General features: G+C 41.3%; 2 protein-coding genes and 1 non-coding gene across 3 annotated transcripts; 2 read left to right on the top strand and 1 right to left on the bottom strand.

Annotated features, from left to right (window-relative positions):
- The first annotated feature begins 148,986 nt into the window (after positions 1-148,986).
- Positions 148,987-224,832, top strand: RASGRP1 (RAS guanyl releasing protein 1). Its single transcript, XM_043471426.1, has 17 exons — positions 148,987-149,290; positions 153,531-153,715; positions 190,009-190,114; positions 199,198-199,260; positions 199,623-199,754; positions 201,671-201,824; positions 202,857-203,030; positions 204,063-204,179; positions 206,420-206,695; positions 208,104-208,184; positions 211,297-211,401; positions 212,192-212,301; positions 213,077-213,221; positions 213,926-213,962; positions 214,696-214,848; positions 215,653-216,038; positions 222,274-224,832. Exons 1-17 carry the CDS (start codon positions 149,256-149,258, stop codon positions 222,406-222,408), a joined length of 2,394 nt encoding a protein of 797 aa, XP_043327361.1. The 5' UTR covers positions 148,987-149,255; the 3' UTR covers positions 222,409-224,832.
- Positions 224,833-229,678: 4,846 nt separating this feature from the next.
- FAM98B (family with sequence similarity 98 member B) lies at positions 229,679-259,928 on the bottom strand. Its single transcript, XM_043471425.1, has 8 exons — positions 259,775-259,928; positions 252,863-253,008; positions 251,595-251,729; positions 245,984-246,162; positions 242,985-243,065; positions 241,262-241,378; positions 232,603-232,770; positions 229,679-230,560 (listed from the first exon to the last, which is right to left on the bottom strand). The coding sequence occupies exons 1-8, from the start codon at positions 259,843-259,845 to the stop codon at positions 230,174-230,176; spliced, it is 1,284 nt and encodes a 427-aa protein (XP_043327360.1). The 5' UTR covers positions 259,846-259,928; the 3' UTR covers positions 229,679-230,173.
- Positions 259,929-267,552: 7,624 nt separating this feature from the next.
- On the top strand, positions 267,553-267,659 carry LOC122444382. The gene has a single exon (XR_006270225.1). It is a non-coding gene; the product is annotated as a U6 spliceosomal RNA (small nuclear RNA).
- Positions 267,660-288,358: the final 20,699 nt, after the last annotated feature.

Here is a 288,358-nt window from a genome sequence, read left to right as displayed (position 1 = left end):
TGGTGGAGCAGCGTGAAGAATCTTGGCAAGTGAAACCAACCAAAGGGACTGTTGCTGGCTCAGTGGGCAGAGGATTTTTTTTACATATAATTAGAGTCTGTCACCTTTTATCTTTGGTTAGTGGACACATTTACCCTATTGGCAGTCCATTCAATCATTCATTCTATTCACTTGAATGTTAGAGAATTCACTGGTGAGGACAAGCTTAAATAATTGATTTAAATAAAAAGAAATGAGAAGGGAAACAGTTGTAAAACTTGTCAGACAATGTACTTAAAACTCATAACCTGTTGGTACTGTAAAACAAAGAATGTTGCTCGCAATCTGGTTCTACAAAGGTTAAGTCACCAGCACTGACTACAGGGCACCCTGAAAGGAATTCAGGATGAAGGACAGGATGAGACACTCTGTGTTTTGGGGAAACAGGCAAAACAAGTCCTTAGTTAGATATGTTTCAGAAGAAAATTTTTATGAACCTGGGTTCTTGCATCATCCCATACTTAGAAAAGCATTACAGTGATTTACTGAAATACCTGTTCCTCATAACTAGCCCTAATCTACCGAGATATGTGCTGGATTGAGCTGCCAAGAGGTCACCCGCCAAGCACCATGCTGCCGATGGTGACAAGGCAGGCCTTTCACCTAAGCCCATATTTCCGCCATCAGAAAACTTTAGAATGAAAGCTCCAGAGGGTCCCAGTCCAAGCACATCTTGTTTACCGAGCACCTGGCACATGGCTTAGAGTACACGTTCATTAAGTACTCACTGCATGAATGAATGAATGGTTATTTCCAGTTATCTATCACCAAGTCTGTTCACCAAACATATCCAGACGCAGATTCTCCCCCTCTTACCCTCCTGACACTATTCAGCAAGAGGCTCAAACTTGAAACTTGCAGTCAGCTTATGATTCTCCTCTGAGTCCTATATTGGGTCCTATCAATTTCTGCTTTAATATGTCTCAGTATTTCCTTTATCCCCAGGCCAACAACTAAGGCCACGGTTCCCATGTCAAACATTTCTTTTTTTTGAGGTATAATTTTTTTCTTCCAGTTTACCAAGAAATAATTGACATAATCTTCTGTATAAATTCAAGGTGTATAGGTTGAGAGTGAAAGTCGCTCAGTCATGTCCAACTCTTTGCGACCCCATGGACTGTACAGTCTGTGGAATTCTCCAGGCCAGAATGCTAGAATGGGTAGTTTTTCCCTTCTCCAAGCGATCGATCTTCCCAACCCACTGATCAAACCCAGGTCTCCAACATTGCAGGTAGATTCTTTACCAGCTGAGCCACCAGGGAAGCCCATAGTTCAGAGGTTCAAAGCATACAGAAAAATGATTTGATTTACATACATTATGAAGTGATTATCACAATAAATTTAGTGAACATCCAACTCAGGTAAAAAATTTTAAAAATAGAAAACCTTTTTTTCCTTGTGATGAGAACTCTTAGGATTCACTCTTAACAGCTTTAATATATAACATACAGCAATGTAAATTATATTTATCATGTTGTAAATTGTACATGTTGTGCTGTGCTAAGTCACTCAGTCCTGTCTGACTCTGTGACTCTATGGACTGTATCCTGCCAGGCTCCTCAGTCCATGGGATTTCCCAGGCAAGAATATTGGAATGGGTTTCGATTTCCTTCTTTAGGGGATCTTCCTGACCCAGGGATCGAACTCGAATCTCTTATATCTGCAGTATTGGCAAGTGGATTCTTTACTACTAGTGCCACCTGAGACACCCCTGTAAATTGCATCAGTTCAGTTCAGTTCAGTTCATTTGCTCAGTCATGTCTGACTCTGCAGCCCCATGGACTGCAGCACATCAGGCTTCCCTGTCCATCACCACCTCCTGATGTTTGCTCAAACTCATGTCCATCGAGTCAGTGATGCCATCCAACCATCTCATCCTCTATCCCCTTCTCCTGCCTTCAATCTTTCCCAGCATCAGGGTCTTTTCCAGTGAGTCAGTTCTTCGCATTAGGTGGCCAAAGTATTGGAGTTTCAGATTCAGCATCAGTCCTTCCAATGAATATTCAGGACTGATTTCCTTTAGGATGGACTGGTTGGATCTCCTTGCAGTCCAAGGGACTCTCAGGAGTCTTCTCCAACACCACAGTTCAAAAGTATCAATTCTTCAGCACTCAGCTTTCTTTATGGTCCAACTCTCACATCCATACATGACTACTGGAAAAACCATAGCTCTGACTAGACAGACCTTTGTTGGCAAAGTAATGTCTCTGCTTTTTAATATGCTGTCTAGATTGGTCATAACTTCTCCTCCAAGGAGCAAGCGTCTTTTAATTTCATAGCTGCAGTAACCATCTGCAGTGATTTTGGAGCCCAAAAAAATAGCCTGTCACTGTTTCCATTGTGTCCCCATCTATTTGCCATGAAGTGATGTGACTGGATGTCATGATCTTTGTTTTCTGAATATTGAATTTTAAGCCAACTTTTTCACTCTCCTCTTTCACTTTTATCAAGAGGCTCTTTAGTTCTTCTTTGTTTTCTGCCGTAAGGGTGGTGTCATCTGCATATCTGAGGTTATTGATATTTCTCCCAGGAAACTTGATTCCTGCTTGTGCTTCATCCAGCCCAGCATTTCTTATTATGTACTCTGCATATAAGTTAAATAAGCAGGGTGACAATATACAGCCTTGATGTACTCCTTTCCTGATTTAGAAACAGTCTGTTGTTCCATGACCAGTTCTAACTATTGCTTCCTGACCTGCATACAGGTTTCTCAAGAGGCAGGTCAGGTGGTCTGGTATTCCCATCTCTTGAAGAATTTTCCAGAGTTTGTTGTGCTCCACACAGTCAAAGGCTTTGGTATAGTCAATAAAGCAGAAGTAGATATTTTTCTGGAACTCTCTTGCTTTTTTGATGATCCAACCAATGTTGGCAATTTGATCTCTGGTTCCTCTGCCTTTTCTAAATCCAGCTTGAACATCTGGAAGTTCAAGGTTCAATTACTGTTGAAGTCTGGCTTGTAGAATTTTGAGCATTACTTTACTAGGGTGTGAGATGAGTGCAATTGTGCAGTAGTTTGAGCATTCTTTGGCATTGCCTTTCTTTGGGATCAGAATGAAAACTGACCTTTTACAGTCCTGTGGCCACTGCTGAGTTTTCCAAATTGGCTGACATATTAAGTGCAGCACTTTCACAGCATCATCTTTTAGGATTTGAAGTAGCTCAACTGAAATTTCATCACCTCCACTAGCTTTGTTCGTAGTGATGCTTTCTAAGGCCCACTTGGCTTCACATTCCAGGATGCCTGGCTCCAGGTGAGTGATCACACCATCGTGGTTTTCTGGTTCATGAAGATCTTTTTTCTATAGTTCTTCTGTGTATTGCTGCCACCTCTTCTTAATATCTCCTGCTTCTGTTAGGTCCATACCATTTCTGTCCCTTATTGTGCCCATCTTTGCATGAAATGTTCCTTTGGTATCTCTAATTTTTTGAAGAGATCTCTAGTCTTTCTCATTCTATTGTTTTCCTCTATTTCTTTACATTGATCACTGAGGAAGGCTCTCTTATCTCTCCTTGCTATTCTTTGGAACTCTGCATTCAAATGAGTGTATCTTTCCTTTCCTCCTTTGCCTTTCACGTCTTTTCTTTTTTTTACATTACATACCTAGTACTTATTTATCTTTTAACTGGAAGTGTGTACCTCTTAATCACCCTCACCAATTTCTTTCCTCCCCAGCTCCCTCTTCTCTGGAAGATGCCTGTTTGTTCTCTGTATTTATGCTTTGCTTTTTCAGATTCTCCATATGATACTACCGTGCAGCACTTGTCTTCCTCTGCCTGATTTATTCCATTTAGCATTGCGTTTGTGCTTGGGCGGCTGTGCTTAGTCACTCTTTTAGCATAAGACCCCCTCACCCCATCCATGTTGTTGCAAATGGCAAGATTTAATTCTTTTTTATGGCTTAGTAATAGTTCATTTTATATATGCAGACCACATCTTCTTATCTATTTGTCTACCGATGCACACTTAGGCTGCTTCCATATCTTGGCTATTGTAAATAATCTGTAGTGAACATAGGTGTGTAAATGTCATTTCTATTTTTTTTTCTTATTTTTTCTCCAATTACTTTTATTAGTAGGAGGCTAATTACTTTACAGTATTGTAGTGGTTTTTGCCATACACTGACATGAATCAGCCATGGATTTACATGTGTTCCCCATCCTGAACCCCCCTCCCACCTCCCTCCTCATCTCATCCCTCTGGGTCATCCCAGTGCACCAGCCCTGGGCACTTGTCTCCTGCAGCCAACCTGGACTGGCAATCTGTTTCACACTTGATAATATACATGTTTCGATGCTGTTCTCTCAGATCATCCCACCCTCACCTTCTCCCATAGAGTCCAAAAGTCTGTTCTGTACATCTGTGTGTCTTTTTCTGTCTTGCATATAGGGTTATCGTTACCTTCTTTCTAAATTCCATATATATGCATTAGTATACTGTATTGGTGTTTATCTTTCTGGCTTACTTCACTCTGTATAATGGGCTACAGTTTTATCCACCTCATTAGAACTGATTCAAGTGGATTCTTTTTAATGGCTGAGTAATATTCCATTGTGTATATGTACCACAGCTTTCTTATCCATTCGTCTGCTGATGGGCATCTAGGTTGCTTCCACATCCTGGTTATTGTAAACAGTGCTGTGATGAACACTGGGGTACATGTGTCTCTTTCAATTCTGGTTTCCTCGGTGTGTATGCCCAGGAGTGGGATTGCTGGGTCATATGGCAGTTCTGTTTCCAGTTTTTTAAGGAATCTCCACACTGTTCTCCATAGTGGTTGTACTAGTTTGCATTCCCACCAACAGTGTAAAAGGGTTCCCTTTTCTCCACACCCTCTCCAGCATTTATTGCTTGTAGACTTTTGGATAGCAGCCATCCTGACTGGTGTGTAATGGTACCTCATTGTGGTTTTGATTTGCATTTCTCTGATAATGAGTGATCTTGAGCATCTTTTCATGTGTTTGTTAGCCATCTGTATGCTTCTTTGGAGAAATGTCTGTTTAGATCTTTGGCCCATTTTTTGATTGGGCCATTTATTTTTCTGGAATTGAGCTGCAGGAGTTGCTTGTATATTTTTGAGATTAATCCTTTGTCTGTTTCTTCATTTGCTATTATTTTCTCCCATTCTGAAGGCTGTCTTTTCACCTTGCTTATAGTTTCCTTTGTTGCGCAAAAGCTTTTAAGTTTCATTAGGTCCCATTTGTTTATTTTTGCTTTTATTTCCAATATTCTGGGAGGTGGGTCATAGAGGATCCTGCTGTGATTTATGTCAGAGAGTGTTTTGCCTATGTTCTCCTCTAGGAGTTTTATAGTTTCTGGTCTTACATTTAGATCTTTAATCCATTTTGAATTCATTTTTGTGTATGGTGTTAGAAAGTGTTCTAGTTTCATTCTTTTACAAGTGGTTGACCAGTTTTCCCAGCACCACTTGTTAAAGAGGTTGTCTTTTTTGCATTGTATATTCTTGCCTCCTTTGTCAAAGATAAGGTGTCCATAGGTATGTGGATTTATCTCTGGGCTTTCTATTCTGTTCCATTGATCTATATTTCTGTCTTTGTGCCAGTACCATACTGTCTTGATGTCTGTGGCTTTGTAGTAGAGCCTGAAGTCAGGCAAGTTGATTCCTCCAGTTCCATTCTTCTTTCTCATATGTGTCATTTCTAATTCGTGTTTTTGTTTTCTTCTGATTAATATCCAGGAGTGGAATTCCTGGATCATATGATCGTTCTATGTTTTCTTTTTTGAGGAACTTCCATACTGTTTTCCACAGTGACTGCATCAATTTACAGTCATACCAGCAGGTATGACTATGAGGTATCCTTTTCTCCACATCCTCACCAATGCTTGTTATTCATTCTCTTTTCCATAGATGCTTTTAATATAATAATAGTTCTCCTTCTGATTTTCTCCCTGTTCAACACCTCCAACAAGCTAACACTGAACCGTGGAAGGGCTTCTTACTTCCTGGCCTACAATGGCTTCATGTTTATGCTCAGACCAAGCCCAGAATCAGGAATGCACCAAGGAGCAAGTGCTGAATGACCCCTCTGCCACTGACACCCTGTGAGAGCCTGGAAAGTTCACCTCATCACCTTGCATCTCCATGGCTTCCTCTGCAAGATGCCACCTTTGGAGTAGGTGGTTTCCAAAGACATGTCCACACTAAAATACTGCCATTGGTATTCTGCCAACCCCACTGACTCCTCCATTAATTGTACATTCCTCATCCTTTCAGGCTATGTCCCCACCCCCACACCATATAGACAAGTTACCATCTACTTCTATCAGGCTTCCTAGTCTAAACCAATAGATTCAATTTCAGCATTTAATCTTGGCTCATCCTTCTTTTTTCTGCGTGATAAACCCCACCTCTTTATCTGTCCAAATTCTGCACTTCCATCAAGATCTAACTCAAATTCAACTTCTAGGAAACTTCTGCTGTCTATAGTGACATCCCCTTTATCCAAGCCCCTATAGCAAAATGCCATGCTGTCTTCCCAAGGCAGATGCCCTTAGAGAGGAGGGCCCCCAGGGAAATAACAAGGAACCTCCAAGTGAAGGGAGGGGAAGTTAAGTTTTAAACCTTTAAAAGTATGTGTTCAAGATAAACATTAAAAACCAGTTCTTTATGTTTTGCTTTAAAGTTACATGTATAAATGCTAGGAAGAAAATTTTATTCTTGATAATTACTGAAGGATTTTCCTTTATAAAAATGCTGTATGTATTGTCAGAGATAAAGGGGATACTTTGAATGGATGAAACCCCAGAGAATATGCTCAAGTATCAACAGATAGATGCTTGGGTGCATGGTCAGGAGGATATTTCCTATTAACTACAGAACTTTCTTTCTTTTTTTTTTTTTTTTTGAGCACTGAAATGACTGGAGTATTCCATTGTAACAGGATACCAAATGGGTGTTATCTCATCAAAATTTTTGACATAGTTCCAACCTGGGCGCAATAGAGGAAAGGTAGCCTCCCATTCCAAGGAGAGATGTTAAACACACAAAGGACTTAATAAAAATCAGGCACACTGACCCTGGGATTCCTAACCTCACTGCATACCTGCAGCCTATTGAAGAGAAATATGGAAGGAGGCATATGTGAACACGGAAGTTGGGACCTACTTCCCAATTATAGAATTACAAGTATGTCATCCTGCTTGGGGGAAAAAAATAGGATTCAGACTGTAATTAGATTTTCTCTGATAAGCTATAGGCCAAATAAGATAGGACAGTGTTTAAGAATATGCCCTTGGAATTATATGGCCTGGATTCACATTATGGCCCTGCCATTAACTAACAGGGAACTTCAGGGAATTCATTTAAACTTCAAGGACCTATTTCTTTATCCTTAAAAGTACGGATAATAACAGTACCTACTTCACAAGGTTTTGTGAGGATTCAAAGATGTATCCTAGGTGGCTCAGTGGTTAAGGATCTGCCTGCAATGCAAGAGACATAAGCAATCTCTGAGTTGGGAAGATCGCCTGGAGAAGGAAATGGCAATCCACTTCAGCATTCTTGCCTGGAGAATCCCACGGACACAGAGTCTGAAAGGCTACAGTCCACAGGATCACAAAAGAGCTGGACACGACTTAGTGACTAAACAACAACAAAGAAGTCAAACTGATCTTGTGCTCAGCACACAGCCTGTCCCTCAGTAATGAATGTGAGCTATTGCTGTGTGCCAGCCATTCAACGCCGCCAGCAACAGAAACTTAGCTCAGAAAGACTTTCTTCATCTCAACCACAAATATTTATTCTTTATCTGAAAAATCCATTTTCTGTTTCAGATGAGTTTTTGCTTTCCAAGTAAACAACTGTAAATCTTAAGAACACATCTGGATCATAGTAGCTAATAGACATAGTAGAAAGCAGGCATAAATGACGGGAAATCTGTTTTGCACAATTTCCCTAAAATTTTGCAGCTAATGGGAAAATTAGCTGCAGTGGGAAAATCATCCCTTCTTTTAAACTGTTTCCTGATGCTATCAACAAGCAGATTTATCTTCCCATTTCTTCCTAAATGTTGTGTGTAAAGGTAAAATATTTAGGAGACATAGGGAGCTGTGTGAAAAGTCACAAAATAAAAGCCCTCAGTCAGGAATCATGGGCTTCCTAAGAACTTCATTCTTAGGAAGGCGGTGGCCTGTATAGACAAAAAGGGCTCTGCTGTCAATGATGATGTCATTGAGCTGAGCGCCTGTTCTGTTAGCCATCAAGGGACACAGCCATGCTCATTATAAATTTCCATGTCACCAGGAACTCACATTTTGCTGGGTTAGAGCATTCCTCTTGGTGTGGAGACTACACAGGCTGTCTCTTCTCTAACTTGGTTAATCTTGCCACAGATGGTTACTGTGACCTTGGATGTTTTATAGCCAGGCTGAAACCAACTGAGCTAATTGGCTTAGACACTCTTAGGGATGGTGCAGGGACCCCACCTCTGGGATAACAACACCCTGTGTCTAAAGTGGCCTGTGGGAAATGTACAGGGTCATGGTCATGTTATTTACATGCAAGTAGGAGAGGAAAATCCATTCCAGCAGGCTGCATTCTAACTGCAAATACCAGAAGTTATAAATACACAAGAGGAAAGCCAAAGTCTGCTAGCTTTTTCTCAGAATGCCTAGGAAAGTGAGCCAACTGCATTAGTGGTTAAAAAGGGCTTGGGCAAAATCCTATGGGCCTTAGTATCAGATGTTTTCCTTATGCTAATTTTGCAGATAGCAGCTTTTGCCTAACATTTTCATGGTTGTATTTTCAAGGACAACATAAAATACATGTATTTTTTTAAAGCTCTGTTTATATTGCAATCACTTCTCTCTGGAAGCCCTAGATTGGCCTCTTGGCTTCCTCAAAAGTCTTCCCTGACCCATTTCTTAACAACCAGAAGTTACCAGTAAACACTCAACTCACTACCTCCTCCTGGTTCAAGTTTAGATATGATGCCTTTACAGCAAGGTTTCAAGTCAGTCCATTGTCATCTCTCATGTGTAGTTAAAAGTTAAAATTTAATTTTAAAGATTTCATTTAGCTTGCAGATTTGGGCAGTTTCATTAGCCCCAGTAGGAAAGGAATGAAAGCTTTGTCTCTGGATTTTTCACCTGGGTTCTTGGAGAAAACCGACACACAGTACAGATTGTGGGGGAAAAGTTGACCCACAGCGCCATCTCCTGGTATGCCTTGTCTGTTACACAGGGTGAGAAACATCAGGAAACCTGATGAACACTTCTAAGAGTAACTTTCAGGTCGTTAAAGTACATCAAGCCAATACTGGTGTCAATGAATGGTCCTCAAAATACGGAGGTGTAAGCGTGGGCTTCCCAGAAACCCCCAGGACATTTATTGGGACCAAGTATTAAAATTCACCCAGATTTTGAAAGAACAGCATTGAAACATCTATATTATCAAAGGTGAAACAGATCACCAGCCCAGGTTGGATGCATGAGACAAGTGCTCAGGGCTGGTGCACTGGGAAGACCCAGAGGGATGGAGTGGGGGAGGGAGGTGGGAGGGGGGATCGGGATGGGGAACACATGTAAATCCATGGCTGATTCATGTCAATGTATGGCAAAACCACTACAATATTGTAAAGTAATTAGCCTCCAACTTATAAAAATAAATGGAAAAAAATAAATAAATAATAAAAAAAAATAAAATAAAATTCACCCAGATACACTGAAAGCTGGCCAGAGCAGACACATGTTAAAAGGGAAAGTGAGGGACTTCCCTGATTGGTGGCCCAGTGGTTGGGAATACGCCCTGCAATGCAGGGGGTGCAGGTTCTATAACTGGTTGGGGAACAGGAGCCCATATGCCACAGAGCCACCACGGGCAACCACTAAGCCACAACTAGCGAGTCCTACACCGTGTAATCCCTCATGACACAATGAAGATCCCACATACTGCAACTAAGACCCAATGCAATCAAATAAATAAGTTCTTAAAAGGGGAGGGGGAATGCAAAAAGCCTCTGTAACAATCTGAGAAAGTTTCCAGGATGATAAAAAGAGTACCAGTTATGATCATAAGCATAAAAAGAAAAAAGTGAGGAATAGTGAAAAATGGAATGTGTAAAGATAGCAACAGTATGGTTGATTTCTTTTTCCAGCGTCACTTAATATTATGCTTTGTATATGCGACCTCACTTTGTGATGGTGTATCATACTCACAGAAAACATTCTCCCACATAGAAGAAAAAAAAATGCAACCAACACACACGTGGTGCCCACTACCAATCTTGCCCAACAACCATTCTTTTCCTTCCCTGAATCAGCTGCAGATCTTGTGTGCAAGGACCTTGAAACTGGAATCATGGGAGAGCATTAATCCAGTATCACTAATCACCAGGAATTTAACAGACCAACAAACATCCCCTCCAATAGTCACTTCCAAACCTGGCTTATACAGGTTTTTTAAAGCAATTTTCTCTTCCCTACTCAGATCTACTACAACAGAAACTCTAGAGATGGAACTCAAGAAACGGCGGGTTCAAAATGCTGCCCCAGTGATTCTAAAAAGCAGCCAGCCCATGAGCTCACAACTGTGACCCCTGGAGGTTTCACAGCTGTATCTTGTTGAGTAAGGGAACGCAGAGTGGATAAAATCCCTGCCTATGCTGCCTCCAGGAGATGTAGGTTTGGTTCCAGATCGTCAAGGGTAAGCAAGTTTTACTGCAAATGTTTGCTTACAGTTAACTGAAGATCTCTGGGGCAGACTATTTTTAAATGAAGAAATAGCCCAATTTGTATATAATCTATGGCTTATTTCTTTCCAAATCTTTTCTATATGAACTATGAAAGTTAAGATTATTTTATTGTTCACCAAAGTCTAAGTCCAGAAAGGAAAAATGACTTGGGTGATGGGGAGTGAGGTGCATGGTTACCCAAGAAAGAAACCCTTCTGGTCCAAGACTGGGTAACTCTGGAACTTTAACTGTGGCAAAGAGCTAGTAGGCATCTCGTGGAGCAAAACTGGAAGTTGGAAGATTAATAAGTGCACTTATGGCAACTTTGGAGTGAGTTAATAAATGGTGGAACTAAGATGGGAATTGAAAGGAAGCGTGTTTTCTTCAAAGTGATCTGTGAATCCCGTTTCCAAGGAAAAACCACCCTAAATACCCTCATCAAAATTCACCTGTCCCACTCTGAATTTATCCCACTCTCGCATTCTTTATCAGAGTCCTTGTATCACAGTATTAGAGTTGATCGGGTGATGTGTATCTTAATTCCCTGTCAGCACATTCCAATCTGCCCAGGGGACAGACCTGTATTCTCACCTTTTCATGCCCTGATGCACCTAGGTGAGAACTCTACCCACAATTGAAACTTGTATTGGCTACATTTTTGAAAGAAACTGGTGACTGATTTGGTTAAAGAGCAAGGCTATATTGCCAATGTCAGTGATTAGAAAGAGCACTTCATTTAAAACAGAGACTGTAATTCCTAACGGTAGAAATTACAAAAAAAGAGAACAGATAGCCTCAGCACGTGTTGTCACCAGCTCACTCAGAATCCTTTTGGCTGTGACCGCTTGGCCCTGACTGAAGGAGGGACGTGAGTCCAGGATGGTCTCCCCAGAAGTGTGTCCTCAACTGGACATAAAGCGAAGCAAGAATCATGGGACCTGAAGAAGCCTCTAGACTTCCCACCATATCCTGAAATCTCACAACTCACCCTTCTGACGGTGAGAAACACAGGGCTGCATGTAGATGGTGGAGGCTCTCTGAGGCTCCCAGGGAGCAGAATGGAATAGACTTTAAAACAGAGACTGAAGACCATGGCCTCCCGAAAGCTAAGGTGTTTTGTTTTAAATATATATATATATTGTTTATTTTTGTTGCACCGGGTCTTTGTTGCTGAGCACCGCCTTTTCTCTAGTTGCAGAGAGCAGGGGCTACTCTTGGTTTCTGTCCTGAGGCCTCTCATTGTGTTGGCTTCTCCTGTTGCGGAGCACAGTCTCTAGGCACACGGGCTCCGTAGTTGTGGCTCATGGATCCCAGAGCACAGGCTCAGAGGTTGCAGCGCAAGGGCTTCGTTGTTCAGCGGCACATGGAGTCTTCCCAGACCAGGGATCAAACCCGTGTCCTCCCACTGGCAGGCAGACTCTGAACCACTGTTCCACCAGGGAAGTCCGGCTAAAGTGTTTTGACTGTGAAAGAAGCTCTGAGAGGGGAGGGGGTCTGTTGAATGATCTGCTAAAACTTTCTACTTTTCTGCTTTTGCTCATGCTGGTGGGAAGGGACAAAAGGAGAAGGAAGTCTCCTACAAACCGGAAATACAGAAGAAGCAAAACAGAGAAAGAAGCTTTAGAGCCAGAAATACTATTGGTGTTCTTCCCATTCATGAAAACATTTGAGTAGCTTATATATATGTACCAGTAGTCCATTTTACAGAACACTATTTTCATTTTATTCCATTTCTTTCCAGAGTCTCTGCTGAGCTATAAGACCTTGGCTGTAGCCCTGTTAATCAATCTACAAGCACGTGTTCTAAGTCATTAGTTTCAGAATGAGCTCATTTATTATAAACTCATACTATAGGTATGCCCCTCCACACATTAGGCAAGCCTGATGTGTGTAAAAATTTAGATTTACACCTACCATAAATTAGGGAGATGTAGCCCTGTTTAAAAACTAAGTATGCACTTTAAAAGAGGGTTTATCACAGCTCCTTTGAAACTGTGAGTTTATGGTACAATTTGAAGACAACTGTTGGTTATGAAGAGCTCACACTCCAGAGTTTGACAGCTGAGTTCATTGTGAGCTCTGCTAATTGTGAGCTCTCTGTGAGCCTTAGGGCAAATGAGGCAACCTCTCTTTACTTCTGTGTCTTTATCCATAAAAAGGAGATATGATACAGGTCTTGGCACTGTGCCCGGCCCTCCTCTGCTGCAGAGAGTGTGGCACAGCGCTGAGGGCCAGATGAGGGGGCAGTGCCTGAACTAGGTAGAAAATCTGACACTCAAGAGAAATTTATTTTCTCCACAAAGATCCCATCATAATGGTCATGTGTCTTTTTGAAAAGCAAATAAAAGTCATTCTATTGGGAGCTGCAGGAAGAAATCACAAGTGCTATTATTTAGATACAGATTTTTCCATTTTATCTTCATCTTACTTTCTCTGGCATCAAATTGATAGGATCTTCCCAGCTACCTCAGAATCAATCCAACCCAGCTAAGAGGAAAAGGAAGCTTCCACAGCAGGAAAACCATACAAGTCACATTTCTGATTAGTAGCTGTACTTCTTCCCATCAGGAATGAAGACAAATAGATGGTGGGTTGCTCAGTGATAGACAGTTGGTCAATAGATGGTTAATGAATTACTCCTCAAACAATCAATGCTAAATGATAATCATATCTAATTTCTATGCATAAAAAAGTCATGCTTTCTGATCTTACACGTTAGCAGTAATGTTATGGCTGAAAAAACAATGATCATAAAAATTATCCTTTTCATTGAAAGCTGGCTGATTTAAAGCTAACTGTAAAGATGAATTTAGCAAAAATTCAAAGCAAATGAAATGCTAGTTCAGAAAGCATTCTTATGTTTTAATTTTGTCTGGGCCTAATGAACTTAAAAATAATGATGCAAATAATGCTAGGTATTTTGTTATATGTAATTGTGGGTAGAGTTCAAAATAAATAACTACACAGATTTTCTGAATACTCTAGTAAGTAAGTTGTACAGGTGCAGGGTCCATTTCTTTTCCTTACTGAAAATGCTGAAATTTTGTTCACCAAGGGTTTTTTGCATTATTTTTTTTTAATATCGCATTAAAATCTTTCTGACTACTGAGGGTTTTGATGACCCCTCAAATTCAGTGTCCAGGGTAATTAAACGCCTTGCTCGTCTTGCCCTCATCCTGGCCCTGTGGGGGAGTGTGCTCCATGTCCTCAGCGAGAGGAGCTGTGGTCATACGGCACAGGACGAAGGTATCAGGAAGGATGAAGAATCAGAGCTAGGAAAGCGATCAGTTGTCATAATCAGTTTTGGCCATTTTTGTCCTTTATTAATGGAAATTGAATAGTGTGTATTCTGGCTTCTTTCCTTTGATTTATGTTTGTGAAACGCATCCATACGGTTGTGTGTACTTATAGATCATTCACACTCGCCGTATAGAATTCCATATTGCAAAGACATCACAGTGTTGATGGGCATTTGAATGGTCACAATCTAGAGCTATTTTGAATAGTGCTTCTTTGAATGATCTACTATAAATTTCTGTTAAATATCTATGCATTTTCGTTTGGGCACACACCTGGGAGTGGAATGGCTGGGTCAGTGGGTACACGTATATTCATTTTCAGGAGATATCGCCAGTTTTCTAATGATGCATTTATTTAGTTTTATCAAGTCTTTAGTAAGATAAGGCTTGCAGTTTGTTCTTTTTCAAGATGGTCTTAGCTGTCCTTGGCCCTTTGCATTTCTAAATGAAATTTAGAAGTAGCTTGTCCATTTGCACAATAAGAAAAAAAGTGATAGGACTTTCATGGGGTTTGTTTTAAATCTATAAGCTCAACTGATATCTTTACAGCATGCTTCCATGTCTTCTTAAATTTCTCTCAGTGTCTTATACTTTTTTTTCCCCCATTTATTTTTATTAGTTGGAGGCTAATTTACAATATTGTAGTGGTTTTTGCCATATGTTGACATGAATCAGCCATGGATTTACACGTATTCCCCATCCCGATCCCCCCTCCCACCTCCCTCTCTACCCGATCCCTCTGGGTCTTCCCAGTGCACCAGGCCCGAGCACTTGTCTCATGCATCCAACCTGGGCTGGTGATCTGTTTCACCCTAGATAATATACATGTTTCGATGCTGTTCTCTCGAAACATCCCACCCTCGCCTTCTCCCACGGAGTCAGTGTCTTATACATACTTAGAAAACATAAGTAGCTGATAAATAGATAAAATAGGCAATCAAGAAATGCGTTGTTGGCACAAGACTTTAGGCTGCATTACATTTTTCAGCCACACTATTCATCCCACCAACACCTGAACTCAGATGTCTCGTCCATCCTCTGGGAAGAGCCTGAGTGGGCCCTTCCTTCAGTTTGGTAGAACCCCCTCCTGCCTCTGTCGCTCCTACCTGACAACACCTAGTCATCCTGAGGAATCAGTTCAGGTCGCGCTCTCTGTAGAGTCAGCAGGTCTCCTTGTGGCCTCCCACTACATTCTCCTGTACTTGGTTTTAAATCACATAGTGTGTTGTGATGAGCTGCTCCAGGGCCCACTAAACTTCTGGGCACTGACCAGAGCCAGCCAGCACTTGGAAGATGTGTGTGGGGTATATGAAAAATATGAAAAGTTATTCCTCTTTTTTTTTTTTTTTTTTTGAGCTGTTTGGTTTAGGTATTTTATTGCCTAGTTTGCTTGTTTTATCTTTGTTGGACTTCATTTGGGTTTAAGTTTAGTCAAAGGAGGGCTTCCCAGGTGGTGCAGTAAAGAATCCACCTGCCAATTCAGGAGACGCAAGAGACACAGGTTCAATTCCTGAGTTGGGAAGATCCTCTGGAGGAGGGCATGGCAACCCACTCCAGTGTTCTTGCCTGGAGAATCCCCATGGACACAGGATCCTGGTGGGCTATAGTCCAGGGGGTTGCAAAGAGTCAGCCAGGACTGAGCACACACATACACGTCTTAGTCAAAGAAAAAAATGTCTTACTTTGACCCTTTGGTGCATGTCAATCTGATTTTTGTTTCATGAATCATTTTGATTTGAAAATACCCATATATACCTAGCCTTTTTACTATAATGTTTTAAATAATGTTTTAAAGTGGATACATTTCTTAGTGTGATTCACTCCACAAGTTCTAAGTTAGTTTAAAAGAAAACTGTGAACTGAATGTTTTCCAAATACTCTATCAGTAACCAGAGAGTTCATGGAAAGGTAGTCACACCTCTAATGACCACTAGATGGCAGTTTCACTCTCAGTATGACCAACTTGACTCTGCCTTGCACTGTCCTTCAAGTAGTCTGGGGATGCAACATGAACCATGAGGTGAAGCGCGCTTAACAAGGCCTGTTGGTGGAAAAATGAAGGCCAAAAATCATCTATGAAGAAAATGGAATTATGGGGAATACAGTATGTGTATTGAAATTGAATGCCGTTAGACATTATTTCACTGAAAGTTTAGCAAATAACTAAATTGACCACATCCACAAAATTAGTAAGAAACATGTGTAATCCCAGGCACAGGTCAGACAATATTGAAAGGTAAAGGAGTCTCTTGTTGGCCCTCCCCAGCTAGAATCCGGCCTACTGGGGTGGCAGGGAGCGGGGACGGGTGGAGATAGGGAAAAGGGCTGATGCCCTGGTAATGTTTTTAAGTCTTCCTGTTTAGAGGCTTTCGACAAAACTGGGTGGGACTCTACCCAACTGTTTATGGTTGAAATAGCTGTCTGCTGTTTGCTCTGTGTTTGAGGGGTGGGGGCAAAGGACATGTAGTAAGTACCTATTCTATGCAAGCAAGTTTATAGATTTTATTTGACTTAATGCTTACAACTTTATGATTCAGGTAACCCTTATCCCCATTTTACAGACAAGAAAGCTGAGGCCCAGGGCAAATATATACCTGAAGAGGCTGGGGATTGAAACCCAGCATTCTGTTACCATCACCCCAGGCCAATTCCCAAGAAATCCCCTCTTCCTCTCCTGGGAATGATGAGAGCATCTTCCTCCTCAGCTTGCCGGGGGATGAAGGGAGGTGGAGCCCACAGAGAGCCCAGCGCCCCGTCTGGGACACGGTCAGCACCAGTAAACAGAGGTGCCTTCCTCACCGAGGCCCCCCAGGCTGGAAGTTACAGTCATTTTCTCTGGACCTCAGAAAAGACAGCGGCCTGGAAACGGGAAAAACTACTTTCCCCTTGTTGATCCTCATCACTCAAAGAGGAACCTCTCAGAGGTCCTGGTGGAGGGCAACTGAGACGGGAGCCGTGACCGAGGTGAAGTACCTCCCCTCGGTTGTCTGCAACCGGAACTGGCAGGCTCCCCTCTTCTGGGTTAACCACGAAAGGAGCCTTCGGGGTCTCTGTTTAGTCTTGCTAGTTCTGAGTTTGATAAGTGTTTTTACAGGCCCAAAGTGTGAATCAGGGCCGTCACTTGTCACCACAGAAACCTAAGGAGGCTCCTACAATAGCAAGTCCAGGCATTTCATGCGTTTTTTCCTACAAGCCACAATGGATCCTGAGGAAACTGAATAATAAGCTTGGAGGAGACTTCAGGCTGAAAGTCTCAATCATCTTCTACCAGGACTGAACTTCTTTTATACCACAAATTCCTCCTGGCCTAGAATAGGGAAATGGAGGCCCATAGGAAGCAACGCCTTGAGACCTTAGCTGGGCCTGAGGAGACAGAAGCCCTGGGCAGCTGTCCTGCTGACATCCTGGTTGTTAAGACCCCAAACCACTCCTAAGCTTGTGGTAGGGTTTTGGTGTTTGCACACAAAGAACCTGAGGAATCGAAGTACCTTTGTTCTTTCTCTGCTCCCAGTCCCACAAAGACTGCTCAGAAGGAAGACTCTCAAGGCTAGACCACACTGCTAGACTCAGAGGACACGGCACCAGCCATGAGCTAATAACCACGAGGGGCTACAGGCTTTGTGAACAGGAGCAGTTTCTTTACTGGAGTGTGAGCTGGGAAAGGCTGAGGAGGAGAGGGAGAGCAAGGTTTGAAAGAAGAGCTAGTGGGAAGGGCTTCTCCCCTGCCGTCTCCACCACTGAGAGGCCCATCCCAAGGCGGGTGGGGAAGGAAAGAAATAAGTGGGACTCCCCACCGAACATCTAAGAGGAAGAGAGGTTGTATGCTCACCCCCCACCCCACCCCACCCCTTGCAGCTGGAGTTTCCTGAGCAGCAGTCCCAGTAGACACATCTGCCCCTGGGTCACCAGGAGGGAGGAAGTGGGGAGAAGACAGGCGGGGTGGGTGGTTGGTGGAAGGGGCCTGAGGCCACTTCCGGGCTTCCCTGGAGTCAAGTGCTGTAGTGGAGGAAAGCCAGGAATTTGCTTGGACCCAGCATGCTCTGGAGGCCTTAGCTACAACCTGAGACAACTTACCTGCTCCAGGAGGACACTTGGAGGAGAGAAGAGGAGCTTGGAGGCTGTGTGTGAACCACCGGCCTGGGGTCAGGGGTCAGGGGCTGCCTCTCTGAAGCAGCAAAGATGACAGGAAGCAGTAAGAGGTCCTATGTGCTTCCTGCAAAGGCCAGCCTCTAGCAACATCTTTCCCAGGGGCCAGGCTGGGGGCAATGCCAGCAACAATAGAGCAGAGAAGTAAACTCAGACGTGCCGAGAAAGGCATAGGACCAGAAGGAAGGATGCCTGCCTTCCACCAGCACACAGCCAGCCATGGAAAGGGACTTCTCCAACACTGGCAGCTACCACAGAAGTTAGGGTACCACAGGCAAGAAAATTATATTCATTTATAAAATATATTCTACTCTGTAGCCATTTGTGTTAGTTTTCTATTGCTGCTATAACACACTGCCATACATAAGCAGTTTTAAACACAAATATATCATATCTCAGTTCTATGGTCCAGAAGTCCCCTGAGGCTCATGGGGCTGAAATCGAGGCATCAGCAGGGCTGTTTCTCTGCTTAGACTCTGAGCGAGAGTCCTTTCTTTGCTCTTTCGGGTGTTGGCAGTTCATGGGTTGTGGGACGGAGGTCCCCATTTCCTTGCTGGCTGTCATCTGGGGTCACCCTTAGCTCCAGGAGGGCTCTCTCTGATCACTCACACAGCCCCTGACACCTCAGCACCAGCGGGACCACAAGTCCTTCTTACCCTGCCGTCTCTTTGACCTTCTTCCACACTCACATTTCTCTCTCTGGGCACACCCAAGGAAGGTTGTCCGCTTTTAAGAATTCCCATGATTAGAATGGGCCCACTGGATAATCTGGGGCTTCCCTGGTGGTTCAATGGTAAAGAATCCACCTGCCAAAGCAAGAGACCCAGGTTCGATCCCTGGGTCAGGAAGATCCCCCGGAGAAGGAAATGGCAACCCACTTCAGTATTCTTGCCTGGGAAATCCCATGGACAGAGGAGCCTGGTGGGCTGCAGTCCATGGGGTTGCAGAGTCAGACACGACTGAGTGCCTAAACAATAGCTGGTTAGTCCTCTCTATCTCAAGGTCTACAATAATAATCATACCCGCAAAACCCCTTTTTGCTAAGTCAGGTCACATATTCAAAGGCTCTGGGGATTAGGCTGTGAACATCTTTGGGGAGCCATTGTTCTGTCTACCACACCGTTCTGTATTTTAACGAGCACACTGCTAGGTGCTGGCTTCAGATGCTGGCATCAGGGGCGTTAGGCTGGGGAGGAAGCTGGGGGTGGGGTGGGCAGGCAGCACAGGGGGACCTCTGTCTTATGACTCCTTTGGAGCACCCCAGAGAGCATCATTTGTGAAAATATACTATGAATTGAACCCCTACCCCATTCACGCCCTTGGCTCCCCAGCCCTCACCCCTGAGCCATGCAGGCTGCAGCCTGGTCCAGAGTTTGCTGGAGGTCTCTGGAGAAGGTCATGCCAATTCTCTGGGAAGCTGAAGAGTGAAGCTCCCCAGAGGACTGAGACGCGGAACCTGCCAGATGTGGGCTCAGCCACAGCAAAGAGACTGATGAGGCCCCGGAGGCCTGAACACAGACGCTGCTTCTGCCCCTTTGCCCATTTCCTGACCTGGTTTGCCGTCCCCACGGGGCTGGAGGGGGAAATGCCCCGGATCCTCTAGGTCCCTTGTGGCCCCATACCGTCAAAGAGATGGGGAGAGGGCAGAAAAAAAACCTTGGTTTCTCACTGCCCAAGCCCCATCTGACTGAGGCTCCCTGGCCTATATTTTATAGCTCCCGAGCTCCTGCGAGGCACCATCTTGCTGGGTTTTTCTCAACCACAATCACGGTGAGTCAGCACAGTGGTTAGCTCTCAGCCGCAGGCCCCAGCAGGGCCCCAGGTGGAGCAGGCTCCTGAGCAGCTGGGCCCCGGGGTCCCGCCATCTTCCCTTCAGGCCGGGGCCTCCCCCGACTGAGTGCCCACCGGGGCACACCCAAGCATCACACTGGGTGCAGGGCTTCCACAGCCACGGTGTGAAAGGTGAAGGTGTCGTCACCACAGAGAAGGTGTCGTCAGCTGGGTCCGACCAGTCCAGGCTGGCGTTTGGCCAACAGCATCTCTCTGCTTCAGGCCAAACTTGGGGAGGGAGGGAGTTGATGAGGCATTCTGCCTTCCTTCCTCGGCTCTAGCGTGCACATCGGGGAGCCAGGCCCTGACAACTAGCATCCTGCTCACAGAGTCCAGCTCACAGCACTACATTCTGGCCACATGAGCTTCCAGTGGCAGGAACAGCGACTGGGAAGGGGCGCTCAGCACCCATCACTTAAAAGACTCTTTGCTACTCACACAACTTTCCTTGTGGCTCAGACAGTAAAAGCGACTCCCTACAATGTGGGAGACCCGGGTTCGATCCCTGGGTCAGGAAGATCTCCTGGAGAAGGAAACGGCAACCCACTCTAGTATTCTTGCCTGGAAAATCCCATGGACAGAGGAGCCTGGTAGGCTACAATCCATGGGGTCACAAAGAGTCGGACACGACTGAGTGACTTCACTTTCTTTTCTCTCCTTTAATACTCACACCACAAAACCCAAAATGCTTCTGCCCCTGCCACTTAAAACTTGCTAGCAGGGGAGATCTTTAGGGGGTGATGCTTTCAAAACATTACATTTCTCCCTTTATCTTTTCTGTACCCTGCTTGAGGGCTCTTCAAGTCCCTGACACTTGCCCTGGGTGATACAAAAGCAGTTGGGAGCAGGGAGGACACTCGTCAGCAATGACTAGCTCTGCGGCTTAGAAGGAGAGTCTTACTCTAAAGAGTCCCCACAGCACCCCAGCCCTGAATTACTGCAGCAGCTCTGGCAGGGTATGTATGCCCTGGGTTTCTGTTGAAGGACACTGACCTCCAGCTCAGCGTTCAAGGAAGCTTTCCTCTCAAATCTTTCCTCAAAGAGAGCCATGACGATGACCAGAATAACCAGCAGTTCTCATCACATGCGTGCTGAACTTCAAGAACCAAGTGCAACAGAACTCGACGGCTGCTTATTACCAAGAAGACACAAGCTCACTTGACCTCCCCACTCTCCCATTGGCTTCCCAGTTGGCACAGTGGTAAAGAATCCGTCTGTGGTGTAGGAAGCCCAAGAGACCCGGGTTTGGTGCCCAGGTCAGGAAGAGTCCCTGGAGAAAGAAATAGCAACCCATTCCAGTATTCTTGCCTGGGAAATCACACGGACAGAGGAGCCTGACAGGCTACAGTCCATGGGGTCACAGAGAGTCGGAAGTGACTGAGCACAGTCTCCCATTTCTGATCACATATAGATGTGGCTTCTCTTAGCAAGTGAAGTGAAATTCGCTCAGTCATGTCCTACTCTTTGCGACCCCATGAACTGTAGCCCGCCAGGCTTCTCTGTCATGGAATTCTCCAGGCAAGAATACTGGAGTGGGTTGCCACGCCCTCCTCCAGGAGATCTTCCCAACCCAGGGATCAAACCCATATCTCCCACATTACATGTGGACTCTTTACCACCTGAACCACGAGAGAGGCCTCTTAGCAAAGACACATTATTTCCTTCTTGTTCCTGATCTATTTTTAGTGAAATATCCCTGGAAAACTCTGCACCTCCTTAAAATATCCAACATATGGGTATTTTCACAAGTCCTAATGACTGCCCCCATTTAAGCTTTGGTGGGTTCATAAAGTTAAACAATCTGACAAACTCTTATCTAAAGGGGTTGTAGACCCCCCCACCAGAATGAGAAATCATTACCCTCACCCTCATGTTTTTTTGTGATGCCTCAAAACTACCAGTGTCATCTCTGCCACCTGCCTTTTGGGAAGTGGGATAAATCCTCTTGTCCTGCTCACTGTGGTTAGCCCAGGTCACGGACCCATCTCTTTACCAGGAATGTAGTCTAATCATCTTAAGCACACAAGTCAGTAGCAAAAGTAAAGTCATTTGTTGCAGATCTTCAGCTCAGGAGAGGACTTGGCTGAGCTTGTCTGCAGTGCTGTGCGCCATCCAGGAATGCACAAGATGTCCATCAGCTCTTATCCATCAGTTCCTGTCACCTGAGGATGGAAGATGGCTCTTGGAGTACAGGGGGAAAGTCCCACATACGGTCATGAGGATAGAGATTCTACATGAAGTATTTCAGAAAGTGATAGATTTGTAATGAACTAGACCCAGGGTGCCATGAGGGCTTCCCAGATGGCGCTAGTGGAAAAGAACTGGCCTGCTAATGCAGGAGACATGGGATACGTGGGTTCGATCCCTGGGTTGGAAAGATCCCCTGGAGGAGGAAATGGCAAGCCACTCCAGTATTCTTGCCTGGGAAATCCCCTGGACAGAGGAGCCAGAAGGGCTATAGTGCATAGGGTCACAGAGTCGGACATACCGGAGCGCACACACAGGGTGCCAGGAAAAGGCAGGTGGGGCAGGTGGTTAGGCAGCACTGTCTCTGGGAGAGACTCACATGCTCTGGGAAGACAGGGTTTCTGTCATAGAACATCTGGCAAACTTCTCAACTAGCCCATCCCCTCCTTGGGACCTTGAACACCGGCTTCTGTTCATGTCCTACATGAGCACGTGCGTGCTCAGACGCTGAGCTGTGTCTGACTCTGTGACCCCATGGACTGCAGCCCACCAGGCTCCTCTGTCCATGGGATTTCCCAGGCAAGAATACAGGAGCAGGTTGCCGTTTCCCTCTCCAGAGGATCTTCCCGACCCAGGGATCGAACTCAGATCTCCTGCTTGGCAGGCAGATTCTTTACCACCGAGACACTAGGGAAGCCCCATTCATGTCCTGAGACTGGATTGAGTCCCATGTGTGCCCTTCAGACAAAGCGGGTGCCTGAGCCCCTGCTGCACCCCACCAGCTTTCTCACTCTTCCTCCCACATCCCAAGGCTGCTCCCACCTCATTGCCTTTCCGGCTCTTCCCTCTGTCTGGAACATTCCTCCTGTGGTTGTCTGCATGGCTGGGTCACTCTTAGGGTTCAGGCCTCAGTTCTACCATCTTCTCTCAGAGACGCCTTCCCTGACACTCTCTCTGAAGTAGCCCACCCACCCAAGGCTTTCCTCTCCTACCATCCTCTCTCGTTTTCTTATTCTCACCATCCGGCGTGACCTGATCTGGTTTGCTTTTTTTTGCTGCCTTGCATCACCTGGCAAGAGTGTAAGCCTTCTGGAAGCAGGGCTCTTGCCCATCTTGTTCATTGCCATGTTCCCAGGGCCTCCGAAGGTGCCTGGAACACAGCTGGCAGCCAGCAGACAGTTGGTGAAGAAATATTGAAAGTCATATTCAGACAGATATGTGGGATGGTCTGGGCATCCCTGTGGGGTCGGACTTGAGGAAGAGAGCAGGGTCGTGGGACTCTGCAGGAAACCCCTGAGTGGACCAGGACTCTGGCAAAGAGGCAGGACCAGGCAGCTGGATGCTCTGAGGAATGGCTGGTCCAGATCAAACATAAGGCTGTGTTAGGTCATTCCCACCCCTACCCCCACCCCAGGGAAGAAAAGCACCAAAGTGTAAGATAACTAGGACCCTCCAGGCCTGGGATGGAAACCCTTTGTTGTTGTTGTTCAGTCACTAAGTTGTGTCCAACTCTTTGCAACCCCGTGGACTGCAGCACGCCAGGCTTATCTCTCAGAGTTTGCTCAAATTCATGTCCATTGAGTCAGTGATGCCATCCATCTCATCCCCTATCACCCCCTTCTCCTGCGCTTTGGGAGGATCTTATTTCCAGAGAGCTTCCGTGAAGACCTCTGGAAACAAAGACACAGCATTTTCAGAACATCCTCAAGTCAAGAAACTCAAGAGAGTGCCCCAAGTGTGAGAAGTAACTCTTAGGGAGGACAGTTTAATTGGGTACAAACACTGCTCGGAACTACCGTCTCACCGGGCTTCCTAAATGATATGCTGCTCAGTGGTGTCAGACTCTTTGCAGCCCCATGAACGCCAGTCTCCTCTGTCCATGGAATTTTCCAGGCAAGAATACTAGAGTGGGTTGCCATTTTCCTCCTCCAGGGGATCTTCCCACCCCAAGGACCAAACCTGCAGCTCTTGCATCTCCTGTACTGGTAGGCAGATTCTTTACACTAGCACCACCTGGGAAGCCCCTAAATGATGTAGTCCTACAGAAAGTAGCAGAGCTGAGGCAAGTCAAGTCTAACTCGAAGGCAGTCAGTAGAAGCCAAGAGATGACTGGGAGGCAACTTGATTTAGATCGTTGGATTTCTTAACAGTTTTCCACTAATGAAAGGTAGTTTGTTAAAGTTATGATGTGGCACCTCAATTTTCTTTATTTTTCCTGTTCATCAGAATCCCTGTCTGAAAATGAAAAATATCATCTAGATAGTTAATTGCCAGCTTCTAGTTTAAAAAAAAAATAAAATTGGAAAGAAAAGCCAGGTTTTAAGTTTGGAAAATTATCAAAATTCATATCTAAAATAAGGAATCTGAATTGTCTTGGATCTTGGTTAAATATCTAGTAAATCTACTCATCCAGCCAGTAATCTCAGGCTTCCTTGGTAGCTTAGATGGTAAAGAATTTGCCTGCAAAGCAGGAGACCTGGGTTCGATCCCTGGGTCAGGGAGATCCCCTGGAGAAGGAGGAGGCAACCCACTCCAGTACTCTTGCCTGAGAAATCCCAAGGACAGTGGAGCCTGATGGGCTACAGTCCACGGGGTCGCAAAGGTTTGAACACAACTGATTGACTAATACTTTGACTTTTCACTTCAGCCAGTAATCTCAGTGAGTTATGAGTCTAACCAGGTTTTCAACTGAATTGAGTCTTCAGTAGTTTTCTATTCAGGGCACCCAAGTTAACCATTAGAAAGGCCCCTTCACTATTTAGTCACTGTAAAATAATCAAAGCTCCAGTGCAAATCAGTCATCAGAAATACAAGTGTTTCTGGGGAAGTTCTTGGGCCCTATCCCTACAGGCAGCTTAAGGAGAGGGGGGTCATTTGCTTCTGCTCACCTGCAAAATTGAGATGGTTGGAAATTTCCACAAGAATACTAAGCAACTGCCCAAAGGAAGATAGACACAGAGCATCTGTCAGTTTCACCATCTGGAAAGAGAAAGTCAAGTCCAGTCTTTCTTTTCTTCCTGATAAGGCTAATTGCCTTAGGTTAATGCAACGCATTAGACTTAGTGGCACAAAAAGAATAGCAAAGTTCCAGAAGGTATGATTTGGAGCTCTGTAGAGAGCTGTGATGAACACCCCCTAGGCAGGCAGTATAAATCCTCTGAAGCTCTGATGTTCAGTGGCAAGGAGCACTGTCTGGAGCAGGAACAATGCCTGCATTCGCATTCGGGCTCCGGAGAGGACAAAGCTCTTAGGTCAGCAGTTACCAGTCTGATCTTCTTCATTTTTGAACACATCCACTTGATGCTTGCTACTTTCTCAGGCATAATTTTCCCACGATGGTTTCACATGTACGTACATATGAGTAAAATACCATAGTCCTCCATTATCCGTGGTTTAACTTTCTGCAGTTTCAGCTCCCCATGGTCAACCACAGTCCGGAAATATTACATGGAAAGTTTCAGAAATAACTCAGAATTTTTCAGTTGTCCGCCATTCTCAGCAGCGTGAGGAAATCCTGTGCTGCCCTCCTCAGACCTCCTGGGAGTGTCAGTCCGTCCTCCTCAGTCCTCCTGGGAGTGTCGGTCCTCCTCGATCCTCCTGGGAGTGTCAGTGCGTCCTGTCCATGAGTCACATGGTAGCTGCCTGGGTCATCTGATTGTCCTGGTATCATAGGGCTTGTGTTCAAGTCACACTTATTTTGCTTAATATCAGCCCCAAAATGCAAGAGGAGTGATGGCTGGCAATTCAGATAAGCCAAGGAAAAGCCATGAAAGGCTTCCTTTAAGAGAAAAGTAAATGTCCTCAACTTAATAAGGAAAGAGGCGGGAGGAGCTTACACTGAGGCTGTTCTCCAGTAAGAATGAGTCTTCTATCCATAAAGTTGTGAAGAAGGATAAAGAAATTCTTGCTAGTTTTTCTAGTGTTGTACCTCAAACTACAAGTTATAGCCACAGTGTGTATTAAGTGCTTCGTTGAGGTGGGAAAGGCATTACCTTGTACAGTAAGGTATTTTGAGAAAGACCACATTCATGTAATTTTTATTATAGTATATCATTATAATTATTGTATTTTATTATTATTGTTAGTCCCTCACTGTGCCTAATTTATAAATTAAACTTTATCATAGGCATGTGTGTACAGGAAAAACGCTATATATAGGGTTTGGTGTTACTCATGGTTTCAAGCATCCACTGAGGATCTTACAATGTATCCTCAAGGATAAGGGGGGACTACTGCATGCTTTTTACACTTTGCTGGGTGTTGAAGTTGCTGCCTGATGGATGGCAAGTCTTAGCCCTTCTCCTTACAGTGGCTTTCTCTAATACAGGTTTGTGAAGCTCCGATGAGCAAAATACACACATTACAAAGTATCATAAGGCAGCCAAGTTTGCATTTTCTGCCCTACTTCCCCAGCCTGCATCTTCATGGGAAACTCTACTACAGTGTGGCCTTGCTTCCCTGGAGAGTCCGCAGCTTCCAGAGCAGAAACTACTTACTTAATCTTCAATTGCTTTGGCAGTAACAGACCTCCTACCTCCCTTCTTGGTTCCATATCACCACGTCCAACACCCCAGTACCTTCCCACCTTGAACTAAGACCAGCATAGAATCTGTCTCTCATGGTGTATGCCCCTGTTTTTAGAAGATCCCAAACCCTGAGTTAAGGTTGCTCTGGTTCTTAATGTGTACCTTTGAAGATCAGGCCATACCCTACTGAACTCTCCAGAGGAAGAGATCAGAGTTTACCTTCTTAGAGCATCCCAGCCCAGGTCTGAGAACATTCTTTCTGACCCCTTCTCCCTTCAGACAATAGAGACAATTGCCACTAAGCGCTGGTCCAGCCTCACCCCTCCATGACTCCTAGAGCCAGCCACAGCTCCCTGTGAGAATGAAGATCTTCCCTTCATCCTCTCTCCACCCTACAGCCTGATGGCCTGGCCTGACTTTTTCCACCTGCCCCCTTGGGTTTCCTTCTCCCAGGGTTAGTCATCCTCCCAGAGTTGCTTCTGGAGGGAAGTGGTTCAAAAAGAGGGACTTCCAAGGGCTGACTGTTTGAAAGGTAGTGAGCCACAGAGGGGGCCTGAGAAACCAAGAGGGCTTTTGTTGAGGCATGCATTTTCCCCCTGAAGCCTCAGCCCATTCCCTTAATCCACATGTATGTTTTAAGTCAGATAGATGTCAATACAATCCCCAACATCTCTTCTTTCTGATCAGTGTTCAATACCCAGACTAACTCTGGGGCATTGAAAGGGTGTGTGTGTGTGTGTGTGTGTGTGTGTGTGTGTGTGTGTGTGTGTACACTCAGCTGTGTCTGACTCTTTGCAACTCCGTGGACTGTAGCCCACCAGGCTCCTCTGTCCATGGGATTCTCCAGGCAAGAATACTGGAGTGGGTTGCCACTTCCTCCTCCAGGGAATCTTCCTGACCCAGGGATTGAACCCTTGTCTCCTACATTGGCACACAGATTCTTTACCCGCTGTGTCACCTGGAAGCCCATAACTGGCTGCAGTGATCCACACCTTTACTCTTACTTGGGAGGCTCTTTGAAGAAGGAATCTTTCCCAGAGTCTCCCATCCTCAAGCAATTTTACAGGAGAGGAAGCTAACACAACCCCTGGCCTGTCCCATATGATATGTAATGTTTTTCACAACCTTTACATTTGAAATCCTATTGCCTCTCCATAAATCTCCTAATCCAACCCAAGAGGTAAGCAAAGCCTGCAAGACTCCCAGCTCACAGGCTCCTTGAGGCTGTGCCGCTAATCAGCCACCTGTGGATGCCCACCTATCACAGGCTGGTGGGGTACTGGCTACACTTCTCCATATCCTCGCTAGAGGGCGCCCTAACATTTATGTTCTCCCAAACCTGCCTGACTCTTCCTGACGCTTTTGAGGCCCCCTCTTCCCTGTCGCGTGACTTGCTAACAACAAATGTCTGTAACAGCCACATCTTTTGTTGCTGAATGTAAAGAAAGCTTTCACGTAGTATCTCAGCTTGTCTTCTCATGACCAAAGATGAACACTATTCTCATTCCCATCTTACAGATGAGGACACTGAGGCACAAAGCAGGTCAGCAACTCCCCCCAAATAAATGACGTAATATGAAGCACCACGGGAGCATTGATGAAACAAAATAATCATCATCATGTTTCTTGAGCTCTGTGTCCAGACTTGCACTAGAAGTTGCATGAACTCTGCTAAGCCTTCCCACCAGCTGGTCTAGAGATGACATCAGGAGCATGGGCAGGTGTTACTATCAGGAGAAGGAACATGTTTTTTAAAAGTCCCTGTCTTTTGACCATCTCCTCTGTTGCCTCTTGTTCTGACCACAAAGGTTTTAAATGCATTTGAACAAACCCAGCTTTTCCATCCGAGTCTTTTTGGCAGTCATGTCTGGGGTAACTTCACTTCCTCTCACTCCCCCCGGGACCTCTAGCTACACCACTGGGAATTACTGTTAGTCCCAGTTTGGAGATGAGGAGACCAGGGCTCAGATAAACCAAGCAACTTGTATGAGTTCATTCCGCTGATAAAAGAAGAATCCCAGTGTCTGAGGAGGGAGATATGCATAGACATTGTTTAATGTCAAACTCCAGAGCAAGCAAGAAAATTTAGAGCATCACAGGCAAAGGAAACAGCCTGGACAGAAGTACAAAGAGGCGTGTTTGATTAAGATCTCTAGAAAGATGTGTTTAGTGGGAGTACAGTTGGCCCTCTATATCCACAGGTTCCATATGCATGGATTCAAGCAACTAAAATTGAAGATAATTGAAAAAAAGAATTCCAGACACTTCCAAAAAGCAAAACTTGAATTTGCACTGCACTGGCCACTATTTACATGGCATTTACATTGCATTAAGTATGATAAGCGGTCTAGAGATGATTTAAAGTATATGGGGGATATGCTTAGGTTTATATGCAAATACTACACCATTTTCATAAGGAATTAAGCATCCACAGATTTTGGTATCCATGGGGCTCCTGAGACCAATCCCTCATGGATACCAAGGAAAAACTGTATAGGGAGGGGAGGGACATGACCTTGTAGCTGGATGGTGAGGGAACTGGTCTGCCAAGCTGAAAGGTTACACTCTACTGTGAGCCAAAGATTTTTTTTCTTAATTGAAGTATAGTTGATTTACAATGTTATTAGTTTCAGGTGTACAACAAAGTGATTCAGTTTATCTACATTTTTAGTTCATTTTTCATTATAGTTCAGTTCAGTCGCTCAGTAGTGTCTGACTCTGCAACCCCATGGAAGGTAGTACGCCAGGCCTCCCTGACCATCAAAAACTCCTGGAGCTTACTCAAACTTGTGTCCATAGAGTCAGTGATGCCATCCAACCATCTCATCCTCTGTCATCCCCTTCTCCTCCTGCCTTCAATCTTTCCCAGCATCAGGGTCTTTTCAAATGAGTCAGTTCTTTGCATCAGGTGGCCAAAGTATTGGAGTTTGGCTTCAACATCAGTCCTTCCAATGAATATTCAGGACTGATTTCCTTTAGGATGGACTGGTTGGATCTCCTTGCAGTCCAAGGGACTCTCAAGAGTCTTCTACAACACCACAGTTCAAAAGCATCAATTCTTCAGCACTCAGCTTTCTTTATAGTCCAGCTCTCACATCCATACATGACCACTGGAAAAACCATAGCTTTGACTAGATGGACCTTTGTTGGCAAAGTAATGTCTCTGCTTTTTAATATGCTGTCTAGGTTGGTCATAGCTTTTCTTCCAAGGAGCAAGCATCTTTTAATTTCATGGCTGCAATCACCATCTGCAGTGATTTTGGAGCCCCGAAAAATAAAGTCTGACACTGTTTCCCCATCTATTTGCCATGAAGTGATGGGACCAGATGCCATGATCTTAGTTTTCTGAATGTTGAGCTTTAAGCCAACTTTTTCACTCTCCTCTTTCACTTTCATCAAGAGGCTCTTTAGTTCTTTGTTTTCTGCCATAAGTGTGGTGTCATCTGCATGTCTGAGGTTATTGATATTTCTCCCAGCAATCTTGATTCCAGCTTGTGTTTCATACAGCCCAACATTTCACATAATGTGCTCTGCATATAAGTTAAATAAGCAAGGTGACAATATATAGCTTTGGTGTACTCCTTTCCCAACTTGGAACCAGTCTGTTGTTCCATGTCCAGTTCTAACTGTTGTTTCTTGACCTGCATACAGAGTCCTCAGGAGGCAGGTCATGTGGTCCATCTCTTTAAGAGTTTTCCACAGTTTGTTATGATCCACACAGTCAAAGGTTTTGGCGTAGTCAATAAAGCAGAAGTAGATGTTTTTTGGAACTCTCTTGCTTTTTTGATGATCCAACATATGTTGGCAATTTGATCTCTGGTTCCTCTGCCTTTTCTAAACCCAGCTTGAACATCTGGAAGTTCATGGTTCACATACTGTTGAAGCCTGGCTTGGAGAATTTTGAGCATTACTTTGCTAGCTTGTGAGATGAGTGCAATTGTGTGGTAGTTCATTATAGTTAATTACAAGATATTGAATATAGTTCCCTGTGCTGTACAGTAGGTCCTTGTTGTTTATCTGTTTTACATATAGTTGTGTGTACCTGTTAATCCCAAATTTCAAATTTATCCCTTCTCCTCTTTCCCCTTTGATAATCATAAGTTTATTTTCAATGTCTGTGAGTCTCTTTCTGTTTTGTAAATAAGTTCATTTGTATTACTTTTTCGACTCCACATGTAGGTGATATTTGTTTTTGCCTGATTTACTTCACTTAGTATGATAATTAGGTCCAACCATGTAGCTGCAAATGGTATTATATCATTCTTTTTTATGGCTGAGTAATATATATTGGCATATAGATAAATATATCACATCTTCTTTATCCAGTCATCTGTTGATGGACATTTACATTGTTCCATGTCTTGACTATTATAAAGAGTGCTGCAGTGACCATTGAGGTTCATGTGTCTTTCATATTAGAGTCTTCATATTTTCCAGATATATGCTCAGGAGTGGGATTGCTAGATCATATGGCAGCTCAATTTTTCCTTTTTAGAAACCGCCGTACTGTTTTCCATAGTGGCTGCCCCAGTTTACATTTCCACCAACAGTGTAAGAGAGTTCCCTTCTCTCCACACCTTCTCCAGTTTTGTTATTTGTAGACTTCTTGATGGTAGCCATTCTGACTGGTATGAGGTGGTGTCTCATTATAGTTTTGATTTGCATTTCTCTAATAATTAGTGATATTGAGCATCTTTTCACGTGCCTTTTGGCTATCTGTATGTGTTTGGAGAAACGCCTAGAAACATCTTCTACCCACTTTTTGATTAGGTTGTTTGTTTCTTTTGATACTTAGCTGTATGAACTGTTTGTATATTTTGGACGTTAATCCAATGTTGGTTACGTTTCCAGATATTTTCTCTGTCTGTAGGTTGTCTTTTCGTTTTGTTTATGGTTTCCTTTGATGTGAGAAAACTTTTAAGTTTAATTAGGTCCCATTTGTTTATTTTTGCCTTTGTCTCCATTACTCTGGGAAACAAATCCAAAAACATAATTGTTTCTATTTATGCTAAGGAGTGTTCTCCCTGTGCTTCCCTCTAGGAATTTGATAGTAAACAGTCCTACAATTAGATCTTTAATGAATTTTGACATTATTTCTGTGTATAGAGAATGTTCTAACATCATTCTTTTACATGTAACTGTCCAGTTTTCCCTGCCCCACCTGTTGAAGAAAGTTTTTTCTCCACTGTATATTCTGGTCTTCTTTGTCATAGGTTGATAATAAGTGCAGGAGTTTAGTTCTGGGCTCTCTATACTATTCCATTGGTCTATGTGTCTGCTTTTGTGCCAGTAGGATACTGGTTTGATTATTCTGTGGTATATGAAGTCAGGGAGTACAATTTTTCCAGCTCCATTCCCCTTTCTCAAGGTTGCTTTGGCTATTTGAGGCCTTTTTTGTTTTACAAGTTTTAAGTTTGTTCCAGTTCTGTAAAAACTGCCACTGATAATTTGATAGGCACTGCACTGAATCTATAGATTACCTTGGGTAGTACAGTCATTTTAATAACATGGATTGTTCCACTCCAAGAACATGGTAGGTTTTTAAGCAGAGTTTTCATGTGATCAGATCTACTTATTACTTGACACTTTAACCAGAGCATTTCAAAATAATTTATTAGTTTTGATCGACTTTAGTTAATTTAAAAAACCCATGAGACGGGATGTCATGCCCTCTGTACAGATAAGGAAACTTGGGCAGAGAAGTTAAATGATGTGTTTAGGATCTTAGATCATCAGTGACAGGGCAAAACCTTCTTCCCTAATCTTTCAGCTCCTGGTCCTAAACTGTGACTCTAACAGTGACCCAATGTTTGAGTCCAAGAAGACGCCAGCCCGGCACACTTACCTATGCTAAAAGTACAGAGACCTCTGAGTCCCACCCACGCCCATGGCCCCAGTCAGGGCCCCCTCATACTGCACACCGCCCACCATTCTGTGGAGATGTTTGTCCCCTTTGGTCCGTCTCTTTCATGTTTGTAGGTGCAAACATTTATTTACACAGAAAGAAGGAAAATTCAGAGCCCAGAAGACCTTTTTCACTTTGAATTGCCTTTCATACCTTCCCTGTCCAGGTCAAATCAAAAACTAATAATCCTCAGAAAACAGAGTTTCAACCCATTTAAAGCCTTCCACTGAAGAAGATATATTTCAATGTGGTATTTAGCTCCTCACTGATAGCCTGTAACCCTCTAACACTGGGTAAACCCTTTGAAGAATTCTAAGAATCTTCTCACAGGAAAGGGCTCTGGGGCCTCAAGCTGTTCTCTCTGGGTTCCTTTGAGCTCAGAGCTTTGAAATGTGGGTGGGGCCAAGGAAGGATGGGGGAGGGGAGGGAGAGGGGAGGAGGGGCTACCAAGGGACAGAAGAACCAGCCGAGCAAAACCTGGGTTAGACAAATACATCACTTCTGGGGCCAGAGGGCCCCTCCTTCACACATGGCTATGTCCCCTGCCCCCAGCACAGCAGAATAAATACATTTTGATGATGTTGATTATGGCTTTTCTTTAGGCAAAGAAGAAAGGAGGTCATCGTGCAGGAAAGGCAGCATTGAGAGACAAAATGAATCAGGAGGAATACTAGTAATGCTAGGAGCTAGGACTCAAGGGACAGGAAAGGACAAAGTGGTGGCTTTATAAACCTGCCATGAAAGCCAGGACTCTGGAAAGTGGAATGCTGGTCCCACCCATCCTAACTGCATGATTTGGGGCAAGTTACAGAACCTTGTTGAGCCCATTTCTCCTCTGTAAATGGGGATCATAGCAACCTCTACCACACAGAGTACCTGTAAGAATTGAGGGATAAACCATGTAGAAGCACTTCGCCTGGTACCCAGCACCTACCAAGTGTGCCATAAATATGTTATTATTAGTTAAAAATTCAGGATTGTCCTCCTTCATTAAAAAAACGAAAGTCTGTCACCTCCATGAACTTGTCTTGTTTCTTCTTTATTATGTCTACAAATGGTATTTGTTACATGTATACATTTTAATTCTTCCTTCATCACCTTAGCCACATTCAGTTAATCAGTTTCTTATGAACAGAGCAAACTTCCCAGTCTGCTCTGTGGTTAGGAAAGCCAGCCTCCTCTTTCTTCATCATTAACTAAGTTTTGCTTTGTTTCTTATTTTCTGAAATGCTGTTGGCCCCAGGTTCCTCCTCCCCAGAGGCAGCAGCAGGGCACTGTAGTTTCCATCTCACCAAGCAGGTAACGGGGCATCCTGGGGAGATAATGGACTGCAAAGAGCCAGGGGCCACTTACACAGAAGGGCCCACAGTCTCTGGGTAGAGGGTGATGGAGCAGAAACCATACAAATGCACGCCTCCCATTACTGTCCTCCAATTTTTCCTGTCTCCCACAATTAACTTCAATTAAGCTTTGCTTTTCGAACCCTTTGTCTGCCCTGTGGGGTCATTAGCGTTCATCCAGCGCAGCAGTTGGCAGCTAGAGCCGGCCCTGTTACTTCTCAGAAACCTCAAAGTCCAGAGGCAGATAATTTTTTAGAAATCTTAACACGGTTCTTTATCTTGAATGCTTTCGGCTCTGACAGAAGCCCCTGGAACATAGATTCTGAAGAAGTGATATTGATGGGCTGGGGGCAGGCAGGGAAGATCACTAGCTTTGTCTGTTTTCTGTCCCAGGTGCTGAGGGTGGGCAGGCCAGCATTGAGACAGACCAGTAAACCAGTTTATTCTGCAAGCAATTTAGCAGCTATAAGCAGACGGCTCAGACAGTAAAGAATCTACCTGCAATGAGGGAAATCTGGGTTTGATCCCCGGGTTGGAAATATCTCCTAGAAAAGAGAATGGCAACCCACTCCAGTATTCTTCTTGGAGAATTCCATGGACAAAGGAGGCTGGCAGTCCATGGGGTCACAGAGAGCCAGACCCAACTGACAGACTAACCCTTTCAAGCAGATTTTTAAAATTTTATTTGGTATGTAATTTTAACTCATTTCGTCTCCTTCCAACTCTGATACCCCACAGCTGTTTTACCAGCTTAAGTGGGGAAGGGGTAAAACTGGGATGGGATCCTCACTGATAGGCTAACTACCAAATGACATATGGAGATTTTTATTCTAAAGCATTTGTCTACTGAAATCTTGAAAATCTCTCCTTTTCTAACACTCTGATCCACGTCCTCACACTCTCACTTGCACTGTTCCCCGCCCCCACCCCCCATGCTAAGTCACTTCAGTCGTGTCCAACGCTTCGTGATCCTATGGACTGCAGCCTCCCAGGCTCCTCTATTCATGGAATTCTCCAGGCAAGAATACTGGAGTGGGTTACCAAGACCTCCTCCAGAGGATCTTCCTGACCCAGGGATTGAACCCAAGTCTCTTATGTCTCCTGCATTGGCAGGCAGCTTCTTTACTACTAGCACCACCTGGGAAGCCCCTTCCACCCCCACCCTGACCCCAAAATAGAACTGAAGGCAGAGTCCCTAGCTGGTACATGGAAGTAACAACTCCTGTAGTATATGTGTGTTGCCACTAGATGGAATTAAAGGTCCCAGTCCTATTGCTGTCCTTTTGTGCCAGATGCCTGGCTGGACATGAAGAACGCGACAGTGAGCAAAAAAGACGGAGTCCCAACCCCACCAAAAACTCCAGATCTAGCAAGAAACAGACATTGGGCAAAATATTACAAATAGTTAAATTACATTGCTGGAAGGAAGTGTCCAGAGCCTAATGCCAGGAGTGGGCAGAGATGGGAAAACTCACCCCATATTCTAGGGGCTTCTGCACATGCTCCAGCCACTTTGCACGTTGGTAGGGCCTTGTGACTGGTTCAGGGCAATGGGTGTTAGTGCAAACCATATGTGACACTTTACAGCCAAAGCGGAGAAAAGTGAGTGTAATTTCTCCATGCTTCTCTCTCCCTTTGCTGTGGTAGCTGGTGCTATGACAGATGGTCAAGCCGTTATCAGCCTGAACTGCCGGGGTGACTCTCTGGAGCAGAGCCCTCACTAACCCCCATGCCTGACCCCAGACCTTCACTGCTCACACTGGGTCAGTAGCAGGAGATTTTATTGAATTAAGCCATAGAGATGGGAAGTGGTAACTTGTTTCTGCAGCCTAACCTAGAAGGTATGTTTGTCTGACTGAGGACCGGGGATGGAGCTAAGAGTGAGATCGTTTTTCCCTAAGTGAGTAGACCTTACATGAGGAGCACAGACTTTGTGAGGACAGAGAAAACACCTCCAATCCTGAGACCAGTGGGAAGAAAGGAAACCTCCCCAACCTGTCCTTACCATTCCAAGCCAGGTACTGAGCATATGACAGCAAAGCCGAAGGTACGATTGTTCCAGCAGACCTCAGTCAGGCCAGCGAAGGGCACAGCTGTAGGCAGCTGGTCTCAGCAGGACCAGCTCACCCTCTGCTATCTTAGACTGGCTGCAGAGATGGCTGTCTTTATTGAATTAAGATGTGGGATGTCTTTTTACACCTGCCACACATATAATGAAGGAGAGCAGTCAGGTATTTTGCAGCTGGGCTTAACCAGGCACCAGTAACCCACCAGCCAACTTTCTTTTCAGGTACGGATTTTGGGGGAACTTCTTACTTTGATATAATTTCATACTTACAGGGGGAAAAAATGGGAAAAGAGAGAAAAGAACACTCATTTACCCTTCGCCCAGATTCACTAGTGCACTTCTGAAGAGTTTCTAGAAAACAACTGATCCCTTCCATATAAACATAGCTTTAATGCCTGACTCAAACTTCATTATCACATTCAAGTTTCATAAGCTAGTTTTGTATTTAAGACTTGAAAAATTTTCAGAGTATCCTTAAGAGATAAAAAGTCCTTTCAAACTCATAAAGAAAAACTGAAACTCCTGGGAAAAGTAGGTAAAGGTTTTAAGTAGCCAGTTGCAAAAGAGGTAGAACTGACAAACAGAATTTGGAAAAAAAAAAACTCAGCCTCTCTCATAACTAAATAAATACACATGGAAGCCTCACTTTCTACCGACTGGCCAGGCTGTCCATGGGTGTCAGTGCTAATGATGGAGACAGTCTAAGGCAATGGGCACTCTCATACCTCAGTGCTGGTTCTGAAAATTGCTGCAGCTTTCTAACTGGCCTATCTGGCAACAATAAAAATAAAAAAAATTAAAAAAACTTTTTTTGTTTTTAAATGCACTTTCCTTTTAAACACAGCAGTTTTTAAAAATTTTTTTTATTGTGGTAAAAGTCACATAACCAAAACATACCATTTTAACTATACTCAGTGATACCGAGCACACCTGTATTGCGGTGCAACTCTCACCATTATCCATCCCGTGGACCTCTCACTCTCCCAGACTGAAGCCCCATTCCCACCAAACACCAGCTCCCCATCCCCACCCCTCTGCCCCCGCTGCCCCCCCACCCTCCCCACCCCCCCATCTCCACCCCTACCTCCAACATAGCAATCTTAATTCTCGGAATTTATCTGAGGGAAATAAGCAAATAGGTACCCCCGATCCGCCCCTGAGCAGAAGACAACAGGAGACATTATGTTTACCAGAGGAAATGTCAAAAAGTGGAGACTTTGGTAAAATAAACAACAGTATTTCATACAAAGCTCGAGCACCACCTACATTGCATTTACCAAATGCCAGGCTCTGTTCTCAACACTGTGTGTGTATTAACTCACCCAATCCCTCCAACAAATAGGCACTACTATAGCATTTTACACATGATGAAACTCAACTGCAGAGGGGCTCACTATTTCAACCCGGGTCATAAAACTGATAAATGTGGAGCCGGCCTTGGCACCCAGGCAGGCTGCCCTGTTAGACAAGCATCATCCAGCCTCCCACAGAGGGTGGAAGCCTCTCTCTGCCGTTGCTGAGATGACAGAATAGATTTATATTCACTGTCATGGACAAGTGTTCCTAATATATGATGGAGAAATGCAGACTAAGAAATAATATGTACAGTATGAAAACCATTTTTAATAAGGAATTATATATACATTTATCTAACAATGTGTAAAACATATTTCTCAAGCAGAAGATTAGTAGTGTTAGCATGGTGGGAGATTTTTGCTTCACTTTGCTTCTTTTTATCTGCTATACTTTCTACAATGATAGTGTAATTCTTGTAATGCAAAATTTTAAATGACTTTTTCCACTCCCCAGTCCTGCCTTCTCCTCTTTCCTTCTATGGGTATGGGTCCCGGGGCACTCCCTAATAAACAGTCTGCACACTGAACTCCATCTTGGAGTCAGCTTCCCAGAGACCCAGCCTGGGAAAGTTGATGCCCCCAGTGGCCCAAGGAAGCAGGCAGTAGACTTATGTGTGGCAGCTGGATCGCTCACCAGCCAGCTGGCAGTGGGGACCGTCCCTGAGCGTGGCTGGAGAACAGACAGCCTCTGATACAATCACTAAATCTTGCCAGTGGTGAAACAGGATAGTACAGAGGAGGGAAAGTGAAAGTCACTTGGTCGTGTCCATCTCTTTGCAACCTCATGGACTAACAGTCCATGGAATTCTTCAGGCCAAAATACTGGAGTGGGTAGGCCTTCCCTTCTCCAGGGGATCTTCCCAACCCAGAGATTGAACCCAGGTCTCCCGCATTGCAAGTGGATTCTTAACCAGCTGAGCTACAACTTGTGCTATGTATTGGTGTTATTAAAGTGTCACCTGGGCATACACACCGAGGAAACCAGATCTGAAAGAGACACGTGCACCCCAATGTTCATCGCAGCACTGTTTATAATAGCCAGGACATGGAAGCAACCTAGATGCCCATCAGCAGACAAATGGATAAGGAAGCTGTGGTACATATAACACCATGGAATATTACTCAGCCATTAAAAAGAATTCATTTGAATCAGTTCTAATGAGACGAATGAAACTGGAGCCCATTATACAGAGTGAAGTAAGCCAGAAAGAAAAACACCAATACAGTATATATAACGCATATGTATGGAATTTAAAAAGATGGTAACGATAACCCTATATGCAAAACAGAAAAAGAGACACAGATGTACAGAACAGACTTTGGGACTCTGTGGGAGAAGGCGAGGGTGGGATGTTCTGAGAGAACAGCATTGAAACAAGTATACTATCACGGGTGAAACAGACCACCAGCCCAGGTTGGATGCATGAGACAAGTGCTCAGGGCTGGTGCACTGGGAAGACCCAGAGGGATGGGATGGAGAGGGAAGTGGGAGAGGGGATCGGGATTGGGAACACATGTAAACCCATGGCTGATTCATGTCAATGTATGGCAAAAACCACTACAATATTGTAAAGTAATTAGCCTCCAATTAAAATAAATAAATTTTTAAAAAATGAAAAAATAAATAAAAATAAAGTGTCACAAAAAGAGTAACCTTGGGACTTCTGTGGTGGTCCAATGGCTAAGACTTCATGCTCCCAAGGCAGGGGGCCTGGGTTCAATCACTGATCAGGGAACTAAATCCCACATGCCATAAATAAGAGTTTACATGCCACAACGAAAGATCCCATGTGCAGCAAAGGAGACATGGCATAGCCAAATAAGTAAAAATTTTAAAAATTTTTTAAAAAGAAAGAGTAACCTTGAGGGCAGTGAGAGAGGATGTCTGTTGCTACACTGTTGGAGTTCTATAGAAAGAATATAGTTCAAAGTACGGCTGAGAGCAATTAACAAGCAGTTGAAAGTCAGGTGACAACATCAGAAGCTCTCCATAAAAGTACGTGAAGAAGTTTTCCTCACTTGGAGATGGAGGACAAGGAGAATGGAGTCTTAATAGGAAGTGTAGCCCAAACTCCAGTGAAGGTTAAAACTCCCAGTCCAGGCAGGTCTGTTCTACCAAAGCTGGAAGCAATTTGGTTAGGGGAAATGAACTCTGACCCATGGGGTGGAATATCTGGGTTGATTTCTCCCAAACATTTGAAGTGATTCCCAGATTCCTCTAAACTCTCTGAGCCTGAAGGTGATCCACCTCTCTCATGAAGAGCTGGGATCATTCCCTCACTTAAAGACAATGCAGAGGCCTCTACCTCCCCTCCTGGCTACTTGGTCTAAAACTAGGATTAAGTTGCAGCTCCACCCAGCTGCATATATGCTGGACTGCTAAGGAAAAAACGACTACAACCCCCAGTGGAGCACCAAGCCCTCCAGAGCAGGTACACACATGGGACTGGACCCTGAGGGCTCTTAATTAAAGAGGCTAGGACACAACCCTGAATGAGAGGACATTTCTTGGTCTGGAAGTACTTTTCTGAAATACAGAATTTAACATCCTGGCAAGGACCCCAAGAAATGGCAGGTACTTGCTATGAGGCTGTATTCTAGATGCACAGAAAAAGCAATGGCTTCCGGTAAGTGAAAGGGTAAAAGGCCAGAATTTTACCCTCAGCAGATGCTGGAGGAAAGGCTCAGAGAAGTGGGCTCCCTGGAATAGACACATTATATATGGCCAGAATACCCACCAAACAACTATATTTCACAGAAAGACAGAGTACACATGTGTGAGGCATACTGGTGTCACTCAGAAGTTTGGTGGTGACTCTTCTTTCAAGACCACTGGGGATAGTAGGAAAGGAGGTTGTTACTATTAGTTAGCTTAATTCTATAAAGATAATAGGAACCTCACCCCTTAAAAATAGAAGCCAGATAATGATGCTTAACTCTCAAAATTGGTCTGATTATCATGAGTGGCAACGTTGGAATAAGAGCCAAGAGGGTTTGGCCAAGATATTTATAGAAATCGTTAATAGAACTCAGCATCTTTAGGGGCAAAAAAAAAAACAAAACAAAAACTGCTCTCTGACTTGACATCAGAATAAACTGAAAATGAATGATCAAGAAGCTGAGGCCAGTTGTCCCAATAAAAATCTGACATCACTTACGCAGTTATTGGACTTAACCAAGGTTTCAGATTTGGAGCCAACAATGGAAGGAAAGGCTAGGTTCCCAGAAGAAAGAACTTTGCAGAAAATCTACAAATGGCCAATAATAATTCATGGAAACCTGCTGAGTACCAGTTGTCTTCAGAAATGTGCAAATTAAAACCATGATGAGACATCATTTCACACCCATTAAAATGACTGTTACCTGAAAGACTGGCATTATCAAATGTTGAACAGAATGTAGAACGTTCGATTTGGGGATCCAATTTCAGTCTCATTATCATCAGGTGGTAGACCTAGTGTAGTCAAAGCACATGACCAGAAGCCAGCACTTCCCTCCCCTAGACCCAAAGAAGGACATAAAGGGTACAGGTTCTGAAGGCTTCCTTTCATGGCTTTTTAAAAATCTTTAGTCCCATCATGAAGATATATTGTTGTTTTTCAGTCACTCAGTCATGTCTGACTCTCTGCAACCCCATGGACTGCAGCATGAAAAGCTTTTCTGTCGTTCACTATCTCTTGGAGTTTGCTCAAATTCGTGTCTATTGAATTGGTGATGCTATCCAACCATCTTATCCTCTGCCACCCCTTTCTCCTTTTGCCTTCAATCTTTCCCAGCATCATGGTCTTTTCCAGTGAGTCAACACTTCATATCAGGTGGCCAAAGTACAGGAACATCGGCTTCAGCAACAGTCCTTGCAGTGAACACTCAGGGTTGATTTCCTTTAGGATTGACTGGTTTGATGTCCTTGCAGTTCTTCAAGGGACTCTCAAGAGTCTTCTCCAGCACCACAATTTGAGATCATCAATTCTTTGGCACTCAGCCATCATGAAGATATTTTACCTCTGAAAATCTCAGTGTGGAACTTCCTGGATTTTTTCCCCCATGCTCTACAAGCTGTGTAGTAACCTATTCTTTAGACTTAATTTTAGATTTACAGAAAAATCAAGAAGATAGTATGGAGCGTTCCATTATACCCCTCTCCAGTTTCCCCTATTACTAACATCTTACATTATATGGCTCATTTTTTATAATTAATGCATCAACATTTATAATTATTATTAACGAAAGTTTATTTTATTCAGTCTCCATAGTTTTTACCTAATGTTCTTTTTCTGTTCCAGAATCCCATCTAGGACACCCCATTACACTTAGCTGTCATGTCTCCTCAGGTGCCCCTTGACTGTGGCAGTTTCTTAGACTTTCTTTGTTCTTGATGACCTTGACAGTTTGGGGGAGTACTGGTCAGGTGTAGAGTAGGATGCCTTTATATTGGAATTTGTCAGATAGCTTCCTTGTGGTAAGACTGAGGTTATGGGGCTTTGTTGGCTTTTTTCTTTTATTCTGTTTTGGATAACTTTGAAAATGATCCCAATTACTGACTGAAGAGAGTTCTTTCTGATGCCTGGAAAACCTCAGTTTTTTCTTGCTTCAGTGGGTTGTACTAATGTTCAAATTGTGAGTTGAGTCAGAAATAGTAGAAACAAAAGTTTTGGAGCATTTTTGCTTTTAAAAAGACCTACTCTTTGCACCACCAAACCTATAAAGAAACTAGCAATTAACATTAGCTTTTATTTAATTAGCATTTGTTTGAGTGGTACCACCTTCCTCATCACAAGGGTGCCTAAGTCTTATCTCAGCTCAATAAAGATGTTTTTCTAATTGTTTTATTATCCTTGCATTTTTAGAAAATAGAAAGGATCAATTAGTTTTTGTGAAGGTAACTGACATTGAAATATTACTTGTGCTTGAGATTTAGTTGCTTTTTTTCTTTCAATACATAAAAGTAGAATCACATAATGAAGAAAGCAAATTTGTGCATGCTTAATTGACTAACAATAGAAAAGCTGGCAGCTGCACTTCTTGATATACATTTGTGGCATTTTGCTGTCTTATAAATACCTCACACTGAACAAATGGAAGGAAAATTTGAGGGCAAAAGAAGGTGGTTTGCTATATGAAAATTTTCTGAATTTTCTTTGTATTGAGGTATAATTTACACACAGTAAGGACACAGATCAGAGATTGATGGTTTTTGACAACTATACACCTATTTTCCACTATCCCAAATAAAGTAAGAAGCTTTTCCATCACCCCAGAAATTTCCCTTGTGCTCCTGTCCAATGAATTCATCCATCCTCAGTTTCTGATTTCCATCGGGGATTCGTTTTGCTTATTCTGAGACTTTATATAAGTGGAACCATACTGTTTCTAATTTTTTATGTTTAGCTTCTTTCTTTTAATGTATTTTGTATGGCTATTAGCCATAATAGCAATTCATCCCAGATCAACGGAAATCATAGCCCCACTAGACTCTATGCAAGGCAGCCCCATCTGTAATATATTTTCCTCTCAGATAATTCTGCTTAGTTGGGACACTGGCAATATAGGGTGTCCCAGAAGAGTCTGGAAGTCAGTGAAGACTGAGGAACAGTTGAGAGAATTCAGACCTAGAAAACAGACTTTTTTGAGGAAGAACAGAGAAGTAAAAGAGCGACAAGATAATGGTCGCACTGTATTGGAAAGGCTGTCATCTGAAAGAGGAAATAGATTTATGTAGTTCCAGAATTAGAATCTGTGGGTGGAAATTACTGGGAGGCAGTTTTCAGCTCTATGTAAAGAGGAATGTTTTTCAACAATAGGCCATTGGGGTACCTTGAATAGCAGTTAGTTTCTCAGCACAGAGGATGTTGAAGAAGAGGCTCATAACCACGTATCTTGGATGCTGTTCAAGGACATCCCATTTGGTGGGAGAGGACATCTTCCTGTGACTCTGTGGTTTTTGATTTAGACAAAGCTGGACTTTACCTCCTCTAAACTAGTTGGTCAGTGTGGTTTGTCATCTTGTATATTTCTCATTGGCAACAAGTCCCGAGGTTTTCACTGCAAATATCTCAGAACCAGCTGCTGCCATGAAAACTTTAAGAAACCAGGCTCGATTTCGTGTTCTTTCTTTCAAAGAGTTCTTTGTAAAAAAAAAAAAAAAAGGAGGGGGCGGGGTGGGGGGGGGAACCTTCCTAGCCTTGTTCTGCAAGCACCTTATTGGATGGCCACAGACAGTATGAGATCTTCATCTCTAACAAACAAGAACACAGCATCCACAAGGACAGATGCGACCAAAGAGTCTGCCTTATCCTCCTTTAAGGCCCAACTTGCAACTAAAATGAAAACTTGTTAAGTCGTGCTTGACTCTTTTGTGACCCCATGGACTGTAGCCCACCAGGGTCCTCTCTCCATGGGATTTCCCAGGCAAGAATACTGGAGTGAGTTACCATTTCCTTCTCCAGGGGACCTTCCTGACCCAGGAATTGAACCCTCATCTCATGCATTAAAGGTGGATTCTTTACCACGGAACCACCAGGGAAGCCCAAAATGAAAACTTGAGGCTCTGCAAATCTTTTGTAAGTTGCCATCAGTCAACTGGGTAAATACAGAAAAGGAGTGATGAGAAAAGAAGAAATATTTATAAGAGAAGGTGGCTGTCCTTCAGGGAGCTGAAAGGTCTCCTTAATGGGCCTCCGACATCTGCACACACCCTTCCTCCTCCATCTCCCAGCCCACTGCCAGTTAGCTGAGGCCCAGTCACCTGCTATAGATATCTGAATGCAGGTTCCATGCTGCGCAGCTGCCCTAGAAGGAAAGAAAGCAGAGGAAATCAATGATCACCTTCTAGCACACCCCAAGTTGACCTCTTATTACCTTCTGCAAATCCCAATTCTAGCAAGCATCTTCGATATCCTCATAGTTTGTCCTTTGCCTTTTTGCTTCCCCCAGCTGCTTTCCAAGCTCCCAGACAAAAGGAAATGGTTTCTGTACCATGCCTAGATTTGCCCCTCCCTCTCTTTTTTTTTTTTCTCAAAACCACTGATCTCTGAGAAGCCTGCCAGGGAATCTCACCCACTTACTTCACTCCCTGACTCCGCCTCTCACAGTTTGTAAACAGCCAGTATGCCAGTGTGATCTCATTTATATATTGCATTATAGGCACAGCAAAGTCATTTTTAGAGATACCTGTAAGATTTCCTAACATGTAAGGTTTCCTCAACAAAAATTCTCCTCGATTTTTCAGTCCACAGACATTTGACAGTGTGATATTGGGGTTGCAAACATCACAGCCCAAGGTGTTCACCAAGAGCGCTCTTCCAGTGCTGCGTGCAGAGGAGGCGTGGCTGGTGGTGGCTCTCTGGGCCAAGAAAGATCTGATTTTTTACAGTGGTTCCTTCCTCCCAAGACATTTGTGCGAACTCTGCCCCAGTCACATGCCTTCAGCAGAACTAATGGGCAGGATGAGGCTAAAGAAGCATTCAGCTGGGCGCACAAAATAACTGAAGCAACCTCAGCTCTTCCACAACAATTCTGCTTCCAGAGACTGTCTAGCCTGTCCATTCACCCAGAGAGGGGAAGTGGCTTATCCAACCCTTCCCTGTTAATGAGGGGCAGAGCTAGGGCAGGAACTCACATTTCCCAATTTGGGCATGACTTATCTTGTACAGGGAGCTAAAACGTGGCTAAGATAGGTCATTGCGTCAGCAGGAAGCCACTGTAACACGTTTAGAACTGGAATCGACTTGGTAAATTACATGTCTGACATTGACTCTGTGAACCTGTTTTCTCATCTGTGAGGTGGGATGGTAATACTTCCCTTACAAGTTCTGTACAGGAGGAAAACGACAGGCAAATGGTCTGTGCTTCTTGACACCCACCATATAAAGATTTCTGTGGCTTTTGTAGTCCTTTAGCCAGGTTCTGAGATTAATTTCAGGTTTAATGTCACCCCAAAACATACTCAAATTTGCCTCAAATATTTGAAATACGAAGCTTTAGCTAATTCTACACCCAACATCAAAGTACTTTCTAAGGCGATTTTTTTTTTTAAGATTTTTGTCTAGATTATCTGTGCTAGAGTTAAAGTTAGAGAAAATTTTCTAAAGTGTTTTGTGGCTCTTAACTGCTGTTGGAAATGTCTGGGGCTTGTTTTTCAGCTTTGAAGAAGATATCGCCTTGTAATTTTACATCTTATGGGCCATCAGACACGTTGGCATGCTGGTGGGAGGTAATGCACATGAAAAACCAATTCTGATTGAATGATGGAAAGTTCTCCCTGAGAATCTCTTCACATTCCAAATACTCTCATAGAGCATAAAGGTCCTGGCAGTATTGAGAGGGGATGGTGGGAAGAGAGAAACAGAGAGAGAGAGAGAAAAAAAAAACTGTGCTTTGTTGATAGGATGTGGGAAATAGTGGGAGTCAGAGGTATGGTCATCATCCTTTGGGTGGGGAGGATTGGCCCAGAGCCTAGCCTGGGTTTGAGATGTTCCCACTGGTTCCCAGGCTGAGTGGGGAGCCAGAAAGGCAGGAGGTGTGGAGGAGGTAAGGCCCTCCTTAATGACCTGGTATGCCATCAGGCAAGGTCAAGGAGGCAAGTCTGCTCCCTTCCCCTCCCCCAAGGAGCACACAGCATGCACTCGTGTCCCCAAGCTGTTGCCTGTCCTTTTGTGACTTCCTCTTCAAAGCTGCCTTGATGCTCTTCATAACCTGATTTCAGTTCTAAAAAACATGTTGTGGAGGAGGAAACACCCAGAGGGATCTGCCCCAACCCTCCCTCCCCCCTCCAGATGGTTCTTATTGCAAGAGTTTACATTTCTGGGTTTTCAGATATGTTTATGTTCTGACTTGAAAAGCTACTGTGTCTCATATCCCCTCTCTGCTGGGCCTTTCAGAAACACCCTGCTGTTCCCTCAAGAGGACCTCTATTTTTGCACTCTCAAGGATAGGGTTATTTCCTTTGCCCCAACATCCTACATATATCATCTCTTTTTAATCCTGACCCTAAGAAATAGGTACTATTATTCTAATTTTAAAGATGGAAAACAGAAACATTGGAAAGATTACTCTCTTGGTACAAAGTAGGATTCGCAACAGTTTTGTCTCCGTAATGGTGCCCGTTCTATAATAATTTCTTCCGAAACTGATTACTCAATTAAGAGAAAATTTCTAAGATTTTTATTTTATATTGGAGTACACTTGATTAATAATGTTATGTTAGTTCCAGGTACACAGAAAAGTGATTCAGTTATACATATACATGTATATAGTCTTCTTTTTTGAATTCTTTTCTCATTTAGGCTATTTTCTCATTAGGCTATTACCAAATATTGAGCAGAGTTCCCCATGCTATACAGTAGGTCCTTTTTGGTTATCTATTTTAGTTATAGTAGTGTCTATATGTCAATCCCAAACTCCCAATTTATCCCTCTTTGCCGCCTTTCTCCTTCGGGAACCATAAGTTTGCTTTCTAATTCTGTGAGTCTGTTTCTGTTTTGTAAGTTCATTTGTATCATATTGTTTAGATTCCACATATAACCAATATCATATAATATTTGTCTTTGTCTGACTTCCTTAGTATGATAACCTCTAGGTCCATGCATGTTGCTGCAAATGGCATTCTCTTTATGGCTGAGTAATATTCCTTGTATTGATATGTACCACATCTTTGTCCATACCTCTGTGGATGGACATTTAGGTTGCCTCCATGTCTTGGCTATTGTAAACAGTGCTACAATGAACACTGGAGTGCCTGTATCTTTCGAACCTTAGCTTTCTCTGGAAACATGCCCAGGAATGAGATTACTGGGTCATATGATAGCTCTATTTTTAGTTTTTTAAGGAAAATCCATACTATTCTCCATAGTGGCTGTACCAGTTTATGTTCCCACCAACAGTTAGGAGGGTTCCATTTTCTCCACACCCTCTCCAGCATTTATTGTTGTAGGATTTTTGATGATGGCCATTCTTACTGGTGTGAGGTGATATCTCACTATAGTTTTGATTTGCATTTCTCTAGTAATTAGTGATGTGGGACATCTTTTCAGGTGCCTCTTGGTAATCTGTATGTCTTTGGGGAAATGTCTATTTAGGTCTTCTGCCCATTTTATTACTGAGTTGTTTCTCATTGAGTCACATGAGCTGTTTGTAAATTTTGGAGCTTGATCTCTTGTCAGTCTCATCATTTGCAAATATTTTCTCCCATTCTGTGGGTTGTCTTTCTGTTCTGTTTATGGTTTCTGTTGCTGTGCAAAAACTTTTGAGTTTAATTAGGTACCATGTATTCATTTTTGGTTTTATTTTCATTATTCTGGGATACGGATCTAAAAAGATAATGCTGAGGTTTATGTCAAACAGTGTTCTGCCTGTGTTTTTCTCTAAATTTATAGCATCAGGTCTTACATTTAGGTCTTTAATTCATTTATTAAAGGGACTGTCTTTACTATATAGACTTGCCTCCTTTGTCATAGATTAATTGACCATAGGTGCGTGGATTTATCTCTGGGCTTTCTATCCTATTCCATTGATCTATATTTCTGGTTTTATGCCAGTACCATACTGTTTTGATGACTGTAATTGTAGTCTGAAGTCAGGGAGCCTGATTCTTCTAGCTCCATTTTTCTTTCTCAAGATTGTTTTCACTATTTGGGGTCTTTTGTGTCTCAAAAGGAATTTTTACTTTCTAGCTCAAGAAAAATTGATGCCATGGATTTATCTTTAAAGCAATGCAATAACATTCTTGGCTGCCTATCCAAAAATTGTCATCTTCCTTCTTCCTAATATAGCCCCAACTTTTTTTTTTTAAATTCTACATAGCCAATATATCTTAGGGAAACCACCTCCACTTTCAAGTTCAGGTTGAGACATACTGGTATAAGAATAATCCCATGCCTCTTGTCAGTAATTGTTTCAGAAATGAGCATGGGACCCAATTCTGGCCAGTAAGACATGAGGAGAAATTTGATGGGGTCTTCTGAAAACTTGTTCTCACTTTTAAGCAAAAGACAGAAATAGTGTTTCTCTCTCTCTCTCTCTCCCACTTAACGTGAACAAGGAAGCAAGCAGCCAGTCTCCACTGGCAGCCACCCAGCCATAAGCAGAGGAGCTTAGGATGAAGCCAGCATGGGGACTGTCACAGAAGAGAGATGAGAGTAATAAGACATCACTCAATGGTATCACTGAAGTACCGTATAAACCAACCCTGAAGGCAACCTTCCACCTCTGGACTTTCTGCTTATTAAGCAAATACATTTTTACATAACATTATCAGATTTGATTTAGGTGTCTGTTCTTCACAGCTGAAATCATCTTTAGCTGGTGCTGGGATCTGTCACATCTCCAGCATTCACATAACTGTGCACTCCTCATTCGTATCTTGAATGATGGTTGAGAGACCCTCATACGGCACTCAATAAACCAATAAAAGTCAGAATTTGGACGTGGCAAGTTGTGTGTGACACTTTAAAGATGGGGCAAATTTTTGTGATTGGGCGGCCACTGAGAGAATAAGTCAGTTTTCCTTTCTTTTGAGACTAGGCTGGCCATGTAGCCTCTTCTGACTAACCCAATGCCGTGTAAGTGACATTGGATAACTTCTGAGACTGGGCCTTAAAAGATTTGCAACTTCCATCATGCCACTTGAAACACTTCTTCTTAGAACCCAGCAACCCTGTAAGATATCCACCTATCCTATGACTTTCTTGCTGTGAAGAAGCCCAAACTAGCTATAAGAGAAAGAGATAGACAGGCAGATAGACCCTGTGGAGTAGACTGAGGCATCAGACATAATATGATAGAACTTTCTTGAATGCAGTCAGATGAACCCCAGCAGACTCCATAGAGAGCTAAGCATCACTGAACTGAGCCCTATCCAAATTAGTGACTAACAAATAAAACAATTGTTATTTTAAGCCACCGAGTTTTTGATGGCTTGTTGTACGGCCATAGATAACTGAAACAAGAAGAAAACATAAAAACTCTTTTTTTCACAAGCTTCGGAAACAGAAACAAAAAGTTTTCTGCTGAACCCTTCTCTGTCTAGATACTTCATTAGTCAGTATGCTCCATTCCACCCCTGCCTCAGCTAATCCTGGATTTAAGAATGTATGACCACAGAGTAAGATAGAGATACATAGCAGGGGAAAGGACAATGTTGTTTTACTTCTGCTCACCTCTACCATGATCAGATCTTGGGTTCTCATCAAAGTTTTCAAAAGACTAAAGAAAATATGTGGGAGAGTGGTATGCACCCAAGGGGAGCCCACTTGCTTCATTTCGTGAGCATTCTCCATCTACATACACACACATACATCCCCCTAAGTGCAAGTTCTGGCCAGTTTCTAGTCTCCATGCATGGACTGGCAGGACAGCAATTATTACAGCATTTGTCTCATAAAAAGTCAGTAGAATTGGAATTAACCACCAGTTTCTTTTTAAGCTAAACCGACATTTTGAGCTAAATTTATTTTAACTAGGGATTTATGACAGGAAAGGAATAGTTCTAATTAAATAAGTATTAGCCTCAAACAGTGTGAATAATGACTCATTGGAAGTTTCCCAGTCCTCTAATAGCTAATTAACAGCTCATAACTGGGTTTCCTTTGTGTCCCAAGGCAAGTGTGAAAAGGAGGCCTTGACTGACTAATGAGACAGGCTCACACCAGATTAAAAATGAAAATTGGCTTTACAGACTCCAGACCTGCTACTTCACTCCACGTGAAAAGAAAGGATTGTTTTTAAGGCATCCTGAGCAACTGCTGCAGGAACAGCGGAAGGCGCTGCACAGTTCACACCGTTGGGGTAGAGCCTCTCGCGGCCCTCGGGACAGAGGACCCAATGGCCCGCTGAGAGGGAAATGGCGTCCCCATGGTGGTGCTGTCTCGGGGTTTAAGAGAGGAAGCCAAATAGGCTTTGCAGAGGCCAGTTCTTCCTTGGTCATGTTTGTACTTCAGATAAGTATTAAGGTGGATAGACAGCAAATTAGAAGCCAGTAAATACCAATTTCCACCTCTGCAAATCCATATGAGAAACTCTCATTCCTTTGTCAGAGCTGAAGACCAGCTCTTCACTATTACAGAGGAGCTTGGCTCTCCTGAGACGGTAAGCCTGTACGGTGGCCACCTCTCACAAAACAGTTACTGGAAAGTGTTCTTGAATAGGCAGTCAGGACTCTGGGAAAATGCTGTGTGTATTTTCAGGAGCCCCTCTGCTGGGGATGACCACAACCCTTTTTTATGGCTGATAGCTGTGGCCGTGCTGGCTAAGCCCAAGGCAAGTCCTTGTTTTGACCACCACCACCCAATACTAAAATAGTACATAGAACCAGTATTTACTCGCTCAATAGAATTATTCTATTCAGCGCATGGGAGTTGTTTTGTCATGATGAAGCAGTGGTGGGGAGGGGCTCCCCTATTACCATGAATACAGAGTAGCAAGCTCACTCTCCCCTCGCCCCATTTGAACTGAGAACATGACCTCAGTGTGGGCCAGTGTGGACCCTCAGTTAAAAGGGGACTGATTTGGGGTCACCACAGAGCAGTTGGGAATCTTCATCGCTTGGTTGAGCCACAAGCAGTAGATTAAATGTAGAGGGTGGAGGAGAAACAACTTCCTTTCTGAGTTTATAAATAAAATATATGACCCACCCTAGTCAGGAAATGGGATGTTTTCTATTAGGCAAATAGATTGTCACTGTTCAAAATACTTACGACCATATTGAATTGAGTTGAATTTTTATTTGATTATTTTTAAAAGGCATCAAAGGCTCTCATATTTTCAGTTCTTCATAACAAACTTAATCAAAAAATGAATAAGAGCTTTTTAATAAAGTGACCAGAAGATTGGAAAGCCAGTTTTACCAAGTTAATTTGAATGTATTATACCTATTCTGCATCCCTAGGAATACAGGTTAGGAAGAAGATTCCTAACCTTTCAGTAGTTCAGTATCTTGAGTTCCTCCCGCCCTGCCACCATCTTACCATGGTGAGGATAGAACCACCGCAAAGTTGCTCAGCATTTTCCTACTTTCCTAAGGATATCACCTCCAGTGTGTGTTCCTCACTTCCATCCAATCAGATCAAAAAATTAATCAGAAACCAAGAACCATCAGACCTTATACCTAACAACACAAAAACCAAGTCCATGTCCAAAAATATATATGGGTTATACCTGGTCTTTATCTACTCCTTTTAAGGCTTAATGCCAGCCAATTTGATTTATTACCAAGAAAGGGGGTAACTCTCAAGGGATGCTGCAGATGTACTAGGTATCAGTTAATTAACACTCTCTCGGGGCGAACAGAAGTACTCTTCTAGGCTGGAAAGAATCTCTCTCTCTTTTTTTTTTTTTTTTTTAAAACTGTGACTTGGCACTGACAGTTCAAAACTGTCAACAGTAACTTGGGGGTTGGGAATGTGTCTTTAGTTATTTTAATCAGCAGCATGAACTGAACACACTTTCACTGCAGAGCTCTGTCTGCGTAAGCTTCTATCAGAAGATTAGAAATAATGATCATGTCTACCATCAATTAATTGATTGGATTAAGAAGTTAGGACCAGTACAGAAACCATTATAAAGGATATAGGTAAGCACATAAAAAGTAATATTATGTTAATGTTGTGAATGTATGAAATAAGTGACTAAAGGATGGCCACCTTTTAAACTTGAGTTAAACTCCTCAAGGTTGAGGACATTTAAACCAGTGTATTGGAGGGAGTGGTGGATGAAGATCAATAGCAGAGGGATGAGCGAATAGATCATGTGCAAGGTCTGGCCCAAAAATATGATAGAGCAAGAATACTTAAGAAGTCGATGGTTTTATAGAACAAGAAACAAAAAAAATATTGTAGAATTTAAAGTTATAAAAGTAATGAAGAGAACAAAAATCAATGTCATCTGTATCAAAAATTGGAAAAGGCATGGGAAGAGGGGAAATAGTGAGAATAACCTAAATCCTCACCTTTTACAGAAAGAAAATGATGGATGTTATCTAAAATAAAGAAATCAAGGCACAAAACCATTAGCACCTTATTTAGCCTCAGAGATAACCCTCAGGAGAGCTAAAGTTATAAATCAATAAAAGGAGAACAAGGAAAAGGAAGGAGTTTAATAAGAATTGATTGTTATTTTAAATTTGCTGTAGTGATTGATGTTTTACTGTATGTATGTATTACCTGGATGATTTATAATGGACAGTGGAAATTCCTGATGTTCCAGGCACCTTGAAAACTGCACTGTGTGTTTTACCGTCTCTATGATGGCCTCCTTGGATGCTAGATATGGCTTGGGGAAAACAATAACTTCTTCAAAATTCAGGACTTACTAAGAAAAAGAGGAGATTCAGGTGTTTTTTACATCTCATTAATGCTAAACAAGTCCCAGTGTAGGGTGCCTCATGGTTGATGGTGTATATATATATGTATGTATGTATGTATGTATGTATGTATGTGTTTTTGGCTGTGTTGAGTCTTCATTGCTGCCCGTGGGCTTTCTCTAGTTGTGGCGATTGAAAGCTACTCTCTAGTTTCAACGCATAGTCTTCTCATTGCAGTGGTTTCTCTTGTTGCGGTGCACAGGCTTAGTTGCTCTGTAGCGTGAAATCTTCCTGAACCAGGGGTTGAACTCGTGTCCCCTGCATTGGCAGGTGGATTCTCAACGACTGAACCACCAGGGAAGTTCCCTCATAGTATGCCTTGAAGCCTTCACTCCTTTTCCCTTTTTAAGCACTCTTGTTTGTGGTCAAATAGTGAAAGTCAGCATTTTCATATGCAGAAAAATCAGCATTTCTGGGGGACTTGGAAATAATACCATTCTGATATCCTTTGTCCTGACTGTTAAAACATGAATCCCAAAGGGAAACAGAATTTTTCATTTTCAAGATCTATAAAGAGTGGATCTGTTGTTCGATGACAGAATTCTAGTATTTAAGAGTTGAGATTAAGAATCATCTGATCTAGTTCCCTTATTTTGAAAGTGAGCTCTCAAGGGACCCTGAGCCTTGCTCAGGGGCATGAACCAATTAGGAAACCTACTTCTTTCTGGGGGCCTTTGATGTCAACAGTTCTCCCTCAAAGGTCTTTTTCCCCAGTGAAATCCTGGGAAGAAAGTTCTTAAGAACAAGAAATTACCTTCACCACAGTAAAGCAGTGAATCATGTACCAAAATTTCTCTCCCACCCATCACTGATGCACTTCATCTTAAAGCTTCATTTTTATTCTATGAAGGCAAAACAGCCTTTAAGGGTTGGATATTCTTAAGTCAGTCAGTGTGGGAAGGGGGAGGTGAAAAAGGAGCTCTCTGAGGATAATCGCAATGAGAACAAAAGCTTTTCCAAATTATGCAATACCTTATAATTATGCTATAAAATTGCTCTTCAACTGGAGGTGTCAATGGAGAGCATTGCAGTTTTTAAATAGTTCTGTTCTTGATGGGGACTCACGAACATTTGAGGTGTTCATGTGTGCACATACATATTGAGGCAAAGCACAGAGCTATAAGCGTTCATCCAGAGCTCTGGTATCCTTTCCTTCATAATAAAAAAAGAGAAGAAAAAGGGGGAAATCTACCTAAGTGTACATGCAAGCATTGCCCTTCTGGAGGGATTCTTGAAGGAAAAGAACTGGAGCTGTCAGTTCAATGTATCTGAAGACTTTCTGGGCTTCATGAAGCTGTGTGGTTTGAGTTGAACTGTTCTAAGCTATCTTCTCACCTGCAGACGAAACCAGCTGAGGAACAAGAGATTGAGTATGTTCCTAAAGAGAACGGAAAAGAATGCTAGAACCCAAGGGATCAAAGTGTGAGAAAGTGCAGAGTATCGCTGTTTGTGTAGTTCTCTGAGCACTATGCTGAACATTTTTGGAGGTACAAAAAAGCAGACTTCTATTATCTGTGGAATTGAGACGATCAATGATTCTAGCTGCTGCATCCTGTTGTTGTTCAGTTGCTAAGTCGTGTCTGACTCTGCAACTTCGTGGACTATACACGCCAACCTCCTTTGTCCTCTACTGTCTCCCAGAGTTTGCTCAAATTCATGTACATTGAGTCGGTGATGCTAACCTCATCCTCTGCTGTCCCCTTCTCCTTTTGCCTTCATTTTTCCCCAGCATCAGGGTCCTTTCCAATGAGTCAGCTCTTCGTATCAGATGCCTGAAGTATTGGAGCTTCAGCAACAGTTCTTCCAATAAATATTCAGATTGATTTCCTTTAGGATTGACTGATTTGAACTCCTAGCAGCCCAAGGGACTTCTCTTACCATGCCTGTAATAAGAGAGTCATGATTTGCAAAGGTATTATTTTTAAGGGTTGTTCTGAGTTTCAAATTCCTACCTTGACTGATCCCATTTTTCTCTTCCTGGCTGAAAACTCGGGCTGAATTAAGTTTTTTGCTGTTAGTGTTTATGTTCTTATATATCCATGGTTCCCAACCTGGCCTCGTATTAGAATCCACTGGGGAATCTTAAAAACAGTAACAGGGAATTCCCTGGCAATCCAGTGGTTAAGACATGGGCTTTCACTGCCGTGGGCCTAGATTCAACCCCTGGTCAGGAACTAAGGTTCCTCAAGCCACATGGTGTGGCCAAAAATAAATAAAACAACAACAAAAAACAAACCAATTATATCAGAATTTTTAAGTCTGGGCATCAATTTTTGAGGAAAGCTCCTTCAGTGTTTCTGATGTGCAGCCATGACGGAGTCCTTGTTATAGATAGTATATCAAGATCATTCTATAGAAACTTCAGTTTAAACCTATTAATTTGGTCCAAAGTTCTGAATGTGTAAACAGGCCCCAAGTGGAACTTAAAACCAAAGGTTCCTATTCAAAGACCTGTAGATGGCAGCAGATGACTCTAAGGTCCATAGAAAATTCCAGAATTCACTTAAAATCTGGGCTCATTTTCTGATACAGACAATGCTCTCTGGTTTGTCTGTAGCAAATGCTACCTTTCTACTTCATTCTATGGTTTTCTAAGACAGTCTCTTGTCAAAACGTTTTTTACAGATTGACCGCAAGCTCTTCCCATTCACAATGGCTCCAATTTGCAAACTGGGCATGTGCTAGCCAGATGTATCTGGTAATGAACCTAAGGCACCCCTTCCCAGAAGCTAGGTTTTAGAGCTAGATTGGTAATATTTTGCATCAAGAAGGGCATAAACTCATGTGATAACAATTTCTGCTTTCAGAAGCATTTCTTTCTCTACCTAGACTCTGCAAACTAAATCTGTACGGAGTGCAAGATGGGAGACTCTGAGATCAGGTGAGGACAGAGCTGAAGACAGGGGGCAGCAGCGTGGAACGGTGACCCATAGGTGAGGGGCATTCTGAGTAGGAGTGACAGTGGAAACATAGATTTTAAATCCTTGTACTAGAATCTTTCTTCGGAATATAATTTCATTATATAAATATTTCTTTCTACATATACACATGCAAAAACATACACATGAAATATATATATTCATATAATTTATATAGTATACGTATTATATAAAATATGTATATATATTCTTGCCTGGAGAATCCCCATGGACAGAGGAGCCTGGCGGGCTACAGTCCATGGATTGCAAAGAGTCAGACACGACTGAGCGACTAAGCACAGCACAGCACAGGTATGCATACATACACACACACACACACACACACACACACACATGTATATAAACTGAGAAAATGGTCAGGGTTCTTGGTCAAATGCAACAGAAACTAATGTTAATTTTAAAAGAAAAACAAAATTTGGGGAGGATATTGGGCACACCAGGGAATTGACAGAAAAGATGAAAACCAGGCTCAGAAAATATACATAAGTCATGTCATCTGCTGTGGTTTCTTTGCTGATGCCACCTGGATCAAGTGCCGCAGGACACTCACTATCATAGCTGCTGCTAGACCCTGGATTCTCCGACATGTGAACAACTGTGTGACATCAGGAATAGGTGTCTTTGCTGAATGCAAGTAAGAGTGGGAAGCATCAGTAGAAATATAACAATAGACTGCAAGTTCTTTGAACCAAAGGAACATACCGTGTCTATCTCTGCATTAAAACATCGCCTGGAACAAAATGATACTCTATAAGTACTTGTAAATTTTAAAAAGGAAAGGAATCAGCATGACATGAGATGACATGCAGTGACACAGCATGAAATGCCGGCAACCAAATGTGAGAAGCAGAATGTTATCACAGAATAATTTCTATGAAGAATTTTAGTCCTATCTCAGTTGTTCAGTCACTAAGTCACATCCGACTCCTTGCAACCCAGTGGACTGCAGCATTCTGGGCTTCGCTGTCCTTCACTATCTTCCAGAGTTAGTTGTAGAGTCTTAACTCGCCAGTTTAGGAATTTCACACAATGAATCATCATTTATTTCAACTTGGTGTCAATTTCTCCATGGTAAAAATAAGCATAACAACTATCCTGCCCCTGTCATAGGAGATCAAGACTAGAATAAGTGCTTGGAAGATGGAAGGTGCTGTATTTTATCAGACAGAACTCTATGGGGTGTAAATAATTTCCTTCTAAAAAACACAAATCAGAAGCCTGTTCAAGCAACACCCCACCCAGCTTGCTAGTCCCAATCTAGAAAGACATTGCTTGTTTCAGTGTAGACGTGGATTGGTTCCTAACTTTATGATGCAATGGGGATTTCTGGGGGAATGTTCTTAGCTACATTGACGTGGGTACCATGAAAGGAGAAGAAGAAGTAAGAACTGAGACAATTTAAAAGAGGTTTTATTTCCCAAGGTATTTGAATAAATTTAACTCTTTTACACACACTACAACCCAGGCCTCAATAAGATATCCAGCCTGATAACTTAAATTCTGCAGAAGTCCAGCATTTGTTTAGGGGAAAATGATTTGGTGTGCGTAATCAGTATTGAAAGACAGCCAAAGTCATAAACTAGGGCTCCTTGAGGATAGAGAATATTGCTTATAGATGGACATTTTTCATCTCAGTACCTTAAATAATATATAGCACAGATTAGTATTTAATAAGTGTTGCCAAATTAACTCATGAATAAAGAATTAATCAGGTGGATATCTATGGTATGGTGTAGTACCATTTCCTTAGCCTGAATGCTAATATATTGTCTAAGTGAGCACATGGAAATTGTTAAAAAATGGGTCAATAGGTGAAGGATAAATAAGAAAACAAAAATTTAGGGGGCTCCCATCCAGGCCCCTTCCCCTACCATCCTCAATCCAGTCTAAAATGCCACTCTTAGTTACCACTGATACTTCTATGCATTAACTCCTCTCTAAGCACCAATTAAAATGAAATAATTTCCCTGTGCATCTCACTCTCCCTGGGTTCTGACCTATTTCCCAGGATTATAAGAGCAGAAGAATGGAGAACATTTGCAGAAAAGAGGAAATTTGTTAGGACATCTTACATTTGTGTAACACCTTATGCTTTTTTTTAATAGACTTTATTTTTAGAGCAGTTTTAGGTTCACCCCACAACTGAGAGGAAGGTACAGAAATTTCCCATGTTCCCCTTTCTCCTACACAAGCATAGTCTCCTTCATTAACATCCCCCACCTGAGTGGTACATTCATTATAACTGATGAAACTATGTTGACAAAGCATTGTTTCCCTTAGGAAACCATTGTTTCCTGCAGTTTCCCTTAGGGTTCACTCTTGATGTCCTACATTTTATAGCTTTGGACAAATGGATAAGGTTCACAAATGTATGTTTTTCAAAGTATGTTTACTGTACTAGTCCTCAATAATCCTGAAAACAAGCTTATGAAGTAGGTACAATTTTTATCTACAATGAAACACACAGACTCATGAAGTGACTTATCCACCATGACGAATAGAAAGAATGTGTACAAGGCCATACACAATGTGTCGCCATAGTGAGGGGTCTTTCAATCCCTATCAGTTATTATCAAACTTTACTGAACGCAGTGAAGGGCTCAGGTGAGTCTGCCTCCGTCTCACACCAGACGTGAAAGTGCTTAGCGAGGTGCCAATTCTGAGACTCAGGCCAAGAAATGCTACTAACAACGGACTGCACAGAAAGTGCTATTTCTGAATTGCTATCCTGGAGAGGGAAGCTAAACAAAATGTAATTTCCCAAGTTGTTTTGTGGGGGTTTTTTAAACTTGGTCAGGTGAGATATTCTGTGCTGCCAATGGAGCTGGGAGTAGAGGGAGAGAAGAGAGGAGGGAGGAGGGGAGAGCAACAGAGTACAAGAATAGAACATTCTAATTAACAGCTAAAAAGTGAGAACTGCGCAGGGCTTTTAAGTGAGAGCACCCTTCCTTGAAAAGAGATGTAAATTGGGAAATCCAGAGAGAAAAAATAATAAATGTTGGTGTCGGATCTAGACTCCATTCTTGTAGGTTGTTTGCATACATCACACTGGGCATGCTGACCACTCAATTAATCTTTGGACCTTAGCTTTTCCTTGACTCAAATGTCATGAAAAAGATGACACAAACAAAGGAGGAAAGAGTTAATGCATGTTAACCAATCCATCGGGAGAGACCAACAACATGGTCATCTCAACTTTCAAGGTGTTGTTAACAGCTTGAGAAAGTAAAGAGAAGAGCATATGAAACAGAACAACTCAAGCCAGTAAGTAATCGAGTGCTTTGGACTACGGATGGGACCACAGTTCTCCAAAAGGGGGTGCAAAGGAAGACACTGGTGTCTTCATCTGCACCATAAGTAAGACAGTCATGTGTCCTGAGAGAAGAGCGGAATTTTTAGAGGTAGGAAGAGTTGACAGAGGCTGCTGTACTTTCCAGTAATTGTGATGAATGAACTTGTCCATCCCTACTTCAATGAATTTACCAACTAGTTAACAAAGACTAGGTAATATAGCTCCCACAAAACGGACAAGTGACACGGATATTTTTGGTAAATTATCCATTGAAAACAAGTGTCTTTGATATTTTTGGTAAATTATCCATTGAAAATAGTATTAATGACTTTAGCAGAAATTAACCACAAGAAAGTGACAGGACTGACATTTCTACCTCTCCTGGAGCAAGCTCCTTATCAGCTTCAGGAAAAGGTAATCACAAAGATGATCCTCTCAAATATGTCAGGGTATCAACAAAGTTTCTAAATTATCAAAAAAGAAAAAGCATTTGAAGCCTAGACTCACATCCACTGTTATTAACAATGAACTGTGTCCCTAAGTCAATATTTTTCCTTGAGATGTAAGTTAATAAATCACAATAAGCATGATATTTTAAAATACTGTTTATTTCCTTTTTATTTCATCTTTTAAAGTTTCCCTCTTTTCTACATAATGTTTTAGTTTATCTATAAACTTCAAAGAATCAGTAAATACATATATTGGGAAATATGCTTAAAAAAATGCTCTGCTGGTAGGAATATGCAGTCAGATAAACGGGGATCTCTGGCTTAAGAGTAAACAGCAGAGATTCAAAGGAAGATAGATCAGTAAAAGCTGAAATCAGGGAGTGTTCCATAGAATTTGGAATTGAAGGATAGGGGTACACAGAGTAGGTGAGTCTAGAAGAAAGAAAAAGGTGTCACAAAAACATAAAGAAAAGGATATTAGAAAACAGACCTGACATCTGCAGGCTGATAGTGAGGAGAAATAAAAGCCTAATAGCTCAGTTTGAGACCCACGTGCCTTATACTAATAGGAAGTCAGCAAATCTCCTGGACATTCACTTCTTCCACGCTCATCCTACCCTGCCTCTCTCAACTCCATCTTTCCATGATCTAAGCTACCTCCTCTGAAGATGGCCTCAGAAGCATATCTTCCTCTCCAAGCTGACTTTTCTGTTGGCTGTCTCCTCAGATCTCCGCAACTCCTCAGATTCCACAAGTCCAAATGTGTCATCGGCTTGAGAGATTGTCCACCCATAGCCATCATTAAGTATCCTACCTCTTTGCACTTACAGGAAGTAGAGAGATCAGTTGACCTAGTATCTATTTATTGTTCTCAAAATCACATTTTATATCTTTTTAAAGCACTAAGAGCAATTATTCATTCAGTAAACACTTATTAAGCACCACTGCCAGGCCCTGATCAGGAAACATCAGTGGGAAAAAACACACAATGATCCCTGACATAGAGGAGCAAGGACATCAAAATTTAAGAAAATCAATAAATAGGGCTTCCCTTGGTGGCTCAGGTAAAGAATCCGCCTGCCAGTGCAGGAGACAGATTTGATCCCTGATCTGGTAAGATCCCACATGGCATGGAGCAACTAAGCCCATGAGCTATAACTGCTGAGCCTGTGCTTTAGAGCCGGGGAGCCCCAGCTACTGAAACCTGTGTGCCCTAGAGCCTCTGCTCTATAACAGAAGAAGCCACCACGATGAGAAGCCCGTGCTCCACAACAAGGAGTAGCCCCCACTTGTCACAATTCCAAGCAGCAACAAAGACCCAGCACAGCCAAAAATAAATAAATAAATAAAATTACCCCCCCCCAGAAAATCGATAAACCTACAGATAAAATGAAATGTCAAGTCCACCAGTGACTGATCTTTGAGAAAGATCTGAGATCTTTAGCAGCAACATTCATCACTCTAGAGAAGCAATATGCTGGTTTTTTGAAATCAGCCAGATCTGGAATCAAATCTCATCTCCGTCACTAACACGTTTGTCCTCTTAGGCGAGTTACCTAAAATCTGCTTCCTCACCTGTAAAGTAGGCATAAAGATGTGAAATTGAGTTGTAGGTTTCTAAGAAATTAAATCTGTGTCTTACACATCGTTGGTGTTCAATAAATGTTAGTTTCTTTTTCATTAATAAATATGCCCGTGTTGGCTTCACTAAGAAATAGTATTTACCAATGACAAACAAAGAAGTCAAACTGAAAGGATAATTTTGGAGGAGAGAGCTGAGGGGAAAAACGCCTATCCAACCACTGCTGCCTCCTCTGTGGAAGCTTCTCAACGTCCCTGTCAGAGTTTGTTTTTCCTGGACCCACTCTATTGTTTATAGACCACATTGACTTTTACCATGGTCATTTTTGAATCTCTGTTTCTGCATTCATTGAAGGCAGTGTCTTGTCATGCTTCCCATCCCCATCAGCATCTAATTTGGTGCCAACCACAGATACAGGCCTTTCTGAATTCAGGTAGCAGCTGAACACTTCAGTGAAATATCTTGCTCATTGTGTCCTAGCAAGTCATTCTATACGACTAGTGCAAAGAATTACAGAATGGGTTCTACAGGAGCCAGCTCAGGCCCTCATAATAAAACACTAAACATGGCCTTTCCTCTGTGCATGTGGAGAGCTCTCTTGCTCTTATAAAGACACCAGTCTTCTGGGATTAGGGCCCCACCCTTATGACCTCATTTGACCTATCCCCTTAAAAGCCCTATTTCCAATTACACCTACATAGGGGTTCAGGTTTCAACATATGAACTGGGTGGTGGGAGGGAGAGGGAAGAGGGTACACAGCTTGGTCCAAACAGGTCCCTAGGTTTATTTTTCTCTACAAGCAGAAATGTTAATTAAAGAAAGAGGGAGATTCATTGTCCCTCATCTCATGAAACTCACATCTATCTCCTTCTATCAAGACTGAAAATAGGGTTACAAATGAAGAGAAAGCCATGAAATAGAAAAGCCCCAATTCCACCAGTGTGTAAATTATGTCAATAGGATGGATAAAGCATTAATCAGGAAGTTAGGAGTCCAAAATTAAATGCCAGTCTCAAGCAATGCATCTAACCTCTCTTACCTAATTTTCCATTCTATTTATAAAATGAAGTTAAGACATCCTGCTGCCAAAAAAAAAAAAAGATTTTGTGATTCAAATATAAACAAGGCAATATTTTCCATTTTTTAAAATAATCTCTTTTCCCCTTATTAACATCTTCACAGTCACTGCTTTGAAAATATATTTGGTCTTGGCTATTTTTACATTGTATAGTGCTTGGGCTAAATTCGCTCCCCAAACATAGGCAGTCTTTTGTGTTACTGTCTCTCCTTCACAAGGCCTAGTATCTGAGTAGAAATTCTTGCTCTTGTTCCATAGCAAGATAAAAATTTTTGCGTTTCTGATTTCCTGGCAGAGGAACTTAAAAAAAAAAAGAAAAAGAAAACAAAAACTTCTCGCCTGTGTCTTCTCTTCTATTTGAACCTCATCTGCTTGAAAATTTCTTTTTCTGGGCCTTCCCCTCCACAAAAGCACAAATGCACAGGCAGCATTTTCTTTTTTTTTTTTTCAAACAAAACAGCTATGGTCCAGCCTCTTTAACACAGTTCAACATGGTACTCCATTCTAGTCCCTGTACATAATTTGAGTCAACTTCACGACTAGCCAAGGTCAGAAAGACAGTGAGACAGAGTCCTATTCACCAAGTATTCCACCTCTCTGTGTACCTTTTGGGCACATTGTAAAATTACGGTTCCTTGTCCTTTTGAAATTAGACTTAGCCATGAAACGGGTTCTAGTCAATGAAAGAAAATAACTTATGCCACTTCAGTTCAGTTCAGTTGCTCAGTCGTGTCCGACTCTTTGCGACCCCATGAACCACAGCACTCCAGGCCTCCCTGTTCCTATATTTTTGTCTTTTCATACTGTTCATGGGGTTCTCAAGGCAAGAATACTGAAGTGGTTTGCCATGCCTGGGTTCATCATTTATTTGGTTGTGAGACTGTCCAGAGCATTCTTCCCCTCTACCTTCATGACCAGCAGTGTTCCAGGTAGTAACTTTGTCAGAAGGGATCAGGAGCAATGAGATAAAGAGAGAGTCTCCTCATCTCCCCAAAACCCCTTCACCAACCCAGGTTGGACATGTAGCGTGTGAGAAATAAACTTGTATTGGATAAAACACCAATATTTTGGGGTTCTTTGTTCCTAAAAAAAAACCCAGTCTGTCCTACTGGGAAAGACAGCTACTATTGTTTCTGCCCCTCTCCCACGTTCTTACAATCTCCTGAGGGATACAGTCTGTCCACCTTGGACACACAGTTGTTGGAGTGTACACAACTCAATTTTACAAAAGAAAATACACACTCTCAAGTTCAGGTGAAACACATATATTCATATAACTCAGCTTTCTGGACACAAATTTAAAATGTTGAAAGGTTCTGATCTCAGGTGGCCTTGGCCTGCAGCAGCTTGAAGCAGGGTTTCAGTTCCAGAGACCGAAGTCAGATCTCAGTGGTGAGAGTGCTGAATCCAAGCCACTAGGCCATTGGCAGGTGACAAGGCCTTGGCCCTTTTGTTTGCAAAAATATGAAACAAGTAAAGTGTTTATTAGGAAGAAAAGAGTACGGGACATGAGGATAGACACGTGGGAAGACTGAGAGTTGCACCCCTGTGGTCGTTTCTCACTTGTATGGGGCATTTCTTCCAGGTTTCCTTTGGCTAATCACCTTGCTTTACCCGGTTCTGAGTCCATATTGGTTTATCTCAGGATCCTCCCATGAGTGCATACACATCTCTCAGCCAAGTTGAATTCTAGCAAAGAAGCCTATGGGTAGACTTGACATCACTCCCTTCTTGACCTCCAAAGAGCTTTACAGTCCAGAAGGTCTCCTTGACTTTGAAAATGAGAAATATGTGGTCTTTATCTTTTATCTGAGTAGGTCTTAGCCTACTCAGAAGTGAATGAGAAGAGTGAAAAAGTTGGCTTAAAACTCAACATTCAGAAAACTAAGATCATCTGGTCCCATCACTTAATGGCAAACAGGTGGGGAAACAATGGAAACAGTGAGAGATTTATTTGGGGGGGCTCCAAAATCACTGCAGATGGTGATTGCAGCCATGAAATTAAAAGACGCTTGCTCCTTGGAAGAAAAGTGATGACCAACCTAGACAACATATTAAAAAGCAGAGACTACCTTGCCAACAAAGGTCCGTCTAGTTAAAGCTATGGTTTTTCCAGTGGTCATGTATGGATGTGAGAGTTGGACTATAAAGAAAGCTGAGTACCGAAGAATTGATGCTTCTGATCTGTGGTGTTGGAGAAGACTCTTGAAAGTCCCTTGGATTGCAAGGAGATCCAACCTGTCAATCCTAAAGACAATCAGTCCTGAATATTCATTGGAAGGCCTGATGCTGAAGCTGAAACTCCACCACTTTTGCCACCTGATGTGAAGAAAAACTGACTCATCGGAAAAGACCCTGATGCTGGGAAAGATTGAAGGCAGGAGGAGAAGGGGATGACAGAGGATGAGATGGCTGGATGGTATCACTGACTGAAAGGACATGAGTTTGAGCAAGCTTTGGGAGTTGGTGATGGACAGGGAAGCCTGGCGTGCTGCAGTCCATGGGGTCACAAAGAGTCGGAAATGACTAACTGAACTAATCTGAGGGCTTCGCCTCTCCTATTATCCTCCTATTATGGAGTTTCTGTCCACTGTGTAAGAAATTCTATAGGATGGTATTTTGGACTTCCCTTTTGGGAATTTGAAGCAATGTGGATATTAGTAACTGGGGGAATAAATTGGTATCCTCTTTAACAAATTAAAGTTCAAAAGTTTGGTAAAAATCAATAATAAATTAAAACCAGGTTTATCTTTTTTATCAGAAGTTGCTAAGATGGATTTTTTCAATATTTTGTATGTGAGCTTTCTTTTTTTAGAATAGATGGATTCCTTTATCTTTAATATTATTATCATTTTTTGGCCACTCCATCTGCTCAGCCTGGAGCCATCTATCTCCTGCCTCAGTTCCGTAATTTGAGAGCTCTTATTCTAGGCCTGCTCTGTTTGACATGGAAGTCACATGTACTGAGCACCAGAATGTACGTAGTTAGTGCAACTGAGGAACCAAATTTTAAAATGTAATCTCATTTAATTAATTCAACATTTAAATTAGTATAAAATATCTCAAATACTACTGATTTTGAGTATGTGTTGAAAGGGTAGTATTTTAGATATAGTGAGCTAAGTAAAATAGATGAATAAAAAATAGTATTACCTATTTCTTCTTACCTTTTAAAATGTGGCTACTAGACTAGAAAAGTTAAACTTATATATGTGGCTCATGTTATATTTCTGTGGAATGGAGCTAGTCTAGAACCTAATGGCTCAGGATTATAAGTCTTTATTCAGATTCTGCTTCTGTCTCCCATGCAGAATGGTGCCATCAACTCCATTTAGTTTCTAGAGGAGTAAGCTTTTCCTCCATAGCCCTAGAAACCCACAGTTATAAGGAGGGTTTCCCCTGATTTGCTAGGTCCTGAGGAAGTCCTCCCTAGGAATCCTACTGTGTGACTCTCATCTCTGAGGCCAGTTCTCAGTCCTGCTGACATACTTTTCTCCAGTTCATGCTCCATGGAGTGCTGCATTCTGGTTTCCTGTTTCCCTGTGTGTCCTTTTTTCAGCCCCCTCCACCCAGATCATCCTGCACAGACATTATTTGCATTTGCATGCTGACTCAGTCTGAGACATCTCCCTAACCTCCTTAGACAAGGAAATTACTGAAGACCCCTATATTTATTTACATTTGAATCCTGGGCTTCTTGCATAATGGGCGAGGGGGGCAGGGTTTGAGAAGGGGAAGAGTGCCTATCATTTCACCATCAGGTTTTAGGAAATGAGTGCATTTATTCTCATCTTCTTAAGAGGTTTGACTTAGTCTAATGTTTTCCTTGAATGAGGTCTGAAAAAAAGAGGTTTCTCCTGGATACATTTCCCCCGTTAGAATGGCCAGTAGAGAGTTCAAAGTTGGACAGCAAAGTTCTGTTGGGCATCCTAACTTACCAAGGACATCATTCAGCATCTATCCACAGGTCTCTCCTGAAGCTTTCACAGTCTGTTGCTCTTCTTGGTGAAAGTTTGCAGAATCTTAAATGGTTTAAAGCTAGGTCTTTAGAGCAAGCTTATAGAATCTGCCAGAGCCTGGACTCCTCTCCTTACTCTCTTTTGTGTCATATATTTATCTGGGCTTTGGTGTTTGATTTCCTTTCAGAGCTGCCCCTCTGAATGTCACATAGCTGACCTAGTCTTACATTCTTCAAAGATAAATAAGAGGTTCCCCTTTGATGGCCCATCACCCAAAGGCCCACTGGATCTGGTTATCATTTTTGGAACCTGCAAAGATCAAACAATTCTTCTGTAGTTGCTCAGAGAGACACAGAAAAACTCCACCCCCCTCTCCCCAACCTAACTTCCTGACCCCAAAACCCAGAGTCTGATCACTGAGCCAATAGCTTCACATTTGGGGTTTTGAGAACTACACAAAGCTAGGTTGCAAGAAAGTGGCTTCCAGATAAGGGTAGAGAGGATACAGGAGGGGGCCTGCAAGTCTCCTCACTTTTAATCTGATGCTTCTTTTAATCTGCTTGCCGCTTTGCATATGTTTTCAGTTTGAATTCCTTCTCAATCCAACTCTTGAGGTTAATTAGTTTCAGGGATTAAAATCAAGAAGTCATCTATTTTATGAATTAGTCAGCAGGCAAGACCTACCTGCACCCAGGTGCATCATCTCTGTCCCAAACTGGGGGTCCCAGAATACAGAAGCTGACCCCAGCTAGAGACTCAGATCCAAACAGGTTGCACTGGGCTTTGGACCAAATATAACGCTGAATGGGAATAAAGAAGTGGAGGAAGACTTTTGTGCGGAGAGGTGACACCAAACTTCTAACCTCAGTTCGCTGCTCTGACTTCTTACTACTTAAACCTCAAGGCTTAGAGGCCAGAGCTTACTCAGTATGCTGTGTGTGGACTGAGGGGCTGGCCTGCCTGGGTCTTGATCACTGCATAAAAATGCAAGTTTCACTCATATCAAAAGGCCTTTGCTTTTCTGCAGAGGACAGAAGGAACACAGGTCACACAACAATGAGAGTTTTCCACATGTCCATGTGTGTTCAGTGTTTTTGCCACTCATGTGCTCTGATCTTAGAGTCCAGAGCACACCATCTACCCACCCTAACTCCCATTCAGGAGCCACTGATATCTGAAATGCCCCACTAAGTAATTTGGCTTAAGGGTAAGAAAATCCTTGGAAGGGGTGACACATCAAAGCTCATTAATTATCTACAAGACAGATGATTCTATAGTATCTTCTCTACCATCCTGTAAATGCATTTTTATCAAACCCTTTCTAAGAGTTATTGTGAGAGAAGAAAGAAGTTTCAGGTGCCTGGGAAAGTATTTTAGAAAAAGAAGAGTTTCCCTCCCTTACATCTCTGCCTGGGGCCAGCTCTGGGCAGAGATAGGAATTGGAGGGGCGGGGAGTAGGGAGTGAGGACAGAGGGGTGGGGATGAGTCTGGTTCTGGTTCCTCTTTCTTGTCCAAGGGCCCTTCACATCAGCTTGCTCATGGCTGGAGCATTGAAGGGAGGGTTATCTTTGTCACCTGAAGGGGAAGGAGGTGTGGTTTTATTTTAACTTCAGCTTCCTTTGCTACTCGGGTGCTGCTCTCAGAAGTGTTAGCTTGCTCTGCTTGTCAGAGCTGAGTATTTGCTACCCGAGCCCATGTGTTTCAGCAGAGAGGGGAAAAAAACTATCCCTTTGAAGGGAAGGTTGGGTGAAAGAGAAAGCCACATTAAACAACCAGCCCCGTGTTAAATTTGGACTTGCTCCTATTTGTAAAAGGTTTAAAAATACCCTGGGGCCCTTTTCTGCTTTTGCACATTTTTTTTTAAAATTCAGCAGCCTACCCCATTTCCAAGCAGCCCGGCATAAAGGCACTTCCTTTGACTCTCTTATACCTGCTGAGAGATTTGATACCAATTCTCTCTGAAGGTCTCAGGGGCCCTAGAAATGCCTGTTAGAAGCTGAAAGATTCTGGCCCCAGCTTGGGAAGAAGGTGAGTGTTCAAACAGGACAAACAGTAAAGAAGTATCCACCTGCTCCACCCACCTGACACCCGCCCCAATCCGACCAACCTAAACCCACACTGGAGGGGTGTGTCTCGAAGTGCTTACTCAAAGATCAGTTGATTTAATTGTTGTTGTGAGAGAGTTGTGGAGGGCACTCCTTTGATGTGGGATGGGGCTTTACAAAGTCAGGAAAGTGTCTTGATTTGTCCTTGGCTTGTTATGGAGCCTTGGGGCTCTGTGTCAGAAGTAAAATCCTTTCTGTATTCTATAAGAACCAGTTCTTAATTACTGCACTCAAAATGAAAAAACAAATGGGAACAGACATCAGTAGAGCCTGAGTTAAATGTAATAGGGTATAACCATAGATGGAAAACTGAACAGTTGCAAAAACAAAACAAAACAAAAAACCCAATGAGGAAGCTGTCTGGGCACTGACATGGAACAATTACCAAGAGATATTATTAAGTTATAAAAAGTAAGGAACAGATTGATGATAGTCTGCTACCACTCTAAAACAATCTCCTTTTTTACACACATAGATTATCTGAGATCCATGAAAGAAGATATATTCTATATTATTTCCCAGAGCTTCTAGAATATTCAAGCTCCCAGATCCCCTGAGGGACCCATCTGTTGAGTTCTTACTGTATGCCAGGCACTGTCTCAAACAAGATCCAGATATACTCAGCACTATAAAGCTAAACACTCAGCTACCAGTCAGTAAGTCGTTGTTTCTCTTATTTCAACTCTGATCCCAGCCACCGTCAAACTACCTCCCCTGTACCCGCCAAAACATACATACTTGGGATTATTCTGAAGGAAATCACAGACATCATATCATTTTATCCATAAAAAGCATATAAAATATAATTAAGTTTTTAAATGTAACCACAATAAGTGTTACACCTCCCCAAATTAATAGTAATTCTTTAAAATCATCACACATCCAGACCATGTTCACACTCACAAGATGACCAGGAAAACTTGAACACTAACTGCATTTGCATATAATTTTTAATTTTAGATGATTTGTCAAATCAGGATCTATACAGGGTACTTTGGCATTTGGCTGTGATTGACTTTGTCTGTTTTAATCGTTATGGGGGTTTTTTTGGTTTTTTAGTTTTTTGTTTTTTTTCTCTTGAGCTTTATCGGTTGAATAAATTGGGTTGCTTTACTTGCAGAGATTCTCACCTTCTGGATTTGGCTGATTGCATCCTCGCAGTTTGGTTTCGGTTTTGTCTATTCAATTTCCTATGTAAACTGATGTTTGACATAGAAGCCTAGTTTGACTCATATTTAATCTTTTTTAGACTAATGCTTCATAGGTGGTGGTGTGCGCATCCATCAAGAGGTATATAATGTCTGATTGTCTGTCTTAGCAGCCATCGGTCATCATTACCTAGATCCATTATTTTAATTAGGAGTTGCAAAATAGTGTTATCCCAGTTCTATCACTCTTCCTTATTAACTGGAATACTCATATATGGAGAGAATTTTTAACTGTTTGGTTACCCTGAGATGGAATTCTCACATGAAAAGAAAGATAAACACTTGACCTTTTCCTTCTGAGTGAGTGAAGTTAGTGAAAGTAGCTCAGTCGTGTCCAACTCTTTGCCACCCCATGGACTGTATAGTCCATGGAATTCTCTAGGTCAGAATACTGGAGTGGGTAACCTTTCCCTTCTCCAGGAGATCTTCCCAACCCAGGGACTGAATTTCACCCAGGTCTCCCGCATTGCAGGCAGATTCTTTTCCAGCTGAGCCACAGGGAAGCCCAAGAACAGTGGAGTGGGTTGCCTATCCCTTCTCCAGCGGATATTCCCAACCCAGGAATCAAACTGGGGTCTCCTGCATTGCAGGCGGATTCTTTACCAACTGAGCTATCAGGATAATGAGTTGGTTCTCCAGCATCCTCCAAAGATGATCAGTTAGCTTTTTTCTTAGTATCTTCATGAATTCATGGGTTTTAACATATCTGATATATTTCAATTCATTGTCATTTTTAGCTTTTCTGATACTCAGATGGCTGTCTTTGGCCAATGTGACGTTCAAGTTGGCTCCTGAGAAATTTGACACAAGCCCAACAGTCTTTGATAACTTCTTTGTAATCTGGTATGTCAGATATCCAAACTCCTTTTGTCTGTTGTCTACATTCAGACCTGGAACATGCATTTTCCCAAAATTCCCTGGCTGCTTTCACTGGGAAACGCTACAATCTAGCCACAAGAGGTGCTTATTGCTAATGGGTTGACTGACTTTTTTTATGGAGGGAAGCAGGAAAGAAGTATTTTTAAAAAGTACATCATAGGTTCGTACTGATATTTTAAATTTAACCATAGGATTACAGAATTTTGCTTTGGTAATTTTGTAACTTTTTTGTCTTACATGAAAAAGTCAATGTTTCTAATCTCTTTAACCTAATCACTTATTTGCTTTATACTATAATATATGTAAGGCTTTCCTCATAGCTCAGTCTGTAAAGAGTCCACCTGCAATGCAGGAGACCTGGGTTCAATTTCTGGATCAGGAAGGTCCCCTGGAGAAGGAAATGGCAACCCACTCCAGTATTCTTGCCTGGGAAATCCCATGGACAGAGGAGCCTGGAGGCCTACAATCCATGGGGTCGCAAAACTCAGACATGGCTTAGTACTTAGGACAAGCACTGTGGCCAGGCTTAGGTTACAAAATGGCTTAGGGCAAAAAATGGCTTCTTTACTTCCATGGTGGCTCAGACAATAAAGAATTTCCCTGCAATATGAGAGACCTGGGTTCGATCCCTGGAGAAAGGATTGGCTACCCACTCCAGTATTCTTGTCTGGAATAACCCATGGACGGAGGAACCTGGAGGGCTACAGTCCATGGGGTCGCAACAAGTCAGACAGGACCGAGCGACTAAGCACAGCACAGCATAATATTTGTAACCACTCCAGGTAATGATACAAACAGTACCACCATTGAGTTTTTTGCATGTTTGTTGTTGTTGCTATTGTTTGGTTTCTTTAACAGTCCTTTTTATCTTCAGAGTTTACCACATTAAGACTGTATGGGCACATGACTTTTAAATCATGGACTATTATATTTAATCATTAAATAATTATATAAGACATTTACATTTGTATCAATTTTATGTACACAAAGCGAAGTACATTCAGGAAAGTCTAGCTTTCACCTCTATTCTCTTTACCTTCCCCCTTCTTATTACTTTAAGTAATTATTTTATTTTATTGTTCCTTAAATGTCATCCATACACACATACCACCCTTCCTGAGATAAATCTTAATTACTATATATATTTTTAAAATATTTATTCATTCATTCATTCATTTATTTGACTGTACTGAGTCTTAGTTGTGGCATGTGAGATCTAGTTCCCTGACCAGGGAGCAAATCCAGGCCCCCTGTACTGGGAGTGTGGAGTCTTAGCCACTGGACCACCAGGGAAGTCCCTGTATATACTTTTTATCTTCATTTGTTTCCCACTAAACATCTTACTGAGCCGATAACTCCATGGCCATGTATAAAAATAGGCTTCTTCCTGTTTATAGCTACACACTAAAAGGATGTTCCATAGTTTATTCAGCTAATTTCCAATCTTTTTCTATTAAAAACAATTATGTAATATATTATTCTACATAAAAGTCTTTCTTTGTTGTTTTATAACATGTTGTAAAACTTGTAAAATATGTTTTACAGTGTGTTTTTTGTATTCTCCAAGCAAGAATACTGTGGTGGTTAGCCATTCCCTTCTCCAGGGATCAAAGCCAGGTCTCCTGCATTGCATGCAGATTCTTTACTGTCTGAGCCACTAGGGAAGCCCCTGGATATTATAGAGGTTAGATTACTGGATCAAAGGAGAAGTGCATATGTAATTTTACTAGATACATTAAATTCCCATCCATTGGGTCTGTACCATTTTGCTTTCCAAACTAGCAATGTACGAGATTGTCTATTTCTCTACAGCTTTACATTCCTAACAAAATATATTATCAGTGTTTCAGATTTTTGCCAATCTGACACATGGCAAAATTATACCTCAGGGGTTTTTTCATTTTTATTGTGGTCAAGCATCTTTTCAACATGTTTAAAGCCATTTTCCTTTCTTTTTCTGTGAAGCCTCTGTTCACATTTCCAGCCCATTTTTCAAAGGTGTATTGTGTATTTCTTCTATGTTTCTAGAAGTTCTTTTACATTGCAGTACTACCTCTTTACAATCAAAGTTGCATGTATTTCTTTCAAGTTCTAAGAACATTTTTAAACATATATTTTGATATCTTCAGATAAAAACACTAAAACACAAAAGAGTTAAGCACCTAAAGACCAGGGGGAAAAAAAGAATGTACATTTCATGGAAAACAAAACATAGGTTCACGATAGTTAATCACAGGAGGTGTATCTCCGGACTCTGGTTCTCTGGGTCAGACTTTGGATAGCAGTACATTTACAGTCAGATGTCAGATTCCACATCTGCCTGGATAATCCACAATAAATTGCCTTAATACTTGGTTCCTTAGGTGTACATTTCTCCAACACACTTAGCAGAGCACACTGTTTCCATTTATATCAAATTCATTTTTCAACAGACACTTCTAGACTTCATCCATTTAGAATGTAACAGTCAGGCCAAGTCTCTCTGAGGTGGTTATATATGAACCAGTACCTGAAAAGATAGGCCAATCCTTGTGAATGAATATCTAGGGAACAGATTCCCAGGCAAAAGGAATGTCAAGTGCTAAGTTGCTCAAAGAGAAAAAGTTTAAAATGTCTGAGGAGCACCAGGAGCATGAGTATAGGTGGAGAACTGTGAGTGAAAAGACAAATGTGATGGGTGAGGTTGACACCTGGGGCCAGATAAAAGAGGCCCTTTTTGGGGCCTGAGTTTTAACTGGCTTCCACTCTTGCCTATAGCTGAGTCTTTTGTTGTTGTTGTTGGTTTACTTGTTTTGTTTCCCCCTGTGTATTAATTTATTTTCACTATATCCTTCTCACTTTTACAACCTCAGCACTAGCTCTCTCCTACAATTCACTGCCCTTCTCTACCTTGCCCTCTGAGATTTGGAGCACCGTTCTCAGCACCAGGGACCTGGCAGCCCTTCTTCCTGGAGGAGAAAAGCAGTGTGAATTTTACCAGTTAACACGCAACCACTGCCTTTAGCACAGTCTTTTAAGAGACAATACAGTTTCTACACATAAGGGAAATACATGTTCCCACAGGCTAACACATGCACCTGGTCTTTGCCCAAGTTTGAGTTTATGTGCTCAGTCATGTCCAACTCTTTGCCACCCCATGGACCGTAACCCACCAGGCTCCTCTGTCTTTGGGATTTTCCAGGCAAGAATACTGGAGTGGGTTGCCATTTGCCCAACAAGTATGGATAATAATCCCTCGTACATTTCCAAGTACCTTCTTGCATAAAGTTTATCCAGGTACTTTGTAAGTTTCTTGTGAGAGCTTTATCTTTTGTGTGATCTGTAAATTCTTGGAACGTTACCACATACTCAGTAAACACTAGTGGCTGCTTGCTTATTAGTTAACTTTCCTTGGAGTTCCAATATTAAAAGGTCCTGTTTCAGCTGCCATACCACTATTGTAGGTGGTAACAATGACTAAATTGGCCAAGAAAACTATTCAAAATAAACATTTCCCATGCTTTTCCACACCCACTGCTCCTGCCACCCTACTGCTGATAGCACATAAGTCTTTCCTTACCTTAGGAAAACCTGTAAAATCTGGAAAGGGCAGTGAAGAGCAAAGTGAAAAATTCTAAAACAAATTATATAGCCTTCTAGGAACATAAGGGACCTAGGACAGGATTTCAAATGCTGACTTTTTCTTAACAGGATGCCTATTTAATTTGGGAGACTAAATATTCTGCTTAGGAAATGTGTTCCCTAGCCACTTTTTATCTTTGGCTGTAAAGCAACATTTCCCTTCTTCTGGATGGCTAATTCTAACTTAGTAATTTAATTTTCATTCCAGCAGACACTTATTCTCACACACAGTTGAAGAAAGTATTTAAAAGAAAACCTAAAATAAAAGCATCTTCCTTAGATTCAATTAATAGTTCATAAATACCTTCTAAATTTCTGGTACTTTTCACAAACTCTCCTTTATTTAATTTTTTCCTGGAGTAGTTTTTCTCTTTTTTTCAGTAAACATTATAAAACATGGTGCAACATAGTTGAGTGTTAAATGCTAGGCCAGAAGGGGAAAGAGACAAGACTGTAGATGTAGGTAGAAGCCACATCATGCCATTACAGGGAGCCTGAACCTTGGCCCAGGAGAATGGGAACTATTGGAATGTTTAAGGCAGCAAAGTACTGTGGTCAGTGTATCCTCTCTTGGTGCATACAGTTCATTTTCCTTCTTCAGTTCTTCAGAAATAAGAAAATAAGATGATACTTAGAGAAAAATTATGAAATCAACCCAAATTAGATCAAAGCTGAGAAATGGAAAGTTTCCGTGAACACCAGAATATTCCAATTAGTAGATTGGAACATCTATTAAGTTGGCAACCCACTCCAGTATTCTTGCCTGGAAAATCTTATGGACAGAGGAGCCTGGCAGTCCATGGGGTCAAAGGAGTCAGACACAACTTAGCAACTAAACCAACCAACGATTAAGTAATCTAAAGACATTTGGAAGTGGAGTGAAAAGAGAGGTTTTGCTCACCCTTGAAAGCCTGAAAAATGATTTTCACCAAGCCAAATACAGACGCTGCTCATCCAGTTCTGCCTAGAGGAGAGGGAAACTTCACAAATGGACTTTGAAAATTTTCAGTCATATTGCCAAGGTCAACTTAATTATGAGGTTTATTCAAAACCATTGTTTAAACAGTTCTACTATAATCCTTAATCCCTACATTATGTGATACATTATTATATATTATGATAATGTAGTTTTTTTGTTTTAAAGTCTGTTTCATTTTATATTAAGGTATTTATCCCAGATTTCTTTATTCAGTGTCTTCATGATATCCCTTTTACCAGCATTTTATTTTCAACTTTTTGTGACATTACACTTTATGTATTTTGAAGCTATTATATATCTAAACTGTAAGATTGTGAGTTTAAAAAAGAAAAAAAACTGAGCCACTGGTTTGAACCAATGCTGCTGCTGCTGCTAAGTCACTTCAGTCGTGTCCGACTCTGTGCGACCCCATAGACGGAAGCCCACCAGGCTCCCCCGTCCCTGGGATTCTCCAGGCAGGAACACTGGAGTGGGTTGCCATTTCCTCCTCCAATGCATGAAATTGAAAAGTGAAAGTGAAGTCACTCAGTCATGTCCAACTCTTAGTGACCCCATGGACTGTATGTAGCCCACCAGGCTCCTCCGTCCATGGGATTTTCCAGGCAAGAGTACTGGAGTGGGGTGCCATTGCCTTCTCCGTTGAACCAATGAATTCACCCTGTTTACATTTATCATGATTACTGACCTAATTGGCGGGGTCTGTTTCTAGAATTTTATTTTACACTTTCTATTTCCCTTTCTTTCTTATTGCTGCTTTTTCTTAAATTTTGTTGGCTTTGTCATATTTTTTATTTTCTATTTTGCTTCTGGTTTTCAAGTTATATTTTTTATTTTTGTATTTTGAGGATAACTCAAATTTTACAAGATTAATCAAAAAATCTAAATTTAATCAGCATTTCCAACTTCCTCACACATTATAGAACACATCTGGTGGTGGTGGTGATGGGTTTTGTCGCTAAGTCATGTCCAACTCTTGCAACCCTGCCAGGCTCTTCTGTCTATGGGATTCTCCAGGCAAGAATACCACTAGAACTTTTAAAATTTAGTAAACTCTCTCCTACCCTACATGTTATTGCTTTGTCTACTTTAATTTCTCCTTCAAATTGCATCCCCATGATACTCATCATTTTGTTAGTGCTGTGATTGTCTATATCACTCTTTATCAGTTTCTCACTGTTTCACGTCATTTATTACACATTTTAAATTCCCAGGCCTTGTGGTAATAAAAATTTGGATATCAAGCCCATGCAAAGCATATGTCTGTGATTGAATTTTTCTCAGATAAGACTCTTTTTTCACCAAGAACCATATGAAAACAGTGAAGTTTCCTTTTTGAGTCTTTGGCCATGGTATAGATTTTTTTCTTCCTTTGTCCTTTTACTGAGAGGACAGTTTCAATCTCTGAAGGCCTGACTTTTGCAGACATCTCAGATTCACTCCCCATATCACGCAAATTCTCGCTCCTTATTTCACCTACCGTGGTCCTCAAAGCCCACGGCCCTGATTATGGGAACCCATTACACCCACACCAAGGGCAGCCAAAGTCCATTTACAAGCTTGCCGATCTTGTTTTCAGTTCCTTCTTCATTTCTGGGATCTAGGGATTTCCCTTTTTTTCCTTGCAAGCTCAACGTTTTGTTTAGCTTTTCTCAGAATTTGTAGTGGGAGAGTTTCAGGTTCTCTTAGTTTACTCTTTTGACAGAAGCCACAGGTTTCCTATGTAATGTGTATGTATATGCATATATTTATATATACAAGTATGCATTTATATATGTTTTCTTTGTACTTGAATCTTCTATATTTTCTATGTATTCTACAAACTTATATATACATGTATTGTTGTTGCTATTGTTCAGTCGCTCGGTTGTGTTCAATTCTTTGTGACCCCATGGACTGCAGCACACCAGGCTTGCCTGTCCTTCACCATCTGCCAGAGCTTGCTCAAACTCTAGTCCACTGAGTCAGTGATGCCCTCCAACCATCTTGTCCTCTGTCATCCCCTTCTCCTCCTGCCTTCAATCTGTCCCAGCATCAGGGTCTTTTCAAATGAGTCAGCTCTTCACATCAGATTGCCAAAGGATTGGAGCTTCAGCTTCAACATCAGTCCCTCTAATGAATATTCATGATAGATTTCCTAGTATTGACTGGTTTGAGCTCCTTGCAGTTCAATGGACTCTCAAGAGTCTTCTCCAACACCACAGTCCAGAGGCATCAATTCTTTGGCATTCAACCTTCTTTATGGTCCAGCTATCACATCCATACATGACTACTGGAATAACCATAGCTTTGACTAGATGGACCTTTCTTGGTAAAGTAATGTCTCTGCTTTTTAATATGCTATCTAGATTTTTCATAACTCTTCTTCCAAGGAGCAAGCATCTTTTAATTTTGTGGCTGCAGTCACCATCTGCAGTAATTTTGGAGCCCAAGAAAAGAAAGTCTTTCATGGTTTCCATTGTTTCCCCATCTATTTGTCATGAAGTGATGGGACCAGAGGCCATAATCTTCTTTTTTGAATGTTGAGTTTTAAGGCAGTGTTTTCACCTTTCACCTTCATCAAGAGGCTCTTTAGTTCCTCTTTGCTTTCTGATGTAAGGGTGGTGTCATCTGCATATCTGAGGTTACTGATATTTCTCCCTGCAATCTGGATTCCAACTTGTGCTTTGTTCAGTTCAATTCAGTTGCTCAGTTGTATCTGACTCTTTGCGACCCCATGGACTGCAGCATGCCAGGTTCCCCTGTCCCTCACCAACTCCCGGAGCTTACTCAAACATGTCCATTGAGTCAGTGATGCCATCCTACTATCTCATCCTCTGTCGTCCCCTTCTCCTCCCACGTCCAATTTTCCCAGCATCAGGGTCTTTTCCAATGAGTCAGTTCTTTGCATCCGGTGGCCAAAATGTTGGAGTTCCAGCTTCAGCATCAGTCCTTTCAATGAATATTCAGGACTGATTTCCTTTAGGATGGACTGGTTGGATGTCCTTGCAATCCAAGGGACTCTCAAGAGTGTTCTCCAATACCACAGTTCAAAAGCAGCTTCAGTTCTTCAACGCTCAGCTTTCTTTATGGTCCAATTCTCACATCCATACATGACTACTGGAAAAACCATAGCTTTGACTAGATGGACCTTTGTTGGTAAAGTAATGTCTCTGCTTTTTAATATGCTGTCTAGGTTGGTCACCGCTCTTCTTCCAAGGAGCAAGCATCTTTTAATTTCACGGCTGCAGTCATGATCTGCACTGATTTTGGAGCCCAAGAAAATAAAGTCTGTCACTGTTTCCATTGTTTCCCCATCTATTTGCCATGAAGTGATGGGACCAGAGGCCATGATCTTCATTTTTTGAACGTTGAGTTTTCAGCCAACTTTTTCACTCTCCTCTTTCACTTTCACCAAGAGACTCTTTAGTTCTTCTTCGCTTCATCCTGCCCAGCATTTCACAAGATGTCCTCTGCATATAAGTTAAATAAACAGGGTGACAATATACAGCCTTGATGTACTCCTTTCCCAATTTGGAAACAGTCTGTTTTTCCATGTCCAGTTCTAACTGTTGCTTCTTGAACTGCATACAGGTTTCTCAGGAGGCAGGTAAAGTGGTCCGGTATTCCCATCTCTTGAAGAATTTTCCACAATTTGTTGTGATCCACATAGTCAAAGGCTTTAGCATAGTCAATAAAGCAGAGGTAGATGTTTTTCTGGAAGTCTCTTGCTTTTTGTATGATCCAGTGTATGTTGACTGTTTGATTTCTGGTTCCTCTGTCTTTTCTATTTACAGCTTGAACATCTGGAAGTTCTTGGTTCACATACTATTGAGGCCTGGCTTGGAGAATTTTGAACATTACTTTGCTAGCATGTGAAATGAGCAAAAATGTGTGGTAATTTGGACATTCTTTGGTATTGCCTTTCTTTGGGATTGGAATGAAAACTGACCTTTTAAAGTTCTGTGGCCACTGCTGAGTTTTCCAGATTTGCTGGCATATTGAGTGCAGCACTTTCACAACATCATCTTTTAGGATTTGAAATAACCCAGCTGGAATTCCATCACCTCCACTAGCTTTGTTCATAGTGATACTTCCTAAGGCCCACTTTACTTCACACCCCAAGATGTCTGGCTCTAGGTTAGTTATCACACCATCATGGTTATCTGGGTCATGAAGATCTTTTTTTTTTTATCATTTTTCTATGTATTCTTGCTACCTCTTCTTGATATGTCCTGCTTCTGTTAGGTCCATACCATTTCTGTCTTTTATTGTGCCCATCTTTACATGAAATGGTTCTTTGGTATCTCAAATTTTCTTGAAGAGATCTCTAGTCTTTCCCATTCTATTGTTTTCCTCTATTTCTTTGCATTGTTCACTTAGGAAGTCTTTCTTATCTCTCCTTGCTATTCTTTGGAATATACATGTATGTATGTATTTATACATAAAACATATATATATATGTATATATAAAACATGTATACAATGTTTATACATAACTGCAATAATTGCACATGATCTCCCACATTGCTTAAGGTCAAATTTCTGCAAGACATTCTTGTTATAACAATACAGAATTGTTCATAGTGATTTTTGCTTCTCTGAACCATGATCGATAACAAAATTTGGTACTGGGAGTGATTTGGTTGGGTGCTTCTAAATGCAATGGAGATGTTGGAAAAAGAAATAATGAGCTCAGAGCTTTAAATTCCCAAACCAAAGTCTGTAGAGTAGGTCTAAACTTCACTAGTAGAAATCTTTATCCCCTTCAGCCTTAGGGTCAAGATTTCTGGAATCACACCCCAAGTCTATTCTTACAAGTGGCTGAATTATTACAATGCAAATTGAGTTCCCTACATTATAGTTTTCCAAGTTAGAGTCATAATTGTCAAAAAGTGGGACTCTGAATACTGGAATGGGACTTATGGGTAAATTCCAGTGGTGCTGGACAACTTGAACTCAAAAACTCTTCTGAGCCTACTTTGCCAGTAGAAGCAGTTCTTCCTCCCCTCTCTCTAAGGAGGTTTATGTCCTTTCGCCTGGAGAACCTGTAATCACCTTCCATGAGATACTTTGCATTGCAAGAGATTGCTCATCTTCCTTAGGACTCAATCCCACCAACCTTTACTTCTCCTGTAACTAGACTCAACTCCCAGAAGATCCAAGAAGGCAAGGTACAAAAAAAGTGTGACACATGAAGAGGTACAGTAAAACACCAAAGGAACTGGATTATTTTACCACTTTACATCAAAAGGAACTTCAATTACAATCAGTTCCCAGACTTTAGCTAGTACACAGAACCCCTTAACTTAAGAACAAGTGCCCCTAAGACTTCCCTGGTGGTCCAGTGGCAAACACTCTGTGCTCCCAGTGCAGGGGGCCTGGGTTCAATCCCAGATCTTGGTCCGGAAACTAAGATCCCACATGCCGCAACTAAGAGCCAATGCAGCCAAATTAATTAATTTAAAAAACAAAAGAATAAGAACCCCTTTGGGACTTCCCTGGCAGTCCAGTGGTTAAGACTCCACACTCCCACTGCAGAGACATGGATTATTTAATCCCTGGCCAGGAAACTAAGATCCACATACCACACAGTGCAGCCAATAAATGAATAAATAGAAATAAAATGCACTCTCTCATTCATTAAAACATTAAAAAAAAAAGAAGAAGAAGAATGAGAGTAAAGGCCCCCTTATTTGGTCTGCTATAGAAACCAAAAAACTGTGTTGTAGATTCTTCTAACTTCCCCCAAAGGCACCTATGGCCATTTATCAAAGTGACTGTGCATTGGAAAAGGATAAATAATCAGACTTTCAGGGATTACTGGACGTTCAGTAGTTTCTGGGGATCCAGATCACCACTGTGTCCACTAGTCAGAGCAGGGTTCTGGTGGAGGGTGGGTGATGAAGGGAGTTTTGGCTCAAGTGTTGACTATTGGCTCACAATAGTCACAGTGGATACCTAGCCTCAGACAAGATCATCACGGTAAACCTTGGAGCTTTTTGTGGTTGTTTGTCATTCAACATTAGTGTGGCAACATATCACTGATATATTTGATCTAAGAAAATTTAGGGGAGATTAAGTTCAAAGGGCCTGATTTTTAAATGTGATAAGGCATTAGCCTTCTTTACAGATACCAAGACTAAAGGGTACAGGAAAGACAAATTATTTATCCAGCATTACAAAGGATAATATTAGAAAGTGTCCAGTTGTTATTCCTCTGATGCGATGATGTATAAAAAGTATAATTATATTTTGGAGAAGATATCATGCCCCATTTAATTAACAGACATTAGCAAGTAGGTGGTAGGATATGAAGAATTATGTTCTAACTTTATTTATATTTTGCTGTAAGCTAACTGCCATTTAGCCAGCATATTCATGGTTGCCTGTCTCCATTTGTACTTCTCTGCTTAGTATCTCACAGAATGGGTTGTCACTATAATATTACTAATTTACTTTTTATCAAAGCATACCCAAAACTATGTTCCCTTTTCCTTTAAGTCAAAGGTGTAGAATTTAAGTTTAGTTGTTTGCTAAGGGGCCAGCTATAAAGTGTGATTTTCTAGAGTGCAAGAAAATCAACTTGTCCTAACTTAATCCCCTTATTGGATTCTCTAAGTAACTGCTTTCTCCCATTGATCACCCCTTGGATTCTCGTACTAAAAGGAACTGGTAAAATTCCTATATTCTTTGAGGAAGATAATATAAAATACAAGTGTAAAAAAGCTTTGGGGCTACTAGGGAGAGGTTGAGGGGAGGGGCAGTTACATAGAAGAAAATGGTCAGGTCCAGTGAGATTGATGGATGAGAAGTTCAGGTAGATGCCACCCCCCCACCCCGGGTGGAGTCAGGGAGACATCTGAGCAATTCCTCAGGAGGGAGAAAGGAAGTGGGGACCAGGTTTGTCTACTTCATTTGAAGGGAGCAGTGGCCTCTTTCTGGAGTCAGATTGGGATATGGTCAATTATAAGAAGTCAGCAACAAAAATAGTAAAACAGTAAAAAAATAATAATAATAAATTAGAAGACCTGGGGCTAGGCTCCTGCTTGACCACAGATAAACTGTATGAACTTAGGCAGTCACTTCACCTCTTGGGCCTCCTTCTTCATCCTCCAAGTGAGACTCCCCAGAGTGCAAGAAAATCAACTTGTTGTAAGTTAATTCCCTTATTGGATTCTCTAAGTACCTGCTTTCTCCCTGTTTTCCTCCCCAAAGTAGGACCCTTCCTGCTTTTTGATACTGTGAAATGTCTCCTGGCAGAGTCTGTAATCTAGATAAGAAATACAACAGAATTTTTTCTAATCCTAGCAAGTGGCGTGTGAGAAGTGTTGTGTTTAGACCTTAGAACAACCACATCCAGTCTTATCGCTGAAGCTAATGTGCACATGACTCGCGGGGTCTTTGCCATCACTGGCATCGGCAGCCCTTGTTGACTTAACGGCACTGTTTCCAGAGAAAAGTACTGCAGAGCCATTGTGTGATGTTCAAGGTAACAGGTGGTTGTGGTTTTACAGTGGGTCTTTGTACTTCACCTCTTACTTACTCAAACTCCTCTTCAAGTCATATTCATCTCCTGGATGAGAGAAGCCCTGAATCTTTCCATCAGTTCTCAGACCTGCTAGTTCACACCCCCACCAAAAATTATGGGTGTTCCTAATCTCTTTGATATCAGGCTCCAGAGTTTAATTACCAAAGACTTTCACAGCTAACTCATTCCTCTCTCACTCAGAGGAAATGGCTGTTATACGGCACCCTTTAGCTGCTGTCCAGTTTTCAAAGGTCTTTGTAAATTCTTTGTCAATGCTGATTAATTCTATCAACAGACCCATAGGGAAATTTATATAGGAAACAGTATTCCATATGACAAAACTGAGACAGGCAGCCAATGAACTATGCTTTGCTACTATTAATACATCACACGTTGGCTTGAAACTAGATCACAAGACATTGTAGTGACATGATACTCCCTCCATGGCTCCAAGTCTCTCACATTTGGAAATCCCTGGCCCATTTACAAATTTCCCCAACTCTATTTTCACTGTTAAGAATATAAGTTTTGTGATTCTGTCATCTTTCCTGGTGGCTCAGCTGGTAAAGAATCTGCCTGCAATGCGGGAGACGTGGGTTCAATCCCTGGGTTGGGAAGATCCTCTGGAGAAGGGAATACCCACTGCAGTGTTCTGGCCTGGAGAATTCCATGGACTGTATAGTCCATGGGTTCACAAAGAGTCAGACATGACTGAGCAACTTTCACTTTCAGACAGATGTGGACTAAAGCCAATCTCATTCTATGACTAGTTCATATTAACAATATTTATTGGGCTTTGTTTATCATACACCCACTTCTGAGAAACACACGTCCTTGTTCCAAGACATAGAAATGGTCATCACAATCAGCCTAAGAGATCTCCCACTCTTGGGCAGTAACATAAGAGTCCTCCCAGCTAATGTGTTAGTGTGTAGAGGATAGCAGATGGATCCAAATTTTGCTAGCCCAGCTTGTGTCTTTAGAGAGAAGAGGAAAGTCTCCCTAAATTGTATTATTTGGAATACTCATTTTAATTTGTATCCAGTGGTAAAAAACTAGGAAATTTCTCAGGGTACCTTTGGCCCTACTCCAACCAAGTTTCCCTTGGGCAATCTCTGAACTCAACCTAAGAGAACATTTACCAACAAAATCCACAGCTAATCTATACTTCTCTAACTTTGGAGGAAATGGGTGGAGTAGGGTCAAAGAGAGGGAAGGACATGACCTATATGTATGCAAAGGGAGTGTTGAGCAGGGTGGACCCTTGAACACCCATTGTAGGCTCAGATGTACCCAGCAAACATTGGACAGAGGATTTGCCCAAAGTTCTAAGGACTAATTTGCACTTATTCCTTAAATCCAAGAGAAGTGAGTAATGAGATCTGCCTGGAAATTTAACCAAGTTTGTTTGACCCTTCCAACCAATGGGCTCCTAGCTTAATGTAGGCATAAATGTGCAGTGGGAGACTTCTTCCCCACACATTCCCTGGTGAACAGACAAGTCGTTTCAGGAGATAGTCTCCAGGTTAAATCCGTCCTCTCCTGTGAATGCCCATGCCCGAATCAGGCCCTTGTCACATCTCATTTGGATTCTTACAAAACTTCCTACCTAGTCTTTGGCCTCTAGTCTTGCTCTATTGAATCCATTCTCCACACTGTCACCAATGTATTCTTTCTAAGATTAATTGTCCTGAATGCCCTACAAAATAAATTCTAAACTTGGTTCTCAAGGCCCTTGCAAATGTAGGCATGACCTGGATTTCCATTCTCAGTGACCATTTCTGGTCTTCACATATCCTTGCTGCTGACATGTCTAAAGGGATAACATCAATTATTTATTTCCACACTAATTATGTGTAATAATCACTCTAAATTCAGTGACTTGAAACAACACTAATTTATTCTCAGGCTCCCAGGCCTGCAAATAGGCTGCAGTGGCTCTGTTAATGTGTGTCCCTTATGGGACCTAGGCTGAAATGGCATCAGCTTTTAGGGCAGTAGTTATTAGCTTTCTTCATAGAGGAGGACGGGAACTCCAAGAAAGATGGGCAGAAATACGTGATACCACTTAAGGCTTGATAACTAAGAATGAACAAACTTTTACAAATGCCCACATTTCACTGGCCAAAGCAAATTGCACCACCAAGCTCAACACCAACAGGACAGAGAAATTATTCTACCTCTAGTATGAGAAACAGCAATATCACATAGCATAGGTCATTGATGCAGAGAAAGATTAAAAAAAATTGAGAACAAATATCTATTGCTGCATAAAACATTGTCTTTAAAACAGCAAATATTTATTATCTCACAGCTTCCGTGAAATTTCATTTACGCTGTCAGTCAGCGCTGCAGCTATCTGAAGCTTGACTGCTGAAGGCTCTGCTTCCAAGCTCACTCCTATGGTTGCTGGCAGACCTGTTCTTCTCCATATGGGCCTCCCCAGAAGCTGCCTGAATGCCCCCACGACTTGGCAGCCAGCTTCCGCTAGAGTGAGTGATCCAAGAAAAAGCAAAAAAAAAAAAAATAGAGCCCAAGACAGAGCCACAAATTTTATGTCACTTCATCTCGGAAGTGACATACATATTTCATGTTCTATTGGTCCCACAGACCAACCCTGCTCTGTGAAAGGATATTCACTGTACAACAGTGTGAAAATCAGGAGGCAGGCATCACTGGAGGCCATCTTGGCTGTGATAGGCTGTGATCAGTTGGCTATCGCAGTTGTGATTTAAAATATTGATAATTTATTTAGTTGTCCCCAAAAACCACCAAACTGTTTCTACTCTGTAGTATTATTACTGGGTTCAAACCATTACAGCTAACTCAGGGCAACAGCAGTTGTACAAAATTTTTTGTCAGATCATGTTAATTTTTATACCAAAAGCAGTTCTATAAATATCAATGATTTTTCACCTTTGGGCTTTTTTTTTTTTAACATATCTGTCTTCCTGTGCATACATTTTCTTCATCCAACACATGCTAATTACCAGTTATTCTCTATTCACCAAACAGATGAGTTCTCAAATATCATTCTTTCTGTTAAGCCTTTCCTGACTACTGCTCACCTGAACATTATCCTCCTGTCTCTCCACAGCTTTTTGGATGTACCCCCTGCCCAATGGAAAACTCTTAACCCATCATGGAGTATTTAGATTCTTCTCAATCTCTTTCATTAGGCTATAGACTTCCAGTGCCCAATGTTTGGCATAATAGCTGCTCAATAAATGTTTGAAGAAAGCATGATGGGGAAGACAGGAGAAATAAAATGCAAGGCCTTATCTTAACAGAATTTCATTACATTGGTTTTCTACAATCTGCTGGTTAAGCTTTTCTGATGTGCTGGGCAGTATTATGATGCTTTCATAGCCACCATCTCATGAAAACCTTGCAAAAATCCAATAAATAAGAATGATTTGGGAAAGATTTGTTTATCAAGTTTAGAGAAGTTAGTCTTCCAAGGAAGCAGTAAAATCAGGATTTCATCCTCGATTCTTGCATTCCAAGCTCTCTCTTTATACCACCCCATTCAGCCTGTGTAGGGAAGCACCCCATTGCTTCTCCTGTACTGAGCAGTATATCTACTACTTCCTAGAACTAGGTCTCTCACTCGATGATCTTCCCACGTCAGTCCCCAAAAATCATTTCTTAGGGTATTCCTTGACTGATTGTTCACTTTTCACCCCTGTCTTGATTCAGGTTCCAGAATCCACACCCAGGTAAAGCCTGTAAGCTCTCCCTTTCACCTAAGAGGGTGAGTTGTATCTGGAGGAGCAGACACATTACAGAGAAGCCTGGAGACACCCAGAGCCCTGCAGGCAGAAAGTGCCCAGAAGCCAAGTCCAGCTCCCTGGATCCACTCACACAAAGGGAAGCGAGCTGCCCCAGGCAACTCACTGCACGAGTCCATCCCTGGGGCCAGGCAGAGAACCCTGTGGGCTCTGACATTTAAAGGTCACACTGTCTAGGAAGTTGAGAAGATGAAATGAAGGGCATACATGAAAACATTAAGAATTCTTTGAGAGAAAACTGCAGTATAAATTCAAGGTAGCATCAGCATATTTTTGAAAACCATTATTTATGTTCATTTCTTTTTTTTCCCAGCCAGTTGACTTGGGCATATATGTATACATACATATAAAAGTAAATAAACATATACAAAATGCATAAATAAATATAATACTAATTTTTTAAGTTATAAATTGTATCAAGTCATAGATATGAGAAGGAAGGGTAGTGCAATCTTCCCTTTTTTTTCTCTTTTGCTGATCTCCTCCTTCAACCTCCTACCTTCAGAGTGCTAAAAACCTAGTATGTATCCTTTTGTATCTTTTTCTCCATGCACACTCATACATTTTCAAGAATGGGTCATTACTAATTTAACAATAATGGAAACCAAATTATATAAGCTTTTCAGTGTCATACATTTCTCAATCAACAGAATGCCATAGAAATTCCCCTAAGTCAAATGGTACGATTGCAAATTCTTCTTTTTAAAGTTACATCATATCTTACGATATGATGGGCCCACAATTTTTTTTTAATTCATTCCCCTCTTAATGAGTACTTACTTGTTTTCGTTTTTTACAAATGAGACTGAATGTAGAGCTCCACGTTTTGGTCTTTTATTTCTGTGGGCTGCATGCCCAGAAAAGCAATTGCCGGCTCTTAGAATTTCCAGTCTGATGGGGCTAAGTAGATAGCTTATTGTTACTTAGATGCATGCTACTAGTGATGTAAACTTTTCTTTAGGTATTTGTTACCATTTTGATTTTTCCCTAGTGAATTGTTTCTTCCATATCTTTTACCTTATTATTGTTAGATTATTTGCCTTTATTAATTTATGAGAGCTCCTCAAATATTATAAATAAAATCTCCTACATTGGAATGACATTTTTCCATATTTATTATTTGTTTCTTGATGTTATTTATGGTCTCTCTTCATTTCACTGTTATTTCTCTGTGTGCATATGTACGTATATATATTCTTATACTCTTTTATCTATTTTTTTATAGTCTCTGGTTTTCCTGTTTTAGTTAAGAAAATGTCCTGTATCTGAGATTATTCATGAAGTCTAGGTTTTACTGTATTTCATTACACTAATTTTTTTGCATGTACATCTTTAATCATCTGAAGTTTATTTGACTTTCTGTAAGATAAAGCTAATTTTATCTTTATCCAGATGAAGAAACAGTTGTGCTGGGACCATTTATTTAAAAATCTATCATTTCCTCATTGAATCACCTTTGAAGTATATTAAACCCTCCATATATTTTACTTCTTTTCTAGTTTCTTTATTCTGTTATGCTAATCTATTTCTCTATTCTGAAAAGAACATCATTCTATGATTACAAAATGTTCCGATATCTTATAAAGTGAAACCAACTCAGAAAATCCCCCCTTCTTTTTATTCCCCTTTTTATTTCTATTATTGAACACTTATTATTTTATGTGATATTTAAGATTGCTTTATCCAGTTCTAAAAGGAAGGTCTATTGAGATTCTCATTGAAGTTTAATTAAATTTTTACATTAGTTCAAGGAAGATTTATTTATAGTTCTAAGCTTTTTTTTAAAGGAAAAAAGTATGTCTTTATAAATCTTTCATAATTGTCATTGCTATTGAAAATGAAATATTTTCTCTGATCATCTTAAGGATTTATGGTAATATGGAGAAAAGTTTGTGATCTATATACATTTATCTTATAGATAGCCACCTACTTAATTCTTTTATTAATTCTAGTATTTTATTACTGGATCTTCTAATTTTCCAAGTATACAATTGCATGGCCAGCAAAAGAGATTATTTTTCCTTCTCTTCCCAAAGTTGTTACAAATAATTTTGGTTGTTTTTAGTATCACTATACTAACTGTTAATAGAATCCCTAAGCCAATATTTAGTAATATTTTTCTTTATTCATTTGACTACATCAAGTCTGTTATGGCACATGGGATCTCTGTTACATCATGCAGGATCTTTTGTTTTGGTGCAAGAGCTCTCTGGTGCTGTGCAGGTTCAAGAGCACACAGACTTCAACAGTTAGGGTACACAGGCTTAGGTGCCCCATGGCATGTGGGATCTTAGCTCCCTGACCAGGGATTAAACCCACATCCCCTGCCCTGCAAGGCGGATTTTTAACCATTAGGAAAGTCCCCTTACTAATATTGATGACAGGCAATCCCACTTGTTTTGAAGTTTACTGGAAAGGTTTCGGCAAGCTTGTATAATTTCAGAAAAGCATTCTGTCACTGTCTAGGATCTCATTTCCTAAGTTCTCTTCATTTGCTGAGAGCTGTCCAGGGATTTCCTGGGGAGCAGCATATTGCTGCATTCCTGTAGGTGCATAGAGAAGGGAGACTCGAAAGGCAAGCAGAGGGAGCACCAAGAGTGGTGGAAGTCCTCCCTCCCTAAGAGAAAAGGTTCCTTTAAGGAGCATCACACTGTAAGCAGGAGAGAGAGCAGAGGCTCTGACCTGTGAGCATGAAGCCATCTGTGCCCCAGTAAGGAACTCTCTGCCAGCCACCACGTCACCAGCTTCTCCCCTTCCCTTCTTTACAGGATCATGTTTTCTAGCAAACTCTTTCTTCAGTTCAGTTCAGTTCAGTTAAGTTGCTCAGTCGTGTCCGACTCTTTGCAACCCCATGAATCGCAGCATGCCAGGCCTCCCTGTCCATCACCAACTCCTGGAGTTTACTCAAACTCATGCCCATCGAGTCAGTGATGCCATCCAGCCATCTCATCCTCTGTCATCCTCTTCTCCTCCTGCCCCCAATCCCTCCCAGCATCAGGGTCTTTTCCAATGAGTCAGCTCTTCGCATGATGTGGCCAAAGTATTGGAGTTTCAGCTTCAGCATTAGTCCTTCCAATGAGCACCCAGGACTGATCTCCTTTAGGATGAACTGGTTGGATCTCCTTGCAGTCCAAGGGACTCTCAAGAGTCTTCTCCAACACCATAGTTCAAAAGCATCAATTTTTCGGCACTCAGCTTTCTTCACAGTCCAACTCTCATATCCATACATGACCACTGGAAAAACCAAAAGCCTTGACTAAACAAACCTTTGTTGGCAAAGTAATGTCTCTGCTTTTGAATATGCTATCTAGGTTGGTCATAACTTTCCTTCCAAGGAGTAAGTTTCTTTTAATTTCATGGCTGCATTCACCATTTGCAGTGATTTTGGAGCCCCAAAAAATAAAGTCTGACACTGTTTCCCCATCTATTTCCCATGAAGTGATGGGATCAGACGCCATGATCTTAGTTTTCCGAATGTTGAGCTTTAAGCCAACTTTTTCACTCTCCTCTTTCACTTTCATCAAGAGGCTCTTTAGTTCTTCTTCACTTTCTGCCATAAGGGTGCTGTCATCTACATATCTGAGGTTATTGATATTTCTCCCAGCAGTCTTGATTCCAGCTTGTGCTTCTTCCAGCCCAGCATTTCTCATGGTGTACTCTGCATATAAGTTAAATAAGCAGAGTGACAATATACAGCCTTGACGTACTCCTTTTCCTATTTGGAACCAGTCTGTTGTTCCATGTCCAGTTCTAATTGTTGCTTCCTGACCTGCATATAGGTTTCTCAAGAGACAGGTCAGATGGTCTGGTACTCCCATCTCTTTCAGAATTTTCCACAGTTTATTGTGATCCACACAGTCAAAGGCTTTGGCATAGTCAATCAAGCAAAAATAGATGTTTTTCTGGAACTCTCTTGCTTTTTCGATGATCCAGCGGATGTTGGCAATTTGATCTCTGGTTCCTCTGCCTTTTCTAAAACCAGCATGAACATCTGGAAGTTCACAGTTCACATATTGCTGAAGCCTGGCTTGGAGAATTTTGAGCATTACTTTACTAACGTGTGAGATGAGTGCAATTGTGCAGTAGTTTGAGCATTCTTTGGGGTTGGAATGAAAACTCTTTCTTAGTTCACTCCAAACCAAACTTTTTATTCCACAAATGTGGGCCAGGAAAGCCCAACCCCCTCCAGTTTGCCATAGGCTTTCCCTCCCATCACCCTCTGGACTCCTGATGTTTCATTTCTTCCCCCAGGCGAGACACCTTGAGCATGGGTGTCACCGGTCCCTCCATTTACTCTCCACCATTGACAAGTTCCTGCAGCAACAGACATTTTACTACAAATCTGCAGGTAACAGCACCTGGCCACACAGGCATTGCACAGGAGGATATCTAATCATCATTAAAGAATTAAATCCCTAGATTTGACCACTGAAAACTGGATAATTCTCTTCTGTAGAGGGCTTTCCTGTGCAACGTAGGATGTTTAGGCTCTTTAAACACCAGTAGCATCCCCATTTTCCATAGTGACAACCAAAGATGCTTCTAAGCACCGTCAAATGATCCCTGGAGGTGGGGGCAAAACCATCCTCAGTGAGAAAATCACTGCCCTAGGCTATGTGTCCTGAAGCATGCTACCTAGAGTTGCCTGTGTGTGAAATAGCTCATTTGCAAATCATTGCCCATAAGTTGAAGCATCTGTCCTTGTCACTTTCAATTTGAAACTTATTTGAAACTCCTGCTTCTTTCCTCTCTTAGAGTCATACTGCTTATAGCTTGCTTCTCTCAACTGGCAGCCACCCTGGCCTCTTGTCAAAGGATGATGGCTCAGAGATCCTGAAAGTTAATTTTGTGTGTGCCACAGTGTGGTCAGTTCACAACAATGTTGTCTATTTTTAGTTGCTTAGTAGAGTTATTTTTATTTAGCCTGCTGGCATATCACTCAGCATGAAGTATGCTTACTTTTGTTCCTATTGATGATAGAGATAAAATATGTGCAGCTTTCAGAATCGCAATTTTAAAAAGGAAATTAGCTTTCCCCTGAGTAGCCTGACACTGCAATTTGGCAGATGACATCCCAGTAAACAACCTACAAACAAACTCTTGACTCTAGAAATAAGTAAGAACTATTTATAGGCAAGAGATGATTTTCAAGTGGGTAGGTCAAAGGGAAAAACAGGCTGAGAAAAGTCAGCAAGGAAACTCCTATTCACCCAGCACCTTGAAGTGAGACACTGTAAGGCCATTCGCCAAAATGGAAAGTCTGCATCATTATTACTAATGGAGGAATGATGTTTCAGTGAATTTTCAGCTTGTTGAAAGGGTCAGCCCATTTTTTTTTTTTTTGACACAACCACAGGCTCAATTTAAAACCTAAAACATGAAGACATATCCTTAAGACAAAGGAAACAAAAGGATTTCATATGGGATCTTGAAAACATCAATCAGATGACATGTATCCTAGCAACAGGGATGCTGGTAAAAGGCTGTCTGCTGCGAACATAAGGCTCTCCACTCTAAGGCTATTGGAGATAGGTCTCCATGTGTGTGCATACACACAGGCCATCAGCATTGTGAAAGGCTGCCATGTCACTGCTGCACTCTTTGCTAAGGAAAATCAGAAAACTTTTAATTGTGCTTTGAGGAAGAATTAATACAATCTGGGACAAGAGACTGGTTTGCAAGCAGCTCTGAGGTTGAAGGAGGCAGTGTCCTGAAATGAGGGATCTGATGGGCTCTGCAAAGGCAAAGGTTGGTACTTAAGGAGGTAGAGCTGTTCGGTCATTGGCCACAGACAACAGTCTCCATCCCAATCAGCCTTTCAGAACTGTGTCTCTTGCTGCTGGCCCTATGACTCCCAGCTTCACAAAGCTCAAGGCAAAGAGCAGCAGCTGATGATGGGGAAACTGTGGCCCTTGGTTCCCAGACAACAAGGACAGGTCTTGCTCTCTTAAGATGGCACTGAAATGAGCATCTGTGACCTCTATCTAGAATATACAGATACTGTCAACCTTGACCACAGGTCAGCTAGCTTTTCTGTGAAGAGCAAGGTAGTAAATATTTTGGGATTATCGTGCCATAAGCTGTCACAATTCAACTCTGCCACTGGAGCACCAAAGCAATGCTAGACGATACCTAAGAGAACAGTGCGTCTCCAAATAAAACTTTACTCACAAAAATAGGTTAGTGGGCAGGATTTGACTCCCAGGACACAGTTTGTGAAAGTGAAAGTGTTAGTTGCTTGTCAGTCGTGTCTGACTGTTTGTGACCCCGTGAACTGTAGCCCTCCAGGCTCCTCTGTCCATGGAATTCTCCAGGCAAGAATACTGGAGTGGGTTGTCACTCCCTTCTCAAGGGGGTCTTCTTAAACGATTCTTTATCTTGATGAAAGACATCAAGCACAGCTAATTCTCTTCATCTGAAAAAGGTTGCTCCTTCAAACCTGTCTGACCCCTGCGCTAGTTCAGGTCCTTATCTTCTTTTTGATCCCAGTCTTTCCCTTCTCCAGCAAATGTTTTCTGTTGCTGACAATATTAATATTGTCCTCTTAGAATAAACAAGAGACCCTTGAACAACATGGGGGTTAGGAGTGCTGACCCTCTGCATATGCCCTCATCCCCAGATTCAACCCGCCACTGGTTGGATAATATGCTAGTATTTTCTACTAAAAAAAAAAAAAAAGAAAAAAAAAGAAAGACTACACCTGTAAATGGACCTGCAGAGTTCAAATCTGTGTTGCTCAAGGATCAGCTGTATTATGAACCCATCACTCCTACCTCAAAACCCTCTACTAGCTCCCCAAGGCTTAGATTAAAAAAATCCAAATTTCTCCATACAATTTCTCCATACAAATTTCTCCATTCAAACCTTCCACAACCCACTCCTCTTTCCCACAGGCATCCTGAGTTCCCACCATGATGGCCAAGGTGCCTGTCCCCAAACATGCCAGGCAGCTGCTGCCTCCAGACTTTGTCCACACATTTTCTCTGCCCTGCAGGACCAGGCCCACAGTCCCTGCCTGCCTCATCCTTAAACCATCCTCATCCTTAAATCATCACTTCTAACTCACCTTCCCAGTGACACCTTTCCTGTCTGCCTACTGTGTATGATTTACTCCCTTCCATGGGCTCCCATAGAATTGATTTTATCCCTCTCTTAAACAGCATGCCTTGAATTCGAGTTCTTGCCATCTGTCGTTCCCTGTTCCATAAATCATATGGTTCTTGGCCATACCTTTTTAACCTCTATATAGACCACAGTATGCTCAATTCAATTAGTCCATCGTTGATCCATAGACAGGTGTATTTGTGTACCTGCCGTATATTTTGTGACGTTTTCAGTGCTGGGGAGAAAGCCACAAACTAGATGATATCTCTGCCCTCAGGCTTATAAAATAGTGGGGAAAGACAGATCAAAAGAGACAAACAAACCAATATATTAGGTCATTTCAGATTGAGATAAACACCACTGAAAAAACGCAACCCAGGGTAATTTGTTAGGCAAAGTGAGGGTGTCGGTGGGCACAAAGCTATTTTTGCTATGGGGGAGCAGGGGAGGTCCCTCTGGGAGGATGATATTTGAACTGATAACAAATATTGATGATGCCTTAAGTGCTGAATGAGGGGAGGCAACCACTTACACCAAGCTCTGCTGAGAGAGCATAATTTTTAATATCTTTTAAATAAATAATACATTCAAGTATTTCTAATATTAAATAAGTTATATTCATTAAAAAGTGAGGTAGGTATATGCAGATACGAAAAGATGTCTAAGATGTACTGTTAAGTGAAAATAAGAGCAACTTGCAGAAAGGTGTAAAGTTTTAACTTTTCTTCGAAATTAAATAATTCATGTATACAGATGTTAATCCATGCCCCAGAGATTTCTAGAAGGCACAGAAGTCAGGGTTAAGAGCAGTAACTTCTAGGGGTGATACCAAAGGACTGTGATATACTTTTGCTATCCTTTTCACACCTGCCTAAACCATTTGAAAATTCTACAAGCAAATAACCCTTGGATAATTTTACATGCAAAAAAATCTATTTTTTATGGAGAAAATTTCCCTTTATGAAGCCTTCTTCAGTTTTGTTTTGTTTTGTTTTGTTTTTTAGTCTGTAACTTTGGGGGGAATTTTTCTCCTGACATACTGGGAGAATTCTTCTTGTTCTCCTTACTGTTACTGAAGCTTTTGTCTCTTTCTCCTCACTCCCAACAGCAAACAACCCCACCCCTGCAATACCCTTTATACACCTGCACATGTGCGCATACACACACACACACACACACGCACACGCACACGCACACACACACACAAAGAGATACTCACCCTCATAATTTACCACAGACATCTTTTTAGATATCCATGGTGTCCTGTAGAATTGAGATTTTCCCCATTTTAAACAGGTTAGTGTTGTCAGATAAAATATAGGACCCTCAGTTAGGTTTAAGTTGCAGATAAGTAGTGAGCAATTTTTTAATATAGATATGTCCCAATTATTGCATACTAGAAAATTACATTAAACAATAGCTCTTTGTTCAGCTGAGATTCAAATTTAACTGAGTATTCGGTATCTTTTATTTGCTAAATCTGGCGACCCTAAGACAGGCACATGTGCTGAATGAAAAATGCCGAAATCTTGGATGAAGGACACTAAATCTTTTCCACGAACATCTTTCCACTGAGTTAGAGGTGCGTTTTTCCAAACCCTGATTCTGTCTGAATATAGTCCCATAGCTCCTCTTTCATGGCCTTATCAGAAAAAGATCTACACATGATAAGGCTTGATTGTTAACTTCAATATTTATTCTGTTGTGTCTCCTTGAGACTCATCTACAACCACACTGCTTTAGTTACAGAGTCCAGCAGAGAGCCCTTGTCCTCACACCCGATACGTGTCTTCATGATGGTGGACACAGAGCCAGGCCTCTACTTTCCCTCAGGCAGTGGTGCTAAACCCTGACAACACAGTAGAATCACCTAGGAAGCTTTGCAGTGTACCCATGCCCATATCCACCCCAGATAAAGGGATGCAAAATCTCGAGCAGTGAGGCCCAGCCTTTAACACATTCTCAAGTTCCCCAGGTGACTCTAAGATGCAGTCAGCATTGTGAACAATTGCCTTAAGACATAAGCTGTCTGTACCCCACCCTCAAGCTTTAAGTTCCATAAAATAGTGCCTCTCAAACTTTTATGCATGCAGATAAGCTCAAGTGAAAGTGAGGTCGCTCAGTCATGTCCGACTCTTTGCGACCCCATGGACTGTAGCCCACCAGGCTCCTCCATCCATGGGATTCTCCAGGCAAGAATACTGGAGTGAGTTGCCGTTTCCTTCTCCAAAATAAGCTCAGGATGCTGTTAAAATACAGATTATGATTCCATTGTTCTGGGGTAAGGCCTGAGACTCTGCATTGATAACAAGTTCCCAGGTGATACTGCTGGCCCTTGAGACACATTTAAGAGGTAAGGCCATTAATAATAATAGTGATAAAAAAACAACAGGATTAAACCACTTTCAAATCAAAGTCATTGCTATCTTTTACTTATAACCCATACTCTGGTTTCTCTTCAGATCTTATAAATCTTTCGCCTTTTACTTTATAATCCAATTAATAAGCAAAATGTATGAGACTGGTAATAAAAACTTTCTTTGGATCCACAGTAGTCCTAAGACTCGCACCATATGTGCACTCCAGTTTGAAGCTGCAACTTCTCTGGATTCATTTCCTATCCGTGGGAAGCAAAAGAGAAAATAACAGTGGTTCAAGTTTCAGCACACAGATTTTTTTCTAGACGCAAATAGTCAGAAACCTCAGGCTGACATTTCCCGTCTACGGGTCATGAAATGCAATGCTCAGCTGTGCAATGCCTTAACTCACAGCCACTTACGAAAAGGACCCACCACGTCTTAGCAGACCAGCCACATGATACGCTCTTTGCAGGCAGGGAAATGGGCTAAATGGCACCAAAGGGACCTGCAGCCCTCCAGAAGCCATAACTCTGAATTTCCCCCTGGAATAGCCCCAGCTGGCTTTTCAAGGGAACTTTCCATCGGAATAGGTGGAGCGCCCCTGGTTTGAATCTGCCCTTTCACTAACCTCTGTGACTTAGGACAAGTTACGTCACTTGCTTTAAGCCTTAGATTCCTAGGTATCTTCTGTAAAAAATGAATAAAGATTATAGGCTACATTTTTGGTTAGCACAATGCATGGCACACTAGTAACATTAAATCCTAGCCATTTCATGTCGAGTTCTCCTCCATCTTTAAGTTACATGGAAATACAAGCCTCTCTGTCCCTTACAGAGAAAATCTGAAATCACTGCTTTCAAGTACGGCACTCACTGCCCTCAGTCCTGGCTTGGGTTCTAGCCTGTGTGAAGGACAGCAACTGGTGCCCACAGAGAAATACAATAATAGCTACATCATATCTGTGCGTACTAGGAAATCATATCAGGCTTGAACGCAAACAAAATCCAGCAGATTTTTCTCCCACTTCATGGAGAAGGAAGTTTGTCTTGTGACCAGAGCTACTTCCTTTTAAGGCCAAGGAAGAGAGAACTAAGGACAGCTTGAGTTACCCCTGTGCATCTTTTATAAGAGCAGAGACTTACAGTGTGATGCTATTAGTGGGGTCTACAAATGGCAGGAGAGAGGAGCCAGTGAAGAGAAAAGTGCCATAGGCTTTTAATATGGATGAGAAGCTGCCTGCTCTTTCCTAAGCAAATGAGGAACAGAAGAAGGGAGGAATTCAACCCTATTTACAGAGAGTCTCTGGAATAAAGGGGTAAACTGGAGTGGTGATGTTCAGAACCATGTTTCAGCTCAAAACCTACTAGATAATGTCTGGCTTCTGGAGGGCAATGTGTGACTTGTTTCAGCAGAGATGATTAAAATGTAGAAATAGCAGATAACCCTTGAAATGCCAGTGTCAGCCCCAAAGAACAGTTTTCAGAGATGTGGAGTGGGTGGGCTTCCAGAGACACAGATTCAGAATCTAACTTTAGCCTGAACTTTCTGAAGCTGCTCAGCAGTGCTGGGGGAAAGATTTGGTGTGAAGGCAGCTAAGAATAGCAGCTCAAATCAGACTATGGAATTAGATGAGTTTCAATCAGCCACATGTCCCCCCTGCCCCCGCCTCCCCATCTTTTACCTACTCCCAGGCTCAGTGGGACGTGAACACCCATAGTGCTGGAGAGTTAGGGCTCCAAGAAATGGTACTCAGACCCAGAACAGTGATTACAAGAGCTGATATTTACTGAGTAATTTAAATTTGCAGGCCTTATGTTAAGTGCTTCCTGGAGACTGGTGCATTTAACACTCACCCCAGAACTAGAAGTATCTTCATTTTACAATGAAGGTACCTCATTTTACATGTGAGGACATTTATACTTAGAGATGTCAAGAAACTAACCCAAGGTCACTCGGCTTGGCAAAAGAACAATGAAGTGCTGGGAAATGGAAAGAAAAACTGAAAGAACTGGAAGATCCAGGACTTTGACAAGGCAGGAAAGAACTTCAAGGAGAGAAAGGGCTAGATAACAGAGACATGCATTGTCCTCCCATTCTATGAGAAATGATTAGAGACACCTTACATTGCAGCAAGGGGTCAGGAATTAGGTTAGAGCCAAGGAAAAAAGATTCTGGATTGCACAACTGTGTAACATAAGAATTCATTGTTGAGGGACAATACGAAACTAGCTGAGTTTATTTAAAAAAAACAAAACAAGGTGGTTTTGTGTTTCTCCAAGTATGCCCCACTGGAGAAGGAAATGGCATCCCACTCCGATATTCTTGGCTGGTAAGTTTCACGGACAGAGGAGTCTGATGGGCTACTGTCCGTGGGGCCACAAAAAGTCAGTTGGGGCCGCTAAATCAGACATGACTTAGTGACTAAACAACAATAAGTATGTCCCACAGAATACTAGTTCTCTAAGACATCAAATACTCAGGAAATATTGTGCTATATTTGAACAGGTTTCTCTGCTGGAGGAGCTCTTAAGAGCTTCGAATTAGCTAATATATGTTTTGAGTCTCTAGTAGCAGAATGGAGTAGGTGGTGCTCCCCAAACTTATTTGACAAGAGCACTTTTCTTAATAGTCTTTATTCAAACATGCATGGGAAAAACCTGTGGTTTTCTAACATGGTTTAAGTATGGAACTTCCTGGAGGTTAGGAACTGGCCTTGCCACTCAAAGTATAGTCCATGCACTCTTGTCATTGGTTTGCATATCACTTAGGAGCTAGTGAGAAATGTGGAATCTCTACCCCACCCTCGACCTACAGAATCAGAGCCTACCTTTAACAATTTGCCCTGGTGATTTATTTGCATACTAATGCTTGAGAAGCTCCAAATTTCTTCAAGCCTCAGAATTTAGCTGACAGCTAAATAACAAACCTGCTACGTAACAAACCTCACCCAAGTTTACGAGGTCTTGAAACACTAATGATTTATTCCTCATGACTCTGTAGGTTAACTTGGCTGAGTTGGTAGGTTCTTCTGCTTCAGATGTCATGGGCTGCATTTACAGCCTGAACTACAGGGTCCCTTGTTTCACTCATATATCTGGTACCTCGGTGCTCTTCCCTGAGACTTCTCTACGTGGATAGCTCAGGTTTCCTCAAAGCACAGCATTCCTGGGGGTACTGGCCTTCTTACATGGAAATTGACTCCCCAAAAAGGATGAAACAGATGCTGTCAATTCTACCAGGGCTGGATTTAAAAGTCCCAGAATATCACTTCTGCTGTATTCGATTTATTCATCAAAACAAATCATCAGTCCAATGGGAATCAAGGAGTGGGGAAATGGTTTCTACCTCGTGGTGTGCGAAGTGGCATCTATATGTAAGAAGGAAGGAATCAGTGGAGGCTGTCTTTGAAGACCACCGTACTGCCCCTCTTGGGTGATGTTAGATGCTCTGCATGAGCTCCACCTAAAACTAAGTGCTTCAAGTGTGCTAATGTGTGTCCTGGACTCGCCCTTCCTCCAAGGTCAACAGACATTTCAACCCCCTTCACAAAGGAAAGGTATGTCCCATCCACGGAACCTGTCGGTACCAGAGCTGGGGTGGGAGAATGGGTTAGGTTTCATCATTTATCAACACCAACTATTTATTCTGGACCTAATTCGTGCCAGGAACTTAGCTCTCAATACATAACAGTGTACAATGCAGTTACAAGCCTGTTCTCTGAAGTTTTCAGTCTAGTGTTAGAAAACAGTCGATAAACTAGTGAGTCATTAAATAAACACAATAATCTTGGGAAGTAATAAGGACTATTAAGAAAATAAAATAGGGCAATGTGATTGTGAGAGACCTCCCAAGTTCACTTAGATAGGAGATCACAGAAGATCTCAGGGGAAATGTCATTGAGCTGAGACCAGGAGGATGGGAAGAAGGCAGTCTTTCAAAGAACTGAGGTCAGAGTGGCTGAGGATACGAGTTCAAAGGCCCTGAGGCAGGAACTTGCTCTGCATGTTCAAGGGACAGAAGAAAGGCCACGTGCCCAGAGCACATTCCTGAAAGAGAAAGGAACCGGGGAGGAGGCTGGAGAGGTGGGTGAAGGCCACGGCTTCAAAGAGCTCTGCACACAGAGTAGGTATATAAGAACCAGACCAGAGTAAGACAGCAACGTGCTCACATGATATCCTGAATGCAGTGGAAAAACACCGGACAGCTTACTGCAGGAGCTGACGTAGCTTGTTGTGCATTTTTATAAGAAGGCTCTGGCTGATCTGTGAGAAACAGATTGGAGAGAACAGCAGAAGCAGGGAGGCTTAGGAGACTAAGGCAGCCAAACCGGATGAGAGGAATGGGCAGCTGGCCCTCAGTGGGTGGGCTGTGTGTGCTGCAGGGCCCTGTGGAGCCTACCCTCCTAGCATCAGGAAAGTGCAGCCAGCCCTCCTCCCAGCCTCTGCGGTGCCACTCCAGACAAGTACATCTTAACTGAAGCCTTCACAGAGTAGAATATTGCCCTGGATGTCTGTCTTTTTCATTTCATTGTGTTCAGGTGATGAGGATTAGAGTGAAATTTTTCTGAAGGCTCTTCAATACCCAGAAAAAGGTACTGTGAAACGTTCCATTTTCTTCCGTCATTTTCCAGGATCCTAACCCTAAAGCCCAGTTGGTCAGAAATAGCAGAAAGTGAGGCTGAGACAACAACAAAATGGCCGAGTCTTTGCTACCCCATGAACTATAGCTCCCACCAGGCTCCTCTACCCATGGGAGTGAGTAGCCATTCCCTTCTGCAGGGAATCTTCCTGACCCAGGGATTGAAACTAGGTCTCCTGCGTTGCAGGCAGATTCTTTACCATCTGAGCCACTAGGGAAGCCCCCAACAGTTAGCTTCCCTAAGCTGGCAACACCAGCTTACTAATATGAATTCTGTTTGTTCATGCTTCACATACTTTGGTAGGGTCATCCCTCTAGCCACCTGAGACTAAACAGACAGAAACTTCTATATGATTCCTGCTTCCAGCTGGAACCCAGAAGTTCCACAGATGCGTTAACTAGTGCCCATGCCAATCCCGCAGCCATTCCTGAGTTGTGACTTCACTAAGTGACAACATTTGTATTTTCTTCATCTAAGACGTTACTTTTAAATCCTTTACATGTTGCAGCTTCTGATTCTGCAAGCCATGAGCATGACATTGCCTGTTCAATTTTCTGATATCACCCCAATTTGTATATACATATTCTTTTCAATAAAGGTGATCCATTTAATGCATAAATTTAATAGTTATACTTTCATAATTTCTTGTAAGTTCCCAAATCAGAAACACCTACATGTCAAGGGTGTCTCCCAGTGTTGTTTCTAAAATACAATTATCATCAATAGCCTCTGTCTCTGAGAAAGTTGCAAGGAGTGTTATCCTTGTATATCAGTGAGTCCAAAATAAAGTGCTCCCTGCATACCCACTATGTCCCAGGCCTATGCGATGTGCCCTCGAGAAGCTTGTAATCTAATGCAGCTTTAAGCATGATGTTCTAATCAATTAAAAATGTAATAAATGACCTTTGGTCATCACAAGCTTATCTTTCTACCCTGTTGGGTAGAAGTTGTAACAAACAGCCCAGGTAAACTGTGTGACAAGGAGAGAGGCCTGGAGAACAGAAGGATCTGGCAAAACACAATTTATTTCTGCCTTCCTTTGTTTCCTCTAAAACCTCTTTTAAAGTTCACAGCTAAGAGGAAAACAAGCAGATTGATGCCCACTTGCTCAGGGACTTGTAAGAGAAATGGGTCTCAGTTCCAGATCTTGGAATAACAGTTGTGTTTTGTGGACTGTTTTCCAGAAGCTATTTCTTGTAAACTAAGGCCATGGGGTTAATGGTAGGCTAGGTTGATCAGAGTAGGAGGAGGGAGAGAAAGAAAAGGACAGAGAGAAGATGGTTAAATGAAGAAGAAGGGAAAGAACAGTGATAATAGAATACGAAAAGAAAGTGAGGAACTCAGGATCACAGAATCCCAAGCCAAAAATACAAACTCATTTCCCAACCCATTCTGAAAACAGAGCAACTGGGGGCAAAGTGCCACAAGGGGGACCAAAAGCCGGCCCTTCTGATGCTCAGAGCTTTTCCCCCTCCACATGGCAGTTTGGGGGATTTTGTGAAAGCCTCTACTTAGAACTATATGCAAATAGCTCCTTGCAGTGTGTGGAACTTCATAAATATTTAATGGCACTCAGCCAGGTAGTAATGATAAGGGCAATCATATCAGTATTAGCACAAATGTTTCCCCAGGTCCCTCAGTAGTTTTCAATAAGGAAAAGGGCATGCCCATGTCCATGTCAAGGGCAACAGCCAGGGTACAGAGCCTTGTAAAAAGTCTGTGGTTAATTTTTAATTTGGAATTCCTCTTGGCCTCAGAGTTCTTTTCCCACGGGATTTTTCTCCCTAGTAGTTACTGTGTGTGATGCAGGTGGTTCTTAAGAATGAGGGAGACTTCTAGAGAAGAAGATAGAATGATTCTCAACCACTCAGGGCTAATGGCATGGGCAACAAATGAACCAGTGGCAGCTCCTTGCTGAGTAACTGGACGCCCAGAGAGGAAAGTGCCTGGCAGAGGATATTCTGTAAAATTTTGATGAGCAAATAAACAACCCTGCCTTCTGCTCCACCTCTCCATGATTCTGGGTACAGAGGAAAGGTTTAAACATACCGAAAAAGAAAAAGAATAATGTGGCAGTTTCTCTATTGCCTGTATGTCCCACTCAAAGGAGATCTATTTTTTAATATTTATTTATTTACTTGTCTCTGCCAGGTCTTAGGTGTGTCACACAGGATCTTCCATCTTCATTGCAATACTTGGGATCTTTAGTTGCAGCATGTGAAATCTAGTTCCCTGGCCAGGGTTCGACTTGGGCCCCCTACATAGAGAACACAGAATCTTAGCCACTGGACCCCAAGCAAAGCCCCAAGATCTATTTAAGAGCTAGGAGTGTCCCTCCTAAAACTGCTATTTAAATATCCAAGAACTGATGGTTAAGTACCCAGTGGGTGACTGAAGGTAAGGTCCAGCTATGACTTTCAGGCTACCAACAGAGTAACAAACATTAGATAAGTTAAGCCAAAGATAAAACACAGGAAAGAACCACTCCACATCTCCTGAGACCAAGGGATTCAAGGCCAGTAGTGAACTAAGGGCACCTGGACAAGAATTCCTGGCCTCAGTGGGGAAGAGGAGGAGCCAGTAAGGAGGTCCCTTAATCCCAAGTCAAGATGCCAAGGAGAGGAGCTCTGCACCACAGTCAAAACATTGGCTACAGTGCAGTCTCTGATACCTAGACCCACACAGAAAGGAGAGTGGAGGCTTAAAGGAGAAGGAAAAAAGGCAGAGAGCCATGATTTGTACACAGAGATATCAAAAAAACTCACTTCTGGCCCCTTTAAAAAGAAGGGGCTTGTCCAGTGGAAATGTGGCTATTCTTCTTTAGCACTGACATCTGTTAATATAAGAACACATAGTCCTCTTGGTAATGCAACTCTTCTATGAGACAGTAAGTACCTTAAGGGTAGTTTAATTCAGTCGCTCAGTCATGTCCAACTCTCTGCGGCCCCACGGACTGCAGCACGCCAGGCTTCCCTGTCCTTCACCATCTCCCAGAGCTCGCTCAAACTCATGTCCATTGAGATGGTGATGTCATCCAACCATCTCATCTTCTGTTGTCCCATTCTCCTCCTGGGTTCAATCTTCCCCAGCATCAGAGTTTTTTCCAAGAAGTATGTTCTTCCCATCAGGTGACCAAAGTTTTGGAGCTTCAGTTTCAGCATCAGTCCTTCCAATGAATATTCAGGACTGATTTCCTTCAGGATTGACTGGTTTAATCTTGCAGTCCAAGGGACTCTCAAGAGTGTTCTCCAACACCACAGTTCAAGAGTATCAACTCTTTGCCTCTCAGCCTTCTTTATGGTTCAACTCTCACATACGTGACTATTGGAAAAACCATAGCTTTGACTAGACAGACCTTTGTTGGCAAAGTAATGTCTCTGCTTTTTAATATGCTATCTAGGTTGGTCATAATTTTTCTTCCAAGGAACAAGCATCTTTTAATTTCATGGGTGAAATTACCATCTGTAGTGATTTTGGAGCCCAAGAAAATAAAGTCTGTCACTGTTTCCATTGTTTCCCCATCTATTTGCCATGAAGTGATGGAACCAGATGCCATGATCTTAGTTTTTTGAATGCTGAGTTTTAAAACAGCTTTTTCACTCTCCTCTTTCACTTTGATCAAGAGGCTCTTTAGTTCCTCTTTACTTTCTGCCATAAGGGTGGTGTCACCTACATATCTGAGGTTATTGATATTTCTCCTGGCAATCTGGATTCCAGTTTGCGCTTCATTCAACCCAGCATTTCACATGATGTACTCTGCATATAAGTTAAATAAGCAGGGTGACAATATACAGCCTTGAGGTACTCATTTCCCAATTTGGAACCAGTCCATTGTTACATGTCCAGTTCTAACTGTTGCTTCTTGACTTGCATACAGATTTCTGGGTAGGCAGGTCAGGTGGTCTGTTATTCCCATCTCTTTTAAGAATTTTCCACAGTTTGCTGTGATCCACATAGTCAAAGGCTTTGGCATAGTCAAAGGCTTTGGCATAGCCAATAAAGCAGAAGTAGATATTTTTCTGGAACCCTCTTACTTTTTCTAAGATGCAACGGATGTTGGCAATTTGATCTCTAGTTCCTCTGCCTTTTCTAAATCCAGCTTGAATATCTGGAAATTCTCAGTTCGCGTACTGTTGAAGCCTCTCTTCAGAATTTTGAGCATTACTCGGCTGGCGTGTGAGATGAATGCAATTATGCGCTAGTTTGAACATTCTTTATTGGGTTCATCTTTGCATGAAATGTTCCCTTGGTATCTAATTTTCTTGAAGGGATCTCTAGTCTTTCCCATTCTATTGTTTTCCTCTATTTCTTTGCACTGATCACTGAGGAAGGCTTTCTTATCTCTTCTTGCTATACTTTGGAACTCTGCATTCAAATAGGTACACCTTTCCTTTTCTTCTTTGCCTTTAGCTTCTCTTCTTTTCTCAGCAATTTGTAAGTCCTTATCAGACAACCATTTTGCCTTTTTGCATTTCTTTTTCTTGGGGATGGTCTTGATCACTGTACCATATCACGAATCTCTGTCCACAGTTCTAGGCACTCTGTCTAACAATAGAATGGGAAAGACTAGAGATCTCTTCAAGAAAATTAGAGGTACTAAGGGAACATTTCATGCAAAGATGGGCACAATAAAGGACAGAAATGGTATGGACCTAACAGAAGCAGAAAATATTAAGAAGAGGTGGCAAGAATACACAGAAAAACTATACAAAAAAGACCTTCATGACCCAGATAACCACGATGGTGTGAAATGCTGGGCTAGATGAAGCACAAACTGGAATCCAGATTGCCAGGAGAAATATCAATAACCTCAGATATGTAGATGACACCACCCTTATGGCAGAAAGTAAAGAGGAACTAAAGAGCCTCTTGATCAAAGTGAAAGAGGAGAGTGAAAAAGCTGTTTTAAAACTCAGCATTCAAAAAACTAAGATCATGGCATCTGGTTCCATCACTTCATGGCAAATAGATGGGGAAACAATGGAAACAGTGACAGACTTTATTTTCTTGGGCTCCAAAATCACTGCAGATGGTGACTGCACGCATGATATTAAAAGATGCCTGCTCCTTGGAAGAAAAGTTATGACCAACCTAGACAGCATATTAAGAAGCAGAGACATTACTTTACTAACAAAGGTCCATCGAGTCAAAGCTATGGTTTTTCCAGTAGTCATGTATGGCTGTGAGAGCTGGACCATAAAGAAAGCTGAGCGCCAAAGAGTTGATACTTTGAACTGTGGTGTTGGAGAAGACTCTTGAGAGTCCCTTGGACTGCAAGGATATCCAGTCTGTCAATCCTAAAGAAATCAGTCCTGAATATTCATTGGAAGGACTGATGCTGAAACTGAAGCTCCAAAACTTTGGCCACCTGATGGGAAGAACCGACTCACTGGAAAAGACCCTGATGCGGGGAAATATTGAAGGCAGGAGGAGAAGGGGACGACAGAGGATGAGATGGTTGGATGGCATCACCGACTCAATGGACATGAGTTTGAGTAGGCTCCAGGAGTTGGTGCAGGACAGGGAAGCCTGGCGTGCTGTAATCCACGGGGTCACAAAGAGTCAGACAGGACTGAACTACTGAACTGAACTGAACTGAACTTGAACATTCTTTGGCATTGCCTTTGGGAGTGGGATGAAAACTGACCTTTTCCAGTCCTGTGGCCACTGCTGAGTTTTCCAGATTTGCTGGTGTATTGAGTGCAGCACTTTCATAACATCATCTTTTAGGATTTGAAATAGCTCAACTGGAATTCCATCACCTCCACTAGCTTTGCTTGTAGTGATGCTTCCTAAAGACCACTTAACTTCTCATTCCAGGATGTCTGACTCTAGGTGAGTGATCACACCATTGTGGTTATCTGGGTTATAAGATCTTTTTTGTATAGTTCTTCTATGTAGTCTAGCCACCTCTTCTTAATCTCTTCTGCTTCTGTTAGGTCCATAACATTTCCTGTCCTTGAGGGCAGACCGATGTCTATTTCTTCTCTGTATCTTTTAGTGTGGAGCTCAGTTCAGGAGTTTTGTACACAGAGGTCCTTTGTCTATTAAATGACTCATTTAATAGAGGAAGGCTGTTTCTGTAGGTTTTGTAAGAAGTCTCTCATCTTTCCCCTAGTCAATCCATATGTTACTCTGAAGCCAGGTTAACCTTCATCATACATGATTCTGAGTATCTCACATCTGCACTCGGATCTGCCTGCAGCTCTCTGGTGCACACAATTACATCAAGCTTACTGTCCCTGGCTGATGGGCATACCCACTGTACCGTGCCAGCCTTGTCTCACCCCATTACCCTTTAAACCCTCTGCTTCCCACCCTCTACCTGCAGCATTCACTATGTTCCAAACTCTCTCCATAACTTTCCAGGGTAGGACCTTCATTCACACCTGCCATCTGCCTGGAATCACAGCAGGAAGAAGATCAGACTCGAGGTCTGGACACCTGGCTTGAACTCCCACCTCTACTAGTTCTCTAGCTGTGTGACCCATGGCAAGATTTTTTAAACCACTGAGTCTCATTTCTCTACTTTTCAAATGAGGGATCTTATGAGCTTTGCAGAATTGTCATAGACTGAGACAAAACTCAAATAACATTTGTAAAATCAGCTAGCAGGCATAGTAGGTACCCAATAAATGTTTACTCTTCCTCTTTATGACCCTTCAGTTCTGAGTATCAGTGACAGCTCATTACTGTAGGCAGAAGAGTCCCTCCTCCCTGGCCTGGGCAAGTAGTTATGGAGGATTTTCATGTCACAGTGAGTGAGGTGTCATGTCTAAGTCAGACACATCCTCCTTGGAAACAGACAGGCTGGCAGATGACACAGCTACATGTCCTCAGATACAGATACCTGGAGTCATGGTGCTAGAAAGTCCTTACAGACTAACCAGTTTTCCTGAGTTATATATAAGGACATTGAAACACAATGAGCAGCCCAGCCTGGCCACCTACCTTTTCTCTTTAATTATCACCATGCTGTGAACAGGGGTCAGTACTCACTGAACCAACCAGATGTGCAGGAATGCCCTGGACTGAGCCTGGAATTACAGGCCAGAGAACTTCCTAACCAGGGTCTAGCCCATTGCAATGTTCCAGACAAGCAGACACCTTCCACTCACCCAACACTTACTGGTCACCTACAACGTGTCAGGTCCACACCTGTGAGGAGGATGTTAAGATTCCTGAGAGAGACACCATCCCTCCCTTAAGATTCACAACCTAGCCAGGGAGGAGTCACACGTTCCAATAATCCCCTTGCATCATGAGAACTGTGTCCACCCAGCAAGCATCACAGGGCTGGGCCATGCTCCCTGAGAGAGCAGAAAACTTTCACAAAGGAGACAGACAAGTTGGACCTTAAAGAATAAGCAGCTCACTGTGGGTACCAGTGTTGGCCAAGGCATTCCTTCTTGGTCAGTTTTTCACTGTGCAAAGAGGTTGAACAGCACATGCTAGAGGGGAGGCTATACATCCATGTCCACTGGTGACTGTTCCCATCACAACAGAAGATCTGGCTCCATGAAGGGCAACTCGGGACACAATCTGTGCCAGGGTCAGGGATGTTTTTGAGCCAAATGCCAGTTACCCAACATTTCCCCTCATTTATTTGTTTTACTCTGATTACTTGCAAAGGTCCCTTTTTACTCCTTTACTGCTGGAATTGAGGTGGGTCTACATTAGAGAAACCAGAGTCTCAGATATGGAAGTCTTCATTCAGGGAAAAGAAAGTGAAAATGAAAGTCTCTCAGTCATGTCCAACTCTTTGTAACCCCATGGACTGTAGTCCATGGAATTCTCCAGGCCAGAATACTGGAGTGGGTAGCCTTTCCCTTCAGATCTTCCCAACCCAGGGATCAAACCCAGGTCTCCTGCATTGCAGGCAGATTCTTTACCAGTGCATCACCAGGGAAGCCCAAGAATACTGGAGTGAATACCCTATCCCTTCTCCAATGGATCTTCCCGACCCAGGAATCAAATTCAGGAGTCTACTGCATGGCAGGCGGATTCTTTACCAACTGGGCTATCTGGGAAGCCCCAAGGTGTCTTTTACCAGGGAAAAGAAAGACAGAAAAAAGGTTGTCTTTAAAAAGTTGTCTTTTATCAGGGAAAAGAAAGACAAACACAAATGGGAAAGCTCTCCAGTGATAAATAATAGGTAGACCTCTGGAGAGATAAGATATTTTTGCACAGTGGGCTGGTTGGGTACTCCAGAAAACAGATACCTAAGACAGAGTTGAGAGTCCAGGAAATCTGTTGAAGGTAAGACCAATGAAAGAGAAAGAGGGCAAAAAGGCTTCAGGCAGTGATAGAGGTCTGACACCCGACAGGAGAGGAACAGAAGAGAGGATTGGGTAGAATATTTGGGAGCACAGATTGCTGGCAGAGGAGACATGATTGGCCCTTGTCCCTGATGAGCTCAGTGATGGCTCAGGCTGCCTGGGCACTGCTTAATGGATTTCAAAGCTGAGGCAGATTGCGAAGGAACCTGCCACAACAGCATGCCTCATGACAAGTTCTCTCTTAAAGAGAGATCTGAGCAACACACCTCCATGGCTGCCAAACACATGCATCATCCTGACATAAAAGAAGTTAGAATCTGCTGTCCAGATAGGTGGCAGAAACTTGTTCTTCATGTGTGAGGACTAAACTCTGATCTTAAGATAACGTGTTAATTGTAGGTTCTATTTGTTAGTTAATTATTGGTGTAGCTGAAAAGAAAAACTCAATCACCAGTATTTCTGGCTGGACAGTTGAGGGTAGAGCCTTGCTCCTGGGGCTTTTAACTCTCTAGGAACCGAATACTTTGATTGAGCAAGTCACTCAACTATCTGATTACTAAATGAAAAGAAGTGTAAACAATGTTCTCAGCCAGATGGAATAGTGAGATAAAGAGGAATAATCCGTGAGACTTTGAACACCATGAATATGGGATTCCATTGTCCCACGCCCCACCTCTTCAGTGAATGGCTTGCTGATCCCAGTGTCTGGGATATGAAAGACCTCAAAAAATATGGGATGAATGAATCAGTGGATGAAAAGATGAATGTCACCCACCCCCTCTAGATGAAACAGTTCTCTCTTACACTTATTCCTCCCCATCTTTAGCTTCTCAGACATATTTTGATTTTTTTTTTCCTTATTGTTTTTTACATGCCATGCCGTATCCATCTGGGGTTCAGTGGTAGAGAACATAGTCCTTTCTAACTAGTTAGGAGGGTATTTGTTTCAAGATAGTAAATGGCTTGTAGAATCACAGTGCGACCTGAAGAAACAAACTCCAGGGTGAGCTGTCAGAAAAGAATCCAGAGGTACACTGCAGAACCTGCCCATCACGGGAGCTGCCGCCTCTTCTACAACCAGGACGCTACCTCCACCAGAAGTACACTGCTGACACAGCAACCGAGAGGCTTCTAAGACCTGGAATTCTCCACTACTGCCAGCCTCGGATCACCACACACCTGCTACAATATGAACAAATGCCCCATCCTCTGCCTTTCAGCACGCGTGAAAGAAATAGACTCTGAAAAGGTCCACATACTTGTTGACCCTCAGAACCATGGCTCCTGACCCATGACTGCCTTCCAGATCTGCATGAGTGTCACTAATTCATCAAATTTGAATGCCTTCAGGAAGCCTACCTTCTAGGGAGTTGAGAAAATGTAGTTTTTAGACACTCAGCCTCTGCAGGATAGAAGAAAGCCCTGTAGGAGGAGGCAGAATGAATGGATGAACCATCTTACCATAATCTCCTTCCATGAAACCTCAGAGGTCTTCTCCTCTTATCTTCTATCAATTGCAAAGTAAGCATCTTCAGGCCAACCCTGAGGTAGCATTGTATCCTTACTTGTGAAGAGCTTTCAAACATCTTTTGTGTGTTTTCTATAGACGTGGAAGAGCAGGAGTTATTGTTAGTTGTCTTCCACAAAGGAACATCATATAAGGATCTTGACTCCCTAGACACTCTACTCTACTCAAAGGCCACAAGGTCACTGATGGCACTCTGTAATCATGACTTTTTGAGGTCAGATAGTTAACAGCCCTTAAAGATTTCATAGCAGCTAAAACACAACTTCTAGATTTGACTTTTGGTGCTCTTGTGATTTCTATGTCTCCATGTAGAGAGTTCTGGTACAATCAAACCTTTTGACATTACTCAGCAAAAAGATACCTATTGAACACTGGATGCAAGCCATGCACACTTTGCATATGTAACAGGCATGTTGAATAAGTACTTATAATGTATTCAGAATTGGTTTTGTCTCTATTTTGTTGTTGTTGTTGAAGTATAGTTGATTTACATTATTGTATTAGTTTCTGGTGCAGCAAAGTGATTCACATATATATAATTTTACAGGTTCTCTTCCATTATAGATTATTATAAGATATTGAATGTAGTTCCCTGTGCTATATAGTAGGACCTTGTTATTTATCTTTTTTAAATACAGTTGTTCGTGTCTGCTTATCCCAAACTCCTAATTTATCCCTTCTACCTGTTTTCCCCTTTGGTAACCATAAGTTGATTTCTTTGTGAATCTGTTTCTGTTTTGTAAGCTCATTTGTATCATTTTTTTTTTTTTAGATTCCACATGTAAGTGATATCATATAGTATTTGTCTTTCTCTGATTTACTTCATTTAGTATGATAATCTCTAGGTCCTTCCATGTTGTTGCAAATGTCATTTTTTCATTCTTTTTATGGCTGTGTAATATTCCATTGTGTATGTGTGTGTGTGTATACCATATCTTCTTAATCCATTCATCTGTTGATGGGTATGTAGGTTGTTTCCATATCTTGGCTCTTGTAAATTGTTCTGGTATGAACACTGAGTTGTATGTATCTTTTCAAATTAGAGCTTTGTCCGGATACATGCCCAGGATTGTTGGATCATGTGATAGTTCTATTTTTAATTTTTAAAGGTAACTCCATACTGTTCCCATAGTGGCTGCACCAATTTACATTCCCACTGACAGTATAAGTGTCTCCCTTTGTTGCTTAATGGTTTTTCAGTGGGTTAACTTTTCCTGCCTCTAGATAAAAATATTGTGGATTTTCTGCTCTCTCCTAGAGAACAGAACAGCATTAGAGTCACTTTAAATCACAAAGACATTCTCATGATAATGTCATGATAATGTCCAATTCTCTGCAATAATCAAGAAGCTGAACTCGACTTAGTATTGAATCCCTTCTCATTGGGTCTGTCTCAAGCTGGGAGCCCAGAGTGGAGAAAGAGGTTGACACTTCAGCCTTCCACTTCATGATCTTCCTCACCCACTCACCATCGTACCTAAAAGAGAGGAGGGAGTGGGGAGAGGTACGGGATAGGACAGTGTTTACTTGACGGGAGGGCTGTGTTCTCTGGGCCTGGCACTTGGCTAATGTTGGTGGCCCTGGGTAGGAGACCTCTTTCTCTAGGTTTATCTCCTATCAGTCTTGTTTGACCTGGTGAATACATCTCTATTCTCGGCGGCCTCTCACAGCTCCTCCCTCATCCCCTGGGCATTGGGCAATGCATCTCTGGCTGCTTTCAGTGGAATTTGTCCTCTCTTCTCAAGACAGGACCTCTCTAATTGGACAGGAACTGAGATGGCTCCATCTCATCTTTCTCCCAAGTGGCATTCATCTGGTCCATAGGGCACAGGGCAATATTTACGGCAGCTTTGCCCTGAAAAGTCTCTGATCCAGCTAAAGGAGTTAGAACACACGAGACACATCCTCAGAGTTATTTCTTCTGTACAGAGTGTGTGGATGTGGCAGGTTTGTTTCTCACTCCCTTTGGCAGCTGATAGTTATTATGTTGGTACTTCATCACAACAGAGGTAGGGACGGTCCCATCGTAACCTCCTGTAACTATACTTTCTAATGTCCCTTCACAGAGACCTGCCCTGACCCTCCCTTTTATAGAGTTCCTCAGCGATCGAAATCATGCTGTGTTGTGCCTCTCTCCCAAGGTCCATCTTATCTCCCATTCCTTTGGTGAAGCACAAAGTCTTTCTGACCGTATAATGTTTCTTAATGTTTCTCATCTTTCTCAAACTTTCACATGTCCCTGTCAAGTTTGCCTTTTGCATAAAGCACTGATCCACCTGCATGCCCCCTAACACAATTAACTCCCTCCTCAGACTCCCTTTGGACCTTTATATATATATATATGTTACTACATTATAGTTAGATGGTTAGATAGCATCACCAACTCAGTGGACATGAACTTGAGCAAACTCCAGGAGATAATGGAGAACAGGGATGCCTTGTGTGCTGTGGTCCATGGAGTCGCAGAGAGTTAGACACAACTTAGCCACTGAACAACAACTACATCATGTATTTTTCCCCCTATTATTTGCCTTGTGTAGTTGCCTGAGAACTCTTCAAGCATAGCACCCACATATTACCCAACTCATACCTCTAGTCAACTCATACCTCTAACACCATATTTGGTCCATCAGAGACAAACAGTTCATTTATCCAACATGTGTTTATTGAGCAACTACTACAAGTACTGAGGACACCATGATGAACAAGACAGATGAGGCCTTCACCTTCATGGCTCTTCACGGAAATTATATTCAAGGAGCATGTAGCACCTCATAGAATGCCCCTCAGAGGTCCCATCTGTGCTGGGCCCCTCAGGGATGGGACCCAGTGAACTGGCACGGTGAGATTCTTCACTGCTTATCATGGAGGTCCACTGCACTTCTAAACAGTGCCACAAATATTTCTGGAGAACTCTGACTTGTTTTACTAATGTGGTCTCACTCATTCAGTGATACAGTTTATACAAAAGAAGGCCTGCTATCCTATAAGTCTAATATTGGGGACTATTTCGTGCTCCATGAGAAAGGTGATGCTCGCTAAAGGGATGTTTCCTCCTCATGAGTTACCTGAGTACACACCCAACCTAGGGCTCCCCGACAATGATATCAAGTCTGTGCACATAGAGAGGAAGAAAAAAATATCTCTCACATACCAAATATTCTTGTCTTCATTTCTAGTAAGAGAGCATGGCCCGCTGAGGTTCTCAGTCATAGGACTACTGTTTTGTTGCAGCTCTTTGTGAGGGCTGGGGAGGACAATGACAATAAGGCAGATCATACCTGGACATCGGAGGTAAAGAATACCTGAGTCTGAATATGTTAGTGTTGACAAACACTATACATCAAACTCATTGACAGCAGACTCTTGAGAGTCCCTTGGACAGCAAGGTGATCAAACCAGTCAACCCTACAGGAAATAAACCCTGAATATTCATTGGAAGGACTGATGCTAAAGCTGAAACTCCAATACTTTGGCCACCTGATGCAAAGAGCTGACTCTTTGAAAAAGACCCTGATGCTGGGAAAGATTGAAGGCAGGAGGAGAAGGGGACATCAGAGGATGAGATGACTTAATGGAATCACCAACTCAATGGACATGAGTTTGAGCAAACTCCGGGAGATGGTGAAGGACAGGGAAGCCTGGTGTGCTGCAGTCCATGGAGTTACAAAGAGTCAGAAACACTGAGTGACTGGCAACAGCTCCTCACAGAGGACGATCTAAAGGCTACAGGGCCTGGAAGGCCCTCTACTGAGAAACCATTTCTCCCCTCCCTCCATATCACAAAGCAAGATAGCCTCACTGTGGGACTTCAGCTAAGGCAGGATATCTCTAGGCGCTCTGTGTTAAGACAGCCACGACGATCAGTGAATATCAGAAATTCTAATCATGGTTGATAGTGTCAGTCCCTGGGCCCTCAACGCTTTGATTCAGAGAGCAGTCATAGCCCCAAACTCTGTAGAATTTGCTATAACATTTGCTATATTTGCTATAGGGCTTACTCTGCATAGATGTGATCTGAGCTTGATCTCAAATAACACAGGATAGGTGAGACCTGACAAGGGAAAAGTTGAAAGATGGTGTCCAGACTCTGGGATAAGACACAGAAGAGCACCAGGGGTAAAGCTGCAGGAGGCCAGGTCCCAGAGGAAGAGGTCCCTCAGAAAAGACAGACTCCACATCAGACCAGCACACAGGTGGCTGGTCCCTGGGAAGAGGGGAGCCAGCAGCCCTGTGCTCACACAAAGCTATATATAACAAAGACAGAGGGCCAATGTTTCTGTTAAATATGTTCTAGTTTCTCAGAAGCCTTCCTGAGCTAAGACTCTTGTGTCCTCCATAAACCTGTCCTGTAGAGACTGTCAGCACCACAAAACCAAGTGAGTCAGCTGAGCTGCCAACTTCCTGGAAGCCACCACCAAGCCCGAGGCTGGGCTCACATTGGCCTGAAGTGACTTTTCCGGGTATCTTGAACCAGCTAATCCAGAACTTTCTTGCAAAGATGAGGTAGCACTGCAGCTAACACCACTGGTCCCCTTCTCTCACTTGCAGCTGGTTTTACTTTATGGCACAGACAGCAGAGACTAAGAGCAGAAATGAGACCTCCTCAGAGCTCACTCGAGGTTACCTCGCTTTACCACCAGGGCCAGCAGGAGCGCTGCTCCGCCCACCTCACAAAAGGCTGCAACAAAAATAGGCCAAGATGATGCTGACTCGGCAAATGTAAATGCAAAACATAAGCATGCCACTCCACCTCAGTGGTTCTCCCCTTTGGGCCTGATGCTTCTGTTTCATAAGTCTTGTTACTTCATCCACTTGCTAGCCTTTCACAGGTGCCCTGAAGAGGCCAAATTCCCTGCATATTCTCCTGCTTTTCTGGAATCTTTCCCTCTTTTGTTTCTCTAACTCACATCTTCTAAGATTCAAGTCTAACTTTCAACCTCCTATCAAGACATACTAGACAACTCTGAACCCCAGAAAGCCTAACTGTTTACTTCAACAGTGCTTCTGAAATCCAGGGAAAGCAAAATTCTCAGAGGAGTTCTTTAAGTATTTATTATCCCCCTCCTCAGATTGTTTGGACTTGAAATTTTGGAAGTGAGGATGGGAAATTCTGTCTTTTTGGTTTGGATTTGGATTTGCCTGTTTCTTGGTATACCTGTAGACCTTCATTTAAGAATCGCTGGTCTCTAAAGAATTGTGTTGTATTTGATAAATACTGTCATAAGGGTTATTATTGTTTGGAATTTGCCACTTTAGTTTTTCATACCAACCCATCAACTCTTTTGGCCAGAAACAGGGCTTCTCTCTCCCTCCTCTTCTCTCTCTCTCACTCACACATACACACACACGTGTACATGTACACACACACACACAAAGTCCAGTGAAATATTGAGTACACAGTGAGGATATAATAAATCACTGATACTATATTGCCATACCTGATGAGGAAAGAAAGAGATGAAGTGGAAGGAAGGTGAGTAACTTATATTGTCATCCTTTTATTGATTCTATGAAGAACAAATCCTATACATACCCCAGGCCATATTCTAAAGAGCTGATCTTCTTGCCTCCTTTGTCGAAGATAAGGTGTCCATAGGTTCGTGGACTTATCTCTGGGCTTTCTATTCTGTTCCATTGATCTATATTTCTGTCTTTGTGCCAGTACCATACTGTCTTGATGACTGTGGCTTTGTAGTAGAGTCTGAAGTCAGGCAGGTTGATTCCTCCAGTTCCAGAAGGCAAGGGTGGGATGTTTCGAGAGAACTGCATGTATATTATCTATAGTGAAACAGATCACCAGCCCAGGTGGGATGCATGAGACAGGTGCTCAGGCCTGGTGCACTGGGAAGACCCAGAGGAATCGGGTGAAGAGGGAAGTGGGAGGGGGGATCGGGATGGGGAATACATGTAACTCCATGGCTGATTCATGTCAATGTATGACAAAACCCACTGCAATGTTGTGAAGTAATTAGCCTCCAACTAATAAAATTAAATGAAAAAAAAATAATAAAAAAAAATAAAGAGCTGATCTTAAAAGGGGAGGATTGTGGCCAAATCCTTGACACTGATGTGATGAAGATGGAAATTAATAGGAACTCTCTTCAGTACTTGTGGGAACGCAAAATGGCACAACCACTTAGAGAGATAGTTTATAAGTTTCCAACAAAACTAAACATACTCTTAGCACATGATCCAGCAGTGGTACTCCTTGGTTTTTACTCAAGTAAGTTGAAATTTTATGGACACAAAAACCTAAACGTGGATATTTATATCAGCTTTATTCATAATTTCATATGAGCTAAAGAGCCTCTTAATGAAAGTGAAAGAGGAGAGTGAAAAAGTTGGCTGAAAACTCAACATTCAGAAAACGAAGATCATGGCATCTGGTCCCATCACTTCATGGCAAATAGATAGGGAAACAGTGGAAACAGTGACAGACTTTATTTTGGGGGGACTCCAAAATCATTGTAGATGGTGACTGCAGCCATGAAATTAAAAGACCCTTACTCCTTGGAAGAAAAGTTATGACCAACCTAGACAGCATATTAAAAAGCAGAGACATTACTTTGCCAACAAAGGTCCATCTAGTCAAGGCTATGGTTTTTCCAGTAGTCATGTATGGATGTGAAATTTGGACTATAAAGAAAGCTGAGCACTGAAGAATTGATGCTTTTGCACTGTGGTGTTGGAGAAGACTCTTGAGAATTCCTTGGACTGCAAGGAGATCCAACCAGTCCATCCTAAAGGAAATCAGTCCTGAATATTCATTGGAAGGATTGATGCTGAAGCTGAAACTCTAATACCTTGGCTACCTGATGCAAAGAACTAATTCATTGGAAAAGACCCTGATGCTGGGAAAGATGGAAGGTGGGAGGAGAAGGGGATGACAGAGGATGAGATGGTTGGATGGCATCACCAACTTTATGGACATGAGTTTGAGTAAACTCCAGGAGTTGGTTGGACAGGGAGGCCTGACACGCTGCAGTCCATGGGGTCACAAAGAGTTGGACATGACTGAACTACTGAACTGAACTGAATTATTCATAATTACCAGATCTTGGAAGCAACCAAGACGTCCTTCAGTAGGTGAATGGATAAATAAACCATGTTACATCTTGACAGTGGAATGTTACTCAGTGCTAAAGAAGGAATAAGCTATTAAGCCATGAAAAGCCATGGAGGAAGCTCAAACACATATCACTAAGAGAAAGAAACCAGTCTGAAAAGGCTTCACTCTATATGATTCCAACTTTCTGACATTCTGGAGAAGACAAAATTATGGAGACAGTAAAAAGATCAGGGGTTGTAGGGAGGAAGGGATGAACAGATGGGGCACAGACGATTTTTAGACCAGTGAAAGTACTCTGTATGACACTATAACGGAATAGATACATGTCATTATTAATTTGTTCAAACCCATGGAATATAAAACACCAAGAGTGACCCCTAATGTAAACTATGGACTTTGGGTGGTGATCATGTGTTAACATGGGTTCATCGGTTATAACAAATGTGCCACTTTGGAGGAGGTTGGTAATGGGGAAGGTTATGCACGTGTGGGGGTAGAAATATATGGGAAATCTCTGTGCCGTCTGATCAGTTTTACTGTAAAGAGTTTGTTTTTGAAAAATGAGAGAGAAGGTTATTGCTGTATTACTTGACAACTCATGCATTTCTATTGTCTCACTCTAGTAAAAGGAGGGTTATGATAAGTAAACAAGAGATGATGGAATCTTAGAAAATGAAATTAAGTCAAGCCTTAGGAGAACTGGAAATCCATCAGAAATAGTAATAATAATGATAATACCTTTTCTTTTGAGTGCATATCCTGTGCCAGGCACTGTGCTGAGCAATTTGCCTGATGCAATACCGTCACTCCTATAAGATGAGGAAATTGAATCCTAGAGAAGCTAGGCAATTTGTCCATGTTCACAGATAACAGAGTCTAGAGTAGAACCCTGGCCTGTGAGACCCCAGAGTTGGAGTGTTTAAGCAGTCTTGCCATTTCTTAGCTTCATGTGGCTCTTTCCTTCTTTGCCTTGCTCAGTGGAAGAGCTCCTTCTACTTTCTCATCTACTGGCTACTTGCTCCCTAGAGCTTTGGTGGATATTCCTATCTCTATGACTCCCAATCCAAATTCTTGAGTGTCTATGACTTGCCAATGAGTTGGCTGTGTTTGCATCAGGTTGCATCCCAGGAATCAACTGACCATAGCCAGGAGAGTCACCCCAAAACTATGGGTAGCATGGGTCAATTGCCAGAAAAGTCCATCATTTTGGGACATCACTTATTATCCTTGGAAACAGAGCCCTGGAGAGGGCATCGGAAACTTGCTACTTTCCTCATGTCTAGAATCAGGCTAATAAAGGCACACCCCATGGTGCTATGCTGAGATTTAAAGGACCTAAACTATGGGAAATGCATAGGACAGTGCCTGATACAAAGTAATTGCCATGAATGGTATTATCATTCAAGTTGTGCTACAACCATATTTGCTCTGCTTTTCTGGTATGCTGTGCCCTTGACTCCCAACTTTATTTACCTGACCCACCTCTTTCAAGAACACATGCTACAAAAATTGCCAAACTCAAATGTCTCTGGAAACACATCCTTTTCCAGTGCAGGTTTGATGATACCCTTAGACAGCAGGGCTTCCCAGGTCACGCTACTGGTAAAGAACCTGCCTGCCAATGCAGGAGACATGAGACGCAGGTTCAGTCCCTGCACCAGGAAGATCCCCTGGAGAAGTAAATGACAACCCAATTCAGTACTCTTGCCTGGAAAATCCCATGGACAGAGGAGCCTAGAGGGCTATGGTCCATAGGGTTGCAAAGAGTCAGACAGGACTGAAGTGACTTAGTACTAGTGTATTAGACAACAGAGGTGGATGATTTTCAGTCTGAAAACATCCAGGGCCATCCTCAAGGGACCCAAACCAAAGCTATCTTTGGGAAAGTAGTTACAAAACCAGATCTTGAAGGAAGAAAGTGGAGTTCACAGAAGTGATAGGCAGATATGCCTGATATCAAATTCTGCTCCTGAAGGCACAGATTTTGCTCCACTGGTCCATTTAACAAGGAAATCTTTCATTAATGACCATAAACGACAGGTGGAAAAAACCAGCAAACTTGTCCAGACAGGCAGAGTGAGTTATGCATTTGCATTTGCATGATACCCCGAATTGATGACACCACACCCAGCTAGGGAATTTAAGCATTTCCAGAGGACTGCATAGCTCTTTTAGGTTCAGTGCAAACAGTGCTTTATGCAAAATAAGTATTCTGACTTCTGTTGATAATACAGAGTAGATTAAGAACAGAAACAGGCAGTGTTGCCCTGAGGCATCATCAAGACAAACAAGATAAGTGATTTCTCAGCCCAGGCACCACAACTGCCACCAATTTATGTTTGTGTTATTTCAGATTTTTCATTTGATTCCCAATCCCAACAAAAAAATAAATAAAGCCTCTACTCTCCAATTTTACAGATGATAAAATTGAAACCTAGCAAATTAGTACTCTTGCCCCTGCTGGTAAGAACTAGAAGGACTAGAAGCCACATCTCCTGACTCATGTGTCAATTCACTGCCCCGTGATGTCTCCCTGTGGTGTGCTCCTGGTGAAAATTATTAATATAGAAGTAACCTTCCAAATAGTGAAATCCACCAGCAGAGAAATAACCGGTCTGTCTTAAAACATGTTCCTTATATCACTTTTGTGTCATGAAACTCCAAGAGTAAGCTTGGGAATTACTGTTCATTAGGTAGATCATCTTGATTTATATAATACCCATCACTTTATTAAAGGCCCTGAGCAATCTTACCACAAAGAAACCTATATAGTTCATACTAACCCTGTATTCCTCAAAATTTGACCATATTCTGGGGTATGTTATTTATTAATATCTCATAGTGGAATATTCTTTGGAAAATGTTTTAGACCATGTTAAAAAACAATCATTCAGTGACATAAGTAAGTTAGCAAAGGAAGTTATGCTTCATTCTATTTTGCTTGAATCCTCTCTTAGTGTCAATCACTCAGTTATATCTGACACTTTGTGACCCCATAGACTGTAGCCTGCCAGGCTCCTCTGTCCACGGGATTTCCCAGGCAAGAATACTGGAGTGAGTAGCCATTCCCTTCTCCAGGGAATCTTCCCGAGCCAGGGATCAAACCCAGGTCTCCTGCATTGCAGGCTGTTTCTTCACCATCTAAGCCAGTTGGGAAGCCCAAACTAATTTCTAGAAGTAATACTAATTCTCAGAAAGATTTCTGGACAGGCAGCATGCTATTAGGAAGCCTATAAAGAGGGTAGGTAAAACTTGAAAGATTTGAAGCAGGCATTAAGAGGGCAGATTAATACAGAAATAGAGTTTCTATCTCCAACTTCTGGTGGAAAGTCCAGGTAGCCTTCTGTCTTCAGTTTTCCCCTCCACCTACATATTTTTCATTTATCTAGGTTGATGTCAGAGGTGTGAGCAATGAGATGATTCTCCTTTCTTCCTTCATCTTGTGCCTCCCTACCCCCCACCCCACCCCAAAGAGAACTTTCTCTAATCCCCTGGGAGAATTGGCTTTCAGGAGATCAGCGTGCATAAGATGGAATGGCCACCCGGTGATTGCCAGAAACAATGATGGTGGCATTAAGGAAAAGGGAACTGTTAATTCACCAGCCAACTGAAATCCACAGCACATGCAGAGAGAGGCCTTCTTGATCACACTATTTTGTCACAAATAGTGTGACAAGTAGCGTGACACTCATCAGTGGCAGGAGCTCCCCAGTTATCAACCCAAACAACTTCCCTCAGAAGAATTAATTTTGACACCTCTTGACCCTACCCCTTTTACATCCAGACCAAACTCATTGATCCAATTTACCGCACACATTTCCCACTTGGGGAAACACTTGAGCTTCCTTGCGTGTGGCCATTCCCAGAAGCAGTCATATTTTAAGATAGTTTTTCTTATCTGTTCTCACCCTGGGTGGAGAGAGGGTGTAGGAGACTTGCTGCTTTCTGTAATGTGTTTTCCTTCTCACAAGATCCAGAATGGCCTGGGCCTCCCAGAATTTTTCTCCCCATCAGGTTCTCCTCTCTAAGGTTTCTTCTGTACTCTGGGAGCGGTTCTTCCAGAAAACAGTCTCAGTGTTTAAGACATTGAGGGCAGAGGGCAGCCCCTTCTCCCACCTGCAAGCTTCAGACATCACTTCCTCAGTGGTCCAGACTGTCCTCCACAAACAACGAATGTGTTTCTTCTAGGAGGGCTTCTCAAGAGTGAGATTGCTTAGTGCCCTCCTGAGTGCCTGCTGAGAGATGGAAAAGGGATTCCCCCTTTCCCACCACTTCTACCTTTCCCACCTCCACTCTCTCCAGGGCCCCTGAAGCAGATGTTTCCCAGCTTCACAGGGTCCCTCTTGGGGAAACTGGCTGCCTGACGACTCCCCACTCCGTCATTCGGTTGGCACTTTGCGGTTAACCCTGAGCACTTCTGAGTCACCTTACTGGGAAGTCCAGTCGGGTACCATCTCTTTTACCTCTCTTTTTTGCTCAGAGGAAGAGCAAAATTAACTTGCTAGACATTACAGAGTGAAGGATGCTTTCTTGAGGATTTAACCACTCAGAGCAGAGAAAAGCACCTCTCTTCAAATGCTTATCACTCTTCACTGCTTGTGATGTCCTTTGTACCATTTATATCACTCTACCCAGGTTAAAAATATTCATAATAGTTCTCTTAAAGAGTAAGAAAGCACCTTTAACTATTAAATAGCTACTTAATAACAAATCCAAACATATACATGAAATGCACATAAATACTTTATACATACTAATGTTCATATTTCATAAATATATTAATAAACTCACATAACAATGCTATGAGATAGGTACTCTTATTATGTCCATTTTGCAGTCTAGAAAACTGAGGAAAAGAAAGGTAAATTCCCTATTCAGCTAGTGTAGTGAGTGGCAGAGCTAGTGTTACTTTTTTTGTCCCAGACTCTTTGTTTTGGTGTCCCCCTCACTGAGAGGAAAGAAAGAGCTTGGAGTTAAGAAGTTACACATCACCTGGAAATGGAACATAAACCTGGGTGGATGCTACCCTACCTCTTCCCCCTGCATTCATTCTCAGTAGGGTGAGATGGGTTGCTGGGTCTGTTGTGCTCAGGACCAGTGGGGACTGAATCCAGGAGGGTCCATTGGATGGAAAATTACTAAGAGGAGACATCAGAGGTAGGGGTATTCTTGCTAAACTGGTCTAACAAGATCCTTACCTGGGCAGGCAGGCCAGTCACTTAGACATCAAAGATGGGGGACGAAGCACACCAAATAGCAAGGGTGTCAGGGGTTCTTGCTCAACTGACTCATCAGGATTCTTGCTAAAATCCCACCAAATAGGCCCGAGACAGGACGAGGTCAACACTTCCTAGAGAAAGGGGCTTGGAGAGAGAGGTACCTGGCCAAAGTTTGGTCAATGAGAGTCTTGGTCAACACACACACACACACACAGCAGGTTTGCCTCCCTGCATTCCCTCTAGTAGTACTTCTTTTCTAAGAAATTCGGGTAAGTTTAGTACTCTTGCCTGGAAATTCCCATGGACAGAGCAGCCTGGTAGGCTGCGGTCCATGGGGTCGCTAGGAGTCTGACACGACTGAGTGACTTCACTTTCCCTTTTCACTTTCATGCATTGGAGAAGGAAATGGCAACCCACTCCAGTGTTCTTGCCTGGAGAATCCCAGGGACGACAGAGCCCGGTGGGCTGCCGTCTATGGGGTCACACAGAGTCGGACACAACTGAAGTGACTTGGCGGCAGCAGCAGTGATCAGAAGAGTTCGAATCAAGACTCCAGTTGCCTTGTCCTTCCTTTTCATCCTTGACATCTTTTTCGTGGACTCCCTGAGAAGGTGCTGGTTAGTTGGGGAAAGCAAGACAGAACCATCTCCTGGGGTCCGGTCACTAGCATTAGGTCTCAGTGCCTGGGACAGGTGGACAAGAAGCAGGAAATGCAGAGTGAGTACCAGTTTCAAGGAGAACTTAAATGGCAACCCACTCCAGTATCTTGCCTGGAAAATCCCATGGACAGAAAAGCCTTGTGGGCTACAGTCCATGTGGTCGCAAAGAGTCGGACACGTCTGAGCGACTTCACTTTCACTTCAGTGTTCATTTTAACATGTTTTCAACTGCATAACAGTGTGGCAGAGAGGAAATCAGTGCCACCAAGGACTTCCTGCCGTGATTTCAAAGGATGTTCAGCATCCCTATAGATCTAAGCATACAGCAGGGTCAAGAAAAATGGAAAAATTCTGAATGTGCAAGATTATTGAGTATTCTCTCAGTGAAATGCAAGATACTGTCTCGAAGACCCTCCTAGGGTTGTCTGATTCATTAGAGGCCTGTCCTTTCTTGGTCTTCAAAGATTTTGCAACTCTGCAGAGACAGACTTTAACTCATGGAAAGCTGAGAGTGATGCAAATGATTCCTGTCCATGAAAAATAAAATGAATTTTGTCCTGTGTGTGTCGGGCCTGGGAGGGGGGGTGGGCACTGATTTTCACCCTGTGGAAGAGGCTGTTTTTGTATCTAACAGCAAATTTAAATCAGCATTTCTGATTACCTATATGCATAACTGGACTTTGGCTTTGCCTTTGAACTAGTTATAAATCTTATTTGTTGTTGTTGTTATTATTTAGTCACCAAGTCATGTCCAACTCTTTTGTGACCCCATGGACTATAGCCCACCAGGCTCCACTGTCCATGGGATTTCCCAGGCAAGAATACTGGAGAAGTTTACCATTTCCTTCTCCAGGGGATCTTCCCGACTCAGGGATCAAACCCACATCTCCTGCTTGACAGGCAGGTTCTTTACCACTGAGCTACCAGGGAAGTCCAAAATCTTACTAGTTCTCTCAATATTCATGAATAAAGTGTTTGATGTGTATTCAGTTTGCGTGAGAATCTTAGTTTTACCTTTTTAAAAAATTATTCTCTGACAATAGATAGCTAATAATAAAAATCCTTTCTTTCTCTTCCGTTCTAGGGTATGATATTTAGATTAGACCAGATGCCGGATCATGCTGACTCTCAAAAAGAGCTAGCTTTAAAAGTAAATAAAGTCTTAAAAGAGTCCTTGCAAGGGGACTAGGGATTTATTTATTTCCTTATTTATCTTATTGAAGTGCAGTTGGTTTATAAGGGTTGTGTTAATCTCTGCTGTATAGCAAAGTGACTCAGTTATACATAGGTTGTTGTTGCTGTTCAATCACTCAGTTGTGTCTGACTCTTTGCAACCCCATGGACTGCAGCACACCAGGCTTCCCTGTCCTTAATTATCTTTTTTTTCCCTGTCCTTAACTATCTTCCAGAGTTTACTCAGACTCATGTCCATTGAGTCAATGTTGCCACATTCCTGTTTATATTCTTTTCCATTCTGGTTTATCTCAGAATATTGAATATGGTTCCCTGTGCTGTACAGTAGGACCTTATTGTTTATCCATTCTAAATGTAATAGTTTGCATCTATTAACCCCAGACTCCCAGTTCATCCCTCCCTAACCCTGGGACTAGGACTTACAAAGCACCTTTAATTCATTGGTAGAGACTTCCTGGAGCACTAAGACGTACCTGAGCCAACAGGAAAATATCAATTAGCAGTGAAAGTCCAAAGAAAGGATATGAGAGGTATGTCTGCAAGTACACCACGTGTACGCTAGATCTGCACTAGTGGAGTTGGGACAAAATCTTTTTAAGAGAGGGATGGAGAAAACTAATATGGAGAGAGTTCTAAATTCTATTAAGATACTTAGGAACTGAGATTCTTTTTAGTGTACTTTTATAGTCCCATTTACCTATTCTTGCTTTTTTTTGCTTGCACTTTTGGTGTCATATATAAGAAATCATTGTCAAGATCTGTGGAATATCATTCAGTTTTTTCGAAGAAGGAAATCCTGCTATACTGTGACGACATGGATAAACCTAGAGGACATTATACTAAGTGAAATAAGTCAGTCACAGCAGGACAAATGCAGCATGATTTCACTTATATGAAGTATCTAAAATCATCATAGAAATGGGAATAAAATGGTTGCCAGAGGCTAAGGGGAAGGGAAAATAGCGTTACCATACAGTAGGTGTTAAGTTTCAGTTACTAGAGATATGCTGTACACCATTGTGTCTAGAGTCAGCAATACTATATTGTACACTTAAAATTTTTGATAAGAGGATAGATCTCATGTTAAATGTTCTTACCATAATCAATAAAAGTAACAAACTTTAAAAGGAAAAGAATTAGGGACTCTTTAGATTCCAACTTCTCTGTTCTTAATTCACGCATGGCAACATAGACCAAAATGTGGCTGTAACGATGAGGGGGTGGCTGCTGACATTACCAAGCAGCTGTTTCATTTCATGCTCTTGATTTTTGGTCTCCTTTATCCTACTTTACATGAAAAAAAAAAGATTGGAGGCAGTGAACAGTGGCTAGAGCCACAAACTGCTGACTCTCAGCCTTGCTTTTCCCACTGCCCCTGATCTTTTCTACAGACAAAAGCAGACCAGAAATATAACCACCAGGGTAACTAATCTGCTGTCGCTAAATAAGTGGCTGAAAGGAACCCCAGGGCTCAACCGGCCAATCTAAAGTCCACTTGCATCTAAGTCACCTGGAGGACTTATTAGAAATGTAGATTCATTTTCTCCTAAAGGTTGTGAACCAGTGGTGATTCAAATATACTTCAAAGTTTGTAGGTCATTACATTTCAGCCCAAATAGCAAAAAGAGGGGAAGATGGTGCTTATCCTTTATGGATCTTAAACATAAGTCAGGACAGATCCAAACTGGACTTCGGGTATCTCGACATGTGGGCCCTCCCCACTGCCCCACTGCCTCTCAGGCACAGTTAAGATGGAGAAATGAAATGAGCGTGATCAAAGTGTTTTGCTCTTCACCATCTGCTTACCATTTTCAAACCATCTGTTCTTCCTCACGAACAATCTTGGCTATTAAGGCACTAGAGAGTGGTGAATAGAGCTGGATTCTCAACCAGGATTTAAATTCTGAAATAGCTTTGAAACTTCCTAGCTTTGAAACCCTGGGTAAGTTGCTTTGTATCTCAGTGCCTCAGTTTTCTCATCTATAATAGTGGCATCTACTATTATTATTGTGAGAGATATTCTAATTAATACAAACTGTGACAGTTTAACACAGCTTGTGTGAATTCAAATTACAATATACAGAGAGTTCATCAATGATTTTGGTAAAGTTGCAGGATACAAAATTAATACACAGAAATGTGTTGCATTTCTACATACTAACAACAAAAGATCAGAAAGAGAATCTAGAGAAACAGTCCTACTTACCATCACATCAAAAAGTATAACATAACTAGGAATAAACCTTCATAAGGAGACAAAAGACCTGTACTCCAAAAACTGTAAGACACTAATAAAGAAATCAAAGATGACAAAAACAGATGGAATGATATGCCATGTCCTTACATTGGAAGAATCAACATTGTCAAAACAATGATACTGCCCAAAGCATTCTATAAATTTGATACAATCCCCCTCAAATTACCAGTGGCATTTTCCACAGAACTAGAACCAAAAAATCTGAAAATTTGTGTGGGGACACCAAAAAACTCCAAATAACCAAAGCAATCTTGATAAAGAAAAATGAAGCTGGCAGAATAAGTTTCCCTGACTTCAGACTATACTACAAAGTTACAGTCATCAAAACAGTATGGTACTAGCACAAGGACAGACTTACAGACCAGTGGGACAGGACAGAAAGCCCAGAAACAAACCCATGCGGCTATGGTCAGTTAATCTATGACAAAGAAGGCAAGGCTATACAATGGAGGAAAGACAGTCATTTCAACAAATGGTGCTGAACAGCTGCAGGCAAAAAAACTGAAATTAGAACAGTCTTTAACACCATACACGAAAATAAACTCAAAATGGATTGAATACCTAAATGTAAGATCTGATAGTATAAAACTCTGAAGGAAACATAGGCAGAACACTCTGAATAAATCACAATGTCTTTTCCTAGCCATCTCCTACAGTAATGGAAATGAAAACAAAAATAAACAAATGGGACCTAATTAAACTCAAAAGCTTCTGTGCAGCAAGAGAAAACATAAGAAAAATGAAAAGACAACCCTCAGAATGGGAGAAAATGTTTGCAAAAGGTGTGACTGACAAGGGATTAGTCTCCACAATTTATAAACAGCTCGTGTGGCTCAGTATCAAAAAAAAAAAAGCCCAATCAAAAAGTGGGCAGAACACCTAAATAGATATTTCTCCAGAGAAGACACATGATGACCAAGAGGCACATAACAAGATACACAACATCACTAATTACTAGAGAAATGCAGATCAAAACTACAATGAGAGATACCCTCACACCAGTCAGAATGGCCATCATCAAAAAAATCTACAAACAATCAATGTTGGAGAGGGTGTGAAGAAAAGGGAACTCTCCTACACTGTTGGTGGGAATGTAAATTAGTACAGCCATTGTGAAAAACAGTATGGAGATTCCTTAGAAAACTAAAAGTAGAGCTACCATATGATCCTGCAATCCCACTCTTGGGTGTATATCCAGAGAAAAGTATGGTTTGGAAGGATACATGCACCCCAACGTTCATTGCAGCACTGCTTACAAATAGCCGACATGTGGAACCACCCTAAATGTCCATAAACAGAGAAATGGACAAAAAAGGATGTGGGGTGTGTGTGTGTGTGTGTGTGTGTGTGTGTGTATCCAATGAAGTATTAGTCAGCCACTAGAAAGAATGAAATAATGCCATTTGCAGTGACATAGGTGGACCTGAGATTACTAAATGAAGTAAGCCAGACATAGAAAGAAAATATCATGTATCACTTATATATGCAGAATCTAAAAAAAAAAAAAAAAAAGGATACTAATGAACTTACTTATAAAACAGACTCACAGACTCAGAGAGTGAACTTAACCAGTGAAGAAGGGTGAGGGAAAGGGATAGATTGGGACATTGGGATTGACATATACACACTGTTATATTTAAAATAGGTAATCAACAAGGACCTACTATATAGCACAGGGAACACTGCTCAATATTCTATAATAATCTAAATGGGAAATAATTTGAAAAACTATAGATATATATAGATGTACACACATATGCATAACTGAATATATTTGCTGAAACTAACAGAACATTGTTAACCAACTATGCTGCAGTGTAAAATAAATATTTTGAAAATTATAATTCATATATATATATATATGACTACCCCCACAGTACAAGCAGAGAAAAGGCCATGTGAGGACCCAAGGAGAAGGTGCCCATCTACAAGGCCAGGAAGAGAATCTCATCGAAACTGCTGCCATGTTGATCTTGGACTTCTGACCTCCAGAACTGTAAGATAACAAATTTCTGTGGTTTAAAAAAAAAACCAATAGATGTATAGAGTTTAAAACAGAGCTTGATGTGTGTTACATGCCCAGTAAGTATTAACTGTCACCCTTATTATTACTGGCTTCTTGCCTATGATTATTTCTTAAGATATGAGGAGAGTTTAACAATGAATTTGGCAGTCATGGGTATAATACTGAGGCATTTCCCCAGCTACAACCTTAGCCCACTGGCCCCTAACTTCCTCATTTGGCCCTATCAGTCAAGGTCACTGTCCTTGAAGTTCTACCCAGGTGCATGTTCAGTGGGGACTGAGCTTGGTTAGAGCTTGGCAAGAGGCAGACACACACAGTGGACCCCAGCCAGGCCTCTGACACTGTAGTGTCAATGTGGTGCGTCATCGGTAGTTACTTTCCCTTGGTGAGCTTCCAAAAGAATTAAAGGTGTATTTTGGTATTCTATCTCCTGACAAAAATCAGAGTGGCATCTATTAAGACATGACACAGACTCCTCAGATAAGAAAAATCTGAGACATCCCCTTCCCATCGCGATTGGATCTCGTTTTTCTATTATCGCATCCCAAGCTTTCCTACCAGACCCGCAGGTGGAGGACTCTAGAGTGGAGATAAACATCAAGATCAATTCACCACAATTTACAGCAGAAAAGGAGACCTAGACTTCATAAGTCTTTATAGTATGAATCTCATCTTTTTAAAAGAAGATGACATTAAGAAGTGCTAACTACCAAACCAAAGTCTATCATTTAAGTAAAGAGCAATCATTACTTACGACAAAGCTGAGTGTGTTGAAGTATGCCCTGGAAGCAAGAATCACTTTAGATAATGACTCTTCTTGCTTTATAGAGAACTCGTGAGACTTGCCATGCACACTGCATTGAAATGTCATTAAAACCTCCCAAGAATGTCACATTCCCTGCTCCTGGCCACAGAAGTCTTGGACCACCTGCAAGTAAGGCAGACTGGCAAGCATCAGGAATCTCTGAGATGCTGCCTACTCATTAAACAACAGTTATTGGCCCTGTGATGTCCTTGGCCCTGGAGGCCGCAGGGGACGTAAGACATTGCTCTGCAGGGCCACTTGCTATCTGCCTGACTTGGAGTAAATAATGCAAATCCCTTTGAACTTCTGTTTCCTTGTCTGGGACATAGCAAGTTAAACAACTTTTTATTAATTAGTTAAATTATTCACTTATTTATTGGCTACACTGGATCTTCACTGCAGTGCATGGGCTTTCTCTAGTTGTGGCAAGCAGAGTTACTCTGTAGTTGCAGTGTGTGGGCTTCTCATTGCGGTGGCTCTTGTTGAGGAGCATGGGCTCTATCAGGCTCCGTAGTCATGACACAGAGGCTTAGCTGTTCTACAGCATATGGGATCTTAGTTCCTGGACCAAAGATTGAACCTGAGTACCCTGCATTGGCACACAAATTCTTAACCACTGGGCCACCAGGGAAGTCCTGGGAGCAAAATACTTACGTATATTAGTGTATTATTATTAGTGTATTATTTTTGGTGGCTCAAGTTACAGAAAAAGCATGACTCAAGCGCTTTATCATCTCACTTATCACCAAGTACACAGGTACGCCACAAAATGGGGCCTGTCTCTGCTGGCTCTGGCCTCCTCCATCTGTGTTGGCTTCCTTTACATAGAAGTACCAGCCAAATGTCCAGGCACCACAGCATCCAGAACAGGGAGAAGGAATATCTCTTCTTGTGCATACGTGCTAAGTCGATTCAATTGTGTCCAACTCTGTGCGACCCTATGGGCTGTAGCCCACCAGGCTTCTCAGTCCATGGGATTTCCCAGACAAGAATACTGGAGTAGGTTGGCGTTTCCTTCTCCAGCAGATCTTTCCAACCCAGGGATCAAACCTGTGTCACAAAATCTCTTTTTCATTACTAAGGAAGTCTTCCCAAACCCCTTACTCCCACCTTCCAGGATTCTCTCATGCCTCACTGACTTGGATGTGATCACAAGACCATCTATGGGGACCTCCCTGGCGGTCCAGAGGTTAAGACTTCACCTTCCAGTGCAGGGGATGCAGGTTCGTTCCCTGGTCAGGGAGCTAAGATCCCACATGCCTCTTGGCCAAAAAAAAAAAAAAGCATAAAACAGAAGCATTATTGTAACAAATTCAATAAAGGCTGAAAAAAATGGTCCACATTTAAAAAAAAAAAAAAGACCATCTATGACCCAGGCACTGGTGACAGATGTCATGAATGGTTTAAAGTATTCTGCCCTTACCCCTGGACTGAGGGCAGACTCACCCTCCCCAAAGATAGGGTGATAGAAGGACAAAAACCTAAATAATAGGTTTATATGGATGAGGAAGAAGCTGTAGCTGGCTGGTGTGGCCACCAGTGGTGTTTACTACATCACCCCACCAAGTTCTTGGGATAAACAGATGAGAGGGATGAAAATGGCCTACTCAGTGCTTGGCACAAGGAAATAATAGCAGCTGACATTTCTGAGGACTTAAAATGTGCCAGGCACTTTATTTGAATTCTCTGATTTAATCAGTGCCCTGTGAACTAGGAACCATTATTGTGCCCATTTTACAGATATGGAGACTGGAGCCCAGGTGAGTTAAGTAACTTGATCAAGGCAGACAGAGTCTGCATTTAAACTTGGGTACTCTGACTTAAAGTCCTGCTCTCATGCGTCCATTCTCTAAGATTTACTGCACTGAAACAAAAGTCAAATTCATCACCACACCTCTGCCTTAATCTCAAGATATGTGTACACTTTGAGTTCAGTGGGATTCACACACATGAAAAAATTAGAGAGCAATGTAATAGAGCAGCTAGAGACAGTCTCTGAGGTTTAAGAGAGGAAGGATGTAACTGACGCACACAGAGAAAACGGCAGAGGGTGATGCTGCCAGGAAGGCAGCAGAAGACAGGCCTCTATGGAAGTGTGATTTGGGAGGCAATGGAAAGCATTCCAGACTGATGCAGCAGCTTGGAGTTTTTAGGAATAAAAGGCTACTCTTACATGACCTAAGCAAAGGACAGTGGAATCCAGAGTGAATCCACTCTGTGGAGGAATGGAGAAGAAGAGCAGGGCTCTGGCCACAATATGTGCTGTAGATTTGGGCTGCACCAAAGGTGGTGTTAGAGTTCAAACTCAAGGTAGCAGTGCACCTATCCTGGCCTCCACAACCCCTTCTCTCCCTAAGAATTACATCCCTGTGCCTGCACTTTGGGTACCCAAGCCTTCTGAATGACTGGAGACCTATACCTAAACCTCACATTCTTATGAAGTGTACCATAGGTTCCTGAGCAGAGAGGACATTAGTATGTTGATGGAGTGCCATCCTCTGAATGGAATTTCCAAGAGGAATCTGACTTGAAGGAGAGGATTTCTCTGTATTTCTTATACCACTTCCTGCAGCACCAACTTTCATGCCAAGAAGGACCTCCTAAGATCATGTTCTAGGCAGGGTGTCTGGTCACGTACTCCTGAATTGATGTTTTTGAATCAAATCACTGTGTCTACATCCTGTTTAGAGTCTTGTTGCTAATTGTTCAGTCACTAAGTTGTGTCTGACTCTTTGTGACCCCATGGACTGCAGCACACCAGGCTTCCCTGTCCTTCACCAACTTCTGGAGTTTGCTTAAACTCATGTCCATTGAGCCAATGATTTCATCCAGCCATCTCATTCTCTCTTGCCCCCTTCTCCTCCTGCCCTTAATCTTTCCCAGCATCAGGGTCTTTTCCAATGAGTTGGCTCTTCGCATCAGGTGGCCAAAGTATTCGAGCTTCAGCTTCAGCATCAGTCCTTCCAAGGAATATTCAGGGTTGAGTTCCTCTAGGACTAACTGGTTTGATCTCCTTGCAGTCCAAGGGATTCTTAAGAGCCTTCTCCAGCACCACAGTTCAAAAGCATCAATTCTTTGGCACTCAGCCTTCTTTATGGTTCAGCTCTCACATCTACACATGACTACAGGAGAAGCCATAGCTTTGATGATCAGTTTCTTATTTATTGCCTTTTACCTTATTTAGTCTTCAAATTACTCCCCAAATTCCTCTGCAATCTGATATGTAGGCAACAGGTACCTTTCTAGCTTAATAAAATAGATTCAAGTTGGGACAGAATGGTCTTTGGAGTGAGAGATTGAGTTCAAATTGCAGCAGGGCCACTTACCCCTGGGTGCCTATGGAGCACAGAATGAGCTTCTGAGGCAAAGACCACACATGCACAATAGCACAATAAATACGCTATCCTGACACTGAGCAAAGTATAAGGAAGGAGTCTAGATCATTGGTGTTGGTGTTGTCACACAATTGGTGTTGTAAATGTTAGTTTTTTCTTTCCCTCTGTCCTTTTCCCTTTATAGGGGGTGGGAAGAATGATCAAAGGAGTAAAAGCAAAAGAGCCTATGTGTAGTTTTCAGGACACCTGCTTATACCGCCAAGTTGCTGAATATGCCCTGGGGTGAGATGTCTACCTTCTCTGGTTCCATTTTCTCATCTACAAAAAGATAGGGTTGGAGATGATATTTCTGAGATGATATTTTTATTATATATTAATCTGCATTCCCCAAGTGCAGAGTCACAGGAATTCCCCTAATTCATCTGTCTCATCTCGGTTCCAGACTCATCTTCCCCAAGGGGGTGTGCCCCAGTTTCTTCCCTTTCAACTTGGCCTGCAGGATCCTTCCTGCCTCATATCAGCTGTGAACTGGCTATTATAAAGACTAACAAGTACCTACTGCCCATTTAGGGAGAGGGCATGGCAGGCCCCAGCAGTGGTGATCTCAGACCTGTCTAGACATTGACAGCAAGGCACCTGATAGCAAGATGTCAGGGGAAAGGAATGTGAAGTCACCTCACCCTGTGGTTTGCAAACTGTGTACCTCAGGGACCCGGAGGTTCCTCAGTGCCCCTGGCATCTGAGAGGATGGGGGATAGTAACAAATGGGCCTTTCAACCCAGAGTGTGTTCACCTCCAATTCATTCACTTCCCAATTTTCAGCAGATGTTTCTTCTGGAAGAAGAACCTAGGGGCGAAAAAGAAAAGAAATTCTTGAAAGTCATCAATTTCATCTTACCCTTTCATTATATAGATAAGGAACTATAATTCATATTTCAAAAAGCTCAGAATGAGTCCCATCCCCTTCATATCCAGATCTTCCACTTTCAGGGAAGTTATCCTAAGAAAGTAATTGTGAGTTTCCGAGTTTCAAGAATGTTCATCCTACTATGGTTTAAAATAGGGGAAAAAATTGGAAGCAGCAGCAAGAGAGGGGTAGTTGGTATATTTTCAAACATATAATATTGGGATATCCCATATATCATAGAAGGAAATTACTTATATGGAAAATGTGCTCATAATCTATTGATAAGTGGAGCACGCACACACACACATTTATTCCACCTCTGCCTCCATGTCATAGGAAGGCTTTCTGGGAGCTTCTGAATGGGGCTTTGTTTTGCTCGTGATGGTGCACGGTTGATGTACACGTTCACCCGTCCCTTCTCACTTGTACACTGACACTTGCTGTACATAGGAAGTCTGCTGGGTCCTTGGCTAAAACAGGTAACTCTAGGTCACATTTCCCCCTGATCCTTAAAGCAGCCCTCTGTGTGTCCAGAGCTACACAGTCTTTCTTAAATGATTCCATCCATTTCTGACCATCACTGTCTATCCAGCAGGTCTCAAGTTCAGTTCTTCAGCCAGAACTAGAATAGACACCCCAGAACCTTCCATTCTCTCTTTCTGCTTTTACTTATCCTGTCTCTCATTTAAAAAAGAAAAAAGAAAAACTGAGCTCCTCACTATCTCTCAATTTATAACAATAAGTATTTGCGTGTACAGAAATCAAGGAAATTGGGAAAGGAATACATCAAGTCTGTATATTGTCACTCTGCTTATTTAACTTATACGCAGAGTACATCAGGCAAAATTCCAGCTGGAATCAAGATTCAGTTCAGTTCATGAGAAATATCAATAACCTCAGATATGCAGAAGACACCACCCCAATGGCAGAAAGTGAAGAGGAATTAAAGAGCCTCTTGCTGAAGGTGAAAGAGGAGAGTGAAAAAGCTGGCTTAAAACTTAACATTCAAAAAACTAACATAATGGCATCTGGTCCCATCACTTCATGGCAAAAAGATGGGGAAACAATGGAAACAGTGACAGACTTTATTTTCCTGGACTACAAAATTACTGCAGATGGTGATTGCAGCCATGAACTTAAAAGATGCTTGCTCCTTAGAAGAAAAGCTATGACCAACCTAGACAGCATATTAAAATGCAGAGACATTACTTTGCCGACAAAGGTCCATCTATTCAAAACTATGGTTTTTCCAGCAGTCATGTATGGATGTGAGAGTTGAGCCATAAAGAAGGCTGAGCACTGATGCTTTGCAACTGTGGTGTTGGAGAAGACTCTTGAGAGTCCCTTGGACTGCAGGGAGATCAAACCAGTCAATCCTAAAGAAAATTAACCCTGAATATTCCTTGGAAGGACTGATGCTGAAGCTGAAGCTCCAATACTGATGTGAAGAGCTGACTCATTAGAAAAGACCCTGATGCTGGGAAAGATTGAAGGCAGGAGGAGATGGGGACGACAGAGGCTGAGATGGTTGGATGGCATCACTGATTCTGTGGATATGGGTCTGAGGAAGCTCCAGGAGATGGTGAAGGACAAGGAAGCCTGGTATGCTGCAGTCCATACGGGTCACAAAGAGTCAGACATGACTGAGCGACTGAACAACAATATCAAGGAAAACAGGTAGTGGAATGTGTTTAGGGATTGGGAGTGTGTGACAGACAGAATATTGCCCCCCTTAAAATGTGACTGTTGGAATCTGTGAATCTGCTACTTTACATGGCAAAAGGGACTTTGCAGATGGAGATGAAGGGTCTTGAGATGGGGAGATTAACCTGGTTGGCCCAGTGTAATCACAAGGGTTTTTTTAAGAGCGGGCAAGAGGGACAAAGTCAGAGGAAGTGGATATAATGGTGGAAGTAGAGATTGGAGTGCTGAACTTTGAAGGTGGAGGAAGGGACCACAGCCAAGGAGTTCTGGCAGCTTCTAGAAGCTGGAAAGGAAAGAAAACCTGATCTTCCCCTGGAGCCTCCATAAGGAAAATAATTCTATCAGCATCTTGATTTTAGCTCCATAGGGCTCCTTTGGAGCTCCTTTCAGCCTTTTTTGGGGATTTAAAAATTCATTTATTTTGCTTTCTTTTTTTTCTCAAGGAAAATTTTCAAAATATGATTGAAGTATAGTTGATTTACAATCTTGTGTTAATTTCTGCTGTACAGAAGGGTGACTCAGTTATCCATATATATTCTTTATTCATATTCTTTTACATTATGGTTTACTACAGGATATTGAATATAACTCCTTGTGCCCTGCAATAGGACCTTGTCTTTTACCCATTCTAGGTATAGTAATTTGCATGTACTAATCCTGAACTCCCAATCCTTCCCTTTCCCCACCGCCTCCCACTTGACAACCACAAGTTTGTTCTCTGTATCCATGAGACTGTTTCTGTTTTGTAGATAAATTCATTTGTGTCATATTTTAGATCCCACATATAAGTAATATCATATGGTATTTGTCTTTCTGACTTACTTTGCTTGGTATGATAATCTCTAGTTGCAGTCATGTTGCTGCAAATGGCATTATTTCATTCTTTTTTATGGCTGAATAATATCCCCTTCCCTGGGGGCTCAGTGGTAAAGAATCTGCCTGCAATGCAGGAGACCTGGGTTTGAACCCTGGGTCAGGAAGATCCCATGGAGAAGGGAATGGCTACCCACTCCAGTGTTTTTGCCTGGAGAATTTCATGAACAGAAGAGCCTGATGGGCTACAGTCCATAGGATCACAGAGTTGGACACAACTGAGCAACTTACACTTAATATCCCATTATATATTTTTACCACATCTTCTTTATCCATTATATGTTGATGGACATTTAGGTTGTTTCCATGTCTTGGCTATTATAAACAGTGCTGCTATAAACATAAGAGTGTGTGAATCTTTTTGAATTACAGTTTTTTCTGGGTATATTTCCAGGAGTAGGATTGCTGGATCATATGGCAACGCCGTTTTCAGTTTTTTGAGGAACCATCGTACTGTTTTCCATAATGGCTCCACCAATTTACATTCCAAAAAACAGGGTAAGAAGGGTTTGCCATACCCTCTTCAACATTTACTACTTGTAGACTTTTTAAGGATGGCCATTATGATCAGTGTGAAGTGGTACTTCACTGTATTTTTGATGTGTATTTCTCTAAGAATTAATGACGATAGGCATCTTTTCATGTACCTATTGGCCATCTGTATGTCTTCTTTGAAGAAGTATCTATTTGGGTCTTCTGCCCATTTTTTATTAAGTTTTCTGTTTTTTTGATATTGAGTCACATGAGCTATTTGTATATTTTGGAAATTAAGCCCTTGTTGGTCACATCATTTGCAAATATTTTCTTCCAGTCCATAGGTTGTCCTTTTGTTTATGGTTTCCTTTGCTGTTCAGAAGCTTGTAAGTTTGAATAAATCCCATTTGTTTATTTTTATTTTATTTCTGCTGCTTTGGGAGACTGATCTAAGAAAACATGGGTACAATTTATGTCAAAGAATGTTTTGCCTATATTCTCTTCTAGGATTTTTATGGTGACATGTCTTTTATTTAAGTCTTTAAGTCATTTTGAGTTTATTTTTGTGTATGGTGTGAGGGTGTGTGCTAACTTCATTGATTTAAAGTTGGCTGTCCAACTTTTTCAACACCACTTGCTGAACAGACTGTCTTTTCCCCATTGTATATTCTTGCCTCCTTTGTCAAAGATTAATTGACCATAAACATGTGGGTTTATTTCTGAGCTCTCTATTATGTCCCATTGATCTATAAGTATATTTTACAAATATCATTGTACTTTGATTACTATCAGTTCAGTTCAGTTCAGTCGCTCAGTCGTGTCCGACTCTTTGCAACCCCATGAACTGCAGCACACCAGGCCTCCCTGTCCATCACCAACTCCCGGAGTTTACTCAAACTCAATCCTTGATTCCTGTAGCCTTGTAGTATTGTCTGAAATCTTGGAGGGTTATGCCTCCTGCTTTCTTCTTTTTTCTAAGGATTACTTCTGCAATTCTGGATCATTTGTGGCCCTGTGTAAAAATTTTAAGATTATTAGTTCTAGTTCTGTGAAAAATGTCATGGATAATTTGTTAGAGATCACATTAAATTTGCAGATTGCTTTGAATAATATGGTCATTTTAACAATATTCACTCTTCCAATCCAAACTTCCCTGACGGTCAATGGTTAAGACTCCGTGCTTCAATTGCTGGGGACATGGGTTTGATCTCTGATGGGGGAATTAGGATCTCGCATGTCACGAGGTGCAAACAAAAAGACACAAAAAGACTCTAGTTGATTCTTGAAGCCCAAGAACATGGGATATCTTTCCATTTCTTTGAGTCATCTTCAATTTTCTTTACTAATACTTTGTAGTTCTCAGCATATAAGTCATTCACCTCCTTGATGAGGTTTATTTGTAAGTATTTTTTGATGTGATTTTAAAAGGAATTGCTTTTTACATCCCCTTTCTGTTATTTTATTGTTAATGTAAAGAAATGCAACTAATTTCTGTATGTTAATCTTGCATCCTGCTTCTTTGCTGATTTCGTTTATCAGTTCTAGTCATTTTCGTGTTTTTTATATATAGTATCATGTCCTCTGCATGAAATGATGACTTTACCCCTTTCCTACCAATTCGAATACCTTTTATTTTTTTTTTCTTGTCTGATTGCTATGACTAGGACTTCCAGTACTATGTTAAAGAGAAGTGAACATCCTTGTCTTATTCCAGATTTTAGCCAGAAGGATTTTAGCTTTTCATCATTGAGTATTATATTGGCTGTGAGATTGCCATAAATAGCTTTTACTATGTTGAGATATGTTTTCCCTGTGCTCATTTTGGTAAGAGTTTTTATCATGAATGTATTTGCATTTTATTGAGCGCTTTTTCTTCATCTGTTGAGTTGATCATGTGGTTTTCATCTTTTATTGATGTGGTATATCACACTAACTGATTTGCATATGTTGAACCATGTTTGTGTCCTTGGGATGAATCCAACTCAGGTATGGTGTGTGATTTTTCTAATGTGTTGTTGAATTCTCTTTGCTAATAATTTGTTGAGAATTTTTGCATCTATATTCATCAAAGATATTGGAATAATGTTATTTTTTGTTTGATTCGTACCTGTAGCAATAGCCACGCCCTTCATGAAACACAAGGAGAGAGTAAGTGCAGATAAGACAGGAAAATTGATTTCTTCCTTTTCCAGATGAACTTTATGGCAAGCAACTTTTTGGCACCTCTCCTATGGTGGCTGACCTGCAAATCAGAGTGTACTTGGATGAAATCCTGAATACCAAGGATAGAAAGGACTTTTGTTTTAGACAGTCTTTTGAAACCCTAGTTTCCTTTAGCCCTGGTCCTATCCATGTCACTCAACAATGACTTACTGTTCAGAAAGAGCTCCATCTGCCAAAAACACTGTGTCTTGAGAGTCTGAATCAGAAGCCAAGCCCTGACTCTCAGATGCCTACCAGCCTTAGTAAAGTCGTGGTGTAACAAATATTAAGACTGCTGTCAACCTCAGGCGGCTCAACCCCCTGCCTCCAAGTGACAAGAGAAAAAATACAAGACTGTTCAGAGGAAAATCTCTTTCCCCAGAGGATGAAACAGGATGGGGCATAGCTAAGCTTTCAGGAGACTGAACTTATCATGCTTCTTTGTAACAGAAGCTGGAAAGTAGGCCAGGCTTCCTACTTGATGTGTCTCCATGTACTTCCTTATCTCCAGCCCCCATTTTATAGGCATCTTGGATGGTTTGCCATCTAACTCTTCCTGCATGGGTTCCAGTGTTTGCAAGGGCAGGATTTGGCATGCCCTCTTGGGGCTGGCAGGCTTCCCTAGTGGCTCAGATGGTAAAGAACCCACCTGCAAAGCAGGAGACCAGGGTTCAATTTCTGGGTCAGGAAGATTCCCTGGAGAAGGGCACGGCAACCCACTCCAGTATTCTTGCTTGGAGAATTCCATGGACAGAGGAGCCTGGCGGGCTATAGTCCATAGGGTCACACAGAGTCAGGCACGACTAAAGCGACTTAACATGCACACATGCCCTTGGGGCTGGCAGAGATCCTAGACATCACATTAGATAGAAGAGTAAAATAAGAAGTGGTCCGCAAATGTCTTGGAAGAGTAAAAGGAAAGGTGAGACACTGATGGAAATAGCAAGGAAGGGAAATTGATGTGTCACCTGTGAGTCTCCCAGAGAGGCTGAGAAACAGGAAAAGCAGCAGCACCACTGAGTCAGTAACTTTCCAGCAGGCAATTGCTCTATGCTGAGAACAAGGCAGGCAAGGGTCCCTTCTTCTTCAGGGTCCAAATCTGCATCAGAAGCTGTAGACACACTACTTGGGACAAGGAGGGGGAATCCTGGGAACCCTGGGTTTCTGGGATGTTCCAGGAAAGGATGAGAAACTGAGGAACCAGACAAAATAATCTAAACACCAGAAGTCAGAGTCAGTCTTCACTCCCAATTTGACAGGTTTAGACCAAACGACTAAACTCATATTAGCACCTCAGAAAGATATTCATACCTGTTGAGGGTAAATTTTAAGACTGGAGTACAGTTCCATTAGTATCTCAGTTATGAGATTTTTATTTGAAGTACAATGGTGAGCTAAAACTCTATTTGCACAAATGAACAAATAAGCAAGTCAGAGCTCTCAGGTTGTAGTAGGAAAGCCAGAAGGAATAATGCTTGAATCACTTGATACAACAATCCCCCCCCCCCTTTTTTTTTCAAGAGAAGACCAAAGCCTCTAGACAAGGAATCATGGGGAAGAAATCATAGTAGGAACTGCATTTTTAGCCCAGTCTGCTAAGGAAACATTCACAGATGCAGACACACACGTGTACAAGAGGTGTAGTACATGTTATCTGAGAAGTGACATAATAAGGTAACAAGGCCCTGACCAAGGCATTAATAGCACATTGACAATAGTTATACTTTCACTTTTCATATAACTCAAAGTGAAAACATGAGCCTGAAGAAGTCTTAAGTCAGTGGCTTTCCCTCCCCTAACCAATGGCCAAGTCTTTTCAGAGGCAATTCTAGTTTGCGCTCTAGAGGAGCAGTGTCACTCAACCAAAATTTTGATCCTCTGATGCTCTGTTTTATAACTTGTGGTTGATAAGACAGCTAAAAGCTCAACACTTCATTGAGGCCATGAACAATATGGTTAGTTCTGGTTACTGATCCTTTTTACCTCTCCCAGAATTTTCTAATAGGTTATAGCTAACGAACTCAACTGTTTTGGGTGCAAAATCTAATATATCATGAGTGGGAGGTGTAACAAAATGGTGATAAGCTTGGGCTCCAAAATCACACTGAATTGAAACCCAGCTTCACATTTCACTAGTTGTGTGCTTTTGGGTGAGTCACTTAACCTTTTTCAGCCTTAAACCTGCCGCGACCCCACCATCTGTATAAAGTGAGAACAACCATGGTAAATCATCAGAAAGTCTTTTTCCAAGGATGATGTGAAATAATGCGTATTTATTTCTTGGCTCAGTGCTTGACATGTAGGAAGTGCTCAATATGTCAGCTCATGGAGTCAGCATGAGGAATCTAAGATAAACAGAAAAAAAAAAAAAAACATTCTGTTTGATCGTAGAATCCAGCTCAGCGTAGCTTAAAATGTAAGTCGGCCCCTTTTGGTTTAATTGGTTGGTTGTTTTCACTGCTGATCCATTGTTCCTGGTAGTCTAACCTGCTTTCTGCAATAGACCAAGGGATCTTTCTGCCAGATCCTTTCTGACTGGGTCTCTGAGTACCCTAGTACCAAGTCCAGGTCTAACATGAAAGCAGTAGGTACTTACTCTCTGGCACAGAACTAGTATTTGTTTTTCCCTACACCAGCAGCCATTTGGTCAGTAAGTACTGTGTTTTTGGTTCCTCCAAGCTAGGCCCTGGGGCCTTGAATGACCCTGCAAAGCCCCTAGTTTTATTTCTCACCCCCAGGCAAACCTCCACTTTCCACGCCATTTCTCACCTCACTGCCCTACAGGTCACCTTCCACATGCCTGCCTATCGTATGTTCAAATGGGACAGAGGGAGCCCCTCCTTGAAACTCACTTTTCCCCTTATTTTAAACCAACATCTGCCAAGAGCCAGAAACCACTACTCTCTCAGAGCCAGGAAAGAGCACTCTATCTTTCATGAAGGAACCAGGCTCACTCCCAGGGCCGACTTATCCAGGAGATAGGGGGCTGAGAGCGTGCAATACTTAGAGGTGCCCACAGAAAGGTTTTCATTTGTTTTAAAAAACCAAAGATTGTATGTATAATAATGAATCTGATCTGGATTCTATTCATCTTTATGCCAACACAATCATAAAATTTATTTTAAAATATATTTGTATGGAGGAAGGAGCCCCAGATATCACACTGTGGCCCTGCCACTCCTGCTTAGTTTAGAGTGGTCCAAGGTGGGGAGAACCTGGGGCAAACTCACCCACCTGGACGCTGCCACCTATGTGACCCATGTGCTTCCTCTGGCTGGTATAGAACAAAAGTCACGGCAAGTTAGATTTTTAAGAGGGTCTTATTATATAGCACAAGGAACTATACTCAGTATTTTGCAATAACCTATAAGGGAAAAGAATCTGAAAAACATATATATGTATATATACATATATATATGTATGGGTGTAACTGAATCACTGTGCTTACATCTGAAACTAACACAACATTGTAAATCAATTATACTTCAGTTTTTTAGAAAAGAGGAATTTTTAAACAATTGCAACATTGATAATATACAACTTGTCTATTTCCATAACAAGTCTAACCCAGACTTCACACTTCCATCCAAAGACAGGCAATGTCAGAGCAATAACACTGCCTCGGGAACACACCTGCATGAGCCAAATTGAGAGCCAGCATGAGGTAACCTTCCTCAGGAAGCAAAGCCTCATTTCTGGGGACTTGAAAATCACACATAAATGGGCACTGATTGGATTTATCACAACATATGGCAATCTTTTTCACTGATTGATTTAATTTAAAAATCAATTAAGCTGAACACTTGGTTGACTGCCTTGGTTGACAGTTAGGTCTCTATTTATACTTATGAAGCCACCAGGCTGACTCCCCCAGCTGCACACACAGTTCATAGGGAAGTTTTCTCAGTTTGATGCAAGGTGCAGAAACAAAACAACACAAAACAGAAAGATAGTTTCCTTTTACAGTAAATTTTGGCTATCATTTGAATGAATGCCAAGAAATTACTTCAATCAAAGTGTTTTGAGTCTGCTGCCAATTAGACATGGTGGCAGATCAATCTTGATCAATACTTGGAGGAAATGTAAGCCTTCACCTTTGTTTTTTAATCAATGAACTTCTAATTTTCAAGTTGCTCTCTTGGGTGTGACTTGATTATTTGTGAAACACCATCTCTTTAGCTGGGGGACCCAGAGGTTAAGTCTGCCTACAAGATTAAGTCACACTCTTCTGAGTTGGGCTTGCTTCCCACCTCTATATCCAGAGGCAATGTCAGAGTCAGGCAAGTCAGACTATTCCATCCCAATTTACACTTTCCTCGGCATGTTATCTGCCTATGAAAGTTTCACTCTCTATTCCCACAATAGAGAATCCGACTGAATAAAAAGACACAACACCCCATGTGGGATGGAAAACTAGGCTTTGGCATAGGGGATTGGGCTGGGGTAACCAACACTGTCAGATCAATAGGTAAAAATGTTTGTAAGTTGTGTGTGAAGCAGCCTACTTTAGTATTTCTTAAATAGGACCCATTGTAAAGGGGGGAAAAGAAAGTCTTCTAGACACTTAAGGACTAAGGATGTGTCTGCTGATGATCCCAGTGGGAGAAGCACCCACCCAAATTAATTTACAATGATTTTCTCCATTGCTCACATGCAAGTGTCTTTATTAATACTCAGGAGTTTTCATTTCAATACTATGCTTATCACAGTACTTTTTTGAATACATATTAAACAGTTTTTGTACTTAGAAAACCACATCCTTTGGTTGGTCCAGGCCTTTTGAATCTTTCTATTAACTGTTTTTTTTTTTTTTCAAGCTTTTACCTGTGTCTCTGTAGGTGTTAAGTGATTAAGTAGTATTAGTGCTAGGGTGGTGCTGGGTGCACAATAGGGGTTTTAAAAATAACAGATGCATTACTAAACTAGTTTTAGCTTTTCACCTGTTGCTGTTCTGATTGCAGGGAAGCCATTTGAAAAGAAGCTCAGTATTGAATGGTAATTAACTCAGCCCTCTGCCGTGGTGCTCAGCTCAAGCACCCAAAGGCAAACTTGGGAAGTAGCCTTAATTGAATCACATCTAAAGTGGAGCAAGGGATTCAAGGAGCTCACAGGGGATTCTTCAAGATGACAAGCCTCTTGGTTTCTGCAAAGGCAGTAAGACTGTCAGACTTGAGAGCCTTGTTTATGTATTGGCAGGGAGTGGGAGAGAATGAGAGTAAGTTCCTGTGTTTAGTTAAAGCAAAGCCCTCAGCTCTGCTTCTTCCTTTTCTCTGAAACACCGGCCTCACCTCACCTCTTCGCGCTCCTCACTCCTCTTTGTCTCACTATTCATCTCATCCTTTATATCTTAACCCATACCTCACTTCCTTTAAGAAGTCAGCTCCCCATCAACCAAGACAAGGGCAGGTATCCCTTCGATGTGGCAAAACACTTACTAGGTTCCTGAAACATTCACCTCGTGTCCCTGTAACCAGGCACTAAAAACATCAATGTGTCTGCAGTGGTCAGTCCATGCCAGGCATAAACCATGTCATGTAATCATTAGCAAAATTGCATGAGGTAGGGCTTGTTTGTACCCATTTTTACAGATATGGAAACTGAGGCTAGAAAAGTTAACTTGCAAAGAAAGCATGAGGACTGAAATTCAAAATCAGTCTAACTCCAGAGCTCACACTTTGAACTGCTATGCCATTCTGCCTCCCAAGTATTTATGGAAAACATACTATTTGATATTTTTTTACATATATATAAACATGAACAAATCAGTTTCACTGACAAGTTACCTTTCCTGGTCTCAGCCTCTTTTTTTTTTTTTTTTAAGCCATTTGGGCCAGCATCAGAAAGCAAGAAATTCTACACCACAATGATTCAAAATAGGATTTATTGATGGACTAGATGCTTGCACACAATACAAAAATAAAAGTTACAGAAGGGGAAACAAGGGAAAGCAACAGTCCCCCTACTCAGTCACCTAATTCCCCTTTCCCAGAGATAACTATTGAGATGTATTATTATCATGAGAGGAAGCCTTGGAACTGCATTTTGTATAATATGAACCCATCCAACTGATGGATCAATTTTACGGGTCCTGATCTGCATTTGTTTTTTAATACCATTTAAATAAATTTTGAAAGGATTGTGTTTCACACAACTTGTGTTTCAGTTTGACGCATAGCACAAATGTACATCTGAGTCACAGAGTGTAAAATGTGATATTACACTTCTCACCATGGAGTAATACTAAAAACTGTTTGACAGCCACCAACTGGGCAGACCCAGAAGCTGAAAATTATGAAGGTCACATCCATGGAGAACCTCCTGCCCTTACTTCCCATGAGTTACTTTGGAATTCAGCAGCCAGACCCAGTAAAACACAATTTGGGTCCCTTCCCTCCTCTGTTCAAAGTTTTCTAGGGACCCCCATCTCCCTAAGAGCAAAAGCCATGAGACCACATATATCTCTATTTGTTTGTTAATATCCTGAAACAATTCCAAAATCAAATGAAAAATATGGGCTCCATGATGTAAAGAAATATGACTTGTAAGGGAGGTCGGGCCTCTGGGAAGGGACTTCAACAAAGACAAGCAGCCTCCTTCAGCTGAAAACAAAAGTGGATATGCACAGAGTCTAGGTATGGGGTGATTTATCTTAAAATATCATTTACATGACATTCATCAAACTCCCTATGGAGAATCCTGGGGATACCTGAGGAAGATAGAATGCTCTCCAGAAGAGCTGGCCCGCGGATGGAGAGACTCTCAGAAAAGCATGGGCTGCATCCACAAGAAGATGCTGAAGACAAAGAAACATGCAGGAGTCCAACCACAAGGCGCCAAACTACAGGCCCACAGCAAATGAAGCTGCTTCTCACATGGGCAGTTTCTCTAGCTTTGGTCCAAGGTGAGCAGCGACAGGAATGCAGTGTTCACTGTGGGGCAGCCAGTCACAATCATAAAATACTGAGGCCAACTCTCCTGTCTCAGAAACATGAGCGGCACTCAGCAAGGGAGGAAATGATGGTGCCACACCCCCTCCCTCCTCTTCTGTCTCCATCTCTCTTCACTCTCCTGTAGGGCTATGTATCCCTAACTGTGGCAGCTCTGTCTTCACTGATGCACGTGGGTACCTCAACCGGAAGAGCTCATGGTGTCCCATGAGGGCAGGGGTAGCCCGACTGCAGTGGCAGCTTCCGGAAATCAGGATGTAACATCGTGGCATATTTGGACTTGGATACTGTCTATTTATTCGACGTGTAAGCTCATGTGAACAAGGCTCTCGTCTGTCCTGCTCTCCTTCAGATACTCAGTGCCAAGCATTGACACTTAAGTAGGGACCCAGTGAACGTATCTCAAATGGATGAAAAAAATGTTAGACCACGTAGTGGAAGCTCTGGCGGACAATAGGTTCTCCAAGCCTAACCAGTCATCAGACAGATTCTGCAAGGTGGGTTTTTATCCCTCTGCCCCTGGGAAGCAGCCCTGTGTGTGTTCTGTAGGGTGAATTGCCAGTTTGACATGAGTTCGGTATAACTGTGCCTTTGTGCACCTAGGTGAAAAGAGATGACACGTGGGAGCAAGTACGCGAGCAAAAGCACTGCGGCTTGCAAGGGCACCCCAATACCGGCAGTGACCAGGTCATGACCTAAGAGGTCAGGTGCCTGGAGGGCATGGCTGGAGGCCAGGCAGGACAGGTTTGGTTAGTTGTGAAGGTGAGCAATGTTAAGAAGTTTGTCCTTTATTCTGTAGCAACAGGGAGAGGAGACAAAGAAATGACATGATCAGGTAATTCTGAAAACAACATGAACAAAGGATTAGAGAACTAGGAAGGCCATTTATGAAGCTGTGACACATGGTCAGGTTGGAGATAACTGGGGCCAAGACATGTGGCGGCGGAGATGGAGAGGAAGCCCTGGGGGACAATTCAAGGCAGCGACCAGTTGGAAATGTGGTTTTGGATGTTAGATATCAGGGTTAGATATTCAGACTCAGGAGTCATCTGGGTCCTGTTGAAGTCATAGAAGAAATTAAAAACGCCTACTTGGAAGAAAAACACACACACACACACCTAATTTGAGTAGTGGGTCATTTAGAAAATCTGACGAAAGCAGGCATTTTTAGTTGCAGAGGCTTCTCAGATACTCACAAAAAGCTGAGCAAAAGGTCCAGGGATATCACTGAAGAGCCTCTGGTTGAGAGAAAGACTATCAGAGAAAGGATCCGAAGGAATGACCTTACCCAAAAGGTAAGCAGAAGACGACAGTGATCCCCAGCCTTTCTCAGCTGTTACAGAGACATTGACTACTGCCCATCAGAGGGTTTTTTTGGAGAAGCAGAAGAGAGGATAAGAGAACATAAGTAAAGAAGGAGTGCTTTGCTCCTGAGGTCAGAGGCGCCTCAGACAAGACCAGGGAGACTAACCACATGGCTGATGATGAAGAAAGAGATGGAGCTAACATCTGATTTTTAAGGTGTTTGGAAAAGACAAATTGCTCAAGTAGGAACAACCAGAAAGCCTCTTCAAAGAGTTCAGCTGGGCCCAGAAACCCAGTCAGGTGCAGGCGGAATGCACAGCTCTCAGGAAGCCTAAGAAAAATCTGCTTCCTAGGCAGATGCAGGCCTCTTTAGAAAACTCAGCAAGACTAGTTTCTCGAGTGAACTAATAGCTAATCATTTCTGTACTTATTACATAATGAACTGCAGGCGTATAGCTGTATGCAACTGCCTGAAACTGAGCTCAGTATTATGTGTATATACCCAGTAGTCTATCTGTTAGTCTATCTGTCTATCTAAACACATTTACATATAATTATGCATTATATAAAGGCATGTGTTTATCATCTTGGCATATATACATATGCATATTCAGTGTAAGTCTGGAAGAGTGTCATAGTTTAATATTAAATATCCAAATATTCCTTCAGCGGTGTATACAGCTGTGACTGAGAACTTGGGTCTGTTACCCAATGTTCGTGAACATTCTCAAACTTCTTTCTGGTCTCAATATCAGAAGAGTTGATCTCATGAACAATTGTTTGTTGTTTTTTTGTTTTTTTTTTGTCTTGCATGTGACAGAAATTGAACTTTAGGCAAGGCCTCCTTTTTGAACACGACTACTCGAAATCCAGGAGAAAAGTTTTTGGTCCCACTTGTTCTATGGGATGCATTAAAAAAAACAAAAGACCAGCAACCTTTCATTTCTGTTTCTATTTTATATACTTTAATTTCACATTTCATTTCATATGCTTGGTGAATTACGGACCTTTGTAAGCTATCTTGAATTTCCTTTTTAGGAGAAGGTGGCATATACATATGAGGCTTTAAGGTCCACAACATCATGGCTGAGAAGGAACTTACTAATGTGGCTGGAGTTAAGGCATGTGGCCCTGATAATAGGTATGTTATTAGGACAGGCCCGCAGCCTTTACAGGGAGTCAGCCAGATCTCAGCCCAGGTCGTGGTTCTCTCTGGTGGGTACTAGTTGTATGATGGGAAGCATATTATGCTCTAAACCTTAATATTTTTCATCTTTAAAACAGTGACCTCTTGGTATCTGGGGGAGACGGTGTAAATGAGGAAAGCAATTAGCACAAGGTACTCAGTCAACATTTGCTATTGCCATCACTATGTTTTTACCATTCATGATCAGATCTGCCGTCAGAAAGTTCTCCCACTCCTCCCCAGCTCTGTGCCCTTCACTCCCATACCCAACAGAGGCCGAGCAGCTGTGTCTCCCCTGATATGGATCGTATCTGGAGTGTACCTCGGGGTGCAGAACAAGTCTCTCCAGCCCAGTTGCTAATTACGAACAAGATGATACTCAAAAGCACAGGCTAAGGCGGACCTACAACTTTGTTTTCGTTCCTTACCCCACCCTCGACTCGGCGCTCTGGTGTATACAAGAGAGGCTGGCAAGGGGATAAGGGGTCTTCGGGAGCCTGGACTGAAATTCGGGAAGGCGAAGGAGGTGGGGATTGCCCTTAGAGCCACCGAGCGAGGCCAGTTTCCTCCGGCTCCCACCCGAACTCCTGGCGCGGGCTGGGTGGGATCCAGGGCACCTGGAGCCTCCCCGCCCCTCCAGCTCCGCTTCCGACCTCAGCCCCGGGCCGAAGTAGGCACCAGGAGCAAAAGGCGAGAGTGGAGGGAGGCGCAGGCCTCTGGGGCCTACGGAGTAGTGAGGGCAGGTTTCGGGGAAGAGCTGAAGAGCGCCACACATTTCCTCGGGCGATAACCATCAGCGCTCGTCAGGTGGTGGTGCGGCGGGCTGTGCGCGCGCGCAGGGAGGAGGGCGAGGGGGCGCGCTCACACAAAGTTTGTGCTGCGGTGCGCCGCGCTCGGGCTCGCCCAGCTCCGAGAGCGGCGGGTGGGCGGCCCGGACGAGCAGAGCCGGGGCGGAGGAGCTCGGCAGGCGGTGACGGCGGCGATGCCCCGCGCCCCGCCGAGCCAGTCCCGCCGCGCTGGGTGAGGTGGCTCGGGGAGCACGGCTGCGGCCATGGGCACCCTGGGCAAAGCGAGAGAAGCTCCACGGTGAGTAGGCGCGCCTGTTTCCTTTCTTGGGGCGGGGGCACGGCGCGCACGACCCCGGGACCTCGCCGGGATGGGGAGTGCGGCGGCTGGCACGGCGCCACCTCCTCTGGGAAGCTGCGGGCCCGAGGTGCGGAGGGCGGCGGTCCCCCGGGGTCTCGGGTTAGTCTGGGGCGACGGGCTCGTGGGACGGACGCGCCCGGGTTGCCCGGCGCATCTCGCCCGACGGGCTGGGTGCGGACGCGCGCCCTGAGTTGATCCGGCGAGACCCGGAATCGCGCTAAGCGACTGGATCCCGGGTCCCTCGGCGCTGGGCCCAGGGGACTCCCACTCGTGGACTTTCCGCGCCCCGCGCACCTGCCGCGGCCCCGGCAGCGCCACCTGGCGGTCCGTCCGGCCCCGCGGAGGTCTGGAAGGCCAACTGCGTTAGACGCGAGCGCGCAGGAGTCGGCGAGCCACGCAACCGCTTGCGTGGAAACCTGCACTCCCCTCACCCACCGTGATCCTAGGGACATGTTTCAGGAGGGACTTGAGGTGACAGAAAATGACGGAAAAGTGACCGTGAGTCAAAAATCTGTTGGCAGGGTAAGGAGGCCCGGAGAGGGCGGGCAACTTTGAGTTTGTTCCCCAAAGGGCCGGAACCGGACAACTGCCTGAGCTCAGCATAGGGCCGGGCAAGCTGGGCTCTTCCCACCTCCATCCACGCAGATTATGTTGCGCCTGACGTGCCCCGTCCAGCAGGAAGCATTGCCCTGCTGGACCTCTTGGAACTAAAAGCTCTTGGCCCCTTATGCCCTCACCCGCTCTGCCCGTGAAGGTCCAGCGCTGTTCTCTGCATGGAATTGAGAGGAGGGGGCTCCGGTAAATTAAATTCAGCCTGTGTTATGGGAGGAGGGAGAGGACAGGACTGGAAGAAATCCTCCCTAGAAGCTGATAAAAGCCATCTTTCACTGCAAAGAAAACTGTGGGAGTTTCCCTTCGTTCTCTTTGTCCATTTCACCCCTCACTCTTCTGGCCTGAATTTCACAAGAAGTTCAGCCCGAAATTGTGACCTCCACGGAGGTACCTGAGGCTGGAGAGGATTGCACCTGAATCAGTTCAGATTTTTGAAAATCTCCTTCAGCAAACTAGATAGGGTCTTAACCAGTTGTAGCCTCAGGGCATGCTTACAAGTTGTTTCTCTCCGGCTTTTTTTTTTTTTTTTAAGCTGGTGAGGAAACATTTGCCTACTATCCTTTAAAAATACATAAGGGTTTGCAGACTTAGGGGCTATTGGTTCTATAGATTGGAAAAACAACCTTAGACCTGCCTAAAAGAAAGTGGTTTATAAATTCCTATATCTAGCCATTTCACCAGAAAAGATAGAACAATTTGAAGGTCTGTCACAAAGCAGCCAGTCAAGAGACAGCACAACAAAATTGCCCAGTTTCCTAATTTATGGTGCACATACTTCTCATCTTCCCGACCTCTCTGAATGCCGTCTGGGTTTTAGCAGGTTCTCTTCTCCCTGGTTTCTCCTGCCCAAGCCCTCTGAGTCTCAGCAGCCTCTCTGCCAACTGCATCTCTCACCTCCCTTTTACCTTCCTCCTCCCTAAATACTCCCTTCAAGTCCATTTGTTTTGGGTAAATGTTACCAGCCCCTCCTAGTTCTGGTAAAAGCATCTACCTTTGAGAATCACCTCCTGGACCAAAGTGGTTTCCCCTTCAGGTGACACTGGGAACCATTACTCGGATTAGAGTCAGGGCAGTCTTTTGAGTCCTGAATGGTTGATGCTATCAACTGAGGGAGAAAATGGAATTTTCCCTGGATTGGCCAGTTGAGAGACAGAGGTGGACACCCACCTCCCAGTCCTAGCGGGAAGAGCTGCATATGGAGACCGCCTCATTGCCATGTCCTCATCTGTCCAAGCTTAAGAGAATGTGGAAGGCATATGAGAAAAAAAAAGAAAAAAAGACTTCTAACCAGAAGGACTTTGTTTTCATCTTTCCCAACTCTGCCTTGGGAGGAGGTCTTAATGGTGAACAGCAGCTAAGGCTGAAAGCTGACTGATCCCAACAGTGGATAACCAGTGCCAGGTTTAGGATCATCACTGCTTCTGCGGTGGGAAGAGCGCATGACATGGGCAGGGGAGGCCTGGCTTCTAGCTGGCTCGGCACTGGTGCCCTATCCCATTGTCTTTCCAAGCCTGGACTTCTACAGGCATGGTTGAAGGGCTTGGAGAATGACTTCAGAGGGGCTATCCAGCTTTTTGCTAATTCTGAAATAGTGAAAGATGCACAGTTCCAGGCACAGTAAATATTTTTTAAACAGAATCAGAGAGGTGCCAAGTACAAGTCCCAGATCTAGTACATATGAGTTATACAACCTTGTCTATGTCACTTAGCCTCTTTTAGACTCAGTTTCAAAATCGTGAAATGGAGATAACATCTTGGTTGTAAGCTTTAAAGACTATGTAAATCTCCATCACAGAGCCTGCTGTTATCAGAGTTACTAGTTCCGGTGGCCATTATTGTTTCCTTTCATTTTCAGATACTGGTCTGATCTTGGAGCCATCACAGGGCCTGGGTGAAAATCAGTAGTGGCCAGAAACTTGATCAAGTCCTATAATACCAATTTGATCTTTCAGAAATCACTGGCTTGGGCTAGCAGATCCTAAGAGCCAGTTTCTGATTGGACTTGACTGAGCCCATCCTAGGTCAGGACAGGTGGCAGCAGCCAATGCCAGACCAGCTTCTGAGCTACTTTGAAAAGGAACTCGAAGGGCCTGGTGTTCCCTCCACAAGTCTGGCTGTGCAGTAAGTGGTCCCATTGTCTTTTAACAGGGTGGTTTTGCCAAATCCACGTGTGCGTCAATATTTTATTTTGATCCAAATACTTCTTCAGCCCCTTCTGGGTGATATTACATCTTGTCGGTTACAGCTTTCACCAACATTCCACCTGGAACCAGTTCTCCCTCCTCTGAGAACATCACACTTCTTGCCCTTGACATTCACAGGCCAGTTATTTAAGATTTGTAGAGTTATCTTTTCTTGGTCTGGTTCTCATTCTCCAGCTAGATTTTTGTATTGAGGAACTTGCAGATGACCTTCATACTACAACAACAACTAACATATAATGAGTGTGTTTTATAGTTTGCAGAATACCTTCACAGACTGTCTCATGGGTCCTCTCTGGTCTTTCATACATGTGTTACTCATAGAATAAGTACTTATTGATCAGTTGATGCCATCATATGTTTATCAAATATGTAGTAATTAAAGTTATGGATCTGAGGTATATTTCTCTGGGAGTAAACATGATAGCTAGAGGCACAGTAGGAAGGGGAGGATATGCTCAAAGGAGTTACCAGCAATAATACCTATCGCTAGTAAACCTCCAGAGATGATAGATATGTTTCTGTGTATGTTATGTTTATTTTTTTAATGGAAGAAAAAATGCTCAGTTAACCTATTGATATCATTGTGCAACAAATTGACTTTTACTCTTGAGGTCATGACCAAAGATAAAGCTAAATGAAAGTGGATGAAACTGACCTATTGGGCTACTAAGCCATTTCCAGGTTCAGACTTCTCCTTTTGCATTCACGTCTGAAATAAAGCTCTCATAATCAGTAAGGACTTGATAGAATGATGCTTAATGATAAAAATGACTCAATGACTCTCAATAATGAAAAACAGAATCTTAGAACCCACCAAGATTTAGCTTATTATCTAAACACCACCTCCATAACCCTCACCCCCTGCACACAGGTCCCCACATCCTTAAAGATGTTTTTGAGGCCACCTGACTTTCGACAGTAACTCTGGTATTGCTCAAGATTGTTGAATTTAGCTGAAGATGGGACCAAACTGAAACAATTCTTAAGACCGAAGTCAGTGGTCTCTGGGCTAAAATAAAAAATTTATTGCTTGGAGCTAAAACCTGCCAGGATGGTCTTGCGTCTGCCTCTCCCCTTCAAGAACTGGAGAAAGCAGGCCAAACCAACCCCAGCCTCAGGCTGAAGAGCCCTGCTTGCAACCCTGAAATCTCACCTTGCTATTTGCTTGAGAGATATCCCTTTAACAGCCAACCAGTCCGCTTGGTGCCTTTACCAAGTGGGAGGGGTATGTCTTATCAGCCCGACTCCGGGATTAATTGTTTTATCTCCTTTTCTCCTCTGTCTGCCTACAGAGTGCAGAGCTGTCAAGGTGGTCTGTCCCCTGGCTGCTCTCCTCTCATTCCGTTCCTCTTCTCTTTCCCTAGGAAACCGTCTCATGGCTGCAGAGCAGCCCCTAAAGCGAGACTAGAGGCGAAGCCCGCCAGCAGCCCCCTCCCCTCCCATCCCAGCCTGGCCCAGATCACCCAGTTCCGAATGATGGTGCCTCTGGGACATTTCGCCAAAGGAGCCAGCCTGGACGATCTCATCGACAGCTGTGTTCAGTCTTTCGGTGAGTTGGCGAACTGCCCACATGCATAAATGGGGCTCTTCTACTTGTTCTTCCTTAAAAAGTGCTTTATAGAATAGCAACCTACATTGCATTTGGGGTTTAAAAATAGCTTTCGAGCCTTTGAAATGTTAGAGACAGTGTGCAGTGCCTATGGCACATGACTGTGTGGGTGTAATAGGTCGTGATGAGAGGTGCGATTTAAAGCGAGAAAAGTTACTGAGGAGAGTTTGTGTTTCCAATTTTCTCAGGATGGAGGTTTTTCTCGTGATGAAAAATATCATAAAATGCAATGGTGCATCTGGCGCTTTTCTGTTCTTAGGTTCTTGGGGCACACAAAGACTAGCAAACGCTGTTACCAGACAGCAGTTTGGATCATTGGATGGCAAAGTCTGAATAATTCCCCTCACAATCTCGAAGGGTGGTTGAGGTGGAATAAGAAAGGGCTGGGTAAGGCCAAACTGTCTGTGCCTGGGAGATACTGGCAAATGAGCGGTGTGATTGAAGATTGGGGATCTATGAAAGGAGCAGCCAGACGTGTTGGCAGGGAGTTATCTAGATGCCGCACTCTGTCATCACCCGACACACCATGAGGGGTGAGCAGCTTAGCGCAGCTGACAAGGGTTATCGGCAAAGATGCCCTATTTAAAAAAAAAAAAAATTGTAGGCAGTCTCTTTTGATTGTTATATGTGAAATAGTGATGGAAAAGGACTAAACATTTGTTCCCCTCCCTGAAAAAGGAATGATGGAAAATTCATAGAGTTCCATTATCACTGGTACCCACTCTGCTCCTTTGGGACCTCTCTGTCTCCCACTGGGAAGCTGATGAGCTTGTGTGGCTCAGCTCAGAAGCCCCAGACCACCCCACCCTGGCACCTTCCGGGGAGCTTAAGGAAGACTTGGTCAGATTCCAGGTGCTTGATAAGATCCCAGGTAGCGTGACTATGAGATTGTTAAAACTCAGAATGAGGGATTTATTCATTGGCTGGATCTGTGTTCCCTTGTGGCTCAGCTGGTAAAGAATCCACCTGCAATGCGGGACAGCTGGGTTCAATCCCTGGATTAGGAAGATCCCCTAGAGGAGGGAAAGGCTACCCACTCCAGTATTCTGGCCTGGAGAATTCTATGGACTATATAGTCCATGGGGTCACAGAGTCAGACACGACTCAGTGACTTTCACTGGATCTACGTAGTGCTCAGTCAGACCTTATTTGTAGACTTAGGAAAGCTGGACATTTTAGGGATCCTCCTTTAATTGGATTTAACAAAACATTGAACAGTTTCCATGATTCCAACATTGATTTAAAGCAGCGGTTCTCAAATGTTCCTGCAAAATCATGTGGCGGTTTTTGTGGTAACACAGATTGCTGGGCCCCACCCCCAGACTGGCTGTTCTCAAAGGTCCAAGGTGGGGCCCGAGAACTTACTGTTCTATCAGTCTCCCAGGTGATGCTGCTGCAGTTGATCCAAGAACCTCACTTTGAGAATCACTGCTTTTTTGTTTTAGATTTTTCAACTTGGAAAAGAAGGAGCATATTTTTTGTTTGTTTTTTTTTTTACTAATTCAGCATTAAATTTTAATTGAATTGTTATTTATTTACAGTTTAGTATTTCAGCTAAGGATGAATTCAGGAGCAAAATAAATGATTTTCTACTTAACCTCTTTGGAAAATAACCGTACAAGGAGATAAACTAGAAGCCAGGGGGATGGAGGGAAGCTTGGTGGTGATGAGCCATTGTTCGTCAGGCACTTGACTTTCACCTGGTTCTCAGCTCATAAGCTGCAAAGCTTCTCACACAGTTACGGTCGTCTTATTTACCCGTCTTTGGCAGGGCACTGTGACTATTTCATGAATAAGCATTTTTATCCTCTTTCCATTTCACTGTTGAGGAAATAGGACCCAGCAATCCTGCAGTCTTTCTTCTTCCTGTGCCAGTCATCCAGTTGCCCTCTGGGTTCAGGGCTGTTTTTCTAACCTTCAAGTCGTCCAGCCGTCAACCTGAAAAATACAGGAGGGATTCTGAAGCCCTGCAGAATAAGCAAGCCTAACCCACTCCCCTCAATGAATGAATCATAAGAGGGCTAAAGATACTTTGTTTCCTGGATTATATTGAACCGAAAAGTACCTTTAAATCCCAAAGGTATAAAAATCCCATTGAGTCTCATGGTCTTTTAACCATTATCATGAAGCATAGATAGTCCCTAATTAAGCCCCTAATTGCACCTGACTGGCTGTTGCATGAGGAGAATTACAGTGACCGAACCCCTCTTCCATTATTCAAGCTTATAATTCCTGAGAAATGCACTGTTTGGCGGGGGGAGGATATGCAAAAGACAGGGCGGTGATAAGCTAAAGCATGCAAGAAGAATAAATTCCTTAAACCAAGAAGACTTGGAGTAAGTTCACTCTGGGGTTGAGAACGCATATTGGGGAGAGCACCCACTCTCTGTTCAAATCTCTGAGCAGGACTGTGAGAATGCTGCGGGAGGCAGGAGGGTGCCTTCTCAAGGCAAGGCTGTGCAGGTGATGTCCTGAAGGGCTTCCTGCCACAGAATTTACATGAAAGAGGCATGTCTGGAGGGAATGGGAACCAGCACTTTCATCTGTGATTTTGACTCAGGTTATCAGTTGAGTTGTCCAGTGGAGGAGGGGTGTGGAGCTGGAGGGGGGTGGGGCTGGGGATTCAAGCAGGACGGTGACAGGCAGCCAGCCGTGTCACTTCTGCCTTTGTAGGTCTCCTCGGAGGTGATCAGAGAATAGTAATGAGCGAGGTTAATTTTTTTTTCTTTTTAATTTTTTTGAGACATCTTACTGGTTATTTTCTCTGATTAGTATAGAAGAGTTTTGCTTTAGAATAAAACAGTCTGGCTTAGTTTTTCTTTGTGAGTTTAGAAGTCTTCTCATTTGAATACCCATGAAAAGGGAAATAGCACTGTTGAAATGTGGGAAAAGTTTTCCTTTTTTTTGGTAATCTCTCCCTTTAGACTCAGGTTTAGCCACTCCTCCCACCAACTTGGCAAAGAAGATGGAGGGGAAAAAACCTCTTTTGAACATAAAGACTGATTAGTTAACTTATTAATGTATTTTTTACTACTTTCTCAACCTCACCTTGGTGTAGATGCTTTGAATTGGCTATAGCTTTGCTGTCCAATATGGTAGCCGCTACCCACATGTGACTATTTATGTAGACATTTTAATTAAAATTAAATCAAATGTAAAATTCAGTTCCTAAGCCTCAGCAGCCATATTTCAAATGCTCAAGAGTCACGAGTGGTACCTGCTGCTGGACAGAGTAAATAGAAAACATTTCCTTCTTTGCAGAAAGTCTGTTCAGTGGTGCCAGCCTGGGTGGACGGTTGACTCAAAGGGTAAAAGCAATGTGGGATTTACATTCTTCTAGCAGCTCCAGCTACTAGACTCTAAGGCATCCTGGGCATTTGGTAGTCTATACACATGGCTCCCCCTTTAGTATTATTAACCATTAATTACCTCCCACACTGTTCTCAGAGGAAGGACTTACTACAAGGCTTTTAAGGGTGAATGACCAGCATGTGCAAATTAAGGGTACTCTTGAAGGTACTGGTAAGCCTCCCAGTGTCACACACAAGGTTACAGATCTGTGATTAGAAATTCAGAGCCTTGAGTCATCGTGTGTTGCTTTCACCATGAAAGAGCCCACTCCCACCTTCTGTTTTAAGCAGAGGTCATGCTTTTACATCCTCACCGTATTATTGCTGGTATCGTATTATTGCTCTTCCACTGAGCATAATGAGGCAAATCATCACAACCTGGTACATTTATGGCAAATGTATGTGAATCACACCATCTGTTTCAGAGGTAGGAAAGACCTATGAGATCATCTGAGCTCTTTATAATGTTTTCACTTTGTAAGAGGGCTGCCAGCTTTGAGAGTCAAATGGAAGGTTTCAGATATCCCAATTCTGCCCCCCTCTGAACGTAAGACAACTGTGACAGCATCAGAAAGAAAACTGCAGGCACGTCCCAGTAAGGGACCCTCAGCAAACAGTCCTCCTGCTCCCAGATGGGGCATGGGAAAAACCTCAGTGTCTTTGTCTTACATGTCAATGAGAAAGGAAACACAGTAGTATCTTATTTATCTTGTGTGTGTGTGTGTGAAGGCTATATGTACTGATTTTCTTTTAAACTAAAAACAACTGTGAAATAGGTCTGGTATTACTATCTCCATGGACAAACAAGAAAATAAGTAAAACCTATGAGAATTAAAACAACCTCCTTCATGTCTCCCCTCCCAGAAGCCTCTTGCAATCTCAGCCAGGCCATGCTTGGGGTTCTTCTCCTAGGGCAGGCCTCCCCTCACTCAGGGGAGCCCTTCAGGCCACACAGAACACGTCTGTTCTCTGTGCCCACAATCTGCAGGCTTGGTGTCCCCCGGATTAGAAATTAAATTCCATTCACTGTAGGAAATCTTTATTGAGCCCTATCTATATACCAGGCATCTGCCTGAAACTCTCTCTCAAACAAATTCTGAGTTAATTAAAATTAGTGTATGCATCGTGTCTCCCAAAGAAGAAAACCCCAGGACTAGCAGGTTTATTTCCCATCCCACTAACAGGTATGTTTCCTGCAGCTGGTTGTTAAAAGCACTGCATAGACATTGGTTGTTAAAAGCATTGTATGACCTCAGCTAGTTAAAGATAAAACACTGCATCGATTTTTAAAGTTAGAACCAAAAAAGCACACACACACTTGGGACTCCGGTTCCCTCCATGGCAGAGGCAAGATTCAGGGTTCCTTAGCACTCTGCCGCTTTAGTCTGCACCAAAGCCAGGCGTCCAGAGGCAACAGAGGCACAAGGCCAGAAGCCAAGGGCCGTGACATTGAAGGGCACTCGGGCCCAAGAACCAGCAACTCCAAGGAACAAAACCAAGTGTAGGGTCGGGAAGGCTGGCCGTCATGAGCACAAGCCCTTTGTGAAGACCACAGCGGTACCAGTAACCTCCTCGGTGGAAGTCCCATCTCTGGGAGTCACAGCTACAAGATTTCACTGTAGAGGGTGGTCCTTAAGGCACCCACGTCCTGAAGCTTCTGGGCATTAGAGCAGCTCCCAGGTATGACCGTTCTTAGTCCCCTGGAGTGAACTCGTATGGTGTGATGGGGATGCTGTGTGCTCCAAGGGGCCTCTTTGCTGCGTTTTGCCAGGCTGGCATGTCTGCCCTCTCCGGGGTGTGAGACACAGTGGCTGCCAGGCCTGAGAAGGGAGGAGATGGGACTCCACTCACATCTGTGCTCTGTTGGGCGATGGTGTTTACAGCAGACCTCCATCTGCAACAGAGAACAGAGGCGCTCCTCACAGTGTACATGCGTAAGGTTGACAGTGTTCGGGAAGGCTGAGCATTTTAGTTCAGTAACTCCAGCCGGAGAAGTGAGGTTACTGAGAGAAAAAGAGAGACAGGTAGACAGGAGACTGACGGTGGTTGGACACTTATTTACTGCCTGTTCAGTAGGGCGCTGGACCTTTACCTGAACTGGTCTCATCCATGTTCACAACACCCCTGTGAGGTGGATATTATTTTTGCTTTTTTAGTTAATGGGCATTTGAAGCTCAGGAACGTTTTTAACCTGTGGAGAGTGGCCTCCCTCATGAGTGGGAGAGCTGCTGAGGTCTGGACTCTGGTCTCAGGTCCCTGTTCTCTCCACTCTACCGGAGGTTCTCCAACTGTAACAGGAACAGTCATTGTTGTGGGGTGTGTTCAGCATTCAGATTCCTGGGGGTCAACTCCAGGATTTTTCGTTAAGCCTACAGTCACTGTGGCTTTGATGGAGGTGACCCACACACTGATTTTGAGAAATACCATCCTACAGCACACATACCTGCTTCTTGGGCATATCCGAGCATTTTCTCAGGCTTTCTAAGGAAACATGGAAAGCCTGAAGAATACAAATCCTCTGAAAAACGATAGAGCAAACAGCTTTTCAGCTCTGTGAACCAGACAGTCGTGAGTTGAAGCCAGCCTCCTGGGCATGTCTGAAGCAGTCAGTCCAGATCTAGCAAGAGAAAGACCCCTGCCCCTGAGCAGGTTTGTAACACTGTGCCCACTTCTGTCAGATTTACATGCATTTCTATCCCTTCTCAGCTGTAGGAACTCTTGAAAACTCCCGCCTGTCAGTCTTTTGGCCATGGAATAAACAGAAAGTGGGTGTCTGTCATTACTATAGTTTGGCTCCTGGCCCGCAAAGGCAGCATTCCCAACCTGCATTTCCACCTTTAAGCCACGCTCAGCCCAGTTCCTGCGGTGCCGGAGGGCCTGGCTTCTGAGAGTGTGCCTGCTCCCCGCAGGTCAAGATTCATAAGTAGTGGCTTAGCTGGGGGAACTGGCGCAGTGCCGCCTCTGAGCACTGCTTCAAAAGTGCTGCTTTTCCAGCAGGTTTCTTAAGGCCCTGTGTTGACATGAAGGTTATTAAGTTCATGATGGAAACACGTTAGGAAGTAGTGTGAAAGCAAAAGCAGTGTGTTCAGGGGACTTCTCTGATGGTCCAGTGGTTTAGACTGAGCTTCCAATGCAGGGGGCTCGGGTTTGGATCCAGGGTCAGGGAACTAAGATTCTACATGCCACACAATATGGCCAAAAAAAAAAAAAAAAAGCAATTTGTTCTGTTCAGTTGTTGGCTGAACCAGCAGTGATGGGCGGTGAGACCACCAGGGAAGGCCATCTGAAGTGCAGGCCTCAGCCCTGGCCCAGCTCCTGAGGGTAGGGCCCGCCTGTTTCCTCCTGGAGCGGTGACGGCTGCTGGGCTTGGTGCCTTGGTCTGCAGATAGTTTGAGCTGCCAGCGGGTCGTGTTGTCCTAAAGTGTTATGAGGAAGACAGCGGGGAAAGAGTGAGAGTGGAAGCCGGTGAGCTTCACACGGCCTCTGCAGATACGCAGGGCACCACGCTCGATTGGATGCTGTCACAATCTTGAAAGCCTTACTCTGTGAGAGCAGGTTGTTACATCTTCAGGAGTTTGGCTGGCCAGTTGCTCAACACAACCATCAATAAAAATTAAATTATGTAAACTTACAATTATATTAAAAATAAGCCCTCAAAACTCATCATTTCCTAATATGTCATCCCATTTCGCTGTCATCCGTTATCTTGAGATGATGTTTGTTGTGTCTGCATGGTACGAATGCGGTGTGCTCTGCTCAGCCACCCAGTACTGTCTGAGTCTCTGCGACCTGCGGACTGTAGCCCACCAGGTTCCTCAGTTCGTGGAGTCCACCAAGCAGGAATGCTGGAGTGGGTAGCCGTTCCCTTCTCCAGGGGATCTTTCCAATCCAGGGATCAAACCCAGGTCTCTTGCATTGCAGGCAGATTCTTGACTGTCTGAGCCATCAGGGAAGCCCATGGGTGCTTTGTAGCAGTATGATGTTCATGTATAGCACATACATGTCATCCATGTATTCATACATATAGTGGGTAGACACACCTGCGTCTCTTCCCAGCTCCATGGTCATGAAGTCCTGTCAGGAGCTTGATGTTGCCTGCTTTGGGAGTATTTACACCGAGGAAATGGGCCATCGCTACTAATCAGGGCTTCTTCTCAACCCACCCCTGAAGAAGACATTGTTAAACATTTACTAGCACTTTCCCCCAGCTACAGAGGAGGCTTACATGGCAAAGGGCCAAGGTAGGAAGCTGAAAACTGGAAATCTTACTTTGTGTTACCTGGTTAAGAGAAATATTATTTGCCTTTGTTTTACTTCTTTCTTTCATCTAAATATCTTATAAAACAACTCTCCATGTGTTCTGCAAAGAAAAGGAACAATATACCTTAGAGATAAAGAGTTATATATCAGTGAAGTTGAGAAATTTTCTTAAAGAAGTGACAGTTCTGTGGTCACGAGAGAGGAAGGGGCGTGGGGGTTGGAGGAAAGAGATGCAAGGGGTCAGATGTATGGTAACAGGTGGTAAATAGACTTTTGGGGGTGGTCACTGTGTAGTGTATACAAACACTGGATCATAGTGCTGTATACTTTGAAACCTATATAACATTAAAAAGATGTCACAGTGAAACTTTAATACTGAGACATTTGCATTCCGGAGTCAAAGTTATCACTCTGTGTTTTGTTCTCTTAATTTACTTCCTCTAAAAATTCTCCATGATTAAATTTTCCCCTATTTCTGGTCAACTAAACCTCAATTTTGTGACTCTGTTCTTCATGTGTTTATATATTATATGCTGTCACTCTTTGTTTCTGATTCCATCTGTTTAATCATTTGCCTTTGTATCTCTCCATGTGGTAACAGGTACTATTGATACATAAAATCAAGCTTTTGTTGAATATATTTTCATAAGTTTATTGCTTGGTATATTTCTAATTTTGTGAACTGTTTATATCCTTTGCCTATTTATCATTTGTTTAATGTTTTTCTTATTAGAGGTTTGCAAAAGCTTTTTATTATTTATTTTTTTAAGCCTGCTAACTGTTTGATTGGTATTTGTTACTGACACTTTTTTCCTCACTCCTTTCCATTTTTATGTTGGTTTTGAGATATTAATGAAGTGAAATTTTACATTTTTATGTAGTTAAATTGTCAATGTTTCCTTTTATCTGTTATCTTTTCCTGTATTAACTCTAAACTTGAAAAAAAAAATCCCTGTTCTAAAGATTTGGTGACTATTCCATTGTCATTTTTGTTATTTGTGCATTTATTTGGCTGCTCTGACCCTAGTTGCAGCATGCGGGATCTTCCTTCTGTTGCGGCGCGCGCTCTCTCTAGATGTAGCACAAGGGTGCAGTAATTGTGACTTACGGGCTTAGTTGCTCCGCATCATGTGGGATCTTAGTCCCCCTACAGGGGTTGAAACCCAGTCCCCTGCATTGCAAGCAGATTCCTAACCACTGGACCACCAGGGAAGTCCCCCCATTGTCATTTTAATCTAAGTTTTATTAAATCCATTGTATGATGAGGGCTTTCTGGTGGGTCAGAGGGTTAAGTGTCTGCCTGCAATGTGGGAGACCCAGGTTCGATCCCTGGGTCAGGAAGATCCCCTGGAGAAGGAAATGGCAACCCATTCCAGTACTCTTGCCTGGAGAATCCCATGGATGGAGGAGCGTGGTAGGCTACAGTCCATGGGGTGGCAAAGAGTTGGGCACTACTGAGTGACTTCACTTCACTTTTTATGATGTAATTTCATATTCCACTATTGTGGATGTTTGGTATAAGTTTGTCGGTGGTGTTCAATGAAAAAGAAAGAAACTTTCAGTTTTGTGTTTGAGGTTGTCATTGGCTTAAATCCAGAGCACTTAGACTTGCCATTTTGTAACTCAGAGCCTCAGTTTCCCCTATTGCCATATTCCTGAAATGATTTCTGAGACTGAAAATGCCATAATCAGGTTTCAATTATGATGTTGAATGTGAACTTGAAAGTCCTTTGGGAACTTGTATACTTTTGATTATTAGAAGAGTCAGTATCCTTGGGGTGAGGAATTAGAAGGCCAACCAAATTTAAATCCATTTTTCCCTAAATTATTAATTAGACCAAATCTATGTTGTACTTGCATAGGCTTTTTTATTGTGGTAAAGTATACATAACATAAAATTTGCCACTTTATAAGTTCTTGTATTTACAAAGATCTGACTAACTCAACTCACATACTTACATTTTTCTAGTTTTTTTGAGAAATAGACATACATCACTGTGTAAGGTTAAGGGGTATAGCATAATGGTTTGATCGATATATACTGTGAATTGATTACCACAGTAAGTTTAGCTAACATCCATTTTCTTGTATTTACAAAGATCTAATTGTAACTAAGTTCTCATGCCTTACTTTTAAAATTTTAATAGCTTTTTAAATTATTTTCACCATAGAAAGCTTATAAAATACAGACTTGCAAAAAGAAGAAGATTGCATGCATCCATTCTACCACCATAAGCAAGAAAAATACCATTGACACAGTTGGGTGTGTCTTCCTAGATTATATTCTATGCATATTTATGTTCTGCAATCATATTAACTTTTTCTGGTAGGTTGACTATAATTAACTCTTTGCTTTTCGTAATTCACATTGTAAACAATTATGATCTTAAATATTTATAAAGAGGTGTACTAGCATACAGAGTTGCTACTCCATCCTAAAATTGATTTTAAAAAATAATTCTGGCATAATCTCTTCATGTATGAGACATAAAAGTGAAGGTTGCTTGGCAACTAAAATGATTCTAATGAGGAATTGAAGACATTACAAGAAAAGAAGAGTAGTTACTCATTTCTTTTCAATGCTAAATGCTAATTAAGTTATGATAACTATGACTGATTATAGTTAAAAATGAAGGAAACAAATGCTCCCATTAACTTAAAAGTCTTGAGGTGAGCTTTTTTTCCCTAATGAATAGGAAAAGTCAGACTGGTTTTGCTGAAGGGAAGCTTTCCTTTCAGAAACTGGGAAAAATCTTAGGGCCTTGTTAACTTTCTGACTCTTAAGAAATAACAACTGGGAAAGATACCTAGTAGGAAGTCAAAGATGCTACAGTTTGGTACATCTGTGAATCTTCTGCAGAGTAGAAGAGATGGCTGGCAGTGGTGTGGGGTAGGCCATGTTGTCTGCTTTGGTTTTTCCAGAGAGTGGTCCAGGGCCCTAGGGAAACTGCTGAGGTTCTTACCAAAGTCTTCAGGCAGAAGATGCTGCCAGGATGGAGCTTCCATTGTAGAGACAACAGTGGTTAATAGACATGAACAAAGAGAGTAGGGACCAGAGGCACTGTTCTTCAGGGGGAAGAGGAAGCAGAGATGGGCAGTTCTAGAGCGGAGGTGAGAGTGGGATAACCGGAGCAGTAAGGCAGCCAGGGGTGAAGTCATTTGGGAATTTCTTGGATGAAGGAGCAAAGGTCACTGTGTCTGGCTTCCCTGTATTGATGTCTCTTAACCTCTGTCCTCCAGGACTTGTTTTTGTAATCTTGTAAACAACCCCATTTTAAGTGGGGGGCCACTTAAGAAGCCAGGAAAGGTCCCAGCATTATGATTTATGAGTCTATCTTGTTAGAGTGTAGTTACAGCCTGCAGAGCATCCTTAAATCTGATGAGCAGTTAATTATTTTGGTTAATTCTGAATTCACTTATTTAGTGCCAGATGCACAGGGATGTTTACATGCTTCCTTCCCCTCTTTCTCCCGAGCTCACTAGCATCCTGGGCTCCAGATTTACTCCATCCAAATCTGCTTTGGTGGGTTCCTCATTGACCCCTACTCCCAGGTGTTTTCAGGCCACAGTGAGTCACTCTGGCTTCTGATCGTTACTTCCCAGAAGACAGCTGTAGTTCCCACACTCCTGGCTGCTAGACTTTGTCCTCTGTTATTGCCAAGAATGAGCCAAAGCGCTTGGTAACTGGAGTTCACCTGACTGGTACTCCTTTAAATAAACCTGGAAGGACCCACTCCCTGCAATTACTGTGCCCATGACTCGGCCAGCCTCTCTGTCTCCATGGCTCAGAGTCCTGTTACCTGGCCAGCAAGCACCAAGTCTGCCTGAGATAGACTTAGCTTCAGTTAACTGAGAAAGTGTACCCTGAAACTTGTAAGAAAGACAGAGGAGGATTCTCTGGATTAAAAGAGATTTAAGGATATGTCAACCAGTCATAATCTGTGAACCATTTTTCTAAATATATACACACATATATTCATAATTATTTTATAATTATATGTACTTGGAAATTTATATGCTAGTGACTGGATATTTGATGATATTAAGTAATTACTATTGATTTTATTTTAGGCAGATTAATGATGCATTGTTTTTTTTTTTTCCCTTAGAAGTTCTTTTTTAAAATACATACTGAAATAGTTACTAATGATGTACCATGTTTGGGGTTTGCTTTTGTAAAACATGAGAGGGAGAAGTGAATGGAGGTATAGATGGATTGGCCATGTACTGATCATTGTTGAAGCTGGGTAGGTCCATAGAGGTCCCTTACGTTGTTTTTGCCTACTGTGGTGTATGCCTATAATTTTCCATATTGAAATCTTAAAGAGAAAAGTATTCTCAGAGCTAAGAAAAACAGATGATTAAGTTCCAGAAAATTCAAAGGAATCTAGTCTCATTTCTTGGGTGATGAATTAGAGTGCTCTGTCTGTCTTACAGAAGGAAAAGAGGAGAGTCCAGAATAAGATACTTTGGTTACACAGGCTTCCCTGGTGGCTCAGTGTAAATAATCCACCTGCCAGTATAGGAGACATGGGTTCTATCCCTGGGTTGGAAAGATCCCCTGGAGAAGGAAATGGCAACCCACTCCAGTATTATTGCCTGGGAAATCCCATGGACAGAGGGGCCTGGTGAGCTGCAGTCCACGGGGTCCCAAAGAGTCAGACACAACTTAGTGACTAAACAACAACTGCTTTGGCTACACAGCACTGAAATACTTATTCACGTCCTGCACATGACATCCCACAACACTCAGCCCATTCCCTGTTCTATCCAGAAAGACCAAAAACAGAACTGCAAACTTTAATCTTCAATCCTACTGTCAGAGGCAGGACTTGGAGTTAAGTGACTGAGAGAATGTATTATTCTCCTCCCCACCCCACAACACCCCACCACACACACACACACACACACACACACACACACTCACACACTCACACACTATGTTACTTTGAAATTTCCATTCACCATCATCCCAGGACAAGTTACATTCTAGGATTCACACACACACACACACACACACACACACACACACACACACACACACACACACACACACACACACACACACACACACACACACACACACACACACACACACACACACACACACACACACACACACACACACACACACACACACACACACACAGCTTTAATCACGGGAATGCCATGGTCATGGTAGAACTTGATCCCAAGAAGGCAGTGAAGAGATTACGGAAGAAGCCACACCATATCGTGGTCTTTGGAATCCATTCCTAACTCTTCTATTTACCAATTGTGGGCCTTAGGCAATTTATTTTACTGCAGTTTTCTCATCTGCAAAACAGATAATAATGGTGAAGGCTTTTAAAGGTTATTTTTGTTCGGGTGAAAATTAAATGTCTTAGCTTGGTTTTCTCAGAAGCAGATCCTGAGACAAGAGTTTAAATACAAATAGTTTACTTCAGAAGATGATTCTAGGAAAAAACTGGGAAGGTAGTTTATGAAGGGTGCTTTGTAAAGTGGGTTGTTACTCTGGGAGTAGGAGGTTTCAGAGCTATCTTACTTAAGGCAAGGGAACTGGGGTACTTACATGCTTAAGGACTGCTTCTAGGGGATCTTAATTCTCCACCACGTCTGAGCTGCCTGGCACACAGGTGAGGATGGAAGGGGTCTCCCAAGGAAGCCGTCAGGCAGCTGGGAGTTGGGTGGGCATATACTACAATGGGAAGGCCTAAGAGTATATGGGTGAGGCACTGATGGCCTGCTGAAGTCAAAACTAAATTCTCAGTAAATGTTGGAAGGGCGAATACAGGCTGCATATAGATCCAGATAGATTCAGAGCTGGTTAGTAATTAAAATCAAAGTGTGTACATACAAACATGGGTATGGATGGATGTCATTCTGCAGATGTAAACACTTATGAGTGGCTCTGGACATTTCATCAAATTTAAACACAGTCTGTGGTTTTGTTAGACACACTGATGGAAATACTAAGTACATTAGATAAAAACCAAAGTTCAGGAGGATCAATAAGGAAGAACAAAGAACTTGGATGACACTTCAATAAGAATAAATGTCTTACACTTAGGTTTAGTAATATTGCTTTGTATATATTCTGGATGGAAAAAAAAATAGATTGTCATCTTATGAAAAATGTCAAAGGATTTTAGTAGATTATTAATTTAGAATGAGCCAGTAGTGCCATGTGACTTCTCAAAAAGTTAACATAATCTGAAATTGCATTAATAGAAATAGACTTTCCTGATTAAGGGACTAATACCCTGATTGAATTATGAGTTCTAGTCCTAATGCTCACACATAGGAATGTTTTTGCCCTTAGCAAGTTTTTTAACATTTCTGAGGCTCAGTTTCTATCAACATGAAATTTAATACATAACCTCTGTTTTGTTGTGAAGTGGATATCTTTAAGTAGAAAGAAATCATTTATGTAAAATATAATTAGAAACTATTATAGGATATGGGGCTTCCCTGGTGGCTCAGACGGTAAAGAAATATGCCCACAATATAGGAGACCTGGGTTTGATCCCTGAGTTGGGAAGATCCCCTGGGGAAGGGAATCGTCAGTACTCTTGCCTGGAGAATTCCCTGGACAGAGGAGCCTGGTGGCCTACAGCCCACGGAGTGGGAAGGAGTCACACATGACTGAGCAGTTAGCACTGTTGTTAGAGTAGATAATCAAAAATAGTAGATAAGCAAAATGTTGGGGTTAGGGTTTAGGGTTAGTTTATAGACTTGAACGTTAGTATATCATCTTCCCAGATTAATAATGCAGACTATCAAAGGATCCATAATTGCATCATGGAGATACAAGATGGAGATACCTGGTCAAAATGGCTGGGTCAAAAAAAATTACCAGGTGTTGTCATAATAGACACTTGTAAGTATGAACCTAGCAGGTAGTATAATTTTAAATTGTACATGAATATGAGCTATATAAATAGGTATTTAGTCAATAAGACCCAAAAAAGTTATTTTTTCATTTTTTCAAAATATTAGGGCAGTGATAAATCCAATATGAACTCTTTTATGGAATTTATTGAAGGAATACAGGTATTTGATGTAACTGAAGCACAGAAGGAGTAGAAGATACCTATAGGCCTTGGAAACCTCTAGAATTAGGGACTAGAACACTATCATGAGATACCAGAATGTATTTTCTGTCTCTTTCTTCTTTCTCGACTTGCTTCCCTGCTTATCAGCTTAAGATTCTTTCACTAAAGATTCCCCAGTCAGGGAATGTGGCGCTTAACAGCTGCAAATCCTGTATCTTTAACCATTAGAAATTTAATGTTTTTTTCCTCAAGTTCAGTGAAAAAATTACTCAGTGAAAAACTTTGGTTCAAATTGGGGTAGATGGCTACTACCTAAACCAATCAATTATGGCCACAGGGGTGGAGTCATTTAAGAGTAGAACATGATTGAATTTGGGGAAGAAATTTTTACTACATGTTTGCTGATGTTCTGGGCACATTAAAACAATATCTGTCTATTACAGCAAGATCTGGTCAAACAGTATAGAGTGTAGGGTATTATTAAATTTAGGTTTAGTCTCTGGGTTTTAAGATAAGAATGGAAGGCTAGAAAGAGTACAGAGAATATAAATAGTTAATGAATGATATAGAAATAAATTCTATGGGGCTATAAGATAGCAACAGCTGAAAAAAAAACAAATTACTGTTTTTTTCTTCTTCTTAGTCTTAATAGTGTTAAGCATTTATTTGTCTTGATAATGTTATGCATAGAAGAGTTAGTATGAGTTGTTTACCTCCAGAAGAACAGAAACAGAGTCAATGAACTAAAATTTCACCAAAGAACTACAGCTTCCCACTTATAGAAGTATTAAATATCAAAACAGTTCTGGCTCTAATGGATTGCTGACTATTGGAAGTATTTTTCTGCTGTGAACAACTATAAAACTGGACATAACATGTGAAATAACTATTTTTAGGTATTAGAAAACAGGACAGACTTGTGATTGTGGATAAAATGGAAAGATATGCAGAAACCTCAAAACTCATCTTGACATTCTCCTGGAAGCACTTTAAAAATTATTACACAGAAGACTGGAAGTCAGCATCTTGCCTGGCAGGGGAAGTAGAGTTTGTGTTCAGGGCTTTCTGGGGTGGTTGGAATTTATGGAGTAGGGTACTGGAAAGAAGGGATCTCCTTTCGTCTTTTGCAAAATGTTAAACTGTGTACAAAGGTGGTAAGACTCCATACTACCAAATAGTTACTGGGGTTCTGTAAGTCAAAGGAAGTCTTATAGTCTGTGAAATATTGCAGTTTGGAACCAGCCAGAATGTAGAGAGATAACACCTGAGGCATTCAGCTGAGACATGAAAAAGATCACACCACATGAGGAGGAGCACTAGAGCCCTGGAATAGATGCTACTCTTGAGCCACCCTGACAAAGCCTAAATCCAAGCCTTGACAGGATCAGTTTTAAAGCCCCGGTAAATTAAATGTGGCTATAAATTAACATGATACAGATTCTCAACATTGTATCCACAATGCCCAGCATATAATATAAATTTATAGGAAAATTTAAAAAGCAGGAAAATGTGACCCATAACCAGAAGAAAAAAAAGTTTAATAGAACTAGACTCAGAATTGATGCAAATGTTGAAATTAACAAGTAGGGAATTTAAAATAGTTGTTATAAATATGTTGAAGGATTTAAAGTAAGGTAAACAAAAGAGTAACTCAATAGATAAATGGAAACAATAAAATCAGAAGACTGACAGCATCCACTGTAGGGGAGGATGTGGAGCATCTAGAACTCTTAAACATTATGAATGAGATTATAAAATGACAAAATCACTTTGGAAAACTGTTTAGCCATTTCTAATAAATATACACCTACCCTTTGACCCTTCAATTCCACCCCTAGGCATTCATGCAAGAGAAAGGAAAAGTATATCATGGACTTACAAGTTATACAAGATATGATCTGACTTATACAAGAATGTCCAAAATATTAGGTTGATGAAAAAGTAATTGCGGTTTCAGACCGTGAATTTTAAATCATTATATTAATTGCTTTTGCCATGAAAATCCAAAATTGGAAACAACCCAGATATCACACAACATCATAAAGAATAAACAATATGCCATGTATACAACACAATACCTACTCATCAATAAGGATTGAACTACTGAAAGAGTCAGCATCGGTTAATTGCAAAAATGTTTTGCTTTGTGAAAGAAGCATTGCACACAAAAATAAATACTGTATGAGTCCAATATATGAAGTTCTAAAATAGGTAAAACTAACTTATGATTTAAAGAGAAAAAGAAAAATGGTTTTATAGTTGGGTGAGTAGGAGGAACTGACCAGGAAGATAAGGGAACTTAACTGGGTCATAGAAATATGGTAAATCTTGAGAAGGGTTTGGGTTATAAGAATGTATTTGTCAGAAGACATCAAACTATATGTTAAAACACGTGCCTTTCACTGTACCTCAATAAGATAGAAAAAGTTATTTAAAAAAAAAAATACCCAAACTGGCTAGCATAAGAAGTTCCTTCTATAAGGACTTCAAGTGAGAGAAATCTTTTTACAATCCAATCCTGTGTGGTAGAGCTTGCTAGAAGGCAAAGCCAAGACTTCAGCGCCTACCAGATAGCAGTGACTAACTTCTCTTTCACCTCTGGTTTAATCCTTTGGGTTCTTCTGTGATTGTGTGTTGATCAAATAAGTGAGGGCCAAGATCTGAGGAACAAAATGTCTACTGACTCAGAAACCAGAGCCCCTCCTCCCCCGACCCCCCGCCGCTTCTGATGTATACTGGCAGGGCTGGGGAGATAAAGAAAACTCTACCAAGAACATCCTTGTTTACTCAGGTGATCTGGTGCTAGTGAGGTGCTCTGTGGAGCACCACGAGAACCAAAGAGGTGAAATGGTAGACTCCTTGAAAGTTAATTCATGAAACAATGCTGGTGCTGAAGAGAGGTTCATTGAAACGGACCAAGAGCCCACACATTTCATTTTAATCATACTTTTGAGTCTGTTCCAGCTGTTTTACTGGAGTGGCTGAAATAGTATAAAATGACTGGTGTTCAATGCCTCATGGGTCCTCTCTCTGGCAGAAATAGTATGAGTGGTAAGAGGCCCCAGAATTGGATGGTGGAGAAGGGAGGAAAAAACACGTTTTGCTACTGACTCAACACTAAAGAGCAGGGTCATCCCTACATTGATGCCCGAGAAGTGATGACCCTGGTGGACACTTCCCAGGGTTCCAGAGCAGAGGGGAGAGAGAAGATGTCCCAGATAGGCAAAGACCCTTAGTCAGCAGAGCCTGTGAAGGACCTGGGAGGATGGACATCTTTATGTTGGAGTGTGTGCACAGCCCTGATCTCTGGCTTCAGAGATAAAATATCCTCTTAGACTATGGTTGTGCAAGCCTGAGGAAGAAAGGGGTTTGCTAAACAGTAGGAACTCCCTTGGGTCAGAACAGTTTCATGGTCCTCTGGTTTACCCCAAATTGATTTCTTTCATTAAAATATATATGTATATTTATTTATTTGGCTGTGGTGAGTCTTAGTTGTGTCACATGGGACCTTTGATCTCTATTGCACCATGTGGAATCTTTAGTGGAATCCCACATGTGGCATGTGGAATCTAGTTCCTTCACCAGGGATCAAATCCAGGTCCCCAGCACTGGGAGCACAGAGTCTTAACCACTGATCCACCAGAGAAGTCCCCCAGATTGATTTCTGATCTGCTTCTGATTGCGCTTTATGAATTAGAACTAACCAGTCCTCACTGAGGAGTCTGTAAATGTTGGCACCATATCACCTGTTTGTTAAGTACTTCCCATGCGTAGCCCTGATGACACCTGGAAGACCTCACCATTGACTCCTGAAATTGGGAATGTCTTCAAGGGTTATTTAGTAGCTTGCAGACCTACCCCTTCCTTAGCAAGGAATAAACTAGGTGGTCTAAAGCAATCTAAGCAAACTTGAGTGACCATCATACCTTTGGAGAGATTTTTAAAAATATGAATTCTATGTCCATCCCTGAATATTTTGATGGAATAGATAAGAGATAAGACCTTGGGATTTATTTAAGGGAGGTCGTTTGATTTATTTTTTTGTTTTGTCTTATTTTTAAGCTATTTTCACTTGAAATGTGAGTCAGATTTAATATATTCATTTGCTTCTGGATAAGTCTGAACATACTCATCCTAGGATAGAAAACCTTTGATTTTTTTTTTTTTTGCCCTGAAACTCTCCGTTAACATTAAGGCCACCTCACTAGAAAAACAAAACAAAAGTCACCCACTAAAGCCGAAAATTTGACCTGGTGTGGATTTTTTTCATTATGTTATCTTCTCTCAGAATGACAAATTATTATGCAAATATGAGTGAAGGAAAATTGAAGTCTTCAATATCTTAACACAGATAGATCTTTCCTATGGTTTCCCAGGTAACCAGATGTGTGGAAAGGTGGGGGTTAGAGGGGAAATACACGCTGAGTGAGGAAAGCCTTGAAGTGCTTCCTGCTTATCCGTCTGCTCCAGACTTATCCAGACTGGCTGTGGGATCATAATTTTACCTGAATCACGAGCATGAATCAGGGGCATAGTTGCCAGCTTGTGTCTAGGAGAGGGACAAAGATGAAATAATGATATTGACCCTGCTGTGACCAAACTCTTAATCAAGCATCTGAAGCCAAAGCCTTGCCAACTTTCAGTCCCATCTTTGCTGATGTCTTGTACATTTTGGGGTCTGAATTTGTTTGAAAGTGACAGATCTGGGGTCTGAATTTGTTGGAAAGTGACAGTCATGGCTCTCTTGTAATCTTGGATGGCCTTCCATATGGTTCCTCGGCTTCTAAAGTAGTCTGGGAAGGCTGATGACGAGGAAGGAAATTGAGAGTTAAGATGCTCATGCTGGCAAAGTGTGGGAGGAAAATTAACTTCAAGTAACTGAGCTCACTGAGTTACAGCAAAATTAGGCAAAACCAACCTTTATTTCATGCTCTGATATGACCTCACTGTAGCAGCAAGCATGCATACATGCCCACATACACACTCACACACCCACTCACACACTCTCTAACATTCCCTTGGTAGCAATGCAATTAGGGAAAAGATGCAAGAAGAAATTATGGTTCTTTAGAACCTCTTTAGAAATGATCCGCCTTGAAACGAGCCTTTAGGGCTCAGGTTCTAAGACACAACCACCTGCAGTTTTAAAAGATTACTGGGTGAGAGGCTGCTGCCTTCTTCTTTGTGTGGATAGACCATCTGCTTTTGCAGAATTTTAAAGATCAGAGTAAGGGCCCTTCCCCAGTTTGATATATTAGGTCCCCAACACTTTGACCCTGACCCATGTTTCTATACCTCCTATCTACAGGTGCTTTCTGACTCAACCCAACTGGCTTCACAGTCCTTTATTGAATATACTTTTAACTCTCTCATCTCCAAGAGTAGAAACCATCTCTTCTCTCACCCAGAATGTCTTTACCTCCATCTTAGTTTGTCAAGGTTTGCCCCCCTCCTTCAAGACCCACCTCACATGCCGCCTGTCCATGAAAGTTCAGTCATTTCTTCTAGTCAGATCTGGCCTTCCCCTCCCCCCACACTGCATTAGTGTTTCGTTCATGCCTCCCTCCAGGCCCTTCTTGTGTTCTGTTACAGCTGGAAGCTTCTGGACAGTTGCTAGAATAGGACCTTGGTTATCTGCACCCCCCTCAGTACCAGGCACAGCTCTCTTAGAACAAAGATCCTGGACTCGTGATGAGAACATCTGAGCTTGGAGCACCAACCCTGTCACTGTTGGTGCTGTTATCCACGGGCCGGTTGTTCATCCAGGGTGATATTCAATTATTTCCTAACTGGTACAGCACAGGCCCATCTGTCCACACAGATACCACTTGGACAGACTGAACGTCAGCCCTGTCTTTTTGCCTTTCTCATCTGCCAAGTGGCCATGTCCCTACCCACCTCACAAGGGGGCTGTGATGGTCAGCTGTGACCGAGCACTGTGTGATGGAAAGTGCTGTGTTTGGCTGTTTGATGGTGTTTTCAGTGCCGTGTGGGGTTGGTGACCCTGCCGTTGGCGTTCCCTCCTGCTCTCCTCTGCCCAGAGCAGGCTTCAGAGCTGACCACAAGCTGCTGCTCAGTTGTCGACATAAGCCAAAGAAACCTTGGCACCAGCCTGTTAGATCTCACAAACAGTTAGGATATCAGCTTCTTCAGGCATCTTCCTGTGCCATTTCAATCCCCAAAATGTCAGTTTTTCAGTGGATAATTTGGGAATTCATTTCAAGATCGCAAGCCCAGGAAGCCTTTTTAAACTGTAGTCTAAGCTTTTCTCACTCGAGGAGGCTTGTTCTGTTGTACAGTGACCTTAAAGTCCAGAACCCGTAAAGATACCTGGGAATCTCTGATTGTCACCGAGTCAAGGCCTTGCTGTGTTTAGATCTGCAGATGGAGTTAAGTGCCAGTGGCGTTAACACAGGTTGAACGAAGAGCCTGAATCTTGGGTCCTGCTTTGTCCTTATAGTTCCTTGATTTCTTTTCACCCTTTTTTCTAAAAACTGTGGTCATTCCCTTACCATCACCTCCCTGCGTTCTCTCACATCTCCAGAACATAAACCCTCACTCACTACATCTTTCTTCCAAAGACATTTAACTCTTCCTATAAGTGCACGGCTACTTCTGTGTTTATCATTGGCTACTAGTCAATATCTGTTCTTACACAGAGCAGTCCCCCCTTATCCAAGACTTTGCTTTTTGAAGTTGCAGTTACCCACAGTCAACCACAGTCTGAAAATATTAAGTGGAAAATTCCAAAAATAAGCAATTTGTAGGGTTTTTTTTGTAGGTTTTATTTTCTTATTTTTATGTGATATTTTTAATATGTGCTTTTTAATTTTTTATTTACATATAGTCAATTTACAATATCTTATTAGTTTCAGCTATACAGCACAGTGAGTTATTTATATATCTACTTACATATATGTATATTCTTTTTCACATTCTTTTCCCTTATAGGTTATTACAAAAGACTGAGTACAGTTCCCTGTGCTCTGTAGTAAATTCTTGTTGTTTATCTATTTTGTATATGGTGGTGTGTATCTGTTAATCCCAAATTCCTAATTTATCCCTCCTCCTGTTTCACCTTTGGTATCCATAAATTTGTTTTCTATCTGTGAGATTATTTCTAAGTAAGTTCATTTTGTATCTATCTTTTAGATTTTATGTACATGATATCATAAGATATTTGTCTTTCTCTGACTTAACTTCATATAGTATGATAATCTCAAGGTTCATCCATGTTGCTGCAGATGATGTTATTTTGTTCTTTTTATGGCCAAGCAATATTCCATTGTGTGTGTGTGTGTGTGTGTACACACTACATCTTCTTTATCCATTCATCCATCAGTGAACATCTAGGTTGCTTGCATGTGTTGACTGTTGTAAATAGTGCTATGAACACTGAGGTGCACGTATCTTTTCAAATTAGAGCTTTCTCCAGATTTATGCCCACGAGTGGAATTGCAGGATCATATGGTAACTCTATTTTTAGTTTTTTAGTTGCATGCCATTCTGAGCATGGTAATGAAATCTCACACTTTGTCCTGCTTTGTCCTGCCCGGGACATGAATCATCCAGCAGATCCACACTGTAGACTCTACCCACTTGTTGGACTAGGAAAAAGCATACGTGGTATATATAGGGTTTTGTACTATCTTTGCTTGCAGGCATCCACTGGGGGTGTTGGAACATATCTACCGTGGATGTAGATAAGACTACAGTCCTGCGAATTGGGTGAAAGAAATGGCCCAGTCCTAGGCACAGCAGGAGACTGGAGACTGCAGGGAACTAACTGGAAATCAAGAAACCTTTGTCTTTATCCTCAGAGGATCCCCATTTAGAAGGCAGTGCAGGTCTGCGAGACTACAGCCCTGGACTCAGAACATAGGGCTGAGTCCTGTATTTATATTGATACAATATTATATTTTATATTAAATATAATAGTACCATTGTATTTCTGGAGAAGGTAACCAGAGCAATCATTTGTAGCCCCTTCCTGCCACTTCCTAACTGTGAGACCACCGATGGATTATTTTTACCTTCTTTGAGTCTGTTTCTTCACGTGTGAAACAGAGCAGCATGAGTGTGGCAGAAATTAGAATGCGTGTGACACGGCTGTTTTGTGCATGTCTCAGCCTGTCAGTTACCAGTGTCGGGGTTGGGCCAGCCTTTGTGGTTCTTATTATGATTACAAGATGCCGTTCAGTAATAGCCATCAGGAAACTTTGAAAAAATAAAAGTTTATTACTGACAAGACCTGGAAATTATACAGCATACCAGAGGCAGTCCACACAGCAAGGTGGGGGGAGGGAGAGAGAAGGGAGAAATGGAGGGAAGGAAGGAAGGAAAAAGGGGAGCAAGAGAAAGGGCACACAGGCCAGGGATTCTGCATTTATTGGGGTTGAGGGTGGGGGCAGAGCTCACTCTCTACTGGTGAACTTTAAACATAAGGGCAGGAGTTTAAAGCATGATGAAAGGAAAAAGCAGGTAGCTCAATGGTCAGTTGTTGAAATCAACCACAATCTCTAAAACCAAGGAGCCTGGGGTGGAGAGCCAGTCGAGAGCCTGGCTTTTTATCTAGTCTGTGGCTGGCAGTGCGTTTATTTGCGAGATAGCCATCTTTGAAGGTCGCCTCTTTGAAATGGATGCCTCGACAATCAAAGCTGAGGTCAGGCACTTGTATTACAAAAAAGACAAAAACAAAACAACTCTCAGAGCTTACCCACCCACAGGCGTAGGGGATGCTCAGCTACTTTCCCAGGTGGACTGGCCCCAGAAACCCTCCAGAGCTGGGACAGAAAGGAGGTGCCTTTAATCTTCACAACCCAGAGTGAGGACCAGCAGGGTACAGTGGCGAGGGTGGGGCTGAGTCAAAAGACCTGGACTCGGGTCAGGCCCTCGCCACTTTTAAGTCACTGTGTGATTTAAGCAGCTCACCTCACCTTTCTCTGTTTCTTTATCTATCATATAATAAAGGTAACACTCGTCCCTCAGAGTTGGTGTGAGATGAGCTAACCTGTGAGGAGAGAAGGCGCTCGTAAACGTGCACTGTCTCTCCTTCAGCCGTGCAGTGAAGGCTCGTCTGCTACGTGACTGCTGTCAGGCAGCCTAGGTATTTGTGACCTTACAGTCAACCAGATATCACAGTGGTTTGGACTTAGTTCAGGACCTTGTTCTCCCCCAAAAGATGTCACAGCGCTTTCCTTATCTTGATGGATCTCCTGACTATCTCTCTGCTGAGAGGGATGGAAGCAAGATGCTATCAAGTTCTTCCTCTGCAAGTGAGCGCATGGAGGCTTGGAGATGACAGAGCTATCCCAGGGCCAGGAGCTGGGTGCAGATCCCAGGACTGCTGTTTAGAAGCTGAACTCCAGCAAGTTACCTTACCCTGGCTTCTTCGTCTATCAGATGACAGTACCGCCTATCTCATAGAGTTGACACATGTGAAGACTCTGGGGACAGTGCCTGGTACCCAGGAAACACACCATGTATGTTTAACAAAAAATGAAACAGAGAGACAGTGAGCAAGGGGGAGACAGTCAGGTGAGACTGAATGTGTAGTTCATCTGTTCCCGTTAGATGCTGTATTTCCTCCAACAGTACCAAACACTGCTCCTGGCTCTTGCGTGTTCCAATTGACACCAGCCCTGAGGGTTTCAGTGTTGCAGTTTTGCTCTCTGTAAGTCGGTGACACAGCCCTGCTTCATGCCTGGGGATGTGTGAAACATTTTCTTACTTGGCTCTTTTTTTGGGCAGTTTTTTGTTTTGTTTTGTTTGTTTTCCCCTTTGATTCGGTTTTAGTAAGAGATTCCTTACCCACCTGTGAAGTTCTCTGTTGCAAAGTCATTCCTGGGTCCTCATGCAGATTTCCCTCTAGTACCTCAGTAAACCCTGAGAAATCCTTCTGCCTTGAGGCCTGACGGATGGGTTGTGTTTAGAACCTAGAACTGGAAAGAAGTTCGGATGCCCCTGCTGCCTCTGCCATGGATGGGGACCATGCTTAGAGGAAACCATGTCCCATCTCCTGGGCACGGACAGTGTGACCAACCACTGTGGACAGCCCCTCTTTCAGTTTTGGTTATAAAGAAGTATTTCGTGAAAAATCATTGTCCCACTCTGGAATAACCAAAGCCTAACAGGAGCAAAGAGAAAAACAAAATATTGTTCCAAATCCAGCAAGAGAAGTAAGAATAGTTCACCACGGTTACAGTGGTTAATGGATTACTAAGCATTTTTCTGTCTTTAACCAAAGGTAATCTAATCCTAACTACAACCAACGAAGGGGCGAGGAGGCTTTCAGAATAACTTCTGTCTGATTACAAAAGGCTTTGTTCAGTTCTCTTGACTACATGGTGGTTCGATGATGGTTTTTGTCCATGACTGTTCACTGCGGAGAATTATGAGCCAAGGACAGTTTCTAGGGTGAAAGCACAGTTTGCGGTGAGACTGTGTTGTCAGCCCTGTTGTGGTACACTGGAATGAGGTTATCTAGGTGGCTGTTAGGATCAAGTCAATATTGAGAAAAACTTTCTGAAGAAGGCTGAGTTTATGGCTATCCAGTAAGTCTCAGGCCTTGTATTATTTCACTGGGCCAATGTTTGGAACATTCCTGAATTGCTTCTTAATACCTATTCAGCCTGTCAACAAACATGCCAAAAAAAGGCCCACGGTTTAGCAGACAAGACTGAAGCAATATGAGCATGCTCCAGTAAGCAAGAAGGGCAGAGCGCGCTCTGCCCCAGATTCCTCCCCGGTTGTCGTGTCTTTGTCTTGGGTCCACCCCCTCCCCGGCTGGCCTGCCTCCAGCCATCTGTGAGCAGCTCTCTGCATCCTCCTTGGGAAGCTGAGCTGGGGCCCTACTGCCGTCCACTCCCCACCAGGCACGTTCCTGGGGGGGACAGTCACCCCGTGAGCCACGTAGGCGGCATTGACAGCAGCTCGCCAAGGACTCAAATCCCAGCGTCTCTCCCTAGCCAGATAATCCGATTTTCCCCAAGCACTTGGATGTTCCCTGGAGGAACAACCACCCACCCAGGGTATTCAGTCGGCGCTGTCTTCCAAAGCGGCTCTTAGAATATGCAGTCGTGGCTTCGTCCCAGAGTCCCATCCCCGGGCCCGCCCAGCACCCGTCACGCGTCCTTCCAGCCCTTGTCTGTTCGTGCCGGCGCAGCCTCGCCACGTCCACACCCAAGACTGTGTCCAGTTTGCGGAAGTGAAGAGGACAGCTTCCCTCACTTTTCTCAGACCCCTCATCCTTGGGACGTGACAGGCCGGATGGAGGCTGCAGTCCCCAGGGAAGGCCATTGGCTGGCTCAGTTGAGGCAATAGAGCTAAAAGCTCTTTTCCACTTCAGGCGATTTTGTGCGCATGGTTAGACATTTATAGATTGCAGTCGCTCATCCAAGAAATCTAGGTCGTCCTTTACATAGAGCTTCATGCTTCGAGAGAAGAGCCATGCCCAGGGAGGACCGTCCCCGGGGCTGTCTGGTTTGGCTGAGGGAGGGGAGAGTGTTGCAGGAGGAGGGAGAGGTGGGCCACACGGGGGCGATGAGCGCTCAGGGGACTGGCCATTTTCACCTACGCGGCCACTGGCCACAGGCTCTCCAGGGTCTGGTCATCCTAGCCTAATGGTGCTCACAATAGCCCTTGTGTTGTCATGACAAGCGGTGGGTTTAAGGGTTCGGGTCTCCAGGGAGATGTCGGTACTGTGACTGCAGTGAGGACAAGGTTGGTCTGTAGGCGCAGGGCTTCTGAGGGAGCAAAAGAGAAGTGGCTGTGAGCAAGAGGCTTATTTAGCTTTGTAGCTTGGATGGCTGAAAGGCAGAGCTCTTCACAGGATACCCAGGCTTCACCCTGCTCACCTTCCAGTAATCCCCCAAGGAGAGGCAGTTTCCTCGGATAGAACCTGGGCTGGGTCCCCTGGGTCCCCTGGGCTCCCTGGGCTGGGGGCCAGAGGGCTGGTCCTGTCTGCCTCCACTCGTCAGCCCTGAGACCGTGGCCAATGCGTGATAGCCCAGTGTCTTCATCTTTAAAATCGTGTCCTCGTGCTTCCTCCTCACAGACCTGTACAGCTCACATGCTCAGCAGAGGTGATTCTGTTTACTGAACATCAGTGCTGTGGAAACACAGCCTTGCTCTCAGGTGTTGCATTGAGGGAGAGTTCTCTAGCTTCTGGGGGTGTCAGGGGCAGCTGTGTATGCACGTGTTGTGCATGTACATGTATTGTGCGTGTACATGGATGGGTGTGTATATCCAGATGCTAGGCAACCTGAACGCCCTCTCCACCTCCTGCTCCCCATCCCTGACCCAGAAGGACGGTGAATAAATCCAAAAACTCATGGGAAGCAGATACAGTCCCTTTCCTTTACAACGTGCCTCCAGGTCGGCCTATCTGGGACAGTAGTTGAGAGAAGCCTGATTAGACGAAATCAAGGGTCAATGAGCCAGGTTTTCCTGTCCTCTATATCCCTGGCTTTGACGGTCAGCAGCCCCACTGAGAAGACATGAGCCCACCCAGCCCTTTCCCACTGGGGTGGGATGCTGCTTGAAGGCTTGTTGCAGAAGTGTGAAACTGCCGGTCACGGTTCAATGGAGGCCTTGTATTGTTCTACATCATGGTATCCTCCAGCCAGTGCAAATAAATAATTAAAAGCTACTTGTAACCAAGATCTTCAGAGCTCCTGGACTGTGTATTGGGCCAAGGAATAGTAAATATTCCAACTAGACCTACATTTTCTCGGTCATGTGGTCTGGGTACTCACCATGGGCCTGGGTATGATGTACCAAGTTACCCAGAGCGGCCCGGAACAAGGCGTGGACTGCGGGGCACTTCCCTTGTCCCAAATTCCCACTCTACGTTAAAATGCTCATCCTTGGGTGAGACCGGTAAGCACTCCAAGAAGTCACTGTTAGAACGAAGACATCTAAAAGGGTGCTCCCAAATGTCCTCCTCTCCTCCCAGGGCCTTTAATGATAGGGATTAACTGGTCAGTTACACCAGGCAAGCCGAGAGGGCACGAGATCAGGATTGAGGGGAAAAGTGAACTTGGGAGCACTGGGAACGAGACGCCCAGGAGGGAAGGAAGCCAACCCCAGGTCCATGGGTGCAAGTGGCAGCCACGGCATCTAGGAGCAGCCGCACCCGGCCTGAGCCAACTGCCAGCATCTCCTCCCAGCTCCCCACTCGGACTTCATACTGGTGGCTTGGAATTGGCCCTAGTGGGAGCGTTAACACCACAGAAATCTGCAAACACTGCAAATCAGAGTCCCCCTCACCGTCCAAGGAGAGCTGTTGTTTAAACTCTTACCAGTGCATCCCCAGCAGCAGCCACGCTGGTTGGCACACCTGCCCTGTGAAGGGAGACTTTGTTCTTAGCGAATCACTTACTTTCTCTTAACTGTAGCCTTCCCCCAAATCTGGAGGGGCTGAGGACCAGAAAAAAACCAGGATTAAGGTGGTACTGATACACGTCGTAAGCTGCTCAGGTAGGAGAAGCTCTGAGAGTTCAAAGTCTGTCTGCATCACCATGTTCTTTCTTCACATGCACTTCCTGCCCCAGCTGCAGCCGTGGGCTCTAAAACATCAATCAGCCAAGCAAACGGCACACCAGTAAGCTTGTGTTCAGCTTGCCGGTTTCTCTACACTCTCCAGACAGGCTTTGATGAGTATACCAGTCTTGCTGTCAAATAAGGTTCATTTCTTTGGGACATTTATCGCCTTGTAGTCCATTCAGAACTCTGGATGTACCTGGCAGGTTCTATGTGGAGCAGCCTCTTCTGTTTCTGGACTTACTGATCTGCATTGGCAGAGGCAGTCCTGCTGTAGGCTCTAGATCCAACCCTGCCCCCCAGCTTTCTGATACAAGCTTTCCCATTACCGTCTTCTGGCCTCTGGTTTAACTTCCCTGGTAGCTCAGCTGGTAAAGCATCCACCTGCAATGCGGGAGACCTGGGCTCGATCCCTGGGTTGGGAAGATCCCCTGGAGGAGGGCATGGCAGCCCACTCCAATATTCTTGCCTGGAGAATCTCCATGGACGGAGGAGACTGGCAGGATATAGTTCATGGGGTCGCAAAGAGTCGGACACGACTGAGCGACTAAGCCCAGCACCCCACCCCCACCCAGTGTTGACAGCTTTCTTACCCTCAGTATACCAATTTCTGACTTTCTGCCTTTGAAAGTGAAAGTTGCTCAGTTGTGTCTGACTGTTTGCAACCCCTTAAACTGTAGCCTTCCAAGTTCCTCAGTTGATGGAATTCTCCAGGCCAGAACACTGGGATGGTTAGCTGTTCCCTTCTCCAGGGGATCTTCCCAACCCAGGGATGAAACCCAGGTCTCCTACATTGCAGGCAGATTCTTACCAACTGAGCCACCAGGGAAGCCCAAGAATATCGGAGTGGGTAGCCTATCCCTTCTCCATGGGATCTTCTCCACCCAGGAATCGAACCAAGGTTTCCTGCATTGCAGGCAGATTTTTTACCAACTGAGCTACCAGATCCTTTCACAATCAAGAGATTTCCATGGTAACCAAAACAGAGGGGAAGAAGAGACTCTGCTCTGGAGTTTCTGTGGTGTGGACATGTTCTATGTCCGTCTTGCAATGAGTCATTCCCACCCCACCACCCAGATAAGCCTTCATGTTAGGAAAGTCACCCCCACCCCTTGTCAGCAAGAAGTGAGGCCTAGAATGCAGCCCTTTGCAGGTTTTTTGTTCTCACATGAATCTCATCACCAGGGAGAAGATAGTCACCCTGGGAGGCAAACAGCTTATTTAAGATTAAACCACAGAAAGGAAGAACAGCGTCTACAGGCCAACCAAGAGGCAGAGGGCTGGACCAGATGGCCTCTTGAAATGCTGGGTCACCTCGCTTCAGATATCAAGAGATGCTTCCCGAGTCACCACGACTGGATAGGGTTTCTTCTTCCCCAGAACTTTACCACCATTCAGCATGGTCTCCACGGGTTTCACCTCTAGCATTGACCCCCCGAGATGATGTTGAAGTGTCTTGAGTGTGTGTCTTATTCCCCCACTAGATTGTGGGCTCCTCAGGGACAGGGGTTTTCTTGTAGCTCTTCAGACCTCCTTTGGTACCTCGGAGTGTCCCTTGCACTGAGTCAATTAATGATAAAATGTTTTTAATTGAAGTAGAGTGAAAAGTTGCTCTGTAGAGTAGTTAGAGAGTTGTGTCCTGTCATTGGAAGGGTACAGGCAGAGCCTGTTACCTGTGATGCCTTTAGGGGAGGGGGTCATGCATCAGTTAGAAGGTTGAGGTGGAAGGTAGCTAAAGTCATTTCCACCCTGAGATGCTTTGATCCCATGAAGCGTGGCTGTTGCCAGCACTGAGTCAAATGATGGAAACCCAGCCGTTGGCTCACAAAGAGATGCCGTGGCTTTCCTGTCTGTTCTGTGGAGCAGATGGACCGCAGGTCGGGTGGGTCTTCGACTAGCAGCACACATTGCTCCTCAGGTCGCGTGACGGAGTACGTGAGATTGACATTTTATGTCCCACTGAGGTTTTAACCTTTTAAAGCAGGCTTCCTCTGAAGTAGAAGGAGAAGCAGATGGTAACGAGAAAATATGCACATTTTATTATGCATTGCACATTTTACTTATTAGAATTTTTAGTATGACACCCTGTGTTTTTCAAAAGCCTAAAGCTGCAAACAAAATTAAATTATTCACTGAAATATTTAAATCAGTTTACAGCAGTTATACCAAATTATCAAAATAAAATCCAGAAGACTGGAAGGTAGACTTCCCTGGATCACCCACTTTGAGATCTGCCTTTCAGAGGGAGGCTCTTCCCCTCAAGAAGGAAGAAGCGCTGCTCTCTGAGATGAGGGCAGGAGGCGAGTGCCTCCTTGATGCAGTCATACAGATATTGAAGGTCGCATCAGGGAGAGGCAGTGGTGGGAACGAGGGCAAATGCACACACCAGGACGTCCTCCTGTGGAGCAGGGGGCACCGAGGAGGGGGTGCCAAGACGCACCTTCCCTCCTCTGCCTCCCTTTGCTGGGTGAGTCACTCCCTCCTGGCCTTACCATTTGCCAGCCTGCCCTCCCACAGAACATGTGAGGATTAGCATGCCCGAAGTTGGGGGGGGGGCGGTGCATCACAGAACCCAGGGGAAGAGGGGAGTGCAGGGTAAAAGTGGAGAGTGACTATGACTGTGAGTCTTAGGCACAGCACCCTTCTTATTTTAAAGGCACCTTGAATGATCAGTATACGTCCACCAAGGCATATAGGAGAGTTTTTCAGAAGTTGTCCAATGCAAAAAGCTGTCCTTTCAAATGTGCATTAATCAGTTCCAATCCAATATGCCAGTGGCATCTCTTAGTCTTGTACCCTTCAGGACTGGAAGAGATCATAAAGCTTATCTACTTTAGCTGTTTCCCCTATTTCATACTTGAATTCCCTGCTCTGACAAATGGCTGTGCAGTGTCATGGAGAGCTGGGGATCTGGAATCAAACCGACCAGCAGCCAGATCCTAGCTCCTCCACCCGTTGTCTCTTTGACCCAGACAGAACAAAGGAACTCATCTCTCTGTGTGTTGATTTTCTCAGCTATAAATTATAAGCAGGACCGACACCATTAGAAGTGTTGTGCGAATTAGAAGTAAAATTATTAAAGTACTTAGCAGAGTCCCTGGTATTGAGTTGGACTTCAGGGCTCAGACAGTAAAGTATCTGCCTGTAATGCAGGGGACCCAGGATCAATCTCTGGGTCGAGAAGGTCCCCTGGAGAAGGAAATAGCAACTCACTCCAGTATTCTTGCCTGGAGAATCCCATGAACAGAGAAGCCTGGCAGGCTGCAGTGCATACAGTCCATGGTGTCGCAGAGAGTTGGACACAAGTGAGTGACTAACGCTTTTACTTTCATTTCAGTAAATAGCAGCTGCTAGCCAATTACAATAATGTGATTAAGTGTCCTGGCCCACCTCCTCTTAAATGCATCTGTGATGGGAATGGTTCCACTGTTGGGCAGGCTTAAAGATTAGAATTTTTTCTACCATATGTTCTGCCCAGTTCTCTATTTCCTTCATTTTCTTCTATTCATCCTCTCTGGTTCCATGGTTTGTGGCCCTACAGAAGAAGTCTAAACCTTCTCCTACACATAACATTACAAATACTTGAAGATGATTTTAATATCGCTCCTGAGTCTTCTCCATAATAATCCTGTTTGGGTCCCTGTATCTTTCTATATGTGACTTGGTTTTGGTCTCACTCAGGACACTTCTAAGCCCCTTTCCCCAATATGTGAGCATCCTTGGAAAGATGCTTGCCAACCACAAAAAACAGTTGAGATAACCGGTTTTAGATTCTGTCCATACTGAGTGTGTCTGCAATTGTGTCCGTGACTCCTATGAACATTCTGATGCATACCCTACAAATATATTTCAGATTCTCCTGCTTTGTGCCATGATGTTTGGAGGTAGGAGTACTACTGCTTCTGTGAGGAGAGGTGCCTTATAAAAACTATATTGTCAGATTCTGAATTGAAAACTTACATCCCCATAATTTTGGTAGAGTGGATTATTATTGTCCCCTCCTCCAGTTTTTCACCTTCTCCATGTCAGTGGTCTTTTCCATGTGACTTCGAGGTTCCTGTCCTTTGCCTTGAGGTTGAGCAGTGACTTTCTTTGACCAACAGAATAAAGTGGAAGTGACAGCATGCTTGTTCCAAGCCTCGGGTAAGAGGCCTTGGATAGTTCCAGTTACCCTACAGCGCCCTGCCATCACCATGAAAACACTCCATGGCTAGCCCGCTGGTCCAAGGAAGCTGGGGGCATGTAGGGGAGGAGCCCCAGCAAAGCCCAGCCAATATCAGCCAGCCGCTCACCAACTTACAGACACTTGAGAAAATAAAAGATCACTGTTTTCAGTCACTGAATTTTGGGATGTTTTGTTTTACAGAATTTTTATGGCAGGAGATATATATTACAGAAATTATTTGGGCCAGAAAACAGAGCTAGCAGTACTAACCCTCTCTCACCAGAGTGTAAGTTTAGAATAAGTAATGAAAGATTTACAAAACTATAACAGGCTAGATAAATACTTCTTAAAAATGATTTATCAAGTTATAACTTTGTTAATTGTAACTTTATAAGCTGTGGCCAAGAAGAAAATAAATGTATATATTATATATCATTGGGGATTCCCAGGTGGCTCAGTGGTAAAGAATTCTGCCTGTTAAGCAGGAGAAGCGGGTTAGATCTCTGGGTTGGGTGTATTCCCTGGAGAAGGAAATGGCAACCCACTCCAGTATTCTTGCCTGGGAAATCCCATGGACAGAGGAGCCTGGTGAGCTACAGTCCTTGGGGTTGCAAAAAGGTTGAACACAACTTAGCAACTGAATAACAGCAACAATTAAATATCATTAATTAAATAGCTAATGAAAAAAGCAAACACAATATCCAAAGAAACATGAAAAGTTAAGGGGTCTCCTATTTGGTATAGTTCACTCACTCACTCACTCTGTAAATGTTTAATGAGTAACTGCTTGTATCAGCACTGTTCTGGACCCTAGAGATACGGTTGTAGAAAAAACAGACAAGGTCAGATCACATAAAAAAGATAACTTCAGATCATTGGTAAGTGCTATGAAGAAACTCAGGCAGGATCATGGCTACAGAGGTAGTTTAAGGATCACCATTCTGAGGACATGACATTGAAACTGAGACGTAAATGATGTGAATGGTCCATGGGAAGAAAGGCCACATTGAAGGAAAGAACACATGCAAAGTAGGAATAAGCTTGGAGCGTTTGTGGAATAGGCAGGAGTATGGAGGAGAGTAATATGGTATGAAATGAAATGAAAGACTGGAAGGAACCAGAATGGAGAGAGCTCTGTGGGCTATAGTCAGTAGTCGGTGCTTTATTTCAAGTGTAATGGGCTCCACTGAAGCACATGCCCTGATTTGTGAGTTTTAGGAGCTCACTCATGGCTGCTTCATGGAAAACAGATGGTGGGTAGGTGGATAAGAGTGAAAACAGGGAGGTCAAATAGGTCTCCATGGTGATGATTACAACTAGAATGGTGGCAAGGATGGGGGAACATGGAGAGGTTTGAGACATATTTTGAAAGTAGAATCAAGGCTCACTAATGGATTGGATAGGAGGAAAAATGAGAAATAAAGGGTAACCCCTAGGTTTTCTGTTTGGGTATGTGAAATGCTGACTGTGGTGCCATTTCTTGAGATGAGGAAGAATTGAAGAGACGTGAACTGGACGAGGGAGAGGTCAAGAATTTTGCTTGGACGAGTGAAGTCTGAAATTAGACATCTGTATGGATTCACCAAGTAAGGCTGAAGATGTCTGTTGGGCAGTCACGAGCATATCAGTGGTATTTTAGCCCAAAGGACTATAGATGAACTTCCCTGCTGAAATAAATTAATTTTTTAAAGTTAAAACTTAAGTTTTAACTTTTAAAAATTGTTAGAAAAGAAAAAGAAGTGGGAGGACTAAGCCACAGCATGGTGACATTTAAGAGCTCAGCAAAGGATTAGGAGACAGAACAAGAGCCACAGGGAGAAGCTGAGCGAGTGTGATGCTGAGGAGGCCAAGAGGAGAAAGTGTTCCGGGAAGGAGGAGAGAGTTGTCAGCTTGGGTTGAGTTGGGTTGAATGCAGCTTGAGTCATAAAGTAAGATGAGGACAGAGGAATGAACTCTTGGATCTAGCAATATGGACCTGATCAGTGACCTTGAAAATAAAAGATTTAGTGGGATAATGGACGTAGAAGTCAAAAATGGAATGGTTGAACGGGGATGGGAGATGAGACATAGATAACAGTGAAGTTTTACTGAAAGGGGGAGCAAAACTGAGAGATGGCTAGAGAGGACAAGGGTTTCAGGTTTTGCTTTACTTCATTTTGTTTTAAATAGGAGGTTCTGGTGCATATTTAAATGCCAATGGAAGTAAACCAGGAGAGAGAAAATTTGATATTGGAGGAGAGAAAGTGGACAAAGATGGTGTCATTGTCCTTAAGAAAAAGACCCTCAGAGCTCAGTGGAGGCACTGGCTTCTGAAGTGCTTTCCATGGTAACAGAGGAAGGCAAGAAATAAGAGTAACAGAATGCAGGTGAACTGGTGGATTTGGTGAGGGGAAGGGGAGTGATCTCGTCAGGGTTCCTTACGTTTCTGCAAGTAGTTAATGAACTATGACTTTAGGTCATCATTTGAGGATGAGCCAGGACTTCTGAATTCTGAGCCCAGATGGACTGTGTCCTTCACTTACGATTTGGTACACTTAGAAAGAACGAAAGTGACAGCCCCTTTTGTATAGTATGCTTTAAAGAGCAAAAAATGATTAAAAGAAAACAATTCATGTATGTTCTTTAATTTGACATTTTCCACTGAATCATTAAAGTTCCCAAGAGGGAACAGAATTCACATGGTTTAAGTGAAGACACTTTAATGAAGGGTCACTACTTACAGAGAGTGGAGTTGAGATACTGTACCCAGATACCCAGAGACTGTCAACAGCCAAAGGTTGCTACCATCCTTAGGACTAAAGAGTCAAGGGAGAGGAATAGTTTCAGATCCCAGTGAGAGCTGGAGCCCTGAAAGAGGGGCCAAGCAGTGTAATCATTTATCAAAAAGACCTGTAGCAGCTGTCAGGAAAGTGGTACCAAAGCAGAGAGGGAAGGAGAAAAATATCCCGACTTCCCTCTCCTCCCATCTCTTGCTGATGCTTCCCAATGTCTGAACCCAACTGTAAACTAACTGGCAAGGGAACCTGGTGATGCAGTCCGTGGTGAAAGACAGAGAATAGATGTCTGTGAACAACCAGCCCCTAACGCTTTCTGCCACAAGTGTTAAAAGATTTTGAAAACCGCTCTAGGGGGAATCTTTATACCTATTGCCAGTGTATGGAAAAAATCTTGTTATCTGGTACCAGTGGGATTTGGAAACCCAATTAAGAAGCTAACCATGGTCTTTGATACAAATCATCATAGGTACTTGTAAACCCATCCATAATCTTCCGAGGTCACATTTGCCCATAGTCTTCCTCCTTTATGCCCATTCAGGGATGCATTGCCCGTGAAACTAGGGAGACTTGCATTTTAGGTCCCCTCACTGACATGAGTCCTTCCAAGATCATGGGCCTAGAAATGTATTCATATGGTCATATGTTTTTGTGCAGTTTACAAAAGCAAGGTATTTTCACTGTGATCTATTAAGACTGTAACTCGTTTCACTGGGATCCTAGAAGGAACTTCTCCCTCCCCCCACCATATGCCCTTTGGGAGCCTCGAAACCCGGATCTGCTCCTGCTTTCAACAGACTCACGTGTACTTATGCAAATGGTACCACTTCCCCACGATCCTACCACCTTCTGGCTGGGTGATTAACAAGCATCAAAACAGGCATTTGGGGAAGGGGAGTATGCAGCAAGAGGGTAAGAAAAGCAAAGAAGGGAGGGGTGTGCAGTGCCAAAGGCCAAGGAGGAGGCACTGTGCCTGCAGAGCCCGCGCTCTGGTCTCCCCACTGTGTGATGGGAGTTGGCAGGTGTGCCGTCAGGTAACTAATTCCTCTTGGGGGCCTTGCTCAGATGCTGCTCTTTATGTTTTCAGATGCAGACGGAAACCTGTGTCGAAGTAACCAGCTGTTGCAAGTCATGCTGACCATGCACCGAATTCTCATTTCCTCTGCTGAACTGCTCCAAAAAGTCATCACTCTATATCCTTTAGCACAGTGCCTGGCGGCAGTCTGCAAATAGGATTGATTCAGAAGCATCTTGAAATTTGAATGATGCTTTCACTTTGGTTGGTATGGCATGACCCTGAGTGGTTAATGGGTTCACGTGTCCTTTCAGGGAATGGCATGCGTGTCTATGGATATGTGTTGTGTGTGTGTGTGTGTCTTCTGTTGGACAAGGCAGAGTTTTTGATGCTGATTTTTCTGGGAAGAGGTCAAAGAGATCAACATGCAGACACAGTGTTCTTCGTTCACTCTTGCTAGTGAAAAATACTTTTCCTGTAGATTAATCAAAATTCATATTCATCGCATGCAAATTGACAAGGGTGCTGCATTCTGGCTTTCCTGTCTAATTCTTCAACCTTCCCAGGTTTTGAAGAGAGCTTCCTGACACCAGGGCAGCTGGTGCCTTTCTGCTTTAGACGGAGGCACTGACTGTGCCAAGCAAACCCTGCTGGATTCTGACCCTCTTTGGGGTGTAAATTGAGTGGGGTGGCGCTGCTTTCTCTGTCTTTCTGATGCCTGATGACCCCGTGGGCTGTGGGTGGGGTGAGACCGTTTAGCACCTTGAAGCTCAGGTCCTGGGCACTGAGTCACGCTGTGTAGCTCCTCTAACCCTTTACCGCTCTCCCCAGCCTTCCCTTTTCATCTCATGGCACTAAACAGAAGCGTAAAAGCCATCAGGACTGAATCTATTCCCTAAGTCTCCTTATAAACACTCAGAGAAGAAGGTGTTTTCAGTGGCATTTCAGTGGCCTTGGGAGGCGTCCACGTGATGAAAGGTACAGGTAATAAATGGATGTCTAATCTACAGAGTGTTCTAAAACCGTAGTAGAACTCCATGTACCAGCAGTTCTCAATAGTGTCAGTAAATACGCAAAGAAAAAACTGTGTTCTCCAAGGACTAATTTGTACCTGGGGTACCCGTCTCGTCACCCCACTGGGTACCTGCCCCCACTATGGACCCGGAGTCCCCTTTCCTGTCCTTTTAAACCCTGCGTCTTCAGTGGCACCTGCCCCTCAGTCTAAAACTCATTCACATCTCCCTAACCTAAAAATAAACTCTCAACCGTGCCTCCCCTTCATTCCGTTGTTAGGGTTAGAAATGTGATGCACAAACTTCTTAAAATAGTCCACGCTCACTATCTCCCATCTCTCAACTCCCACTTACTCCTTCACCCGACTGTGGCCTCCACCCCTGTACTCAGACTTTCCTCTGATGTCACCAGTGACCTCCTGGTTGTCAAGCCCAGTAGCTTATTTTCCATCCTTGTTTATAGCGACCTCCCTGTAGAAGCATTGTTGACCGCACCCCGCCTCTCCAGACTCCTTCCACAGCTCTGGACTGCACCTTCCTGGGTCTCCCTTCTCCTGGGACACCCGCCTCCAGCTCTCCATCCAGCCTTTTCTTTGGGAACCTCTTCAAAATGGGACAGCATCCTGGTTTTCTTCTCTGTGTACTTTCCCTGGGTGATTTCTCACCAGGATTTCCACCACCATTCCTCTGATGAGCTTCAAGTCCATATTTCTCTTAACTCAAACCATTTTTTTTAAGAAATGTTTGGACTGCTTTGTCCTATAGACACTTCAGTCTTAATTTACTCAAAACCTAACTCACCACCTCCACTCCTACTACCCCGTTAGTTCTGCTTTGACACCTGTATTTTCATTTTCAATTTCAGTTCATGGTGTCGTTGCCCATCTGATGGCCTAAAGCAACAACTTCAAAGCCCTCATAATCCTGTCTGCCTTTTACCTCCCACAGAGCCAGTCACCTAATCCCAGGGTTCCTGCTTCAGAAATGACTCTTAGCTCTTCTCTCCGTTCCATTCCCATGCCTCTGCCTTCGTTGGGGCCCCAGAGTCTCTCTCCTCGGTCTCTGTCCCATGCGGGGCTGCTCATCTGCACAGCCAGCTCCTCCTTTATCGTCCAGCCCTGCAGTTCCTTCCCTAAGTGAAGGAGACCATGCTTCAGAGCCTCTGCAGATGGAGGGGGGTGGTAGCCCCTCAGCTGACCCAGTGTGCCCTGCCTGCTCCGTCCTCAGCTCTCTCAGAAGCCCTCTCCCCTCCGTGCCATGCTTCTCAACACACCAGGCTGGAGTGGGTCCTTTTTATTGGAAGGGAGGATGGCAGGGAGGAGGACCCTGGGTCCACAGTGGGGGCAGGTACCCAGTGGGGTGACAAGACGGGTACCCCCAGGTACAAATTAGTCCTTGGAGAACACAGTTTTTATTGGTGTTTTTCCATGGTTGAGAGAGAAAAATGTAACAACGTGCCTTGAATAGTTTGGATGCCTGAAAAGCACAGTCAGAACTGTGCTGGTACTTTGTTGCCACAGCACTGCCTGTGAAGATGCGGCACCTGAAGCTTCCAGCGAACAATGACGGTTGCCCCTGCAGACGCCTGAGCCTCGGTCCCGGCCTGCACGTGCTGCTGCTTGCTCCATCTCCTCAAGTGAGAAGCAGGGCCTGCCTCGCTCAGGTGGCCTCCATATGGCGCGGTCTTTGTGACCTTGGGAGGCTCTGCCCTCCTGAGTGATGTTCTGTGTGCCCACAGGCTTGGCCCTTAGATGAAGAGCGACGGGGTTCACAGACCTTGCCGCAAACGCTGCAGCAGCCCCTGTGCACCCATTCACTTCAGGAAATTGACCTGGGCTTATTTGTTGATGTGTGTATGTGTGTGTGGTTTTATGTTTCGTGTTTCTGTTTGGTTTTCATGCCCTTACGGATAGATTTTATAAACAGTAAGTCTATCAAAAGTTAGGTTTTTTTTACGTTAAACTCATTTTATGAAAAGTACAAATTTCACAGTCATAGTTTTTCTTTAGGGGTCCAAGTTTAGCTTGCAAATCTTCTTGTTCTTTCCATAGGTCTAGAGTGTCCCTCTAAGCACTTGTAAGGGACTTTTAAAAATGTTTGGTTAATTAAAATAATGCCATTAATTAAATACTTGCAATGGTTTTAAACTGCAACTTGGATTTTATTTTTTATTCCAGGTTTCTTTTTTTAAGATAAAGTTGACTTAAAGCACTATAAAAGTTTAAGGTTTGAAGCATGATTCGCAAGTTTAGTGAACATCTGTCATCTCAAAATACAAAATTGAAAATAGACACAAAATTGAAAATAGATAAAAGTTTTATTGTGATGATAACTTAGAGTTTATCCTCTTAGCAACTTTCACGTATACTATAGAGCAGTGTTAATTATATTTATCATGTTGTACATTACATCTCTAGTACTTATTAGTCTTATAACAGGAAGTTTGTACCTTTTGACTGCCTTCATACATTCCTCCCTTTTTCCACCGCCTACCTCTGGTAACCACAAATCTGATTTCTTTTTCTTTGTTTATTTGTTTGTTTTTGAAGTATCATTGACCTATGACATTATGTTAGTTCCTGTCACATAACAGTGATTTGATATGGCTCAGATGGTAAAGCACCCACCTGCAATGCAGGAGATGTCAGTTGGATTCCTGGGTCGGGAAGATCCCCTGGAGAAGACAACGGCAACCCACTCCAGTACTCTTGCCTTGAGAATTCCATGGATAGAGGAGCCTTGCAGGCTATAGTCCCTGGAGTCTAAAAGAGTCGGATACAATGCAACTAACATGCGCACGTACATTTCAAAATGATCACCACAATAAGTCTAGTTATGACATGTCATCATACAAAGATACTGTATAATTATTGCCTGTATTCCCCATACAGTGCATTTCATACCCGTGACTCATTTATTTTTACAAACGAAAGTTTGTACCTCTTAATCTCCTTCACTTATTTCTTTCCTCCCCTCTGGCAAACACCTGTTTGTTCTCTGTACACATAACTCTGTTTTCATTATATTCATTTGTTTAGTGTTTTTAGATCCTTTGTATAAATGAAGTACAGTATTTTTCTTTCTTACTGTTTTCACTTAGTGTGTGCCCTCTGGGTCCATCCATGTTGTTGCACATGGCAAAATTTTGTTCTTTTTTATGGCTGGGTAATATTCCATTGTGTGTTTGTGTACACCAAGTATTCTTTATTCATTCGTCTCTTGATGAACACTTAGTTTACTTCCATACTTTCGCTATTGTAATTAATGCTTCATTGAACACAGGGCTCCATATATCTCTTCTCATTAATGTTTTTGTTCTCTTCAGATAAATACCCAGGAGTTCTATCTTTAACTTTTTTAAGGAACCTATTTACTGTTTTCCATAGTGGCTGCACCAATTTATATTCTTACTAGCAGGGCACAAGGGTTTCGTTTTCTACACATCTTCAGCAACACTTGTCATCTGCCGTCTTTTTTATAATAGCCATTCTGACAGGTATGAGTTGATCTCTCTGTGGTTTTGATTTGCATTTTCCTGATGATTAATGATGTTGAGCATCTTTTCATGTGCCTGTTGGCCATTTGTATGTCTTCTTGGAAAAATGTCTATTCAGATGCTCTGCCTGTTTGTTAGTCAGGTTTTTTTTAAATGTTGTATGAGTTATTTGTATATTTTGGATATTAACCCTTTATTGGACATATTGTTTGCAAATATTTCCATCATTTAGTAGGTGGCCTTTTCTTTTTGTTGATAGTTTCCTTCATTTTGCAAAAGCTTTTTAGTTTGATATAATCCCACTAGTTTATTTTTGCTTTTGTTTTCCTTGCCTGAGGAGACATATCCAAAGAGCATACTTCCTATGTTTTTCTCTATAGGTTCTATGGTTTTGGGGCCTTTAAGTTCTTAATCAGTTTTGAATTTATTTTTGTGCATGGTGTGACTGCATAGTGCAGTTTGATGCTTTCACATGGAGCTGTCCAGTTTCCCCAGTAACATATATTGAAGAGACTGTCTTTTCTCCATTGTATATTCCTGCCTCCTTTGTTTTAGATTAATTGACTGTAAATTTCAAAGTTATTTTCTGGGTTGTTTTTTCTGTTCCATTGATTTACACGTTTGTTTTTATACCAATACTATACTGTTTTGATGACTGTAGCTTTGTAGTATGTCTGAAGTCAGGGAGCATGATAACTCCCCTGTGTTGTTCTTTCTCAAGATTGTTTGGGCTGTTCAGGGTCTTTTGTGTTTCCATAGAAATTCTAGAGTTATTTGTTTTAATTCTGTGAAAAATGCCATTTGTATTTTGATAAGAATTACATTGAATCTGTAGACAGACTTGGGTAGTATGGTCATCATAACAACATTCTTCTAATCCATGAACATAAGTATCCCTTTCCGTCATCTTCAATTTTCTTCATCAGTGTCTTAAAGTTTTCTGAATATGAGTCTTTTACCTCTATAGTTAGATTTATTCCTAGGTATTTTATTCATCTTTTATGTGATTATAAATGATATTGTTTTCTTAATTTCTCTTTCTGATAGTTCCTTGTTAGTATATAGAAATTCAACAGATTTCTATATATTAATTTTGTACCCTGCACCTTTACCAAATTTATTGATGAGCTTTAGTAGTTTTTGGTGGCATCTTTAGGCTTTTCTATGTATAGTATTATGTCATCTTCAAACAGTGACAGTTTTAAATTCTTCCTTTCCAAGTTGGATTTCTTTTATTTCTTCTTACTGTCTGATTGCTGTGGCTGGATTCTAATACCATGTTGAATAAAAGTGGTGAGAGTGAGCATCTTTTGTCTTGTTACTGATCTTAGAGGAAATGCTTTAAGTTCTTCAGCCATTGAGTATGATGTTAGCTACGGACTTGTCATATATGGCATATATGTTGAGGTATGTTCCTTCATTACTCACATTGTGGAGAGTTTTTATCATAAAAGGATGTTGAATTTTCTCAAATATTTTTTCTGCATCCATTGAGATGATCATATGATTTTTATTCTTCAATTTGTCAACAGGGTATATCCCACTGACTGATTTGTGGAGATTGAATTATCTTTGCACCCACTGGATAAATTCACATTAATCGTCATATATAATTCTTTTAATATACTGTTGAATTTGATTTTCTAATGTTTGTTGAGGATTTTTTTCATCTGTGTTCATCATATTTTTATCAGTGTGTTGGCCTGTAATTTTCTTTTTTTTTTTTTTTAATTTTTTTATTAGTTGGAGGCTAATTACTTCACAACATTTCAGTGGGTTTTGTCATACATTGATATGAATCAGCCATAGATTTACACTTATTCCCCATCCCGATCCCCCCTCCCTGTAATTTTCTTTTTCTGTGAACTCTTTGTCTGATTTTGGTATCAGGGTGGTGCTGGCCTCATATAATGAGTTAGGAAGTATTCCTTCCTCTGCAATTTTTTAGAATATTTGAGAAGGATAGGTGTTCACTCTTTTCTCAATATTTGGTAGAATTCACCTGTAAAGCCATCTGGTTCTGAACTTTTGTTCATTGTATTGTTTTAAATTACTGATTCAGTTTTATTGGTAATTGGTCTGCTCATATTTTCTATTTCTTCTTGATTCTGTCCTGGGAAATTGTACATTTCTCGGAATTTGTACATTTCTTCTAAGTTGTCAATTTTATTGTCATGTAGTAGTAATCTCTTATGATCTTTTGCATTTCTCTGGTGCTTGTTGTAATTTCTTTTTCATCTCTGATTTTATTGATTTGGGCCCTCTCCATTTTTTTTGAGTCTAGAAAGGTTTACCAATTTTATCTTTGCCAAAAAACAGCTCTTGGTTTCATTGATCTTTCCTATTGTTTTTAGTCTGTTTCATTTATTTCTGCTGATCTTTATAATTTCTTTCCTTCTACTAACTGGGTTGTGTTTGTTTTTCTCTTGTTCGTTTAGGTTTAAGGTTAGGTAGTTTATTTGAGATTTTTGCTTGTTTGTTTCCTAAGATGAGCTTGTGTCACTATAAACTTCCTTCTGGGAACTGCTTTTGCTGCATCCCGTAGATTTTGTGGTTTTGTTTCCATTTGTCTCCAGGTATTTTTTGATTTGTTCCTTGATTTCTTCAGTGATCCATTGGTTGTATAGTAGCATATTTTTAGTCTCCACACATTTGTGATTTTTGAGTGGTTTTGTTGGGTTTTTTTTTGTTTTGTTTTTTTTCCTATAGCTGATTTCTAATCTTATAGCATTGTAGTCAGAAAAAATGCTGGGTATGTTTTCAGTTTTCTTAAATTTACTGAGATTCATTTTGTGGCCTAGCCTGTGATCTATCCTGGAGAATGTTCCATTTGCACTTGAAAAATGTATGTATTCTGCTGCTTTTAGATGGAATATTCTCTATATATCTTAGCGCATCTATGCTAATGTTTCACTTAAGGCCAGTGTTTCCTTACTGATTTTTTTGTTGGATGATGTTCATTGATATAAGGGTGTTAAAATCCCCTATTACTATTGTTTTATTGTCAATTTCTTGCTTTGTGTCTGTTAACATTTTCTGTGTATGTTTAGGTGCTCTTATGTTTGGTGCATATATGTTTACAATTTTATTTTATTTATTATTTATTATTAATTTTTATTTATTATATCCTCTTCTTGGACTGACCCCTTGGTTACTCTGTAATGTCCTCCTGTCTCTTGTTACAGTCTTCATTTTAAAGTTTAATATAAGTATCACTACCATGGCTTTCTTTTAATTTCCATTTGCATGGAATACCTTTTTTCATCCCCTCACTTTCAGTCTGATTCTGAAGTGCATCTCTTGTAGGCAGCATATATATGGATCTTGCTTTTGTATTCATTCAGCCACTCTGTGTCTTTTGTTTGAAACATTTATACCATTTACATTTAAAGTAATTATTGATATGTATATATTTATATAATTATGAATTTTATATTTTAGATTTTTAAACTATTTCAAGGACCTTTTTGAATTCTAAACAGGCTTGTAACTTCAGTAGATTAAAATTGTAAACAGTAAAGCTGACATCTTAGGTGTTTCAAAGCTATGCATAAACTTAGTAAGGTTTGAATTTAAAATTTAAGTGTAAAGCCTTAATTATATATTCCAAATAGAAGTTTCACAGCTATCATCATTTTAATATGCTCTTAAATACTGCAATATGAGAGATTTAAAAATACACAAACTCCTTCCTAATTAAAAGAAAAGTCAATAATAAGCTTTGGACTGTCTCTTACTTTACTGTATCTACACCTGTGTTTTGCGGGGGTTAGAACATGCACGCCCAGTGAATGAAGGCTGCTCAGCCCGGGTAACTGAGACATCTGCTGGCTGCTCAGTGGAGTCCTCTCAGGGACCTGCTGGAATTCACAGAGTTCTGGGTGGTTTTTAAGAGGAGAAAGAGGGCAGTGGCTTGTATAGCACACAGCCCGCACAGTATTCCTCAGTATGTTGACAAAACAGAGTACAACCACACAGCTTCATCACTGGATTGGATTTTGCATTTCTTTGACCTTTGCAATAAACGTGTATTCTTTCCATACATTGCTAGAGACATGTGAACTTGGTGGACCTTTGCTGTTCTTTCATGTTCTTAGGATGGCATCATTCTTGTGGAATATTCCCAATGATATTGATCCTTCACATGCTCTCCAACTGTATTTGGGTCATTCACATGACTTTTTCTGACTTGCATTACAACCTGTAAGATCAGTCTGCTGACACCCTCTATGCATATATTATCATTTTCCTATTATTGCATGAATTATCATTATAATATATCTGAATATTTATCCCTTGCTTTTCTTCTAATTCACTGCATAGGGTGTTTTTTGTTTTAAATCAGTTGCTGGAAAGAAAAGGGGCTCTTCTTTTTAGCTTGTTTTCTCTGGCAGACTAGACTCCTAGTCTTGGATGTGGGCAGAGGCCCCTCTTCACTTCTTACAGATCATTTTCCTGGGGCCTTGCTGTGCTGGTGACTTCCTCCTTCTGTAGAGGAGATGCTGTGGCATTCTTCTATAAGCCACTTCAGCATGGGCTAGATAAAGTCACAATCTTCGCCCTTCTAGGTGATAATAAGCATATAGATACATCCATCAAGTTGGTTTTATCCTAGGTCCAGAGACGTAAGAAAACATTTTAATTAAAATTTTAGGAGGGCTGGGGGAGGGCAGTTTTAGCAAATCTTCCAAAGATAAGAAGTTGCTTGGTTTTTATAACAGAGGCTTCCATTTCCCTTAACCACAGCCCTACCTATAAGGATGCCTTGGCAAAGAATTCACCAGGGCTTTGCCTGAAGATCTGCTATTTTGTAAGGTAACGTTTCTGCATACATTTGGGACTTTGTGGGGTGGGGTGAAATGAAAAAGCCACAGTGGTTGTGCCAAAATCTTTTGTCATGGCTTCTCAGATTATGATTCACTTTAGCATAGCATAGCATTTGATATGGGCAGGTGTGAGGGCCCACAGATGATTGTCACTGGGTGGTTTTCTTCTCTGTCCCCTACCCCTACTCCAGCTCCTTATATTCTGTACAGAGAAGTATATTGTCAGTATTTCCAGGAATACAGGACAAATCAGCCCCTGTCTTTTTCCGAGTCCTTCTCGGGGAAGAACCTACCAAAATGTGAGTCCTTGGCTTCAGTTTTGGCTTATGTTTTGTGACTCCCACCATGCAGGTACTGGATAACAGAATTCTGGATCATGTTTAAGATGGATACCAGCTTGGCAAGCACCATGGAGGAGTTTCAGGAACTGGTGAAAGCAAACGGCGAGGAGCTCCACCGCCGCCTGATTGACACAACGCAAATGTGAGTGCCCTGTCTTTGGAAACCACCTCCCTCCTGTAATACAACCCAGGCTGCTCAGCAAGCCTCTGTGTCCTGCTGTGACCTCTGCTGTGTCCCGCTGCGACCCAAGAAGCCTTCAGGCAGGTTCAGTGGCTTTACCAAAGAGAATTGCCTTGTACCAGGAAAGCAGAGAAGTCCCTGGTGATAATGCTGTATGTGGCTTCTCTCTGAGAGCAGGAAAAAAAGTCTCAGTGAAAAAGAAATCAGGTAGCAAGACGCTGATTAAAATTTATACAAATCCCAAGAAACTGAAAGTGCAGTGACGAAATTGGTGCTTCTTCAGCAGCCAATGCCTGGAGGCACCCTGAACTTACAAATACGGAAGGCACTGCTGGAAAATGGATCCTGCAGACAGTTTATAACATACATGGACATCTGCAAGAGACATTGCAAGAGATCTGTGCAGAGGTGGAAAAGTACTCAGGAATATTTCATATTGTTCCTTGGGATTTCTTATTTATGAGATGGTCCCAGTCTGAAAAAATGAATGCCTGTCCTAATTTCAGGGGAGGAGAGTACACTCGTTGTCTGCTAAGGCTTTCATAATGTGGTTGCTTTATTTTAGAATAATACAGATCCCTAGGACATAGAATTCTAGTGCTGAAATATATTTTAAAGATGCTTTTATCTTGGGAAACTGAGGCTCAGCAAGACTGGCTCGTCTGGGGATACAGAGCTAGTCGAGTTAGTGACGGAGCAGAAGCTGGACTGTGAGAGTCCCTAGTGCCTTGTGCAACGGCCACATAGAAATGATTTCCAAATCACGTGCCAGAGTCCCACTTAAATCTCCTTCACAGTTTGGACTCTCTGAACTTCTTTCCTTAGAACTGTAACAACGTGAAACATAAAAGAAGGTTTTGCAATAGCAACATCTTCATTTTTTAAAATGCAGCACACAGGGCCTGGGACAGTCTGGAAACCCTGACTTCCTTGTCCCAATACACCTCTAGCTGACTTTCCTCTACCAATATTTTCCACAGTATGTTCTTTAGGAATTAGTCAGTGGGATGTTGCCTGACCAGATATACTTGAGAAATAGTGAACTGAACTTCCCTTTTGCGATGCATCTCAGAGTCTGTAATATGCTCTTTGGCTACGGGGGCTGCAGAATTTGTAGCATTTCCCAAACTCATTTGACCACAGAACCCTTTTGTCAAGAGACAAGGTTCTCAGGAATTCCCATTTGGGAAACAGAGTCTGCAACCTGCTATCTTTCTCTTTGCTTCCTTAGTGAAGGAAATTGAAAAAGAAATATGTGGATTGATTACAAGAAAATGTGTGTGGGGCCAACTCTAGAGTTAGCTAGGCTTCCTTGGTCATTTCAGTTCCTGGGGACATTTGAGGAAAATGCCACAAGTCTGCCCAGAGGGACCTTGTGTTCCTACACATGATTCCCCAGTGTAGCACCTCCCCTCTGTGCCCTTCTGGCGTGGAAACTGCCCCCAAACCTTGAGATTCCCAACCGGATAGAATCCCCATCACCCTCATGAGATGAAGGAACACATGGTAGACATGGAGAGAACATATGTGACAGGGCTACACAAGGGGCCAGCACTTGAAGGCCAGGACACCGTGACCAGGGCTGTGTCCTTCCCACTTCCTTAAGATCAACACATTTTACCCAGCACATTCAGAAGGCTCATTAAGATCAGCACATTCAGAAGGCTCATGGGAACCATCAAGGCTTCCTAGCTGTCACCACAAGAAAAGCTCCTTAAAGGACACTGTTAATGCATTGTTTTGGCCCCAGAAAGTTAGCTAATGGTGCTTTGCATATTCTTGTGAGAAACGTTCATGTATTTACTTGCATTAGAAAAGCAGTTTTGATTTATTCTTTTCCCCCCCATCTTCTCCCTTTTCACTTTTACTCACAAAAGCAATGCCCGTGACTGGTCCAGGAAACTGACTCAACGGATAAAATCGAACACCAGCAAGAAGCGGAAGGTCTCCCTGCTCTTTGACCATCTGGAGCCAGAAGAACTGTCTGAGCACCTCACTTACCTGGAGTTCAAGTCCTTCCGGAGGATATCGGTAGGTACCCAAGGGCTGCCCTGTGACAGCTCTGAGAGTAAGCAGAGGAATTCAACAGGCCGCCAATCTCCTGCCCCTGAAGTCCCCTCTGGGCTGGCGGGCTTTCCCGTCAGCCTGTGTGTAGTAGGGCAAGTCAGGGCACACTCCTGGGCTGTGTTCCTCCTGCTCTGCTCCCCGCTCCATCCTCCAAGTCCGCCTCCCCCTCCCCACTACTCGTTCAGGTGATAATACTAGGCACACACGATGCCTTGTACACATGAGTGTACACACAAGACATGTGCGTGTGTGCAAGCACACACACACACACATTTTCCCCCTGATTAATGATTGTCTTTCAGAATTTTCTTTAAAATTTTCCTCCCGCAAAATGAGGATAAGTCCTGTAAGAGTTTGAATTCATTCTAGAATAGGCTTTGGATGGCTGGGGGAAATTTCAAAATAAATCAGATGCTACTGGTCTAGTTCAGAATTTACCTAAACTCTTGAAGTGCTGCTGACATGGCCCCATAGTCACCCCTGATCCTAGAGATAAACTCTGCTCACCGAGACCTTGCTCCTTCAAACTCTATATGTGATACCAAAGCAGCTCCATGCAAGAGAACTCGCTGCCATTGAAGCGAACAGAGCTTCGTTGGAGAGAGAGAGAGAGAGAGAGAGACATAATAGATTTTGTGAGATTATCTTTGTTTTTCCCCTTCAGCAGCAGAGCTGGAACTGGTACTGGGATTTTTCTTCTATACTGTACTCTTTTAGAGTTTAAACAAGATCCTGTCCATATCTGCTCAGCATAATATTTGGGTTAACTAGTATGTGTACACACCCGTTTATGCCTGATTGCTTCTGATGTCGAGAGGCATGCTGTGGGTGGAATAAGATAGCCTTCCTGCCATCCTTGTCGGCAGCAAAGGAGAGGAGGCCCAAGAGCTCCTCTGTCCCTCAGCAGCTTCTGGTCATCAGCTCAGCAGAGGTAGCATGCCCCTCGGGTCTCCAAGAATGCTGGAGCACAGTCCTGATGAGTTTCTTTTTCCCCAGTTCTCTGATTATCAGAATTACCTTGTGAATAGTTGCGTGAAGGAGAACCCCACCATGGAGCGGTCCATTGCTCTGTGCAACGGCATCTCCCAGTGGGTACAGCTGATGGTTCTCAGCCGCCCCACCCCCCAGCTCCGAGCTGAAGTCTTCATCAAGTTCATCCAGGTGGCTCAGGTGAGTGACTGGATGAAGACTTGAGGCCTGGTAATACCAGGTAAATGACTCCCTCTCCCCTCAGCCTAGTCTGTCCATGAGAGCTGCTTTCCCCTCATGAATCTCCTGGTGGGGTTTGTGCACCTTCACCTGCCCTCAGATCTCGGTATGATGACTTTTCTACATCCCACAGGAGATCAGGATGGAGAGGGCCATGTAGGCAATCTTCAGAGTCAGGGTACAGCTTTAGTTCTGTTTAAATCTTTAACGCTTTTCAGAAGATGCTTACTAGCCAACTTTGTTTTACCTATTGTGGTCCACTTAGCAAAGGAAAGGGTAATTCAGATTTCAGTATAGCTGGGCCAGCTTGATTTAGGTCTGTGAGCCCAAGTTATGTTGAATGGCTGGGTTTAGTGTTTGAGGAGTAGGTTTTAAGCATTTGATGAGAGGAAAGCAGATATTATGAACACATATCTGAAATTTCACAGAGATTCTAGCACTCTGTCTCAGATAGTTATAGTCCTATTTAAGCCATGGTGTTGCCCACAAGAATAAAAACAGTCTGGTTACTTTGGGGTAAAGAATATAAAAGATTATACTGAATGATATATTTTTCTAGCTTTAGATGTTCTAGACCAGTGTTTCTTAAAGTGTGGTACATGGACCACTTGCTCTGATATTAACTAAAGGTATGTTAAAATCATAGATCCCTTAAGCTCAGCCCCAGATCCAGGGAATCTAAACATCAGGACTTGGGTCCAGAATCTTTGTGTTAAACAAGTACTTTGGGTGTTTCTTAGAAACCACCGATGTAGAGAGTGGTCTACAGACCAGCTGAAATGAAAGGAAGAAGATGGGATGCTTTGCTAGATTTGGGATCTGCTGGTCTGGAATAAGCCTGAGAAAAGAAATGTTTGGAAAACTGCAATACCTGATCACTAGCCTTTGGCCAGAATTAGGAATACTCATAGCACAGAGACAAGAGACAGCCTCAAGCTCCCACGTAACTAACATGTACAGTGACTCTGCTAGCATCTGTTTTCTGTGTCACAGAAGCTCCATCAGCTGCAGAACTTCAATACGTTGATGGCGGTGATTGGAGGGCTATGTCACAGCTCTATTTCCAGGCTCAAGGAGACAAGTTCACATGTCCCGCATGAAATCAATAAGGTCAGTGCTCCTGTCTCCTCTAGGGCCCTTCAGCAGCATTCCTAGGACCAGTGTCAGCATTTCCTCCTTGAGGGGCAACCTAGAGAGCATTTCCAAGCCACACCATCCCTTTTTTAACCAGGAAAAATACCCAGGAGAGAACCCCTTAAGAAAACCCACAGGGTGGGGACGTCACAGATTTGCAGGTGACTGAGTCAGTCTGGCCAGTGTTACTGCCCCCATTCCCGCTGGTGATTTGGAACAATATGTGCCTCTTTTCCATGCTCATTGGCCACTGAGTGTCCAGAGCCACCATTTTAGTACTGACTCCCTTGCTTGAGCAAGGAATAGTGCTGGTTCAGTGACCATAGTTCAGTTTGCATGTCAAGTGAGGTTGTATATTGACACATCAGAAATCTAACTAGCCAGACACCTTGGAGAGTGACATTCTGGAAAGTTGAATTTTCCAAGATAGTTGGAAATAAGCTTTTCAGGTACGATTTTGTAATAGGTGGTATTTTATTGAGGAATATTATTCTTAAGTGTCTTATGTACTTTCCTACATTAGATTTTATAGAGACTTTAATCCTTTATGATACAGGACTATTATTATACATATAAACCATTATGATATAGTGCAGATATAAATGCAGCTATATATGATATGGGTTTGATGATGACTGCTCAGAGTATTTCATCTCATCTGGCCTTTCTTACTAAACTCAAAACCCCAGCCCCCACCTCCAAGCTGACACAGAAGGAGGCTGTCTTCTTAGGGAAGAGATATCTTAGCCTCGTTGCCCCATCTGCTTTTCCCACCCCATCTGCTTTTCCCAGGTGTTCAGGAAGGTGTTCCCCGTCTTTCAGGAAGTCTCTTATTAACCATCCCTGCTCTCACAACACTGGGGTTGGAGGATGCTGCTCCACCCACACCTTCCAGTGGTCTGATCACCTTATAATTTCTTGATCGTGCTGGCTGAGACCAGGCAGAACAACTGAAGAGACTGCCTGCATCACAGAGGTGACACAGGGAGAGAATCACAGAGACTAATGTGCCTTCGTTTCATATTGACAAGCCCGCTCCTCTGCAATGCTGCTGGACCTTCAGGGTGGTCTGCAGAGTGAATTCCTAAGTCCAGGGTTAAAGCTAGTGTCCCCCAATAGTTTATTTCACTTTCTAAGGGGAACAAAAAGTTCTCTAAATCTTTGCTGCTCATCTCTCGTCTTGTGAGCCTTTCCCCGACTCCACACTCCCCAGCCCTATTTGCTCAGGTGTCTGCTCTCTTGCAGCCTTGTGACTGTGGGAGGCTGACTCTCAGATCTCAAGTAACTTCATCAGGGAGAAACGGTGCCTCTTAGGCCACAATTTTATGACAGGAATTTCCAGCACAGCGTTTAAAATTGTTATTCTGTGTTGTGACATGATTGGCAGGGAGTCTCTTCTTCCTGTCTTGGCTTCTGAGAAAGCTGGTCACCACACATGGGGATGGACTCCTGGGAACCCCATGCTGACTTGAAGCAGGTGTGTTGGAAGGAGCAGCAGATGTGGCTGCACCCTTGCCTAGCACCCTTCGGCCACAGCAGAGCACAGGCTCTAGTGCAGAGTCCCCAGGCCTCCGCCTCATCCCTGTCTGGTCCTTTGCCGGGAATTGGTCTGCTCTGTTCAGTCTCCCTGTCCAGGGTTTCAGTCTGTGAGTGGACTGTCGCCTGCTTCCTAAACATAGGCCCATCCTGAGACTCGCTGAGTGAAGAGGCCCACAGAGCCCAGCCTAAGAAATAAGAACACTCGATAGACGACTGACGTGTCACACTGGAAACACACCCTTCCCTATGCCAGCTGTGGGCAGCACACTTCACTTGTCTCTGGAAGACACAAGGGAGGGGGACTGCGGACAGCGTTCAGAGGGACACTTGCCATGCACTGTATAATCTTGTACCTTAAAAAAATCATTTTATCATGTGCTTGTATCACTTATTTTTTAAAAGAACAACTTTAGCATAAAAATATTAAAACCTTACTTAGAATTTTCCAGCTGTGAAGTAAAGTACACCTTGCCCTTGGTAAGTCTGCTCTGTGACATGTAAGTTGGCGCTGTCACTGGAGGGTCAGAGCCTGCCCCTTGAGATGGCTCGCCCCATGCCTGACTCATCAGGGGCCAGGTGTGATCATGGTAGGGGCTGAGGGTAAACAGGTGGCTGCTGCAGACAAGAGAGCCCGCCTGGGGGGCACCTGTGACCGGCTCCCCTCTTCTGTTTTGTAGGTTCTAGGTGAGATGACTGAGCTGCTGTCCTCCTGCAGAAACTATGACAACTACCGGCGTGCTTACGGGGAGTGCACCGACTTCAAGATCCCCATCCTGGGGGTGCACCTCAAGGACCTCATCTCCCTGTACGAAGCCATGCCCGACTACCTGGAGGAGGGGAAGGTGAACGTCCCCAAGCTGCTGGCCCTGTACAACCACATCAACGAGTTAGTCCAGCTACAGGAGGTGGCCCCACCCCTGGAGGCCAACAAGGACCTGGTGCATCTGCTGACGGTGAGGCTCCATGGGAGACGAGTTACTGGCACGTCCTTATCAGATACCAGCTCAGTGAAGCCTCACAGAACTCTGTGAAGTGGATACTGTCGTTACATCCGTTTTATGGATGGGGATTCTGAGGCAAAAATACATAACTTGGCAGAGGCTGCACGTTATTAAGCAGCAGAGCCTGGTCTGAGACCCAGGTGGTGGGACTCCAGGGCTGTGCTCCTTGAACTTCTAGGAGTATTCCCTTCCTCGTAGAAAAGCCAATCCTAAGCTCTCTGGGAGGAGCTGATAGCAGATCAGGATACAAGACTTGGTAAGAGATGGAGACAGTGGGTTTTCATTAAAAAAAAAAAGAGGGGGGGGGGGAATGGCAGTGAGTTAAAAAAAACAAAAACAGGTTGATTATTTGGGTCCTGCCACCACTGGCTTAGATCCCAGAGACATTCAAGCCCAGGGTGGGCGAGCACTTGTCGGGTGCGGGAGACCAGGCTGTGCCTTTGGGTGTGCTGTGAGAGCAGGTGAACTCCCTTCCAGACTGTGGTTTTGTAGTTCACCAGTTGTGCGCTATGAGCACAGAACTGTTTCCTTCTCTGTGAAATCAGAGGGGTTCATCTCTGTGATGACTTCTCACTTCTCTTTCAGTACTAAAATTGTACAATTTTTAATGCTTTTTTTTTTTTTCCCCCAGCATGGAATAATCACTGTAGCCTCTTCCTACCTGAGGGGACTATTCTGATAGTTCCTCAGGCTTTGCATTCAGCTGGTATCTAATCCCAGCCTTTTTACTAATTGGCCAGGTGATTGGCTGGTCTCATCCTTAAGACAGTAACATCTGAGAAAAGAGGCTCTGAATCTTAATTTTCTTGGATTACAAATTTTGTGAGGAAAGCAGTGAACATTCTTCTACCCAAAAAAATACGCATGTTTTTGAGTTCTTAACCCCCTAAAGCCCATCCATAGAATCAGGTTCAGAACAAGATTATTTCTAAGACTGCTGTCCTCTAAAATTTTAAAGTTCTGAGATACATAAAACTCTTAATATCATTTGATAATGTCACTTAAATGGAATTCTGTTGCTGGAATCAAATTTTAATAGTATCTGGCCATGAAAACTGTCCTTTCAGTCTGCTTTGGGAGAGAACACCTGAGGTGTGGACTGTCTGACAGATAAGGCCTTTGGTCTAAGCTCTACATAGAAGCTTAGCTGTTTAACTACAGTTTAAAAGAAACTTCTCCAAATTTAAAAACATTTTAAAGAACTAATGCTTGCCCTACTCCAGTAGTAGATGTTATATCCCCAAAACTTTGTGAATTTTTAACAAGTAAAGTAACTTACAGCTTGGAAGAGGGAACCCCAGGGAAGAAGCACTGGCAAACAGCATTCTAGCAATTAACTCTCTTCTGCTTTGCTTGGCAGTTATCCCTAGATCTCTACTACACCGAAGATGAAATCTATGAACTTTCCTATGCCCGGGAACCCAGGAATCACAAAGCCCCAGTGAGTTTTTCATATTAAGCCTCCCATATGTAAAGGTGCTTTACAAGTTGCTCATCAAGGTCATTAATCTTGGAACAGACTTTAGTTCAGTTTAAGAAGCATATTATGTTTCTATTGTGTGCCTAACATTGTGCTAGGAGTAAGGAAAACTTCAGTACATATGAGGAATAGTTCCTGACCATAAAGAACCTGCACAGTACTCATGGGGGTAAGACTCCTATGTGAACAGTAAATAACAACATGCCCTGGGTGTCAGAAGTAGGAGAATCAGCCAGTGGTTTACTGGCTAGAGAAGGGATATAGCATGGTGGCCTGGAGTAACCTTGCCCTCCTATTGACTATAAAGCATCCTCACATCAGTTGTTTCTCTGCATCCATTCATCTGTTCGTGGATATTTAGGTTGCCTCCATGTCTTAGCTATTGCAAACAGTGCTGCAGTCAACACCGGGGTGCATATATCATTTCAAAGTATGGTTTTCTCCAGATACATGCCGAGGAGTGGGATTGCTGGATCATAGAGTGGTTCTCTTTATAGTTTTTTTAAGGAATATCTGTACTATTCTCCATAATGGCTGTACCAATTTACACTCCCACCAGCAGTGTAGGAGGACGCCCTTTTCTCCCCAACCTCTTCAGCATTTGTCATTCTGACCAGTGTGAGGTGATAACGTCAAAGTACTTTTGATTTGAATTTCTCTGATAAGTGATGTTGAATATCTTTCCATGTGCTTTTTGCCCATCTCTGTCTTCTTTGGAGATCTACTTAAATCTTTTGCCTTTTATATTTTATATATGTGTGTGTGGTTTGTTTTTACAGAGAGCTGAAGAGTTGTTTGTATATTTGGAGATTAATCCCTTGTCACTTTGTAAATATTTTCTCCATTTTCTCAGTTGTCTTTTGGTTTCCTTGCTGTGAAGAAGTTTTTAAGTTTAATTAGGTCTCATTTGTTTTTATTTTCATTACTGTTGGAGGTGGATCAAAAGATATTGCTGTGATTTATGTTAAGAGTATTCTGCCTATGTTTCCCTCTAGGAGTTCTACAGAATCTGGACTTACATGTAGGTTTTTGATCCATTTTGAGTTTATTTTTGTGTATGGTGTTCTAATTTCACTCTCTTAAATGTAGCTATCCAGTTTTCCCAGCACTACCTACTGGAAAGACTCTTCTCCATTATTCTCTCTTTCTCCATATATTCTTGCCTCCTTTGACATAGATTAATTGACCATAACTGTGTGCGTTTATTCCTGGGCTTTGTTTCATTGATCTCTAGTTCTGTTTGTGCACCAGCACCATACTGTTTCGGTTACTGTTGCTTTTGTGGTATAGCCTAACGTCAAGGAGTCCAATTCCTGCAGTTCAGTTTTTCTTTCTCAGGATTGCTTTGGCTATTTGGGATTTTTTTGTATTTTCATGCAAATTTTAAAGCTATTTGTTCTAGTTCTGTGAAAAATGTCATGGGTAACTTGGTAGGGATTGTGTTGAATCTGTAGGTTCCTTGGGTAGTCATTGGAAGAATATGGCATATCTTTCCATCTATTTGTGTCATCTTCAGTTTCTTTCATCAGCATCTTACAGTTTTTGGCATACAGGTCTTTTGTCTCCTTAGGTAGGTATATGCTTAGCTATTTTACTCTTTTTGATGCAATGGTAAATGGTTATTGTTTCCCTAATTTCTCTTTCTGATCTTTCATTATTAGTGTATAGGAATGCAAGAGATTTTTGTAGTCTGAAACTTTGCCAAATTCATTGATGACCTCTAGTTTTCTGGTAGAATCTTTAGGATGTTCTATGTATAGTGTCATGTACTCTGCAGTGATAGTTTTACTGATTTTCCAATTTGGATTTTTTCTCTTTCTCTTCTCTGATTGCCATGGCAAGGACTTCCATAACTATGTTGAATAAATGTGGTGACAGTGAACAACCTTGTCTTGTTCCTGATCTTAGAGGGAATGCTTTCCGCTTTTCACCAATGAGTGAAAACGATGTTAGCTGTGCATTTGTCATAAATGACCTTTATTATGTTGAGGTAAGTTCCTATGCCCACTTTCTGGAGAGTTTATGAGAAATGGGTGTTGTTTTGTTGGAAGCCTTTTCTGCATCTGTTGAGATGATCATATGGTTTTTATTCTTAACATGATGTATCACATTGAGTGATTTGTGGATACTTAAGAATCTTTGTATTGCTGCTATAAATCCTACTTGATCATGCTGTATGATCCTTTTACTATATTGTTGGATTTGGTTTGCTAGTATTGGGTTGGCCAAAAAGTTTGTATTTTTCCATAAAATGTTATGGAAGTGAACTTTTTGGCCAACTCAGTATTTCATCTAGGATTTTCGCATCTGTATTCGATATTGACCTGTAATGTTTGTGTGTGTGTGGTATCTTTGTCTGGTTTTGGTATCAGGGTGATGGTGGCCTCATAGATTGAGCTTGGGAGTCTTCCTTCCTCTGCAGTTTTTTAGAAGAGCCTCAAAAGGATAGGTGTTATCTCTTTTCTAAATGTTTAATAGAATTCACCTGTGAAGACACCTGGTCCTAGACTTTTGTCTGTTGGAAGTTTTTTAAATCACCATTTCAATTTTACTACTTGTGATTGGTCTGCTCATGTTTCCTATTTCTTCCTAGTTCAGTCTTGGAAGATTGTATCAAAGAATTTGTCCGTTTCTTTTAGGTTGTCCATTTTATTGACATATAGTTGTTTGTAGTAGTCTCTTATGATCCTTTGTATTTCTATGGTGTCAGTTGTAACTTCTCCTTTTTCATTTCTAACTTTATTGATTTGAGCCCTCTCCTCTTTTTTCCTTGATGAGTCTGGCTAAAGGTTTAAGGTTTATCAATTGTATTTTTTCATTCTTTCTCTAGTTGCTTTACAGGGAGGAAATCTAAATGAACTACTACTTTACTCTGTCAATAGCTTCAACAAAAAGTTTAATGGAGAGAACACTATTTTAGATTTCAATTACATGTGGGCCCTCTGCTCCCTGCCACTGCATAATAGTTGAGGGTTATCCATAGATGCAACTACCAGGTAATGGGAAAAGAAAGAGCTGTAGGTTATAAGACTGCATTACAGTTACTGGGATTTCTCTAAATATTTCATTTTAGCCACTAACACCTTCAAAGCCACCAGTAGTAGTGGACTGGGCCTCTGGAGTATCTCCCAAACCTGATCCAAAGACCATAAGCAAACACGTCCAGAGGATGGTGGATGTAAGTACAGCCATGTTTCCATGCAGGCAGAAAGTAAGGTACTGCCTGGTTTAGTTGTATGTGTGGGGATAGGGGAGTACAGCAGTAGAAACAAAAAGGGTAAGAAATTTGAAACTTTCCTACATGAGCAAGGGGAACCACTTCTCATATTGTGGCTGCAGAACAGTTCAGAAGTTACATTTTGCCAACACACTTGGGCCTCATGGAGGGAAGTGTACCTCTTAAAAGCCTAGCAAGAGAGCATACATTTAAAGGCTGTCAGTTGATTTGCAGGTGGAGAGGGGTTAGAAAAGCTTTAAGTTAAAGGTTATAAGGAGAATTGTAAAAGTTTGGCACTGCTTGATTCAATTCACTGTGCTACATGCCTTCATATTACTGTATTTATCCTGTGGACTATTCCAGTGTAACAAGAAAAGTACAAGCCAGCAAGTGATGGGAGCACTTTGGACTGGGCTGTTAAAAGCTACACTGCAGTCTGAGCTGTGCAGTGAAGGGAGAGTGGAGGGGGGAGCATCCCTCAGGGTGGTGCACTATGGGCACAGTGAGCTGGAGCGGGGGCTACTGACGTGCTAATGGAAGTGAAAGCAGCTAGCCACCCTCCAGGTGCTGGTGCCTGCAGAGACCTGGGATGTGACCTGCTGAGTCTCTGCAGCAGCTTCAGGAGCAGGTTTCCTTGTTCCTGTCACTCAGGACTGAGGAGAGGCTTTTTTCAGGTGTTCCAGCCCCTTCGTCATTTGGCTCTGATTGATTTCTCTCTTGGTAATCACCAAAGAAACACCTTTTTCCACAGTCTGTCTTCAAGAACTATGATCATGACCAGGATGGATACATTTCCCAGGAAGAATTTGAAAAGATTGCTGCAAGTTTTCCATTTTCCTTCTGTGTGATGGACAAAGACAGGTGAGAGTTGATGCATGGGAATATGTGGTTATGAGCCTGGTGATGAGAATGCCTCATGGATGTTCTGCTAGAAGAATCTGTAAACTCAGATATGTTTACACATGCTACTGTGGTCACTGAATGAATTTTGAAACTAAGAGAGCATCATCAAGCACATGCCTGTCTGGCTTCAGTTTGGATCACAGTGCACCATGAGAAAATGCATGCTTTTTTAAATGCCTGAGTTGAAGATTCCATAACTGCTGGTTTAGGAACAGTCAACTCAAAACTCAAAAAAAAAGTAAGAAAAAGTTTAAATCCCTTCTTGCTTTCCTTACAGATCATGAGAACAAATAATATTTATGAATATTGTGCATATTTACTTTTCTCAAGATTACATAAGTTCTATGTGGGTGGTTCTCTGTGTGAAACCAAACGTTTGATTGGTGGGCTCCAGTTATGTAGATGTACTGTCTAAAGCCAGAAACTACAGCATAAGGTATTTGTCTCCCTATACCCACATTTCCACCACTACTTTTTAAAGTCTTATTGGAGAGCAGTTAAATTAGTTAGGAGAATCTGGTTTAGCCAAAGAGTAACTGTGGAGATAAGTAGTGTCATCTTACCTAATTACATGCAACTCACACATCCTTATTACAAGGAGGGCTGCTGGAAGTAACTGTGAGGTAATACATACTGTACTACCCGTCAAGGATACAAAGAGAGTGAGTTTCTAAGGCTAGAAGGAGCCTTGTGACCCAGCCCCACTCACACCTCATCTCTCATTTGCTGGCAGGGAAGGCCTCATCAGCAGAGACGAGATCACGGCCTACTTCATGAGGGCCAGCTCCATCTACTCCAAGTTGGGCCTGGGTTTTCCTCACAACTTCCAAGAGACCACCTACCTGAAGCCCACTTTCTGTGACAACTGTGCTGGATTTGTGAGTTGTTCTTAAGAGTGCTTCAGGGTTTTACTTGGGGAGTACGAGATAGTTTAAGAGATTAACCAGGCACAGATCTCACATCATTTTACCAACTCGTCCCAGCCTAGAGTCTGAGAAAACACCTATGGTAACCTTGTTCTTAAATGTGTAGATTTTACTCTTCACTCATCTTTTCCCATTTCTTCCTTACTTTTCTCTCTGGTAGTTGGGGCCTCAAATAAAATTGTAAGGAAATGTTAAATTGAGGCTGTACTTTTTAAGTATTATATCCATATGCGGTTTTAGATGTTAGAAATATGAGACATCTTTCCCCCTTCAAAAGAAGTCACCTGGGTGGCTGCCCCATCCCTGGCCAACAGTTTCCTCCTAAACTTATCCCCTGACCCCAGGATTCTATATTCTTGCCGTTTAGTTTGGAGTCTCAAGAATCCTATTTGTCCCGTGATCTGTCCACTTCAGACCTGGGTCATAAATCCACTGTAATAAGCAGCTTCTTGAACACTTAACCCTGATTGGCACAAACTTTTCCTGTTTTCAGTTTAAGACCAGGAGGGATAAAGACACATGAGAGCTAAATGAGGTTTACCTCCCACTTGAGGTAAAGAATGCAGAATAAAAGAATGGCTCTTAGTGTCTAGGTTCATACCAGGTAAGATGATAGACATGGAGCACATTCTAACCATCTCCTCTTTGTCTCACAGCTCTGGGGAGTGATCAAACAAGGGTATCGGTGTAAAGGTAAGGCTCAGCTTTGTCCAGCGTGTTGTCTTCCCTGGTCCTAGGAGCTCTCCTGTAAGGCATGTTTGACCCATTCAGCCCACAGCTCTCAGCAAGCTCACAGCCTCATCTCCTAACTGGCTTCCCTAGAGCAGCCCTGAGAGTGACTGCCACCACAAAGGAGAGGAATCCCTAGGTGACTAGCTATGCACTTCTATTTCAAGATCCTCTCTTTGCCTGGGTTGCGCTGGAAATTGGGGTGACTGGTAGATTATGTGGTCATGGGTCCCCAAAGACAGGCACAGAATCACTTCTGAAACAGAAGATAAGTGATTACCAAAGGCCCTTGTCAGCTTTCCTTTTACCATAGTTGTCCTTGGGACTAGAAAACTTCAAGAGTAAAGGAGCAAAGACATTTAACTGAAAGGAAAAAAGATTGAGACCTAACAGCTGGGAGCGTCTAGAGGTCTCCTTAGAGTGAGCAGTATGTGTAGGAGGACCAAAAAAGACACCTCTTTTTCCACCCAAGATAACAGGATGCCACTTCTGATTCTCAGACTCATGATAAGGGCTGTGACAAGACCGAGATCCAGGGTTGACCCAGTAAGAAGAATGCTAAGTTCATTAGAAATGTTAGGTGCCCTAGCTCCAGAACTTAGGAAGTGCATATGTGACAAGACCAGTGCATGGGTGTGGTTTTGAGATGCTGGAGGAGAAAGTGAAGGACTTCCTGACTAGGGTGTCTTGTCCACAGACTGTGGGATGAACTGCCACAAACAATGCAAAGACCTGGTTGTGTTCGAGTGCAAGAAGCAAGCCAAGAACTCAACAGCTCCCACAGAGATCAGCACTTCTGTGGGGCCAGCGTCCAACCTTTGCTCCCTGGGAGCTAAAGATCTGCTCCATGGTAAGCAGGCACTGGGAACATTCATTTTGGGAAACGAAGTCAGAAGAATATAGTTTTCAGGAAGGAAAGATTAGCTCTATCCTTCCTACTCGTAATGGAAACCACCACAAATACCCTTGTGGTAGACATGCCTGTATATTATGCACTTTGTATTATTAAGAGTTCCTTGTCACCTGTGGGCACCATACAATGCAGGCATGCTTAGGAGAAAGGTCGCAGAGAACAGCAATGAAGCCTGGGAAGGGGTTGCACCTGCAGGGCATCTGTCCCCAAAGCTCTGTCCAGTAGTGATGCTAGGACTTCTGAGGCTTTCCTAGAACTTCCAGGAAGAAGAATGGGTAGGTTAAACATGGGTGTACTATGGGCAACAAATGAACACTGATGTAGAAGTGCTATAAGACAAGGTCTGCTTGTAATGAAAAAACTGACCACCAGTTAGTAAGGTAACAGTGATGCCCAGTTAACCCTTCTGTGATTTAGATCAAATTCCTAGACATATAAAAAGCTTGGGATGGAATCTTAGACACTCTGCCTTTTGGGGAACAAAAGCAAGCAACAGGAAAGGAGTCTTTAAGGATGGCCTTTTCTCATGGTGGATAAAGCCTGACACCAACAGCCATGGCTTGGCCAGCAAGGCCTCTGAATTTCAGCTGCCTCACCCCCTAAACTGGCTGCCTGAAAGTTAAGTCCACTTTGGGCTTATGGACTCCTGTAGCAATAAGAAAAGCCTCATTTGATACTCATGTGTCAATTTCGAGTGCCTGCTTTTCTAAGCTAAAGTACCAACATGTTTTCTTCCTACAGCACCTGAGGAAGGACCTTTCACATTCCTTAACGGGGAGGCTGTGGAACACAGTGAGGACAGTAAGGATCGGACCATCATGCTCATGGGGGTATCCTCACAGAAAATTTCTGTTCGGCTGAAGAGGACTGTCGCCCACAAGGCCACCCAGACTGAAGCACTGTCTTGGCTTGGCAGTGAAGGCCCTTCCAGTCACTTTGTGCTGTCGTCCCCAAGGAAGACAGCCCAGGATGCTCTGTATGTGCTGCCCAGCCCTACGTCTCCATGCCCCAGCCCAGTCTTGGTCAGGAAGCGGGCTTTCGTCAAGTGGGAGAACAAGGAATCCTTCATAAAATCAAAGGAGGAGCTCCGTCACCTCAGGCTCCCAACATACCAAGAGCTGGAACAGGTACCTTCCTTTTTCTTTTTTTCAGACTGAGAAAGTGGGGCTAACCAGGGAAGAACATGTAAACTGAAGATTCTGACCAGGTTTATTATTAGAAAGATAAAGGGGAAGAAAAGGAAAAAGGTAAGAAAAGGATTCTGCTTTGTCGCAAAGAAAGCAACGAGGGCCCTGGTTCGCATTACATATCTAGGACAGACAAGGCTCCCTGTTGCCATAGAGGCACAGTCTCAAAGTGCTGGTGCCAAGGTCCAAAGCTCTGTTCACAGCAGGTTCCTTGAGAAAAACCAGTTTCTACTGATCAGCTTTACTGTGGTGACACCACACCCTTTTTCTAGACTTAAAAGCGAGTTGCCTAAATCTTCCCTCCCTAGCAGTCTTTGTTATACTATTCAGTTATGTTTGGGGAGGGGAACATCATGCTATCAAAAGAAGAGAAGAGACTATTTAGCTCACTGCACAGAAAGCCTCCTCCTCAATGTAAAATGAGGGAGCTTTCCTCTACAACTTAAGGAGATGTACTGATTTATATATTTATACATTAGACCAGCTAAATCAACAGTAGCTGGTAAATGCACAGTTGATTATTATATATAGCATTATAATCCATTAATTGGTAAAAAAAAAAAATTGATACCACAGCTGTTTTTTCCTGTTAGGCTCATAATATCCTAATTGTAATGTACTTAATGGAGGCATGAGAAAAGACAAAATAAGGTTAAAAGAGAGAGAGAAAGGAAAGTAGGAGCTAGGCCAACTGGAGACAGCAGGTCATTGTAGGGTCATCACGAATTTACTTGTTTTTGTGTAGAGTCCAGAGCTCAGAGTGAGAGCTGGTTAGACAGACCTCATCACGGGACAGTAGTTTCTTATCAAAGACAGGCAACTTAGTCATTTTAGAGATGGGGAAGAAGGCCTGTCTGCCTTTTACCCCCAGAACATAAAGGTCAGCAATGTGTTTTTGGAGGCCTGTCAGTACAAACACAAAACCAACATCCAACTGGCTAGAATTCCTTACATAATTCTACACACCACATAGTAAAACTGCCCAATAGGGTCTCAGGACTCCCTACCTGGTCCTCAGTGTTGCACCTTCCCTGTTAGACCCCCAGGCATTGAATCAAAGAAACAAGTTAGATGATGCATGTGAAACTCTTGGTTTGGTGCCTAGAACAAAGAACATAATATTAGGAGGCACACACCTGCTAAAATAACAGATTTTCCAGATGAAAAGTACTGTCTCACTCAGAATATTTAGGACATGCTTTAAGAAACAGAAGGTGGCACAATGTCGGCTACACAGAGCTCTCTCTGGGGGTAAAAATGACCAGAACCAACTTTTTTAAGAACAATGGATGAACCTTTGAAAAGTGACCTTGAGAGAGTAGGAAAAACCTCAGTCTTGGTGACAAACACCTGTGTTCCTAATCCGAGCTATTTCTTACTGCTGCTATTACAGTCTGTGACCTGTTTGGTCTGCTTTAAAGTAGAGAGAGCCAGAAGCTGTCCATGCTCTCTACAGCTTGCTTCAGATCTTGGCATTTTACATGCCCGTGCAAAGGAGTAATGTAGTTGGCAACAACTTCTTGCTGCAAGGAGTGAGTGGTAGAAAGATTTCAGATAAGTCAGTTAGGTCCAGAACTAACTATCCCAGTAATACCAGAGCATGTAAACTCTTAGTTTTATCCTTGTCTTAGAGTATTTAATATGTAATATTAAAATAATGTACGATACATATTAATATTGTAAATATGTTTATACCTCTAAACCAGCACAGGACAACAGAAAATACAATGCCTCTTAGATTCAAATCGCCAGTCTGATACTATACCCACCTGTATCATCATGTAACAGTACCTGGGGTTTCCCTGGTGGCTCGGTGAAAATCCACCTGCCAATGAAGGAGATGCAGGTTTGATCTGTGGGTCAGAAAGATAGCTTGGAGAAGGAAACTGCAACCCACTCCACTCCTCTGTCTATTGGCTTTCCCAGGCAAGAAGAGTCTGGCAGGCTGAAGTCCCATGGGGTTGCAAGAGTCAGACATGACTAAACAATACAGTTACCTGGCACATGGCAAATACTCAGGACTACACAGTAGCTAATAGACAGCTATCTGGGTAATTTATGTTGAGAAGTAATTCATTAATCAGTATAGTATAAGCAAGCTAAGAACACGAGATTCAGAGTCTCAAAATCCAGGGATGTTGGCATCATGGTAGTGTGTGTGACTCCTTTTTAAATCTCCCCTTTTATTTACAACCAGATTGGTCATTCATAAACAAAAGAGACTGTGCATCTTATACCAGAACACCCAGTAGATTTCTACCCACCTGTGCTTCAGAAAGTACTGCACAGGACCTCAGAGAGGGCTGTGAAGCCAAGGGAGTTGGTGAGCCTACTCCATGCTGATTCACTGCTATCAGGAAGAAAAATAGAGACCACAAAAAGAAAAGGTGAACAAAATTGATAATTGTGAATAATCATTTAACCAAGACTGTTTGCCTTAAAAAAACAAATGGTTGCACCATCATGAACCAAAACTTCAGGCCCACTAACAAAAGGTGAAACTGCCAAACCTTTATTCACACTAAGAAAAAATGAGAGAAGTCTCAATATGCAAAATTAAAAAAACAAAAGGCAACATTACAGCTGTTACTACCCAAATCCATAGAACCATAAGAAACTTATGAATATGCCAACACACTAGATAACCTAGAACAAATGTATAAATTTCCAGAAATGACCAAGACTGAATCCAGAAAAAATAGAAAATCTAAACAAACCAATAACAACAAGCAAAGACATTGACTCAGTAGTCAAAATCCTCCCAACACAGAAAACCCAGGATCAGACAGCTTCACTGGCAAATTCTACCCAACACTCAAAGAATTAACACTGGTCCTTCTTAAAAGCTTTCTAAAAAGATAGAATACTTTCAAACCATTAGGGTAGTTTTACCCTAATACCAAAGTCAGATAAGGACACTAAGACCTATGTTACTGGCAATTATACATGCAAAAATTCTCAACAAAATATTAGCAACCTGAGTTTAAGAACACATCAAAAAGATGCCATACACTATGAAAAATGGGATTTCTTTCTTAGGATCCAAAGACAGTTCAACATATGCAAATCAATAAATGTACTATATCACATTAGTAAAATGAAAGAAAAATCATGTGGTCATCTCAACAAATGCAAAAAAACATTTGACAGAATACAACATTCTTTCATGATAAAAACCCTGCTCAAACTGGATAAAAGGAATATACCTCAACATAATAAGGTCCATATATAACAAACTGACAGCTAACATTATACTCAGTGGAGAAAATTTCAAAGCTTTTCCACCAAGATTAAGAACAAGATGAAGATGCCCACTCTCACCACTTATTCAAGTACTGAAAGTCTTAGCTAAAGCGATTAGGCAAGACAATAAAAAGCATCCAAATCAGAAAAGCAGCAGCAAAAGTGTCGCTACTTGCAGATGATGAGTCCATATATAGAAAAACCCAAAGATTAAACAACAAACAAAAAAACCGTTGCAGCTAACATTTTCAGTTAAACTGCAGGATACAAAACCAGCTTACAGAAATCAGTTGCATTTCTACACACTAAGGATGAAACATCTGAAAAAGAAAACTTCCCTGTTCCCAATAGCATCAGAAACAACATATTTAGGAATAAATTTAACCAAGGAAATGAAAGATTTATACAAGGCAAACTACAAGACTTTGCAGAAAGAAATCGAAGACACAAATGGAAAGACTTGCTGTGTTCATGGATAGAAGAATTAAGACTGTTGAAATGTCTGGCAGAGGACCTAAATTCTTTCAAGGAAGACATAGATGCCCAATAGGCAAATGAAAAGATGCTCATCATGAGATGATTATTAGAGAAATGAAAATCAAAACTACAATGAAGTACCACCTGACAGCAGCATTACTTCCAAGACATGGAAGCAGCCTGAGTACCCAGTGACAGATAAATGGATAAAGATGTGGCATGGGTGTAGTGCTGTGTGTGTATATACATGTATGTATAGATATGTGTGTGTGTGTAAAAAAGAATGAAATAATGCTATCTGGATGGACCTAGAGAATATCATAGCTAAGTGAAGTCAGTCAGAAAAACAAAAAAAAATTTCACTTATATGTGGCATCTAAAATATGACCTAAGTTAATTTATCCATGAAACAGAAAAGACTTACAAACAAGAGAACAGCTTGTGGTTGCCAAGGGAGAGGCTGGGGGAAGGATGGGATGGAAGTTTGGGATTAGCAGGTGTAAACTATTACATATAGAATAGATAAACAACAAGGTCCTACTGTGCAGCACAGAGCATTATATTCACTATCCAGTGACAAACCATAATGGAAAAGAATATGAAAAAGAATATATATGTGTATAACTGAATCACTTTGCTTATAGCAGAAACTAACAAAACATTGTAAATAAACTCAATAATTTTTTTTTAAAAGGAGTGTTAAAATGCCCATACTACCCAAAGCAATCTACAGATTCAATCAGAATACCAATGGAATTCTTCACAGAAATAGGAAAAACAGTCCTAACATTTGTATGGAACAACAGAAGACTATGAATAACCTAAGTAATCCTGATGAAAGAAGCTGGAGGTACCACACTTCCTAATTTCAAGTTAAATACTACAAAGCTACAGTAGTAAAAACACTATGATACTGGCACAAAGATAGACACATAGACCAATGGAACCGACAACAGCCCAGAATTAAACCCCTGTGTATACGGTGAACTAATACTTGACGAGAGCGCCCAGAGCACATCCAAGGCAAAAAGGATAGTCTCTTCACAAATGGTGTTGGGAAAACTGGATCAGCACATGCAAAGCAATGAAATGCGACTCCCATCTTACACCTCTCATAAAAATTAACTCAGGATGGATCAGAGACAAACATGAGGCCTGATACTATGAAACTCCTAGGGAAAAAAAAGTAGGGAAGAAGTTCTTTTTCATCAGTCTTTGGCAGTGAATTTTTGGGCATGACACCATCAACAAATGGGACTACATTAACTAAGCTTTTGCATAGTAAGGAAACCATCAATAAAATGAAAAGGTAACCTACTGAATGGGAGAAGATATTTGCAAATGATATATCCAATAAGGAATTCTTTAAAATATGTAAATAACTCCTACAACTCAATACCAACAACAAAATCTAAAAACCAGAACTAAACAGGGTTTTTCCCCAAAACACACAAATGGCTGATAGGAACATGAAAAGATGTTCCATGTCACTAATCAGAGAAATGCAAATCAAAACCACAATGAGATATCTTCTTGATCATAGTCACTCTAAGAGGTATGAGATGATAACAAGTGCTGGTGAAGATGTGCAGAAATAAGGAATCCTTGTACACAGTTGGTAGGAATGAAAACTGGTATAGCCACTATGGAAAACACTATGGCGATTTCTCAAAAGACTAAAAAAAGAACTACCATTTGATTAGTAATTCCACTTCTGGGTATATATCCAAAGAAAATGAAAACACTAATTCAAAAAGATACATGCACCCCAGTGTGTGCAGTATTAAATAGTTAAGATATGGAAGCAACCTAAGTGTCCATCAACAAATGAATTGATAAAGATGTGTGTGTAAATGCATATACATATATCAATACATATGCATAATGGAATATTAGCCATATAACAACTAAATTTCTATTTGTAGCATTGGAAATCAATGGCTGCCTCTATAACTAAATCACTGCAAGTTAGATAATTAAATCCCAGTTTAAGGGGATGGGATAAAATTCTCACCTTTATCAAGAGTCTGTTAGTTTTCAATGATTTGGAGAAGAAAATATGTGTAATCTCCCATGTGAACTGTAATATCACATAGTATATTCTAAAGTCATTGCTTTTATACCTCAAACCTGACCAAGACCTTTTCTGCCACATTTAGGTCTGCTACACAATATTCAAAGATTTTATTATCCATCTATTGCCCATGAATGGTTTATTCTGCCTGCTAGCCACTCACATCTTTGATAAACAAAGATGTGATATAACAAAACTAACTGATACACATGATCATTTGATAAGTATTTAACTTAGTTTTTATTCAGAGCAGAATAACTACCTTGAAAACAATTTCACAGCTACAGTGAAAAGATGCCAGTCAAGAGTAGTACTCCTGATGTAACTAATCTGCCATTTATTGCTGCTTTATTAACATACCTCATTCTCCTTTTCTTTTAGGAAATAAATACCCTGAAAGCAGATAATAATGCTCTAAAGACCCAACTGAAATATGCACAGAAGAAGATAGAAACCCTCCAACTTGCAAGAAACAATCATGTCTTGGCTCAGATGGAGCAGGGTGACTGTTCTTAGCCCAGAAACTCAAGAAAAACAAACTGTAGAGTATATCAGAGATCTCATTTCCTAAACCTCAACACAAAGACCCGGAGAACCTTAGACTGACTGGCTTTAAAAAGGGTACTTTAAAGAAAAGGAGCTACTTTTTTACTTAAAAGATTCTTACTGTGCAGTAAGGTTTTCTCTTCCAGTCAGTTTGAATCAAAGGGAGGATAGCTGAAGAATGAGAAATATTTGCCATTCATTCCACAAACTTTTTCTCCCCTTGGGACTAATATCAAAAGCATGGTAAAACACATGACTATAGTTTTCTGACAAGGTAGCTTCTTCTACATGACCTGTCCAGCTGCTGCTTCCTTAGAACTAAAATCCCTGGAAAATGAATGTTTCCTTCCCTGGCTTTTTCTGAGGCATTGTTCCATCCAAAACTTGCTTATGATGGAAAAATACCCACATGCCAAAAGGAGAATCACTTCCTCTGTATTTCAGCATTCTTTACAAACCTAGTTCCCACTTCACTACCTCAGATCTAATCAATTTGCCTTTCCCCCTCCTTCCTCACTATATTCTTACACAAAAAAGGATATCTACCTAGAAGAGAACTTCTAGAGATGTAGCCATAAATTTGGGGGTGGGGGGCAGGAAGGAGCTATTAAACAACATGACATCATCCAGTTACAAGTCAACTCAATTTTAGTCTCACAATCATGATAAAATAGCCAAATTAAGTACCTGGAAACATGGCTATTACCACCTCATACATGGCTGGCTAATTAGCTAAAGTAAATATAACACAAACATGTTTGTCCCTTACATAATCTACAATGGATAGAATTTTAAGAATTTATAGCTTTTTTTAAAAAGTCTGTTTAACTTACATGTGCCATTTTTTTTTGAAGTAACTGTTTTTTGAATTGAATTTGTGCTTTTGTCTTCACTATTAATACTATTTAGAAATAAGCTAACTGGATGAGAGGTTTCAATAATAGCTGACAGCATGTACATATGTACATATTGTGTATATACAACATCAGACATGCATGTGGCTTGGAATTCTGTTTCCTCCTTCAGATGTGGAAGTGATTTAGACTTTTGGTCATGTATACAAATTCACAAAGTTCAGTTTGTTACAAGATAAGAAATTACTTATAATGTAAATTGTACTGTTTGGCAAAATCACAAGAGTCCTGTGAGTTTTCTATTAATGAAGGTTAATGATAAATGGGCTCATTTAATTATCTGGGCAACTGTTGACAAACTTCTCTGTCAGACTCTATTTCTCTAAAAAAAATTCATATGATCATTTTCTTTTGGCCGGGAACTTACCTTCCATGCTTGGATGCCTGATGCCGAGCTGACTTAAAAATTCATACACAAGCTGACCAACTGCCAAGAATATAATCTCAACAACCAGAACTTCCAAACGGGCAACACCAAGTCTTAGTCAGAAACAAACTATATATGCAGTATAGTTTCCTGGAAGGATTCAGACCACTTAAGAAGTTTCTTTGATGAAAGACCAGTTCCCATTTGCATACCCCCTTGTACTGAGCTTTAGTGAAAAAGCAAATGACTAGCTTTCACTTAGTGTTTAGTGTTTTTAAAAAATCACTGTACACACAAATTTACATCTTTCTACATCCAAACTCAGAAATCCCCATGGCAGGGCTGTTTAGGTCCACTACTTGGTATATAATCATGTAGGAAGTACTTTGCTACTTACCTTATATGGAACAAATGAGTTTACAGTCATCCTTAAAATTCTTCCCTTATTCTTGTCCTCTGATACAAACCAAAGACAGTACAGTTCAATTTCTTTATGTGGAGTTATAAAACACAATTGAATTTTTTTTCACTCTTCTTATATGCCATCCAAAATACAGAGCCCAGGTTAGTGTACATAAATAATTTGTAATCTAGAGGAATTCAAAAGGTCACCGTCTCCTTAGTCTAATTAACATGGCTAGAAGGTCTCAGGCCTTCCAGAATTTATCACTGAAATGGACAGGAAGCAGTAGTTTCACCACAGGTCTTTACAATCCAGCAAGGGCCAAAGAAGTATAGTGTATAAATCAGTATTATTTGCTCTGAGCGACGTAGGATTAGTGAAATCTACAGAAATAATCTGGAACAAATTTTTTGTCAAGCCTACAGTACAAATTTGTGTATCCTGTATCAACTTGAAATAAGTTTGGGCATATATTTATCCGTCAAAACAAGGACAAATCTTGTTTCATTAACAACAGTGTCACTTCTTTTCTTTGGTAATTGATTTGCTGTTTTACTTGTGAATTTCTGTTTAAAGATGTATAATGTAAAAGAACTGCAAGGAAAAAACAAATGTACAGATTGTAAAGGTGGGTTTTTTTTTTATACCTAATATAAGTTTTCATTGTGTAATATTTATATGATAAAAGACATTAGGATCCCTACAACAAAGATGTGCTGTGTTTCTTCTAGTTCATAAACATGTAGATGCTTCATCTGAATTTTATAATCAATAGCTGAGACCACTCTCTAATTCTATTAACCAAACCACTTGTCCTGAAAGGAAAAGCAAAGCAACTAATTACTCAGTATGAGTGTTAGTCGCTCAATCGTGCCTGACTCTTTGCGACCCCAAGGACTGCAGCCCACCAGGCTCCTCTGTCCATGAGTTTTCCAGGCAAGGATACTGGAGTGGGTTGCCCTTTCCTTCTCCAGGGGATCTTCCCAACCCAGGGATCAAACCCGGGTCTCCTGCACCGCAGGGAGATTCTTTACCGACTAAGCTACATTTTTCTAAATATGTAACATGAAGTACTAATATATAGAAATATTCATTTACCATCTTATTCCATAATGACAGTGATCCCCAAATACGATCCCCAAATATTAAGTCTATAAACACTTAACACTGAAGGAGACAAATCTGAGGCTGTCATTTCTCTGTGGCTTTCATCTTTAAATCCACAATTCTATCTAAGAAATCTAGCAAGAAAAGAGAAACTTTGAAACTGTGGATGGAATTGGTAAAGGATCGTTCAATCTAGGGTACAGATCACCCAGAGCAATTCATTTGTGCTCATGATTAGTGATCATTTAGACTAATTAAAGATAGCCATGATATTTCCTTAATCCCCAGGCAACTTTTGTTTAACTAGACCAATGGAGGGGAATAGGGAGATAGATTCTAGTCACTCAAACTCCATAGTGGAATGCATTCAATCAGTTCAGTTCAGCTGAGTCCCTCAGTCGTGTCCGACTCTTTGCGACCCCACGGACTGTAGCACGCCAGGATTCCCTGTCCGTCACTAACTCCCAGAGCTTACTTAAATTCATGTCCATTGAGTCGGTGATGCCATCCAACCATCTCATCCTCTGTCATCCCCTTTTCCTCCTGCTCTCAATCTTTTCCAGCATCAGAGTCTTTTCAAATGAGTCAGCTCTTCACATCAGGTGACCAAAGTATTGGAGTTTCAGCTTCAGCATCAGTCCTTCCAAGGAACACCCAGGACTGATCTCCTTTAGGATGAACTGGTTGGATCTCCTTGCAGTCCAAGGGACTCTCAAGAGTCTTCTCCAACACCACAGTTCAAAAACATCAATTCTTCAGCACTCAGCTTTCTTTATAGTCCAACTCTCACATCCATACATAACTACTAGAAAAACCATTGCTTTGACTACAGACCTTTGTTGGCAAAGTAATGTCTCTGCTTTTTAATATGCTGTCTAGGTTGGTCATAACTTTCCTTCCACGGAGTAAGCATCTTTTAATTTCATGGCTGCAGTCACCATCTGGAGTGATTCTGGAGCCCAAGAAAATAAAGTCTGTCACTGTTTCCATTGTTTCCCCATCTATTTGCCATGAAGTGATGGGACCGGATGCCATGATCTTAGTTTTCTGAATGTTGAGCTTCAAGCCAACTTTTTCACTCTCCTCTTTCACTTTCATCAAGAGGCTCTTTAGTTCTTCACTTTCTGCCATAAGGGTGGTGTCGTCTGCATATCTGAGGTTATTGATATTTCTCCCAACAATCTTGATTCCAGCTTGTGCTTCATCCAGTCCAGCATTTCTCATAATGTACTCTGCATGTAAGTTAAATAAGCAGGGTGACAATATACAGTCTTGATGTACTCCTTTTCCTATTTGGAACCAATCTGTTGTTCCATGTCCAGTTCAAACTGTTGCTTCTTGACCTGCATATGGATATCTCAGGAGGCAGGTCAGATGGTCTGGTATTCCCATCTCTTGAAGAATTTTCCACAGTTTGTTCTGTTCCATGCAGTCAGAGGCTTTGGTGTAATCAATAAAGCAGATGTTTTTCTGGAACTCTCTTGCTTTTTCTATGATCCAACGGATGTTGTCAATTGGACCTCTGGTTCCTCTGCTTTTTCTAAATCCACCTTGAACATCTGGAAGTTCATGGTTCATATATTGTTGAAGCCTGGCTTGGAGAATTTTGAGCATTACTTTGCTAGTGTGTGGGATGAGTGCAATTGTGAGGTAGTTTGAACATTCTTTGGCATTGCCTTTCTTTGGGATTGGAATGAAAACTGACCTTTTCCAGTCCTTTGGCCACTGCTGAGTTCTCCAAATTTGCTGGCATGTTGACTGCAGCACTTTCACAACATAATCTTTTAGGATTTAAAATAGCTCAACTGGAATTCCATCACCTCCACTAGCTTTGTTCATAGCGATGCTTCCTAAGGCCCACTTGACTTCACACTCCAGGATGTCTGGCTCTAGGTGAGTGACCACACCACTGTCGTTATCTGGGTCATGAAGATCTTTTTTGTATGTTCTTTTGTGTATTGTTACCACGTCTTCTTAATATCTTCTGCTTCTGTTAGATCCATACCATTTCTGTTCTTTATTTTGCCCATCTTTGCATGAAGTGTTCCCTTGGTATCTCTAATTTTCTTGAAGAGATCTCTAGTCTTTCCCATTCTATTGTTTTCCTCTACTTCTTTGCACTGATCACTGAGGAAGGCTTTCTTATCTCTCCTTGCTATTCTTTTGAACTCTGCATTCAAATGGGAATATCTTTCCTTTTCTCCTTTGCCTTTTGTGTCTTTTCAATTCTTCACAGAAAATAATTCAATCCTTCAACACTTCATAGAAAATAATCAAGTTACACTAACAATCTGCCCCTTAAGAGGAGAGATTAAACTACCTCCCCTCCTCTGTCTCCAATTCCCATTCCAAATACTTCCACCCTGTGTCCCTGACAAGGTATAGATGACATCACTGCTCAGAACATTTTCCATCACAAATATTTTGGGTGTTAGCCATACCTTCTTTTGACACACAAAAAGGTAATGAAATAGTTTTGGTTTAAAACGTTTTTTTCTGTTTAGTGAGGCAAGATTTCCTTGATCTGCAAAAAACAAGGGAATGGGTTAAAAGGAAATACCTCATTCCATCTTTGACAGCTTATGTGTAATGGTGCGATCGTTATGCATGGGTGGACATCAGTTACTTCTTTAATCTAGATACTACCAATAATATGTCTACGGGTGCTATCAGATACCATAAGATAGAACAAGGCAGGGAGAAAAAAAGGGGGGAGGGAAAATGAGGTGGCAGGAAAAAATAAAATTAAGAACTAGGCAAAAAGAATGATAAGCACAGAAAAAGGTGTTAGCTTTCAGGAGGCACAGAAGTGCCATTCACCATACTCTACATTTGACTGCACTCAATTTATAAAGCATTTTCACATTATGACCTTTAACATTAAGGCCCCAAATTATGTTACTGCTATTCTAGATATTACTGAGTAAATTTTCTACAAAAGAAGTTTCTGCTAAGAGAAGATTATCATGAAAATCCTACCCCACAGGAAAGAAAAAAATATTAGGGTCTAGACCACTCAGCTATTCATTCAAGTAAAATTTTTAAGAATGTGCAAATAAGAGTGGTTCCAGCTTTAGCATGATTCCAGGAGCAAGAGCTAAACTTGGATAAGATTTACAGTGAGAAGCAGATAATCCAACAGCAAGCCTATGAAAGTACAAAGAAATCCTACAGAAATTAATAAATTAATCTTTCTACCATTAGTAATTAAAAAAAAGCTGAAAGTACTTATAAACCCATTCTGTATCAGCAACTAAAGCTCAAGCAGAAATCTAAACCTTTTAAATGAAAATTTTAACTAATAATTTTTTGAAATATTTTACTCCAGCAGTCTTTGCTTATATATTTTCAAGTTATTTTTCAGAGCTCATAGCTACTTATAAAAGTATTTCCTTATACGGAAAGACTTTTTCTTCAACTATCACAAATGAAATTCTCTCTTCAATTAAAAAAAAAATGTTTTTAAAGTTTACAAGTAAACAAAATAATTTTATGTTTTCCTCTCCTGAACAAATTTCTTTGAAGGGTTAGCTTGAAAAAGACATGTCCAAGACTATGGTATACACAATATTTAAAGTTTTATCATTTTAGATTTCGCCATGGGATTTACTGTAAAACAAGAGTAACACTGCCAAATCCATTTGTCCACAAGTACTCAGCTTTCAATCAGACTACATAAAGTTGTTAATGCACCAGAAGTCTACAGATTTTAAAGTGGAACTGAAAAAATTTATATGACTATATCTTTTTCTCTTTATATACTATAAGAAAAATGCATTACTTGGGCCACCTTTTACACCTTTCACAACAGGCCTCTATAAACTCTCAACAAATTGGACTTGCACTTAGATCTTTATAAAACAACCTGAGAAGGCTCAAGTGTCACATTCCTCGTTTGACAAAAGAGGACAAATTAATCTCTGAGAGCTATGGCCATCTCAGCCTATAGCCCCCGCCCAGGGCTAGTGCCATGATTTAAATTCACAACTCCTGATTCCCAAGCCCTTGACTGCTCCAACCAATAAATCACATTTAAACATTCTCTAATCCTGTGTTTCCCAAATCTAGCTGTGAATCAGAATTACCAAGGCATATCATGGCCCTACCTTTGATCGGTAAAACTGGACATGTGTCCTAATCCTGCACAGCACAGAGCAGCCTGCCCTTTAATCTCTGGATACCTAAAGCAATGGCACAAATGATGAAGAAACCAATTTGCAGAAATCTTTCTCATAACACAATGTAAAACTGGTCCATGTCTTTGTTCCTTTATGGTAATTCTGACCTCAGTCTTCAATTCTGCTCTAACAAAATCATACAGATTTCAAATCCAGTTGGAAAATAAATATGCGTAGCAAAAAGTAGACTTGGGCTTCAATTATTGGAATTTTAACAGAAACCTGGCCAGAGGAATTGTTCATATAAAAGAAAAACACAAGTCATGACAACTTCTTACTGAACAGTCTCTTTTCCTATTTTGTAAAATAGAATTAACAAATACAAAACAGCCACAGGACTACAGATGAGGCAATAAGTTTATATTCCTTTCCACTACAAGTGGGGTCATTTATGTGTCTCAGACCTGAATAAAATACAGGTAACAATCTAAATTCAATCATGACAATAAAATACTTTCCATTTTCCAAGTTTGATGGTAATAATATATTTACACTTTTAAAAATATTTTTTCCTCATTTTTTTGTTTTTTAAAAAGACATAACATGCTCAAGAGTACACAGAGTGTGGAAAAAATCATCACTTTGTCTAAGAGATCAAACAGTATAAAACAATGTTCTTTTACATAGTCAAGCCAATTCAAGAATGATACCATCAGGGAATCTAACATGGTGTTTACTTCAAAGATGACACTCAAGTAGTTGTTTAGAATACTATGCCTAATGTATCTATCAAGAAGTAAGCACTGCTATCTAAATGTTGCGGCTTTTAGTATCTTCTATACCCACCACCACCTCCTCCATACGGATCTCCATAACCTCTTCCGCCATAGCCTCCTCTGCCTCCATAGCCCCCTCTCCCACCGTGGTCTCCCCTCCCACCATAGTCTCCCCTGCCTTGGAAACCTCCTCCTCTACCACCCCCTGCCCCGGCACCGCCCCAGCCGCCTCCCCCTGCCCCGCCACCGCCCCAGCCGCCTCCCCCTCCCCAGCCGCCGCCTCTCCCGCTCCCAGCACCTCCCCTGCCACCGCCTCCACCACCCCAGCCACCCCTGCCGCCGCCTTCCTGTCTCTTCTGCCAGGGGGGCATCTCAGGCGGCGGTGGTTCAATTTCATTCGGCCGTCCTCCCCTGTCAGGCACCCTTCCCATCAGCACCTGTGTAAAGAAATATTTTCTTTCAGTTTCCAATATTGTAAAAGTTAAAATTTACTTAAAGGATGCAAGCAACATTGAAGTTATTGTTCTAATAAAGAAACAGAAGCCAAATATTTTAGGACATGAAAGTACCAGACACGGCAATATGAATTAATATTGAAAATATAAAAGTGATGTGTGACAAATTCCTCACAATGTGCTGTTATTTTAAACAGTGTGGGAGGATATTTATGAAACTTAAGAACTTGTTTAAACCTTTTTGGTAAATTTTATAACAAATGTAGTAGCCATCACACTAAGAAAACTTTTTAGCAAAACATTTACAATATACATAAACTTCATACCCTATACTACTTAACTCCATATTCATTTACACAACTCTGGACTTTCTATTGCCACTGGTTTGGTAATAGACTACCCCATAAAAGACTATTTCTAAGCACATTTTATTTCAACAAAGTATGAAGTACATATGATAACACATGGGTGTAATACAGGCAGATGTGAAGGTTATCAACTGCAAAGAGCTACAAGGATTTTCAACGAACTATTCCTTTTTTTATGAGAAACTTAAGCTAACTTTCAATGATACTAGTTACTATATTATAAAGAAAATAAAGACTTAATACACTTCCTTAACCATGCTTCATAATACTTCAAAGGATAAACTAAGGAAGAGTTTGCTTCACGTACCCCAACTTCTGTAGAAAGGCTATTTTATATGTCCATGAACAGAGACCAACAGGAAGCAAATAATTTCCTGCTAGTGTCTTTCAGTAAAGATGATAAACCAAATCTGCCTCAGCCAAAATGACCTACGAATCAGTTGTGTTCTACTTTCCTTGATCCTCTAATCAAAATCATGTTTTACTACTTTATATCATAAATGAAGACAAAAAAGTACAAATTCCACACTGTTGGACAAGGTTCAAAGTACACATATATTCTTCAAAGTACACTATAAAATCTGCAATAATGTCCTAATTAACCAAATCCAAAAAACAGCTTTTCTTGGTTGTTATCCTCATTGGTCTCTCCACCAAACATTCAATGTTTGTAGATATACAGGGACATTGTTCCAAGATCTGATAATAAGATTGCCCTCAAATAATCAGACTATCAATTAAAAACTCAGAAAAGAGATGGGCAATATTACTTAAGAAAACTCTTGATCCAGAAAGACTAGCTTATAACCTTGATGCAAGATATAAAGTAACATATTTAAAAACGGAACACTTTCAGAATAGAGGAGGCTGATCTAAAATGGAAGCAGGAAGGCCCAAACACTGGTGCCTAACTTAATGGTAATTAGCAAACTGACTTTATATACAACCATCCTGATATAGGACACCTTTCTCACTGCACTGAGAACTGATATTGTAAAATTACCCAAGTCCCATACTTCTGACTTTTGTCTCTTTTATAGTAGTTTGTCATAGAGTGCTCTAACTGAAGAGTATATGCGAGACAAGCTGATATAAACATTCTAAATTATTTTATTGTTGCTGCCACTGTTGTAAAGTAAAAAATTCAGACTCTCTGAGTTGACTTAAGACCACTGTCAGAGAAATAGACCTATACTCTAAATCAGGAAATGGAACATCCAAGAGATTTTGCAATTTCTAAATTGCAGAAGTAATTTCTCTAAGTAAATGATAGAGCTCGGATGTGAACCCACATCTGTATGACTCCAAAGCATGTACACTTTCCTCTGTACCACAGATCTAAGGAGTATGTTGTGAGTATCCAAAATGACTCCTACAGATTTTTTACTGACAAAAAATGGTAACATTATTGGAAAGAAGGCAAATAATTTTGGCTAATGATACTGATAAAAATAATTCTTAATTCTTCTAATTCAGATAAAAACTGTGATTTATGAATATAGATTGAAATAAACATGCACACAGAAAATATTAGTAAGCCTAAACTAACTCTCTTTTCTAGTCGTTCACTGGGATGAAAAATGGATTGAAATCTGTAAAAACATCAATCAAGGACATTATAAATTCTTTCTTCTCTGTATTAAAAGAAAAACCAACCTTATTAATGGCACACGCTGTCTTCTCCCGGCTGGATCCACTACTTGTCCTGATGATCTTGGACAGATCTTCACGGGCAGCAAGTAAATGTGCCAAGGTTATTGTTGTCTTGGGTGACAAAGCGTAACGCTTAGGTTGGTAAATTCTTGCTATGTCATCTGTTTTTAACTAAATGACAAAAGTCAGGGGAGAAAGGAACCAAAGAACATTTCAATGAAAGAGCAATGGCAATCATAATCTTCAGAAAGGAAAAAAAAGATAAAACACAAGCAAAGAAATAAACAGCAAAACATTCAAGTATCTGATAATCTGTAAGTAATTTAGACCGACAAATGCTAAAAGACTGTGTAACTACCCATAACAACTCATTTTAAAAGTAACACAAAAAAGATTCCACTCGAATTAACAAAGAGCAAAATACCTAAAAATAGCTTTACTGAAAACACATACAGAAACTTTAAGAAAACGTTAGTAAATCTACAAAAACAAAAGAAGAGCTTGAATAAATGGAGAGACATACCATGTTTCTGAATGGGGACACTGAGTATTGTCAGTTTTCCTTGAAATTAACTTATACATTTATTGCAATCCTCCTGGGATATATTTTTAGTGGAGCAGGGAGGTAAGGGATATCTACAGTTAACTCAGAAATGAAATATGTATGAAATGACTAAAACAATTTTGAAAAGAGTTTTATCATCAATTAACAGGTAATATGAAATTATTCATCACTGCTTTAACAACTTACATTCACTGACTACTTGTTAAAAGTGCCATGATATTCTTCATTTAATATCATTTCTTTAATCCTCAAAACATCCTTTTAGAGTGTTTGTACAGGTACACTATCCTACCTCACTCTAATTAAATGGAACTTGCGGGGGGGGGGGGGGGCAATGAATTGATGAAACAAAAGAGGCAGTTAAGATGTTCAAGATTCCGGGCCTCATAAACGTATGAATACAATAAATGATAGAGAAAGCATCAAAGATCAGTGAGACAAAAGAAATGGAGGAAATTTAAATGCCTATTATTAAATGAAAGAAGCTAATCCGAAAATAATGATCTATATGATTCCAACTATATGAAATTCTGAAAAAAGCAAAACTATAGAGATAGTAAAAAATATCAGTGGGTTCCTAAAGGTTGTGGGGAGGGAGGGAAGAATAGACAAAGAAGATTTTTAGGGCAGTGAAAATACTCTGTATGATGCTATAATGGTGGATATATGTCTTTGTATATTTTTTCAAACCCATAGAATATACAGCATCAAGAGTGAAACCTAATGTAAGCTACAAACTTTGGATAATAATGATGTATCAATGTAGGTTCATCAACTGCAAAAATTTACTACACTGGTGGCAGATGTTGATAATGGGGCTATGTAAGTGTACAAGCAAGGGCTAAATGGAAATCTCAGAACTTTCTGTTCAATATTGCTATGAACCTAAAACTGCTCTAAAAGATAAAGAATATTAAAACATAAGAAAGGATCAGTGAGAAAGCAGATTTTTTTAAATAGTGCTGGAATGAACTGTTGTCTATTTGTAAAACAATAATAATGCATAACATATAACAAGGGATTCCAAATATAACAAAAGTTCATTGTTTAACTAGAGCAACTATATGCCAATAAAATGAATAATCTAGAGAAAAGGACAAATTCTTAGAAAGACACAACCTTCCAAGACTGAACCAGAAAGAAACAGAATATATGAATAGATCATCAGAATTAGTAAATTGAAACAGTAATATAAAAACTTCTAACAAACAAAAGTCCAGGACCAGAGAGCTTCACAGGTGAATTCTATCAAGCATTTAGAGAAGAGTTAACACCCATCCTTCTCAAACTATTTCAAAAACTTAGCAGAGGAAGGAACACCCCCCTCCCCCCCAAGCTCATTCTATGAGGCCACCTTGATACCAAAACCAGACAAAGATATCATAAAAAAAGAAAATTACAGGACAACATCACTGATGAACATGGATGCAAAAATCCTCAGAAAAATACTAGCAAACCAAATCCAACAACACATTAAAACAATCAGACACCATGATTGAGTGGGATTTATCCCAGAGATGCAAGGACTCTTCAACATAGGTAAAATCAATTGATTTGATATAATCACGTTAACAAACTGAAGAATAAAACCGTATGATCATCTTAACAGATACAGAAAAAGCTTTTGACAAAATTCAACACCAATTTCAGATAAAAACTCTCCAAATGTGGACACAGAGGGAACATACCTCAACTTAATAAAGGCCATACATGACAAACCCACAGCAAAATTATTCTCAATGGTGAAAAATTGTAAGTATTTCCTCTAAGATCAGAAACAAGGCAAGGATGTTCACTCTCATCACTTTTATTCAACATAGTTTTCGAAGTCCTAGCCATAGCAGTCAGAGAAGAAAGGGAAATAAAAAGAATCCAAATTGGAGAAGAAGTAAAACTGTCACTGTTTGAAGATGACATGATACTATACATAGAAAATCCTAAAACTGCAACCAGAAAACTACTAGAGCTCAAAGAATTTGGCAAAACTGCAGAATATAAAATTAATACACAGAAATCTCTTGCATTAAATTAATATAACACTACTATGGCTACCCACTCTAGTAGTATTCTGGTCTAGAGAATTCCACGGACTATATAGGCTATGGGGTAGCAAAAAGTCAGACACGAATGAGTGACTTTCACTTTCTTTATGGAGAACAGTATGGAGATTCCTTAAAAAAACTAAAAGTAGAGCTACCACATGATGCCACAATTCCACTTCAGGGCATATATCTGGAAAACTGTAATTCAAAAGGATACATGCACCCCAATGTTCACTGCAGCACTATTTCCAACAGCCAGGACATGGAAGCAACCTAAATGTCCATCAACGGAGGAATGGATAAAGAAGGTATGGTGTATATATACAAAGGAATATTACCCAGCCACATAAAAGAACAAACTAATATCATTTGCAGCAACATGGATGGACCTCAAGCTTATCATATTAAGTGACGTTAGGTCAAACAGAGAAAGACAAATATCATGATACTGCTTATATGTGAAATGTAAAAAACCATACAAATGAACCTATTTACAAAACAGAAATAGTCACAGATGTAGAAAACAAACTTATGGTTATTAAGGACGAAGGGAGGGAGGGAGGAATAAACTGGGAGACTGGCACTGACATACACCTACTAGTGTATGCCAACTAGACAGCAGACAACTAGTAGGAACCTCCTGTGTAACGCAGGGAGCTCCCGTCAGTACTCTGTAACGACCCACATGGGAACAGAATCTAAAGAAGACTGGACACAGGCACATGCGTAACTGTCTTGCTTTGCTGTACAACAGAAACTAACACAACACTGTAAATCAACTGAACTCCAATAAAAAAAAAGCAAGACTTCTAAAAAGTTCATTTTTTTTAAAGTTTTAAAACTAAAAAACTATGTTATAAAGACTATAATTTCTGCATATCAAAAGACATAAAAGACAACTGGGGAAAATATTTTCAACAAATAAAGCAACTAGCTAACTTCCTTAATATATAAAAAGCTCAATCAGAAGGAAAACAGGAAGGCCTCAGGGGAAAAAAATATATAAGACACAAATAGAAATTTCAAAAAAATAGGAAATTCAAATGACTAATAAGCTTATGAAAAAAAGTTCAACTTTACTAATAAGACAAATACACAAATGAAAACAATGTAGTCATTTTTAACCATCAAGTTAGCCATAAAATTGATAATATTCTAAATATTCAAGAGGCTAAAGTGAGAACAAAATGTCATTTGCCTTATTTGTACGAGTTTAAATTCATAAAAACTTTCTAAAAAACAATCTGGCCATGTGAATCAAGAGCATTAAGAGTCATAACCTTTGACAACAGTGAATTTCCATTTAGGAATCCACAGGTTTCACATCTGCAGACACAAAAGGCTGATTGTGCAGTTATGTGAGGAAACATGAATGAAACCTGACAGCATTATGCTAAGAAGTCAGACATAAAGCCACACATTGTATAATTCCTTATGTATATGACATACACAGAACAGGCAGATCCAAAGAGAGACAAACTAGATTATAGTAAAGGAAGGTGAGGGTACTGTGAATGACCACTGAAAGGAATATTTCTTTTGCGGTTGAGGGAAATGTTCTAGAATTAGATCATGGTTACATAATACAGAGAGTATACTAAAACCCACTAAATTATACACTTTAAGATGGTGAATTATATCTCAATAAGAAATTAAACATTAATATAAAAAAGGATATTGAAATAGAACTTTTAGAGATATGGGACAATGATCACACTATATTCACAAAAAAAATACTATAAAATTATACTTTTATTTCAATACTAGCAAAATAATAGAGAAACCAGATTAACCATACAAATAAATGTTTATAATCTTCTTGAAGGGCAACTCTATAAGGGGTGTATAAAGAGCATTTTTAAAATGCATATTCTTTGATTAAGAAATTCCACTTTTAGGAATATATCATGTACATGAACAAAAATGTAGTTGTCAAGGATTTCATTACAGGCTCAAAGAAGACAAAATTATAGGAAACCTCAAAATCAGTAAGTATATCCACATGATAAAATGTGGAAAGATTTTAAATGCGGTAGAACAACAGTTGATCAATCATTCAACAACATCAGACACATGAAACAGGGAGAATAATATAAAGATACATTAAATTTAATATGAAAACTCAGGGTATAAATGCATATACTCATATATAATTGAAAAGGATGACATGAAAGGTCAAAATTTGATCATAATCTAAGAAAAAAAATTTTAAAAATCTTCCAGAATAAAGAAAAATGAACAAAAACACAATCTCCTTGTCCTAAAACATGATGAAAAAACACCAAGATAAAAATATCAAGGTATTTCCTAAAAGTATATTTCCTCAGAGTCTCTAAGTTTAAGGCTAGTCAAGAGTCTACATTACCATGAGTCTGTGCCACTCTGAATGTTCAAAGAGCATGCCAAAACTCATTTGTTTTGGATTCTTCTATAACCTTAAGGACAACACTGAAAATATCCTCCAATTTAGTATGTTAAGATACTTTTAATGCACTACCTTTAACAATATTCTTTATATTCCTAAATTGCTTTTCTCATTAAAATTCTAGCAGATTAAACTGGATACCCAATATGTACAGAACCTCCACTAAGTTTCCAGGGGTCAGTAAAACTCACACTTTCCACACATCTAAATTCTATTTCCTTTCTTTAAGTCCGCAATTATGTCATCTACTTCTTTGGTAACTCAGACCTCTCGGAGCATCTAGGTTTCTTGCATACAATGGTTACCTCAAACACATGGACACACGTGTCTAAAATTTATCCCGGTATGCATGCAGAAGAGAAACAGGTTTTAACATTCTGAGAAGCCAATTAGAATAGCCAATATTTCAACAGTGAAATATTCTAAAAACGTTCTACATCTAATCACATAAGGTACTGAGATGCTCATCCAGAACCAGGTACATCGTAGTGCTTGACACATGTGAGGTGCTAAATAAATATTTATTGAAAGAAAATACACATAAGACAGTCCTCAACTCTCCCTTACAGCTATTCTATTGCTATGCTAAAAAAAATTTTTTTTCCTGTGAAATAACAATAGTTCACCAACAATCCTGTTCTAGTCATTCTTTAATTTTTTTTTTTTTTGTATCTGTCTGCAAGGTGTCTGGAAGGAAACTATGTATATACCTAAAGGAGTATTTCTACATAAATGAGTCAGATTACACATATTTTTTTTTTAAAAGTACACAAATACTACAATAAACAGAATGGAAAGAGGGATACAGATAAGAAGAGAACCAACATCTCAGAAAATGAAATCAGGAGCCAAAAATAGGGGTTAACTCATCTACTTGTGGAATAACCAACCATCTTCCAACCATCGGGGCCATGCTGCCACTCCACCTCCCCTGGCCAAATGAGAAAAATGTACAGGAAAAATGAGGCTTCCCTTCTTAAAAAAAAAAAAAATGAGCAGTCACACTTCTACAAGTGAGCATTAGAAATTTCCACTGCACAGTAGCCAGCTCCGTAACCTGACATCAACAATCCTGATCAACAAAACAGTTCCCAAGCAGTTTTTCAGTGTCTTCTCTTAAATATGGACAACAAAAGACCATAATGCATTTGAAGAAAGCCTTCACAAGACAAAGACCAAGAAAAACAAATCAAAAATTGCCCTGGAAGAGATAGGAAACAATTGAAGGGAAAAAAACAAAACAAAAAACCTTTCATAAAAAAATTTTTTCATCCCCATTTAAGAAGATAGCACAGTCAATAAAACAAGAAAGAAAGAAAGAAAAAAAAAAAACACAGGAAAGGAAAACTCAAGTAGGAAAAAAAAATTCCGAGAAAGGGAAAAATGATGGCAGAAACAAAAATTTAATGACAAGCACAAAATAAAATTGAGGAAAATTCCAAGAAAGTGAATCAAAAAGGAAAAGAGAAAATAAGAAAAAAAAAAAAAGCAACTTAAGAGGATCTACTCAGGAAGTCTAATAGCTGAATAAGAGTTTCAAAAAGAGAAAATATAAAAGAAATAGAAAAGTTGAGTCTATAGATTGAAAGGCCCACCTAATGTTTAGCACAATGAATTAAAAAAGACCCTGACTGACATATGCTGTGAAATTTCAGAACTCTAAGGATAGAGAAGAGAGTCTAAAAGCTCTCAGAGAAAAATAAAAGCTCATCCAAAAGAATGGAGGATGGCATCGGGTTTCTCAACAGTGGCACTACATGCTAGAGAACATTGAAGCAATGCCTCCAATATTCTTAGAGAAAAATGTTTTCCACCTAGAATTTTATATTTACTCAAACTATCAATCAAACGTGGCAGCAGAATAAACATTTTCATAATGTAAGGATTCAGAAAAATCACCCCTATGTATCCTTTGTTAGGAAGTTATTTGTGCATTTACTGTAGCAGGTTGAGAGAAAAAAACCATGAAAGAGAAGACCATGGGATCCAAGAAATGGTGGAGTAGCCAAGGATAGGTGTGCAAGTGGCCCAAACTGCAACAGGACAGTACAAGCCATTAGGGTGAAAGTATACAGAAAAAAAAGGACTCATCAGAATACCTGATTTTTAAAAAGAAAAAAAAAAGGAAGAAAAAAGCAGCAGCAGCATATGGTAAAGAAATACAATGTAGGAAAAAAATAAAATCCATTAAAAGGAAGATAAAACATCTGGTAAATAGAATGGTTCCCCAGAGATGTCTCCATCCTCCCTGGAACCTGTGACTATGCTGCCTTGCAGATACAAATGCAAGTTAAGTTAGGATCTTGAGATCAATTATCTGGGTGAGCCCAGTGTAATCACAAGGATCTTGATAAGAGAGACACAGGAGAAGGTGTATGACAATGGAAGCAGAAAGAGAAAGATTGGAAGATCCCACACTATTAATTTTGAAGATGGAGAATCAGATCAAGAGCTGAGGTACACAGGTGGTATCTGGAAAGTAGGAAATGCAAGGAAATAGATTCTCCCCTGCAGTGTCTGGGAGGAGTCGCAACCCTGCCAATACCTTCATTTTAGGACTTCTGATGTCAAGATCTGTTGAGAGAATACATGTGTATTATTTAAACCACTAAATTTGTGGTAATTTGTTACAGCAGCCACAGGAAACCAATATAGGGCACATGGAGAGAAGGACCACCTAAGAGCACAGATGACAAGTGAGGCAGCCCTTGCTGACATCAGAACCCAGACACACAAGACAACCATCTTAGATGTTCCAATCCACCCCAGCCCAGGTACCCACTGAACGAAGCTGCATAAGTGACTTCAACTGATACAAGATGGGGCAGAAGAACCACCCACTTACCCAAAGAATGTAATAATAGTATCTGAGAATAACAGGCACAGATTTACCTATCACTTGAAACAACTATAAAACTGGACAATCCACATGAACCAGTGATTTTCAGACACTGGATATCCAGAAGCATAGGACAATGATCCCTCTAACAGGAGAAGCAAATGTTTTCCTATATTTGCCCTAGCTTACTGTCTGCAGTGATTCCAGACTGTGATGCAGGGTAGGGTGGATGATCCCAGAAGAAGCCTGGGTACAGATTAAAGGCATAATATGGGAATGATGGATGACAGCTCTCCAGAAAACTATCTGAAGAGGTTCACATTTGGGAATGCTCCCACCCTGCAACCCTTTTCAACTGGAACACAGTTCATAGCCTTAAGACACCTTTAAGATTTGTTCAGACATCAGTGCTGCCTAATTGACCAGTTGCTCACTACATCTATCTCACCACCACATATGATGCCTTCTTTTATGTATCAGTTCAGTTCAATTCAGTGGCTCAGTCATGTCCAACTCTTTGCAACCCCATGGACTACAGCACGCCAGACTTCCTTGTATCCTTGCATAAATCATAACAACTGAGTTTTAAATAAATGTGAAAAATACAGTCAGAAATTAACATATCTATGAACAGAGACCAGGATTATTTAAGACCAGTAGTTTTGGTCTAGGCAGGAGCTTCAGACAGAGCAATAAAGTGCAAATGCGGCATCATTACATAACAGACAAGAGAGCCTGAAGAGCTGTCACAGAGTACCACCTACAGGACGCAAACGGAAAAACAGCCTTACCTTTGCTCTGTCAGACCACCCAAAGGACTGCACTGTTACATCTAATCGTTTCATCAACATCCGCCGGCGGCACTCATATTCACATGAAAGAGCATCATTGATTCTTTCCAGTTTTTCCTAAAGAAATTGGAAACAATCATAACCTTTAGACTCATTATGCACAGAAAAGAATTTTGGAAAAAAAAAAAAGAATTTTGAAAATTGTGGTCAATGTTTCCTACTATTCAAAAGATGGTACTTGATGGTCATTTTGATCCCGTAAGACCTAACAGTAAATTGTTTAAATAATAAAGATATTTGATAGAACATTTATGATAGTCAATAGATATCAAACATGCAAATTAACTCAACAGTTGTTAGTTTACCTGATCTTCAATCAAACATGTTAATATAAGTGAAAGGCCTATTTGCAAAGTAGTCTGGACCAGTAAGGAAAGAAAATAACAACTTCCCATCTTATTGACACTGAGCTACTATACTTTTCAAATTAGAACTATGTTAACATATTAGGCACTGTAAATACTTTTGGCCATTTTTTTTAAATTAATAATCTGAATGAAGAAATGTTAGGACCTACTGCTCTAGAAGATCAATCCATTTTAATTCTCCAATATAAAAAATCTACAAAACGGCACTAAGATCATGGCATCTAGTCCCATCACTTCATGGCAAATAGACGAGCAAACAGTGGCTGACTATTTTTTTGGGCTCCAAAATCACTGCAGATGGTGACTGCAGCCATGAAATTAAAAGACGCTTACTCCTTAGAAGGAAAGTTATGACCAACCTGGACAGCATATTAAAAAGCAGAGACATTACTTTGCCAACAAAGGTCTGTCTAGTCAAGGCTATGTTTTTTCCAGTAGTCATGTATGAATGTGAGAGTTGGACTATAAAGAAAGCTGAGAGCCAAATAATTGATGCTTTTGAACTGTGGTGTTGGAGAAGACTCTTGAGAGTCCCTTGGACTGCAAGGAGATCCAACCAGTTCATCCTAAAGGAGATCAGTCCTGGGTGTTCATTGGAAGGACTGATGCTGAAGCTGAAACTCCAATACTTTGGCCACCTGATGTGAAGAGCTGACTCATTTGAAAAGACCCTGATGCTGGGAAAGATTGAGGGCAGGAGGAGAAGGAGACGACAGAGGATGAGATGGTTGGATGGCATCACCGACTCAATGGGCATGAGTTTGGGTGGGCTCCAGGAGCTGGTGATGGACAGGGAGGCCTGGCGTGTTGCAGTTCATAGGGTCGCAAAGAGTTGGACACAACTGAGCGACTGAACTGAACTGACAAGACAGCAAGAGATACAGATGTAAAGAACAGACTTTTGGACTATATGGGAAAAGGCGAGGGCAGGATGATTTGAGAGAAAAGCATTGAAACATGTATATTACCACATGTAAAACAGATGACCAACGCCAGTTCGATGCATGAAGCAGGGCACTCAAAGCCAGTATTCTGGGACAACCCAGAGGGATGGGGTGGGGAGGGAATTGGGGAGGGGGTTCAGGATGGGGGGACACATGTGCACCTGTGGCTGATTCATGTCGATGTATGGCAAAAGCCACCACAATATTATTAGCCTCCAATTAAAATAAATAAATGAATTAAAAGCAAATATATATATATACAATTTTTTTAAAAGCATGTAAAAATCTAATGTCCATTCATAAAATTAAGCTATATATATAAAACTAATGAAAAAGGAGGGGATGGTTTACCGCCTGTTCCAGACTTAAATCAATTTTCAGCAGTGGTTTTCCCACATGATTTTTCTGGACTTTTGAGAGAGTATCTTTCACCTAAAATTAAACATAGAAGATTGTGAAAATGTATATCCCCAATTTAAAACAATCTTATTCATGCCTAAAATGTTGTGAATGCCAGAGAATTAATAAAATGTTAACAAGAAATCATTAAAACATACCTTCACATATTAAGAAAGAATATCACTACAATGCAGAGTCATCCTCAAGGAAGCAAGTTACATTAATCCAAGCTATAGCACACCTTTTCCAGAGTAAGAAATAATGTACATGGACAACTGAAGTAACTACTAAAAGACTTATGAGAATCTAAGTTTTATGTGAAATAAATTCAGATTCTTAGGACAGCACACTCTTACATCCTCACAAAAAAAAAACAAAAAACAAAACTAAAACCTTTGCTGAGTAGGTTGCATGTATGTTGGTCACTCAGTCATGTCTGACTCTCTCCAACCCCATGGACTACAGCCCACAAGGCTCCTCTGTCCATGGGATTCTCCGGCCAAGAATACTGGAGTGGGTTACCGTTCTCTTCTCCAGGGGATCTTCCCGACCCAGGGATCGAACCCTGGTCTCCTGCACTGCAGGCAGATTCTTTACTGTCTGAGCCACCAGGGAAGCCCTGAGTATGTTGTTTTTACTCAGTTAAGTACTTTGTACACATTCCATTGTTCAGCAAGACAATGAAGGAGAGTAAGCCCTCAATTAGTCACCATTATAGCACATTTCATCACTTTTGCAAAGCCACAGATTTGAACTGAAACATTTTTATTTTTGGTGAACAAGATTTAGACATTTGTTTATGCTTTACAATATCAGAAAAGTCATTCAAACAGGATGAAATATATACAGTTGCTTAGTTCATAATATAATAGAGAAAATAGGAACAGGTCACATTTGAGGAGTATGAAACTTAATGTTGGGGGATCTCTTTTCAAAAAGAATTAAAAATTATGAACACAAAATTAGCTTGGAAATTGGTGGTGGTAATGCAAAGTGGCTGTAAATGGTGGGTACATGGCTTCTTTTGAGAATGATGGAAATGTTCTAATTAGATTTTGCAGATGATGTACTCTGTAAACAAAATCCATTGAACTGTACACCTTAAATGGGCATATTTTATGGCACTTCAATTATATCTTTTGGATCAGTATGTGGACACACTGGAAGATTAGGAAGAGTCTAGGAATCTGTCTCAATCTGAAACAGCCCCAGGTGTTAGGCAACCCCAGATAATTCTTAATCCAGAGAAACAAATTCTGAAGAGCAATTTATGAATTATAGAACAATATTCTTGAGCTGGGATTCATAGGCTTATTTTTTGGTTTGCCAGTTCTAAAAGAAAACAAAACAAAACTCTTTAATACTGTGTTTTTATCTTAATGATACTAAAATTCTCTTACATTCATTAAGACAAATCTTGTTTTCAGCTCATAAATTATCAGTGCAAAAGAGTACTTTATTCAAGAATATAATTTAAAACAGCAAGTCTAAAAACAGAGTTTTAGTACCTATTCTTGAGGGTGAAAATTTTCTTTTCCTTGAAAAATGAACCCTGTATTATTCTCCTAGAGGACTCCTACAAAACCTAGAAATTAGGCTAGAATTTGGTCTGCAAGAGCAGTATTCTAATTTATGCCTTGACTGGGAATGACGATAGTTTTATAATTGAAAAAAAAATTCAAAAGCTAGAGATATAGTTTTGTTGTTGTTAATTACTTGTTAATTAATTAGTTGTTCTTAGTTGTTCTTAATTACTCCATCAAGGTACTCATTCATTTATTAACTATACAACAAACATTTCCTAAACACTTATCCATCAGAAATTGCAGACTTCTTTGCTCACTGCCAAAGACAATCACATTGAAATTTTATTAACAGCATCCATTAAAAAGAAATTTAGTTTGCTTTTACAGGAATACTCTACTTCTTTCATTATACTGTAATTCAACGTTGTTTAGAAACCAAATCCTTAAATTTGCAGGAAGATTTCTATCAGGGCAAACAGCAAACTTTCACAAAGCCTAGCATTTCCTCATTAAGATCTGATTCCTGAATACTGCTGCTGCTGCTGCTAAGTCGCTTCAGTCATGTCCGACTCTGTGCGACCTCATGGACTGCAGCCCACCAGGCTCCTCCATCCGTGGGATTTTCCAGGCAAGAGTACTGGAGTGGGGTGCCATTGCCTTCTCCCTCCTGAATACTAGTAATAGGCAAATAAGGTCAAAAGCATACTATTTAGTTTTAGGTGAAAAATTTAGCTTTACACGAAGATGAGTGTGTCTCTAATTAGAATGTATATCTTGTATTTAAAGGAAACACAGTTGATTCTTGAACAACATGAGTTTGAATTGTGCTGGTTCGCCTGTACGTGAATTTTTTTCACTAAATACAATTACAGTACCATCTGATCTACAGGTGGTTGAATTTACAAATACCAACTGAAGATACAGAGGCCAATTGTGAAGTTGTATTTTAATTACTGACTCCACAGAGGATGAGCACCCCTAACTCACACAGTACTCATTTTCATGAGTATTTTCACCCACAATACATTTACAGGAGCTCTCCTGGTGGCTTAGAGGTAAATAATTTGCCTGTCAATGCAGGAGGCACAGGTTTGATCCCTGATCCACAAAGATCCCACGCACCCTAGAGCCCATGCTCCACGAGAAGCCGCCACAATGAGAAGGCTGCGTGCCACAGCTGGGGAATAACCCACGCTCTCCAAAACCAAAGAAAAGCCTGCGCAGCAATGAAGACCCAGCACAGCCAAAAATAAATAAATAAAATTTAATAATTTGCTGTTGCTGTTCAGTCGCCAAGCCATGTCTGACTCTGCGACACCATGGACTGCAGCATGCCAGCCTCCCTGTCCCTCACCATCTCTCAGAGTTTACATGTTCGCATTTAATTGAATTTGGGGGAAATAAAAAATAAAACAAATACAATACCTTTGATTCCACTTGGCTTAGCATAAGTGGAATGTCAGAAGTTGTTGACTTGGGAATCCCAAGGGTATCGCAGATAGCCTGAACTTCCTGATAAATTTCACTATTTTTATCTAATTGAGAATTTTTACACTTCTTGTTCTGTAGTATCTGTAAAGCTTGAAGCTCTGTACTTAAAAATACTATAAAAAAAAAAGGGGAAAAACAAATAAATGTTAATATGCACAAGAATGCTTTAAAAATCCCACTTGTGGGTATACACGTACATAAGGAGCTGAAGTGAGGATCTCAAAGAGATCTTCACTACCATATTCACTGCTGTATTGTTCATAATAGCCAAGATATGGAAACAACCTAAGTGTCCTTCAACAGACGAATGGATAAAGAAAATGTGGTATATGTATACAATGGAATATTACCCAACTTTAAAAAGAAGGAAATCCAGTCATTTGTGACAACATAGATGAACCTGGAAAATGCAAAGTGAGACAAGCCAGATGCAGAAAGACAAATACTAATGATACCATCTTTATGAGCAATCTAAAACTCCTAACACAGAAAGTAGAATGGTGGTCACCAATCTAGGGAAGAAATAGGATATCTGTTAAATATAAATTTCTGAAGAACTGGCGATCCATTTTATTGAAGTTTCAAAATCAGAGGGATCTTGGCACAGTCCTCATAAGCAAAGTGACATATATTAGTTATGTAAGATGAATAAGTCCTAGAGATCTACTTTACAGCATAACAATACTGTATTATATTCAGTTAACAGTTTTATTGTGTTTACAGTTAACAATACTGTGCTGTATACTTAAAGATTTGCTAAGAGGGTAAATCTTACATTGAGTATTCTTATCACAAAAAGAAATAATAAAGAGGGCAGAAGGAAATTTAAAAAATAATGCCTACTCAGAGTCTAAAGTCTAGTAGGAGGGACCCATCAGTAAAAGAACAACATTAAAATCTTCAAGAATGTATAAAGCTGAAAAATTACTCTCTCTGATATGCAGAGCTCAAGCCAAGGGAGAATGTACAGCTTTAACTGATCTATAAGCAGATAGAGCAATCTGTAAAACTGCCTTTAGGACAGACCACTCCAAATTGTTCACAAGTCCTTTCACAGTCACCATGTCATCCTTTCAACAGTCATCTTTCTAAAAATTACTCAAAAATATTAGATGGAAAAAATAAAACAAAATGGTAACAGACTCTCAAATACTGAGAAGTAAAAGGCAGCGGCCAGAGAAGAGGGGTGTGGAGGTGGGGGTCTAACAAGTAAAGGCACAAACCTCCAGTTAGAAAAGAAATAAGCCTCAGGGATGTAATATACAATATAAAGCATACGGTCAATAATATTGTAATAACTTTATATGGAAACAGATGGTTACTAGACTTACCACAGTGACCATCTCACAATATATGCAAAGGTCAAAACACTATGTGGTACACATGAAACTAATATTTATATGAACTGTATTTCAATTTAAAAACTAGTAAAAAAAAAAAAAAAACCCACATCATTTTGGAAAGTAAAAAATTAACTTAAATCATTAGTCTTTTTTAAATTAACTTTCACAACAGTAAAGACAGATACTGGGGGTTCATTTGTTTTCATTTTAGTTAAGTTTATACACACACAATTTAATACAATAGTTTCAACTTCAGTTGAACAGGAAAAGATGCCTGAGAAACTGTTTAAAAGTACAAGTACAAGGGTTCCACCCTTAGAGATTCTGAACCAGAACATCTGAATAATGATTTGGGAATCTAAGTGGTTTTAGACCCAAGGACAGGATTGAGAGCCACATTTAAGGTTTTTCCATGGGAATCTAAGTGGTTTTAGACCCATGGACAGGATTGAGAGCCACATTTAAGGTTTTTCCATGTAATCTACACATGATAGTCTAAGGAATCCATAAAAAGTTAACACCAATATGTATCAAACTTTGCTTATGACAACTATGCCAAGGTCCCTCTGATTTTAAAACTTCATTAAAACAGATCACCGTTCTTCAAAAATTTATATTTTACAGAGAACCATGGCTGAAGTCTGTCTTTGTTCTACAGAAACACGTTGTACATAAGAGTACAAACAAGAGTTCAGTCTAGTATTTAAAATGCTAATCCATGCAGATAGATGGATAGTAATACTGTGATAAGTCTTCTTCCCATACAGATTCTCAGATTCCCCACCCTAAAGCAATCACCAATGTTAGTTTCTGGGTATCTTTTAAGGCATATATGTATATATATATTTAGTATACATTTCTACCTTCTATACACTTTTATTTCTATTATAGAAACTAGAGTATACTATACATGTTCTGTGTATTTTTTATCTACCAATATATTCTAGAGATCATTCCATATTTACAAATTTTATCTACTCTCATTCTAAAGGCTCTATCACGGTATCAAGGGTGGGATGACACCACCCTTATGGCAGAAAGTGAAGAAGAACTAAAGAGCCTCTTGAAGAAAGTGAAAAAGTTGGTTTAAAGCTCAACATTCAGAAAACTAAGATCATGGCATCCGGTCCCATCACTTCATGGCAAACAGATGGGGAATCACTGGAAACAGTGGCTGACTTTATTTTTTTGGGCTCCAAAATCACTGCAAATAGTGACTGCAGCCATGAAATTAGGACACTTACTCCTTGGAAGGAAAGTTATGACCAACCTAGACAGCATGTTAAAAAGCAAAGACATTACTTTGCCAACAAAGGTCTGTCTAGTCAAGGCTATGGTTTTTCCAGTAGTCATGTATGGATTTGAGAGTTGGACTACAAAAGAAAGCTGAGAGCCAAATAATTGATGCTTTTGAGCTGTGGTGTTGGAGAAGACTCTTGAGAGTCCCTTGGACTGCAAGGAGATTCAATCAGTCCATCCTAAAGGAAATCAGTCCTGAATATTCACTCGAAGGACTGATGTTGGAGCTGAAGCTATAATACTTTGGCCACCTGATGTGAAGAACTGACTCATTGGAAAAGACCCTGATGCTGTGAAAGATCGAAGGTGGGAGGAGAAGGAGACGACAGAGGATGAGATGGTTGGATAGCATCAGCAACTTGATGGACATGAGTTTGAGTAAACTCTGGGAGTTGGTGATGGACAGGGAGGCCTGGCGTACTGCAGTCCATGGGGTCACAAAGAGCTGGACACGACTGAGCGACTGACCTGAACTGATACGGTATCACTGCAAAGATGCACCATTTCTATTTAACAACTGTAAACAATACCATAATGAACATTCTTTTCATGTATCTTTGTACACTCAGTATGAACTCCTAGTCATTGAATTGCCAATTCAAAAAACAGGTGAATTTTACCTGCGTTACTGAAAATTTGCCTTTCCAAAAGATGGTCCCAATTATTCTCCCATCACATTTCAATACCTGTTAGTAGCATATGAGAATGCTTGCTTACGACTTTTTTTTCCTGGTATTTGCTAGCCTGGTAAGTGAAAAATGATTTCTTGTTTTTGCAACTCTAACTTTGTGCATCTTTAAATGTTCAGAAGCAAATTTTTAAAAACTTTTTTCTATAGGATGCCATTTCATGCCTCATGTACTGTACATATTTTCCCAGTGAGTTTTTAATCTTTATAAAAGCTCTTCACATAGTAAGGAATTTGGCCCTTTTAGTTGTACACACAATGCCAACAATTCTAAGAACATGCCACTTATTAAAGCAGCATGTTTTAAAGGTAGTAAAACTAAAGATGAAATAGATGCTGGTAAGACTGCTAAAAGGTTATAACCTTTCTGGAACAAAATATGGCAATATCTGGACTGAGATTTTTTTTTTTTAATAATCTTTTTTCATAATCTTTGTCTAAGTAAAAGCAACCAAAAATATGAACAAAGTAATTAACTTAAAATATAAAAAATCCAAATACCTCTAAATTTGAAATCTATTAAATAAAAATGTCCATAGTATAGAAAGCTATATAGTCAATTTAAATTATTTTTTCAAAAAATACTAACTGATGGGAAAATACATATATTAAATGAAGAAGAGGAAGAGCAAGAATTACACATGTAACATCTCAATCTTATTTAAACATGTGTGTACAAAGGAAAAAGAAGAAAAAGGAAATACACTGAAAAGTTATTCATGACTCTCTCTGGGGAGTGAAATGATAAATTATTTTCTTTACATATTTATCTACTTTGTAAGATTCCTATGATGAGAATATAATTTTCCAACAAGTAACATTAAATTTACTATTTTGTTTCTAAGTATACAGTGGCATTAAGTACATTCACATAGTTGTATAACCATCACCACCATCCATCTCCAGAACTTTCTCATTTTCCTTAACTGAAACTCTGTACTCATTAACACTAATTCTCCCTACACTAACTCTCCATTTCACCCTACCTCTCAAGCATGTATTTTTATAATCAGAAAAAAACTATACCAAACTCTCTTATAGTTCCTCTATATTTTTACTTGGATCAGAAACTGACAGACAGTACTATTATTGCTGAGCTTCTTAAAAGCAAAGGCGAAAGCGGAAACGTGATTTACATAGTTCTCACTGACTAGTATAAAGAGTATGCAAGTTCCTCATGGCCAGTGCTTCTTAGCTTCCTTTTGTCCCAATACACTTTTGGGTTATTGTGCCTTCCCATTTAACAATGGTTCATTAAATCAGTGACTCACACTGAATGGGAGGAATACAAGGAAAGAGTGTGAGAAATGGGGGCACATAATGGTTATTCTCCCCAACACATAAGATAATTCAACTGTCAACATTTTGATCATCACCACTAAACACATAAACATGATTTCTGCTCTAATGAAACCAATATTTTAACACTAGAGCATAAAGGAATAGATCAAGTGCATCTTTTTATAAATGGTACAATCTAAAATAATAGAAATCTTTAATAATAGAAGATGTTAGAGAAATTCTTTCAAGAGATCAGTTTGTAGAACATTCAAAATAGCATGAAATTAAACTAACTAAATTAAAAAAAAATTTAAGGGGCCCAATATAAACAAATGCATTTGTTATTTTAGGTAATTGTTTAGATATAGGGTAATCTGTACTCCAAATTCATCCCTGATGAAAAACAGGCTACATGCACTAGAATTCAAGTGGCACAATGGCACAATTTTCTTTTAAACTGATATATCCCTAATGCTTAGAGCAGTTTCTAACACAGTAAAAAGTGATCAATAAATTTTCTGAACTATCTTTAAGTGCCTATCATCTAATAATTTGCTTAGCAGCCTAATTTCAGAGAGTTTTAACATTAAATAGGACTTTGGAGATCACCACTTTAGCCAGTTAGTCATAAATGTCAAGGGATGAATTAGGTGAAGGAAAAACTGCTAAAGTACTAGTCATAAACACAGAGCAATCTATACTGGCCAAATAAATTACAAGTGTTATGGAAATCTTAGAGAGTACATTAGTAGAATTTATCCTACATTTATACAAATATCTGAGTCAGTTTCACATTTTAAGCCAAGTATTAAAATCTTTCTAATACACAAAATGTCTAATGTTTCATTAATTAAAGTTCATAAATGTTGACTTGAAAATAACACAAACCAGATCAAACACAGGCATTTAAACTGTTCAGAGAAATATAACTTACATAGTAGTTTCAAACAGTCATCCTTCTTTTTTAAGCGGTCTTTAATATCTCCAGAGATGAGTACAGAATATGGACATGCCATTTCTTTTAAAAAGCCACTTATTTCAAGCTGGAAGCTTTCTAGATCATCTCTCCCTTTAAAAAAGAAGAGGCATAAAACATTTACTAAGTATTTACCATATAATCTGATACTATCAAATCTACTAGCTGATTTTAATTTCATATCAATTCTAAATTTTCACTTTGACATTAAATCCTTAAATGTGTGACCAAAAGTAACATATTAGGTAAAGCTTAGGTTAAAGTAACCAAAACATTATTTCTACATATAGAAAGTAACACTTAAATTCAAGAACGTAAGTATCTATTCATGAAATTCTAAATCTTTTTATATTTAAATCTCTGATAAATATCTTCCAAAGGGCTTTCCATAAAAGCAGATAAAATGGAAATATTTTATGTTAGTAACTGAAATATTACAGCATTATTATGGCTATAGTTATTAATTGGCTTCAGAGCAAATGATCCATTTCTATCGTATTTCTATGGATTCAGATAATAAATGCAATCATCTAATTAAACTTCAGCACTTATCCTTCTTTCATAATCGAATTATGTGGGAACTTGTGTCGTAAGTTCTGAATTCAGCTTATTTTACTTTACTTCAGGTGAATTCTATTAGATTTGGCAAGAAAAAAACAACAATTTTAAAAGTAAGAATAGCATCAGAAGGGAATGCTACTTTATCTTCTAGCAAATGCCCAACAAATTTTTATCTTCTACCAAAGACCCACAAGAATTCCAGCTACCAACAGTAATGAATTAAACAAAACTTATAAACTAGCAGAGAAATTTTTCACAGATGTATTCCTATGTGAATCCATGTCCTGAGTTATAGGTTTGGTAACATAACTTAAATTAGGGATTACATATACTTTAGGGGAAAAAAAAAAACCTTAATTCCAAAAAAGCAGCATTCAAAAACTAAACTTTTTAATAACCAAATTCAATACTAAGTTCAAGACAGCAGATAAACAATAATTATTTATAATTTTGTATAAATTTAAGAAATAATTTTGGGTCAATCAGTATAAAATTAAAAGATACTTAAAATCACATACTGAAGTTCTTTTTTTTTTTTTTTTGAAGTTCTTTGTTTTAATGACTTTTCTTTGTACAGTGAGCACATTAAAGATAAAACTGCAAATCATAACCTATCATTTCATTTTACTAGTAAACAGAAAAGTAAACAAAACTAATGGCAATACCAGCTGAAGTGATACTTTCTTCCAAGTTGCACAGTGATTTTATTTGAGAGCTTAACCAAACACAGAGCTCTGAAAATTCAGGTGAAGACAGTCCACTCTCTGCTGCCTTTGTAAGTGCTTGCTCTTCCAACAGTGGTCCCTTATACCTAAAAAGGAAAATATAAAAGATTAAAACAATAAGGAAAACCCTAATATATGTAATACTTTTTAATCAAAGTCTGTTGCCTGTCTTTGTAAATAAAATATTATTGGAACACAGACAATAAATGTATCCATGTATCTAACTGTTTCCCTACATTTGTGACAGAGAAATCATGGCCAGCAAAACCTAAAATTTTTACTATCTGGTCTGTTATAAAAATAGTTTGCTGATTTCTGCTCTACATAATTAACATTTGATTTTTTTGTTTTAAAGTTTTTTAGTAAAATTATCAACCTATTTTAAGATAAATATTACATATAACAAAGTCAAACAGAATAATAACTATATTAAGTTACAGGAATAAGAAAAAAGTAACACAGTTAAAGGAGAATGGATGCAAATTTTAAATTTAAAAATTTAAAGCCGAAAAAGATGTATAAAATTATTTTACTCTTAACCATTTCTTTTATAAGTTTATATTTTTAAACACTGCTACAAAGTGTATCTGAATAGAACCTTAAATTTTCAAACCACTTTGACATATTATCTAAATTGAATTTGATATCAGTTTTCCTTTATTGTTCTTAGTGTATCTGAGCTTTTTCCCCCACATTACAAACTTGTAAGTTTCAGCACATATGCTGGGTTTTAACCCACTGCAGTTATTTTTCATTTGATTCTCAAACTGTCCTATCTCTGATTAGTGGGAGCCCATTCATGTTAGTCAATGAGTTCTCTGACTAGTTCCCAGAATTCTTTGAATATTTTTCTTGCTTTCTATGACAATATGTTCTTGCCTTCTACCTGCAACCAGCCATTTCTTCAAAGAAGCCCTGATTCTCTTCAATGGTATTTATTTTGAGTACATAATCTGGCAGTAAAGATTAGTCACAGCAACTGTACCTTTTTAAGAGAAATTACATCGGGAGTTCACACTGCTGTCTTCAATTCAGATTTAGAATTATAGAGTTTTTACCTATTTTGCTTTACATTTTAATCTATTTTTCTCTTACAATGAAAATTCTGGTTTCTTATGACATTTGTAGTATCCTAGTATGGCAACCCACTCCAGTACTGTTGCCTGAAAAATGCTATGGACAAAGGAGCTGGTGGACTACAGTTCATGAGGGTCTCAAAGAGTCGGACACAACTCAGTGACTAAACAACAACAAATATAAAAATAAATTACATAGTTTCAGAATAGAAAAAACAGTATTACTAATAAAATTACTGAAAACAATTTATATTCTTATTTCTAGAATCCATTCCAGTAAGGATGTATAGAAAAACAATTTCTTTCCATGTGATTAAATCCTACACAATATATTGAAACATTTTTTTTATTTCATTCTAGGTTTGCTTTATCATTATGTAAAACATTTTTATGGTTTCAATGTCAAAAACACCACATGGTACATTCAGACAAATCTAGCTTGTAATCTTAATGCTGTTCCCTCTGCTCTGGTTCCCCCCTTCCTCACAGGAAACCATATGTATTAATTTGGGGGTGTCAAACCATGTTTTTAAATACATATACACACGCACACATGCACACACACACACACATACACACACGTGAGTGCTTAGTCATTCAGTTGTATCTTACTCTTTGCTACCCCTTGGGCTGTAACCCACCAGGCTCTTCTGTCCATGGGATTTCCAGACAAGAATACTGGAGACGGTAACCACTTCCTTCTCCAGGGGACCTTCCCAACTCAGGGATCAAAGCCACATCTCCTGCAGATCCTGCATTGGCAGGTGGATTCTCTACCACTACGCCACCTGGGAAGTCCATACATGCGCGCGCACACACAAATGTGAACTTGTTTAGATAAAAGGCAGCCTACTATCTAGGTTTTATTCCTTTTTTTAACATATATAGATAGAGAGATAGATATGTGTGTGCACGTATATATTAGAAATCAGAAATATTATTCAATCATATTTATGGTTGTATAGTACTCCACTGTCTGCATGTACCATATTTTATTTGCTGTCCCCCCACTGAAGGATTGTTTTTTTTGTAGTGCTCTGCTATTATCAAAATTAGGCAAAGAAAAGAAATTGGGCAAATTTTTGTCAGTGTATATATGGGATAGATTCCTAGAGGTGCAATTGTTAGATCAAAGGGTAAATGGATATGGAACTTTGCTGGATACTATAAAGTTTTCCTATATAAGGATTATACAATTAAAATACAAAAGTATCCATTACCCATAACTCACCAAAGTTGCCAAACATTTGGATTTTTGACCATATGGTTATCTCAATATAGTTTTAATTTACATTTCTCTTATGGCAAGACTGTACCCTTTTCATACATTTAAAGGCCATTTGCATTTCTTTTTCTCTAAATTCTCTGGTCATATCTTAGGAAGGGTTTTTTTAAGTCCCCATTTTGCAGATAAGAAAGCAGGGCTTAATGAGATTAGCATATCTGCCTTATGCAGCAGGCCAGAGGAATATTACAATCATCCACTCTTTACAGTAATGCTTTTAAGTTAATATCATGTTAATTCTGGCTTCCCAGGTGGAGCTAGTGGTAAAGAACCTGCCTGCCAAGGAAGCAGACCTAAGAGACGTGGGTTTACTCCCTGGGTCGGAAAGATCCTCTGGAGAAGGAAATGGCAACCCACTCCAGTATTCTTGCCTGCAGGATCCCATGGACAGAGGAGCCTGGCGGGCTACAATCCATGGGACTGCAAAGTCAGACACAATTGAGCAACTAACATTTTACTACAGAAGGTAATATCAGAAGATAAACAAGTGATGACATTGTTTCAAAACCAGATTTGACCCAAAATGCTCCAGGTGAACTCAAACTTCTGTCCACACTAATAAGGAAACAAAATAAATAACCTGGCCAGGTAATGCAGTCAGCTAGGACTAGACCAGCTCTGTTCCTCTAACCAAGACTGGTTCCCCTGGTATTATCTTTCTACCGTGACTTACAGAGCCTCTCATTCAGATTTCATAGTAAACATCTTGTTTCTCCCAACTTGCTTTCATTTCTGCAATGAAGCAACAATCATGAGCTCTCAAAAAAAATTTATATTATTGGTGATGTTATTTTTACTGAAATGCCAGTTGTAAAATTCAACAAAAATTTACTAAATCACCAAAAATACTAAATCTTGACTACACAATCCTTAATGCCTCAGCTCATCAAAACAGACAAAAGTAAAAAAGGAAAATAAATGCATGTAACATGAATAGTTAACAACAATCATAATCATAATAGCGACTAACATTTATAAACTAATCTTAGGCCAGTGCTACGTGCTGTATGTATATTAACACATTTAATTATAATATCCTATAAGAGACGTATTATCATGCCCAGTTTGTTCTATCAATTGTTCAATTAGGAAAGTGCCACTCTAATTCCAAACACTTGAGACAACTCCCCTAGGCCTCAACTCCCCCAGGGCCATACACAGTGGAACCATAGTTGCTGATCTGACACTGCTTTAAGCTGGGTGAACCAAATTCAGTCCAGTAGGGCCACTGGCAGATCTTCAAAAGGACATAGTGAAGGTCTACTTTCTTTTTTCTATTTTCATAAGCCAATATATAAAATATGAGACCCTTTTTCCCCCCGTCATTTACTCACCCTACTGGCTTGTCTCTGATTCAGCCCTCCACTTCTTCCTACTTCCCAAACTCTTCCCCTATGTTCCATCCATAAACAACAACTCTCCTATTCTGTAAGTGTCTTCTCAGAAACTCTCACTACTCTGAGCCTTGGGTATTTCTCTCATAAGTGCCCAAAGGTCAAACAGTGGGGTTTTTGTTCTCCTTGCTTCCCAATACAGCATTCATATCACTCACTGCTCCTATTATCTTTTTTTAAATTGAGAAGTTGTTTTACAATGTTGTGTTAGTTTTAGATGTACCACAAAGTGATTCAGCTATATGTACAAACATATCTTTCTATTCAGATTCTTTTCCCATAGATTTTTATAAGATACTGAGTCTAGTTACCTGTGCTATACAGTAGGTCCCTGTTTATTTTATGTATATAATTCCTAATTTATCCCTCCCCCCAACCTCCTCCCCCTCTGGCAACCATACGTTTGTTTTCTACATCCTGTGGGTCTATTTCTGTTTTGTATGAAAGTTCATTTTTGTATCACTTATATGATTGCACATATAAGCAATACTGTATATTTATCGTTGACTGGCTTATTTCACTTAATTTCTACGTCCATCCATGTTGTGTAATGGCATTATTTCAGTCTTTTATGGCTGAGTAATATTCCACTGTATAAATACACCACGTTTATCCATTTCCTCTGTCAATGGACATTAAGGTTGCTTCCCTATCATGGCTATTATAAATAGAGCTGCAATGAACACTACAATGCATATATCTTTTCAAATTATGGTTTTCTCCAGATGTACGCCCAGGAGTGGGAATACAGGATCATATGGAAGTTCTATTTTTTGTTTTTTAAGGAACCTCCACACTGTTCTCCATAATGGTTTTAACAATTTACATTCCCACCAACAGTATAGGAGGGTTCCCTTTTCTCCACATCCTCTCCAGCATTTATTACTTGTAGAAGTTTTCAAGATGGCCATTCTGACCAGTGTGAGGTGACACTTCATTGTAGCTTTTACATTTCTCCAATAATTAACAACGTTGAGCATTTTTTCATGTACTTTTTGGTCATGTGTATGTCTTCTCTGGAGAAATGTCTACTTAGATCTTCTGCCTGTTTTCTGATTGACTCCATTTTCTCATGAATATCTCCTGCTCTCTCTAGGCTCAGGCCTGTCAGATGTGCCACCCTCTTTCTCTCATGGTTTTCACTGATCAATCTCTTGGACACTCGTCAACATTCCCTGTGCTCAGTTTCCTCTCCATTCCTATTTTTTTCAATGATACTGAGTGTCTTCAAAACCCGTATCTATACCCTTTCCAATACCCTGAGTTCTCAGCCTCTTTGCCAACCTTTGCCACTACACATAAGTAAGCCACACCATCACTTGGAACTAAATCACATCTGAAATCACTAATCTGAACAAATCACTCCCTGACCACGGCCTACTTATTCTACCTTCCAACTTGCCCTTTTGACCACACTTGATACCATCTGTACCTGTTTCTATGCTTCTTCTGTATTCTCTGTATTTACTAGCTCCTGGCTGTCTTCACTTTCTTCCTTGTCCAACTGAGATTCCAAAGTGTATCATTTTATTTTATTGCTCAATAAATACTTATCAACGAATCATCAATATCATCATCTCCTTCAGCTCTAATATCTAATCCAATCAATCACTAAGACCAGTAATGTGTGCAGGTGCAGACTCTTTGCAACTCCAAAGATTGTAGCCTGCCTGGCTCCTCTGTCCATGAAACTTTCCAGGCAAGAATAACTGGAATAGGTTGCCATTTCCTACTTCAAGGGATCTTCCCGACCCAGGGATCAAACCTGCGTTTCCAGCATTCAGGCAGATTCTTTACCACGGTGCCACCTGGGAAGCCCAAGACCAGTAATGTACATCTTTCTATATGCACTGCCACTAAGCAACCATCACTTCTTGCCTAGACTACTAAAAAATTCTCCAATCTATTCTCTACCATGCTGACAGAACTAACTTTTTAAACTAGACATCTAAACACTCCCCTTTTTAAATTCATTAATCATGTTGCACTTCTGTTATGACAAAAATCCACAACATGGCCTAAAAGGTGCTGCAAGCCCTGTTCCTCACCTAAATCTCATCAATCCAGTATTCAACACTGCTCCTTGCTCTCTGCCCTGGAGCTGTATCAACCTACTTCAAAGTTCCCTTTTTTGTCTCTCAACTGCCTGGCCCTATGCCTACCTCTGTGCATTCTGTGACTTGAACCTTTCTTCATTCATCTACCCATTCATTCAACCGCTATTTATTGTACCAGACCTGACTGTAAGATGTTCTGAGGAACAAAACAGGTAAAGAACCTGTTCTCCTGGAGCTGATTTGTGTGTGTGTATTAGCGGGTGGAGAGGGTGGGTGTTCAAGAGAAAATAACAAATGTGCAGGACAAGATAATCTGGAATAGGGATAAGGGATGTGAAGAAAAACAGGATTATGGCTGAGGAAGAACCTATCTTGCACGTATTTATTCCCATGCCTTTAAGTATTAACATCATTCCAGGAGCTTTCACAGCACTCACCACTCTGAATTGCAAGCACCAGTAGACTATACATTCCACGACTAGTTAAGCTACTAGTAACCTGAAAACTCTTTTTCCTTGGCCTAGCACATAAAATACACATTAGTGAATACAGGTTAACATCAAATTAATATGTTGTTAATGAATGGAAGAAACGGTTAATGAATGGATTCACACTGAATTAAAACTTCTTCTCTGGTCAAGGAAGGAGGAGTGATTTGCCCCGGAGACAACAACTACACTCTGGACTTGCAGAGCCTCACAAAATTACCCCCCGCGGGGCAGCAACACTTTCTCCCAAAGGAGTGCTGCCAGGCGGGCCCCTCCGCGCCTTCGCCGTGGGTCCTCGTTGCTGAGTTTCGAAACAACGAGCTCGGGAAAGGGGGCCACGCGCCCTAGCTTTTCAGGCCTGCTCCACCCCCCAAACGGATTTCTCTCCCACCTCCCTCTTAACTCCGTCGGCGCCGGAGGCAGCGAGGCAGGGAAGGAGGCCTGCACCAAGTCGCAAGAGCCCAGCCGGAGGCCCACATGAGGGAGACTGCGGCAGCCATGGGGAGAGACAGCTTACGTTTTCCGGGGAAAGGCGATCCCAGGACTACTCACCCCAGGGCCTCCAGTGTGTCCAGCACGTCCCCCTCCATCGTAGGTTCGGGACCCGGATCCGGCCCTCTCATGGTCCTTCGGCCCGAGGCTGTTCCGTTCTCTAAGGAACCCGCCGGAAACCGGCGTCCGCGGTGCCAAGGTTCCGCCGGATCTCAACCTGAACTGCCTAGGCGGGGTATAGGAATGTTCCTGACCTGCAGGCAATTGGCTGTTCTGCCTAAAACGACTTTATATACACAAACTATAATAGCTTTTTAAAATGATATCAACAACAAATAGTAGTAATAAAAAGGCTTGAGTTTTGTTTTATCGAACATCGTTATTCTACCCAAGTTGTTTTTGACGGATCAGATTCCTGCCCTCTTTTTATAACATCCTGAAATAAAATATTACCTTGAGCTAAAATTGTACGGAATATCATGTGCCTACGCAAATAATTTTTAAGTCAAATACACAATAAAGCTCCAACTTTAAAGAAGAAATAAAGACAAGGCGATGTATAACAAAGTGTTGTTTCATTATGTAACATAGACCAAAGAAATGATCAGATGCTTGCATCTATCTGTAGAATCCTCTTCAACACATGCAGATTATGTGTTGCACTGCTGAAAAAATATAGGTGAGTGTGACACTTCCTTGGTGGTCCAGTGACTAAGACTCCCTGCCCTCAATGCAGGGAGCCCAGGTTCAATCCCTGGTCAGGGAACTAGAGCCCATAGGTCACAACTAAAAAACAAACAACAGTATTCCCTCTGTATACTATTTATGGACAATTCAGTGTCTATCTAAACGATACAAAAATATTTTAAGGCTCATAAGAGAGAGTCCGCATAGATCATAAAATCATTAACAGCTGTATCTCCCAAATAAATATCCAAATAAACATGTAACAATTTATCCTTTTAAAGGACTGTCCCAAGCCTTACAGAATGGTATAACATCCTTGGCCCTAGTCCACTGAAGTCAGTTATGTTCTCACCTACTTAATCATTGTTACTAATAAAGAACTTGCCAATAAATTTGTAAAACTCAGGGAGAAGTTTACCCATAAATTTGAATAACTTTCAATAATGACTTCCTCTGTGACAACCTGGAGGGGTGCGATGGGGTGAAAGGTGGGAGGGAGGCTCAATAGGAAGGAGACATATGTACACCTATGGTTGATCCATGTTGATGTATGGCAGAAACCAACACAGTATTACAATTATTCTTCAATTAAAAATTTAAAAAAATGATGACTCCTCTACCATATACCCAGGCTTAAGTATAAAATTATTTGCAGGTTAGTGGTTAAGAATCTGCCTTCCAATGCAGGGGAAGCAGTTTGATCCCTGCTCAGGAACTAAGATCCCACACGCCACCCAGTAATAAGTCCACACAACTATTGAGCCTCAGCGCCTGAAGAGAAGCCTTGTGCCACAACCAAGACCACTGAGCGTGCTCTGTAGCGTCTGACTCTTTGCAACCCTATGGACTGTAGCCCACCAGGCTCCTCTGTCCATGGAACTTTCCAGGCAAGAATACTGCAGTGGGCTGCCATTCCCTTCTGCAAGTGATCTTCCTGACCCAAGAATCAAACTCACGTCTCCTGCATTGCAGGAGGATTCTTTCCTGCTGAACCACTAGGGAAGTCAATGGAGACGAGATACAGTCATAAATAAATACTTTTTTAAAAAAAAAGACTGAAATCATAAAAAGTATGTTCTCTTATGTTAGAATTAAACAGTGAATCAATAAAAAAAAGAAAATTTTTAAAAATCCCCAAACATTTAATGCTCAGAATTTAAGCAATGCACTACTTCTGAATAATCAGATTAAACTAGGAATTAAACTAGAAAAAAAATGGATATGAGAAAATATTTTTGAACTGAATAACCATAAAAATACCATGTGAAGGATGCAGATAGACCCATACTTAAAAGAAAATATATAACATTAAATGTACATATTAAAAGATTTTTCAATTTCAAAAGATTGAAAATTATCTAAGCATCAATTGCAAGGTGAAAAGCAAAACAATTATATCCAAAGAAACAGAGAGAAAATACAGTAAAGAAATTAAGATAAATTTGAGTCTTTTTGCAGACAAATAGCATTGACAAACCTTTAGCCAAGCTGATCAGGAAAAAATAAATAAGTACAAAAGAAGAAGCAACAAACAACCATTATTAGTAATGAAAAAGAGGACACAGGTACTTTGTCATCAGATATTAGACAGTTAATAAAAGGATGTTATGAATCATTTCATGCCAATAAATTTGAAACTTTAAAGTTGATAAATTCCTTGAGAAACACCATTTAACAAAAATGATACAAGGAAATTTTTTTAAATGAATAGTTTATATCGAGTAAAGAATGACAAATTAAAAACCACCAACAAAAAATGCTCCAAGCCCAAAGTGTTTTCCTGATTTTTCCAAATACTTAAAAAAGAAATAACACCAATCTTATATAAATTTTTCCAGAGACTAGAAAAACATGGAGTATTTTGCAATGCTTTTTATGAGGACAACATTATCTTTTAAAAAATCAATAAGAACATTATTAAAAAGAATTTATAGACCAGTTCCTCTCATGAAAAGATCGCTGCACTTACACAGTCACTTGAGTACGACAAAGTCACCAATGTAGTTCAGGTTTCTTCAATACACGGTGCTGGATCAATGGGATATCCAAATCATGACCTCTACCTCATGCTATTATCAACACAAATAATCAATAAACAATCTATTTTAAGGAATGGAAGAGCGTTTCTTCAAGCCAAGCTGAGGCCCATAGCCTGGGAAACACAGATTCAAGAAGCACTTGAATTGTGTTCACATCTGACTACCACAAAAAAGGGGGAGGCTTATATAGGTAAAAACCACAAAGTTATAGAAGTTGTTTGTCAAGAAGTAGGATTGGAGTCAGCAAGAAGTAAGAATGTTTGTTCAGCAAGGTTAGTTGGTATCCAAAATAGCTGTACAGTTTCAGGGAAAGACTTGGAGACCAGAAGGTTGCAGCTGGCAGCTGCTGGCAGGTACTGTTTTGAAAATGGCTGCTGGTATCCTTGACTGTGACACAGCTCAGAAAATTCAAGTTCTCAGTGATGCAGGAACATGTCTGAAAACACATCCACAATGGCCACCAAGCTCCATTTTGGATGACAAAACCCCAGGTACCCCATTTAATTTTTAATTGATCTTAAATATGTTATCATTGAATTCTTTCCTTTGGAAAGCACTGATGATCAATTTTATTCTTGTTAGGTCCTTTCACTGCCAAAATAGCTAATAACCTGCTCCAGATCCATTGAGTTCCTTAGGGCTGGGGTGGGTTTGGCCCAGGAAATTTGCATTGCGAGGAGGAGGGACAAGAAGAGTACATTCCAGGCTGGGGTCACATTTGAGCGCCCAGAGACCTCAGGGATATGGTCTCCAGCGGGTTACGTTTTGATCAGCATCAGAGTTAGTTGATCCCTCGGGGATGTAATTGAAACCACACACCTCATCTTGGGACTCGAGCACACTCATACTTCAGATGACTTGAACCCACAATCTCGCAGCTGAAATCACACAGCTGGTCCTCAGGACTTAATAAAGCTCAGGGTTTTTGTGTTACACCACAGAAGGAATTCCGTGAGAGCCAAAATTCTAGACAAGGAGTAGACTTACTAATACAGGACACTTGTGAAGGATACCAATGGGCAGGCAAGGCTGCTTTAAGTGGGAAAGCAGGCATATTTAGAGAGATACATATTCCACAGACAGAGCAACGTCTCTCTCAAAAGGTGACAGTGGCCCTAGGAGACACCACACTCTGTATATGGAGTGTGGCCACCTCAGAAAGCAAGAAGCCCCAAGGTGTGGAGGGTGGTTAGTTTTTAATGGGGTGAGTAATTTCATAGGCTGATAAGTGGGAGGATTGTTCCAACTATTTTGAGGAAGGAGTGGAAATTTCCAGGAATTTGGCCACCACTCACTTCTTGGTCTTTTATGGTCAGCCTCAGAACGGTCATGGTGCCTGTGATATATCATTTAGCTAATACATTACAGTGAGTGTATGAGGAGGCTCAAGGTCTACAGAAGTCGATTCTTCTGCCATCTTGGACCTAATTGGTTTTAACCAGTTTTTGTCATATTCACAATAGTTGTGTCCTTCTCTTAATAGTTTTGCCCTACCCTGTTCTCTTGTCTCATTCCCTCTTCAGAGGTTTTACTCCCATAATTGTATGGGAAACAGAGAGGTGACAGACAGTGTCTCCTATAGCTGCTTCAAGGCTAAGCAGGGCATTGACCCTGTCTATCAGAGAGTAAAAACCTCTGGATACCTCTTTACAGGCCCCAGGAACAGAACAGCTCCTTGTGTTAAGTCCCTATGGGCTGGAATCCTTGCTTAACCATCCTTTTTATGCAGAACTGTTGTAACTGCTTCTATAGTCTTCCTATGAGTTGTTTTGAAGATGAAGCACTTTTGCAACAGCATCAGAATACAATATAACTGTCCATAAATTACCAGACTTAAAAGGCATGGTTAAACATCTGGTTACAATATAATCAATAAAGAAACTTGGCTACAATAACCAGAATTACAATTGATTACATTTAACACAGTCTGGGCTTGGGAAAGTAATTTATAATATTTGTTTATATAGGCTTCTCGGCCTGAATTTTCTATCTCTGGAGATAGTGTCCTTCTACTTCCAGATGTGGGGGTGTACCTTTCACATGGCAGATTTATTTCCTGCTTTTAGGGAGACAGAAAGGAGGATGAGAGTGGCCTGCTTGCATTGGCTGTTTCTTAAGTAATTTTAATTCAAAATAATCAATACGCCATTGAGGCATATTTTGGGGTAGCCTACTTATGGGCTTCCCTTGTGGCTCAGCTGGTAAAGAATCCACCTACAGTGTGGGAGAGACCTGGGTTTGACCCCTGGATTGGAAAGATCCCCTGGAGAAGGGAAAGGCTACCCACTCCAGTATTCTGCCCTGGAGAATTCCATGGACAATCTATGGGGTCCCAAAAAGTTGGACACGACTGAGTGACTTTCAGTTTCACTTAGGTCCACAATAGCACCATTTTCTAAAACATCTCTAAAAGTTTCACATATTAAAAGCTGAGCTGGTAACTGTGAAGAACCAGTGGTTTAGGAGAGTCCTCCATTTGTCTGAACCAGTTTTTAGTTCTGAGAACAGGTCAGTTTAGTTAAATAGTCATATCTCATTTTCTAGAGGAGGAAATGGCAACACACTCCCACACTGCAGTATTCTTGCCTGGAAAATCTCACTGACAGAGGAGCCTGGTAGTCCAAAGGGTCGTAAAAAGTCTGACATGACTGAACAACTAAGGACTACATCTCACTTTAGGAGGTGATGAATGTACTGGGCTCCCAGAACTAGGACCATGGTGCAAACAATCAGGTATTTAATAAGAGGCACTTTCATGAAAATAAAAGAAAAACAAAAGTTCATGACTGGAGCAACTTATAAACCGGTTTCTGGGTCCAAGAAACAGTCAATTAAAATTTCTAGATGTCAGAGTGAAAGCTTCCTTTGCAGTTTGAAATGCCTCTAATGATGTCATCAGGTGTTCAAGTAAACTTTCTGAAGTGGCCCATGAGAACTGTTTAAATATGAGCTGTGGCAAGGTCTCTGAAGTTTATATCAAGTCATTTAGCTTCAGGAAAAGGGCTTAGTTTGGGAGTTCCAAATTCTGGAGAAATCAGATAGGGAGAAAAAGAAAAATATTTCAATTCTGCTTACAAGATTTTAATTTACTAAATTGTTTGAAGTTTTAAAATTTTTTCCTTGTATCTGTGAAACAAATTGTTAAAAATCAGTAATATTTTAGACAAAATCATAAAAAATTATTTATCAGTTCATTCAATCTCATGTAATTCTTGTGCTTGAGTGCAGTTTTTCTATTAGTTCCACTGGCCTTGTCTGATGATTGAGGGTGATAAGAACAGTGGTAATTTCAAGAAGTTTGCAAGATTTTTGTTAAAGCTTTCATGATTTGCTTGGTGAAGTGGAAGCTATGATCACTGGACATAGTGAAAGGTATACCAAGTGGAAAATACATTTTTTTTAAAGTTTCTTTGGCATCAACATATATGTACCTAATATGGGAGAAATCAATTTATAAAATAAATATTAAATACATAAAGGGAGAAACTGATGGGAATATAGCAGGAGACTAACACACCACTGGATAGATCTTCTAGAGAGAAAATCAATATGGCAATACAGATCCTAAATTATACAATAGAACAGTTTGATTTAGTTGACATTTTCGGGATATTACACCACCCCCCCCAAAAAAAAAAAACCCATAATACACATTCTTTCAAGTGTACATGGAATATTCCCTAGGATTGACCCCATACTAGGGTGCAAAACTAACCTCAAAAAATGTAAGAGGATAGAAATTATTTCAAACATTTTCTCTGGCCACAATGGCATGAAACTAGGAATCAATCACAGGAAAAGAAATGAGAAAAAAATCCAATTACATAGAGCCTAAACAAAATGCTACTAAAAGACCAATGGGTCAACAAGGACATCAAAAAGGAAATTTAAAAATTCCTTGAGATAAATGACAATGAAAACACAACCATAGAAAATCTATGGGATGTATCACAAGAAGTTCTTAGAATTAGAACTTAGAAGTTCATAGCAAGATAGGCCTTCCTCAAAAAGTAAAAATAAAAAACTTAACATACATCCTAAAAGAATTAGAAAAAAGAATAACAAAACTAAAGTCAGAAGAAGGAAATAAAAATTAATAAAGATCAGGGAGGAAATAAATCAAAATTAAAAAACAATAGAAAACAAAAATCAATAAAACTAAGAGCTGACTCTTTGAAAGGGTAAGCAAGATTGACAAACCTCTGGCCAGGCTCAGCAAGAAGGAAACAGAACTCAAATAAATAAAATAAAATATGAAAAAGGATAAATCTCAACTGATACCACAGAAATCAAAACATTAAAAAGCCATAGGAGAATATGATTAACTGACAATATGCCAAAACATGCCATCAAATTTGATAAAAATAGAAGAAATAGACAACTTTCTAAAAACATACAACCCACCAAAATTAAATCAAGAAAAATAGATAATTTGAATAGACCAATTACTAAAAGTGAAACCTATGACTTAAAAGAAAAACTCCCTACAAACAGAAGTCTGGAACCAGATAGCTTCATGGTGAATTTTACCAAACATACAAAAAAGAAACCTAGACTCATCCTTTTCAAACTCTTCCAAAAGATTAAAGAGGAGAGAATATTCCCAAAGACATTCTATGAAGCCACCAACAGCCTGATACCAAAACCAGGCAAAGATATTGCCAAATAAAAAATTATGGGCCTATATCTTTGATGAATATAGATGCAAAAACTCTCAACAAAATATTAGTAAACCAAATCCAACAACACATTAAAAAAATCATACACCATGACCAAGTAAGATTCATCCCAAGTTCACGAGGACGGCTCAACATAGGCAAATCAGTCAATGTAACACACCACAGCAACAAAAGTCAAAAACACAATGTCATCTTAGAAGATGCAGAAAAAGCATTCGACAAAATTCAACATCCATTCATGATAAAGACTCTTACCAAAGTGGGTGTAGAGGGAACATATCTCAACATATGAAAGCCATTTATGACAAACCCACATCCAATATGATACTCAATGCTAAAAGCCTTCCCACTAAAATCTGGGACAAAGGATGCGCACTATCACCACTTCTATTCAAAACAGTGAGGCAATCAGACATAAAAAAGAAATAAAATGGTGCTCGCTTCGGCAGCACATATACTAAAATTGGAATGACACAGAGAAGATAAGCATGGCCCCTGTGCAAGGATGACATGCAAATTCGTGAAGTGTTCCATATTTTTTAAAAAGGAACACATCTCAGTCAGTTCTGATGAGGTGGATGAACCTAGAACCTATTATACAGAGTGAAGTGAGTCAGAAAGAGAAAGATAAATATTGTATTCTAATGCACATATACGGAATCTCGAAAAATGGTTCTCAAGACTTTACTTACAGGGCAGCAATGAGGAAACAGACAATCAAGAATAGACATATGAATAGAAACTAAAGAGACCATAGCAAAAATCAACAAAGCTAAAAGCTGGTTTTTTGAAAAAATAAACAAAATTGACAAACCATTAGCAAGACTCATTAAGAAACAAAGAGAGAAGAACCAAATTAACAAAATTAGAAATGAAAATGGAGAGATCACAACAGACAACACTGAAATACAAAGGATCATAAGAGACTACTACCAGCAGCTCTATGCCAATAAAATGGACAACTTGGATGAAATGGACAAATTCTTAGAAAAGTATAACTTTCCAAAACTGAACCAGGAAGAAATAGAAGATCTTAACAGACCCATTACAGGCAAGGAAATCGAAACTGTAATCAAAAATCTTCCAGCAAACAAAAGCCCAGGACCAGATGGCTTCACAGCTGAATTCTACCAAAAATTTAGAGAAGAGCTAACACCTATCTTACTCAAACTTGTCCAGAAAATTGCAGATGAAGGTAAGCTTCCAAACTCATTCTATGAGGCCACCATCACCCTAATTCCAAAACCAGACAAAGATGCCACAAAAAAAGAAAACTACAGGCCAATATCACTGATGAACATAGATGCAAAAATCCTTAACAAAATTCTAGCAAACAGAATCCAACAACATATTAAAAAAATCATACACCACGACCAAGTGGGCTTTATCCCAGGAATGCAAGGATTCTTCAATATCCGCAAATCAATCAATGTAATACACCACATTAACAAATTGAAAGATAAAAACCATATGATTATCTCAATAGATGCAGAGAAAGCCTTTGACAAAATTCAACACTCATTTATGATTAAAACTCTCCAAAAAGCAGGAATAGAAGGAACATACCTCAACATAATAAAAGCTATATATGACAAACCCACAGCAAGCATCACCCTCAATGGTGAAAAATTGAAGGCATTTCCCCTGAAATCAGGAACAAGACAAGGGTGCCCACTCTCACCACTACTGTTCAACATAGTGTTGGAAGTTTTGGCCACAGCAATCAGAGCAGAAAAAGAAGTAAAAGGAATCCAGATAGGAAAAGAAGAAGTGAAACTCTCACTGTTTGCAGATGACATGATCCTCTACATAGAAAACCCTAAAGACTCTACCAGAAAATTACTAGAGCTAATCAATGAATATAGTAAAGTTGCAGGATATAAAATTAACACACAGAAATCCCTTGCATTCCTATATACTAACAATGAAAAAACAGAAAGAGAAATTAAGGAAACAATACCATTCACCATTGCAACAAAAAGAATAAAATACTTAGGAGTATATCTACCTAAAGAAACAAAAGACCTATACATAGAAAACTATAAAACACTGATGAAAGAAATCAAAGAGGACACAAACAGATGGAGAAACATACCGTGTTCATGGATTGGAAGAATCAATATTGTCAAAATGGCTATTCTACCCAAAGCAATCTATAGATTCAATGCAATCCCTATCAAGCTACCAACGGTATTTTTCACAGAACTAGACCAAAGAATTTCACAATTTGTATGGAAATACAAAAAACCTCAAATAGCCAAAGTAATCTTGAGAAAGAAGAATGGAACTGGAGGAATCAACCTGCCTGACTTCAGACTCTACTACAAAGCCACAGTCATCAAGACAGTATGGTACTGGCACAAAGACAGAAATATAGATCAATGGAACAGAATAGAAAGCCCAGAGATAAATCCACATAAACCTATGGACACCTTATCTTTGACAAAGGAGGCAAGGATATACAATGGAAAAAAGACAACCTCTTTAACAAGTGGTGCTGGGAAAACTGGTCAACCACTTGTAAAAGAATGAAACTAGAACACTTTCTAACACCATACACAAAAATAAACTCAAAATGGATTAAAGATCTAAATGTAAGACCAGAAACTATAAAACTCCTAGAGGAGAACATAGGCAAAACACTCTCCGACATAAATCACAGCAAGATCCTCTATGACCCACCTCCCAGAATATTGGAAATAAAAGCAAAACTAAACAAATGGACCTAATGAAACTTAAAAGCTTTTGCACTACAAAGGAAACTATAAGTAAGGTGAAAAGACAGCCCTCAGATTGGGAGAAAATAATAGCAAATGAAGAAACAGACAAAGGATTAATCTCAAAAATATACAAGCAACTCCTGCAGCTCAATTCCAGAAAAATAAATGACCCAATCAAAAAATGGGCCAAAGAACTAAACAGACATTTCTCCAAAGAAGACATACAGATGGCTAACAAACACATGAAAAGATGCTCAACATCACTCATTATCAGAGAAATGCAAATCAAAACCACAATGAGGTACCATTACACGCCAGTCAGGATGGCTGCTATCCAAAAGTCTACAAGCAATAAATGCTGGAGAGGGTGTGGAGAAAAGGGAACCCTCTTACACTGTTGGTGGGAATGCAAACTAGTACAGCCGCTATGGAAAACAGTGTGGAGATTTCTTAAAAAACTGGAAATAGAACTGCCATATGACCCAGCAATCCCACTTCTGGGCATACACACTGAGGAAACCAGATCTGAAAGAGACACGTGCACCCCAATGTTCATCGCAGCACTGTTTATAATAGCCAGGACATGGAAGCAACCTAGATGCCCATCAGCAGATGAATGGATAAGGAAGCTGTGGTACATATACACCATGGAATATTACTCAGCCATTAAAAAGAATTCATTTGAACCAGTTCTAATGAGATGGATGAAACTGGAGCCCATTATACAGAGTGAAGTAAGCCAGAAAGATAAAGAACATTACAGCATACTAACACATATATATGGAATTTAGAAAGATGGTAATGATAACCCTATATGCAAAACAGAAAAAGAGACACAGAAGTACAGAACAGACTTTTGAACTCTGTGGGAGAAGGTGAGGGTGGGATGTTTCAAAAGAACAGCATGTATACTATCTATGGTGAAACAGATCACCAGCCCAGGTGGGATGCATGAGACAAGTGCTCGGGCCTGGTACACTGGGAAGACCCAGAGGAATCGGGTGGAGAGGGAGGTGGGAGGGGGGATCGGGATGGGGAATAAGTGTAAATCTATGGCTGATTCATATCAATGTATGACAAAACCCACTGAAATGTTGTGAAGTAATTAGCCTCCAACTAATAAAAAAATTAAAAAAAAAAAAAGAATAGACATATGGACATGGGGAGAGGGGAGGAAAGTGTGAGATATATGGAGAGAGAAACATGGAAACTTATATTACCATATGTAAAATAGATAGCCAACTGGAATTTGCTGTATGGTTCAGGAAACTCAAATAGGGACTCTGTATCAACCTAGAGGGGTGGGATGGGGAGGGAGATTCAAAAGAGAGGGGATATAATGTCTATCTATGGCTGATTCATGTTGAGGTCTGACAGAAAACAACAAAATTCTGTAAAGCAATTATCCTTCAATAAAAAAATTTTTTTAATGTATTCAAATTGAAAGAGAAGAAGTAAAACTGTCACTATAGGCAGATGACATGATACTATATATAGAAAATCGTAAGGACTCCACATACCAACTACTAGATCTACTAATAAACTACTACTACTACTACTAAACTACAAACTACTAATAAATTAACTCAGCAACATTCAGAAATTGGTCGCATTTCTTAACACTAACTAAAGAAATATCAGAAGGGGAATGTCAACAAATAGCCCCTCTTAAAATGGCACCTTTACCTACTGCTGCCGCCAACCTCTCTACCGCAGCAGATGCAGACAAAAATCTCTGGAGATGTCATTGCTGCCAAAATCCTGGCTCTCTATGTACAGAAATACGGTGACAGAGTTATGAAGGAGAAGGAAAGAGTGGCTTTATTTCTTTGCCAGGAAAAGGAAGAACAAAGTAGGCTAGCAACTCAAGAACTGTGCAACCCCCACTTCCAGTCCCTGGAATAGAGAGAGGCTATTTAGTCAGGCATTTTATACAGTTCATGAGGTTCTCATGGCAAGTATACTGGGGTGGTTTACCATTCCCTCCTTCAGAGGATCACGTTTTGTCAGAATTCTCTGCTATGACCCGTTTGTCTTGGATGGCCCGGCATGGCATGGCTCATAGCTTCATTGAGTTATGCAAGCCCCTTCACCACAACAAGGCATCAATGCAATGGACGTGAACTTGGGCAAACTCCCAAGAGATGGTGAGGGACAGGGAGGCCTGGTGTGCTGCAGTCCTTGGGGTTGCAAAGAGTCCAACTGAGTGACTGAACAACAACAGTAACATATAGTTAGGCAGGGGTATGTGATAAGGATCAAGGAAGTACCAGTCTTGCATTCTTCTTTCTTCTGCAAAATTTCAATGGGGTGGGTGGGTTTGCTAACAAGATTAGGGTGTGTGTAGGGTTTTAGGTGGTGGGGGTCTCCGAGTTTCTCTGATCCCTTTAATCTTGACTCTGGCAGTTTTGTGGCCCCTTGATTAGCAACTGTTTGAATCTGCTCTTTGGAATTCTAAGAAGGTCTTGGAGGCTGGAGTCTTGCCTATAGGAAATGAGGGACAAAAAGGCCCTCATGTCCAGGAGGCCCACAGGGCCTTGCTCCACATCATTATCAGGTCACTGTCATTGCTGCTGTACAAACTACACTTCAGTTTTCTCTTTTAAAATTAAGTGTCATCTTGGACTTCCCTGGTGGTCCAGTGGTTAAGAATCCACCTGCCAATGCAGGGGACATGGTTCGATCTCTGGTCCAGGAAGATCCCACATGTCACAGGGCAACAAAGCCCAACAAAGCCACAACTACTGAGCCCACATTCTAAAGTCCTCGAGTAGCAACTATGGAGCCCACACACCACAACTACTGAAGCCTGGGAACCCTAGAGCCCATGCTGCACAACAAGAGAAGCCACTGCAATGACAAGCCTGCACACCACAACTAGAGTGTAGCCCTCACTTGCTGCAACTATAGAAAGCCCACGCACAGTGATGAGGACCAAACAGCCATAAAGAAAAATAAAATAACAAGCAAGCAAACAAAAAACCCCTAGGATTAAACCTGACCAAGGAACTGAAAAAATATATGCTGAGAACTATAAAACATTAAAAAAGGAAATTAAAGAGGATTCAAAGAAATGGAAAGCTATCCCATGCCCTTGGATTGGAATAATTCATACTGTTAAAATGGCGATGCTACACAAAGCAATCAACAGATTTAATGCAATCCTTATTGATTACCCATAACATTTTTCACAGAACTAGAACAAATAATCCAAAATTTTGCATGGAACCATAAAAGATCCAGAATTGCCAAAGCATTCCTGAGGGAAAAAACATAACTCTCCCAAACTTCAGACAATAGAGTGTGATGTTGGCGTGAAGACAAACAGCCCAGAAATAACCCCACACACCTACAATAAATTAATCTTTGACAAAGGAAGCAAGAATATAAAATGGGAAAAAGGCTCTTCAGCAAGAGATTCTGGGAAATTTGGATAGCTGCATGTAAGTCAATGAGGTTAGAACATACCCTCACACCATACATAAAAATAAACTTAAAACTGCTTAAAGACTTAAACATAAGACATGGCACCATAAAAGTTTAGAATAGAGCATAGGCAAAATATTCTCTAAGATAAATCTTAAGTCAGTCTCCCAAAGCTGGAATAAAAAAATAAATAAATAAACCAATAGGACCTAATTCAAGCTTTTGCACAGCAAAGGAAACCATAAACAAAACAAAAAGACAATCTACATAATGGGAGAAAATATTTGCAAATGATGCAACCAACAAGGGTGTAATAGCTAAAGCATACAAATATCTCATACAACAACAACAAAAACAGCCTAATCAAAAAATGGGCAGAAGACCAATAGACATTTCTCCAAAGAAGACATACAGATGGCCAAGAGGCACATGAAAAGATGCTCAACATCACTAATTATTTAAAAATGCAAATCAAAACTACAATGAGGTACCACTTCATGCCAGTCAGAATGCCCATCATTAAAAACTCTACAAATAACAAATGCTGGAGAGGGTGTGGCGAAAAGGGAACCCTCCTACACTGTTGATAGCAATGTAAATAGGTGCAGCCACTACTGCACCTGAGGTTCCTCAGAAAACTAAAATGGAGCTACCATATGATCCAGCAATCCCATTCCCGGACATTCATCCAGAGAAAACCATAATTAGAAAAATGCATGCATGTTTATGCTTATGTTCATAGAAGCACTATTTACAAAAACCAAGACATGGAAAGAAACTAAATGTTCATCAACAGGTGAATGGATGAAGATGTGGTACATATTGTCCAGTTGCTCAGTCACGTCTGACTCTTTGCAACCCCATGGACTGCAGCATACCAGGCTTTCCTGCACATATATACAATGGAATACTATTTAGCCATAAAAAATGAAATAATGCCATTGATGCCATTTGCAGTGACAGACAACTAGAGATTATCATACTAATTGATGAAAATCAGAAAGAGAAAGACAAATACTGAAACAAGGGTAAGGGGGCAAGGCACAATCTTTGAAAGAATGAGACAGCCCGAGGACATAACACAAACTGATTAGAATCAAATGGATCCAAGACTATCAACTGACTAGACCTGAAAATCTCTCTCTCTTTCCCCAAGATAGTTAGAATAATCCTCTCATGCATTAGCCTAGGAAATTACCCAGCCCATAAAAGCTAACCACACCACATTTTGAGGCCACACTTGCTCTCTGTGATGGCCTGCTCTCAGACTGTGGAGTATGTTTCTCTCTGAAAAAATTCACATTTTTACCTATCACTTTGTCTTTTACTGAATTCTTTCTGCAATGAGACATCAAGAACCCGAGCAACATTTTGTCCTGAAACCAGGTCTGTGATCTCAGTTGGAAAACCATGCCTTTGGGCTGGGTTTGAGTCCCAGCTATGTGGATTCAAGTTCCAAACTGGGTTTTGGCTGGGTTTTAGCCCCTGCCATGTAGGTTTGATGCTGAGCAGGGCCCTGTGGGGCTCCTGGGCATGGAGGCCTACGATTCCCTATTCCTTGTAGCAGGACTCTGGCCTCCATGACTTTCTGTGAGTACCAAGGGCAGAATAGTTGCTAATCAAAGGAGAAGCAGCAACAAAACCACCTGAGGCAGGCAGTCAGTTCAGTTCCTCAGTTCTGTCCAACTCTTTGCGACTCCATGGCAGCAGGAGAGGTTTCGCTGTCCATCACCAACTCCCGAAGCTTGCTCAAATTCATGTCCACTGGGTTGGTAATGCCATCCAAACATCTCATCCTCTGTCGTCCCCTTCTGCTGCTGCCTTCAATCTTCCCAGCATCAGGGTCTTTTCCAGTGAGTCAGTTCTTCATATCAGGTGGCCAAAGTATTGGAGTTTTAGCTTCACCATCAGTCCTTCCAATGAATATTCTGGACTGATTTCCTTTATGATAGACTGGTTGGATTTCCCTGCAGTCCAAGGGACTCTCAAGAGTCTTCTCAAACACCACAGCTCAAAAGCATCAATTCTCCAACACTTAGCTTTCTTTGTGGTCCAACTCACATCCATATATGACTACCGGAAAAGCCATAGCTTTGACTAGATGGACCTTTGTTGGCAAAGTAATGTCTCTGCTTTTTAATATGCTGTCTAGGCTAGTCATAGCTTTTCTTCCGAGGAGCAAGCATCATTTCATTTCATGGCTGCAGTCACCATCTGCCATGATTTTGGAGCCCAAGAAAATAAAGTCTGTCACTGTTTCCCCATCTATTTGCCATGAAGTGGTGGACCAGATGCCACCATCTTAGTCTTTTGAATGTTAAGTTTTAAGCCAGTTTTTTCACAGTCCTCCTTCACTTTCATCAAGAGGCTCTTTAGCTCCTCTTCACTTTCTGCTATAAGAGTGGTGTCATCTGTGTATCAGAGGTTATTGATATTCTTTCCAGCAATCTTGACTTCAACTTATGCTTCATCCAGCCCAGCATTTCACATGATGTACTCTGCATATAAGTTAAATAAGCAGGGTGACAATATACAGCCTTGATGTATTTCTTTCCCAGTTTGGAACCAGTCTGTTATTTAACTGTTGTCTTTTGATCTGCATACAGATTTTTCAGGAGGCAGGTACAGTGGTCTGGTATTCCCATCTCTTGAAGGATTTTCCACAGTTTGTTGTGATCCACACAGTCAGAGACTTTAGCATAGTCAATAAAGCAGAAGCAGATGTTCTTCTGGAATTCTTTTGATTTTTCTATGATTCAACAGATGTTGGCACTTTGATTTCTTGTTCCTCTGCCTTTGCTAAGTCAAGTTAGAACATCTGGAAGTTCTCGGTTCATGCACTGAGAAGTTTGGGCATTACTTTGCTAGCATGTGAAATTAGTGCAATTGTGCAGTAATTTGAACATGCCTTGGCATGGTCTTTCTTTGGGATTGGAATGAAAATTGACCTTTTCCAGTTCTGTGGCCACTGCTGAGTTTTCCAAATTTGCAGGCATATTGAGTGCAGTACTTTCACAGCATCATCTTTTAGGATTTGAAATAGCTCACCTGAAATTCCATCACCTCCACTAGCTTTGTTCGTAGTGATGCTTCCTAAGGTCCACTTGACTTCACATTCCAGGATGTCTGGCTTCAGGTGAGTGATCATACCGTTGTGATTATCTGGGTCATGAAGATGTTTTTTGTACGGTTCTTCTGTGTATTCTTGCCGCCTTTTCTTGCTATCTTCCATGTCTGTTAGGTCCATATCGTTTCTGTCTATTGTGTCCATCTTTGCATGAAATATTCCCTTGGTATCTCTGCATTGATCACTTACTATTCCAAAGAATAGCAAGGAAAGATATGAAAGCCTTCCTCAGTGATCAGTGCAAAGAAGTAGAGGAAAACAATAGAATGGGAGAGGTTAGAGATTTCTTCGAGAAAATTAGAGATACCAATAGAGATAACAATACATGAATCTTGAACTTCCAAATGTTCAAGTTGAATTTAGAAAAGGCAGAGGAGCCAGAGATCAAATTGCCAACATCTACTGGATCATCAAAAAGGCAAGAGAGTTCCAGAAAAACATCTATTTCTGCTTTATTGACTATGCCAAAGCCTTTGACTGTGTGGATCACAATAAACTGTGGAAAATTCTTAAAGAGATGGGAATACCAGAATACCTGACCTGCCTCTTGAGATATCTGCATGCAGGTTAGGAAGCAACAGTTAGAACTGGACATGGAACAACAGACTGGTTCCAAATAGGAAAAGGAGTACGTCAAGGCTGCATGTTGTCACCCTGCTTATTTAACTTATATGCAGAGTCCATCATGAAAAACGCTGGGCTGGATGAGCACAAGCTGGAATCAAGATCGCCAAGAGAAATATCAATAACCTCAGATATGCATATGACTCCACCCTTATGGCAGGAAGTGAAGAACTAAAGAGCCTCTTGATGAAGGTGAAAGAGGAGGGTGAAAATGCTGACTTGAACTCAACATTCAAAAAACAAAGATATGGCATTCTGTCCTATCACTTAATGGAAAATAGATGAGGAAATGATGGAAACAGTGGCAGATTTCATTTTCTTGAGCTTCAAAATCGCTGCAGATGGTGACTGCAGCCATGAAATGAAAAGACACTTATTCCTTGAAAGAAAAGCTATGACAAACCTAGACAGCATATTAAAAAGCAGAGACATCACTTTGTCGACAAAGGTCCATATAATCATAACTATGGTTTTTCCAGTAGTCATGGATGGATGTAAGAGTTGGACCATAAAGAATGCTGAGCACTGAATATCTGATGCTTTCAATCTGTGATGCTGCAGAAAACTCTTGAATGTTCTTTGGACTGCATGGAGATCCAAACAGTCCATCCTAATGGAAATGAGTCCTGAATGTTCATTGGCAGGACTGTTGCTGAAGTTAAAGCTCCAATATTTTGACCACCTGATGCAAAGAATTGACTCACTAGAAAAAACCCTGATGATGGGAAAGATTGAGGGCAGGAGGAGCAGGGGGTGACAGAGGATGAGATTGTTGGATGGCATTGCTAACTCGATGGACATGAGTTTAAGCCAAGTCCAGGACATAATGAAGGATAGGGAGGCCTTGTTGTGCTGCAGTCCACGGGGTCACAAAAAGTCAGATACAACTGAGTGACTGAACAACAACAAATGTAAGAGCACTTAAACAGATAAACAAATATTAACAGATCAAATGGGAGAAATGAACAGCAATACAATAACATTAGGGGACTTTAATACTCTACATGGATAGGTCATCCAAACAGGAAAACAGTACATTAACATTGCCTTAAATGTCACATTAGATATGTTAATAGACATTTAGGATATTCCATCTAAAAGCAACAGAAAACTCATTTTCCTTGAGCACACATGGAACGTTCCCTAAGACAGATCAGTTCAGTTCAACTGATTCGTGTCCAACTCTTTGTGGACACAGACTGCAGTACGCCAGGCTTCCCTGTCCATCAGTAACTCTCGGACCTTGCTCAAACTCATTTCCATCGAGTCCATGATGCCATCCAACGATCTCATCCTCTGTCATCCCCTTCTCCTCCCACCTTCAATCTTTCCCAGTATCAGGGTCTTTTCCAATGAGTCAGTTCTTCGCATCAGGTGGCCAAAGTATTAGAGTTTCAGCTTCAGCATCAGTCTTTCCAATGAACATTCAGGACTGATTTCCTTTAAGATGGACTGGTTGGATCTCCTTGCAGTCCAAGGGACTCTCAAGAGTCTTCTCCAACACCATAGTTCAAAAGCATCAATTCTTTGGCACTCAACTTTCTTTATAGTCCAACTCTCATATCCATACATGATGACTGGAAAAACCATACCTTTGACTAGACAGACCTTTGTTGGCAAAGTAATGTAGGCTCTAAAACAAATCACAATAAATTTAGAAGACTGAAATCATATCAAGCATCTTTTTCAACCACAATGGCATGCAGCTAAATATCACTTGTAAGAAGAAAACTAAAAAAAAAATCACAAATATGCAGAGATAAAACATGCTACCAAACAAATGGGTAAAAGAACAAAAAATCAAAAAATACCTTGAATGAAATAAAAACAGAAGTGCAACATACCAAAATTTAACGGATGTAGTAAAAGCAGTTCTAAGAGGAAACTCATAGTGATAAGTGCCTAAATTAAAAAACAAAATAGGTCTCAAATAAACAACCTAATTTGACACCTCAAGAAGCTAAAAAAGAACAAATGAAGCTCAAAATCAGTAGAAGGAAAGAAATAATGTAGATCAGATCAATGAAATGAGACTAAAAGACAACAGAAAAAAATCAAGGAAACTAAGAGCTGTATTTTTTAAAGATAAAAAAAAATTGACAAATATTCAAGTAGACTCACCAAGAGAAAAAGCGAAAGGACTCAGAATCAGAAATGAAAGAGAAACTACAATTGATGTTACAGAAATACAAAGGATTGCAAAACTACTATGAACATTTATATGCCAACAAACTGGACAACCTAGAAGAAATGGATAAACTGTTAAAAATAAACAACCTACCAAGACAGAGTTATGAAGAAACAGAAAATCTGAATATACTGATTACTAGTAATGAAACTTCACCAGTAATCAAAAGCCTCCCAATAGGACTCCTCTGGTGGTCCAGTCACGAAGAATCCACCTTGCAATGCAGGAGATACAGGTTCAATCCCTGGTCAGGGAACTAAGATCCCATATGCCGCGGGGCAACTAAGCCTCTGCACTGCAACTGCTGAGTCCTGTGCTCTGGAGCCCATGTGCCACAGCTAGAGAACTTGTCTGTCGTAACTACTGAGCCCATGTGCCAGAATTAGAATCTATGTGCTGCAACAAAAGATCCTGCATGACAAAAAGAAGATTCCATGTGCTGCAACTAAGATCCAATGTGGCCAAATATCTTTTTTTTAATTAAAAATAAAAGAAACTTCTCAACAAACAAAAGTGCAAGATCAGTTGGCTTCGATGGTGAACTTAACCAAATACTTGAAGAAGAATTAATACCAATCCTTCCCAAACTCTTTCAAAATATAGAAGAGGAAAGAATACTTCCATACTCATTTTATGAGGTCAGCATTACCCTGATACCAAAAGTAAACAAGGACACTCCCAAAAGAGCAAACAGGCCAACATCCCTGATGAACAGAAATGCAAAAAATCCTCAACAAGATATTAGCAAACCTGAATCAGCAATACTTTAAAAGGCTCATCTACCCAAATCTAGTGGGATTTATTGCAGGAATGCTAGGCCTTGTTTTATATCTACAAATCAGTGTGATATACCACATTAATAAAATGAAGGATACAAATCATAATCATTTCAATAGATGCACAGAAAGCATTTGACATAATAATTCAACATCTATTTATGATTGAAAAAAAAACCTCTCAATAGCTGGAATATACTTCAGCTGTGGGCTGTATAAGACAAGCCCACAGCTAACATCATACTCAGTAATGAAAAGCTGAAAGCTTTTTCTCTATGATCAGGAACAAGAGGAGATTGCCCGCTCTCACTTTTTTTTTCAACAAAAATATTAGAAGTCATAGTCAGATCACTTAGTCAAGAAAAAGACATAAATGGCATTCAAATCAGAAACAAGGAAGTAAAACTATCTCTATTTACAGATGACCTGATAATGTATATAGAAAACCCTAAAGACATTGCAAAAAAAAAAAAAAAAATCAACAACTGTTAGAACTAATAAATTCAGGAAGCATGTAGGTTACAAAAATCTCTATACAAAAGTGATTTGGTTTTATACACTAATAATAACTGGCAGAAAGAGAAATTAAGAAGATAATCCCATGTACAGTTGCATTAAAAAGAGAATACCTGAGAATAAATTTAACCAAGATGAAAAACATATAATGAAAAATATAAGATACTGATAAAAAAAATCAAAGAAAATACTAATAATGGAAAGATATTACATATATTGGAAGAATATGGTGAGAATGTCCCTATTACCTAAATCAATATGCAGACTGAATACAATCTCTCCCAAATTTCAATGGCATTTTCCACAAAAATAGAACAAACCTAAAATTTGTATGGAACTACCAAAGATTCCAAACAGCCAAAGCAATCTTAAGAAAGAATAAAGCTAAATGCATCATGCTTCCTGACTTCAAACTTTATTACAAAGCTGTATTAACAATCAAAATAGTGTAGTATTCACATAAAAACAAACACATCAGTGGAACAAAATAGAGACCCCACACAGAAACCAAGGAACCAACAATATACAGTGGGAAAAGGAATAATCTCTTCAATAACTGCTGATGGGAAAACTGGACAGCCACATGCAGAAGCAATAAATTGGAGTCCTATCTGACACCGTATACAAATATCAACTCAAAATGGAACGAGAACTTTAACACAAAACCTGAAACCATAAAACTTCTGGAAGAAAAAATAGACAGTAAGCTCCTTAACATCCCTATGTGCATGCTAAGTTGCTCAGTCATGTCCTATTCTGTGTGACCCTATGGACCACAGCCTGCCAGGCTCCTCTGTCCACAGGATTCTCCAGTCAAGAATACTAGAGTGGGTTGCCATGCCCTCCCCCAGAGGATCTTCCTGACCCAGGGATCAAACCCAAGTCTCTTAAGTCTCTGCATTGGCAGCCAGGTTTACCACTAGTGCCACCTGAGATGACCTAACATCCCTGACATCCATTACTAGTTTACTTGAGATAAATTAATCTTCACTCACATTTCTCTTTTCTTCAGTTATTTTTCTCTTTTCTTCAATAACTCCAGTTATTTTGCCTTTCTTTACTGTCTGTTTAAAAGTCTGGAGATTATTTTAGTGAATGGTTGAAGCATAGACTGTACTTCTGAACTCACTGTTATCTAATATTTAAACAACCCTACTCCAAAAGCAACTCTGGAGTTCCATACAAGTACAAGGTTATAGGATTCTAACAAATACAGTTCTATCCTTTGATAGGTCTCCCAAATTATACCAAAGATCTCACATTTTACTAATTATTATTTTAGGTAACCAACTCTGTCTTATTAGCCATGGCTGTGGGATGGGGGTTCACGATGGGGAACACATGTAAATCCATGGCTGATTCATGTCAATGTACGGCAAAAAACCACTACAATATTGTAAAGTAATTAGCCTCCAACTAATTAAAATAAATGGAAAAAAAAACTTTGTATCATTACAGTTTTTGCAAAAAATAACCCTCTACTAACAAGCAGAAACAAACAATATATTCCAATAGGCCTTGTCTTGAAAAAAAGTGAAAGTGTTAGTCGCTCGTTTGTGTCCGTCTCAGCAAATCCATGGACTGTAATCCACCAGGCTCCTCTGTCCATGGAATTTTCTAGGCAAGAATACTGGAATGTGTAGCCATTCCCTTCTCCAGGGGATCTTCCCAACCCAGGGATCAAACTTGGGTCTCCTGTATTGCAGGCAGATTCTTTACCAGCTGAACCACCAAGGAAGCCCAGCCAAGATGATATATGTAACATCCCTGACATCTTGGCAATACGATATTAGATTTGACACAAAAACAGGAGCAAAAAAAGAACCTGATTGAAGGTAACTTCTGAATGTGAGTCTACACACTGTGTCAGTTCGGTTCAGTTGCTCAGTCATGTCCGACTCTTTGTGACATGGACTGCAGCACGCCAGGCCTCCCTGTCCATCACCAGCTCCTGGAGCTTACCCAAACTCATGTCCATTGAGTTGGTGATGCCATCCAACCATCTCATCCCTTGTCATCCCCTTCTCCTCCCACCTTCAAACCCAGCATCAGGGTCTTTTCCAATGAGTCAGCTGTTCGCATCAGGTGGCCAAAGTATTGTAGCTTCAGCTTCAACATCAGTCCTTTCAATGAACACCCAGGACTGATCTCCTTTAGGATGGACTGGTTGGATCGCCTTGCAGTCCAAGGGACTCTCGAGTCTTCTCCAACACCACAGTTCAAAAGCATCAATTCTTAGGCACTCAGCTTTCTTTATAATACAACTCTCACATCCATACATGACAACTGGAAAAACCATACCTTTGACTAGACGGACGTTTTTTGGCAAATTAATGTCTTTGCTTTTTAATATGCTGTCTAGGTTGGTCATAACTTTCCAAGGAGCAAGTGTCTTAATTTCAGGGCTGCAGTCACCATCTGCAGTGATTTTGGAGCCCCCCAAAATGCAGTCTGCCACTGTTTCCACTGTTTCCCCATCTATTTGCCATGAAGTGATGGGACTGGATGCCATGATCTTAGTTTTCTGAATGTTAAGCTTTAAGTCAACTTTTCACTCTCCTCTTTCACTTTCATCAAGAGGCTCTTTAGTTCTTCTTCACTTCCTGCCATAAGGGTGGTGTCATCTGCATATCTGAGGTTATTGGTATCTCTCCCAGCATCTTAATTCCAGCTTGTGCTTCTTCCAGCCCAGCGTTTCTCATGATGTACTCTGCATATAAGTTAAATAAGCAGGGTGACAATATACAGCCTTGACGTACTCCTTTTCCTACTTAGAACTGGACATGGAACAACAGACTGGTTCCAACTGTTGCTTCCTGACCTGCATACAGATTTCTCAAGGGGAGGTCAGGTATTCTGGTATTCCCATCTCTTTGAGAATTTTCCACAGTTTATTGTGATCCACACAGTCAAGGGCTTGGCATAGTCAATAAAGCAGAAATAGATGTTTTTCTGGAACTCTCTTGCCTTTTCGATGATCCAGTGGATGTTGGCAATTTGATCTCTGTCTCCTCTGCCTTTTCTAATACCAGCTTGAACATCTGGAAGTTCATGGTTCACGTATTGCTGAAGCCTGGTTTGGAGAATTTTGAGCATTACTTTACTAGTGTGTGAGATGAGTGCAATTGTGCAGTAGTTTGAGCATTCTTTGGCATTGCCTTTCTTTGGGATTGGAATGAAAATGGACCTTTTCCAGTACTGTGGCCACTGCTGAGTTTTCCAAATTTGCTGGCATACTGAGTGCAGCACTTTCATGGCATCATCTTTTAGGATTTGAAATAGCTCAACTGGAATTCCATCACCTCCACTAGCTTTGTTTGTAGTGATGCTTCCTAAGGTCCACTTGACTTCACTCCAGGATGTCTTGCTCTAGGTGAGTGATCACACCATCATGATTATCTGGGTCATAAAGATCTTTTCTGTACAGTTCTCTGTGTGTTCTTGCCAACTCTTCTTAACAGAAGCAGAAGATATTAGGTCCATGCCATCTCTATCCTTTATTGAGCCCATCTTAGCAAGAAATGTCCCTTGGTATCTCTAATTTTCTTGAAGAGATCGCTAACCTTTCCCATTCTATTGTTTTCCTCTATTTCTTTGCATTGATCACTGAGGAAGGCTTTCTTATCTCTCCTTGCTATATTTTGGAACTCTGCATTCAAATGGGCATATCTTTCCTTTTCTCCTTTGCTTTTCACTTCTCTTCACAGCTATTTGTGAGACCTCCTCAGACAGTCCTTTTGCTTTTTTGCATTTCTTTTCCTTGGGAAGGTCTTGATCCCTGTCTCCTGTACAATGTCACGAACCTCCGTCCATAGCTCATCAGTCACTCTATCAGATCTAGTCCCTTAAATCTATTTCTCATCTCCACTGTATAATTGTAGTGGATTTCATTTATATTTCATATCTGAATGGTCTAGTGGTTTTCCGTACTTTCTTCAACTTAAGTCTGAATTTCGCAATAAGGAGTTCGTGATCTGAGCCACAGTCAGCTCCCAGTCTTGTTTTTGCTGACTGTATAGAGCTTCTCCATCTTTGGCTGCAAAGAATATAATCAATCTGATTTCGGCATTGACCATCTGGTGATGTCCATGTGTAGAGTCTCTTCTTGTGTTGTTGGAAGAGAGTATTTGCTATGACCAGTGTGTTTTCTTGGCAAAACTCTATTAGCCTTTGCCCTGCTTCATTCTGTACTCCAGGACAAATTTGCCTGTTACTCCAGGTGTTTCTTGACTTCCTACTTTTGCATTCCAGTCCCCTATCATGAAAAGGACATCTTTTTGGGTGTTAGTTCTAAAAGGTCTTGTAGGTCTTCATAGAACAGTTCAACTTCAACTTCTTCAGCATTACTGGTTGGGGCATAGACTTGGATTACCGTGATATTGAATGGTTTGCTTTGGAAACGAACAGTGATCATTCTGTTGTTTTTGAGATTGCATCCAAGTACTGCATTTTGGACTCTCTTGTTGACTATGAGGGCTACTCCATTTCTTCTAAGGGATTCTTGCCCACAGTAGTAGATATAATAGTCATCTGAGTTAAATTCACCCATTCCAGTCCATTTTAGTTTGCCAATTTTGTTTTGCTGATTCCTAGAATGTCAACCTTCACTCTTGCCATCTCCTGTTTGACCACTTCCAATTTGCCTTGATTCATGGACCTAATATTCCAGGTTCCTATACAATATTGCTCTTTATAGCATCGGACCTTGCTTCTATCCCCAGTCACACCCACAACTGGCTGCTGTTTTTGCTTTGTCTCCATCTCTTCATTCTTTTTGTCATCCATAGAGAAATACTGGCTAGCTGAAAAATGTCACCTGAACTTAATATTTTGCAGGATGTATTTAAAATTGTCAACCACATTAACGTATAAGCCCTTAACTCACATCCATTCATGCAGCTCTATGAGGAGATGGACACAGAGCACACACAGGGAGGGAGATGGCTTTCTAAAGGTGGATCTCTGGCCGGAGTCTGAATTATGAAAGCGACTCCAGAGATTTCTTTTAGAAAAACAGTTCCCACTGGCAGCACGGTTCAGTGACACAGAATAGGTCACAAAACTTGCTTAGTTGTTGACATATTCAACCTGCTCAATGAACTCAATCTGTCATTTTGGGGGAGAATGACAACTGTGTATAAGTTGGCAGATAAAGTGACTGCATTCAAAGCCAAACTGGGATTACAGGGATGACAAGTGAACATTCAGATTTTTGATATGTTTCAAATATTAACAGATTTTGAAAGAGAGTGAGCCAGAGCCTTTTTTCCCAGCTGGTACATGATCACCTATGTCAGCTTCCAAAAGTGATTGAACATTACTTCCCAACCACACGAGACCTCCAAACTAGGAAGGAATATATCCAAGATCCATTTGTGAATAAGCCAGGTGAACTGAATTTGAGAGAGAAGAACAACTGTTTGAGACTACCAGTGATGGCAGCCTTGAAACTAAAGTTTGAAAGTGAAAGTCACTCAGTCGTGTCTGACCCTCTGTGACCCTATGGACTATAGTCCATGGAATTCTCCAGGCCAGAATACAGGAGTGGGTAGCCTTTCCCTTCTCCAGGGGATCTCCCCAACCCAGGGATCAAACCCAGGTCTCCTGCATTGCAGGTGGATTCTTTACCAGCTAAGCCACAAGAGAAGACCAAGTATACTGGAGTAGGTAGCCTATCCCTTCTCCAGGGGCTCTTCCCGACCCAGGATTCGAATCAGGGTCTCCTGCATTGCAGGCAGATTCTTTACCAACTGAGCTATCAACTTCAAATCTCCATACATTCCGGATTAAAGTCAAGGCAGAATATCCCGAGATTGACACAAATCACTGAAAATCTTGCTTCCATTTCCAGCAAAATATCTTTGTGAAGCAGGGTTTTCTGCAGTGATAGCAATCAAAACGAGATAACAGAGTAGACTGGATATAAGCAACATACTTTGGGTGTCACTGTCTCCCATCACCCCCAGATAGGACCATCTAGTTTCAGGAAAACAAGTTCAGGGCTCCCACTGGTTCTGCACTGTGGTGAGTTGTAAAATTATTTAATTATATATCACAATGCAATTATGATAGAAATAAAGGGCATTTAACAAGTGGAATGTTTCAATGAATGTAATGTAATAAAGGTAAATGTAATACACTTGAATCATCCTGAAAACATCCTCACCTTGATCTGTGGAAAAATAGTTTTCCAGGAAACCAGTCCCTGGTGCCAAAAAGGCTGGGGACTGCCACTTTACAAAACTGAAAACGAAGCTACTATATGATCCAGCAATCCAACTCCTGGGCACATATCTGGTGAAACTGTCATTTGCAAAGACATATGTACCCCAATGTTCACTGTAGCAATATTTACCTTAGCCAAGACATGGAAGCAACCTGAATGTTCATCAACAGAGAAATGGATAAATAAGATGTGGTATGTATATACAATGAAATACTACTCAGCCATAAAAAAGAATGAAGTAATGCCATTTGCAGCAATGTGGATGGACCTAGAGAGTGTTAAACTGAGTAAAGTAATACAAAGACAAATATCATGATACAACTTATATGTGGAGTCTTAAAAAATGGTACAAATGAACCTATTCACAAAACAGAAATAGAGCCACAGATGCAGATAGAAAACAAACTTATGATTACCAAGCCAGACAAAGAATAATTGGGAGATTGGAACTGACATATACATACTACTATATATAAAATACATAACTAATAAGAACTATGTAGACAGGGAACTCTACTGAATACTCTATAATGACCTACATGGGAAAAGAAGCTAAAAGAAAGAGTGCATATAATGTGTATATATATCCACATATAACTTATTCACTTTGCTTTATAGCAGAAATACAATATTGTAAATCAACTATAACTCCAATAAAAATTAAAAATGTCGCATTCATATGATTTGGAATTAAATATCTACAGCAATGTTGAAGGTTAAGACAACAAACCAATACTTTTAAAAGTCTATGGGGACAAGGTTCTATTGTATAGCACAGTAAACTATATTCAATATATTATAATAATCATGGAAAAGAACCTGAAAAGAATATATATATTATACATATTATATATATACACACATGTATGTATGTTATGCATAGCTGAATCCCTGAAACTAACAGATTATAAATCAACTATACTTCAATTTTAAAAAAAGCCTTTGAGGGGACAGAGTCTTGAGACAAATGAAAATGGAAAAACATACCAAAACTCATGGGACGCAGCAGAACAGGGGAGTTCATAGCAATAACTTCTACATTAGGATACAAGAAATATGCCAAATAACTTAATTCTGTGTCTCAAAGAACTAGAAAAAGAACAACAAATCAAGCCAAAAGTTAGCGTAAGAAAGGAAACAAAGATAAGAGCAGAAATAAACAACATGAAGAACAAGAAAATAATAGGAAAGATTAACAAAACTAAAGAGTTCTTTGAAAAGGCAAATCTTCAGCTAGACTAGTCAAGGAAAAAAGAGAACCTAAATCAATAAAATTATAATGAAAGAGGAGACAAGCCATACAGATAAATAAACAAAGTTATTACGAACAACTGTACACCAACAAACTGAACAACCTAGAAAAATTCAGCAAGACTTAATAAAAAAACAAAACAAAACAAAAACTGGAGCTATAAAAAAAACAAATGCCTGTAAGGAAATTGAATCAGTAATCAAAAATCGCCCAACAAAGGCTCAGGACCAGGCTCTGGTGAATTTTACTAAATAGTTAAGGAAAAATTAGTGACAGTCCTTCTCAAAATCTTACAAAAAATAAAAGAGGAGGGAACACTTCCAAACTCAACAAAGTCCAAAAAAGAAAAAAACACTGCAAGGGGAAAAAAAAAAATTAATAGGC

Source organism: Cervus canadensis, chromosome 6, assembly GCF_019320065.1.
Source record: "Cervus canadensis isolate Bull #8, Minnesota chromosome 6, ASM1932006v1, whole genome shotgun sequence".
Classification (NCBI taxonomy): Eukaryota; Metazoa; Chordata; class Mammalia; order Artiodactyla; family Cervidae; genus Cervus; species Cervus canadensis.
Note: the sequence above shows the minus strand (reverse complement) of the source record. Positions and strands in the feature narration are given on the sequence as shown.

Bases quoted from the DNA above. Each gene is read 5' to 3' on its own strand.
- FAM98B (XM_043471425.1), bottom strand. From the start codon at position 259,845: ATGAGAGGGCCGGATCCGGGTCCCGAACCTACGATGGAGGGGGACGTG. The intron at 253,009-259,774 runs GTGAGTAGTCCT...TTTCCTTTTTAG, and splicing joins GACACACTGGAGGCCCTGGG to GTATAAGGGACCACTGTTGG. The intron at 232,771-241,261 runs GTAAGGCTGTTT...TTTGTCATTTAG, and splicing joins GGTGGTCTGACAGAGCAAAG to TTAAAAACAGATGACATAGC.
- RASGRP1 (XM_043471426.1), top strand. From the start codon at position 149,256: ATGGGCACCCTGGGCAAAGCGAGAGAAGCTCCACG. The intron at 201,825-202,856 runs GTAGGTACCCAA...CTTTTTCCCCAG, and splicing joins AGTCCTTCCGGAGGATATCG to TTCTCTGATTATCAGAATTA. The intron at 208,185-211,296 runs GTGAGTTTTTCA...ATTTCATTTTAG, and splicing joins CCAGGAATCACAAAGCCCCA to CCACTAACACCTTCAAAGCC.